This window comes from Quercus robur, chromosome 5 (assembly GCF_932294415.1).
Source record: "Quercus robur chromosome 5, dhQueRobu3.1, whole genome shotgun sequence".
In the NCBI taxonomy this organism is placed as follows: Eukaryota; Viridiplantae; Streptophyta; class Magnoliopsida; order Fagales; family Fagaceae; genus Quercus; species Quercus robur.
In genome coordinates, this window is record NC_065538.1 from 1,299,101 (window position 1) to 1,587,458 (window position 288,358).

Sequence of the window (288,358 nt, forward strand, 5' to 3'; positions counted from 1 at the left end):
ATCAATGGAGTCAATGGTCACACTCAGGAAATAAATCCTAAACTAAGTTAACCTTGTTTTGATACCAATTGCAAAGTACCTTTAGACCCCTTTGGTTGATTTTATAGTGGAATTAATAGTAAACTCATCACAAATGTTTAACACTCATTATACCCTTAGATTTTTTTGTGATTGAAAAATATATGAATCCCAAATTATAATTTATACAAATTATTAACCCTTACCCAAAAAATAGAAGAACCTCTGAGCACGCGTGTGAGCGCGTGCTTAGAGGCTAGTTGTTGATAATTATTTTTAACTAAAAATCTGCAATATAGTACTTGATTTGCTAATGTTCAATATCACACATGGTTTTCAAAAAAAAAAAAAAAAAAAAAAAATCCAACTTTTTGGGGCAAAAAAAAAAAAAAAAAAAAATCCAACTTTACTTGTCATCAAGTACCTAAATCAAATATAGATCTAAGGAAACTATGGAAATATATAGGAGAATCGAATATCGCTGGAAAAAAAAAAAAAAAAAAAAAAAAAAATCTAACATTTACAATCTTAAGCTACAGGAGGGACAGCTTAATCCCTTTAAGAGATCAGCCCTTTCCCTCATTCCAAATGCTCCACATTTAACACATTATGACTGTAGCCCATCAACAGTACTCTTTCCTTTCCCAACAACCCTTTTTAACATTCCAAAAGGTCCAATATGGTTTTGAACGTGCAGAACACAGCAAACATCATAATCTATATTATTTCCATAGAAAAATAATAGTAAATCGTTGATTTTAAAAACAAAGAGAAATAAGTTGTAATTTATGAAAAACCTACCCTTGCTTGGTAAAGTTTCTACATGCCACACATAATTAATAGAACTTCAAACACACAAAGTCAAAAAGATCAAACTGACGTGTCCCCTCCTCCATATAAATAAGTGTTGAATTATGAAAAACCTACACCCATGTCGATCTCAAATGTCCCCTGCTCCATAGCGTCATTTTTTGGAATTGGTTTAGAACTTCAAACAGACAAAGTCACAAATATCAATCCTCACCAGCCAAATTAAATTGCATTGGTTTAGATTGTAGATAGAATAGAGAAGGGAGAATGAGAAGTGAGAAAAGAAAGTTGGCATGATGAAGATTGAAGAGAGTCAAAGGAATTGCCATCCTAAAAAATAAAATGATTCAATAGATAACATTGCTCAGTTCTAATTTTTTGACTTGAAGTCATGAAATAACTTCTACCAAAAGTTACAACTAACATTTTATCATTTCTAAGAACGATAACCCTATGTAATAATCATGCAGCACACAAAAAGCAAAAAAAAAAAAAAAAAAAACAATAAAAAATAGCTTAAGCAAAGATTAGAAACCCCACAATTTCAATCCCGCTTACACATAACAAAACAGAACACATAAGAAAAAGGCATAATTTCAAAACCTAGCAACGTAAAAAAAAAAAAAAAAAAAAAAAAAAAAAAAAAAAAAAAAAAAAGCAGAGTAATTAATAATTCTTAAATAGCATTAATTCAAAAGGGTGAGACAAAACCTTGGCAACCATGCAGTTGGAATGTGATACCTTCATAATTCTCTTCTACCTTCCCCGATTTTGTCCGGCCATCTTTATTGAATAATATTGATAATACTCTCTCTCTCTCTCTCTCTCTCTCTCTCAGTGAAATTGTCAAAGGAAAGCAATTTAACCAAGCCGCAGCCCATATATATTTGCTTTGTCAAAGTCGGCCAGGTCAAAACGAGAACTCAAGTTCGATTTAAACTCAACAAAACAAATATAAACACTAACCATCCCAAATGGAATTTATATTCAAGCTACGTTATAAATCGATCTTCACCTAATTAGCTGGAATTGGATTAATCCTCGCCATATGCCTTCACAAAAACCCATAAATGCTATCTCAGAATGCAAACATTATCAATCAAGTCCAAACAGTGCTTTAACTTGTGCAAAGGAACTAACATAGTTATCACGCCAGCTAGATTATTTGCGGTCCCAATTTTCTAAAGAAAAATATCTCACTCATCAACAATTTTATGTACAAAGCGGTGGAGCTTCTTCGCTAGCTAGATGAATTATTGGGCACTTGGACCATCACAAAATAGACATACAGATTTGCATTACTATAAAATATATTAATTCTGCAGTTTAATGATAGTATATACAAATTTGATCATCAAACTAGATTGCCCGTGCAACACATGGATTTTAGTCTGGTAATAATAAAGTCCATGGTACAACATATAACATAATCTAATGTCCAAGATGAGCATCTCGTTGTACACATTTCAACATAATTATATCAAAATAAAGTGGAAATTGAAAACGTGGGCACCTCATAAGTAAACGCTAAAGCGTGGTCTGAAAGAACCTTCAAAAATATTTAAGATAAAATTTTACAAGTTGTTGAATGCTTAATGTATATGATAATGACAACTAATACTAATCTTTGTCTTACATTTCTATTCTAGCATATAGAAAAATATATGTCCTACTTATCTCTAGGAAGGCCTAAGTGCCTATATATAATACATATATAAATTGTCATTAAACGTTTGTTTTAGTAGAGAAAAGTATATAGTGGTTATACCTGCTCCATTTCTCCTATGCCTTAATTATTTGATATATATATATATATATAGTAATTATTTAAGACCGAGACTGTCATTCAATTCTTACAGCTTAAATGTTTTTGACCTTGGTGAAACTGTGAAAGCAACAACGTGCCACCGACGACTACGTACCATGGAATGAGGAAGCATTCTGCTTTGCTTTCTTTTCTTTTTCTTTTTCTTTTTGACCAAGTAATAACGCAAAATTCTCTATAAATGGCAAGTGCAACAAACTAATGAGAACAAAAGTGAACGAGGATTATAACATGGTGAGTTTTAGGTTCCATTTCTGTTTTTTGGTTTTGTTTGTAGTCTTTCTTACCCCAACCCATAGTCTTGGTCACATATGCCTGCCAAAACAACAACATGTTGCCCTATTCATCTTTGGGGATTCATTATTCGATGCTGGAAACAATGACTATATCAACACCACCACTGATAACCTAGCAAATTATGGACCGTATGGGGAGACCTTCTTCAACTACCCCACTGGAAGATTTTCTAATGGACGTCTAATCCCAGATTTTATTGGTAAAATGCTATTACTCTTTCTTTTTCTTTTTCTTTTTTTCTTTTTCCTTTTAAGAATTTGAATTGTTAGTAAATTAATTGTTGAAATTTTATTACAGCTGAGTTTGCAAAGTTGCCATTCATTACACCATTTCTGTATCCCGGTTATCATCAATATACTGACGGGACAAACTTTGCTTCTGCCGGAGCCGGGGCTCTTGTCGAAACTAACCAAGGATTAGTATGTATCTTTTACATCAAGTGTGTGTATGTATATATATACACACACATGTACAATACTGACAATATTGAAATTTCACTCTCCAATCTTTAATAATAGTACAAGGGGAGATCTCATTTTGTCCAATGACTATCAGTATTAATTAGGCAGTTTTTTTCTTTAGAAGAAATTTGGAATAAATATATGAATGATAGATAGGCTTGAAATTTGCATTGCCAATATAGAGCTTTATCTAAATTATTTGATTGATTAATAGTGAGGTATGCAAATCATATGGTAGCGAACTAAAGGTTTTTGGCTTCCCTCTAGTATTTTGGTAAATTGTAGGTGACTATGACATGATACATATCTTGTGAACTAGAGGTGTTTCGCTTCCCTCTAGTATTTTGGTAAATTGTAGGTGACTATGACATGATATATATTTTAAAATGGTGACATGTCAACTCTTGTCCAATGCTCTTGTGTATTAGATGGAGGCCGCACCTCTAGCAATAACTCATGTTGAAATAGTGTGCTTGCAATAACATATTACCCAAATTTCAAATGCCTGAGTAGGCCATATATTCCTAATTAATCTTCTTTTCCTTTAATTTTTGGGGTAGGTGATTGACCTAAAAACTCAACTACATTATTATAAGAAATTGGCGAAGCTGTTGAGGACAAGACTAGGACATGAAGGAGCCAAGACAATAATGGCGAGAGCAGTTTACTTAATTAGCATTGGCAGCAATGATTATTTTGCCCTTTCCACCTCAAATTCCAGTGCTCTTCAAACCTACTCTCCGGAAGAATACGTAGATATGGTGATCGGCAATTTAACAAGTGTGATAAAAGTAATAACATTCAATATTCAAAATAAATTGTCATTCTATTTAATTCTTGTTATTTACATTCGCAAAAATTTGTTATACTAAATAACCATATCTTGATGTGCTAGGGAATATATAAGAAAGGTGGAAGGAAAATTGCGATTCCAAACTTGGCACCATTGGGTTGTTTGCCAATTGCAAGAGCACTAAGTCCGAATAACACAGGTGCATGCGTTGAGGAACTTTCAACACTAGCAAAATTGCACAATGAAGCACTTTCTAAATCCTTGCAGGAGCTAGAAAATCAGCTTGATGGATTCAAATATTCAATAGCGGATACCTACACTTCTCTAAGTGAAAGAATAAATAACCCTTCAAATTATGGTATGCCAATAATTTTTATGGTGCATAATGTCTTTTATTATTGTTGGAGCATTAGCATTGGTCCAGCCAAAATTTCTTTGTTGTTTATTTTAGCATAAGAGCTTACTTTTTCTATTTTACACAATCACTTTGCAAAAACACACACATCAGACTGTCTATTATACACTCTATTTTATTTAAATAATCATTTATTATTATTATTTTCATTTATATAACTTGTTTCTCTCTCTCCACTCTTTGGGTGTGTTTGGGAGAGAAAAAAAATGGTGGGGCTCGAGTGTTTTCTCCCCAGACCCATCAAAAAGTTTTCTCCCCAAAATGGAGAGAAAACTAGATAAGAAGAAATTTGAGATTAAATGACGAAATTGCCATCCAAATGCCCCTTTCTTTTTCCTTGTCTTTTTTTTTCTTAGCTTTTACTTTACCTAGGCAATGCACATGGATTTCACCCTCTTTTTCTTTTTCTTTTTTATAACTTTCCTGGGATGTCGCCTTTTTTTTTTTCTTGGGTTGTCGCTTGGTGCTTTGTTTTGTTTGTCTTCTTCTTCTTCTTCTTTTTTTTTTTTTTTTGGTTTATCTAGACATGTTTTTTATTTTCAAGACATGATTTTTATTTTTTAATATATTTGGATGATTCCTTCTTTTTTTTTTTTTTTTTTTTTGCTTGTCATTTTTTGGGCGTCATTTTTTATCAATGGTATATGAGTAAATTTATATAAACTCACTTTTTCCATACTTCCAGTTTTCCACTCCCAACCAAAAAAAAGAAAGAAAATAGAAAAATTTTCTATCCTCCCACTTTTCCACCCCGCCAAACAAATGAATCCTTTGGGTCTCGCCTTTCACCTCCATTAGATCTCTCTCGTCCCAAACCCAGATCCATTGTTACTGCTTCTTCTTCTTCTTCCCAAACACATGTCGCCGCTGCTTCTTCCTCTTCTGTCGCCTCTTCCTCTTCATTTGCCCATGTTTCTTCTTCTTCTTCCACCGCTATTGCTGCTTCTTCTTCTTCCTCTTCTTCCACCGTTGCTGCTTCTTATTCTCCTTATTCTTTCTTCCACTGCTGTTGTTTCTTCCATTATATGGTTTTTTAGGCTACCAATTGGATTTGATTTTAGGTTTGGGTTGATGGGTTTGAGCTGCCACTGAATTTAATGATTTGGGTTTTCTGGTTGATGGCTAGATCTGATTTTGTTAAGATCAAATTTTGTAATGGGTTATGAGTTGTGGTGATGGTGGGGGCTGGGTGGTGGTGGGTTGCGATGGAGGCTGCGTTTATGTGAGAGAGACAGTAAAGCAAAGAAAAGAACAGAGAGGAAGACAGATGAAATGAGATATTGATAAAATATTCAGATACAAAGCTACAGTAGCCATGCATATTTGCACAGTTACTATAGCAAAAATGCAAATCAATAGTGCTATGGAAGAACTGATATGGGGAGTTTTTGAACAAAATTAAGTAAATTTCACATCTTTTTTTATTATACACACACTGATATAAGTGCTCTTATAGTTTGGCATTTATGTTCTATAAACTAAAAGTATCTCTATTTTTTTTTTTTTTTGAAGGTTTCAAGATAAGCAAGATTGCATGTTGTGGAACCGGTCCATATAGAGGAATTTTTAGTTGTGGAGGGAAGAGATCTGTCAAAGAATACAAATTATGTCATAATGTTAGTGAATATGTGTTCTTTGACTCCATTCATCCCTCTGAAAAGGCCAACCAACAATTTGCTGAGCTAATGTGGAATGGAACTCCTAATATCACAGGACCTTACAATCTTAAAGCATTGTTTGAAAACTAAGGAATGTAAATTTGATTTTTTTTTTTTTTTTAAGTGAATCATGTTATATTGTCATTAAAATCTAAATAAGAATTGTATTTTTATACCGAAGTAATAAGTATATTCAATATTTCAAGTTGTATGATTATACTCCATTCATCCAGCAGCAACAATAGCCCCTGCGGGTCTATAGCAGCGTTTTTTTATTCGCGGCTATAGGCTGAGACCTATAGTTACGTTTTTAAAAAACGCAGCTATAGACCCGCTTTGGTTGTGTTTTATTGGGTCCGAACTATAGCTGCGTTTTTCAAAACGCGGCTATAGATCATTTTTAAGCTGCATTTAAAAACACGACTATAGGGTCAGATTGTAGCTGCATTTTGCAAAATACGGCTATAGGACATCTTTAAGCTGTGTTTGGAAACGCGGCTATGGGGTCAGACTGTAGCGGCGTGTTTCAAAACGCGGCTATAGAACATCTTTAAGCTGCATTTTCTGGCTAAAGCCTCCTACATTGGTAGAAACTATAGCTGCGACTATAGGTTTTTTTTTTTTTTTTTTTTTTCCCCTTGCTATCACAATGTCCTACCCAAAAATCACAATTTCTTGCTAAATCATAACTCAAAACAAAACAGCCACATCCACAAACATATACTTAAATTGAACCACAAAATCACAGGTTTCTAACATCACAAGTTCCATAAACATCACAAACAGATATTTAAGGATTTTTTACATCACAAAATCACAAGTTCCCAACAAAAAATTGACAAAAGATTTTTTACATCACAAAAAATATACAATAAGGATTTTTTGCATTCTAAATTGCCTTTGTACAGCCTAATAGGCCAAGAATCCACTATTATCAAAACAAGTGGTTACAAGTAAAGGAATCTCAGTACCTTATACTAACTTACAGTTGAACCCTTACCCCAATACTCAATTGGACTTGTTTTGTAGTGACAATTTCTCATTTTCAATGCACAGCTCCTAGTACGTGACTAACCAATTGCGTGGATCCCAATACGCGACTTGATCACCAACTTGAGAAAGATGCTAGCTGCAAAGTTCTTCAGTTCATCCAGACAATGAAGATCATGAAGTTTGAAAGTTCAAATATGTGTATAAACACCCTTGAACGTTTAGACCCCCAAATTACAACTTAACCAATTCAAGCATTATGTCAAACAACTAGTGTGTGGAAAATTAACATAAGCTATAATATGGAATTGGAAAAACTAACTAAGCCAAATTAAAATCTCAACCCACAGCAGATAGTAAAAGGCAAAGATAGAAGGGAAGGAAGATGCAAACACAAAGATAACACGCGATGTGTTATCGAAGAGGAAACCGAAGCCCTCGGCATAAAACCTCTCCGCCGCCCTCCAAGCGGTAAACAATCCACTAGAAAATGTAGTTGGGATACATGGACAGCAATAGACCCTCCAAGCCTAGTCTACCCAGTGCACCTAAGCCCTCCAAGCTTCTTGCTCCAACGAGGTTGCGCCGAACCTTTTTCTTTTCTAGCTTCCCGGATTCCGCTACTAGACCATAGCATCAACCAATGTAGATTAGTTCCTTCCTAACTGCTTCCCAGAAATCCAAACAGCCCTCTCACAGTGATGAATATGATGAGAACAAGGTTTGGTAAAATGCCTCTCAAGGATTTGACAATGGAGAGGAAGAGAGTTGAGGAATTTGAAGAGACTCTAATGTATAGATTGTGGGTGAATCAATCTTGTTTTTCTTTAGGGTTTCTCTCTTAAAATTCTCTCTGGAAGCTCTCTTTCATTTGTGGGTAAAAGGGGTATTTATACTAGAGTAAGAGAGGAATGTGAAACGTCAGGATTTACAAAACAGGGGTGGCTCGTGGCTTGACCTAGCTACTTGACTGAGTCACGAGATCCAGTCGCGAGATAACCGTATGGCCAGTTGTCCTGTTTTGTCCTGTAGTGCTCCAGTTAGCATGACTGTTCACCTTCCGGCATGCTTGGCACGTGTGCTGCGTCTGGCAGCTTGCAGCCGCGAGTCACCCGCGTGGCCAATCCGCAAGTCTCTGTTTTCTTGCACACTCTTGAGCAAACTTCACTCTATCTCACTCACTACCCTTACAACAAGCCCACCTAAATACAGGGTTACTAAATGCTGAAATACAAGCAAATTTGCCACAGAATAAAGCCAATTAGATGGTTGAATAAATTCAACCTTACAATCTCCCCCTTTGGCTATTCTGTGACAAAACCCTAAAACAGACTCTAGACTTAACATGTGAGTTGGGAATAGTTGAACAAAACTCACTCACACCTAACTCTAGAAGCTGTGAAGCACTTGAATCATAAGAACATGAACCTCCTGAAACACAACAATACACCATGATCATTGTATGCAGAAAAACATGAAATACATATGAAACAAGCTTAAGGTGATCAAGCAAAGATGAAGTGAAGATTCAAATCAAGGCTTGATCAACCAAGAAATCACCACAAGGTAGTGATCACAGTGCTCATTCACACTTGGAATGAACACTTGAACATACAACTTAACAAGAACAAGGCAAGATACTTGTATGCTCAACACTCAACCAATGCATAATACACAAAGTATATGCATCTAGGAACAATCCTACAAGGGCACAAGAGTGACAGTACATAAATCAAAATGCAAGACATTTAGATAGAAGTACTGATTTCAACATAGTATAAAAGACTGCATTAAGCAAGGTACAAACCATAAAGCCTACAGAATATGCATAAAAACATTAACCCTAAAAGCTTACATAAGCACATGGGTACAAACACACAATATTAAACCAAGATCAACAAAACACAATACAAAACACAATAGGTTGAATAACATCAACAATGTATATAAAAGATTAAACCAAGATTATAAGTTATGAGTTAGAAACAAGAACACACCAAAAACCACAGTGTATCACACCCAAATAAACATTAAATACCCAAAACATAAGCATATATAAACAATGTCTCTGATTTTGACAACTCCCCCTCAACACATTACTCCCCCTTAAGAGCTGCTTTTCTGCTTCTCATCAACAATCTCATCAACAACAGAAAGAACATATTTCTCCCTCTTTTTGGACGGAATGGCCAAAGGGTCACTGTCCATGCTGGGTGGTGAAGCTGTCAAGTTTTGCAGACAAAATATCAATCTGGTCCTGTATGGCTCTCATCCTCTCAGAGTGCTCAGTTTGGACTCCTTTGATCCCATCAAGTCGTTCTAGAATGATTTGAAAAGCATCTGGAGGTGTATCTGAATAAGTTGATGCTCTAGTCCTTTTGCCAGTCCTCCTGGGTGTTGAGGTTGATGCATGCCCTGCTGCCTCTGCCTCAGTCTCCATTGGAACACCCTCTCCTTCATCACCTTCATCTTCTTCACCTGGAAGCCGAACACTTATCCTTTTGAAGGTAAGCTTGTTAATTGCAGAAGGTGTGGACATGGGACTGATGTCTCGAGGGATTGGAACACCCTTCTTTCTAAAGGTCCTCATCAGCAAACTAGGAAAGATCAGTTTTGGCCTAGAAGTGGTTCTAGTCTCATCCACAATAGTGTTATATATGTGGGAACTGATGTCAATGAATGACTTTTCTTTGAGATCCATCAGAAAAATTGCTCTTGCACAGTTGATTTTAGTCAACTTCCTTATGGGATATAGGTTAAACATCATGATTATTGTTAGACACCTCATGTCCACTGGAAAAGTTGTGGTATTCAGACATTTCCCTTCTCTCTGTCCACCTATCCTTTGTTGAACAGTTTCAATAGACACAATCCTATCTTTGTAATTGACAAACTCTTGATCTTCTAATCCTTCAAGACCTAGCACATCATCAATGTCATGTGCATCCAAAGTGAATTCTTTACCTCTAACCCAGCAGCTTAGATCATCCTCCCTTATCACAGCATTTGAATAAAATTCCCTAATCAGGGGTTCACACACTACAGGGAGATCACTCAGAAACTTTTCCCAACCTCTCCTTTCAAAACAGCTGGGGATAAAGGTGTTTCTTAAATCCTCCAAATCTACAAATCTTTCTTGAATAATTCCTACTTTCAAGAAGAAATCCTTGTATCTCTCAAAGTGAGAAACAGACCTGAACAAATTAGGGTCCATTTTCATTCTCTTATCTGCCTTCTTTGCAGGTGTTTTCTTCTTTGGGGATGAAGGTGCCATCTGTGAGCAATCAGAAAAAGGCCACAACAACATAGAACAATACATGTGTAGAACTAATCAGTACCATGTAATTAACAAAGAAATTGCAGCCACACAGATGAACTTGAACACTTAAACATTATGCTACTTAGATCAACCACATGGATGAACAAGCCTAAAAGAGGAAACACAAGAACAACAGGGAGAATGCAAGGGAGAATTAAAGCAGCAGAGATAGAAAACATCCTAAAGACAGATATATGTCAATGAGACATACAATGGGATGAAAATGACCTGACTCATAATCAGCATAGTAAAACTCACAAATGCTCCCAATAGATTCACACAATAGAACATGCACATTCAACACAGTAAACTTCACATCCACAATAGGAACATTTTGAATCAACTCATCAGCACGAGTTTAGATAAAATGAGTAACCAAAAAAAAACTTAACTAAGCACATGATGAAGACCAAAAACAACAATTAAAATAATTTCAAACTCAAGCAACAGCATCCACAAGCTAAGCATGAACATAGAGCAATAGCCGAAACACAAACCCATCTCAAAAACATAAACAAATGCAAATAATCAAGGGGAAAAAACACAAAATCAAGTAGAAAGGAGTTCAAGAATGAAAACTTATACCTGTTACTTGAAGATTTTGAGCAGAAAATATGCAATAATGGAGTTTGGAAATGGGAGCACGGAGTGTTTGGGAAGGAGACAATTGAGAGAGAAGATGAATAGTCACAAAAGTTCGAGGGAAAACTAAAAAAGATTTAAAAACTGCCCCTATTTTTGCCAAACACGCGTTTTTCACGACTGAAGAGAGTCACCACAAAGTTGTCAGTTCAAGCCGCCAGAACACTCAAAGATAAAAGTTTGAAAAAAATTTCTAAGTGTTTTTCGCGACTGGAAGGTCTACCCGCGAGAGAGTCGCGAGCTGAGCCGTGAAAATCTCTGAGTAACCCTCGCGACTGGACCTTCCACTCGCGAACAAGTCGCCAAAAATGACCTGCGAAGACGCGATTGAGGCTCGTGACTTGACTTACCCGCGACTGAGTCGCCAAAACAGGGCAAAAAGGATTTTTGAAATTTTCAAATTTTTAAAACAAAATACTTTCCAAAAACACCTAAAACACTTAAAAATCTTTTTGTTCTTGAATTAACAAAGATTGAGCATGTGAAAACACATTTCATCAAGTACAATCACACAAATGATTATGACATTTATTGAACATAAACTTGTGTGTTGTGTGTGGATATCAACAATGAGATAGTCCTTAGTCTAATGTGAAGCTTCAATGATCAATTCAACCAAGGCATACACAATTAGCACTAGATCATGTGATCTATCTCAATTATAGAAATATGTATATATGACCTCCCACAAAACTTGATAACATATCTTGGAGCTTTACATTTGACTCCACTTTTAATCATAACATTTGATCTTTTTGATCCTTTGAGACAAATACCTCTCATTGTGAGAGTGATATATGATATTTCACATTAAAGAACTAGCCTTTGGCTTTTTGAATAAACATTCACTTTAATATAAGGTCGCTTACCCTTTTTCCTAGTCGAATACTAGAATGTGCGACAGGCTTTTACAGCTCAATATCTCTTTTCATTTGAAGATTTACATTTGGTGAGCTCTTTTTAGCAAAAACAAAAATAAAGAGTGGGAAGATATATAGACACAAGTCTATGCATGTCTCAAGATCATCATAACCATTCACTAATCATTCATGACAAGTTTGAAGATCTATTTACAACAATCACATAGATTTCAAGATTTCTCCCACAGTGATATGAGTGCAAAGAAACAAGCAATGCTCGAAAATGCACAAAGCCATTAGCACAAAGGTACAAGGCAAAACAGGTTTTGAGACAAAAGCTCAACAATGTCAATCAAACTTTTTGATTTTCTAATTTTTATGTGATTTTTGGATTTTTGACACTAGAAGAAAATGATTGATCAAAAAACAAAAAAAAAACAAAAAACAAAAAAAAAAACAAAATCAAAAGTATGCACAAGTAGACAAGCAAACAACCATCGGCAAAAACAACAAGCAAACAAACAAACATCGTCGCAAAGCATAGGAAGTATTAATGCATGGACATGTTGTAATGCTTATGCATGGGTACCCTTTTTCATCCACACGTCACTTGCGTTTGGGGTGATTTCCTTATAGGATTGGGTACGGGAGGTAGGGCTTTCAAACCTTCGTGAGAAGCTTTCCAAGCAGTTGGTGAATGCACCAATCATCTTCATCACGTTCATCATTCCGGGATCACCATTTTGATCTCTAGATTGTTCACCTGCCCAATTTCTTCTATCATTTCTAGGTCCTCGTGACCTTTGAGGAGTTGCACTATTCTTTGCTCTCAACTTTTGGCAATTTGGTCGAGTATGCCCTTGAAGTCCGCAATGATGACACACATAAGTTGATCTAAGACCTCTTTGTGGTCGTGGATGAGACTTGGCACGAGATTCAGACCTGCCCACAGATTGATTACGGGAATTCAACAACCGTTCGTTCCCCACATTTCTCTTCTCCTCAATCTTGGGCTCCTCAGCAGTAGGACCAACATCGGCTGATTCTTTGGCCTTTATAAACTTCACTTCTTTAGTGACATTTCCAGATGAGCTACTTCCTCCGGTACATCCCAACCCGGATTTGTCTGAAAAGCTCTATTGAGATGAAATAACATCATCTAGCTTCTTGGTGGTGACCCTCTCAATTTTAGCATTTGCTTGCACAACCTCTTGCTCAAGAAATCTCACTTTTGTGTAAGCTTTGGACAGCTCACCATTCAGTGTTTCTATCTCACATTTGGCCTCCCTATATCGGATTAGGAGACTTTTGTAATCCTCCTCTGCCTTCTTCATTTTTCTCACAGCAGCCTTGGCCACCCTTGTGTACTTACTCGACTTCTCCAGGAGTGAGTTATAATTCTCTTGAAGATTGGCTGTGCTTTCATCTTCTTCAGCATCTGATTCTTCAACAATTCCCAATGATTCTTCATCACTATGTTCTCCAAGGTCTCGTACAAGCAGATTCAACTCGTCTGAAGACTCAACATGAGCAATAGTCATAAAAGCTGAGTAGTTCCCCTCTCCAACATAGCTTTCTTCAGATTCTGAGTCGGATGAATCGAGTCATTCAATGTCGTGGCATACACTTTGCCTTTCGATTTCAAATAATTTGGACATTCCTTCTTAAAGTGTCCATGCTCGTTACATTCGAAACAAGTGACACCTTATGTAGGTTGGGATTCTTTTCCATCTTTCCTTTTGAATTCCTTTTTCTCCCTTCCTGAACTTTGGAATTTTCCTTTATCACCAAATTTGCCATTATTTTTGAATTTCAAGAATTTTCTGAAATTTTTCACAAGGTAAGCAACATCTTTGTCAACCACATCTTCTCCTGATGAGTCATGATCCTCCACCTTCTCACTAATGGTCTTAAGAGCAAGAGATTTACTCTTCCATTGATTGGGCAGCGACATCTCATAGGTCTGAAGAGAACCAACCAGCTCCTGGATTTTGATGTCATCAAGGTCCTTACTCTCTTCAATCGCTGTCACTTTAGCACGAAAACTTTCCGGCAATGATCGAAGGATCTTCCTTACAATTTTAGAATCCTCCGTTTTCTCCCCCAAATTGAACTTGCTGACAACCACCTCATTTAGCTTCCCATAAAAAGAGTCAAAGGACTCATCCTCACTCATTTTGAGCTCCTCAAACCGAGTGGTCAGCATTTGCAACTTGGTGTCTTTCACTTTCTTCATGCCTTCGTAGGTGGTTTCCAATATCTCCCATGCTTCTTTGGCAACAGTAATGTGGGAGATCCTGTGAAATTCATTTGAAGACACACCACAGAAAATAGCATTGAGTGCTTTACTGTTAGTATTAGATGCAGCGAGTGCTGCCTTATCCCGTGTGGATTTAGCTGCCTTAGGTATGGTCCAACCAATCTCAACAGTATCCCAAACAGATTCATCAATTGAGCAAAGAAATGCTCTCATGCGAACCTTCCAAAAAGCATAATTACTACCATCAAAATATGGAGGTGCATTTAGGGATTGAGACCGATCCATCTCAATAGGGAGTCAAGGATCACACAATGGTATTGAAACCAATAAAAGTGTACCCGCTCCGATACCAATTGAAAGTTCAAATATGTGTATAAACACCCTTGAATGTTTAGACCCCCAAATTACAACTTAACCAATTCAAGCATTATGTCAAACAACTAGTGTGAGGAAAATTAACATAAGCTATAATATGGAATTGGAAAAACTAACTAAGCCAAATTAAAATCTCAACCCACAGCAGATAGTAAAAGGCAAAGATAGAAGGGAAGGAAGATGCAAACACAAAGACAACACACGATGTGTTATCGAAGAGGAAACCGAAACCCTCGGCGTAAAACCTCTCCGCCGCCCTCCAAGCGGTAAAAAATCCACTAGAAAATGTAGTTGGGATACATGGACAGCAATAGACCCTCCAAGCCTAATCTACCCAGTGCACCTAAGCCCTCCAAGCTTCTTGCTCCAACGAGGTTGCGCCGAACCTTTTTCTTTTCTAGCTTCCTGGATTCCGCTACTAGACCGTAGCATCAACCAATGTAGATTGGTTCCTTCCTAACTGCTTCCCAGAAATCCAAACAGCCCTTTCACAGTGATGAATATGGTGAGAACAAGGTTTGGTAAAATGCCTCTCAAGGATTTGACAATGGAGAGGAAGAGAGTTGAGGTATTTGAAGAGACTCTAATGTATAGATTGTGGGTGAATCAATCTTGTTTTTCTTTAGGGTTTCTCTCTTAAAATTCTCTCTGGAAGCTCTCTTTCATTTGTGGGTAAAAGGGGTATTTATACTAGAGTAAAAGAGGAATGTGAAACATCAGGATTTACAAAACAGGGGTGGCTCGCGGCTTGACCTCGCGACTTGACTGAGTCGCGAGATCCAGTCGCGAGATAACCGTATGGCCAGTTGTCCTGTTTTGTCCTGTAGTGCTCCAGCTAGCATGACTGTTCACCTTCCGGCATGCTTGGCACGTGTGCTGCATCTGGCAGCTTGCAGCCGCGAGTCACCCGCGAGGCCAAGCCACGAGTCTCTGTTTTCTTGCACACTCTTGAGCAAACTTCACTCTATCTCACTCACTATCCTTACAACAAGCCCACCTAAATACAGGGTTACTAAATGCTGAAATACAAGCAAATTTGGCACGGAATAAAGCCAATTAGATGGTTGAATAAATTCAACCTTACACACTCCCTTAGTAACTTCAACAAAAACACTATTCTCCCTCACCACTGTCCTCCAAAACCCATCTCCCGATAAAGCTCGATTAAAAATGAGAAAATCATACATCCTGACTGACCCGGAGAAAGGATTTTCCAAATGATACTTAAACTCATCACCTAAGTTGCCCCTAAAATAGATTCAACCACAGTTTCTTTGACCTATATATTCTGTATCAAAAGGCATGAAAAAATCTACAAGAAATATGCATGCAGACTAGAATACTTTTTTTCTTTTTTTTATGGCTCACAAAGCATCAAACTAAAGCAAACAATAGTGTGTATAGGGAGCACCTCTAGGAAAAAAGCAACTTAGGAAATCCAAAATATCAAGAAGACTATCAATAAAAGAAGCTAGCCAACAACCACCAAATGAAAGGCACGAAGAAAAAATTCCTTAAAAGCACAGGAAGAACACACAACAAGGAAATTATGGTAACTTAGTATAACAGAAACCCCCATAACTATTGTAAAGGGTGGAGTGGGGGTTGGGGTGGGGGAATGGAATTGATGTCTTTGACACAAAATGGTAAAAAGGAATGAGGACTTAGAGTCAGTGGCAGTGCCACGTACAGGTCAGGGTGTTCCTAGGAACACCCTGACCTGAAAAAAATTACTAAAAAAAAAAAATTTATATTTAAGCTAAATTAGGAACACCCTCAACACAAAATTAGGAACAACCTCAGATTAAAAAAAAAAAAAAAATTATCTGTTCAACTTTCAAGCAAAAAAAAAAAAAAAAAAGCCCAAAAAAAAATGAACCAAAATCTGGAAAAAAAAAAAAAAAATGTAATAGAGCCAAGCCAAAATTTGTCTGTTCAACTTTCAAGCAAAAAAAAAAAAAAAAAAAGCCCAAAAAAAAATGAACCAAAATCTGGAAAAAAAAAATGTAATAGAGCCAAGCCAAAATTTGTCTGTTCAACTTTCAAGCAAAAAAAAAAAAAAAAGCCCAAAAAAAATTGAACTAAAATCTGAAAAAAAAAAAAAAAAATGATACAGAACCAAGCCCATGCCAAGCCAAGCCCACGGCGAGCCCAACAGAGCAAACCCACCCACAGATTCTAAAAAAAAAAAAAAAAAAAAAAAAAAACCAACATAGAATCAGAAATCAAACTTACCCACCGTACCCACGATCACGTCGCTGCAGAAAAAAACCAATCCCCAATACACAATACAGTCTATACAATACAGAGCAAAAAGCAATACAAACCAAAAGCAATACTGTGTTTATCAAAAAAAAAAAAAAAAACCCAACACAGAGCCTTTGTACCGAAACGGCAAAACCAAACCAAAAAACCCCGATATTCGCTCCTCGGTCGCCGTAGCTCGCTCCTCCTCGTCGTCGTCGTAGCTCGCCCCTCATCGCACATCGCACATCGCAAATCGTAGACCGTAGATCACAATTGCAGTCGCAAATTGCTCTGCTCAGCTCCGGTGCTCGGTGCTAGCAGATCGCAGATCCATCCGGACCGGCGGACCCTCCCTAAGCTTCAGCTCCCTCAAGGTATTTCTAATTTCTCTCCCTTTTTCTCTCTTAGTTTCTCAGTCTCTCTCTCTTTATCTCACTGAGTGTGATTTTCTAAAATAATAAACATCTCTCTCTCTTTGGTGTTTATTTAAATTAACTCAGTAACTCTCTCTCTCTCTCTCTTTGATTGGCTATTTGGCTGGCCGAATGAATCACTCCTCTCTCTGATTGGCTGGCCGAATGGATCATTGTTTGTCTTTATTTATATTTTGCTTTTTCCTGTTCTTTGTCTTTTTGAATTTGGCTTTAGTGTTTATTTTATCCGTTGGTGCTGTGTTGGTCAGTGTGTGTTCTGTGTTGGTGTGATATTAATTGTCTTTTAGTGAATATTGTGATGTGTGAATCTTGCGAAATTTTCTGATTGGCAGGCAATTGTGATTGGGCATCAGGCAATAAGGCTTATGCTTGTCCATTGAGTGGGGTGGGGATAGATGGGCTGATGGGCACATCACACATGGGGCCGAGAGCACAATAATTAAAGCAATGTAATATGCTATATATTACACTATTTTAATTATTGTGTTGCATATAAAATGTGTAATGTTAGGTTTTTTTAGTGTAATGTGTACAAGGGGCTAAACAAAATAATAAATTAAAGCAGTATAATTAATGACAAACAAATTAAAGCAATATAGTTTATTGTTATGCTAAACAACAATAATTAAAGCTGTATAATTAACCAATACATTATAAAAGACAAATAAATTAAATTATGTTAGGCTAAATAATAATTAATAATTTTATAATTAATGAAATAATAATATAACAAATTATAGTTTATAAAAGACAAACAAATTAATGAAGCAACTAAACAACAATAATTAATAATTTTATTTATATTTCAAATGAACTTATAATTTATTGTTTATTCTTTTACTAGAATTATGGACAAATATTTGATAAGAAAACCACGTACCTAAGATTCATCTCCTGTGCAAGATTCACCTCCTGTGCAAGATTCATCTTCATCTTCTAAGCGAATTCGTGTTGACTTTAACTTAGAAAATCTTCCTTCAGATCCTGGGCTACGACAAAAGATATCATCTTATCATCCTAATAATCATGAAGAAATAAGAAGATATTATTTAACAAAAGGCCCTTGTCAACCTGCTCTTCATGAGTTCCCTGCATCATATTTTTCTGAAAAGCCCCGTCGATTTAGATCCGACTGGTATATAGGTGGAAAGTGGTTGGAATATAGTATAGAGAAGGATGCGGCATTTTGTTTTTATTGCTACCTATTTGGGCGACAAGATGTTTGAAAGTTCAAAAACGTGTACAAAAACACTTTTGAACGTTTAGACCCCCAAAAACCAATTTAATCAACACACGCAATATGTTAAACAACTAGTGTGCGGAAACTTAACATATGCTATAACATGGAATTGATTAAACAACTATCTAAGCCACAACAAAATAAACCACAGCAGATAATGTAAAGGCAGAGATAGAGAGGAAGGAAGATGCAAACACAGCGATAACACCAGATATGTTATCGAAGAGGAAACCGAAGACCTCGGCGAAAAAACCTCTCCGCCGCCCTCCAAGCGGTAATCAATCCACTAGAAAATACAGTTGGGATACAAGGACAGCAATAGACCCTCCAAGCCTAATCTACCCAGTGCACCTAAGCCCTCCAAGCTTCTTGCTCCAACGAGGTTGCGCCGAACCTTTTTCTTTTCTAGCTTCCCGGATTCCGCTACTAGACCGTAGCATCAACCAATGAATATTGGCTCCTTCCTAACTGCTTCCCAGAACTCCAAACGTCTGTCTCACAGAGATGATAATGGTGAGAACCAGGTTTGGTATAATGCCTCTCAAGGATTTGACAATGGAGAGGAAGAGAGTGAGGGAATTTGATGAGACTCTAAGGTAGAGATTGTGGGTGAAACAATCTGGTTTTTCTTTAGGGTTTCTCTCTTAAAATTCTCTCTGGAAGCTCTCTTTCAATCGTGGGTTAAAAGGGTATTTATACTGAAGTGGAGTGGAATACGAAACGTCAGGTTTTTCCAAAACAGGGGTGGCTCGCGGCTTGACCTCGCGGCTTGACTAAGTCGCGAGTTCCAGTCGCGAGTTAACCGTATGGCCAGTTGTTCTGTTTTGTCCTGTAGTGCTCCAGCTAGCATGACTGTTCATCTTCCAGCATGCTTGGCACGTGTGCATCTTCTGGCGGGTTGAAGCCGCGAGTCCCAGCCGCGACACTCTGTTTTCTTGCACACTCTTGAGCAATCTTCACACTATCTCACTCACTACCCTTACAACAATCCCACCTAAATACAGGGTTACTAAATGCTGAATTACAAGCAAATTTGGCACGGAATAAAGCCAATTAGATGGTTGAATAAATTCAACCTTACAATCTCCTCCTTTGGCTATTCCGTGACAAAACCCTAAAACAGACTCTAGACTTAACATGTGAGTTGGGAACAGTTGATCAAAACTCACTCACACCTAATTCTAGAAGCTGTGAAGCACTTGAATCATATGAACATAAACTCCTGAAACACAACAATACACCATGATCATTGTAAGCAGAAAATTATAAATGCATATGAAACAGGCAATATGTGATCAAGCAAAGATGGAGTTAATAAACAAACCATGGCTTGATCAACCAAGTGAACACCACAAGGTAGTGATCACAGTGCTCATTCACACTTGGAATGAACACAAGGACATACAAGTTAACAAGCACAAGGCAAGACACTTGTATGCACAACACTCAACCAATGCATAGCACACAAGGCATATGCATCTAGGAACAATCCTACAAGGGCACAAGAGTGACAGTACATAAACCACAATGCAGAACATTTAGATTAAAGTACTGATTTCAACATAGCATAAAGGCTGCACTTAAGCATGGTACATACCACAAGGCCTACAAACTATGCATAAAACATAAACCCTAAAAGCTTACAAAAGCATATGGGTACAAACCCATTATATTGAATAAAAACTTAAACAATATAAACTAAAAGTGCATAAAGTTTCTCCCCTTCAAAGTGATGAGAAGCTGTGATGCACTTAGAACATATATACTTGTAACCTGAAACACTTGCACAAAACACATTAGACCCTCAAGGTAAAGCAAGTAATAAAAGGACAAGTATAATGTAACAAGCAAATTACGATCAAGTAAACATGATGTAAAACATATGAGCAACTTGATCAAACACCAAAACAGTCATATAGAAATGACTACAATGATCACATAGCAAAGCAAAAGATCATCTGAACATGCATTCAAAGAAGCACAATAGCATAGGGATATATGCATGTCCAAAGCACAAACATGATGCAATGAGAACACCAAAGCATAACACAAAGCACCATAAAGCCAACAATAAAGCAAACAGAACAAGGTTTTCTAGTTAACACAATGTCTTCTCCCCCTTGGTATATGCATCTCCCCTATGGAATATCTCTCCCCCTACAAATGTGCATGAGAAATAGAATTTCTCCCCCTAAGGATGTGCACAAGAGTCATATATAAAAGACAAAATACTCCGAAACATTCTCTAGAGTATACTCTCCCCCTTTTTGTCAGGAATAGACAAAGGGTCAAGAAGAAACGAGGGCAAGAGATGAAGGTATGAACAATGCTAATGATGCATGAGGGGTGCAAGATGAATGAGAACATGAAGCTCAAACCTAAGACAAAGTAACATGCTACAAAGCATAAGGTAAGCATGACATGCTAGGATGAAGAAATAAGGTAAAGACCAAGGCATGACAAGGGTAACAAAAGTGTGTGCAAGAGGTGGCTAAGTGCAATGCATGACCAATGCATGAAAAATGCACATGTGGGGCAAAGTGTGTTAAAAAACACAACCAATGAACCAAACATGTTTCTAATGAGGAAACATGAGAAACCCCAAAATTTGGTACTCATCGGAGTCCAAACAAGCGAGAAAATGTCTAAGAGGCATTTTATCAAACACCTAGCATGCACACTATAAACAAAAATGTGAAACAATGCATGAACATCATGAAAACCACCCTTAATACATGTTCTTACTGCCACAAGGGGCCAACATCCAATGCATATCAACAAAAGAAACCAATCCCATGAAGAAAATTGACAAAAAAAATAAGTTTTCCCAACCCCTATGATGAAAATCCCAACCAAGAGCACAAAACCCTCCAAAACATAATCTAAGGATTAAAATCAATGAAAAGAGTTTATAATTACCTTAGAGATGTTAATGGATTGAAAAACCATTCAAATTGGTTGGGTTTTGATATAAAAATATTGAAAGAGGGGTTTTAGAGAGGATGGGAGAGGTTTAAAACAAGTTTCCCACGAAAAAGCTCTTTAAAAAGCTGATTCTGGGCGACTCGCGACTCGCGACTCGCGAGCCAAGTCGCGAGTGAGCCGCGAAACCTCTCTGTCTGAGCTCGCGGCTTAGACTCGCGGCTTGCAAGCCGCCAAACCGACCAGCCAAAACTGGCAGCTTGCTGGCAGCTCACGCAAGTAGCCAAAATGAGTGGCCAAAAAATCTGACACTTGTTTTTCAAACCAGAACATGTTTAAACATTGAAAAACAAAGTAAGCACTAAACATAAACTCAAAGAGTGATAAAAATCACTTCCAAAAACATATAAAATGATCAAAAATCTTTTTGGATTGAACCATATATGATTGAGCATACACACATCACATTTAGACAAGTACAATATAACAAATGAATAAGACATTCATTGAACATTAGGCATGTGTGTTGTGTGTGTGTATCAAATGTGGAATAGTCCTTAGTCTAGAGTGAAGCTTCAATGATCAATTCAATCAAGTCATACACAACTAGTGCTAAGTCAAGTGGTCTATCTCAATTATAGAAATGAGCATATATGACCTCCCACAAGAAAATGATTACATATGATGAAGCTTTTCATTTGGCTTCTTACAATTCATATCATTTGATCATTTTGAATCAATACAACTCATTTTGAGCAATACATCTCATTTTTGAGATTGATGCCTAAAATTTTTGATATTTCAATTTGATGAACAAGCCTTTGGCTTTTTGGGCATCATACATTTTCATATAAGTCGCTTTCCCTTTTTCCTAGTCGAATACTAGTATGTGCGACGGCTTTTGCAGCTCATTATCTCTTTTCATTTTGAGATTTACATTTATTGAGCTCTTTAAGCAATAAAGATAAAAGAGTGGGAAGAGATATAAGCACAAGTCTACGCATGTAACAAAACCAACATGACTATTGACAAATCATTCATGACAAGCTTGAAGATCGATTTACAACAATCACACAAAGATGTCAAGATTTTTCCCACAAAGATATAAGTGCAAAAATAACAAGCTAAGCTCGAAAATGCACAAAGCCATTTGTACAAAAGTACAAGGCCAAACTCACATGTGATATGTGCTCAAACATATACGATCAAACTTTTTGAATTTTTTATTTTTTATGTGGTTTTGGATTTTTTACTCACACAAAATAGAAACATAAAAGTAAGATCAAAAACGAAACAATGCATACAAATAAATGCAAGATGCACAAAATGCATGAAGATATGACATTTAATGCATGAAGGGTCCTACAAAGATCGAAAGAATTAGATCAAGGACCAAAAGAGCAAAAGCTCAACCATAGGAACCCTTCCTCATCTAAACAGAACGATTGTTTGGAATGAGTGTCTCATGAGAAGTGAGACGAGGGTTGGAAGAATGAGAACCGGAGATGCACATAGACAAGGAGTTAAGAGCATTAAACATTTTCTTTAACAACATGCTATTATCACTAAAATCCGGTTTATCCTTTTTAGCACAACTTCCAAGAAGCTCAAGTTTTTCTTTTCTTTTGATTCTTTTAAAAGCATGAAACTTAGAGCATTGAGGTCTTAGATGACCAAAGGCACCACAATGGTGACACACAATGTGTTTAGGTCCACTAGGCCTTTTGGGAAGGGATCTAGCAATATGATTTTGTTCCATCTTCAACTTATGACATTGAGGTCTTATATGACCAATCATACCACAATGGTGGCAAGTTGGAACAAACTTAGATCCATCCAAAGCCTTAGGTTGAGACCTAAACGAAAGCATTGACTTAACAGCCTTTCTCTCCACCTTTTGATTTCTTTTATGTGGAGGAATGTACACCGATTTGTCCTTTAAGGTAGAACACACATTAGGCACAAAATCGGGTACCACAACATGATTGCAACAAATATTTTCATCATTTTTAACAATAGGTTCAGCAATCAAACACTTGGCATGCATCTTAAGAGATTCATTTTCACATTTAAGATCATCAACAAGTTTGTTAGACAAAACAAGTTTAGCATCCAAGTCCATATTCAAACATTCAAACTCTTTCAGCTTTTCAAGAGAAATTTCAGCAAGTTTTTTATATTTCTCAACCAATTTGTTGGATTCATTGAGCTTAGCAATCAAATCATCCTTTTCACAAAATAACTTGCTCAAATTCTTTTGAAACTTCTTAGCATTTTTCTTGAAGAGTTTGTCAACAACACCCATAGATTCAAATAACATGTCATCACACTTATGAGGATTAACACTCATAGAGGCAATTTCACAAACACGTGGCATGTTACATTCATTACCAACCAAATCATGCAAAGAGTCATACAAAGCACAATCCATGGCAAATAAACACAAGGGGTCAAGGATCACACTTAGGTATTTAAACCACAACAAGTGTACCCGCTCTGATACCAATTGAAAGTTCAAAAACGTGTACAAAAACACTTTTGAACGTTTAGACCCCCAAAAACCAATTTAATCAACACACGCAATATGTTAAACAACTAGTGTGCGGAAACTTAACATATGCTATAACATGGAATTGATTAAACAACTATCTAAGCCACAACAAAATAAACCACAGCAGATAATGTAAAGGCAGAGATAGAGAGGAAGGAAGATGCAAACACAGCGATAACACCAGATATGTTATCGAAGAGGAAACCGAAGACCTCGGCGAAAAACCTCTCCGCCGCCCTCCAAGCGGTAATCAATCCACTAGAAAATACAGTTGGGATACAAGGACAGCAATAGACCCTCCAAGCCTAATCTACCCAGTGCACCTAAGCCCTCCAAGCTTCTTGCTCCAACGAGGTTGCGCCGAACCTTTTTCTTTTCTAGCTTCCCGGATTCCGCTACTAGACCGTAGCATCAACCAATGAATATTGGCTCCTTCCTAACTGCTTCCCAGAACTCCAAACGTCTGTCTCACAGAGATGATAATGGTGAGAACCAGGTTTGGTATAATGCCTCTCAAGGATTTGACAATGGAGAGGAAGAGAGTGAGGGAATTTGATGAGACTCTAAGGTAGAGATTGTGGGTGAAACAATCTGGTTTTTCTTTAGGGTTTCTCTCTTAAAATTCTCTCTGGAAGCTCTCTTTCAATCGTGGGTTAAAAGGGTATTTATACTGAAGTGGAGTGGAATGCGAAACGTCAGGTTTTTCCAAAACAGGGGTGGCTCGCGGCTTGACCTCGCGGCTTGACTAAGTCGCGAGTTCCAGTCGCGAGTTAACCGTATGGCCAGTTGTTCTGTTTTGTCCTGTAGTGCTCCAGCTAGCATGACTGTTCATCTTCCAGCATGCTTGGCACGTGTGCATCTTCTGGCGGGTTGAAGCCGCGAGTCCAGCCGCGAGTCCCAGCCGCGACACTCTGTTTTCTTGCACACTCTTGAGCAATCTTCACACTATCTCACTCACTACCCTTACAACAATCCCACCTAAATACAGGGTTACTAAATGCTGAATTACAAGCAAATTTGGCACGAAATAAAGCTAATTAGATGGTTGAATAAATTCAACCTTACAATGTTGGTAAGCAAGGAGGAGGTTATACTTTTGTAACGAAGGGATTCAAACTTTGGAATCAAGTTGCGAAGTTAGAGTCCCATGTTGGAGGAGTTAATAGTGCTCATAGTCAAGCTGTCAAGAAGGGTGAAGATCTACTGAAGGAAAAGCAGCACATTCAAAGTGTTTTGGTTAAACAATCAAATAAAGATAAACATGATTATCGGGTTCAATTAAATGCAATAGTTGATTGCATAAGATTCCTTTTATGCCGGGGATTAGCTTTTCGTGGTCACGATAAATCTCAAGATTCAAGTGATAAAGGAAATTTTCTTGAGCTCGTACAATTTTTGGGGGATCACAATGAATCTATCAATGAAGTGTTGCAAACAGCTCCAAAAAATTGCAAGCTTACCCACCCGGATATTCAAAAAGATATTGTGAATGCAATTGCACGAGAAACATCCAAAGCCATCATCAAGGATCTTGACAATGGGTTCTTTTCAATATTAGTTGATGAGTCACGTGATATCTCAGTGAAAGAACAAATGTCCCTTGTTCTTCGTTATGTGAACAAAAAAGGGATTATTATAGAGCGGTTCCTTGGTATTGTACATGTTGCAAGTACCACCGCTTTGTCACTCAAATGTGCTATTGAATGTTTACTTTGTGAACATAATTTGAGTTTGTCGAACGTACGTGGGCAAGGTTATGACGGGGCTAGTAATATGTAAGGTGCTATCAATGGTCTCAAAACTTTAATTTTGAAAGAGAATAAATTAGCATTTTATGTCCATTGTTTTGCTCATCAACTCCAATTGACACTTGTTGCTGTTGCTAAAAATCACATTAACATTGCTGAATTTTTTTATGTGGTTAGTAATTTAGTAACTGTTGTTGGAGGCTCTTGTAAGAGACGAGATGCTCTTCAAGATGCAAAATTTGCCAAAATTAAAGAAAATTTGAAGAATGGTGTACGTAGAAGTGGGCAAGGTTTGAATCAAGAGACAAATCTTAAACGTCCTGGTGATACACGTTGGGGATCATATTATGGGACTATTTTGAACTTGATTTTAATGTTCTCTGCTGTTGTTGATGTACTTGAGATTATTGAAGAAGATGGCCTGTCCGACCAAAAAGTTAAAGCTCGATCTATTATGAGGTCAATTCTATCTTTTGAATTTGTCTTTGCCCTACATTTGATGAAAAATATTTTAGGGATCACAAATGAGTTGTCAATAGCATTGCAAAAAAAAAAATCAGGATATAGTAAATGCTATGGATCTTGTTAAAGTGTCTAAGCAAAGATTGCAAGTAATGAGAGAAGATGAATAGGAATCTTTATTGACTGAAGTATCTTCTTTTTGTACCACGCATGATATTTCTATCTTGAACATGGATGAAACATTTGTAGTTAGTGGGAGGTCACGACGCAACACTCAACAAAAGACAAATTTACATCATTATCGTGTTGAGCTATTCTACACAGTCATAGATATGCAACTTCAAGAGCTTAGCAACCGTTTTTCTGAGGCAAATACCGATTTGCTACTTTGTATGGCTTGCTTAAATCCAAGTAATTCATTTGTGGCTTTCGATAAGGAAAAGTTGATTCGTCTAGCTAAGTTATATCCCTCTAATTTTCTTGGGACAGATATTTTGGCACTTGACTCTCAACTGCAGAATTACATTTTTGATATGCGCAACAACAACTTCTTTTTAGAGCTTCAAGGAGTTAGTGAACTTGCTGAAAAGTTAGTGAGCACAAGGAAGCATGAGACTTATCTTTTAGTCTATTTGCTTGTAAAGCTAGCTTTGACCCTTCCAGTTGCTACTGCAACAGTAGAAAGAAATTTTTCAGCAATGAAATATATAAAGAATGAACTGCGCAATCGAATGGGAGATCAATGGATGAATGATTGTTTAATTGTGTATATTGAAAAAAATGTAGCTTGTAGCATTGATAATGAAACTATCATGCAAAGATTTCAAAATATGAAAACTCGTAGAAGACAATTGTAAATTTTATGTATTTGCGTATTTTTTGATTGTTGTTGTTATCGATGTATAAAATTTTCTTTTTATTAAATTGTGTAATTTATGCTTGTTGAGGAATACCCTGACAAAATTTCCTGGAGTCGCCACTGCTTGGAGTTGATTCATATTGCCACCAAAAAAAAAAAAAAAAAAGGACCCAATGAAAGGACTGCAAATGTGACAGATATAAATCAAATCAAGTATCTTTCCTTCATTTTACAGAAATAGCTCCAACAAAGTAATTTCAAGATTCCAATACATTTCAACTTCTTTTATCTAACAAAGTTATCAACATAAATGACATCTACCCAAATGGATCCTAAATCTAAATATTACATATAAGTATACGAGCATTAACAATAAACCTTACCCTAATTAATGAGGTTCTCTTAAGTCTAACATCATAATTAATGAGGCAAAAGACAAACCTTGGTAACAAACGAAAGCTCCTCACATTTAGGCTTTTTTCAAGCTCCTGCAACTAGCTTAGTGACTGACATAGGATCCACAACAACCAAAATAGCATTAAAAATAAAAAACAAGTTGGAGAGAGGGGTAGTTTTGTTCACTAATACCCAAAATCGTAATGCTAAACCAAAAATCAAAACATAAGTTTTTAAAAAAAACTTACCGTTGGAGAGATTGAGAGAGGTTTGACTGAGATTGAGAGAGAGGTTGTTTTGTTCCTGCAAGAAAACAACAAAATAATAAAACCCCATGAAGCAAATCCCTCAAAAAAATTAATTTTTCTAACCTCTCACCATGGAATAACTGAAACCCATTAACATAGTCATGAAGAAAAACAAACCCAGAACAATGTAGCACCTTTTTATCATATAATGACATTATAGAATGAAAAATATTAATAAATAAATAAAACTTTCTTTTTTCTTACCCTAAACCTAGAATAAACAGAGACCCATTAACACAGTCATGAAGAAAAAACAAACCCAAACCAATGTAGCACCTTTTATCACAAAATGACACTATCGAATTCAAAATAAGAATAAAACTAAAAAACTACATACACACACATTTTTCCTCACACTGCAACTGGAATAAGAGAAACCCAATAACACAGTCATGAAGTAAAACAAACACAGAACAATGTAGCACCTTTTTATCAAAAAATGACATCATAGAATTCTAAAAAACATTAAAAAATAAAAAATAAAAACTTTTTTTGAAATTTTCCTCACTTTGAACACAGAATATCAGAAACCCATAAACACAGACATTGAGAAAAACAAACAGAGAACAATGTATAAACTATTCCCACTTCAGTACCGTTCCTTCTATAGAGAGAGAAAAATAGAGAATCTTAAAAAATTTCAAAATCGATACAATACAAATAAGCGAGTAAAAACAAAGAAAACGAAACGACAAAGTTGAAAAAAAGCTCAAACCTGAAAAAAATAAATAAATAAATAAAATTATGGGTTTCAAAGTTTTGTATAAAATGGTAATAGTAATGGTTCTGAGTTGTTTGAGGTTGACGAAATGCGAACCAATAGCATACAAGGCAGAGCACATAGAAAAAACAAGAAGAAGAAGAAGAAAGAAGAAAGAGAGGAGGAGGCCAAAATCGAAACCCTAAACCAAAAATCGAAACAAACAATTTAAAAAAATTAATGTTAGTCGACTTTGTGAGCATGTCTTGAGTGAGATTGAGAGTTGGAGAGAGAGAAGGAGAGACCCAAGGAAGGGTGACGGCGCTACCACACTTTGGCAGCACCGGTGAGTAGGATCAGTGAATAGCTGGGAGTCATAGATTGGGTTAAGGCGCTTCAGCTGGGTTAGGGTGTTCAAATAGCTAGCAAGAGTGGAATTGAGGGGAAATTTTTTTTCATTTATACTGGGACCTGTAGCTACATTTACCCAAACGCAGCTATAGACCCTTAAAAAAAAAAAAAAAAAAAACAAACTTTCGTTCATTTTATAGTCGTGATTGAAACATGCGGCTACAGGTAACACTATAGCTGCATTTCCTAAAAACGCAGCTTCAAGTGTGCCTATGGCCACATTTATTAAATGCAGATACAGGAAATCATTTAATCTCTCTCTCTCTCTCTCTCTCTCTCTCTCTCTCTCTCTCTCTCTCTCTCTCTCTCTCTCTCTCTCTCTCTATATATATATATATATATATATCGGCTAGACATATAGCCACGTTTTCTAAACATGGCCATAAGCCCTACACAATAAAAGGCTGCTGTAAACATTATAAACGCGGCTACATAAATAGGATATAGCTACGTTACATAGAACGCGGCTCGGATTCTAAAGCTTTAGCCGCATTTATATCAAACACGACTATAAGGTGACTATAGTTGCGTTTGTAAACGCAGCTAAAAAAAAAATAAAACGCAGCTATAGATAGCGTTTTTTGTGGTGAGTTATTTCGTTTGGGGATAGTCTTTTTGGATTTTAGGAATCCACTTAGGATTTAAAAATATTCCTGTATTTTGTTGTAAATAACCCAAAGGAATCCTTATACTTAAGGGCATAGAGATTCCCACTAAACCTTATTTTTAGGTTATGTGGATTTCCTTCTCAAAATGTGGGTATCTATATTCCGATTACTTGGTGATTCTGTTTTCTTTACGTGGACTTGCCAAGTTAATATGTGTGTCAATAATTTGCTAAGCTATTATTGAGTGGAACTCCTGATATCATGAAACAAAAGATTGAACATTCTTATCCTTTTTAGCATTTAACTTCTATTTGGATTCATTCTTAGAAGGTTCAAATTTTTTAGAAGTTTTCTCTTGCCTCTATTCCTAGAATTCTTCATAAATCTCCTAAATTGTTTAGCAAGGAAGGTTATTTGTTGCTTATACGATCATCCCTAGAGGAATCAATATCCTCTTCTTTGACAATTTTTAAGGCCATCAACTTGTTTTACTTGTCTAAGGTTGGTAAGTGATAGGCCAAGAATGTATTGACCCCTTTGGTAAATTAATCAATTAATTAGCCAAATTAATTAATTAGATTCAATTGCATACAATAAGCGTGGTAGCACAAGCAAATCACCAACTAAGTTAAATGCAGCGAAAAATAAATTTGACACAGGTGATTTGTTTATAAATTGGGAAAACCACCGAGATAAAACTCCACCGGGTGAATTTAAGGTCACCACTCCCGAGAATCCACTATTATCAAAACAAGTGGTTACAAGTAAAAGGAATCCCAGTAACAAATACCAACTTATAGTTGAACCCTTACCCCAATACCCAATTAGACTTGTGATGTAATGACAATCTCTCCTTTCAATGAACGACTCTCAGTACGTGACTAACCAATTGATGCACAGATCCAAGTACGTGACTGACACGCCAACTTGAGAAAGATGTTAGCTGTAAAGTTCTTCAGTTCATCTAACGATGAAGATCAAAAAGCTCCTTACTTATAAAACTCTTGGCGCAAAGATGCAGTAACTTCTACAAAGAATATGATGAACTAGGGTAAATTGTCTCGGGTCACAATATGCATGAATAATCACCTTGCATCACTTGAGACAACCCTTAAAATAATCATTATATATGTCTAGGGTTGTGAGAAAAGAAACCCTACACAAATACACTTGGATATGCATGAAATCAGATATGGAAATTTGAATTTCGTAATTCTTGATAGATACAGCTTCTGTCAAGCTGTTGTCGAGATCCATCATTAAACCTTGATAGATATGTTTCTGTCGAGCTATCTGTCGAGCATTAATGAACAGCACTTCTTCACTTAATTCTTGGACAAATTTGCATGACTTCAATACAAAACTTGAACTCTTGTTCCTTGAAGTACTAAACCCATCCTAGATCTATCCTATTACAAGTAAAATGCGTTTTGTCAAAGGATTAACCAATTTACATAACATATGTCTCTAACAATATCCACATATGTCCTAATAGTAAGCTCATATGTTTGTAATAATTCATCAACCTTTATAGAATCTAGGTCCTTATTCACTTCTATGGTCATTACCTGAGGATGAAACCTCTTATTTAAAGATCTCATAATCTTCCCTGCATTCTTAGGTTCAACAATTTTATCTCCTAAGTTGAAACTTGAATTCTCAATATCATTTAGTTTGCATAGAATTCGTTGAAAGTTTCATCATCAGTCATTCTAATCTCTTCAAACTTAGAATTCTCAACGTCATCTGATATTTTGAGTTTTTGCTTTATTCGCCCTCTCTACGCTAGAGGTTCTCCTAATCTCTTCTTAAGAGATAGCAACGAATATTGTATTAAGACCTTTGCTATTTAGGTTAGTTGCAAAAAAAGTAAATATAAAATTAAAATAATAAAAATTATGTGAAAAATTGTGAGGCTACCAAAGCTTATGTGGTATAATATGGAAGAGCCAAAAAAAAAAAAATCAAACGTCTTCAGTTATTATATATTATATATAGATATAGATTATTTGTAAAAATATATATATAGATTATGTTGAATCTTTGGAAGCAAGTGCTTACTACTAACCATGTTCATTATATAAATAGGAGTTGGAAGAAATGTATCCACTATGATGCCATAGGGAGTTATCAAGTTAGTAACCAACTTAACTAAACACTCTACAAGTATAGGTGCTTATGGGGTATGGAGGGTAAAGGCTAGAGTTCAAATTTACATGAGAGAGCTTCACACACATATATATACTTAGATTATGCTAGAGTAGAATTTCTATCTTCTATTAAAAATTAAAAAAAAAAAAAAAAAAAAAAAAAAAAAAAGGTTAAAGAATAGGATTCCACTATCTCAATCAATCGAGCGTTAATTGAGATTGTCACAGGAAATTGTCTTAAATTTAAATAATAAAAGGTAATTAAGCATGGATCTTAATCACTATATCACCGTTTCCATTGTAATTGATCTTGTGCAATTGGTAACACATTATTTGACATGCATGTCATGTAAGCTTTAATTATTTGCTTTTTAATTGGATATTGGCCTAGTTAATCAACTTGATTATTTCACTTGTAATTCAACAACCTGGGTCTAAAACCTAACAATAATACACACACACAAATATATAAATATATATCTATATATATATTTGATCATCCAACTAGATTCTTGCCTGTAACAAAATGAAAGAAAAATATGTCCATGTATAACAGGCATTGTTGTTGCACTGGAAACAACAGAAGATCAATGTTGTGGCTCCAATACCATGTTATATTTATGAAAATCTAAATTGAGAGAGAATAGAGAAAAGAGAGAGAACACAATGCTACTTGGTTCAATCCCAAAAACAAAAAAGAAAAAGAAAAAGAAAAAATCAAGTATATATTTATGTAATTCGACTTTAGGACTATGTTCATAGGCTAAGTACTACAAGAAAAAAATTTCACATGGATTTGCATTATTATAAAATATATTAATTCTGCAGTTTAATGATAGTATATACAAATTATATTAAAATAATAAAGTCTTGTAATAATAAAGTCCATGGTACAACATATACCTTAATCTAATGTCCAAGATAAGCATCTCGTTGTACACATTTGAACATAATTATATTAAAATAAAGTGGAAATTGAAAGTGTGAGCACCTCAAAGTAAACGCAAAAGCGTGGTCCGAAAGAAACCTTCAAAAATATTTAAGATAAAAATTTTACAAGTTGTTGAGTATTTGATGTATATGATAATGACTACTAATACTAATCTTTGACGTCTTACATCTATTCTGAGGGTCCGTTTGGATTGAGCTTATTTTTGTTGAAATTGAAAACTGAAACTGAAAACACTGTAACAAAATAATTTTTAAATGTGTGAATAGTATTGTGGGACCCATTTTTAATGAAAAAGTTGATAAAAAGTGGAGTTTGTGGGACCCGTGAATAGTGCACAAGTGCACTGTTTACAGCTGACCGGGTCAACAGTTGCGGCTGGGAGAATATAAAAAAAAAAAAAAAAAAAAAGGAAACGCAGAAACGCAGACGCAGACGGGCAAACGCCCAATCCAAACTGCACCTGAGTCTGGAAAATCTAAGAAATTTCTCTCCTCTCTCAAGTTCATATTTTTGTTTTGTTTTTGTTTTTTTTTTTTTTTTTTTGTCTTGCTCTGCCTTAGCCGGTTAACCCTCTGCGTTTTTTTTATGAACTATTGTGTTTGTGATTGTGGCTTTTTAGTTTTAATGGACTGGTCACTGGTGTGTTGTGTCATGTGTGGACCGTAGACTAGTTTGTGGTTGTGGCTTTGTATCGAGTAATGTGTAATTGAGGCTTTTTGTGTGGACCGGCCACATGTGTTTGAGGGCAAAAATGGCCCATTACCATCAATTTTCAAAATAATTTGCCCAGAAACACTGTTTCCAAACTATATAGCAATATACCACTTTTTTAGGTACTCGAGCTTGCCAAGCTCGAGTACCATGTTTTTTTAATCCACTATCGCCCCATATTTAAGGAGCCCTATAGTGGCGTTTTTAAGCCCTATAGTGACGTTTTCAGGCCAAAAAAACGCCACTATAGGGCCCCTTGAACCTGTTATGGGGACTTATAAAAAAATTTTGCAGGAAAACGCCGCTATAGGGCCCCTTGAACCTGTTATGGGGACTTATGAAAAAAATTTTGCAGCAAAACGCCGCTATAGGGCCCGAAAACGTCACTATAGGGCTTAAAAACGCCACTATAGGGCTCCTTGAATATGGGGCGATAGTGGATTAAAAAAACATGGTACTCGAGCTTGGCATGCTCGAGTACCTAAAAAAGTGGTATATTACTATATAGTTTGGAAACAGTGTTTCTGGGCAAATTATTTTGAAAATTGATGGTAATGGGCCATTTTTACCTGTGTTTGAGTGTTTCCACTGTTTGTAACTTTTTTTTTCTTGCTTTGGTTTTATCTATAAAGAAGTAAACTGGGACCACTAAGAGTAGGACGTGAGTGCTGAATTGACAGAATGGTGATAGTGAATTTGAATTTGAGAGACTACTCTTTGATGAGTCATAAGAGATTTTTTTATGAGACCAATTGACCAAAGTCTTTGGTCTGATTGTTTTCATGTTTTGGTTTTATCAAAAATTTTGTCTTTCCCACTTTGTGTGATGTGGTTAATATTAACAAAATATATGAATTTGTGAATTTTGTCTTTGTCACTTTGTGTGATGTGATTAATATTGGTAATATATATAAACTAGTGCTTGTTTGTGATTATTTTGGTTTTAGATTTATTTCTTTGTTGAGAAGTCCCTTTTTCTTAGTTGGTGTATAGAACTACGAAATATGAAAATAATGAAACTTTTTTTTTTTTATTTGTAGATCATGAGTAAGTCCACTACAATATTAAATTTTTTTAAAAGAAAAACTCTAAATAATTCTGAAGTCATAGCTAATGATAAAAGATTGTCGACATTTTTATAGTATCAAATGTTTAAGAAACACTTATTTTATATATAGTATTTTGTTAAATATGAAATAGATGTTAATTTTTATTTTCATATAAAATAAATAAATAAATTTGTTTTAAGCTTTGTCCCCCAAGTTTGAATTCTAGTTCCGTCCCTGCTTGGCCGACATACAAATAGTGGGCTTGTGGGCTTTAGTGGCAATTTAAGCCACCCACGTCAACAAACAACATGTCGGTAAAAAAATTTAAGCCACCCACGTCAACAAACAACATGCCACCGACAACTATCAATTCTTACTACTTAAAAGTTACGATAAACAAAGCATTCTGCATTTTTCTTTTTCTTTTTCTTTTTGACCAAGTAATAACGCAAAGTTCTCTATAAATGGCAAGTGCAACTAACTAATGAGAACAAAAGTGAACGAGGTTTATAACATGGTGAGTTTTAGCTTCCATTTCTATTTTTTGGTTTTGTTTGCAATCTTTCTTATCCCAACCCATAGTCTTGGTCGCATATGTCTGCCAAAACAACATGTTGCCCTATTCATCTTAGGGGATTCATTATTCGATGCTGGAAACAATGACTATATCAACACCACCACTGATAACCTAGCAAATTATGGACCTTATGGGGAGACCTTCTTCAACTACCCCACAGGAAGATATTCTAATGGACGTCTAATCCCAGATTTTATTGGTAAAATGCTATTGATCTTACCTTCTTTCTTCTTCTTCTTCTTTTTAAGAATTTGAATTGTTAGCACATTGATTGTTGAAATTTTATTACAGCTGAGTTTGCAAAGTTGCCATTCATTATGCCACATCTGTATCCCGGTTATCATCAGTATACTGACGGGACAAACTTTGCTTCTGCGGGAGCCGGGGCTCTTGTCGAAACTAACCAAGGATTAGTATGTATCTTTTACATCAAGTGTGTATATATATTATTTATACTAACATGTACAATACTGACAATATTGAAATATCACTCTCCAAGCTTTATTAGTAGGACAAGGAGAGATCTCATTTTGTCCAATGACTATCAGTATTAATTAGGCAGCTTTTCTTTTTAGAAGATATTTGGAAGCTTAATTAAATGTTTAGCGAAATTGATCATGTCGTGCTGAATAAAGAAATAAATATATAAATGATAGATAGGCTTGAAATTTGCATTGCCAATAGAGCTTTATCTAAATTATCTGATTGATTGATAGTGAGGTATGCAAATCATATGGTAGTGAACTAGAGGTTTTTGGCTTCCCTCTAGTACTTTGGTAAATTTTAGGTGACTATGACATGATACATATCTTAAAATGGTGACATGTTGGCTCTTGTCCAATGCTCGTGTGTTGGATGGAGACTGCACCTCTAGCAATAACTCATGTTGAAATAGTGTGCTTGCAATAACATATTACCCAAATTTCAAATGCCTGAGTATGCCATATATTCCTAATCTCCTTTTCTTTTAATTTGGGGCAGGTGATTGACCTAAAAACTCAACTACATTATTATAAGAAATTGGCGAAGCTGTTGAGGACAAGGCTAGGACATGAAGAAGCCAAGACATTATTGGCGAGAGCGGTTTACTTAATTAGCATTGGCAGCAATGATTATTTTGCCCTTTCCACCTCAAATTCAAGTGCTCTTCAAACCTACTCTCCGGAAGAATACATAGATATAGTGATCGGCAACTTAACAAGTGTGATAAAAGTAATAACATTCAATATTCAAAATAAATTGTCATTCTATTTAATTCTTGTTATTTACATTGGCAAAAATTTGTTATATTAAAAACCATATCTTGATGTGCTAGGGAATATATAAGAAAGGTGGAAGGAAAATTGCGATTCCAAACTTGGCACCGTTGGGTTGTTTGCCAATTGCAAGAGCACTAAGTCCGAATAACACAGGTGCATGCGTTGAGGAACTTTCAAAACTAGCAAAATTGCACAATGAAGCACTTTCTAAATCCTTGCAGGAGCTAGAAAATCAGCTCGATGGATTCAAATATTCAATAGCGGATACCTACACTTCTCTAAGTGAAAGAATAAATAACCCTTTGAAATATGGTATGTCAATAATTTTTATAGTGCATAATGTATTTTATTATTATTGGAGCATTAGCGTTAGTCTAGCTAAAATTTCCTTCTTATTATTATTTTTTTTAGAGAGTTTTAACTTATGACGTCCGCTCCTGATGATAACTCTTTATTATCATATCAAGACACCAATAAGTTTTTGGTGTAAGCAGAAATTGAACTCCAGATTTCTTATACAACTATCACTAGAACCCACAAATTTCCTTTTTGTTTATTTTAGCATAAGAGCTTACTTTTTCTATTTTGCACAATCACTTTGCAAAAACACCAACATCAAACTATCTATTATACACCATATTTTATTTAAATAATCATTTATTATAATTATTTTCATTTATATAGCTTGTTTCTCTCTCTCCACTCTTTGGGTGTGTTTGGGAGAGTAAAAAAATGGTGGGACTCAAGTGTTTTCCCCCATACCCACCAAAACAATTTCTCCTCAAAATAGAGAGAAAACTAGGTAAGGATAATTTGAGAGTAAATGACGAAATTACCATCTAGTTGCCCCTTTCTTTTTCTTTTACTTTTTTTTCTTAGCTTTTTCTTTACCTGGGCAATGCACATGGATTTCACCCTCTTTTTTTTTTTTTTTTTTTTTTTAACTTTCTTGTGATGTTGCCTTGTTTTTTTTTTTATTTTTTTTTTTTATTTTTTTTTCTTTTTTTTTCCTGGGTTGTGCCGTTGTGGCGTGGTACTTTCTTTTGTTTGTCTTCTTTTTTTTTTTTCTTTTTTTTTTTTATTAACTAGACATAATTTTTATTTTATAATAAATTTGGCTGACTCTTTTTGTTTTTTTAGCTAATCACTTTTTGAACGTCATTTTTTTATTTAAACTTATTTTTTTCTATACTTCTATTTTTTCATTCCCAAACAACAAAAAAGAGAAAAATCATAATATTTTCTACCTCTTCACGTTTTCACTGCTCCAACCAAATGAAGGTCTCACCTCTCACCTCCATCAGATCTCTCTCGTCCCAAACCCAGATCCATTGTTACAGCTTCTTCTTCTTCTTCCCAAACATCTGCCGCCACTTCTTCTTCCCAAACACATGTCGCTGTTGCTTCTTCCTATTCTGTCGCTTCTTCCTCTTCATCTACCCATGCTTCTTCTTGTTCTTACACCGCTGCTGCTGCTTCTTCTTCTTCCTCTTCTTCCACCGTTGCTACTTCTTATTCTCCTTATTCTTTCTTTCACCGCTGCTGCTTCTTCCATTATATGGTTTTTTGGGCTACCAATTGGATTTGATTTTAGGTTTGGGTTGATGGGTTTGAGCTGCCATTGGATTTGATGATTTGGGTTTTCTGGTTGATGGGTAGATCTAATTTTGTTAAGATCAAATTTTGTAATGGGTTGTGAGTTGTGGTGATGGTGGGGGCTGGTTGGTGGTGGGTTGTGGTGGAGGCTGCGTTTATGTGAGAGAGATAGTAAAGCAAAGAACAAAACAAAGAGGGAGAGGGATGAAACGAGGAATTGATAAAATATTCAGATTCAAAGCTGCAGTAATCATGCATATTTGCACTGTTACTGTAGCAAAAATGTAAATCAATAGTGTAATGGAAGAACTGATGTGGGAGTTTTTGAACAAAATTGTGTAAATTTCACGTCTTTTTTTATTATACACACTAATATGAGTGCTCTTATAGTTTGGTATTTATGTTCTATAAACTAAAAGTATCTCTGTTTTATTATTTTCTTTTTTTTCTGAAGGTTTCGAGATAAGCAAGATTGCATGTTGTGGAACCGGTCCATATAGAGGAATTTTTAGTTGTGGAGGGAAGAGATCTGTCAAAGAATACAAATTATGTCATAATGTTAGTGAATATGTGTTCTTTGACTCCATTCATCCCTCTGAAAAGGCCAACCAACAATTTGCTGAGCTAATGTGGAATGGAACTCCTAATATCACAGGACCTTACAATCTCAAAGCATTGTTTGAAAACTAATGAATGTAAATTCGATTTTTTTTTTTTTTTTTTTTTTTTGTAAAAAAAAAAAAGTGAATCATGTTATATTATCATTAAAATCTAAATAAGAATTGTATTTTTATACTGAAGTAATAAATATATTCAATATTTCAAGTTGTATGATCATACTCCACTTACAAGTTTCAAGATAGTCTTTTTGGATTCTCGGAATCCACTTAGGATTTAAAAATATATATTCCCATATTTTGTTGTAAATAACTCAAAGGAATCCTTATACTTAAGGGCAAAGAGATTCTCACTAAACCTTATTTTTAGGTTATGTGGATATCCTTCTCAAAATGTGGGTATCCATATTCCCATTACTCGGTAATTCTGTTTTCTTTAAGTGGACTTGCTGAGCTAATATGTGTATCAATAATTTGCTAAGCTATTATGGAGTGGAACTCCTGATATCATGAAACAAAAGATTGAACATTCTTATCCTTTTTAGCATTTACCTTTTATTTTGATTCATTCTTAGAAGGTTCAATTTTTTTAGAAGTTTTCTCTTGCCTCTATTCCTAGACTTCTTCTTAAATCTCCTAAATTGTTTAGCAAGGAAGGTTATTTGTTGCTCATACGATCATCCCTAGAGGAATCAATATCCTCTTCTTTGACAATTTTTAAGGCCATCGACTTGTTTTACTTGTCTGAGGTTGGTAAGCTCATATGTTTGTAATAATTCCTCAACCTTTATAGAATTTAAGTCCTTACTCACTTCTATGGTCATTACCTGAGGACTAAACCTCTTGTTTAAGGATCTCATAATCTTACCTGCAATCTTAGGTTCAACGATTTTATCTCCTAAGTTGAAACTTGAATTCTCAATATCATTTAGTTTGCATAGAATTCGTTGAAAGTTTCATCCTTGTCCATTCTAAGCTCTTCAAACCTAGAATTCTCAATGTCATCTGATGTTTTGAGTTTTTGACTGTTTTAGCACCTTCATGTGTTGTATCTAGTATGTTCCAAGCTTTATTCGCCCTCTCTACACTAGAGGTTCTCCTAATCTCTTCTTGAGAGATAGCAATGAATATTGTATTAAGACCTTTGCTATTTATGTTAGTTGCAATTAGTTACTCAGTGGACCACTGATCACTAGGAGTAGTACCAGTTTAGCCTTTGTTGACAAAGAGCCAAAATTTATCATCAATGGATTTGAGGAAAGCTCTCATGCACATTGTTCAGTAGGCATTATTGCAGCCATTGAAGAGCAACAAGATTGTCAAGTAGTGGCAGCTCCAGGATTTTTTTCTAAGGGGATCAATAAGAAGATAAATCTTAGATAGAAAATGAATATTGTGGTCTACAATATTTCTTTATTACAAATTTCTCCATAGTACTAGCAAGAAAATAAATATAAAACTATTAGTTCATTTGGCATATTAGCTTCATAATATAATGAACATAGTAATTATTATTGCTTAGATGAAATCTTGAAAATCATCCAAAGTTTTCAAATACAATAAAATTTCTAATCATTATTGCTAATGAACTTTAATTATCATTGCTCAAAATACTTCTATCTATTAGTTTGTTTTAACTCTTTACAATTCTTGTATTTAACAATTCAACTCAATTTTGACAACTATTGTTCTTTGTAACTGTATTGTGTGTTTGGGTCTTGATTATATGCCAACTTATTACTTCAACTTTTTTTCCTACTATTTGCAGGTCTCGTGTGATTTTCTACTTAATTATTTTATACTTTAAGCAAAAAGTTAGACAAACTGTTCCCAAATAGATGCTAAGAAAATTTTTGTTGTGTTAAACATTTTCTCTTATCTTCATTCAATCACTCTTGGCCTGTTCCACGCCCCTAATCCCTACTCAACAAATAACAAAAAAAAAAAAAAAAAAAAAGCACTTCAAATTCAGTAACTAATTTTAATTTTCAAGGTTTTAGATTAAATTAGCTTGTTGTTGGACTTTTTTTTGTTATTTAAAAATGCCAAAATATTAGTAAGAGGATTATATTTAAGGTTATTTTAGTTGTGATTAAAAAAATTTAGGGTCAAGTGTTCCAATTTTTATTTTAGAGGGTCAAAAAAAATATATTTTATATTTTATATTTTGTATATTCTTTCTTGCCAAGTCAGGGGGTTCATTTGAACCCCCTGGAACATGGCTAGCGCTGCCCATGTTGTCAAGGAAAGATTAATGGAGTCAAAGGTCACACTCAAGAAATAAATCTTAAACTAAGTTAACCTTGTTTTGATACCAATTACAAAGTACCTTTAGACCCCTTTGGTTGATATTAGAGTGGAATTAATAGTAAATAAGACCGAATGCAATGAACGGGACCAAAATGGATAGAATAGACCAAATAGAACCAAAGTGGACTGAATAGGACCAACTTAGACTGAATAGACTGAAGTTGATAGAATGGACTGAATATGACTAAAGTGGACTAAAGTACTCAACTGAAATATAAGAGAAACACATTTGTAGTGGTAAAATTCGGTTTAAAAATCAAATGAACAAAATAATGATGTTGTGAAGCCTTCAAAGTGGGGTAGCAAATATAGATATAGAATATATATGATATTAAGTTATGTTTATTAATTCTTATTTAAACATGCAATTCATGCATTCAAAATAATATAAGACATTCAATGTTTGGCACCTTGTTGTCAAACTGAATTTCGATGTATTTGGTATCATAAAAAGGGTGCACACAGTTGTTCTTGTAGTTGAATTTCTGGTTTGATTGCATGTTCTCTAAGCATATTTAGCATGCAAAGACTGGATGACTTTCCTATACTTGGTCATGGTGTGTTTTTTCTTCTATATGTCTTGTTGATGTTTCCAAAAAGGGTTTCCCATGGCATGAAAGTTGAAACTATAACTTCAACTTCAATGTTGTTTAATTTTTCTATGAGAGTCATTGCTTCTTATATAGATGGATGGGTTGAGCTTAGTCTAGTTATTTTAATTGTATTTGATTTTTAGGAGAGTAAGTCGGTCACACATCCTTTATTGTGAAGGAATTTGTGTTGCATACAAACATGCTTTAGAAGAATGTCAAAGACTTGCACGCCACTCTAAGAAAAACAATTCCTAATGTGAGTCTAAATACAAGCTACGTATTGGATATTAAAAAGAATGGTTGAAATTTGATTAGTTTTTGTCAAATAAATAAGGAATTGAAAAAAATAAAAAATATTTGTCAAATAAATATAAAATTAAAAATTATATTAAAAATTGTGAGGCTACCAAAATTTATGTGGTATAATATGGAAGAGCCAAAAAAAAAAAAAAAATCAAACGTCTTCAGTTATTATATATTATATATAGATATAGATTTTATCAAAAATATATAGATATAGATTATGTTGAATCTTTTTCTCCAAAAAAAAAAAAAAAATTATGTTCAATCTTTGGAAGCAGGTGCTCATTATATAAATAGGAGTTGGAAGAAATGAATCCACTATGATGCCATAGGGAGTTATCAAGGCAGTATCCAACTTAACTAAATACTCTCTCTCTACAACTATAAGTGTTTGTGGGGCGTGGGAGGCAAGAATTGAGGTTCAAGTCTTCAAACGGGAGCTTTACACACATATACACTTTGATATCTTAGATAAAATAAAAACTAAACACGTTAAAGAATTGGATTCCCCTGTCTCAATCAACTGAGTGTTAATTGAGATTGTGTCAATACACTTGCTTCAATTGATCAAAGGGCAATCAAAATTACAGAATCTACTTTTTTTAAGCGAGATTTTGGACAGTTGATATTGATCTTATGATTAAACAATACAACTCAAACAAGATTACAAGTCATGGAATTTTTCAACCTCTAAAACCTGACCATTATATTTTTTTTTTTTATTAAGTTCAAATTATGTTATTATAAAATGTATAGAATCGAGATTTTAACGATAATATATACAAATGTGATCATAGAATTAGATTCTTTCATAAAAATAAAAAAATGAAAGAGAATACATCATGAGTTATAGGCTAGTATATACATAATGTCCATGGTAACCACCTGCTTCCAAAGATTCAACATAATATAATCTGTCATCCAAGGTTAGAAAATGAAAATCGGCAGCTCAAAGCAAAGTGTATAAAATTCCAAAGATTATATATTAATTTGATAGTTTGAATATGTTTGATTATTGTGGGTTCTATATTGGCGTGTGTCAACTAGATCTAGTCATTTATTTTATATTGAATTTTGTTTAGCTATAAACAGGTTGGGAAAACAAAATGCAGGGAAAATATTTTTACTTTATATTTTCTTTTTTAAAAAGGACCTATAGCAGCAATTTTTTTAATAGTAATAAAAAAATTGTCAAACCCATGGGTTGGGTTGAGTTGGACTTATGTAATGGGTTAGGTTGGGTTGAATTTTCTTTAACTCACCATGGTGGGTTGCTGGGTCAAAAAATCCCCTTAACCCAACCCAACCCGACCCATGCACACTCCTACTTTTCACTACAAATTCCAGTACTTCAAAGCTACCCTCAAGAAGAATACGTAGATATGGTGATTGGCAACTTGACAAGTGTGATCAAAGTAATAAAAATTTAAATTGAATATTCAAAATGAATTGCTATTCTACTTAATTCTTTTTGTTTATCCTTTTGTAAAGTTTGTTTTACTTTATAATCATATGTTGATGTGCTAGGAAATATATAAAAAAGGAGGAAGAAAATTTGTGATTCCGAACTTGGGGCCATTTGGTTGCTTGCCATTCGCAAGAGCACTAAATATGGCCTTGGGAAACACAGGTGCATGCTTGCAGGAAGTTAATCCAATAGTAAAACTGCACAATGAAGCACTTTCTAAAGTCCTACAAGAGCTAGAGGGTGAACTCAATGGATTCAAATATTCCATAGTCAATTCCTACACTTATCTAAGTGAAATTATAAATAGCCCTTCAAAATATGGTATGTCATGGCAATTTTCATGGTGTATACTATATTCTTATTATTGTAATCATGGCAATTTTCATGAATGTGAGATGAGGGAGTATTATTTTCCGTGCTCCGAGAGTACCTAAGAATTATTCATACTATACAATTTGATTATTCTAGGGGTTGTCGAAAACCTTTTTCTGTGACCAAAATACCCCTTCAAAAATATCACATTTTAGCGTGGTAAAGATTAAAAATATGCAACAATTTACTGCTATTTTGGTCAATAGCTGGAATGTAAAGCTGAGTACATCATGTTTTCCGCAAAAGATGTCTTTGCATTTACGTAAAAGCCAACAAGAGTCGTCAAAGCTAAGAATGATAATATTTTTTTTTTACTCAAAAAAAAAATAATAATAAGTTTTTTTAAATGCATGTTTAATTTATATCAACTCATAAGCTCAATTTTTAACTTTTTAATTTTTATATATAACTTTTTTTTAAAAGAATTACTTTAACATACTTTTAGTAAAAAAACTTTCAGCAAAAAATTAGATAAGTTGTTTCCAAGCGACACAAAGTGAGTTTGGCCATGTGGCACAATGTGATTAGCTTAAAGTTAGCTTTATCAAATGAAAAAAAAAGAGTTTACTATGCCGTCTTTATAGACAAAACGGCTAGTATTCGATAAACATGCCCATACTGTTCAAAATATCAAAATTGCTCTCCTTTGATGCTTTACAAAACTAGAAGTGGTAATTCGTGTCATGAGTCGAGTTTGTGTCGTGTTAAGTTATGAGTGTTTGGCTGTATGGGTTGACCTGAACCCAATCTGTTTAGTAAACGTGTCAGAAATCCTCAACCCAAGTACAGCTTATTTATTAAATAGATCCACCCAACCTGACATGTTTAAAACGTTTAATTAACAAGTCATGTAAAAGTTAATACAAATGACCCATTTAGTAATCTATTTGAATAATAAATCATACCTAACCAATATAATTTTTATCAATTCTCATATATCTAAAATTAAAATACAATTACAACTATAAATATAATAATAAACATATATATATATAAAATAAAAAAAAATAAAAAACCCATAAATTAAGCAATAATATCAAAATAACTAATAACTTTATAAGCTAAACGGATCAGACGAGTTCGTATGTTGAACACAAACACGACCCGCTTATTAAACGGGTTACTCATGTCAAGTTGAATATGACTCGAACTTGTTTAGCCTTAACCTAGAACTTGTTTATACTTTATAAACAGGTTAGTCGTGTCAGATTCATGGGTCGTGTCAAATTTTCTCACCTCTATATGAAACTGGCTCATTAACTTACCAAAAATGGTAAAAGGCAAGCTTTTAAAGAAATTTAAAGTGCAATAACAATGGAATTAGAAAAAGGATTTTACTAACCTATGCACTTAGGACATAAAGAAAAATTATTGAATACTCCAGAAGTACCATAAATACGTATTCTCCTCTCTCACATGAATTGTGAGTCTCACCATAAATTTAATTAGTGAGACTCACAGTTATGTGAGAAGTAGAAGTACGCATTTATGATACTCCGGGAATATCCAATACTTACTCAAGGCATATATTAGGGAAATATTTAAAGAAACCTTTTTATAAAAAAATGAAAAAGTTATTAACATTGTGACAATTTTTTCAGATCTTCATAAAACAGTTTCTAAAAATGAATAGTTAATGCATGCCTTTCTTCAAAATATACTAATGAATCGCAAAATTTCCGAAGAATATTAATTATTTAATAATTAAAAAAATTACCAGCTTATTTTGTAAAATGCCCGCATTGTAAACCGAAGTCAAATCCGGGTTGAACAGCTCGAAATTCTGCTCCGAGGTGTTTGGTTTAAGGTTCTCATTAAACAAATCGTAAATGTAAGTTGGAAAGGTCCTGTTCGGCATCAACGGAGTTCCTTGCCCCGAATTCTCGTGTTTCACGAGATTCGCAATATACGACAATGCGTAGTTCTTGTTCGCATCGGTTGGTTGCAGTCACCCTTGGAGGGCCACCCAGTTAGGGATGGCAATTTATATCCGACCCGCGGATACCCGGTCCGGCCCGACCCTAATGGGCCGGATTTTACCCGGTCCGATTTATTATAGGGTCGGGTATGGGTTTTAAAAAAAAAAAAAAACCCGAAGCGGGTCCGGGTCGGGTCCAGGTTTTGTAAAAACCCGACCCGAACCCGAACCCGGACCCGACCCGTTTATATATATATAAGTTAAAAATACTAAAATACCCTCGTATATATATAAGTTATAAAAAAAAACCCTAACCCCATATTCCCATTTCACACAATCAGTCGCCTGCCTACTCCTATTCTCCTCTCCCACTCTCACTTGGTCAGTCCCTCTTCATTACACCTAGTCTCCGATCTGTCACCGTCGGCCTGAACATCTGTCACCGCCGGCCTAATTAGCCTGAAGCCCTTCATCGCCGGCCATCACTTGCACCTCCAACCGCCTCGCTTCCTCCATTTGTCTCCACCGGACCACCTCGTTCTCTATCTTTTTTTCTTCTTTTATTTCTTTTCTGGGTTCATTTCGTGTCAATCATGTGAGTTGTTTGTGATTGTGTTAGGATTTGTGTTTGTGTTTGTGTTTGTGTTTGTGTTTGTGATTTTGAAAGGGAAAACATAAATCTGAAATTTTTGTGTTTGTGTTTGTGATTTTAAATGGGAAAAATCATAAATCTGAATTTGTGTTTGTGTTTGTGATTTTGAATGGGAAAATTATAAATTTGAAATTTTTGGGTTTGTGTTTGTTCAGGATTTGTGTTTGTTTTTGTGATTTTGAAAGGGAAAATCATAAATCTTTGGTCATTGTTCATCCATGATTTCCTGGTGGTTCTTTTTATTTTTCAATTTTTCAATTTTCATCCTTTGATTTCTTTGATTTTCTCTACCTAGGTATACTCCTGCTAGTATAAAAAAAAAAAAAAAAAAAAAAAAAAAAAAAAAAAAAAAAATTATGTTTGCCCAAAATCAAGGCTTGAATCTGGGCAAACACATTCTCAAAAAATCTGGGCAAACATTTTTTATTTAATTTTTGGGCCACGGTATGGGCTTTAAGCAGAATTTTTTTTTTGGATTGGGCCACGGTTTAGGCCCAAATCGTGGCATGGCTACGGGGCCCGCGGGTACCCGACGGGCCGGGTTTGGGGTTAAGAAAAAAACCCGTTTAATAAACGGGCCAGGTCCGGGTTTTTGGGACAGACCTGCGGGTCGGGTCCGGATATGAAAAAACCCGGTCCGAACCCGACCTGTTGCCATTCCTACACCCAGTTTCAGCAACGACGATGTCCACGTCGCCATATCCGATCTCTTCCATCGCCGAGTGAACAGCGTCGAGCTGCACATCAAACATGTTGGTGTAGGTCAAGCCCGTGACTTCGTCCAGAACGCCGTCATTTGCTTTGAACAGGGCGGTCCAGAGTTTTATCTGTGTATTCGAAAAACGGGTACAAGTTGATCATGAAGGGTGATAATAATTTTAAAAGGGCTATAATAATTATTTCTTAATATATTTTTAAATGGAAAAATTTTTTATATACGCTAAACAATTATAAAAATAAAAATAAAATCATAAAAAATAACTCAGGTTGAAAGGTCTATGCATGGCAAAAGCTTCTTTGATTTGAAGGTGACTTATGTTTAAGGGTCCATTTGGATGCAACTGAAAACTGAAAACTGAAAACTGAAAACTGAAAAACATTGTAGCAAAATAATTTTTAAATGTGTGAATAGTACCGTGAGACTCATTTTTAATTAAAAAAAAAAAAAATTGCTAAAAAGTGAGGTTTGTGAGTCCCGTGACTGAAAAGTTGATTAAAATGTGCTGGAAAAGTTGCTGAGGTGTGCACTGTTCACACCTTTCCAGTCAACAATCATCGCACAGAAAAAGAAAAAGAAAAAAAAAAGGGGTGAAACACGTTTTGCATCTAGACGTGGACGCAAAACGCAGTACCCAAACGGAGGCTTAATCTTTGGAATTTAGTTCCTCCAAAAGTTTTCAATGTAAAATAATAATAATAATATATAGCAAGTTGTTAATAGTAAATAAAAAATAATAATATCCGTAATGGGTCTAAATGAGTACAGATATATGGCAATGGGATGAGGGGGTTGGGTTAGGAGTGCCCTGTACCATTCTCATTCTCCTCTTCAAGACTAGAAAATACAGGTTGAATGTATTTTTCTATTTCTAATTTGGTGATTTTGACATTAATGAAATAGTGATGAAATAATGAAATAGTGATGAAATAAAAATTAAGTGACAAGTTTGTAGTTGTTCCTATCCAAACCTATCATTCACATCATTTTTCAACTTACAATTAACAATTTACCACTGGAATTTCTATGGAATTATTGTTTTCGCAATGGCATACTGCTTTAAGAAAAATCTTCCTAACGAATAACAATACGGAGGAGCTGAATTCCCAGGATATATATAATAATCTAAGCTTTTATTGGTAAGAAATAAATACTTTTGCAAGAGAATGTATAGATATGCAGTACATGAAGCATCTATATATATCCCAAAACGTTTATTCCTCGACCAAAGAAAACAAGTTATATTAATGATATGTCCCTGTGATAGATTCTCAATAAATATATATATATATATATATATATGTGTGTGTGTGTGAGAGAGAGAGAGTGTGAGAGATATATATATATATATATATATATATGTGTGTGTGAGAGAGAGAGAGAGAGAAAGAGATATGCCACACCTAATTTGTAGATAACGGAGGAAAGACAAGTTGGACCATGGTTGTCTCATCAAGATGGAAAAAAAAATTACCATTTAATTACAAATGAGAATTATTCGAAGTTTTAAGACTAATTAAATACATGAAAATAAAACTAGCCTTTATTCATTGTTAATTAAATATAAATAAGGACAATATTATTTAAAAAGTATATTTCAACTTAATTATGTATCAAAATGTAACTTGACATTTGTCTTTTAAATCTCAATAATTAAAATATGACTAATTTTGCACTAAACTTTTTTACCAACTTTAGAGTTAGACAATACATACTTTAAATACTCTTGTATAAACAAAATTATGTTTTCATATCTTATCTACCACCTAATTTTAAGAACAAAAATCAGTCTTGAGAACAAAAAATTTGATGAACTGATCACTATGATGATAAGGAAAATAAAAGTACGGGGATAGGTAGAGCTCTTGTTAAATCAACTGGATAAAGAAATAAAGAGGAACCACTGGGACAGTAGAACGTGACTAGCTTTGTAAAAGTACTGTCAACTAAGTATTGGCAGAGAGAATGAACTCCACAGTGCTCTCAAGGGAAGAACAAGAGGAGCTGGTATGTAGCAAGAAAAAAGTAAAGGACGTTAGCCATGAGGGCTACCAAGGAAGACAAGATGCTGTCCTGAAACCTCCATACCTTGAGCAGGGAGGGTGGAGTGAGGCAAAATCTTTCAAGGAAAAGCTTATTGGGGATAAATCGGGGGCTTACACCCAAGCTTTTAACTTTAGCGACATCATGGAGGATGATGAGGAATCTGATGAAGAGGTCGAAAACCTCCGTGAAGGGTTGGTTGCTGTCAAACTCTCCAAGGACTTCAAGAAGAAGATCCGTACTCCATGGACAAGGGCACTCATTGTTAAAGTCTACGGCAGGGGGGTGAGTTTAAACTTCCTTCATAGCAGATTGTTAGCCATGTGGAAGCCCGTGGGAAGATTAGATTGCGTCGACTTGGAGCAGGGATTTTTTCTGACTAGATTCTACTTGAAAGAGGATTATGAAGCTACCCTTCAGAGGGGACCTTGGTTCATTGGAGAGCATTTTCTCTCCATTAGACCATGGGAACCAAACTTTCGTCCAGAATCGACAAATGTCACTTCGGTGGCTGTCTGGATTAGGCTTAACGGACTGCCAATCGAGTACTATAACTCAGAAGCTTTGCTTCAAATTGGGAAGTCCATTGGCAATGTATTAAGGGTTGACACACACACTGCGAACGAAGCGAGAGGCAGGTTTGCTAGACTTTGTGTTCAGATTGATGTGGATAAACCGTTGGTGACAGCGGTGTTAATAGGGAGGTTCGAACAACCAGTTTGTTATGAAGGCATTCAAAAATTATGCTTTTCCTGTGGAAGAATGGGTCATAGGAAGGAAAATTGCCCATACACGGTCCGTCCAAATCCGCCGGCGAAAGAAGGGATGACAGCAAATGACAGGGACGGTGAAGGATGGTCATGCGATATGCATGTACCGCACGGACCTGCAGAGGGAATGGAGAATAACGGATTCATGCATGGGAATGTGGCTGAGGCGAGTCAGGGAAGTACGTACAGGCCTTGGACTGTAGTGGCGCGAAGGAGGAACGTGCCAAAAAATCAAAGGAGTGGAGGGGTCCAGGCTGTGCTGGATAACGGACGGCTAAAACATGAGCAGAGGAAAACAGAGGGTGAAGCTAAGTTTAAGTTCACAACGGGAAGGAGATTCGTGACTGATGGGCTAGGTAGAGAGTATAAAAGGAAATTAGACACACCTAAAGTGTTGGATCAAGCCCAAAGAGCAAGCCCAATAGACGGCACAAGACCAAGCCACGCTAATGCGAACCACTTTTCTTTACCTCACAAGTCTGCTAGGCTAGCTACGTTTTTAGATCATCAGGTGGTGAGTGCTGCTTCTTTGAATGTTGTTGGGTCGGGGATTGTCAAGATGGGCCCAGTTGGTAGCCGTGGAGTTGAGATAGATGGAAAGGGTGTTATTTCAGAAGCCCAAAGCAGCCCTTCAGTCAAGGGCAAGAAAGTAATTGCTAGAAATAAAGCCAGGAACAAAAATATCAACGAAGATTCAGGCAGCAACAAGACCCATTTCAACTTAACTTCTCTAACGCCTAAAATTCTCAGCAGAGATGGAACTGACCTTGATCCTAGCACAATTTTCTCCTTTTCTACTGCCGCCAATACCGAGATGGGTAAGCTTCCTAACCTTGAGACCTGTGGGTTTATCAATAGAGGCGACTGTGGTATTGAGAGAGAAGACGTCGCCGGTGAGGGGGTGGTCCGATCGCCGTTCGAAGGAAGCCGGGAGGATGGCGGAGGCGCCGGAAAGATGGGGGGGCTGTCTTCCAGCTCCGGACCTGACGTGGGGACTGAAGATTCAGCAGCTTCAGCACAGGTCCACCACGGTACAGGGGCAGAGACAGACCTTGATGGTGGTGAGCCCGGAGGAGAAGTAATGGAGTTTGAAGAGGAAGGCGGAGCAAATCCCTTCTTGTGATGAGTGTCGTTCTCCTATCCTTCCATTTTTATGAATATTTTAGTATGGAATAGCAGGGGCGTCCTGAAGCCTAATTTTCAGGAGTATGTTAGAGAGCTAGTCAGGGTACACAATCCAGCCATTTTAGTGATTATGGAGACTAGATTAGGTGGCGAAAGAGCCAAGGGAATCACGGATAGGCTACCGTTTGACGGCGCCATTCACACTGAAACAATCGGGTATGCTGGAGGTTTATGGCTTCTTTGGAACTCAGACCTCGTGGAGGTGGTGCAGCTGGCTGATACGGAGCAGGAAATTCATATGGAAGTGAAGGTAATTGCCTCTAATCTTTCTTGGATTTTGTCTGCTGTATATGCTAGTCCTAGGAGTGCAGAGAGGTATATTTTGTGGGAAAATTTAATTAAAGTTGCTGGTTTACATAATAAACCGTGGGTTATAGCCGGGGATTTCAATGAACCTCTGCTTGGTGAGGATAAATTTGGAGGAAGACCTGTTAGTATCTCGAGGTCCCTCCTTTTCAAAGACTGTCTGGATAAATGTAATATGGTTGACTTGGGATTTTCCGGTCCCAGGTACACGTGGACTAATAGGAGAGACCTAAACAGCCTTATTCAAGAGAGAATTGACCGGTTTTTCACAAACCCGAGTTGGTGCCTTTTGTACCCAGAGGCTAGAGTAACTCATTTAACTCGCTGCCACTCCGACCATTGTCCGGTTCTTATGGAGACAACCCCTAGGAGAGTGAATCACCTTAATAGACCTTTCAAGTTTCAGAGTTTCTGGTTATCTGATCCTTCTTTCCCTGGGGTTGTGATGAGGGCTTGGAATCAGTCTAGAAACCTCCCGGCCTCTATAGAGAAGTTTACTAGTGAAGCGACTCAGTGGAACAAGCATCAATTTGGCAACATTTTTGTGAAAAAGAGGAGGTTAATGGCTCGGCTGAATGGGATTCAGAGAGCCATATCTTCTAACCCAACCTCCCCTCTCATCGAGTTGGAGAATCAACTGCACAAGGATCTCGAGATTGTTCTGAATCAGGAAGCGGAGTTGTGGACCTTAAAATCTAGAATGAACTGGATGGTGTTGGGAGACCGAAATACCTCCTTTTTTCATGTTTCCACTCTTGCTAGAAGGAAGAGGAATATGATCAATGCAGTAAAGAATGAGGTTGGGGACTGGATCACAGAGGAAAGAGAGGTTATGAACCATTTTAGAGAGGGATTTATGAAGTTATATACTACTTCCCAAGTGATGACTAAGTGGAACATTGTTAAGTGGACCAGTTGGCAGGTTAGGCTCACAGAGGAAGAGAAAAGTAGTCTTGATATGCCGGTGTCGGATGAAGAGATTACTATTGCCTTATGGTCTTTAAAGGCTTTCAAAGCCCCAGGGCCCAACGGGTTACACGCCGGCTTTTTCCAGAGATTCTGGCTTACGGTGGGGAATTCAGTTAAGGAAGAGGTTTACCAAATTTTCCTTCAAAGGAAAGTTCCGGAGTACCTAAACAGCACTAGTATTGTTCTTATTCCGAAAATCCAAAGTCCGGAATCTATTGGTAATTACCGGCCTATAAGTCTTTGTAACTCGATCTACAAAGTCATCACCAAAATCATAGTTGGTAGGTTGCGGCCATATTTAGATAAGCTTATAGCTCCTTGTCAAGCGGCCTTTGTTCCGGGTAGAAGAGGAGTAGACAATGCTATAATTGTTCAAGAGATTATTCACTCTATGGAGAAGACCAAAGGGAAAGGTGGTTACATGGCTTTGAAGATTGATTTGGAAAAAGCTTATGATAAGCTTGAATGGAGTTTCATTAGAGACACCTTGATTAGATTCAATTTGCCGAAGAACTTAGTTGAGCTAATCATGAGCTGTGTATCGTCTGTTTCGACTTCTATTCTCTTCAATGGAGGGACTTTAGACTCCTTCAAGCCCACTAGAGGTATAAGACAAGGAGATCCTCTTTCTCCTTATATATTCATTATGTGCATGGATTACTTGGGGCAATTAATTCAGGAAAAGTGCGCTGAAAAAACCTGGATTCCTGTTAAGGCCTCTAGAAGTGGGCCGGATTTTTCTCATCTTTTCTTCGCAGACGACCTGCTTCTGTTTGCGAGAGCTAATCCTGAAAATTGTGCAACGATTAGAGGAGTTCTGGATGATTTTTGTAGCCAATTCGAGCAAACCATCAGTGAGGCCAAATCTAGGGTCTTTTTCTCCCCCAATTTGGATAAAGACTATAGGGATGCCTTAGGTGACATTCTCGGTTTTCAATCTACTCCCAACTTGGGTAGATACCTCGGGTTTCCTTTGAAACACCGCGGAGCTTCCAGCCAAGATTTTAATTTTGTGCTTGAAAAGGTTAAGAAGAAGCTTGCGGGGTGGAAAGCAAATCTTCTTTCTATGGCTGGCCGAGCTGTTCTAATTCAAGCCTCTACTTCGGCTATTCCAGCTTATGTGATGCAGAATAACTTACTGCCTGGGAAGATTTTGGATGGCATCGATCGAGTGAATAGAAATTTCCTTTGGAATTCCTCTAGTACTAAGCAAAGTATGCATTGGGTAGGGTGGAGAAAGGTCACTTCCCCTAAGGAGGTAGGAGGATTGGGATTGCAAACCGCCAAGGGAAGGAACACGGCTCTTCTTGCTAAACTCAATTGGAGGTTCCATACGGAGGGTGAGTCTCAATGGGCTAAGGTTCTTAGATTGAAATATTGCACCCATCAGAGGTTAAACTCCAGAAATGAAGCTAATCTTCCTGGTTCTCGTACGTGGAAGAGCATGAAGAAAGGAGAAGAAATTTTCAGGAAAGGCATTAAATGGATTCCTGGGTATGAAAGTAACCTTAGCTTTTGGAATGATAGTTGGGCTAACATGGGTACTCTTAGAAACATCATCCAAGGTCCTCTTACTTTTGAATCCTCTAATCTCAGAGTTAAGGATGTTGCTGATATGGGTGGATGGAAATGGGACCGGCTTCATATAGATCTCCCTGAAGAAGTTAAAAGGGATATTCAAGCTACCCCAATTCCTTTTGTAAGAAGGAATGAAGATAGATTGGCTTGGAAGCTTTCTCCGAGAGGTTCCTTTGAGCTGAAAAGTGCTTACTTACTTGCCATTGATCATTTGCCTGACCCAGGTTTCCAAGGTAAGTGGATATGGAAGCTAGACACCTTACCGAGGATTCAAATGTTCTTATGGAAATGCATGCATCAAAGCATAGGTGTTAAGGAGTGCTTACAAGCTAGGGGGATGTTATTAGACACGGCTTGTCCTCACTGTCTTAGCAGATCTGAATCCATTTTGCATGCTTTGCGGGACTGCCATGTGGTTAAGAAAATATGGCATCAATTGGGTGTGCACCCTTTGGACAGCATCTTTTTCTCTTCCAACCTTCAAGAGTGGTTAGTGAGTAATTGCTCCTCTAAGAGCATCCGGGTAGCAGGTCAAGCCCCTTGGAATCACATCTTCATGTTTGCTGTTTGGTTGATCTGGCAAGGTAGAAATAAATTAGTTTTTGAAAACAAAAGGCTGAATCCAAAAATTGATGGTGATATTGTCTATAAAGCAATAGAGTACTTTCACTGTGCTGGGAAGGTGTTGATGTCAAAGCACAAGATCATAAAGCAAATCAAGTGGGATAAACCTACTAATGGCTGGAGGAAGCTTAATGTTGATGGAGCTTCCATGGGGAATCCAGGTATGGCTGGAGGTGGCGGTTTATTAAGGGATGATGAAGGTAACTGGCTTGGGGGATTTGCTAGAAGAATAGGCTTTGCTAATAGCTTTACTGCTGAATTATGGGCTCTCCGCGATGGCCTTATGTTGTGTAATCAGCTGAATGTGCAGGCGGTCAATATAGAGTTGGATGCAAAATCTATAGTTGATGCCATTAATCTTCAAGGTAAGTCAAACTCTGTGGTGTCTTCTATTTTGGAGGATTGCAGACATTTGATTGCTATGATTCCCCAAACAACAGTTACTCACGTTTTCAGGGAAGCCAACCGGAGTGCTGACTGTCTAGCAAACTTAGGTCTTAAATTAGATGTTGATTTCATTTTGTATTCCAGTCCTCCTGTGGACTTAATTTCTTGTTTAGAGGCTGATTGTCGTGGCTTGTACAGCAGCAGGATTTGTTTTGATCCTGGGCTCTCTGTGTAGTTGTGAATGAAATCTCCCTATTTACCAAAAAAAAAAAAAAAAAAAGGAAAATAAAAGTACCAAATGTGACCTAAGTATTTGAAGGAAAGCAGATCTATTTACCATGTCTCATTGTTTGGTGAGTTTGATTCGGCTTTTTGAAATTGTGATTTTTGAAAAAGTGATGACTTTAAAAAGTGTCAATATGAAGATATGATTTTTGAAATAGTTGAATACTTGAATGCTTGAAAAAAAAAAAAAAAAAAAAAAAAAAAAAAAAAAAAAAAATTGTTTGGCACGTTGGCTAGCACTTATCAAAATTTTGGTTTGAAGTGTAAATTACCAAAAAAGGACAAATATACACACACATATATAAAGAGAATTTCATTTATTTTTATGGATTCACCTTCTTTATTTTTTTTTAATGTTTTAATTATTTGTTATTACTATCAATGAATTTTTATCAATAGTAGTTAATTCTTTAATTTTTCATGAGCACAAATTCAAAAATGATGGTGCAAAAATGATAAAAAAATATACCAATTCTGTTCATAGTGCATTTATATTTGATTAGCTTTATTAGTTGATAAAATCTAATAAAATTAGATTTAAAAATAAAATTAAATAATGTTACATATATAATAATTTCACAATAAATTCTAGATAACAAGTTATTAATGGTAAATAAAAAGTAGCGAAGTTCAAAACTTCAAGTGATAATCAATAACATTTTGCCATCTAAGATTTGTTATTATGAAAATATTATGGACATATCATTATTCTAAGATTAAATCCACAAATCTTATCCAAAAAAATCTACCCCACCAATAGGTAGGTAACACTTCACTTCAAACAATGGGCTTGTTTGGTGAGTTAGTTTGAGTAATGTTGTTTGAGTGTTTTTGATATACGTGTAGGTAAAAAAGTGTGTGGAAATGTGTGTTATATTGTTTAAAATGTGTATTTTTGTGTTTGTGAAAAAGTTTCATGCTTTATCACTCTCCATTTTTTTCAACTTTCTATCTCCTCCCAATTCCCAACAGGTTCTCTCTCTTGTTTATGAGCAATATAAAAAATAATAATAATAATAATAATAATAATAATAATAAAATAAAAAAAACTACAATCAGAATAAATCATGGCAAAAAAAAATGCTGTGAATATAAGCAATATTACATGTACAAACTACTTTGTAATATTTTTTATAAAATATTAATGTGGTCAATTTCATATTAATTTTCATCTAAACTCATCATTAATATTACTTTTTTTTTTTTTTTTACTAAAAATTACTTACCATATTAATAATTTGGAAAAAAAATTATAAAATATCTTGCACCTCTACCCTTTTTATTTTTTATTTTTTAATGAATACCGTAATTGTTGCTTTGTATTACTCAAAGGCTGGTATTATACTATAAAGAAACTAATAAATATAATATAAAACATAACATCATATACACCCTTACCCAGAAAAGAAAAGAACGGAGAAAAAGGAATCTTTTTCAGGTCAATGTCGCAGTACTAGAATTTTGGATATATAAAAAGTGGGAGTGATTTAGAGGAACCCAGCAATACAGGAGGAGCAACAGTGAGGCTTCGCATAAAGCTGATACATATTAGCTCATGGTGAGTCTAAGCTACCTGTTCTGTGTGTTTGTGAGCCTTCTTGATGATGACCCAGTCAGCTGCCATGTTCAGTCCAAGCCAGAGGGAGAACATAAGACCTTGTTTGTATTTGGGGACTCACTCTTTGATCCAGGCAACAACAAGTACCTCAATTCTAGTGTGGAAGGTGGATCAATTTCATGGCCATATGGGGAAACTTTCTTCAACCATTCCACTGGGAGACTCTCTGATGGCCGTATAGTCCCTGACTTTGTTGGTAACTAACACTTCATATTGCCTCACTATAACATGTAGATTGGTTTGTGTACTTAAATTGTGACACTTTTTTCTTTCAATGGCTGCAGCCCAGTTTGCCGAATTGCCTATACTTCCTCCATACTTACAACCAATTGCACATCATTTCACCGATGGGACTAACTTTGCTTCGGCTGGAGGAGGTGTTCTTGTTCAAACTCACCCTGGAACGGTATGTAGATCATTTTCTATTTAAGACTTAGTTATGGGTGGATTCAGCTTCCCACCTTTTTTGTTCAAGAAAAAAAGTAGAACTAAGCTCAAAGCATGTCTGATGATGCTGCTAAAGATATGTGGGGAAATGACATTAAATGGGTTTGTGACCTTTTTCCTGTTTTGAAAAATGCTGAAGTTTGTTTGTGAGATTCCATGGGAGGAATTAATATAGGATAGCACATAATCCAAAAGCTTAACTTATGAATTTGGGTCCAATTTATGTTATAACCAACAAATTCATTACTAATTTTAGTATAAAAGGCTTACAATTATGACAATGACTACAATTATGTAGGATGCACAAGTATGAGTACGATACAACTACATGAGAAATTTTTGAAAAATTATAACATAATACGGCAATTAGGACATTGTTACGACACAGGCACAGCACCTCAAATGAAGTGTCCGCATATCCTAAAGAATTAGTGCCTTATAAATAACATAATATAATGTAGGAAAAAGAACACAAAACCTCCTATGTGGTTTATCAATAAAACACTTCTTTTATCTGTAAACCCGTTAAACATCCATTCAAATGAACAATGAGTTCCTCATTTGATGACATGTCTAAATTTAGAGATGCATTTTTACATAAAACAATAGCGTTGGAGGTTATGTATTACATACAAAACCTCAAGGAGGCTCCTTGTTATTGAGAAAACAACGGGATTTTGTCTATTTTTCTCAATTTTTAAATTACATTTTTGTTGTAGTTGATAAGTTGACACATTAGTCTGTAAAATGTATGCTTTGTTCTTACATCAAAAAATTGAAGGAAAGCCTATTGTCTTTGACGGTTTGGCCTACTAGCTGGATGGAAACTTTGTGCTACATCTGAAAATCATGGAAATAAATGCACTCTTTGAAGTGGGCAGTTTTACTGAAAAATCACTGATAAACATAGTTAGTAATGCAAGGAAATGTTACTCTTAATAGCATAATTGTCCTTTTCTCTTCAGATAAATCTCCCAGCGCAGCTAAGCTATTTTAAGGCTGTAGTGAAGTCACTAAAGCAGAAACTAGGCGATGTAGAAGCCAAGAAGGTGCTGATGAGAGCTGTGTACTTGTTTAGCATTGGAGGAAACGATTACTTCAGCTTTTACTCGGAGAACCCCAATGCTTCTCAGTCCTACCGAAGACAATACGTGGGGATGGTCATAGGCAACTTGACTGGTGTGCTCAAAGTAAGAAAATCACTGTGAATAAATTATTTTTTGGAAGTATTTTACTTCAAAGACAGTATTCAATAAGTTGGTCTGTTTTTGATTTTTAACATTTTTCTTTTTCAGGAAATATATGATTTAGGAGGAAGGAAAATTGCATTTCAGAATGCAGGGCCTTTGGGTTGCCTACCAGCCATGAAAGCAAGGAGTCCCCAACTTGGTAGTGGATGTGCTGAAGAACCCTCAGCTTTGGCAAGACTACACAACAGAGCTCTAGCCAATGTGCTTAAAAAATTAGAGAGCAAGTTACCAGGATTCAAATATTCAATCTTTGATTACTACAACGCACTTGGAGACAGAGTGAACAACCCTTCAAAATATGGTAGGCTGTGACCACAACCTGCATATCATGCTTCTGCCTTGTTAGATTTACCTTTAGAGCAACCATGCATTAGTGCTAAGGACAACAAATTTTCACCATCTATTAGTTTGAAAGAGTAGTGTGTTGAGTAAAATACGTGAACAAATACACTTTTATCTTTAATTACAACACTTTTTACAAGCATTATTATTGCACCAGTGCACACACAGCACTTTTACATTCACACACACTTGACCTTACACCTTACTTCTATACATCTAGCTACTAACACAATGACACAACTACTTCTTTACTTTACAGTGCTGACACACTTCACCTCACTTGCTTCACATCATCTCACTTCACCTCACACCACTTCACTTATTACAAGTGGGAACCAAAGTTCCTATTTATATAAGTTGGAGATCGGTTAAGTAACCGACATTGAAGCTTCTTGCTTCATTTAATTTCTGCCACTAGAGTTCTAGTAGTTCCTAGGCCATAGCTTTTTAATTTTTTAATTTCTAACCCATGACAGCTTCTAGAGTATCCTTTTTTCTTTGTCTCTTTAGCTTCAGTTCTACAATCTTATACGCTCTAGCTTATTTATTTCTTGTCCAAATCAACTTCTAGAACACTAGTCAAATTGTGGCTCTACAAAGTGATATCTAGGGATTTCCAGAGAAAGAGAGAGAGACAGTGCTTGATGTTTAACATAGAGTGAACGGAAGCTGGCTCAAATCAACAGCCAGACTTTCTATGTGTATTTCATTTATATATAATTACAAGCAAGATATTTGCAAAGGAGATCACGATAGAAAACAGAACAAGCTTATCTACTATACAACTTATCCATATCTATATAGCTAAGGCAATCATATTTGAAACTAAACCATCTGCTATCTATTGTTACTTGGAGCTTTATCTTTATCTTCACTTGGAACTTTATCTTCAATAGAATTTGTTTTACTCTGATCCATATTGCTAACAGTCCCCCGCAAGCTGATGGGGAGGGAATGAACCATCAGCTTGATCCTCAAAGATAAAAATCAAGAAGAAGATAAGCCCTTGGTAAAAATATCTGCTGGCTGGTTATTTGAAGAAATATAATGGGCAGCAATATCCTTATTGAAAACTTTTTCTTTGATGAAATGATAATCCACTTCAATGTGTTTCGTTCTAGCATGGAACACAAGATTAGAGGATAGAGACAGTGCCCCAATGCTGTCCACCCATAAGCATGGCATTGTAAAAATAGGAATTCTTAGTTCCTTAAATAGCATTCTAATCCAATATATTTTAGCAATGGAAAATGCCATTGAACCATACTCAGCCTCAGTGCTTGAACGTGCACAACTGGTTGCTTTTTAGCTGTCCAAGATATAAGACAAGGACCAACATAAATGGCATAACCAGTAGTAGATTTTCTGTCATCAGGACTACCAGCCCAATCTGAGTCACAACAACCATTCAATTTTAGTGAGCCTTAGTTTAGTGCAATCCATAATCAACAGTTCCCTTTAGATAGTGTAGGACACGCTTGGCTATTAGATGCACTATAGTTGGAGCATGAAGGAATTGACATAGTTGATTGACACTATAGGCTATATAGAAAACAGAACAAGCTTATCTACTTACAACTTATCCATATCTATATAGCCAAGGCAAACATATTTGAAACTAAACCATCTGCTATCTATTGTTACTTGGAGATTTATCTTTATCTTCACTTGGAACTTTATCTTCAATATTACTCTGATCCATATTGCTAACACTTTTTTACAATCATTGATGTGGCAAATTGTAATTCAAACTATCACTTTCATATGAACTCACTATTGACATCATTTTTATTAACACCAATCATAACATTCCACTATAGCAGTTCTGAAAAAATTGTGAAATCATTGTTCCTAAACTTATTCTTATAATAAATCTAAGGACAAAAAATTTCATAACCATTCAAAATGGTGTATTGTGATTGGTACTTAATAAAAATGCTACAATGTGAAAGTGATGTTGCTCCAATCATCATTTGCACCTCAACAAGTTAAGGGGGAAAACAATTGGGAAAAAAGTTGTCCCTAACATTGCGCCTACCTTTATCTTTGTTGTAACTTTTTTCCTTTGCTTTTTTAGGCTTCAAGAATGGTAAAGCTGCATGCTGTGGCAGTGGGGCATATAGGGGAATGAATTGTGGAGGAGGAAGAAATGGAACAGAACCATATGATTTATGCAGTAATCCTAGTGAGTATGTGTGGTTTGATGGTGGCCATACTACTGAAACAGCCAACCGCCAGTTAGCTGAGCTGATTTGGAGTGGAGCACCAAATGTCACAGGCCCTTACAATGTGCAACAACTATTTGGACATGCATAATAGTATATCTATTTGTGACCAGTTAAAATCATATCTAGCTTTCTTGTTATGTTTTTGGAGGTAACACCGTCACTTGTAGATGTAAACCACTCCATTTGAATAATATACTCATTTCTATTGCAGAGCCAAAAAAAAAGGAGAAATTTGTTAGTATTTCAATTTCTTATGCTTGACCATATTTCACTTAACTTTTTTTTTTTTTATTTTAACATGATAAATATGTTGACATTTTATAGCAAATTGCAGTAATTGAGGTGTTAAAAATCAAATAAAATAACAATATGGTTACAAAGGGAAATTCTGACAGGAAGAACACTTTGAGGGTTCAAAGTCTACTCTCAATGAAAGAATGCGCTTGTGAAATCAAAGTTGTACTAGTAGAATTAACCCTAATTCCAATTTGCTACCTCCACTAGAACTCTTCCACTATGGATCTCTTCACACGAACAACCTAGTCCGTGATTTCAAGTACCTACTTGAAATTTCTCGTGTGTATATGTATATATTTGTATATGTTGTAGCAACTTCAGTCTTTCACCAATCTTCTAATTCTTCAATGTTGTTGGTGATAGAGATATTCACTTGACAAAAAACCCTGAGACCTAAGTGCATATCTAATGCAACTCTCTCCCTCAAAAGCTTAATTAATTCACATTTCAAACTTAGGGTCTGTTTTGATACAGTTGAAAATTGAAAATTGAAACTGAAAACTAAAAAACACTGTAGCAAAATAATTTTTAAATGTGTGAATAGTACCGTGGGACCCATTTTTAATTAAAAAGTTACTGAAAAGTGAAATTTGTGAGTCCGTAAACAGTGCACGATGTGCACTGATTGGCTGAAAATAATTTGACAAGTCAAACTTTGCAGCTACTGTTCATGCACAGTGCATGAACAGTAGCTGTAACAGCCCTAAAACGAGTGAAAAAAAAAAAAAAAAAAAAAAAAAAAAAAAAAAACGCAGACGCAAACATTTCAGTCGAATCCAAACGTACTCTTAGAGTTCCCTTATATACTTTAGAAATGTATGGCACAAATGCCAATGCTTAAGTCGATCATGTGCCTGAATCTTGAATTTAAAAATTTTGAGACTCGATTAGTCGAATGATGTCAAGATTGCAATCAATCTCAAGTGAATCTCGATTTGTCAAGTGAATCTCAAATCATTTCCTTGTTCCCTTCTTTAAAAACATCTAAATAAAGTGAATTAAACCAATATCAATCCAAATGGATGCTAGAACTAATTGAATTCCAAAAACAAAAAGCTCAATTAGGCGTGACAGTAGACACTAGACAGCTTAAGCCAAGTCCAACACAAAAAAAAAAAAAATAAAGGGAGACCATACAACTAACTATTTATCAATTAGTTATAAATTAATACATGTCCCAAAAGTTGAAACTCTAGTAAAAGCGGACGCCATAAGTTAAAATTCTCTCTAAAAAAAAAATGTGTCCCAAAAATTACAATGTGCAACAACTATTTGGACATGCATAATTTTGCTGAATATAACTCTTATGAACAATTAATATCATATCTATCTTTCTTGAGATGTTTTGGCCTTTTGGAGGAAACACGGTCACTTGTAGATGTAAACTGCTCCCTTTTAATAATACAGGCATTTCTATTGCAGAGCCAAAAAAAAAAAGGGGGAATTCGTTGGTATTTCATTTTCTTATGCTTGACCATATATACATAAATTTCTTTATCTTCATTTAATAACAAGTGATTTTCTAAAAATCATAATTATATGCCTGAGCAATTTTCAATCTTCTTGTAAATCATGGACAAACCATCATGAATCCCCTTGGCAATTGTCATTTGTAGCAAATGTCCTCAATAAAATATTGTAACTAAGCTGGATGTTCCATCAAAGTTTTTCTTTTTCCTTTTTTACAAAATCAACATGTACTACATCAAGTGAAACATAAAGGCTATTGGCAGAACATCTATGGAAATGTTATCATTTTTTTTTTTTTTTTGACAGAATCAATATGAACAATAGGAAAAAGGTTATTTTATTCCTATAAATTCCATGGAAATGTCCTGCAATGAGAAAGCAGCATAAAGTTACATTGATATTTAGACTCGTCTTCTTCTTTTTTCCAAAAAGTTTAGACACAAATTTTTTCACTCCTGCTGATCTAGGATGCACGAACACAAACACAGTTACAACACAATGACACGAGTAATTTTGAAAAATTATAACATAAAATGACAAGTATGACACCAGTATGACACTAGTGTACGAGACGGATATAACACAAGTACGGTATCCTAAATGAAGTGTTCGTGCATCCTAACTATTGATATGACATGTTATAATTTTTTTTTTTTTTTTTTGAGAAATAATTACAACATGTTGCTAACACCGCAGTTCGAACCCTTTCCCTCCTAGACCCCCAAGCACTTTGTGCATGGGGAGGTGCCAATTTAACTACAAGGCCTTTGGCGACATGTTATAATTGATAGATAATAAAAGTAGTACAAGTAATGGATCCATATGAAAATGATGTTATTTTAATCATAACTTACCACCTTTAACAAGATATAAAATAATCATGAATAAAGTTTTGTCCTTAATATTGCTTCATTATCAAAAATTAGTGCTCTATTTTTGTTTCCTTCTCTTGATGTGTAAAGAATTTGGGTGGTAATATGACATAATAGTCATGAAGAATATCAAAATTTTTTTTTTTTTGCTGAATAATTTTATTTTAATTTAACTGGTAAGCACATCATAACTGTATAGATCCCTGGAGATCTTGTTTCACACCCACGCTATGAGACACCATGAAAATGAACAACACCCCCCCCCCCCCCCCAAATAGATATGATTCTTTGCATATTTTTATATTTATATAAAAAAAATTATGCATTAAAACTACCCTTGCATTAATTTATATTTATATAAAAAAATTATGCATTAAAATTATTGGAAAAACTATGAATTTTATGCGCATACTTTTCTTGACTCAAATATTTTCAGTATTAATTTCTTTAGTAAGCCAATGAAATAGCAGTAAACTAAAACATTCAAATATGTTCAGTATAATTTTTTATTTGTCTTATCCAGTACTGAATATGTGTTTGAAGAGCGTTCTCCATGTTTGGACTGGTGGTGGTCAAGTCTCTTTCCCTTCTTTCTCGGGATATGTGTGAATATGACAATTTTGTTTGGATTTGATTAGCTCAAGAACAGTCTTACGAAGAGGAAGAGTATTCTTGAGCCATAACTTCGTAATTTTTACAAATATACTTTTAGATCTTTATTGTTCTGTTTTTGCTATATTTTTTGTGCTTTTACCAGTAGAAGCGATGAGGTGTGTTGCTGAAGTTTAACAGAAGTGATCTCAAGTGGACAGAATAATGTTCATAACAAATTTGCTATTAACATTATTTCGCTTGAATTCACTATCAACATTACTTTTATCATACCTCTTTTATTGGGATTATAGCAATATTTTTTTTTCACTTGAATTCATTATTAAGCTTATTTTTATCATACACACAAAAAAAAAAAAACTTGTATGCAATTATAAAAAACAAATGGGTAGTTATAATAAATCCACCTAAGGTTAAACTCGTTTTCATGTTGCCTACTAATTAATAGTTCTAAAGTGATGCTAATAGCAAATTCAAGTGAAAATAATATTCACAATAAATCATGTCATTAATTAATTGTGAAAAAAAAAACCTATAAATGGTCATATAATAAAAGTTATGTTATATATTAGTGAATTCAAATGAAGATAATGTTTTACTTAAAAAAAAAAAAATGAAGATAATGTTCATGATAAATCATGCCATTAATTATTCGTGAAATAAAAACTATAAATAGTCACGTAATAAAAGTGATGTTAATAACGAATTCAAGTAAAAATAATGTTGCTATAATCATAATAAATTATCTCATTAATTGTGAATGGTTGCCCAAAAAAGAATAAGAAAAAAAAGAATCTGCATTGAAGTCATTGTCGCCGTGCTAGAATTTTGGATATATAAAAGGTGGGAGTGTTAAGAGGAATCCACCACACAGTGAGGCTTTGCATAAAAGCTGAGACATATTAGCTAATGGCGAGTCTAAGCTACTTTTTCTGTGTGTTTGTGAGCCTTCTCAACCTAATCAGCTGCCATGTTCAGTCCAAGCCAAATGGAGAACATAAGACCTTGTTCGTATTTGGGGACTCACTCTTTGATCCAGGCAACAATCAGTACCTCAATGGTAGTAGTGTGGAAGGTGGATCAATTTCTTGGCCATATGGAGAAACCTACTTCAACCATTCCACTGGGAGACTCTCTGATGGCCGTTTAGTCCCAGACTTTATTGGTAAGCAACACATCATATATGTTACTATAACATGATGCAGATTAGTTTTTGTACTTAATTGTTAACACTGTTCTCTTACAATGGTTGCAGCCCAGATTGCCATGTTGCCTATACTTCCACCATACCTACAACCAATTGCACATCGTTTCACTTATGGGGCTAACTTTGCTTCAGCTGGAGCAGGTGTTCTTGTTCAAACTCACCCTGGAACGGTATGTAGATCATTTTCCATTTAAGAATTAGTCATGGGTGGAGTCAGCATCACCCATTTTTTTGTTCAAGAAAAAACAATAGAACTTACGACACATTTGGTACATTAGGAATAGTAATGTTTGTTATTGGAAGTAAAAGATATTATAATAGAATAAGGGCATGTTCAAAGGAGAATTATTGGAATACTCCGAAAGTACCATAAATACACTCCTCATTCTCAAAAGAATTGTGAATTCTATCATAAATTTAATTAGTAGAATCCACAATTATGTAAAATGAGAGAATATGCATTTATGGTACTCTGAAAGTATTCTATAATTACTCAAATTCAAAGAATGTATGATGATGCCACTTCATATAAGTGGGGAAATGGCATTAAATGGTATTTACCCATGTAGGTAACTTTCTTTCTGTTTTGAAAAATGCCAAAGGGCATGTTTGACAAACTGTAAAAGACATTGTAACATAATAATAATTATTTTTTTTTTTTTTTTAGACTTAGACCCCTATCAAAAACTGTGTTTAACCAATTTTAAGGCCAGGTTGTTAATTAGATTTATTACGAAAGTTTTAGGTTAAACAAACAATCATCAATATTATGCACAATAGAAAATTTATTTGACACAGAAAACCTTATGAAATAAACTGTTCCAAAGGAAAAACCTAGGGGGAGTTTATCTAATCAATTCCAAGGTAACAGTTTCACTATAAAATGGAGATTTACAATCAAGAATAATCTTATTCGTAGTAAATCTAAATTTAGTTACCGAACTGAGATCTGAATCTCACAGACTTCCTTTACAATGAACTACAATAATGTGAACCTCCAATCCACGCACTTCAAAATCCCATTTAGCACCTTTGATTATAAGAATGAGGCAACAACTTCTACAACACTGGATCTTGATTTTATTCAAAGAATATCACTAGTATAAAATATGAAAGAGTTTTTGGTACAGAAACCCAATATACAGAATAGAAGGCATAAGAGGCACTTCTCTCTCTCTCTCTCTCTCTCTCTCTCTCTCTCTCTCTCTCTCTCTCTCTCTCTCTCTCTCTCTCTCTCTCTCTCTCTCTCTCTCTCTCTCTCTCTCTCTCTCTCTCTCTCTGTTACTTCGTCCTATAGAGTCTCTTTTATAGTGTAGAATAAATAGCACGAAACCCTAGTATATTAGACAATGAGCTAGGCTTTAAAATATGCAAACCGATCTAATTCACGATTTTCGATTGGTCGAACTTCAGTTTCGATTAATTGAAACTGTTAAAAATCCGGTTCCTTGAATCAGTTATTTTCCTGTCCTTGCACACTAAATACCAATTTATTGAGCATTGTCTAATCAATCCTATAGACTTTATGAGCTATATTTAGACAAGTTTGTGTTCACGTGTTAGCCAACAAAACTACAAAAGTATAGAACCTAATATTTTTTTATATTAAAAAAAAAAGTGTTGTAATGTAATAGTTATTTTTATTTCTATGGTTTAGCTATTTTATAGTTTGGTAATGTTTTTATTATATGGAATAGTCATTATTTATAAACATTTATTCTTAAGTATAATTATTCCTCTTTAAAAGTGTTATAATAACTATTATTTAGTAGGTTAATATTTGTGACTAGTGAAGATGTATCCCCACATGGCCCACAGACACTCATTCACCAGTCACAACTCGCCACATGGCAAGTTGTGACACAAAATTGTGCAATATTTGGTAGTCCTAGCACAACTCTTAATATATTTCCAAATATATAAACTTTTCATACAAACAAAACATTTATACTTTTTTTTATTAAAAAAAAATATAAATATTCTTTTTTTAGGAAAGATAATTATATAAATAAGATATTTTAAACTTTATCTTAATTGTAAAGTGCAAACTATACCCCAAAAGTTTGAGGGTGTTTGGATTTTAAACCCTAAAATTTCAGTCTTTCAAAGTTTGGATTTCATCCCATAAAATTTTATTCCTTTTGCATCAATGGCCCCTTCATCCATATTTTCCATTAAATGCCACATAAACTTGCCATGCGTGTTTAGTTTTTCCAATAAAATGATGCCCCATCATTTTTGTAGCCTAAAAAAAATTAAATAATGAAATAATTAAAAATGACATGACATAATAAAATAACTTGGCATCATTTTATTAGATGAACTAAACACACATGACAAACTTATATGGTAATTAATAGAAAATATGGATGTATGGGTTACTAATGCAAATGAAATAGAACTTCATGGTATAAAATCCAAATTCTAAAATTTCAAAATGTAAAATCCAAACACCCCCAAACTTTAGGAATGTAGTTGTAATTTAGCCTTATCTTAATATTACAACTTACAACCAAATATATGAATAAGTTTAGTTGCCATAACAAAAAAATGTTTAGTTATACATTACAACACTATTTATTTTCAGTAATAAAAATTATAATTCCTACTGTAATCATCATTCAATATATCAAACATGACCAAAGTTTGTTTGGGAAATTATAATGGAGGAATTTGTTGGGTTATAAATTGATCCCGGTTAATTAATTCAATTATCCAAGTTGATTAATTAAGTCAAATTACATGCAAATCATGGAGACACAAACAAATAACCAAATAAACTAGATTGCAACGGAAAATAACTTGACATGGTGATTTGTTGACTAATGAGGAAATCTCTCACAAGGCAAAACCTCACCAAGTAATTTTCAGGTCACCACTCCCATTAATCACTAATCAAGAATCAAGTTGTTACAGATACAAGGAATCTTACCACTAACTTGGACTAAAGTACCAACTTACAGTTGAACCTTCACTTTAATCCCCAATTAGACTTGACCTTGTAATGACTTATTCCCTTTTCACGGATCCCCGTACGTGACTAACTCATTTGCTTGATTCCAAGTACATGACTAACTCCACATGTACAACAACCCTTTGATTATTGTAATTGATTTGCAACAACTTTACATAGAAACACCAATAAAATTTTCAATTGTAAGTGCTAGAGACTTTGCTTGGTTATAGAACCCAAAGACGCATAGGAAACGCAACAAGATATCTTTCTTTTGTAGGAGGAGGCTAGGGTTTCAAAAAGAAAACCTTATGAAACTTTCTAGGGTTAGCTCTCTAGGATTAGGGTTTTCTCTCTCTACCTCCTTATTTATATAGAAGCTTAATGGGCATTTTAATGAGCTCTCCTATTCCAATAATGTTTTCTCTCCTAAACGTATTAGGTTTACACAAACCCATAAACAAATAGCCAATAGAATTCAAACATTGCAAGCTATATTAAAAATCCCATAAGCTCGATAGATCAAGAGGTATCGAGACAGGTATCGAGCTTCATTAAATCTCAATAGATCGACAGGTATCAAGATAGGTATTAGGACCTGCAGATTTAACTTTTCTTGAGTAATCTTCATGTCTTCAATGAAACTACTTGTAATGATAATCTTGAACCCACTTTGATCTACCTAATTACAAGTAAAGTGTGTTTTGTCATAAAATATGCTAATATATAAAAAATATGATCCTAACAGAATTAATTTAGGACACTACTTAACTATAAAGGTTAAGCCTATGAGTTTAGGTTCAATTATACATATTCAATAAAGTCATTATTAATTGTACTATAAATTGCTTATAAATATGATGATGAATGTAATTGATGTCACATCAATAACATAAAATTAAATAGAAAAAAGTACTTTTTAAGTACACAAAACCCCTTGTTAAAACACTTGTTTTATTTGTAAACTATTGAATATCCATTAAAATAAACGATGAGTTGCTCATGTGATAACATATATCTGTATTTAGAGTTGCATCTCACATAAACCAACATCATATGTGATCCTACATTACACTCAAAATCTCAAGGGGGTTTGGTGTTTTAGGGGAAACAACAAGGCATTAGTGCATCTTTTCCTATTTTTTAATTCATCTTTACCTTGCCTTGATAAGTTGACATATGTCTCTAAAATGTATGTTTTATTCTTTTATATATATGAAAAGTGTTACTTCTACAACACTTTAACGATAAATCTTATATAATAAGTTATTACTAGTTCTAATTACTTAAATTATTTTTTACTAGTTACATTCAATAATAACCTGTCACTTAAGATTTGTTGTGAAAGTTATGTGAAAATGTCGTGGACATAACATCTCTCTCTCTCTCTCTCTCTCTCTCTCTTTATATATATATATATATATACATATATGTATATATATATTTGGTGGTTGGCCTACTTGCTGGATGGAAACTTTGTGCTACAACTGAAAATCACGGAAATAAAAGCGCTCTTGGAAGTGGGTAGTCATGCTTAAGAATCAATGATAAAATATAGTAATGCAAGGACATTTTACTCTTAATCAGCTTAATTTTCCTTTTCTCTCCAGATAAATCTCCCAGCGCAGCTAAGCTATTTTAAGGCTGTAGTGAAGTCACTAAGGCAGAAATTAGGTGATGTAAAAGCTAAGAAGGTGGTGAAGAAAGCTGTGTACTTGTTTAGCATTGGAGGCAACGATTACTTCAGCTTTTCCTCACAGTACCCCAATGCTTCTCAGTCTGACCGAATAAAATACGTGGAGATTGTCATAGGCAACTTGACTAGTGTGCTGAAAGTAAGTTAATCACTTTGAAAAAAATTAATTTGAGGAACTATTTTAGTACAAAGACAGTGTTCAATAAGTTCGTCTATTTTTTATTTCAAAATCTTTTTTTTTTTTTCAGGACTTATATGGTTTAGGAGGAAGGAAAATTGCATTTCAGAATGCAGGGCCTTTGGGTTGCCTACCAGCCATGAAAGCAATGAATCCCCAACTTGGTGGCAAGTGTGCTAAAGAACCCTCAGCTCTTGCAAGACTACACAACAGAGCTCTAGCCAACGCCCTTAAAAAGTTAGAGAGCAAGTTACCAGGTTTCAAGTATTCAATCTTCGATTATTACAATGCGCTTCTAGACAAAGTGTACAACGCTCCAAAATATGGTAGGCTGTGACCACAATCTGCATATTATGCTTCAAACAAGTTGGATTTACCTTTACAATAACAATACATTAATACTAGGGACACAACAATTTTCACTATCTTTTTTACAATCATTGACATAGTAAATTGTAATTCGAACAATATCACTTTCATATGAACTCACTACTAAAATCACTCTTATTAGCACCAAGCATAACATGCCATTTTAGCAGTTGTAACAAAATTATGAAAATTGTTGTGTTCCTAGATTTATTGTCACAATAACTTTCACAACTGTTCATAATAGTTTGTTATAGTTAGTACATAGTAAAAATGGTGTTATGTGAAAGTAATATTGCTTCCATCAAAACTTTTAAGAAAGAAAAAAAAAAATGATGAACAAAGTTGTCCCTACTCCCTACCATTGCTCTTACCTCTATCTTTGTTGTAACTCTTTTCCTGTGTTTTTAAGGCTTCAAGAATGGTAAGGATGCATGTTGTGGCAGTGGACCATATAGGGCAATGAATTGTGGAGGAGGGAGAAATGGAAAAGAACCATTTAAGGTATGCAGTGATCCTGGTGCGTATGTGTGGTTTGATGGTGGCCATACTACTGAAGCAGCGAACAGGCAATTAGCTGAGCTGATATGGAGTGGAGAACCAAATGTCACAGGCCCTTACAATGTGAAACAACTATTTGAACAAGCGTAATTGGATCTCTTATGACCAGTTAATCATCATATGCATGTCTAGCTTTCTTGTTATGTTTTTGGAGTTGACACCGTCACTTCAGATGTAAACCACACCTTTTTAATAATATTTGCATTTCTATTACAGAGCCAAAAATATGGGAAATGTGTTTGTATTTCATTTTCTAATGCTTGACCATATATCATATAATTTTCTTCATCTTTAACATGTTAAATACGTCCACATTTTATAAACTAGTAATTTTCTCATAATCATAAGTTTGTGCCTGAGCGATTTTCAATCCTCCTGTCAATCATGGATAAACCATTATGAATCCCCTTAGCTATTGTCATTTATGGCAAATGTCCTCAGCAAAATATTTTAACTAACCTGGATGTTCCATCATTTTTTTTTTTTTAAATCAATATGAATAAGTACAACATCAAGTGAAAACATAAAGGCTATTGGCAGAACATCCATGGAGATGTTATCAAACTTTATTTCTTTTACAGAATCAATATGTACAATAAGCAAAAGGCTATTTTGTTGTTATTAATTCCATCGAAATGTCTTGCAATGAGAAAGCAACATAAAGTTACTTCGGAATTTTGACTCATTTTTATCTTTTTTCAATAAGTTTGGACACAATTTTTTTTTTTTTTTTCACAACTGCTCACATAACTTATTATAATTTGGGTCTTGTTAACGGGTATTTTTAGGGTAATGATTAATAAACCATATTTAAAAAGTTTTAATATCATTTTTATGAGAGATATAAAAAACTATTAAAATAATTAATTGTTTTATAAATTTCTATAAAAATGTTTCTAAAAATAGTTTCTAAATCATTGCCCTTGGGGCATCTGTTAACATTTTTTTTTAATTAATACACAATTAAAGCAATATTAGTGATGCACCCATATCAAAATGATGTTTTAATACACTTAGATTAGGTTAGAGTAGAATTTCTATCTTGTACCCAAAAAAATTTGATGTTTAATCATACCTTACACCTTTAACAAGTCATTAAATAAATTATGAATTAAGTTTGTTTTCCCTAATATTACTCTTTTTTTTTCCTTCCCTTGATGTATACAGAATTTGGATGGCAATACGACATTATAGTCATGAAAAATATCAATTTAATTTTAATTCATCGGTAAGACCATTATAACTCTACTAGACTCATCACACATGTTTTGTGCGTGCAATAAGGCTTTTTTTATTTTTTATTTTGAGTTTGGTGAAATAATGTTTAAAAGTGAGATGAGGCTCTTTATTTTTATTTTTATTTTTGGATTTAGTGAAATAATATTTAAAAGTGAGATAGAGATAGTTCCATAAGTTTTAGGATATTTTTGTATGTGAGAGTTGATAAAAGTTTAAAAGCCTAAAACTTAGGAACTTTTTAAAAAATAGTAAATTACTCTTTTAACTGGTTTGTGTTTTCAAATTTAAAATTATTTAAGTAAAAGATATGGGTATTTTAGAGCGTTTAAGAATTCGTGTGAAAATATTTTGGTGCACAAAATGTTGAAACCCAAACAGGAAATTCTCTTATTAATAGTATAGATAGATCCAACAAGGAAATCCTAAGTGATCCTTGTTTCACTCCCCACACCATGAGACAACATGCAAACGAACCCCACAAAGACATGATTCTTTGCTTTTTTTTTTCTTTTTTCTTTTTTTGTATATATGTAATACAATTCCTGCATTGAAAGTATTGGCAAAACTATTGATTCAATGCACTTGCTTTTCTTGATTCAAATATGTTCATATTCGATTGCTTGGATATGAAAGCATTCATTAGTTTCACTTAAGGGTATATTTGATAGACTATAATAGACAATGTAATGTAATAGTTATTACTATAATTTAGTTATTAAGTAGTTTAATTATATTTTTATTACAATAGGTAGTCATTACTTATGAATATCTATTATTTAAAATAAAGAATAATTACTCCTTTCAAGAAGAGTTGTAATAGTTATTTCTTAGTATGTGTAATAATTTCTAAAATAGATATATTTTTATATAAACAAACTTTCTATATGTACATAACAATTATGAGAATAAAAATTCATCAGAATAACTAATCTCTCTCTTTTAAATTTCAAAAAAAGTCTGAATTTGATAAGGACAGGATTTTAAATTTATGTTTTACACCATCCAATAAAAAATTGTCACGTCAGCTTTTTTTACTTAAAACTCAATACATTTTACCACATATAATAACATCTCAATAAACTCATAGTTAAGTTGGATTTTCAAATGGGTATTAAAATTGATTGAATATGGTTATGTCTATTCTTTAATATGTAATATAATGATGTGGTATATTGGGATTGAATGGGTAAAACTTAGGTTTTACATCACATTCTTATTGAATTTAATCTCTTTCAAAAATATTATTTTAAAGGAAATATAATTATATAAGTAAGATATTTCCTAAAATATATTTTAAAATTTTATTCTAATGTTAGGACTTACAACCAAACTTAAGAAATTGAATCTAAGTTTTATCTGTGTATGTGTGTGCGTGACAACGTATGTCCATTTGACCCAAAACAAATATTGGTGGTACCAAATACCAACCATTTTTTATTTCACAAAATGTGGAGCCATATGGGGGTTCTATACTTCTATGTATGTAATTGTAAGTTTTTCAAACTTCATTCAGGAAGTTGGTCCTGAAACTTTATGAACATTCATTGACTTCATGTGTTCCCACTTCCCACTTGCCATGAGAAATGCTAACTGGAAAGTCACTCTTGTAGCAATCATTAATACCTTAATATCTCCTCAAACTTCATGAACATTCGTTGACTTCATGTGTTCCCACTTCCCACGTGCTATGAGAAAAGCGAACTGGAAAGTCACTCCTGTAGCAATCAATTATGCCTTAACATCACCTCATTGCTTGTGTCATCATTCATCAAAGAATACCTCTTATCAAAAATAAATAAATAAATAAAGAATACCAATGCATTATAGTCATGAAAAACACACCCTTAAGGTCCTGAAAAAAAAAAAAAAAAAAAAAAAAAAAAAACCTTTCCATTTGTGTTTGTCATGATTACTTGGATTCGGGCATGCAATTAAAGAATTTTTCTAAATAAAGATTCTTATTATTTATTAATAAGGGCTCTTAGGGCAATTGTTAATAAACTATTTTATGAAAGTTTATTAAAGTATCCGTTAATGTTTCTCCTACATAAAACTTACAAACTAATGTGATAATGAATGTAATTGGTGGGCTTTAACCATCTTATAACTGAATATTTAAATTGTCTCTTTATAATTAATGACACAGCAATTTATAAGCTCAATGTAATAAAATTTGAGTACCCATAACACTACTCATTTCATAATTACAATTAAGTGTGAGTTTGGGAAGCACGTTTTGCACGTTTCCCAGCAAGTGCTTTTTTTTAGTAGGTCTCGTGCACTCGTAAATACTTTTTTCAGTAAAAATAACTTTAAAACTGAGTCCCACAACATTATTCACAAATTTAAAAATTATTTTACTACAATGTTTTCAGTTTTTAGTAATAAGCGGTATTCAAACGAACCCTAAGGAATTTGAAATTTTGATCCTAAAAGGTCTCCCTTGAAAACATTAGAATATGTTGATTGAACTACAAAACCTTTGACATATTTGATAATCTTCGGGTTTGTAGAAAACACATCTTAGGTATTAATAAACATGATTTCAAAATGAGGTTTTCAATGCTTGTATAGCTTAATGAATAGGTACTAGAGCCTAAACGTTATTATCAATATTTTTAATTTATAAACAAGTAACCTATTGCCATTATCATGTCATCAATGTTTGAACGATGTTATTGCCAAAGTGCCAACATATATCTAGTTGCAAGGAAATGTTGTCAAGAAGAGAGAGAAATTAGAAATCGTGGTCAACAACAAGAAATTTATGAACAAGAAAAAGTAAAGTAGTAGAAAATTTTGACAAAATATCCACGAGAAATAAAAAGAAAGAGAGTGTAAAGCAAAAATTAGAGGGAGGAGGAGCGGATCATATCAACGAGTGGACTCAACAAGTAAATTGCATTTTACGCCTAATCAAAGACCCTAATATCTTATTTCTCGCAACTTATTTGATTTATGTATAATTTTTAAAACTTTAATTTGTTGTATGGTTTATTTTTTCTTTTTTCAGCCAATTATAAAAATAAGTTATACCAAACAAGATTTAGTACACTTATTTTCTTAAGAAAAAAAAAAGTTATTGTAAATTGAGTTTTTTTGACTAATTTATGCATGTATATTATATAAGCAAATACTTTTTTACATTTTTTTTTTTTTTTGAATTTTTTTCGATGTTGGAATTTAAAGATTGGTTGAAAACTTGTTTCGACATCAATATTTTATGGAAAATGAATTATTTCTCAAAAATTGTCTTTTTTAAAAACTATCTTATATTTTTATGTTTAGTAGAGGCTTTAGTTGAAAATTTGTTTTTTAATTTCCTTTATTTTCTTATGTTTTGTAGAAACTCTAAAACAACTAAATTACAGAGTTGTTTTCTAGAAAATTTTAACAAGAAATAACTTTGTTTTAAGCTAAGGTAAATTAAAAAATAATTTTTCTTTAATTCATTTTTGTTACGATGCTATCAAATACAAGAAAATAGGAAAAAGTATAGCCCCATAAGAGCATTCTTATTAAGGCTTCTAAATGCTAAAAATCTTATATTTTAGCAGCTGAACCCCAAAACACACACTCCATCAAAACTGGTATATTGTAAAAAATTTACAATACTGCTACAATGCGCTCTCATTTTTGAGACCGCACTATAGCAAGCTGCTATCTTTTTTTAATATTTTTTTCTCTCTCTTCAGACTATCACTTTCCCTCTCACTCTCTCATTCTCGCTCTCTCTCATCTCTCTTTCTCAGATTCTCCCTCTAGTGGGTCTGATGGGTCTCGATGACTGCAAGTGGGTGTGGGTCCGACGGTGGAGGGTCCAATGGTGGTGCGTCCGATGGTGGTTGGGGTTGGTTAAGACCGTGGGTTGAGTTGGTTGAGGCCGTGGGTTGAAGATCGGGGTTGAGGTGAGGATCGGCGTTGTTGGGGTGGCGGTTTTGTGGCAGTTTTGTGGTGGGTTTTCACTGTGGTTTGTGTCATGGGTTTTTTTTTTGGTGGTTGGGGGTTGAGGTTATGGTTGGTGATGGTGGCTATGGCTGTGGCCGTGGTTAGAGGTGATGAGCTTGAAAAGCTCAGGCCATGGAGGTTTTGAGAGCAAATATCAGAGAGAGGGAGAAGCTTCTCGATTTGTGCCGTGGGATTTTTTTTTTTTTTTTTTTTGTTAGTGGTTGGGGGTTGAGGTTGTGGTTGGTGGTGGTGGTAGCTGTGGTTGTGGCTGTGGCCGTGGTTTATCGGTGATGAGTTTGAAAAGCTTAGGCCATAGAGGTTTTGAGAGCAAATATCAGAGAGAGGGAGAAGCTTCATCGAGTTGAGAAAGATGGAAAGACAATGGGAGAGAGAGACAGAGGAAGAGTGAGAAATAATAAAAAAAACAATAAAAAAAGAACATTTAAATAAAGTGTTAAAAAAAATAGAAATTTTGATGTAAAAAATGTTGTAAAGTGATGTATTATATATTATAATATAGGTTTTGAGATAATAAATACTAAATTTTTTAAAAGCCTTGTTAAGAATGTTTTAAGTTCTCTATTGAAACAAACGAATTATTAAAAAAAATAAAAATAAAATAAAATAAATAAATCTTATCCTTTGGGCAAGTTATTACCGCGTAGAAGCTTTTGTGGTCGAACACCGTGGAGCAATCCAAATCTTCTGAAAATCTTGCCTCTGACAAAGAGAATTTATTAACGCTAACGTTCATGTCGGCATCATAGTCAACCAGTCCTTGTCATGGACGACTTTGCTGCTTCGTGAAAGTTTTCGTAGTTCACACAAGCAAGTCCTCTAGCTCTATTATCAATAGTCAACCAGTCCATGGCATTATAGTCAAGCGTGTTTTTTTGACTAACTTTTTAAGTTTTCCCACATCTCAAATTCAAATAACCTATTATCACTAATAAATTTCTATATGATAAAGGGAGACCACATAACCTACTATTTAATATTAGTGATAAATTAATACTTGTCTCAATAATTTAACTCATCACTCCTTATACCATGACAATTACTACTTGTTTCAAAATATTTATATGTATGAGTTCTAATTAAATTAACTGATAAAAATTTTTATCGTTAAATATGAAATTCTAGATTTAAACCACCGCGTATATTAAAAACTAAATGATGTCTTAGTCTAATGCTAATATAAAAACAATTATTATGAAATAGACACTATAAATTGAAATTAGTATGTATAATATATATATATATATATGTATGTATGTATATTTATATATTATGTATGTTGGAAAAAGATAAATTTAACATGAGGACTTCATAACATGCAAAAAAATGATTTCAAACAATAATGAGGTCTTGCAAGTAGTGATATGTGTATCTGTGAACCTGATCAACCTCTATCTAATCACGTGTCTTCAGATATTTTATTAATCTCAACTTCAGAGCCAAATTGCTGTGATTTTCCAGGTCGGTTTGGGCAAATCCAGCCAATGCAGTATGTCTGGTCCTTCACAGTTCACACTGCACCCACACCCCACCTTGGCCAACCCAAAAGAATTCCCCACTATCTAGTGCCTTATAAATAAAAACCATACCCATATGATACTCTAATTCTACTGTGCACCATAACTAGTGAAAACTTGCTCAAACCATAAACCAACATTTGCCATGGCAAGTCTAAGCATACACTTTTGTATACTGGCCTTTTTTTGTGCCACCCTTCTCATTATTCCATACACTTGCCTTGCTAAGTTGCCAGAAAACCATGCTGCATTGTTCATATTTGGAGACTCTCTCTTTGACGCTGGAAACAATAACTACATCAATGGCCCCAAAACAGACTTCTGGCCATATGGTGAGACCTTCTTCAAGCACCCCACTGGTCGAGTCTGCAATGGCCGTGTTGTACCTGACTTCATTGGTAACATTACATTTTTCACAATTTACCAATTGTGGTTTCTGATATAATTACTTACTTAGAGTTTGATTAATGTGAGTGGCCACTTAACTGTGACTTATGGGTTTTTTTTTTTTTTTTTTTTGGCTCTGGATTTTTGCAGCTGAGTATGCAAACTTGCCATTGATCAAACCATATCTGCAGCCAGGATTTGACAACTATACTGATGGGGTGAACTTTGCATCAGCTGGGGCTGGTGTTCTTCCTGAGACTCATCCAGGAACGGTATGTGATCTTCTGCATTATAGATATCTATAAATTGCATTAAGGGTTCGAAAATTTGGCCAAAATTAGTTATTGCTAGCAATAATGATATAGTGATTTTATAACCATTGTTATCATTAATAAGGAAATAAAGTGAAATTTGAAATGGCAAAGAACTATATATTAACTTGTCATCATATTCTAGACAGCATTTATTTAGGCTGAGCTGCCTTGCTTGTTCAATGAAGTAGGCCCATGCCTCTAGAACAAAGCAGGGCATTCTCAACATTAACAATGTTATTAATACTAACTTTGATAATAATATCTTAAACATTAATGTTTTTTTTTTTTATGGGTTCAAAAATAACAATGTTGATTTTTAAAATTTACCATTTAAGATAACTAGTATATTCATTCAACTCTTCTCAACCAAAAAAAAAAAGTATATTCATTAAACCTATATACTCAATAACATTTTTCATTCTTCTTTTTGTTCTTTTTCCAGATAAACCTTGAATTGCAACTAAGTTATTTTGAGGAGGTAGAGAAGAAGTTAAAGCAGCATTTAGGTGATACAGAAGCCAAGAAGTTGCTATCAAAATCTGTTTACTTATTTAGTATTGGAGGCAACGATTACATAACCATCACATCATCTGTGAACCAATCCAATGTAAGAACTTCTTCTTACAAGAAGAAATACATGACAATGGTGCTTGGCAATTTCACCACTGCGATCAAGGTAGGCTTACGTTCTCCTATGCCTAACATAATTTTATGGATAAATAACACCTCTTTTTTCACCCTAAACGCTGTCCAATTTCAATGTCCCCTAAATCATCAATTTGTACAATTGAAACCCCAATTCATGAGAATTGTATCAATGTAACTTTGTTTATATCAGGTATTAAATGATATGGAAATTATGGTTTTTTGTTCCAAACATTTAGAGTAATTTCGTCATTATGCCTAATTTCCATCTCATTTATTATGTAACCTCCAATTTAAAAGACGGATACATTGATGCAAACCTCTAAAATTGAGGTATCAATCATGCAATTGATAATCTAAAATACATTGTAAATGGGGTGAATTGTGGAAAATAGTAATTTTCCTAATTTTATCTTTTATTATGAAATAATGATTTACATATATACAAATAAAAGTTTCTTGCTATTATTTTTTCAGAAAGTATATAAGATGGGAGGAAGGAAATTTGGATTCCAAAACTTGGGGCCTATAGGATGTATGCCTGCCACCAAAGCCTCATTGGGGATTACCAGTGATTGTGCCCATGAGCCTTCAGTAATAGCAAAAATGCACAACATAGCCCTACCCAAACTCCTCAAGAAGATACAAAGACAACTACCACGATTCAAATATGCACTATATGATTACTACACGACCCTAGCTGAAAGAACACTTTACAGTACAAAATTTGGTAATCTTCCTATTCCATCAAAATTTTGCCAATATCTTTGCTTATATAAACTAATATACCATAACTAATCCTTCTTTATTTTCACAATAATTATATTGGAGTAGGTTTCAAGGTTGGGAAGAGTGCATGCTGTGGCAGTGGGACATACAATGGGGAGTTCACATGTGGAGGGAAAAATGGGACAGTGAAGTATGAGTTATGTAGCAATCCTAGTGAATATGTGTGGTTTGATGCTGCACATCCAACTGAAAGTGCCAACAGACAATTAGCCAACTTATTTTGGAATGGACATCCAAAAATCACAGGGCCTTACAGTCTAAAGAAGCTATTTGACATCTTGTAGAGCTGTGACATTTGGGACTGTATTATGTAGGATTGGTGATTTGGTTTAGTAAACTGAATAAAATCATCTCTAGCGTTTCAAATGGTACAATTCGGCAAAATGTTTTTCACTTTTTACTTCTTCTCTTTATTGGGTTTTTTTGTCTTTATTTTTTAAAACAAAATTGATAAATTATTTTTTATCTTTGAAAATAAGCTTAACTATTATTTTTTGTCGCACATTTAGTATAAAAGCTACCAAAAATTATATTTTTTAACTCATAGTTACCGAAAACTTCAATAATGATGCACTTACTTATTCTATTATACAGAAGTTCAGTCCAAACTGTTAAAACCCTGTTGAACCAAACCTCTAAATCCAAACTTGGCCCATTCTACAAATTTTTTGTTGGCCTAGATGAATAGGCCCAACTAGCATAGTTTTGTTTGTACTTTGTGCCATCTATCGAATTGACAACTTTGCGTCCAAAAGATGAATAAACACCTTCTCCATCCCATAATCAATGTTTTACCTGACAAAACAAAAGATTAATAAAAGAAATTAAACATACAAGGACAACTCATACCTGTGACAGTATTTGCCCATAATCACCCTTGTTAAATTGAAAAATGAAAACTGATTTTGTTTTATTTTAGAGTTTTACAAATATCATATTTGTATTTTCATTTAAGTGTTAATATGATTCAGGTGAATTATCAATTTCAATATTTAATCGCCGAGAGTGTTGTAACTCAATTAGTTAGAACTTCTAAAACTCAAATTCCCCCTCCCTCAATTATTGAATTTTTTTTTTTGAATATTTCACCCCTTATTTTAAATGTGTAACAAATCAAACTTTCTATTAATACTTTCCGTTAAACCATCGTGTATCATTGACGTGATGGTCATTTCACAAGTATAAAACTCTTATGGGATGTGGAGGAGGCAAGAGTCGGGGTTCTTTGTATGGTCACTATGAAACAACATGAAAATGACACCTCCTAAGAGACATGATTCTTTGCATATTTTTATATTTATATAAAAACTATGCATTAAAATTATTGGCAAAACTATTAATTTTATGCACATTCTTTTCTTGACTCAAGTATGTTTAGTATTAATTTCTTTGGCCAAGCCAATGAAGTAGTTAAAAAATAAAACATATTGCAGTAGCTCACATGTACAATTTTCTTGACTCAAATAATTTTTTACATAATTCTTTGAATTTTTTTCAGATATTAGAATTTAAAAAGATTGGTTGAAATCTTGTTTTGACATCAATTTAAAAAAAAAACAATTAATCATTTTCCAAAAAAAAAAAAACAATTCTTTAGAATATTATCTCATTCTTATATGTTTGGTAGCGGCTTTAAAATGAGTTAAAAAATTATCTCTTAATTTTCTTTATTTAACTTTGCGTAAGATAAAGTTGTTTTCTAGAAAATTTTAACAAAACTAATTTTACCTATGACATTGCCCCCCTTGTGATTAGAGATGTTCATTAATTTTGGTTTTGAATAAATTGCCTAGGCTTTTGGTCTGGTTTCTCAAAAAAAAAAATTAAAAGATGATTTTCCTTTGTTCTTTTTTTTTTTTTTTTTAATAATACTATCAGATGCAAGAAAATATAAAAAAGTATAATCTCATAAAGTTTTTCATTTAAATAAATAAATAGAGTATTAAAAAAAACACTTATCCTTTGACGTGTTATTACCGCGTAGGAGCTTTTGTGGTCGAACACCGTGGAGCAATCCACATCTTATGAAAATCTTGCCTCTGACAAAAAGAATTTATTAACGCTAACGTTAAAATCGGCATTATAGTCAACCAGTCCATGTCAAGGATGGATTATGCTGCTTCGTGAAAGTTTTCGTTGTGGCAAGTCCTCTAGTTCTAAACGTGTTCTTTTGAACTTTTTAAGTCTTCCCATATCTCAAATTCAAATAATCTTTTTTTTTTTTTCTGAATAAATTCAAATAACCTATTATCACTAATTAATTTCTACATGATAAAGGGAGACCACATAACCTACTATTTATTAATTAATGATAAATTAATACTTGTCTTAAAATTTAAGTTCTCACATAAATTCATCATCATATTTCTACCAATCACAACTTGTCATGTGAAAAAAGTTGTGGCACAAATTATAACATTTTATATGTCGCTAGTATTTCTCTTATCTTTTACAGAGGAATTATGATTCAAATCTTTTAAAAATATATATAATTTATAATATAAAAAAATTAAAAATAGGTACCAAATAATTAAATACAACAAAGATCAGTCCAAAGTTCAAAGCCTTAGCTGACCGAAGCTCTAAATCTAAACTAGGCCAATTCTACAACCTTGAGTTAGTCGAATTGAAGAGGCCCAACTAACAAAATTATATCTGTCCATCCATCAAATAGAAAACTCTGAGTCCAAAAGATGAGTAAAGTATGCTCCGACCATAATGAAAGTTTGATTTGACAAAACAGAAAGAATAATAAAAGAAGTGTTCGGGTGCTATTAAAATAATTATTAATTAATTATTTTAGGAAAGTTTTGACACATCTTTCATAGTAAAATATAAAAAATCATCAAAAAAATTAATTATTTTTTTTTTCTCATAAAAAATTTCTATAAATATTTTCTAAAAAACTAATGTCCTTAGACTCTTAAAGTCTCTATTAACTTTTACCACAAAAAGAAACAATTCACTTTTGATAATTTTTTCCCATAATTACCATTTTTAAAAGCTTTAACAAGTGAGCAGGAACATCTATTTTGTAGTGTAATTATTTAACGTTCCAGGAACACAATAAATGTTTATTCTCATCTCTTACATAAATAGTAAGTCCCACGATAAATTTAATTAATGAGACTCATTATAATATGAAAGAAAGGAGCATGCATTTATTGTGCTTCAAGAACATGAAATAATTACTCCATTTTGTATGACAACAGCCTTATGGCTTAAGACATGTGGTATCTATATGGAGTAATACTATAGATACAAACTATTTTACAACATTTGTACAAAATGTTGATGTGGCCAACCTCTTATTGGTTTTCATCTAAGTACACCATTAATATCACTTTTTCATTTACCAATAATCATTTACCACATCAACAGTTTGTAAAATAGTTTGTATCTCTAGCATTATTCATCTATATAGAGTTAGTTTTAAGACTTTGATTCCTCCTACTTCCACCTAGAAAACAAAATTATCCATTGGTGATTTAGATTTTATAATTAAGGGTAATATAGAATTAACTATTAATGCTTTGATAGTAAGTCAATGGACATCTACTTTAGGATACACTAAAAGGCAAAGAAGATGTTCATTATGGGATTAATTAAGTAATAACCGTGACTGTGAGAGCTCAAGCCAATAACTATATATACACTTTACACCTCATTTTGTTTTTAATTTTTTAATTTAATTTTTTTTTCCTTTTTTGAGATTTTTTGTAATAAATATCTACTTTTCAATATCAAAATACACTATTACATTACTTTCATAATTTAATTTTTAAAATATAACATAATAATAATTTTGAAAAGTGAAGGATTGTAATTTGCATAAAAAGTTATGATTCCTATAAAATTTTGATTTGGTGAGAATAACAGATAAAAGTGGTGCATAAAGAGTAAATTTTTTATAGCACAAATAATTTCTTAGTTGTTTACTTTTTTTTTCACCATTACATATCTCTCTACTCTTTGTCATTTTTCTCTATCTTTTATATATATATATATATATATATATATGTATGTATGTATGTATATATGTATGTGTAGAATCACGTTTGCAGCCCAAGCCCCAGATGTATGGGATCTTGGACTGATGAACCCAGTACAATAAATTTGTAAAAAATGGGTCAAAGAGCTAAGTTTTAGTGCATGTATAATAGCTAATATGGTGTTCATGACAATCAAGCAGAGATGAATTGAATTCATCTAAAAAGGTTGGTCCTCGGCACCATCCAAGGAGCTTTTTCTAGTACTTCCTTCGTCCCCTTGGTTCTCAGAGTCCCCTCCTTTTATACTAGCTTCCCTCCTCTCGATTTAGATTTTTAGTGCTGATACTTGTCCCATTTGCCCCTCCCTAAAGTTGTTGGGAGTGGTTGTCAAGGCAGAAAAGCATGGCTCTATTAGGTATATAGCATTTCATGTAATAATGGCAGATTTTCCTTAGATATTTCCATTCCTTCTATTATCCTTTTCTGTCTTAGTACTTACCCTATTCCATGAAATGACCCGGAGTGTCACTCTCAATGGTAGGCCGTTCCCTTTGTCCTCGGCCATACCTGACTGAAAAGGGGTTCTTTCCATGGCCGAGGAGGGGTTCTTCCTTGAACTGAGCCCTTGGCCGAACGTATATATTGGTATAGGCTCCCTGATTTGTTACCCCCCACAATAGCCCCTCAGGATTCTTCTTTTCTTCCCCATGGGAGGAAAGGAGGATCTCGATGTGATGATAGGCTTTTTCACACCCGTTTTACACTATGTCTAATTGTAAGATATTCTTTTAGTTTCTCCAAGTCGCGTTCCTACTGTTTCAATTCACAAGGCGCGCTTTCATTAAGGTCTTTTACGAAGTGACGCAAATCCAACGGTTGAAGACTGCTTTGGAAATTGAGCGAGATTTATTTCGCTTGTAATTCTTTCTTTGAGATTCGGGCCAATTAATTGCCACCGGGTTTGCCTCCTATATAAGACACATTGGGGGGGTTGTTCTTCCTCATTTACAGATCCTTGAGTTTTGCGGGAGTTTCAAACTCTTAACTCTTCAGACGTTCCCAAGGGCCCCACCAAGGTGGTGACTGAGGTCTAGGGAATGAAGTGGCCAAGGATAAATGTGAGGGTGAGGGAACCAAGCCCTCTTCAGAAGCTGAGGACGTCGCCAAGATTCAGGATGACACAGTTAGGGCAAGGGAAGTAGAGGCCAAAGACATTTCTTCCTTTCAATCGAGCAAGAAAGAAGTCTCTCTTGCTTCAGCCAAAATCCAAAGCAGGTGTAGATCGCATCAGATTTTTGGTGCGACAGAATTTGGGTTTCACCCGACGCCGTGTGTCACGTGTGCACAGATGTGAAGACGAACTAAGGTTGATCAAGCAAATCAACAAGAATGTGGGTAAGCAAGTGTTCTATTTCTCAGCCTTGATATTAGAACATCTTGTAGTTAGGAGAAGAGGGGTCCATCAAACGCTCCCGCCTCTTCTTATTTCTCATCGCCGGTACCATCCATACTGGCTCGATTGCTGCTAGAATAAGATTGTGGATTTACCATTCCTATGGATTGCTTTTTAGTGTTAGCTTTTGAAACAGGCTTGCCTAAGCCCTTTTGTATACGATGTACTTTCCTTTTATTTAATAAAAAGATAGATGCATTTTACTTTGCGAACCTTTCCTTTTCTGCAAACATTGTTTCATGAATAGGCGTGTTGGTATTTTTCTTTCAAATAGTACTTAGAATTGATGCTGTTGATGGTAATGAAAAGTTGTCACCCTAAGTTTATCAAAACTGGCGGGCACCCGACCGCTAACTTTAAATAAGTTAACTATGTAGGACTAATCAAGAAAATAACCGTGTGCCCTATACTGCGAACGGTGCAATCATCAAAGAACGGGTAATTTAGAGTAAGCGGTCCGAGGGGATCACCGGGTACTAAGATTCTTTTCAGCATTTACGATGATGTTATAGCGTTAACTTCCCTTAAACGTCTGGTCCAAGGACTCAGGCATGCACTAGGTTCCGTTTAAGAACTTTATAGAGATGCCCTAGTGTTGATTTCCCCCAAACATCTGGTTCGAGGACTCAGGCATGCGTTAGGTTCTGTTTAAGCACTTTAAAAGTTGTCACGGAGTGTTAACCTTCCCACATCATCTGGTCCGAGGGCCAAGGCATAGCTAAAGTTCTGTTTAACAGCTTCAGTGCATGTTAATTTCCTCAAAGCAGGAAGTTCGAGGACCCGGCATAACTAAGGTTCTGTTTAACAGCTTCAGTGCTTGTTAATTTCCCCGAAGCAGGAGATCCAAGGACCCGGCATAGTTAAGGTTCTATTTAACAGCTTCAGTGCGTGTTAATTTCCCCAAAGCAAAAGGTTCGAGGACCCGATATAGCTAAGGTTCTATTTAATAGCTTCAAAAGATTAGAAGATATCAATATATTCCTTCCAAAATAGAAGTTTTTGCAGAGAAATTGTGCTAACCGATTTTCCATCCATACTTTGATTCTCGGCTTCTTTCTCCACTGGGAATTTGGTGAACCAAGTTACTAGACCCGCGAGAACTAGCCCCTTGACAAGCGTACAGGGCATATACTTGATGTTAGAAGCCCCTAGAACTGTGCCACATTTAGCAATCCTCCCTGCGTAATCAATACTTTGAAGTGTAGACTTGAGCGGAAGCTGAGTTACAACAACAACTGTGTGTTCTTGGAAATAATGGGGAAGCTTGCATGTAACATGCACCACCGCCAAAATGGTCTTCTCGAGGGACTCTTACTGATAGGAGCTTGATCTTACCATGATTAACCGTTGCACTCACTAACGCACAAGCTCTTCCCACAAACAGCGCCAATTGTAGAGTCATGTTTTGCAGCCCAAGCCCCAAATGTATGAGATCTTGGACCGGTGAACCCAGTACAATAAATTTGTAGAGAATTGGTCAAAGAGCTAGGTTTTAGTGCATGGATAACAGCTAATATGGTATTCATGACAATCAAGCAGAGATGAACTGAATTCATCTAAAAAGGTTGGTCCTCGGCACCATCCGAGGAGCTTTTTCTAGTACTTCCTCCGTCCCTTTGGTTCTCAAAGTCCCCTCCTTTTATACTAGCTTCTCTCCTCTCGATTTAGATTAATAGTGCTGATACTTGTCCCATCCGCCCCTCCACAAAGTTGTTGGGAGTGGTTGTCAAGGCAGAAAAGCATGGCTCTAGGAGTGGTTGTAAAGGCAGAAAAGTATGGCTCTATTAAGTATATAGCACTTCATGTAATAATGACAGCTTTTCCTTAGATATTTTCATTCTTCCTCTTGTCCTTTTCTGTCTTAGTACTTACCTTATTCCATGAAATGACCCGAAGTGTCACTCTCAGTGGTAGGCCGTTCCCTTTATCCCCAGCCATACCTGACCGAGGAGGGGTTCTTCCCATGGTTGAAGAGGGGTTCTTCCTTGGACTGGGCCCTTGGCCCAACGTATATATTGGTATGGGCTCCCTAGTCTGTTACCCCCCACAGCATGTGTATACATTGTGTGTATACATACATATATACACACAATGTAGTTCTTTGTATAACAATATGATTTTTGTTTCCCTAATTGTTTTTCTTTTAGATCCTTTTTTTTCCATTATTGTTTTAGCTTATATATAATTAGCATCACAAAGACAATTTTAAGATTAAGAAAGGAAAAAAAATTTACATTTTACCACCCTAAATTATATCTTAGATTGCACTTTGAACCCTAAACTTTTCGAATAAACATTTTACACCATAAACTATAATGTTTGTTACACTTTGCACCCCAACATCAAGTTCTCTATTAACTTAGATGGAAATCTAAAATTTAGGGTGCAAAGTGTAATAAGGAATATAGTTTAGAGTGCTAAAATGTAATTTCTCATTTGTTTTAAAGGATTTGAGAATATGGGCAATTTGGTCCTTTCACGTTATGCCATACTTTTACATCCAAGTTAATAGCAAATTTGACTTCAAGTTGCAAAGTGTAATATATGTCATAATTTATGATGCAAAATGTGTATTCGAAAAGTTTAGAGTACAAAGTACTGTAATCAGGGTATAGTTTAAGGTTATAAAGTGTGATTTCCCAAAAAATTAAAAAAAAAAAATCAAAATTTTGAGAAGGGAATCAATGCTCGTGTGGTAATATTCTAGAAGATTATTTTAAATGAGTAAAAGCATTCCTTATGGAAACTCACCCTTTTTTTTTGTGTGTAATGACTTATCCAAACCTAAGATAGGTGCAAAAGTTAGAAACTTGTTTATAAACTATTGTTATGGTGAGTGGTTATTGGTAAAGTGAAAATGTGATATTAACGGTGGGCCCAAATAAAAACTAGTAAGAATTTTCCACATCAATAGTTTGTAAAAATGTTATAAAATAATAGTCTCATGCTTGAAAGATCCATTCCCATGTAAGAAATGTGTTATATGCAATCGTTACATAATAAGATAAAAATTCACAGGATCGACATACCATTTTGGAAAAATTATGGAGTGATATAAATTTGAAGGTGACATTTACTCAATGTTACTTTAATATAGACACGTGGACTATTGTCTATATGTGTAGGTTTTACATACATGAAATGCAAAAGATATTTTCAGTTAAAATTGACATATGTGGGAAAATCTCCATATTATTTTGTGTAACGATTATATATAATCCCTCTCTAACATAAGAGTAGACCTCATAAGCATGAAACTCATTCCTGTGTGAGATAGATATTATATGTAACTATTAAACAAGCAAATACCATCGTCTTAAAACATAGTAAAGATATACAATATTTCAAATTTTTGCTATATATGTAGACCATAAAAGCCACACCAACATAATGACAACCTTGGGTTGTTATAACCAAAATAATTATATTATAATGATAAACCTTTCAGCATAATCAAGTAAAAACAAGTTTATTGATGCCTAGTAAGTTCTATTTAACTCAACTAATAAAATCTTTTTTCAAACAAAAAAATTAGTAAAATCTATTATCATTGAATAAGAGATCTAAGATTCAAATCCCGCCTACACCAAAAATTGATTGATGTCTTGATCTGATCATGAAGAGCAATAATCATGGAGTGGATACCATAAATTGAGATTCTATTATACCAAAAAAAAAATTTATTACTACATTTTTTAAAAATAATTACAATATGCTGTTAACTCTGTAACTTGAATTCTTTTCCTCCTAAACCTCAAACATTTTATAAATGAGGAGGTATCAATTACTGCCTTTACTTTAACCCACTTAAAGTAAAGAGGAAATAATATTTAAGTTTTATCTTGTCTAAGATGTAAAAGATAATTTCTTTTAAAAAAAATTATCTTTTACAAGGATAAAAAAAGTGGTTACAAGGATAAATCGGACAAATTGCCCGATTGTACAATCGGGCAATTTGTCCGATTTATCCTTGTAACCACTTTTTTGAATCTTACAACGAATAATAACGAATCTGTATATATTCTGACTACTGCAGGCTAAGATTGTTTAACAATCAATCACATCTCGTGGTTTATTTTAAACCCAACAGGTTACTTTTATCCCCTTGTGTGATGGACGTTGTTTATTTTTCTATTTTACCCAATATATTTAATGCTAAAATACGAAGCATGAGAGCCTACAAAGAAAATGAGGGTCAAATGTTAGCTACACCAAACCTGTTCAATATAATAAATTAATTATCATATGAAAGGGAAGGAGGTGAAAGTAGCGTACGAGCAAATAATTTTATTTCCAAATTTCCAAGTATAGGAAGCATTTTCACATCCATGAAAGGGAAAGCGCAATCAATAGAAGCTACAAATTAAAGTTTCAACATATGGACAAGAGGTTCTAACTTCTAGTAACAATTATTGTACCACAATCATAAAGGCTTCACCATCACAAATTCAACGTGAAAGACTAATTTTGTTGGTATGCACATGAAAAGAACATGAGATAATGATAAAGATTGAGATAAAAGGTGCACTGTTTATGCTATGGAACATCAAGTGGCTGTGGCAGTCTTTGTGCCACCAACAAAAAATGGAAAACTACGTATAAATAAAGACTAAAGAGTATGAGAATGAGACGTGCATTTAGCTTTATGAGGAATAATTGAAAACCATATATATTCTTTGTGCAAAGTTAAAATATAGTGCAATTTGTAGTTGAGATAGAATTGAGAGAATCCAATAAAAGTTTGAAAAAAAAAGAAGTTAACAAATGACTTAAAACATTAGTTTATAAACTATTTTTATAAGCTTTTGATAAGAGAAGAAATATATATAAAAAATTTTTGACAACTTTTTATATTTCTTATCAGGGAAATGTTAAAGACTGTTATAAGGTCATTTGTTTAGAAACTAATTTTTAAAATATTTTTATAGAAAAATGATAAACAATTAATTTTGTTGACAATTTTTTATATATATTTTTTAAATTATGTCAATAAATTTCTATTTTGGTTTATTAACAATTGTTTTAAGAGTGGGTTCTAGTTACCTCAACTGGTAGAGTCTCTGATAATTGTATAAGAAACTTGGGGTTCAATCCCCGCATACACTAAAAACTTATCGGTGTCTTGGTCTGATGATAAAGAGCTATCATTAGAAACGGACGTCATAGGTTAAAATTTTCTCAAAAAAAAAAAAAAATTGTTTTAAGGTGGTATCAAAACTTTCTTAAATTGTCTAAATGGTGTAAAAGAGAAGGTATTTTAGTATTAAATTAAATAATATAATGTTAGTGATATTAAAATTTAATAAGTATGAGATATGTTATCAAAAAATAACTACTTCACAAACAAATAAAAGACTTATTTTTATTTATTAAATTTTAATATCAACATAACTTTTTCGGTGAAAAAGCTTTCTTAATAGGATATATTAACATTTATGTGACCGATATCGTTAACCCAATCTATTGACCAATTCTCTAAAAGCAAGCGGACCAATAAAAGTTTACCATCCGACACAATATGACACAATATGATTAGAATCATTAAAAAGCCTTCCTTGACAACTTACGCCACCACCTTGTGATCCCACGTTCTCAATTATTGGGCTCTCTCTCTTACTCTTTCTCTTTCTCTGGAAATTGTCTTTTCAGTGAGACAAAACTCATCAGATAAGACTGAGAGAGAGAGACTGGAGAACAACTCGCTGCCTATAATTGTTACGTGTCTTTACGCTGACATGTTTGCTGACAAAGATGACATTGTCTTTGGATCTCAACGCATTCAAGACTCGAGAAACAAAAGATAAGCATTACTTATATCAAATTTCACACACCACGTTTTATGGAGTGTTACTCCAGCCATGTACCAATTCTATCTTGCCCACCAATAATGTTTATTCATTGCTTCAAGCACTACGTCACCCTTTTTAGTTGTCATTATTATGATCTTGTTGTAACAATTTTCATCTTAAATGTCGATGTTGACATTTCTTTATACCCACCATATGAGATAAGATACTTCCCCATAAATATTTATTGTGGTTCCGGTGGGGTTTTATTATTAATTATATACATATTTATATTTTTTTTAAATCTTTTTTAGTGTAGGTGTTAAATAGATACAACCCCACATCCTAATAAAAGTTATAATAAATAGTCATTTAGAAATAATAATAAAATTATTGATAAAATAACAAAAATACTAAAACTTGTTTTTTCCTTAATAGAGGAAGAAGGCTCTATAATTTTGATCATAAAGACTCTCACTAGATGATGCATGATACTTTAGAAATATATTATCTTTTATCTAAATTTTTTTCTCACATCTTATATTTATTTAATCTTAGTGGTTTAAATTTACATGTAGAAGCAATCACTCTAATTCATGTTGTAAATCATATAAAATATTATATGTATTTTCATTGATAAAATCTTTTACAACTATTTCTATAGAAAGAAAATTTTCAAAGAACAAAAATGATAAAATCAATATGTAATATTGATTGTGTCACAAGAAAAGTTAAATTACCCATATTATCTTCTTTTTTTTTGGATAATTTGATAGTACGGAGTGAGGGAATTTGGACATTGTATGTCTCTATTGAAAACACTAAAATATACCAACCAATTGAGCTATAAGACCCTTACAAATTACCCATATTTTGAATTAAAGATAAGATGTTGTCAAAATTTTAATATAAAAAATCACTTAAGTAATAATATTCATCTAAAAAAGAGAGAAAATTAGATTTCAAAGTAATAAAATAAAATTACAGAACATTAAATATTTTATTTAATTGATTTTTGGATATAAGAAAATGCTCAATTTAAAATTGTAATCTTTTACCTCAAATTTTAAAGAATCAGCCATGGAATTTAAAACTAAGATTAAAAATGGGGAGAGTTATTAACATAGCCTTAAACAAGTTGCGTAGGGATGGCAATTTTGCATTGTCTTGCTTGACCCGCCCCTCCCCGCCCCGCTTCGTCCCGTGCGGGTTTTCCCCACCCCATAAAGGTGGTGAGGCGGGGATGGGGCGAGATTTTAAACTCACACCACAGGGCGGGGCAAGGATGGGTTTACACTTTTTAAACCCACCCTGCCCCGCCCCGAACCATCCCTGCCCCGCCCCGCATTAATAAAGGTTAAATTGTAATTTTTTCATACCCTAAAACCCTGCTATTTAAACAAAAATATCATCAGCTTATTTTATTCTATCGAACGTGGCTCTCTACCTCTTTTTTCTCTCTAGCAAAGTTGGAAATAAGGTACCAATTTTAACGTTTTCTTTTGTTTTTGTAGAAACAAATTTATATACTATTGAATTACTGATTTCATTCATGATTCATATGTCTTTCTCAACTTACTTTTCATTATGAACATAATATAATTTTTTTTTTCAATGAGGTATGGGTCTGAGGCTCTAAATATTTGTGTCTGTGTCATTGTTTTTGTGTGGCTATTTGGCTATTATAAAAAATAAGGTATGCCGTCACAATCACATTCACAGGCAATCAAGTACATCGTCATTTTGTTACCCAGTTACACACACCCCCTTTTCTCTTAACACTTGGAATTCCCATTGGGATTTCACTTTGCTTAACAAAACTGCTTCTTTATGCTTGTCAAAATCCATATCTATTTTACGAGCTGGATTCTTGTTTTTGAATTTTCATGTTAGAAATATGAGGTGGTGGATGGAGAACGAGATGATGAGGAATATGTTTCCCTATTGGTTTGATTGCCGATATGATGGCATCAATCACGTATTAGCTCTAGCTGATTGTAGGGCAGGGCTTCGCAGGTCTTCGCGGGGCTTTAAGGAGCGAGGATGGAGTAAGAAATTTTCCCTGTCATGCAAGGTGGGACGGATAGGGTAAGAAAAATCCATGCGGGGCGGGGGTGAAGATCCCATCCTTCGGCCCCGCCCCGCCCTATTGCCATCCCTAATAGTTGCGTACTTGAAGAAATCTCTCAAAAAATTATGTAATAAGTGTGGATCTCTCTTAGAATTTTTTTTTTTTTTTTTTTTTTTTTTTTTTTTTTTTTTTATGCAAAACGGTAGCTCTCTTCTAGACCTTTGAACAATCATAGTTATTTAATTTCTTAATGTTTAGTTGTTTTCCAACTTCTTACACTCCATTAATTATTCCAACTAATCTTATCATATTTATTTTCTTTGTGTATATATAATCAATCTTCATCTAAATATTATTATATTTAACATCTAACCGATAACACAAAAATTCATCCAAAAATATTTATAAAAAATGAAAATATAATAATAGTAATTGTAATAGATACTAATATGATAAATTTTAAATTTACAGGGTATTACTTTTTTTAACATTAAGTCAAGACATTAATAGATTTATTTTTTTCCTTAAAATTTTTTTTTTTACGAATATCAAAATCCTTAATTGATAATAATGAATAAAATATTTTACCAATTGATATTCCACGTTTTCTACTTGATTAATACGTAATTCTAAGTTGAACTTAGAAAAGTATAAAAACAAATAGGATGTAGTTGCCACATGTCAGCCACGGTGAGCGAGTACTAAAGGACTTAGGGAGAGCTGCGACTACAAACCAGGTGCCCTCTCGGATCCTCCAATGTGGGTTGTAGTAAAATGATTGTTTTTGACCCATATTATAAAAAACAAAGACAGCACCGCGTGGCGTCGCTGTCGCCTCAAGCAATTGAGCAATGAGATACCGTGGCACATTTCACGTGGATTTAGATGAAACGTCCACAGGCTGCCACGCCATTCTCCCAGCTGTCTCCAGCTACGTATAGGATCTGGCCACGTTGAAAATGTCCGCCCACCATATTTACCACCCAAAAAGTCCATACACATGTGCAATCTTATACACGCTTTGCTACAAGTAGTACACATGTCAAATCATAATTGAATAGTAATTCTAGAACTACACTCTTATTACGTTATTTTTCACAACTATCATAAATAGTAGATTGTAATCGAATTAATTATTACTTTCACATAATTTTTTTTATTAATAATGGTGTATCGGAATGTATGTGATGTAATTTAATTAAATATCTATAAATGTACAAATTATATCAAATGTGTGTCCATAGAAAAACTTGAACTACGACCCAAGTTTCACAAAATCTATAACCGTACGATTGACATAATCACAGCTTGTAAATCGTAATCACTCTACTATTTCCTAAAGTGATTTTCTTCTACTTATGAAGGTAAAGACAAGGTCAAGTACAATTGCATATATGGAAGGTCATGGAAGATACAGCTACCATGTTAGGGACTTTAATTTCTAGAACCACGCGCTTATCAAATTATTTTTTACAACTATCATATATGGTAGATTGTGATCAAATTGACTACTACTTTCATATTAACTCTTTATTAATTATGGTGTAACAGTGTAAGTGATGTAATTTAATTATATATCTATAAATGTGCAAATTGTGTCAAATGTGCATCCATAGAAAAACTCAGACTTTGACCCAAGTTTCAGAAAATCTATAGCCGTACGATTGGCATAATTACGGCTTGTAAATCGTAATCACTCCCTACTATTTCCTAAAATAATTTTCTTATATTTTTGAAGAAAAAGACAAGGTCAAGTACATGTGCATGTGGAAGGTCATGGAAGATACAGCTACCATATTAGGGACTTTAATTTCTTTCTTCTACTTATATGGGCTACCTCAATCCTCAATTATGTTTCCCCCTAATTGCAACAAAGTTTTGATAACAAAAATATTATATATACCAAACAAAGTTTTTCTAATTTATTAATTTTTTATTAGAAAATAATTCATTATCAACCTTAAAAGACTTTTTGACAAATAAATTATAAACTTATAAAAAGTAATATTACACAACTTGTTGAAAAGTTATATTATAAGTATTGCTCAAATTAACACGAGTTCATGGATGTTAGTTATATATATATATATATATATATATATTATGAGTAAAGTAACCCTTTTAAGATTTGGGGGTGGGTTTGGACTTCACATTGATGAACCTGGTCCACTTTTCCACATTGTTTTCTTATTCTTTTTCTTTTTGGTGATAAGTAGGTTGTATGTCTAATCTACTTCGTCTTTGTATGGTTTGGCAAGCAAAACATTACTGATTTTATAATGGCGGTACCCTACTTGCTATAATGCTTCTCCAACTCCACGTTAAAAATGTGCTAATAATTATAACACGAATATAAGATTTTTCTTGGATCGACTGGCAAAGAAAAGGTCTACTAATAACCTTTTTTTTTTAATGTTCACAAAGTTGCCAAATCTTTGAAAGATAAAGCTACACAGAGTGTATTGCACATGGGCAAATTAATCTACGTGAATATCAGAGAATAAAGCAAGAGAAAGGAAAGAGGAAAAGAACTTTTTTTTTTTTTTTGGGGGAGAAAGTTGCCTTAGGAGAAAGTATACAAAATGCAATAAAAAAACTTCTTGATGAATTAAATAAAGTTTAAAATTTGGAGGAAAAAAAAAATTAAACACATAACATATTACAGTTGGTGAACAAGTGAAATACTTATTTTTATTCTATAAAATGAACTTAAAAAGAAAAAAAAATCAAAATGGACCTAATTTTCATAGACCATCCCAAAAAAGAAAAGGAAAGATATAATAATGGAGCATGTAATATATCGTACGACTTATGCTTATGAATATTGCTTTGCAAGGAATTTTTAGACAGTTCATACAAGCCACATAATGACGAAGCAAATCCCATAACGCAAACTCTTTATTGCATTTATTTCCCTCTATTAGGCCATGCCTTCTGTACTGGCTCTCAATTGGTACATTTTGAGCATCACGTTGCAGACAAACTCAACAAAGCAACCCCACCGAAATTAGTTTCTTGCTATATTAATTGAAGTTTGAGAGAGAAAAATGGAGAGTGTTCATACCTCTTCTACCAAATTGTACAACCAGATGTGATATGTCCCTTATCATTAAGTAACGGAAAATAGGAACTCTCGATAGTTTTAACAAGGTTCCAGTGGTATACGTGGTATTACTCATTATTGGCACGTGGCGTGGAGTTAATGAGTTCATACCGGAAACCCCTTTTTTATTTAGCAAAAATAGTAATGGAAAATTGGTTACAATCTAATGGAATTTGAGAGAGAAAAAATGAACAGTATTGTCTCTTCTAGCAATTCACATGTGACATGTCCTTCTATCTAGTAATATTAAAGTTTTTATATTACGCAAATTAAAACTATCACTTTAATAAATTGTGAAAAAAGATGGTAAAACTTTTAGTGTCTTCAATATACATACCATTGTTTGCCAATTGTTTTTTTATTTTTATTTTTAAATTTTTTTAAAGAATGGAAATTGAAAGACCTTGATTGTTGATAAAGTCAATGAATTGCATGTATGCATTCACATTGACAAAAGAGAAAAATACAAACTTTACGCTATAAATAGCTTTAAAAAAACAAAATATAACATTAAGTCTTTAATTATACAAGAATGTATTATCTAAAATTCTTAATTCTATCTCGTTTAAGGAGTCATCATCTAATTAAAGGATCATGCGTGATGATGTACACATGGCAATATTGAGGAACCTTAGAATGATACATGTTGATTTCTATGGAGTTGTAAAAACAATTTGGCTAATTAGCATGACTGTTGTGAAATGACGGAAATATATATATAACAAAGTAAAATAAACAAGAAATATATATTGATAAACTTTTATATTCAAGTGGTCATCCACAATTCTTTTGATCTCTCTTAGATATATACAATAATAGTAAAGTAATCCCACATATATATAAGACCTTAGAATGTTTGTAGAGTTTATGGGATAAGGTTGTAATAATGAGTACACTTATGGATGTACATCTCCTCTGTAGGCTTTATACATTTCACCATTTACACATCCCAAGTAACCTTTTCATTGCCCAAAGTTTACACATTCCAATTAGACTTTATTTCTAACACTCCCCCTTGGATGACCACTTTTTAAGAATATGCCTCATTAAAACCTTACCAAATAAAAACCTTGTGGGAAAAAATTTTGGGTAAGGAAAAAGAGTACAATATTCTTGTATAACTTCTAGTGCCTTAGGATTGCCTCATTAAAACCTTGCAAAGGAAAACCTAGTGGGAAAAAACCTTAGCGAAGGAAAAATAGTACAATCAGCACATATCCTTTAGAAAATTTACTCCCCCTCATGAGTACATAGAATTTCCATTGTTCATGGTAAAAATATCCTTAAGTTGATGCATACCAATGTTGTGCACGATCTTCTTAAAATTCGCAATTGGTAATGGCTTAGTGAACATATTAGCCAAATTATCACATGATCGTATCTGCTTGACATCAATATCACCACTCTTCTGAAGCTCATGTGTATATAAAAAAAAAAAAAAAAAAATAGTGCAATATGCTTGGTTCTATCACCCTTGATATAGCCTCCCCTAATTTGAGTGATACGAGCGGCATTATCTTCGTATAATATAGTTTGACTATTTATGATTAATGATAATCCACAGTTCTCACGAATATATTGAATTATTGATCTCAACCAAACACACTCACGACTCGCTTCATGAATTGCGATAATCTCTGCATGATTTAAGGAAGTAGCATAAATTGTTTGCTTAACAGATTTCCATGAAATAGTAGTATTTTTATAAGTAAATAAATTTCTTGTTTGTGATTGGCCTTTATGTGGATTAGAAAGGTAACCTGCATCAACATATCCAACTAACTGTGGTTTTGATCCATGTGGATAAAATCGTCCCAAATCAGTAGTCTGACAAAGATAATGTAAAATATGATTAATTCCATTCCAATGTTTTCGAGTTGGTGCAAAACTAAACTTTGTTAGTAAGTTAATTGCAAATGCTATATCAAGTCGTGTGTAATTTGCAAGATACATCAAAGCACCAATTGCACTAAGATATGGTACTTCAGGACCAAGAGTTTCTTCATCATCTTCTTGTGGTCGAAATGGATCTTTCTTGACATCAAGTGACTGACCCACCATTGGAGTGCTCAAAGCATGAACTTTATCCATGTAAAATTGCTTCAGGACTTTTTCTATGTACATTGATTGATGAACAAGAATTTCATTTGGAAGATGTTCAATTTGCATGCCAAGAAAAAATTTTGTCTTACCAAGATCTTTAATCTCAAATTCTTTAAACAATTTGCTGTTTTTGTTAACTCTTCTGGAGTCCTTACAAGATTTAAATCATCAACATATACTACAACAATAGCAAATTCGGATTCTGATTTTTTGATAAAAACACATGGACAAATTGGATTATTTTCAAATCCTTCTTTCAAAAGATATTCATTGAGGCGATTATACCACATGCGTCCGGCTTACTTTAACCCATATAAGGATCTTTGTAGCTTGATAGAATACATACTTCGAGATGTAGGATTATATGTTTCAGACATTTTATATCCTTCAGGGATTTTCATGTAGATATCATTATCTAATGATCCATACAGATATGTTGTAACAACATCCATTAATCGCATATCCAAATTTTCTTTTACTACCAAGCTAATTAAAAATCTGAATGTAATTGCATCCATTATAGGAGTATATCTTTCTTCATAATCAATACTAGGTCTCTGCAAGAAGCCTTGTGCTACAAGTCGCGCTTTGTACCTTATAATTTCATTTTTCTCATTTCATTTACATACAAATACCCATTTATATCCAACAGGTATTATACCTTTAGGTGTTTGAACTACAAGTCCAAAAACATCACGTTTACTTAGTGAATTTAATTCTGCTTGAATCGCCTCTTTCCACATTGGCCAATCATTTCTACGTTGATATTCATCAACGGTTTGTGGTTCATATTCATTATCATTACTTTTGGTAATATCAAGAGCAATTTTATATGAAAATATGTTGTTGACAACGATTTCATTTATATCCCATATTTCTCCTGTATGTACATAATGTATCGAGATCTCATTATTTTTAGGTACCCGATCCTTTTTAGGAGATAACTCTTCAAGAGGTTTATTTTTAGGAGATTTTTGTTCAAAAGTTTTGGATAGATCAATTATTTTTGTAACTTGTTCCCTAGGTATAGCCTCTTTATAGGCTGCAGCTTGTTTTTTTTTTGTACTTTTCTCTTCCGGAGAATTTTATCTTTAACACCGACAAGTTTTCCACACTTCAAGTGTGGCTTTGATTCATTTGCTGCTGTATTAACTGATTGTTCTACAGGGACTTCAATCCATGCTGGAGTATTAGCAGCTGAAATGTGAGATTTCACTATTTTCTTATTGTTGGTGAATACATCCGGTAATTGATTTGCAATTCCTTGCAAATGAATAATCTTTTGAACTTCTAGTTCACATTGATTTGTACGAGGATCAAGATAAGATATCGTCAAAACATTCCAAGTAATCTCACGTCGTGCTTCAGGCAACGACTTTTCTCCCCCTAATGGTGGGAAGATTGTTTCATTAAAATGACAATCCTCAAAACGTGTCTTAAAAATATCACCAGTTAAAGGTTCAAGATATCTAATGATAGATGGGGAATCAAAACCCGTATAAATTTCAAGTCTACATTCAGGCCCATTTTAATGCGTTGTGGGGGTGCAATAGGTACATATACAGCACAACCAAATGTGTGCAAGTGAAAAATATTTGGTTGTTGGCCAAATACAAGTTACAATGGTGAGAGTTTGTGATAAGCAGTTGACCTAATGCGAACTAATGAGGCAACATGTAAAATAGCATGACCCCAAGTAGAAACTAGTAATTTTGATTTCATAAGCAATAATTTGAAGTCTCCTGATAAGTGATTTAGCCAAACCATTTTGAGTATGTATATGGGCAATAGGATGTTTAACATCAATTCCAATTGACATGCAATAGTCATTAAAAACTTGAGATGTGAATTCACTAACATTATCTAAACGAATTTTCCTAAATAGATAATTAGGAAATTGTGCTCGCAACCTAATTATTTGAGCAAGAAGCCTAGCAAATGTAACATTTCTAGTAGAAAGTAAACATACATGTGACTATTTGGTTGATGCATCAATTGAAACCATAATATACTCAAATGGACCACAAGATGGGTGTATTGGTCCACATATATCATTCTGAATTCTTTCTAAGAAAGATGGACACTCAACAACAATCTTTTAATGTGATGGTTTGGTAATTAGTTTACCTTGAGAACATGCACTACATGAATAATCACTAGGTAAAAGAATTTTCTGCTTCTTTAAGGGATGTCCGTGGGAGTTTTCAATAATTCGACGCATCATTATTGATCCTGGATGACCAAGACGATCATGCCAAAGCATAAAAACCTTTGGGTCCAAACATTTCTGGTGTATTACAATATTTGTTTCAACTGTTCTCATTGTAGTATAATATAACACAGAAGAGAAAATGGACAGTTTTTCTAATGTGAGCTTTTGGCCTGATACTATTGAAGTAATATAAAGAAATTCTTCACTACCTTCATTATTGGTTTCAATATAATAACCATTATAACATATATCCTTAAAGCTAAGTAAATTTCTACTTGATTTAGAAGAATACAAAGCATCATCAATACAAAGTTTTGTGCTCTTTGGCAACATGATAATTGCTCTTCCAGAGCCTTCAATTAAGTTCAATGAACTTGATATGGTATTGAAATTGGCTTTGCATGATAATAAACTTTGAAAATATTTTTTATCTTTAAGGATCGTATGAGTTGTTACATTATCTGCTAGACAAAAATCTTCACTAGTCATCTTGGAATTAATTTTTTAGCCATAAGACCCATGATACTTCATATATGCAAAACATAAATTAAAGTTTATTGTTTTAAACGAAAATAAAAAATTATTAAAGTAAACATACTTATTACAATGCAATAATATGATAAAAGAAAACAATTAACTGGTATTCAGATTTCCATCACTAATCTAATTATCAAATTTTCCATTAATGACATATCAAGATGAGTCATATCCACTCCATTTGAAAAAATCAAGATAATTCATGGGATTTTTAAGAACATTATGATTAGCAAAGTTCGTTTCAAATCCCTTTTCATTTTCTTTTATGGAGGCTTGGTACAAATCTACCAAATGTTTAGGAGTACTACAGGTACATGACCAATGACCTTCCATACCACACCTATAACACTTAATTTCATGACTCTTCGATGGTTTTTAGCAATAGCTCATTATTTTGTTCAGCCATTAGAAGATTAAACATTAGTTCATAACACTTTATGAACATATAAATTTGATATTGCTACTGCAAGAGCACATTCGAAACATGATATATGTGTCTTCCATTTTAATTGTGGGCTAATTTTAAAGTGCCAGATTAATTCACTTGTACCTTTAGTTTATTGCAACTTTAGTCATACTGAGCTTTTAGGATGATCAAGTTTTTCTAGAACTTGTTGTGATTCTCCTAAGGGGTCTTTTATTGTAAAGTACTCAGTTTTTATGTAAATAATAACAAATAAAAGTTATTACTTTTGAACGATCCTTTTGGGGTACTCTGTTACCATCCATAATAATATCTTCAGGGTTTATTACATCAACATAGATCTCATCAAGATTCATTGCTTCCAGATAAATCTTAGTATCAGGGATCCATGATAAGAAATTAAGGACAACAAATTTAAGCTTTGTAAGGTTTGACATCTATATAAAATATATAATTACATAAGAAATTCAATAACAATATATATATATATATATATTTTCATACAAAATTTTAATGAAATAATACTATACATGCATATACAAAAGTTGATTGTAATGAAACAATACATACATATTCAAAGTTTGTTAATACACATTACATATAACTACAGGTATGATTGAGTTGTTTTATCACTAACCATTTTTAACAATATATTTTTAATCAATTAAATGTGAATCTCATAACAATATCTAACAATAGGATAACGTGAATCTCATAATTTTTTTTTAATCAATTAAAAATTGCTAAAAATATAAGCATAAAATGTAATGACAAATAAATAGGATAATTACTAATTCCTTAGAAAGAAAACTTACGGTGAGTTGAGAGAACTATGCAAATAATCTTTGATGTTTGAAGAATAATGGGATTACAACTTCCTTTCGAAATTGGGTAGAGACTCGTGCTGATAATGTGTTGTGAAATGATGGAAATATATATAAAACAAAGTAAAATAAACAAGAAATATATATTGATAAACTTTTATATTCAAGTGGTCATCCACAATTCTTTTGATCTCTTTTAAATATATACAATAATAGTAAAGTAATCCCACATATATATATATATATATATATATATATATAAGACCTTAGAATGCTTGTAGAGTTTATGAGATAAGGTTGTAATAATGAGTATACTTATGGATATACATCTCTCCTATAGGCTTTATACATTTCACCCTTTATACATCCCAAGTAATCTTTTCATTGCCCAAAGTTTACACATTCCAATCAGACTTTATTTCTATAAAGTTGTAATTTACAACTAGTTTATATTGGCTTTAATTCAGTTCCAAATTTGATTGTAATTATGTTCAATCTTATGTACCCTGTATTTTATGTGAGTTTTATTTGTAAGGGTTGTGTATGAGAAAAAGAGAGTATGAAGATTCAAGACTAATTGAAGACTGAAGCTATTTTCGCGGGTAGCTCGCGAGTAAACTTCCTGCGAAGTGATGCATGTGCCCTGTACATGACTGGAATGCAAAGAGTCAGGATAGGATAGAGACAGCTGGTTTTCACAAGTGTCTCACGAGTAAGGCCTTCCCGCGAGACACCCGCGAAATATTCTGTTTTGCCAGATTGTCATTTTTGATACACTCTATCCTTACCTACACTATATATACCCCTATTACCCACATATGTTGAGGAGTGCTTCTGAGAGAAAACCCTAACCACAAACATTGAGAGTTAGAGATTATTATACCCACAATTCTCTACATAATTACTTGTGAATTTTCCTTAACTCCTACCTCTCCATTTCCATACCATTGAGAGGTTGATAGCCCAAACACTTACCACACCTTTTTAGAGTGTCAAGTGAGGTTTTGGTGCTGTTGGGAAGTATTGGAAGAAGCCAAGCTTTGATGGATGTAATCGAGCGTATTGCGGGATCCGGAGAGCTAGACAAGACACGGTTCCGAGAAGTCTTGTTGGAGTAGGAGTTTGGAAGGCTTAGGTGCATTGGGTAGACTAGGTTTGGAGGGTCTATTTGTGTATCCCAACTAATTGTCTAGTGGATCGATTACTACTTGGAGGGTGGCGGAAAGATTTTACGCTGAGTACTTCGGTTTCCTCTTCGATAACACATCGGCGTGTTATCTTGTGTTTGCATTCTTCTTCCCTACTCTTTTACCTTTCATTTTACTGTTGCGTTATAATGATTATGAGTTAGAGTAGTTTGTTTGTTTGTTTATTCACTCGCATTTATTCTTTTCCGCACTTTATATAAATTAGAGAAAAATCAATTGAGTCGTAATCTTTAATTTGAGAGTCTAAACAGCTCTTGTGTTTTAACACATTTTTGAGCTTTCAATTTCTAACACTAATTATTATGCCCATTTATTGCACAAAGCAAAGGAAATAAAAAGGTCATAGCAATGATTTAACATGGCGATATTAAAGAGACTATGGAATTACATAATGATTTTTTATTAGTTACAAATGCAATTTACCATACCACTAATTTGTTAAATATTATGTCATATATATTAAGAAAAGAATGTATATATAAAAAAATAGCATCAGGCGCATTAGTAGTGCCGCCACTTAGCATATTAAGACATATGTAGTAGTTTTGCAAGAAAGAGACACTATATTTTTCAATTCAATTAATCAACAACGTTGACATCATTAGCTATTATTAATTAATTTCAAGTTTGTGTAATTTTCAATTGTTGATAAGAGGTTGATATCTTATTGCTATTTCTTGATTAACATGAAGATTAAGACCATTTTCTATCTTCAAAGTTTCAACCACCAAATAGGTGAATAGCTAAATTTATTGATAATTTTTTTTTTTGTGGATTATTAAATCAAAATCAATTTATAAAAAATTGTGGTGCTTATGTGGACTAGAGCCCTTTAAAGTTTTTAAGGATAACTGCACTAAGAAGTTATTAAAATATGATATAACAAAATTTAATCCATTCATTTCAAATTAATAGATAAGAACATGAAAAAATATACAAAATTGAGTTCATAAATCACCTTTAATTCCAAGATCCAGAAAAAATATGTTCTACAACTTTTAAAAGGGGAGAAAAGGCATAATAAAAAGAACAACCGTAATGAAGTGTGTGCATCTACTTACCTATGACAAATTATCAAGAAATGATTAAAACATTGATTTAAAAGAACGAAGAGAGAGAAAGGCCGCTACTAGAGCAATGGCAATTAGAATAACCACGATCGTTACTAGAACTACTCTACTAAGGGCTTGTTTGGATTGAGAGGGGAGAGAGGAGGAATAGAAAGGAGTGGAGTAGAGTTAGCTGAAAATAGACTAATTTTTGGCCAATTCTTATCTACTCTACTTTACTCCCCTTCCTCCCCCTTAATCCAAATGGACAATAAGTGGTGAGTCAGAGATTGTTGTCACTGGCAGTAGCAATGAGGTCGAAAGCTTGTTTGAGTAGTATTTGATTTGTTGAATTAATTTTTTTTTTTTTTCATTGTAAAATAGTTTACACATTTTATCATGTTTGTTATGCTGTAAAATGGTTGGTCAAAGATATCTTTTTTCAGTTACATGTAAAACCTAAGGCAAAAAATGCGTAAAATGTTTTACGCGTGAATTTTCAATAAAATAATTTACATTTCTCCGCGCCCAAAATCTCTCGCACAGACCAAACCAGCACTTTCAGTCTCACTCTCAACATTTCTCTCACAAGCCAGACCATGGAAAGCACCATCAACGGCACCACCTATCTTCGCCTCCACTCATCATCAACGAGTGGCCCAAGGCAATGGGTCTTATGATCAAGTGTGGTAGGCACTGGTGACACAAGTTAATCTCTTGGGAAGGTAATCGTGAAACAAAAAAACGACGTCAAACTTAAATTTTGAATCAACTTCTCTTTTCTCGGTACTGTAGTGCGGGATTGAACAACAATTCGACACTTGAAAATAATTTATTGAGTATTTTCAAGTGCAAAACTCAACACCGTAAAATGTAAATGTTTTTGATAAAAATTTTTCAAAGTAAAAATATTTTATGTTGAAACAAATGAAGCGTAATACACATACCTCTTTTTTATTGGGTGGAAAGATCACTAGATACTACTTATCTAGTCATTTCGAATAATTAATTAATTTCTCCAAATTATTGTGCAAATTTTTTTAATTTCAACCCATTAGCCCCCAAATTATATAAAAGGTCCATATTCTTGTGATGGTGGAGTTTAGAATTCCAGCATAATAATCTCTACTAATCTATAATTAATTAAAATATGTGAGATGTTCTTCCAAACAAGATGGGCAGCATATGGTATATTAGTATATTCTCATTCTCGATAGGATCATATCAATATTTTGTTTCCAATTTAATAATATATTCCCCATTAGAAATGAATGATTAATGAAAATAGGCCCCACCATAATAGTGGAATTAAAAATAATAAAAAAAGTCAAAAAGACAAAATTCCCTCCAAAAAAAAAAGAGGAGAGAACCCCTCAAAAATAATACAGAACCCGAGTCAACTCAGAATTCAACTGAGTCACTCTCGGTCCACTTTAACCATGCTTGTATGGCAGTATTAACTATATTAAGTGTATTTACACTTCTCAAAAAAAGAAAAAGAAAAAGAAAGTGCATTTACAAATTTTCAAGCCATATAATATAACAATTAAACATTTTTTTTATATAAAAGAATAATAATTAAACATTGGAGAGTGCCATTCTTATACACATCATTTGTTAAAGTTAATAAGTTGTTCTCCCATTTAAAAAAAAAATTAATAAGTTGTTTACATTTCAAAGACTCCAAAGGTTGTTTTATTTTTATTTTTATTTTTATAATTACAACAAAATAGAGGAGATTCAAACCATAGTTAAAAGACTATATATCACATTCACATACCTACCAGGCTCTTGACACTCCAAAGTATTCATTTGTACCAAATAAATGTGATTATTGCTAATATATATGTATCACTAATTACTAATAATCTTCTTCTCAAAAAAAAAAAAAAAAATACTAATAATCTCGTCCCACACATGCATTATACAAATTACTAAAGTTTATTACCTTGCCTGTATAGTGTTTCATGCATTTATTAGTTTAGAAACTTTTATATTTATCTTGAAAGAATATAGTCTTTTTTTTTTTTTTTTTTGAGAAGACTATATTCCTTACAAAGAACATTAATTTTCACTATCCAAAGGCCTTGTACAAAGTGCTTGAGGGGTCTAGGGGGGAAAGGGTTCTACCTACAGGATTAACAGCATGTTGTAATTATTTCTCAAAAAAAAAAAAAAAAAAAAATTTTCACCACATTTAGTAATGTACAATTTTTCACATCTCTCTCTCTCTCTCCCTCTCTCTCTGTATGCATGTAAATATATAGTTTTTTTTTTCCAGAATTTAAATATATAAAGTCTAAATAAATCTCAAATAAAATAGTATAAAATCGAGTTATAAATAATTTAAATGACGTAACATTATATATAAATTTAAAATTGATGAAAAAATAACTAAATTGCTATTTTTTTTTGGTAAAATAATTTGATAGTTTTTTAAATTTAAAGTTATGATGTCTGTTTTATGATGATTACTCTTTATCATTAGGTTGGGACACCGATGTGTTTATTTTTAGTGTATGCGAGTTTCGAACCTTTATATATCCTATTCAAGAGTAAGAGACTCAACAAATTAAGTTGCTGGAACCCTATATAATAGTTTGAATTGAATTGTGTCGAGTTGAGAACATGAAATGATAATTCATTTAGTAACGTGTCTAAACTTATTGAAAAGCAGTATTACTATTTTTTTAAGAGATAATTACAATATGTTGCTAACCTTGTAGTTTGAATCATTTCTTCTCTAAAATTTAGAGCACTTTGTGCATGAAAATGTACTAATTTTGTTACAAAACTCTTGGCAACCAGAAGTATTACTATTACCCTCATAAAAGTGGAAACAAATACAAAATTGAATCCTTACGCTTTATATTATTGTGACAACAAAAAACCTCATTCCTTTCCATTAAGTTATATGCCATAAATCTAACACAAATGTACACAAAAGAATGCCATTTTATTTAACCAGTATAACCTATTATTTCGTTTCCTTACATTTAGTAGGAGATAAGAAAACTTTACCAAAAAAAGGCAACGAGATATACAAAAACTTTTACGCTTATCTGTTTTAGAGTTCAACAGAAAAAACGAACTTTGCTTCCAAAAAACAAAATTGTGATATTTTAAATGGGACTGATGATTTTGATTTTCACATGAAAAAAATAGAGTAGAATTTAAATTAACACAATTTAAGTATAAGATTTAATTTGTTACACCTAAAAAATTACATCTTATTTTTTGGTGTGTATTTTTACTTAAATATAATAACTAAAAATAAAATAAAATTCAGAGATCAGGTCAAGCAAAATATATATATGTTTTTTTTTTGGACACTATATATATATAAATGTTAGAAAAGAAAATGAGATATATATTTTTATTTTTTATTTTGTGTGGATGCAGTCACCGAAGCTCCGTGGCTTTGCCTCTCTTTCTTTCTCCCCCTGTGCCTCTTCCTTCACAATCTAGAAAAGACTTCCTCTCTTTTTGTCTCTCAGCTTAGATTTCAATAACTTTGCTTCAATAACTTTGTTTTGTTTTTTATTTGGTCTGTTGTCTCATTGTATATGTATACGCTGTAAGAACTAAGATTGAATCTTGTGTTGATAAAGTTTGTTCCTTTTGGAAGTGAAGGACTTGTTTTTGTTATTGTTTCTTGTGTTTTTCTGTGTTTGTTGTTCTGGGTCATTTTTTTTTTTTTGGTTGTTGTTGTTGTTTGTGTGTGTTTTTTGAGATTATAGAGTGAAAGACCCGAGCTATTTTAGGCTCGGGGGATCCAGATCATGGCTTCAGTGAAAGAAAAAGAGCTCCATCAATGGATTGCAGGAGAACCAGTCTCCAACTCTTGCTACTTGCAGAAGTTCAGACTCTACGAGACCCGCTCGGTATGTATAATACATATATGTTTGATTTGTTTTCTACTGCTTAGTTGGTCAAATTGGTGTTCATATTTGAATTTTTTCCTTCTGGATTTGGTAGTTTTGGTTTTTTTTTTTTTTTTTTTTTTCGTGTGTGTGTGTGTGGATATTTTTGCTTCACTAGACTTGAATTTGAATTGTTTGCTGAGATTTGTTATAATTGTTGTTTGATTGTGTGATTGGATTTGTATAGGTAATAATTATTGAAAGAATTTTGGTTTAGTGACCTCTGATGAGAGGTTGGCATTTGAGCATGATTTGGAATGGTGTGTAGATTTGGATTTCGAGTTTAATGGGGAATATTTTGGAAGTGATTCTTTTTTTTTTTTTTTTTGTTTGTTTGGAGGGGAAGGGGATTTGATTTATACAATTGACACTTATTGTGTTTTAGTCCAAGTTCATGTTTGATGTTTGTCTGCCTCCTGTTTTGTTTTACATTGTAGCTTACTAATTAATGCGTTTTGGTATTTGATGTTTTGGAGTTCATATCATGTGTTGTTTTACTGGAAACTTGCAGAGATATATAGCAATGACACTGTTGTGAATTTAAAATATTGACATGGATTTGTTAAAATGCTTGATCATGAATTTGGGCATACATCACTTGTAGAATGGTTTTCAAAAGTTTTGTTCTTTATTTGTTTCTTTGTATAAAGTGATCTAGCTATGCCAGTTAATGTTTTTCTTATCAAACTATAATAATGCAATATTGATATGCGTTCTATATGCAACAGAAATTTTATATGATTGGAAGAGATAAGAACAGGACTTTTTGGCGGGTGCTAAAGATTGACAGATTGGAGCTTTCTGAGTTAAACATTCTTGAAGACCCTACAAAATACTCAGAAATCGAATGCTATGACTTGCTAAGGAGGATTCATGAAGGAAACAAGCGTACGGGTGGACTTAAATTTGTCACCACTTGTTATGGAATCATTGGTATGTTATATCTTTCTCATTTAATAAGAAAAACATTTGTTCAGTGTCTGTCTGTATTTGAGAACTCATGGTGTTTTCTTTTGATTATAGGGTTCATCAAATTTTTAGGTCCTTATTACATGCTGCTTATTACAAAAAGAAGAAAGATCGGTGCAATATGTGGGCACGCAATTTATTCCATTGCCAAGAGCGAGATAATTCCAATTCCAAATTCTACTGTGCGGTCCGAAATGGCTAATTCTAAGAACGAGAACAGGTCTTTTGTCCATTTTGCATGTAAATGTAATATGTCCTTAGTACTTCTAAGGAGACCTAAGAGAGTAGCAATCAGAATTATAGATTGTCCATATGTACTTGAATGAGGATTTTGTTATTGTGTTGTTCTTTTATCTTAGTTTCAATTAATTCTTTCTGGGGGAAAGTATTCTTGTTAGGTTTCATCTTTTAATAGTAGGCAACTTCTACATTTTCGAGGTAATCTCTGTACTACCCTTGTATTCACCCTGAAGTTTGAAATCAATGATGTGGGCTTCCTCGATTCAAACTTGTCTTGTGTTCCTCTGTTAGTGTGTAGTTTGTCTTCTTATATTGTGACAAATGACGCATCTTCCATACTTTTTAAAATTAAATAGTTTTGAATGTTACTGTTGGATCCTTCTTCATTTACCATAGAGGTTATTGCTGGTTCGTTTCCCGCAAATTCACAGGGGCAAAACTTCATTGCTGTTGTGATGTAAATATAACATGTTGAATGAGACAAGGTATCATCAGGGTTTTGTGGGGATAATCACTTTCTTTCCTTTATGTTATATATATATTTTTTATATATAATTTTTCCTGGTTGCTTCATTAACATTATTTCCTCTATGTTCATATTATTAGATGTAATAATGATATTGATATTTGTTGCATTTCTTTTCCTGGTGGACATAGATACAAGAAGCTCCTATGCACAGTGGATTTGACGAAGGACTTCGTTTTCAGCTACTCCTACCATGTCATGCGTAGTCTTCAAAAGAACTTATGTGATAATAAGGCAGAAGAATTACTTTATGAAACAATGTTTGTATGGAATGAGTACCTAACTCGTGGAATCCGAAATAACCTCAAAAATACTCTCTGGACCGTTGCCTTAGTGTATGGCTTCTTTAAACAGGTATGGAATGTGGACCATGATTAATTTATATAGGTTTTCTTTGTCTTTATAACTTTACTGAGCCACCACCATGTAGGATGCAGCCAGAATGGAACTTCTAGGAAACTTTAAGTCCCTTGCTTCTTGTATTCTGTCATTTGGTTTTATTAATTTCTTACCTGATATCTTCTTTATGTAGTCCATTTCTTAATGTATATATCTAGAGTGAGAATGACTTGGTTAAGAAATTCCGTTAGTTAGGTAGCTTTAAGATTATTAGCATGTTAGATGTTTTTTAAGTTGGGAGAATATGTAGTTTTTCAATATTTAGTTTGGAATATTTTGTTTTTCCTCTTGATTGGAACAGCCTACTTGTGACAAAAATTGGAAAGTTTGGTGATTCATGCAGGCTTGCAACCTTCACAATTATTTTTCCTAGATATATACATATTATTATGTACTAGAACGAAAACATTGAAAAGTTTGATATTATTTAACTATTTCATGCTTTGTTTTTTCAGGTCAAACTTTCTGTATCTGGTAGGGACTTCAACTTGACCCTAATTGCTAGACGATCACGTCATTATGCTGGCACCAGGTTTGGGGACTGCTCAAACATGCTTCATAGTTATTTGCTTAAGTTGCACTCTTTTGATATTACATGTGGTATACCTGGCTTATAACCTCTTTTCATGTCTATGCACCTTATAGTGGTCTACACAGGCCACATGACCCTTTATAACTGCTTCTTCATGATTTCAAATTGACTTAAAGAATCTAACTTCTGATCTTTGCTCCTTCTGGATGTTGCAATTTTTATAGTATGACACTGAAGATGATCACACTGCAGATCTTTTGCTTCCCATTCGGTAGAATAAACTTTCCTCTCTAGACATGACTCTCACTTTGTCTTTCTATCTTCTGGTGCAGATATTTAAAACGAGGTGTCAATGAGAAGGGTAGAGTAGCTAATGATGTTGAGACAGAACAGATTGTTTATGAAGATTCTCCAGAAGGATACTCTAGGCAAATAAGTTCTGTTGTGCAGAACCGGGGATCAATACCCCTTTTCTGGTCCCAGGAAACTTCTCGATTGAATCTCAAACCTGACATTATATGTATGACTTGGGCACACTTTATTCTCATTGTAGCTTTTTTTGTTCAGTTTATATTTTGCTGATATCTTTTTTTTTTTTTAGTATTGAGGAAGGACCCTAATTATGAAGCCACAAGACTTCATTTTGAAAATCTTGCCAAGAGATATGGAAATCCCATACTTATATTGAATTTAATTAAGGTAGGCCTTTCTGCATTTATTGAGAAATGAATTCTGTCCATGCTATTGCTTTGGGTCTTGTATCTGAAGTTTAGTGAATTTGATGTGTGTTCTCTTAAACTGTTTTCTTGGTTTTTTTTTTGGTGGTTATAATGGTTGGTGATCAACAGACACGTGAGAGGAAACCTCGAGAGACTGTTCTTCGTGCTGAGTTTGCAAATGCTATCAGATTTATTAATAAAGATTTAAGTGTTGAGAATCGCCTTAGGTTTCTTCACTGGGATCTACATAGACACTCTACAAGGTGCTTTGGCTTTTGCATGCTTGTATAAAAACTTTTAGTTTCTAGTCTTTTAAGGCATGATTGATGTGAATACTTGTGTCTATATGTATATATAAAGGCATGATTGACATGAATAGAGCCTGTTTATTTGCAGCAAAGCTACCAATGTGTTGACTCAGCTAGGAAAAGTGGCTGCATATGCTTTGAACATAACCGGCATCTTCTATTGTCAAGTAACACCAAATTTAAGGCCAGAGGGATTATTGAATTGTTCCTGGTTTGAGTAAGTTTCGACAATGGATGCTACTTCCTGAAATTATTCATCATTTATTTTTATAATTCAAATATCATGAATTGATGTGCCTGAATTTCTGTCTCTAACTACTTTATGGATTGAATGCTAATAGCTTTCCTCAATCCCCATGCATAAGTTTAATTTTCTGTAATAGTTCAATCCAGAAGATTAATAGAATTCCATTTTGGCCCATTTCTTCATACATTTATATGGTTTTCACATGCTCATATTCAAAAAAGTATTTGGGGTTTGTTCAGAGAATTTTCTTTATGGTTTACCTGTGGTTCATCTAATTGAATAAATATGTTCCTATGTGCATGTATAGAATCGGCTTACTATATAAAATACCATAGCTTGTTCTGGGACATTCTTTTTGAGGCTTCATTGCTTAGGATTTGTTACTACTCCTGATGAAAGATACTTCCTAGTCAATCACATGGCTGACAATTCCATTTTTTATGCAGGAAAAGTAATAGTGGGGACTGCTCTCTGGAGAACTTTTCCAGCAGGAATGAAGATTCTGATAACCCGGAGAAAGAAGTCAGCAATAGTAGTGGTAGTAATGATGCAAGTGGAGACTATCATGTCAAACACCCAATGTTTCAAAAAGGAGTTCTAAGAACCAATTGCATAGACTGTTTAGATCGCACAAATGTTGCACAATATGCCTATGGGCTAGTTGCCCTCGGACGTCAGTTGCACGCTTTAGGATTTTTAGATTCCCCAAATATTGATCTAGATAACCCTCTGGCAGAGGAATTAATGCGAGTTTATGAAACTATGGGTGACACACTTGCATTGCAATATGGTGGTTCTGCAGCACATAATAAGGTGATCCTTCTAAATTTTGGTGTTTGGAAAATTTTTAATCAATATTGGATCCATTATGATTTAAAAAATAGTGTGATGAATGTAATCAAACAAACTAAAAATTAAGGACTACAATTTCTTGTATGTCCTTTTAAGCTAGACAGCAAGTGAAGCTTAAAGTTGTTTCTTAGTTGTTATTACCCTTGTCCCTCACCTTGTGACAATTCTTGATCAAAGTCTTCATTAAATATTTCGATCCCTTTGTGTTTTATTTATTTTATTTTTATTTTTTATTTTTTTTAAAAGATTTTAGCCTGTCCTTCATTAGTTTCAAACTTCAAGTGACCAATTTGTTCATGCCTTCTTAACCATGTTCCCATACCCTTGGCTTGACAATATCTAGTTTCAGATTTTTAAATAGGTCATCTAAAACCTCTCATTCTCTTAGAAGCTGCCCCTTCTCAATGGTCTATAGCATTGCAGTTGATTCTTATCTGTTTTATTCAAGCTAGAAACTATTTTAATTCCTAATTAAATTTCAGTATCTAGTCACTCAATAATTTTGCAATGGTTATGCTTGATAGATATTTTCCGAGAGACGAGGCCAGTGGAAAGCAGCAACTCAGTCGCAGGAGTTCTTTAGAACCTTACAACGGTTTTACAGTAATACCTGTATGGATCCTGAGAAGCAGAATGCCATTAATGTGTAAGTCAAGTAATCCACTTCATTAGTTAGAATTGGCTTAGAGTTCTAACATACAATTTGACTTAATGGTTGTACAGGTTCCTGGGTTACTTCCAGCCACAACCAGGTAAAGCAGAGCTGTGGGAGCTGGATTCAGACCAGCATTACAATGCTGGGAAGCGTAGCCCTAATTTTGCCGATGAGAATATTAGGTATAATTTTTGTTCTTTCTTTTCAGTCATTCCAAATTGATGAAACTTTTGGGAGAGAATTTGTATTGCTGTTGAACAATAAAATTAAAATACTTTTTACTAAAGAAGGGAGAATGTGTCTGTTCAATATTCTTCTAAGTCAGAAATTTCTTTGAATATGGGATTTTGTCCATGCTATCTGAACTGGTAGCTAACCTTTCAAAATATTCTTTCAGGAAGTATGGAAAATTCATGAGAAGCATGTTTGTTGTTTATTTATTACAGTTATCTTTATTGATTTCAAGTATTTTTTAATATAATTCATATACGTTTCTCACAGGTGCTTTTGTTTCTAAAGTTAGAGCTTTATCTAGCTTTAGCATGACTCTTTTGCAGACTTTCTTGTTAAACTTCATTTGCAGAAGTTTTGATCATCTTTCTTGCCATTGCTCTTTGTTCAAGTTCTAAGTTTAACAGTGTATAAAATCGCACAATTTTCTTCTGGATTTTCTTCTTTTTCACTGCTTGAGAATCAAAAGGGTGTGTACATTGGTTTGTGTGTTATATTCCTTTTTGTCTTGGTCTTATATGACTGTTGGAGAAACACTAAACAAAAAAGGGGTTTTCCTCTCTTCGGATGAAACCTAAAATCTTATTGTGTTATCAAATTAAAAGAGTTTTTTTGTGAGATTTGGAGTGGGTTAGATAGATCACTTGTCTCCACTTTGATAATATTATGGGAAGGAGTGCTATTCTGATTTATTTATTTATTTATTTATTTATTTATTTTTTGTGGTGGGGGAATGGGAAATAAATTCACAGCTTCTGTCCTTTTGATGATTAAAGTTCATTTAGGGAAAACAATGTGGCTGCTTCTACAAATAGCTTATTATTATTATGATTTTTTTAATTGTAGGTCATTTATTAAAAGATCACTATCGGATGGAAATATTGTTGACTCATCTGTGGTGGGCACAGACATTGGACATAACGAGCCTTTGTCTGAAAAAGGGCAAGGAGGTAACAAAGGTCTTTCAGAGTCCACGCCAGAGATCTCAACTTGTGAAAGTGATATATCTTATTGCAGGTCTGATCATTTACATTTTCTGTATTCTCTGCCTTGAGAACTTGCTTTAATAAATTTAGGTTTCAACTCCTGAACTTTTCCGCTTTTCATTCAGTCTTCCTCCAGTACTTTTGTTTCTTTATATCAAGTATTATATCATCCTTAGTAAGGAGAAGTAAAAAGGTTGCATGCATGCAATTTTTAGTAGAATATTTAGATTTTTTGTTTCTTTCTCTTTCTTTTGTTCCTATGGGCCTTCATCTAAATTTCTTCTCATACGTTTTGATTGTCTTTCGTAGGTTTACTCCTTCAATGTCTCGCAGGCAGCTCTTTAGAGATATGCTAGAGGACCAATGTTCTGAAAGCAATCACATTTGTTATGACGACCATGGGGATGCATGTACATGCTCAAATTATCTTGATGTGGACTGGCTTTCTTCGTCTGGAAATTCTTGTGAAGAAGAAATATATGAAAGGTAGTTCTCATGAATCTATTATGCCTTACACTGTCAAAAGGATGTAAAGATCAAATATATTTCATTGTTGGCTTCTCATAAGCACATTTGTTATAGCCATTGGATTGACCTTGAAGTGAAAAATGAAGAAGCTAAAGCTTTATTTTGATATTACAATGTAAGAAAAGAAAAATTTCTTGCTCTGTTCGTCTTGTTCCTGTGGCACATGATGTCCCTCACCTAAGACTATTTTTTGGGGGAGACATTATGTCCACTTAGAATTCAAGTCAACTCATCAGGCTGCAATTTGGTGGTGACTGGAGGAAGAGGATGCTGTTTGTTGAAGCATGAAGAATATAAAAGTCTACCCCCACCCATCCCCATGGGGTGAGGCTAATGCCAATACTGTGCACTCCTTTTGGATAACCAAAGGCCAATGATTTTGGTGGTGATCTGGGAAGTAAGATCATTCGACTTTATATCCTCATCTGAACCAATTTCTTGAATTTGGAATCTTTATGAGAATGAAGTTCGTAAAGATGAGAAATTTGCTTTTATTTGGGGTAGAGTCTGATAATGCTAAACTCTCTGTGGTAGTCTATTAGGTGGACCCTAGTCTTATATATTCTCTGCCTCACCATAGGACTTAAGTTGGGCAGTTGCAAGACAAGATTGTTCAGCTGTTATAGTCTGATTACTGACCACTTCTTCTTTTTTAATTATAATTTAATTTAATTTCTTTTTATTGGTAAGTTACACAAGCATCCAATATGTCTGAAACCTACGATTTCACCATCTACCTTTTTCTTAAACAAGGGAGTGGTTTGATTTAAGAGATCATTGGCAAATGCCCACTGGTTTATTTGGCTGCAGGTCTATGACCAGCCTTTCATCGGAAAATTTTGCGGATGGGCTTAAGATTGACACAACCACATCTGCAAGTGAGTCTAGAAGTAGCATGAAGGTCAGTATTTATTATTTTGCTGCTGGCATCTTTATGAAATGATGTATATTTTGAATGTATTAAGGAAGACTTTATAGGACAGAATTCTCCCCATGCCTTGAAACAGATAATCAATTCCATTGGTACTTCTTTAGGAAAGGGAGCAGTCTGGAATGGAAATCATGAATGATGATGTCTCTGCTGGATTTTCCGGAAATTTTGCAGAGTGGGTAACTCATGGCGAGATGCTGTTCCGCTAAAGTTCACTTAAAAGGTTTTTTCTTGTCATTACATTTATTCCCACCATCATCTGATTCAACCCGTCCGAAGGATTTGGGTTCCCCGTATAGAATAAATGGTAAGATACCAATCAAAAGAGAATACCATTGGCATTTGGTGGTGGCTATATTCTTCCAGACAATTAATTCTCAAAGTCATGTAAGATTTGCAGCATTTATTCGATATCGAAATCCTCCATGTGGGAATGATATCGAAGTTCAATAAGTAAAATACCAATAGCTAATTCTTTCTGGAGTATTAACTGCATTTCATCATCTAGGTTCGAAACTTGCAAAGATTTTTACTTTGTAAATATGATATGAAGAGCTCTTAACTCCGCCGATTCCCCTAGATTTTAGACTGAAAGTTCTCGACCTTGTAAATATCTATAATAATGCTTCAATTTTAAATCTCAGACATTCAGTTCTAGTTATGATAGTGCTTCAATATAAAATTTCAAGACTCTTTTTCACAACTATTGACGGAGCCTGTTGTGATTACTGTATTAATACAAGCGGTATCAATGATTAGCCCGTATGAAAGTAATGTTCTAATCATGACCATCTTAACAAGTGAAAAAGGTTTTGAAAACTTAGTGTTTCTAGAATTGTTTAGTATTTAACCAATAATGCAGTGCAGTCCTGTATGGTCTTGCAGGTGAATCCTTTTCACTTGCCTTGACTCACCCAACAAACACAAATAGTAATATGTAAACTACTTGTCTGTTTAGGTTACAAGATGATTTGGAACCGTGGTGGGTGGCACGGCTGCTATGCCAAACCCAAATGAACGTTACTGGCCTTTTGTTTTGTGTTTTTCTTAACAGTCATTTTTATTTCACAAAAATACCCAAAAGACCAGGTCCATCTCTCTCTGCTAACTCCAAAACAGAGGAGGGTAGAGAAGATAGGCAAATTGGCCCATCAGTACAAGAGGACATGGCCCAAGCAGCCACACTATCGGCCAAAACATGGACGAAGTCCAAGCCAACAAAATTAGAGAGGAGTTGTTCCTTAAAAAAAAAAAAAAAAAAAAAAAAAAAAAAAAAAAAAAAAATTAGAGAGGAGTTTTGATATCATTTACAATACTAAGAGCTTGTTTGGGATGAGCTATAAGATTTGAGATTTTAATTTTTATGTACTATTCATGGATTTTATTGCACTTTTTGGTGCTATTCATAGGTACCATTGTAATATTTAGCTAGCTTTTAATCTTATTTTCTATATTTTCAACAAAAAGTTTTCAGTTTCAACTAAATAAATTGTTTTTAAATGGACCCTAAGATAGAACCAAAATGCATAGACAGCTTAACAACAATAGCCGAATCACATTCACAAATGGCAAAGCTAGAACCGAAATCAAGAGAGACATCAATTGCAGTTGCCCGTTTTTGATGAGTGATCAGATCCTACTTATGTTCTTCCAAACCCACAAGCTAGTATTTGATATTGGAACTTGCGTAAACCTCATGCCTTACAAGTACTTGAGACATTAATCAAACTACTATAGATCAATTTAATCAAAATTAACACTATACTATGTGATAGGTATATGAAAACACATATTTAGTTATATTCATCTATTATAATAACTAGATACAAAAACTTATGCAATGCGTGAGAATAAATAATTATTTTGTATTGTATTAAAAAAAAAAATTGTATTGTAATATAATGCATAATTTTTTTTGAAGGTAATTTGTTTTCCCTAAAAATTAAACAATTTCTATTCAGTTCAATTAAGTCTACTTTGGTCTTATTTGGTCCGATTAGGTTTATTTTGGTCCAATTTGGTCTACTCGATCTAATTTGGTCCATCAATCAATTTCGATCCCCCTTCAGTCCATTTTAGACTAAATGAGCATTAATTGATTCTTTTTGTAAGTTTTATTTTCAATTTTAGCTCAAAAATTCATTTTTTTTTTCTTAATTTTTGGGTTGAAAAGTATGAAATTTTATTATATTTGGACTAAACTTTTTTGTTTTGAGTTAAAAAATACAAAGAAAATATTAAAATAAACATTAGAAATTAGAAATATGAGCCCTAAAAATGCAATATAAATGATAAATATTCAAAAGTCTTATTCGGTCCATTCCGTTCTCTTCGATCCAATTTAGTCCTATTCGGTCTATTTGGTCCTACTTAGTCCATTCTGTCCACTAAAGTTCTATTTGGTCCAAGTCAGTCTATTCAGTCCACATTGGCTTTACTCGGTCCACATTAGTCCTCTTCTGTCCACTTCGGTCCTATTCGGTCTATTCTGTGCACTTTAGTTCTATTCGGTCCATTCTACCTACTTTGGTTCTATTTGGTCCATATTGGTCCTATTCGGTCCATTCTGTCCACTTTACTCCACTTCAGTTCAATATGTGCCATTCGGTCTACTTTGCTCCTATTTAGCTCATTTTATCCACTTTAGTTCTATTCGGTCCATTCTCTCCACTTCGGTCCTATTCAGTTCAGATTGGTCCTATTAGGTCCACTTCAATCTAGTTTGTCCACTTCGGTTCTATTCAGTCCGATTTGGTCCTGTTCGGTCTGTCCACTTCGGTCCATTCGTTCTTATTCGGTCCTATTCGGTCTACCTTGTTCCTATTAAGTCAATTTGGTCCACTTAATTCCATTTGGTCCAATTCGGTCCATTCAGATCACTTTGGTTCATTTTGGTCCACTTTGATATGTTTTTGTGCACTTACATAATGAGAAAAGACATGTTTGAGTTAAAATCACCTAATCTAAATCAATATTTATTAAAAAAATATATAAGTCTTAAACTTGTAATATCTAAAATCTTAAGCATAGCATTTATTATTACTACACTTTTGTCAAGTCACATTAAAGTAGCATTTCAGTTCACTTCGATACGGCTAAATTTAAGTGAAAATATTTCTAAACATAAAGGCTATGAATACACAAATATAATCTTTATGGAAGTTATTCATTTTTTTTTTTAACGTCGTTACTTTTAAATGAATTGCATGAGATTGATTATATATTTAAGCAAAATAAATAAATATATATATATGTATGTATGTATGTATGTATGTATAATTTTTATTTTAAATAAATTATTCAAATCATTCATTCTTTTCAAAGAGATTATCATGATAATCAAAATTCATATCAAATTTATATTGAATATGTATAATTTATTATCTAAATTTTATTGGAGAGAGAGAGAGAGAGAGAGAGAGAGAGAGAGAGAGAGAGAGAGAGTACTTGTGATGGGGAACTAAAAAATACAACACCAAAATGTATGAATCCAAAATAGAGTTTTAAAAATCATAATGATTCATCAATATAAAGTAGAGTTGTAAGAAAGAATAAAAATTCAAGAGAAAGAGAATAACTACTTTTTCAAGAGAAAATGTGAGAGAGAATAATAAGAAATTTATCGAAAATAAGATGAGAAGAAAAAAAGTAAAAATAAAAAATATAGTAATAAACACCAAATTATCCAAGTCATGTTTTATAATAAAATGATATTATATTCTTATATACTATATTTATGATGCAATCTGATAACATCTATGAAACCAAAGAGAATAGAAAAGATAACAACTGAAAAATACAAAATTTAATCACATCAACCCAAAGTAGAGTTCCAAATAATACAAAAATTCATCAATCTAAAGTAGAGATTCAAGAAAAATATAAAAAAACCTACCAAAAATGAAAAAAAAAAATGAGAGAAAGAAAGAGAGAGAGAAATAACCTTTTGTGTGGAAAATAAGAGAGAGAGAGAGAGATTTAGTCAATTTAACAATAAGTGATATGATTTTTTTTTTTCGAACTAAATATAACCTTTCAAAAGTAGAAGTTAATAAAACAAATAACATGTTAGGAAGATTAATATCTTCATATTTTTTTATGAGTAATCATGTTATTTCTACTCTTTCACTTAATTGAAGAGAGACTTATCTCTTATATTATCCCCAAGCTTAATGCACATTTTATTTTCACCTCTTTCGCTTACTCTTCCAAAGAAAATTTTTTTGGCTACGTTCTTGGACATAAAAACTGATAGCCTATCACTTGACTTTGAGTGGTGATACTGTTGGACCTATCATTTATTTAAAAACTTACTAATAATAACAAACTTAGATTAGCAAAGAAAGAAACTGTCTTCACAATCCTCCACGTAACTTAGATTAGCAAACCAAATAGATAAAAAAAAAGGGTTTGGTATCCAAAACCAAACCAAACCTTTTGTGAATTACTAGCATTATATATACCCAAAATTACGAAACAACAGCAATAGTCAACATTTCATTGTTTTTCCATGCAAGATGGGTAAGGAGATAACCTAACAACAGGAAAGCTCATTAGGGCATAGTGTCTGCCAAATACCAATCACCAACCTTGCATCATACTACACACGCAACCCTTTTAGACATATTCCAATTAGCTATATAAACCCCAAGCATGGCCTTTGTTTCTACCATCAAAACCAAAGAGAATTCCTTCCTTTCCCATTTCAAAACCTAGTGAAATACTTCTTTTTCCATCATGGCATCTAGCAAGTGGTTCATCTTGGCTTTCTTTGTTGTTTTCAACATATTATCCAGCATTAACCTCAGCTTAGCAGCTCGCAATCTTTTACAAACCACTACACCTTCTATACCAACAGTGCCAGTGGTGCCTACTTTGCCTAAACCAACACCATTGCCACCTTTGCCTACACTGCCAGTGCCCCCCACTCAGCCATCACTGCCCAATCCTGCACAGCGGCCTCCACTTCCCAACTTGCCCACCATCCCATCAATCCCACAGTTTAACTTGCCTCCACTTCCAAACATTCCCTCACTCCCAACTATTCCAACTACAATTCCTTCCATCCCATTCTTCTCACCACCACCATCTACTACCACTACTAGCCCTTGATCTATGTTCATCTCATGAAAACCAGTATACAGGACAGACACTTTCAATAGCATGGAATAATTGGAGGCATTTATTTACTGTTTAGTTATCTATGGATATGTTATGTTGTATGTTTATTTGAAATACTATTATTTATTGCTGTAAAAGTTACGTGTGTGAGCAGTTCTTGTATTGGTAGATTTCATTGTATTAAAATTACTTCTGTTTTATAGATATATTTTTATGTAATTTTACTGTCATTTACTCTTGTCTTTCTTACTTCTTTATTCCTTTTTCCTTGGGCCATTTATATTGAACTTATTTAAGTTTTAAAAAATATAAGTTAATTTGTAGCTAAAGTCTGTGACTTACAGGGTTTGATCATCCAGTGATGATGGGAAAAATGATAATTAAAATGTTGGAAATGCTATTCTACAAGAGTACAAGAAATCATGGAATTGCTATTATATATATACAAGACTACAGGGAAATCAAATTATCATTTGCACATGTGGCATAATAAGATGAATTTAAGCAAGTCACAGTGTCACACAATGAAATATGCCTGATAGCATACGTCATAACTATTAAATAAGTTCCGTAACTCAAACATATGTGGATGATAATTTAAAATGCCGTATAAGGAAATGAAGGAATTTCTCTCTAAACTAGTTTAAAAAAAAATCTTGTTCTTTGTAAAAAGATAGTGTATGTGATCATAACAAACGAGTTTTAAAATATAGGGCTTTTGGGGCATTACAATAACTAAAACCTCGGTTTAGAATACATGGAATATGTTCTTAATTCTTAAGAGAATGTTTATGTTTGGAATGAAATGAAAATGCACAAAACTACCTTAATTATCTCCAAACTCCAGAAGTCCGAAGACTTTTTTTTTTTTGGGGGGGGGGGGGCGGCGGCGGCGGCGGGTGGAACCTATAGAAACTGAGAATGCCTTTCAAACTAGTGGTGTTTATCTGGAGAACTTGCAGCAATGCATTTCGTAGGAATATACTCTCTTAAGGTCTGCGTAATGAAAAGGAGACAGCAGACCATTTGTTTCAGCATTGTAATGTGGCTAGAGCACGGTTTGATTGTAACATTGAGGACAGAGTATATCATACTAGGATCTATCAAAAGTAGGTTTTTTTTTTTTTTTTTGGCTTGGAACTTACATGGAACTTTAAAACCCCTAGTGTGTCCATATCGAACACACCAATGACATTTCTGCATTTCTGTCTTCATTATGTTGGACATAAAAAATCTATTGAAAATTTTATCTTTGATTTTAGATATGATTAAAGGCCAATTAAGCACAATTTTTTTAAGGCTGTAGAGGCAGAAACCCAAAGGGAATTTAGAGAGAAAATCCTGACCTCTACCTGTTGAGCCTATGAGTCCCAAAAGAGAATAAGGAGATATTATAATTTTATGACTTTTGTACATCAAGGATTTTGCACCAAGCATCGTCTCTGGCACCATATTGAAGAAGTATTGCTGTGGCGTTAGACACAAATTGAATATCCGTGCATCAAAGAGATCCACCAAGTAGAAGAGTCCAACTGGTTTTGGAGCTACACCTGCGTAGTGTTAGTAAGTTTTAGTATAGGTAGCAACTTTGGGGTCATGTATATTCCTTATTGTTGTAACTTCCATTATATTATAGTGGATTTTCAAGTTGGTGGTGACCTTCAAACCACCCGTTGGTTTTTTCTAGCAAGAGTTTTCCACCATGACTTGATCGCTTGTGTTCAAATTTATTTATCATTGCATTTAATTTTGGTGATATGGATGTACCCATCACATGTAAAATTGGATCATTGCATAATTTGAATAATTAATTAATTGTAATTGATTAAAATAATTTGGAGTCTAAATTTCCCAACACATAATTTTGGGCTAAAGACCCAAAAGAAATCCCAACAAGCCCAAAGTTAAGCCCAACTTGAAGCCCAGATTTGCCCAACCAACAACCCAAACCACCACGGTCTGACCTGACTATTCGGTTGATAGCAGGTCCATGACCCATTCACTTGATTTAATTGGGTTGAGTGTCAACTCCAAACTTGATCTGAGCCGACTTATGGAAAATCCTTTTCTCTATTAGAGCATCCACATCCGGATTCTAAATCTCATCTTATTTTACCATCACAAAAAGCTACTTTATCAATTATACCATACCATTTTACAATACACCCACCATCCCAAAATTCTATTATTCTACCATCTTAAAAAAATATTATTTTTTTAATCTTTTTTTATTATTACTTTTCCAACTACCTTTTTTGTTTTCAAAATCAACTAATCCTATTGCATTTCCAACGGTCTGCCACTTTTTTTTTCTTTTCAATTTCTTTTCAATTTCAATTTATTTCCAACTGTTTCACCAACCTACCGATTTTTTTTTCAATTTATTTCCAACTATTTCAACAACTGCCAATTTTTTTTTTTTTTTTTTTTTGAGAAAGAACCTGCCAAATATCAACATACTTAAATTTGTCAACTTTAAAAATCCACATACATATATATTCCATAAAACCAGTCAAATATTGATGTAAAATCCACATAAATATTTATAGATGCATCCTGTTAAATATTAATGTATTCAACCTGTCAATTTTAATGATCCAGATACATACACACACACACACACACACATATATATATATATATAGAACCTGCCATTTTTTTTTTTTTTTTTTTTGGAGAAAGAACTTGCCAAATATCAATTTACTCAAACTTGTTAACTTTAAAAATCCACATACATACATATAAATGCAACCTGCCAAATATCAATGTACTCAACTTGCCAATTTAAAAAATCTACATACATATATATACATACAACCTGCCAAATATCAATATATTCAACCTGCCAATTTTTAAATTTCACATACAAATATATACATGCAACCTGCCAAATAACAATGTACTCAACCTACCAACTTTTATAATCCACATATATATATATATATATATATATATATATACAATCCACATAGTTTCTAAAAAAAAAAAAAAAATTACAATCCACATACATAACTATCAATGTTGTCTTTAGAAGACTCGTACATATATCAAATTATAGTAAAACCCCACATGCATAACTCACACACTTAAGTTCCTACAACTCCCCTTCTAATTGCCATAAATGTTCAATGAGGTCTAATTGGAGTTGAGAATGAATTTGATGGTCTCGAATACATTGATGGGTTTCAATGAACTCCGTAAATTCATTTGTGTTCTCCCGTGACAGTTGTATAGTAGGATTGTCATCAATTTGCTCATAATCTACTTCCACTGCTTCATTTACATCTCGCTCATCCTCAATGATCATGTAGATGGAACAAGTAGATATATTATTGCAATTATTGCAAAGCAAGCAGAGATTACATTATGGAGAGGGAACAAGTAGATATATTATTCAATAAACAAAGCTTAAAATCTGTCAAAACAAAAGACCCCTGGTAAAGATTGATAAGACGTAAAACATATAGTTGATACCACTATTGTATATGCTAAAGATTGATAAGAAATAAAGCAAAAGTCCCCAAGGCTCATAATCTTCTCCTTCAGCACTACGAACTAGAACCATGTATTGTACATGCTATAATGTTAAATAGTCAAGTATGTTTAACCACCACCAATGTAGGAAGAAATTCTTAAGACACCACCTTTGATTGTTTTGATTCGGCAAGCAACTAATACGCATATGGGACAGAAACTGTCAACATTGAAATTTGAAAACTAGTATGCAAGCAATCATGAGCCCCAAAGGTTGCTTAATAACTCACAACAATTAAAAGGCATGGTATATACACAAAGCATCTATTATATTTATATGCAAATTCATGCATTTAAACTTAAAATATTTAAAACATTTGATTTGAATCTATTATGTTTCTATGTGATACTATGAATGTGCACAATTCATTACTTAGAAAAGTTACACACACAAATATTGCAGTTGCCTATGTAGAGGTTATAAACTAGATATTCTAGCAAAAATTTGCCAAAGTTTTTTAACGCTTATTATTATTATTATTATCATTCCTTGTACTTAAATCATCCTGTCATTTTTCCCATCATGAATTAAGCTTTAGCAAACGATATATTTTATTTGGTTGTAATCTGTTCTTTAAAAGAGGTGCTCATAAATGTTTTGGGTACTCCATATCTCCTTCAAACTCAGCCTTGGCATGGCCCACGAGCCAGCTGTTTTGATCACAAACAGAGATGGTACTTAAGTGTGCTAACTGCTAAAGCTGCCACAAAATAATGCATTTGTTTAACGATTTGTGGGCTAGTTTTATTTATGTCTTTAGCTTAGGTACAATGGTCCAAGATCTTTGCTCTAAACAGCTTAAAGGCACCATGGTCCAATTAATTTCTCTGCCGAGTTTCAGCTTGAAACTGCAGCCCTGCCCAAAAAGTAGAACCAAAAGCAGCCCAAAAAGAAAGAAAAAAAAAACCTACAAAAGGCACAGTTCTCTTGCAGACCTGTTCTGTTGGGTAGTTTTTGCTTTTTGGGGTTCTTGTCTAGGCTTAGTAAATGGTAATGTCTAGATTGTAATTGTAATCACCCACAGTGCAATAACTTAATGGATCACTTACTGACTAGTAGTAAGACTGGGGTACAAAGATTTATCAAACACAATAATTTTTTCTTCTTAATTTTGTTTTTTGTTTTTTGGGGGTTTGGGGTAGGACAATAGGTCCACATAATGCATGTTAAAGTTAAGTACTACTCATTTAAACCACTGCAGCTGGTTGGTCCTGTAAGGGCGGCCAATACATAGGTCAAGTGCCGCATTCAATCATATTTGTAACACCATAGGACAGAGAGAGACAGGGAGAGACAGAGAGAGTGAGAATGTGAGATCTAAAATTTACAAGAAAAGAATAAATGCTGGCTTATGGATTGGGTCTATGGATTGGATCTAAATTTAAACGTACATCCCCAAGGCTTATGGATTGGGTATACATACACAAAGGCATGGTACCAAACATTTGGAGCACTTCAAATCTAGCAATTACGAATAAAAGAAAAATCAATTAAGTTTATTCTCAATATAATGACCAGAAAAGAATTTAAGAGAGTCAGAGAGAAGATTTTAAGCTCAAGCTGACAATATAGACTCCATTATCCTGAAACCCTTCAGCATACAAGTTTTTCAATCTTATTATAAGCAAAAATGAAACCCTTCAGCATAACAATATAGACTCCATATAATCAATCTTATTATAAGCAAAGCTTACACCTCAGTCACAATTTTTTGGTTTTGGCATCATTTCCCAAACTCCAATAAAAACACTAAATCCAGTCATCTCACCACAGATAGTCGAATAGCTAACAAATGTTGCTAAGAAGTACAGTACAAATCCGTGCATTATGTGCATTATGTGCAGTAAGTTTGCCAAATATAATCCAATAATCAATCTATTTCGACTATATATACAACAGTAATTTTTTGTTACAAAATATAAGCCCTTTACACAGCCACTTCGGATATAATATATATTCTCTGCAAAAATATATAGAAATCAAACAAAATCATAGAGTTGAACCTGAGCAGACTTTCTGAAGATGCTAATCCGACAGCAAGCGAAAACCCTCGTGATGAAGCTGAATCCCACCTCTGCAAACATCAACAGCAATTCTTAGATCAAAATACAAACACAAACACAAGCTGAATCCCCCTTTTCTTGCAGAAAGAGAAAAGAAACACAAACACAAAAAATCGAACATGGATCAAAACCCACCTAGTAAATTGCTTTGATTTTGATTTTGATTTTATTTGAGAGACCGACGAAGCTTCGGTGAATCGGCAGAGGCAGAGGCAGAGGCAGAGGCAGAGGCTTGGTGATTCGGACAGCGGCTTGGTGATCGGAGAGAAAAGCGAGGCTTGGTGACAGCGGCTTGGTGATCGGAGAGAAAAGCGAAGCTCGGTGACAGTGAAACGGATTTGGAGATGGGTGAGGGTGGATCGGCAGAGGCAGAGGCTTGGTGATTCGGACAGCGGCTTCTTGATCGGAGAGAAAAGCGAGGCTTGGTGACAGCGGCTTGGTGATCGGAGAGAATAGCGAGGCTTGGTGACAGTGAAAACGGATTTGGAGATGGGTGAGGGTGAATCGGCAAAGGCTTGGTGATTCGAACAGCGGCTTGTTGATCGGAGAGAAAAGCGAGGCTTGGTGACAGCGATGGCTTGGTGATCGGAGAGAAAAGCGAGGGAAAGGGAAAAGCTTGATGGCGCGAGAGAGAGCAAAAACCGGTAGTGTAGGAAGAGAGAGAGAGAGGCTGAGCGACTGTGCACTATTAAAATAAAATTTTGTTGGATGGCATAGTGGAGATGAGATCGCACTGTAGCAGTATGCCAAAAAAATTTGGCCGGTCCCAGGTTTAGCAATCCAATTGCTGGGGTAAATTGGGCCCAAATGTCAAATTTACTTTACAATTTGGCATTTGAGAAGCCCACTGTTGATGCTCTTAGGTTTTGCTTTCAAATATACCATGTTTTTTTTTTTTTTGATAGGAAATAAATATACCATGTTTTTGGCTTAGTTAATGGTTTCATAAATTGATAGACTACCACTTGACGTTGATTGGTGATATTCATGGACGGAACCCGAACTTTATAAATTTAGTTTAAGGGGCCAACCACCAAAGCATGGACCAAAGAATTTTAGAATCCAAGAATAAAAAATATGCTAAAATTAAAAATTAAATATACTATGAAAAATAAAACTAACATCCATTCTTAATACATTTTAAAGGTTAAAATTTGGATATAAACTTTGTTGTACCCTAAGGGTCCGTTTGGTTGGAGAAGTGGAAAAATAGGAGGATAAAAAAGATTTAGTTTTCCCTCATGTGTGCTTGGTTGGAGGGGTAGAAAAGTAGGAGGGTGAAAAACTTTTTTGTTTGGTTGGAGAGAAAAAGAGAAGGATGGAAAATGTAGTTTATATAAATTGACTATTATATTCTTGTTATATAATATATAAGAAATAGATATATTTACACTCATTAAATAATATAAAATTAACACAAATACATGTAAATTTATATTAATTATTTTATTATTATAATAATTTAAAATTTATGGCTCCTGCTTACTACTTGGGAAGACAATTTCAAAAAAAAAAAAAAAAAAAAAAAGAAGGAATGACATAAAAAACAACTTATTGGCTTGCACTTTTTGTGTCTATTGTTTAGTTATATTATATACGTGCTATGTGAAGACTTTTGAGAATAATTGAAAAAAAAATAATAATCATTCACAGAAGAGATGAATAAAGTGAGGGGTAGGTGAGATGAATAAAGTGAGAGTATTTGTGTAAAATACATCATTAAGCAATTTTTCCTTCCCATTTTCCTCTCAATTGGGAGGATAAAAAAATGTGGGCCCAAAGGGAAAATTTTCCTCTCCATTTTCTGTCTCTCTTGTTTTCTATCCTAAACCAAACAGTGAAAAATGCCATTTTCCATCCTATTTTCCTCTCCCCATTATCCATCCTCCCTGTTTTCACCCCAACCAAACATACTCTAAGGTTACAAGTTTACTCAATATATATATTGGATATGAATTTTGATAAATTCACCATTAGATTACATTTCTTCTTAAATCCTCCATGGTTGCAAAATTTTTAGAATATAAAATATCAATAGTTATGTTATCAATCAATTGTTTAAATTTCAATTTTTTGTAGTTTAAAATTAAACATAAATTATAAGTTTATAAATCATATGACAAATAATATCTAATTGATACAAAATTTGATATGTTTGTTAAAAGCGTAAAAAACATGAAATTCAATGGTTAGATTTTCAAAATATATAGTAATGTTAATTTTTTTTAAAGGAATTTGTAGTTTTATACTACAACCAAGTTTATAACCAAATTTTGTTCCATTTTTAATCAATTATTTATTAAAACAGAATTTAACATTCTTTTAAATCCTGAAAATAATCTATGACTGATTTTGTATTAACTTTGCAGAAATTTTCTTTTCAATGTACAAAGCCAAATATTCTTTTAGAAAACCATATTCATTTTTATTGTGAAGCCTAATTTTAACAATTTATATTATTGAAAATGCTTATGTTGTAATTGCAGTAAAAATAGAATAGTAAATACAAACAACAATCACTCTATATACGATATTGGCAGGTTGTTGATATCAATTCCTGTCAACAATTAGACGTAATTAAGAAAGAAATGATGATGAATGAATGAAAAAAAATGCATGTTTTGGAAAATGTGTGTACACACACAAACTGGTAAAAAAATAGTTTAATATGTAGAAACAAAAAGAGTAATCATACTTAAAGAATAATCTTTGTCTCTTAAATATTTTGTTGATTTAGAAAATATTTTTCTCTCTAAAGGATTTTGCTAACACAAAAAGAAAGAAAAAACCTTAAAAATCAAAATTTAAAAAATGTTGTCATTTGCTGAATAACTTGAAGTAAGTAAGTAGTAATAATAATAATAATAACCGTTTTACCACTATTCTAACAAAAAAGTAAAGCTAAAGATACAAATTATTTAATAAAAAAAAATTTATAAATTGCTGATGTGGTGAGTGATTATTAGTAAATGAAAAAGTGATGTTAATGGTGGGTCTAGATGAAAAGCAGTAAGAAGTTGACCACAATATCAGTTTGTAAAAATATTGTAAAATAGTTTATGTAATATTACTCTTCTAACACTACTTTCTTCTTGTCTGTGATGAGATTCTGGTACTATTACACAATTAAGTACATTGGTTTGATTGGTGAGTTTACGAAGAAACCTTGGCTTCACAACCCCCACGTAACTCAGATTAATTAGCTAACCAAACAGACAGCAAAAAGAGTTTAGTATTCTGTCAAAAAAACAAAAGGTTTGGTGTCCAAGGCAAACCAAACCTTTGTGAATTATTAGAATTAATTTAACTCAAAAAAGTACTAAACAACAACAATAGTCAACATTTTTCATTGATTTTCCATGCAAGATGGGCAAGGAGATAGCCTAACAACAGGAAAGCTCGTGAGGGCAAAGTATATGCCAAAATAGTGAAAATACCAATCACCAACCTTACATCATACACAACCCTTTAGACATATTCCATCTTGCTATATAAACCCCGAGCATGGTCGTTGTTTCTATCATCAAAACCAAAGAGAATTCCTTGCTTTCCCAATTTCAAAACCTCGTAAAACATTTATTTTTCTATCATGGCATCTAACAAGTTTTTCATCTTGGCTTTCTTTGTGGTTTTCAACGTATTATCAAGCATCAATCTCAGCTTAGCAGTTCGCAATCTCTTACAAACCACTACACCCTCTATACCAACCGTGCCAGTGGTGCCTACTTTGCCTAAACCAACACCATTGCCACCTTTGCCTACACTACCATTGCCAACCACTCAGCCATCACTGCCCAACTTGCCCACCATCCCATCAATCCCACAGTTTAACTTTCCTCAAATTCCAAAGATTCCCTCACTCCCAACTATTCCAACTACAATTCCTTCCTTCCCATTCTTCTCACCACCACCATCTGCTACCAGTACTACTAAGCCTTGAATTATGTTTATCTCATGTCAACCAGTATACAGAACAGACACACATTCAATGGCATGGAATTATTGGGGGCGCTTATTTTCTGTTTAGTTTTCTATGGATAATTTATGTTGCATGTTTATCTGAAGTATTGTTATTTATTGCTTTAAAAGTTGTGTGTGAGCTGTGTCAGCTCTTGTATTGCTAGATTTCATTGTATGGAAATTACTTGGTGTTTTTATAGATATATTTCTATGTAATTTTACTATCATTTACTCTGTCTCTCTTACTTATTATTTTTTTCCTTTTTCCTTGGGCCCTTTATGTTGAAGCTCATTTAAGTTTTAAGAAATACATTTTTGTACCTAAAGACTTTAACATTATTTTACCTAAAATTATATTAAAAATAATGGAATTGCTATTCTACAGTACTAAAAGAAATCAAAACGACTATTGGCAATGGCACATACCTAATAACAAACACTATTAAATTATTGAAGTCACGTGATAATTTTAATATAGGTCATATAATTAGAAGAGCACGTTTTGATAATAATTTATATAGTCACATGATGCATTGAAAGAAAAAACAGAGCCAAGAATTTCAATTTGGAGGGCTGACTTAAGATATTGATACACCAATTAAAAAAAAAAAACACATACATACAGTAACAATTATTTTTAACGATAATTTGTCATCCTTATAAAGGTTCATGAATAAACATATATAATATTTAATTTGCTATAGATATGTAAAAAAAATCACAATTATTTTATTGTCTTTTTTATTATTTATTATTTTAATCTTTCTTATTTTTCAAATGCTATCATTGTAAAATTAAATTAAACTCCTATGTTTTGTTATTTCTTTAAGTATTATAATGAATTTGATATCTTGAGTTTTAGAACCAAACATTTAACAACATTTGAAAAAACGTAACAAAGAAAAAAATATTTACAATTCCATATATTATACAATTGTAAATCCAACTTATTACTTATAGCTCATAGCAATGATAGAAAATTCTATTAGATCCAATCAAGTCGTCAGTTACCAATGATTAGAAGTTAAAATGAATAAAAGAATTTTTTTTATATTAAAAAATCGCTCATTAGATTTAATCAAGAATAACTAATTCACTAGACAAGATAGGAAAAAGCTAAAAAGGAGAAATACTATTCTAGCATTATTCTTATTTTTTTTTCCGAAAACTATATTTCAAGGAGTAAACTTTTTTTTTTTTTTTTTTTTTTGAGGGAGCCATTTGACAATTATACCATTGATATCATTTTTTTTATCTACTAATAACAATTAACCACCTTGATAGGTATGAAATTATTTGTAAGATGTATTAATTTTTTTGGAACCATTGGGCTAATCAATTGTTTTGTCTTCGTGCTTGTCACCTTGGTACTAAATTGACTTCAATAAAAGTCTAGGGGGATATAAGGGTCAGTATATCAAAGTTCAAGGGGTGTTGGATTTTTCCCTCGAACCATACATCATGACTATTAGATAAGTCATGTTACTCTAAGCACACATGAATAAACATTTGACTAGCTTCATAAGAGAATGAAGGAATTTTCCTCAAAACAAGTTTGAAGAACAATAGGTGAAAATGGTCTACATGAGTAAAACTTCTATTCCTAATGTAATTAGGAGAGTGGCAGGCGGTGGCAGGAGCTTTTATATAAAGCTTGGGACGTGTATTTCATATATATAGAGATATTGTGAAAAAGAAGAAAAGTGGTGTGTGCCGCATAAGAAAAAGAAAGGGTGCTGCACAGTAAAAAAAAAGAAAAAGAGATAATTAGTGTGCATGTGAGAGCAAAGAAAAACGAAAGAGATTTTTCTTTAGCCGTGAGACATACACAATAATTATTGTAATTGATTTGATAATAGTAAAATTATTCAGAGTTTGTCTTGTGGTTTTTTCCTTCAGAGAGAAAGGGTTTTTTCATGTAAATATTTGTGTTCTTGTCTGTGATTGCTATTTTGGATTGCTAATATTTGTGATAATATTATTTGGGATCCAACAAGTGGTATCAGAGCCAAGTTAGAGTGGAAGCGATGGCTGGAGAAGAAGGCAAGGGTTTAGGAATTGAGAAATTTGATGGAAGACTTCACATATTTGAGGATGCAGATTGAAGATTATCTTTCTGGGAAGAAATTGCATCTGCCTCCTTTGGGGGCGAAACTTGAAACTATGAAGGATGAAGACTGGAACCTTCTTGATAGACAGGTATTGGGAGTTATTCGATTAACTCTGTCAAGATCAGTTAAGCATAATGTTGGGGGCGAAACCTGAAACTATGAAGGATGAATACTGGAACCTTCTTGATAGATAGGTATTGGGAGTTATTCAATTAACTCTGTCAAGATCAGTTACGCACAATGTTGTGAAAGAAAAGACCACAGTGGATTTGATGAAGGCTTTGTCTAGCATGTATGAAAAGCCGTCGGCTAACAACAAGGTGTATCTGATGAAGAAGTTATTTAATCTGAAGAAAGCAGAAGGCACTCTTATAGCACAGTATCTGAATGAGTTCAATACAATCACTATTCAATTATCCACGGTGGGAATTGAATTTGATGATGAGAGGTTCGTGCATTGATACTTTTGGCTTCTTTACCAAATAGTTGGGAAGCCATGAGAATGGCGGTGAGTAATTCTGCAGGGAAAACAAACTTAAATATGATGATATTCGAGATTTGATTTTAAGTGAAGAGGTTCGCAGGAGAGATGCAAATATAGACAATGCACAAGATCAAGCTTTTGTCACGGAGAACAAGAGTAGAGGTAGAAACAGAGGACCTAATAATCAGAAATTCAATGGTAGGTCACAATCAAGAGATAGATCTCAGTTCAAGGAAAGTAGAGAATGCTTCCATTGTGGGAAAAAGGGTCACTTAAGAAGAGATTGTTGGCATTGGAATAAGGAACAAAATAAAGGAAAATATGAAAAGAATGATAGGAAGAAAAATACTATAGCTACTGTGATTGATGAGGATGTTGTGATGCTCTCTATTGAAGAGCAAAAATGTGAGCATGTTGTTAAAAATGATGTTGAGTGGATTGTTGATTCTACAACCCCCCACCATATTATCCCTACGAAGGGGTTGTTTACCATGTACAAAGAAGACTTTGGTATAGTGAAGATGGGTAAATCTAGTTACTTAAAAATTGTGGGAATTCGTGATGTGTGCATTGAAACCAATGTTGGTAGCACTATGATGTTGAAGGATGTGCGATATGTTCCAGATTTAAGGATGAATGTGTTTTTTACATTGGCTATGGATTGAGTAGGTTATTGTAACTACCTTGGTAATGGAAGATGGAAACTTACTAAGGGGCCATTGGTTGTTGCAAGAGGACATGCATGTTGCGATTTGTATAGGACTCATGTGAAGACCTGTAACAAGAAGTTCAATGAGATTAAAAATTTTAAGAAAACTCCAAAGATGAGTGTTGGGATTAATGGTGTTGAAACCAAGATGGTGAAATTCTCATTGCCTAATAGTGCTTCAAAAGAGGAAGTGGTAGGTGATGAAGAATATGAAGATGCTAAGGCTACATGAGATGACAATGAAGTGAAACATCCTAGAGGTCTTGAGCAAGGGGAGCAATATCCTCCACTAGAGATTGTTGAACCTTATGAGAAGAGGACTGCTGGAGAACATCAAACTGTTAGCTTCAAGAATAATTGGGCTTCTGATGAGGGGGAACCAATGGATTGGATTAAATAAATCCAAGATAAGATCAATTATTTGAGAATGAAAGGGATTGATGTTGATGAGGTGTTCTCAGTATTGGTGAAGATAATGAAGAAGGTCAAGCCTTGTGTTGGCTTGACTAACATAAAATTGAATTGAAGAGATGGAATGAAGATCTCTTTCCTCAATGGGCTGGAGGGGGAGGTTGTTGAGATGCACGGCTGCACCAAGAGTCCAGCCCAATTAGGAATGCAAGCAAAAATCCTATATCAATAAGAAATAGGTGAAAGTGGTTTACATGAATAAAACTTCTATTCCTAATGTAATTAGGAGAGTGGCAGGTGGTGGCAGGAGCTTTTATATAAAGCTTGGGATGTGTGTTTCATATATATATATATACTAGTCGCTAACCCGTGCAATGCACGGGATAGTTAATCTTGGAACACACTTGTAGTTTTTGATACTATCTCAATCCCTCAACAATCTACCATGTGCTTCTACCAGTTTTGCAATAATAATTCCCCATGTATAATCATTCCCATCCAAAATATTAGCACACAAAACAAAACTCCCCAATCAAAGCATTGAAATGTAAGAACATATGGAAAATGCTAAAGGTACTACCAATTTTACAACAAAAAGCTTACGCAACTTACGTCAATAAAAAAATAAAATAAAAAAAATTTAAAGTGGGCGCATTTCATGAATTAGCCCATCCATTACAATGATGACTCCAATTTTTCTAAAGCGCCTCATCTGATATCTTGGATTTATGAATGTAGTATTATGCAAACTATGAACATTTCCAATTAACAGGAAACCAAACAGGTTCAAGAGATACACCTAAAAAGGGAAACATCTAAAGAAAAAATTGTCAGCTCAAATTTTATTTGCTTTAGTCAAATGAGTTCCATAGCAGCAAATTGCTAGCATCATAACTCATTTAGTTCATAAATACAATAATAGAATACAAACAGAATAAATTGCTGGCATCATAACTCAACTAAATGGTATAATCACATAATACATCAATTTATGAACTTAAAATAAAATATGAGGCAAGAAAATCCATTGAGAAAAAAAAAGTACTCACATTTTATATAAGCCTATGCACCATAGAACTATGTTAACCTCAATATCAAATTACAATGGCTACAATACAACTTAAGAAATGAATGCAACATAAAGAAAAGAAACTAAATAAGAATTGAATAGGTAGATTCAAGATACCACCATATGCACTGAAACTTTTTTTCAAGAGAAAGCAAAAGCAATCACCTTTAAATCAATATCTACAAACATTATTTCATTATACTATTATACGAAGGACATAAGCAGTAAGCCTGAACCCAAAATATTCTTATATGCCTTTTTCTATATACCCATAATATAGTAATTCAGAATAAAGCTTATTTCAGCATCAAACTTAGCAAAGCACAATAAAATCAAGTTTATAGCATAATTTTAACAATTATAGCAGAAATATCAGCTATAAATCAAAATGGCAATCAAGAATATATATGTACATTTCAAAGTGGCAAGGATCAAAACATGTGCATATCTCTAATTTTAACATGATTATATGGATTAAACAAACGCAGTAAGGATAAAATATATACACACACTCACATTGAATCATTAAAATCACTATTATTTCCATGGATGTAATTCACTCTACCATTAAACTCAAGCCCAGAGGATTTTTAATGAGCCTTATGGACTTATGGTTATCTACAGGAATTGGTAACCATCATCGAGGAAAAAAATATCTAGAGTCTTCCAAACTTAAAAATTGTCACCATTCCCATCTCTTAAGAAAAAGGAAAAGAAAGGCATGATTGTGTTTCTTTTTCTCTATTTTAAAAACATCATTGAAAAATACCCAAAACCCATTAACCCAAATACTCTAAACAAAAAAGCAAACCAAATGTGACACAAATATCCTAAAGATAGCAAATTCTAACCAAATACCTTTATCAAAACAAAATCTAACCTAGAAACAAAAATCAAAGATTTAAAATCAATCCGACCAGAATACCCAAAACTAATCATATTTAATGCCATTTTTGAAAGACCATAAGTTCAAAATCAATCCAACCAAAATACCTGTTTTAGATGGTGTTTTTGGGAGCAAAAAATTATGTTGGTTTGAAATTTTGTTGCAATGGAAGGCCAGACAAAGTCTTTTATAGATCATATGTAAATCGTGTTTGAAATAGTACTGAAACCTAAATCACCTGAATTAACTACATTTGAAATTACCTGAATTCTTTCTATCTTTCTCACGATGTCAAAAATCTTCTTAAGTACCTCTTTGTTAGATTTTTGATGCACTTACAAAGACAAAATGACATTGAGGAGTATTTAGTAATTCATCCAGTGAACGATTTTTAAAATTCAGATTTTAAAAAAAAAAAAAAGTTGAAATCTTACAAACAAGAGAATGTACTTGGTGAATCTAGTGGACTTGCACAACATGACTAACCCTCCAAGATAGCAAGATATTATCACAAATTAAGATGCATTAAAATTTAAAACAACAATTCCATAACAAAAGAATAAAGGGTAGTTCAAATAGTTCATATTGTTAATCTCATGCCATAAAGGAAACAACAATTTCTGAAAAATTTATTGACTCAGTTCTTTTAACAAACAGGCAGAGCACATCATTAAACAAAACATTGAAATAAATAGATATTGAGACTTGAAGCTCAAATATTTGACATACTAAAGTAGAAATGGAAATCCAATTCAGATGCAAAGTTTGCATTATTAGCCTCGTTGATCAAATATGACAAAACTCATCTCTAACATTACAGAGTGTATGTATACTAACGAAATACAATTTAATAATAAAATTGACCTACTCATTGTGATATGTGAACAACATGGCCTTTATATCATAACCCAGTAAACACTTTAATTTTAGAAAAATATATACTGAAAAAACTTGACAACAATGGTAGAAAAGAAACATGGGAAATGAAAATATAAAGAGGGGGAATATATTTCAACAAAAAAATTAAAAACGGCATAAATGAAATGGCAAACAGAGCTTTATTTTTTGGTAACATGAATCTATGTTCTTCAGAACTAAATCAATCCATGAAGATCTCCAGAGATTTCTCTTTGGAGCCAAGACATGCTCAAAACAAATTTAACCCAAATATCCAAAAGAAATACCAAATCTAACATAGATAACTGATATTAAAAACAATTCTAACCCAAATTTCTTACTCAAACCGAATCTAAGCCAAAACCTGAATGCAATCCAATCCAATCCAATCAAAATACCCAAACCTAAATCATATCTAAACCCAAATTTAAAGAACCTAAACCAAAACACAATACAATTCCACAATAGTACACCCACCAAATAGCACCGTTTCTGGTGGGGATAGAACCCAAAACAATGTCATATTTCATTTCCAAACCTAAGAAATAAGGAAAAAAAGAAAGAAAGAAAGAAAAAATTACCGATGGTAGTTCTGACGGTCTGATGGTAACGGTGCACCTTACAAATTGTATATTTGTGTGCCTGCGGTTCCGGTGGTCGGAGTATCGGGAGGGAACAGGCGGGGGCAGGAATGGCCGGCCACAGTTATTTCTCACTTGGGTTTGTTCTTGAAGAGGTTCAGGGCTTTATCGTAAGGCAACCTAGAGAGAAGAAGGCTTTCACTAATATAAGCCAGGCAGAGATAGAGTATTTTTTTTAAAATATTATTATCACATTGCTGGTATTAAAAAGAGAAGCCATTTTTCTGATTTTTTCAACCAAATAGAGAGAAATTGTTTCAAAATTGTGCATAGGAAATACATTTCAGAAGAGAGTGAGAGAGAGACAAAGAAAGGGAGAAGGGAGCGTAAACACAGAGGGGAAAAGTAAAGTGTTTGATTTTATTTATTTAATTAATTTTTATATAGTTTTTTATGTGTAGGAATATGAAATGGGTTTGTAAACTGCTACCCAAGAGTCAAAACGTTGTATCTAATGAATCAGAAAATTGTTTTGCATAGACCACTGAACCAAAAGTCACCTCTCTTAAGGTATTTAAAATGTAAACGTGTCAGTGATTTATGTAGTCACGTGGTGAAATGAGGAATTGTCAATAAAAAGTCAAACATTTCGGTTATTAGTTATTTTATATATATATATATATATATTTATATAGAGTTATAGTGAAAAAGAAGAAAAGTGGTGTGCCCCGCATAAGAAAAAGAAAGGGTGCTGCACAGTGAAAAAAAAAGAGATAATTAGTGTGTGTGAGAGCAAAGAAAAATGAGAGAGATTTTTCTTTAGCCATGAGACATACACAATAATTATTGTAATTGATTTGATAATAGTGAAATTATTTGGAGTTTGTTCCGTAGTTTTTCCCTTCAAAGAGAAAGAGTTTTCCACGTAAATAATTGTGTCCTTGTGTGTGATTGCTATTTGTATTGCTAATATTTGTGATAATATTATTGGGACCCAACAAAATAAATACGTAGAATGTATATATAAATGATGAGTGGCATATTGAGGGTGCATTTTGTTACCCCAAGCCCTTTTTTGGTTGTGGATTGAAGTATGCATGAGACACTTCCAAAATGGTTTAGAGGCGCCAGTTAAAATGGTTTTTATTTAAATTTTTTATTTTTTAATAATTTTCCCTTTTTATTTCTCCGAAGATTTTATTTTTTAATAATACGGAGGTGGTGGTGGTCTATTAGAGTTTAAATTAGGAGTATTAGAGTTTAACTGAAATTGTATAATCTGTTATAAATTATAATACCAAAAAGTCGATCAACACAAACAAATAATAGAAACTAGAAAAGCAAAACACACTTCGTTCCTCGATCATTGAAAAAATTAGGTTCTTCCATTGTTCAAACTTGAAATTTGAAATTAAATTCCAAGGTCGGTTAATTATGTATTAAGTAAATTTGTTCTTCTTTTTTAATTTTTTTTTCTCTCTCTATTGACTATTATGACTCAAAGCAAAAGTCCTTGTCGCTTTTTGTGGCAGTTCCGTCGGTTTTCTGTGACAACAGTTTGGAGAAGCGGAGAAAGCAATGGTAATATTCTCTATTATCATATTTTCTTTTGAATGTGCTTCTGATTTTGATACCTTTGTATAGTTAAAAGATTTGCTGCTTATGCATGCTGTGATTTACGTAATTTCTATTAAAACTTTTTTTCCTTTTTTAATCACCCAAAAATAATGATAACTATTACATCTCACACGGGATGGCAATTACAAATCGGATAAATCTTCAAATTTTTTATTTTTTTAATCTTGATTATCTTAGTTGGAAACATCATGATTAAGAAGTGCCACAAGAACTATAAGACTCTTAGCAACTTAGGATAAATAGGATAAAGTTACAAAGGGTACTTCTTTCTTTCTAGGAAACTTGATTAAATTATTATACCTCTATGCAAAATCTTCAAGTACATTGTATGAATTTACTACTAGTTTGAATTTAATTCGTGAGGAAACTAATATATGTGTATTGTATTTAATTAAGTTTTACAATTTTTTTAACAATTAATAATTTTTATTATTTTGAAAAATTAACTAAACATCAGCAATTTCTTTGAGGTTACGGAGAAATTGCCATTGAATTTCATAGTAGGTTGAGGTTGCGGAGAAATTGCTAAGGTTTCCTATTTTTTTCATCTGAAAATAGTCAAAATACGCTACGTTTGTTGGGGTCAGCGGAGATTTCCAATGTATATGTTGGTTGTTAAATAAATAAATGAAACTTATAGTACTAGTTGGTAAGGATAAGGACGAATACTTTTCTCCATATCAATTTAATATTAATTTTCTATTAGCTACCGTACGATTCTTGCACTATCTTAACAAACTTTATACTTGTTATCTTACTTAACCTCTTGCATATATATATATATATATTTATTTATTTATTTGACAAATATATCTATATATATTAAATTTGAGTAAAATCAGAAATTCAATCCTCATTTTTTTTTTGAGAATGAATCCTTGTTCTTATTAGAAAATAAATGTTCAAAATATAAATCACTTGGAGAAATTTATATATCTTCAGGTTTTGTAGAATCATTAGAAAGAAGGATTAGTAATAACAAAAAAGTCATAAAACCAAGATGTTCATTAATGTTCTCTTGTTGTGCTAAAAAAATCAAATAAGCTCACTCATAATTAAAGAAAATCCACAAAGCCTAAGAATTTTTTTTTTTTAATATATATTCACTTGTTAAGACGAATTGACTCTTAGTAACATTTTTTTTAAAGAACCAAAATAACTTTTGAAGTCATAGCTTTGTGCTTTGAGGCAATTTAAAAAAAAAAAAAAATATATATATATATATATATATTTCACATAAAATTTCAAGATATGAAAAAAAAAATTAAAAAAAAATAAAAATCCATGAAAAAAAAAAAGGTATATATATATGTTTTGTATATGTAAACTTATGCATTATATTATGATTTATGTGCATATATGTATATATGTATCTATATAACGCCAAGGAAAAAAAAAAAACTATATCAATGATAGCTAGTGTTACAAGACTTTGACCGAATACTTTGGCAACAAATACAGCTCATAAGGAGAAGCTTTCTGTATTTGCCGCCTTATAAAAAGGAAGAAACAGAATGATATCAGAGTTCTTTTACAGAAACACTTATAAGTTTATCCTTTAACCCGTAGTCCTAAATTCACACTCAAAAAAGATACGTATGGATAAAAGCCAAGCAAGCAAGCAAACAATAAAAGCCTAAACCTCTATATGGATCATATCATTATCATTCTTCTTGTTGTTTTAGCCTCTGAAAGTTGTGGTTTCTGCCTCCGCCATAATCTGATTATCGCTTTGTTTGGAAACAGAAAAAAGCACAAGGATAAAGTTTCATCAACTGGGTATGGCCTCGTTTTAACTTTCTTTCTTCTCAATCTTAGTCTCGTATTATTCTTTCTCATACTATTACACACTTGTGTCACATTTTATGTATATATAACATATGTTTTTGGGCTGTATATGGGTGTGCATGTGTGAAGATTGATATTGGAAGGTTTATTGTGCAGTGATAAAGCGCTTGGTAGTAACGAGGTTTTAGTGTTCTATCATGGGTTCAGAGTCATCTGAGAGCTGCTTGCAAAGTTTCAGGCTCTATGAGACTTTTTCGGTAAATATATTTCATAGAGAAATAAGCAATTTCTGTCTCTATATGTTTTGTGTGTGTTTTTCTTTAGTTTATATGTTATGATTATAGTTTTTTTTTTCACTGTATTTTGTTGGTTGCTTTCTTTTTGATCAGCTTATATATAAAGATCAATTTGGGTTTGTTTCGTGTTGATTATATATAGTTTTTTTTTTCCTGTATTTTCTTGGTTGCTTTCTTTTTGGTTAGCGTCTTTATATATACGATAAAGATTAAGCTTTGAATTTTGGGTTTGTTTCGTGTTGATTATAATATATATAATCATTATAATTGAGTTTCCAGATTGAACGTTGTGCGCATATATTTAGACTTTGTCTTTTGAGAGGCGATTGCGTGCAGATTCATACTAAAATAATTGATTGACTCCTGAACATTACAAATTTTGATATGATCTCCGTCTAAAGGTGATCTTGTTGTTAAATGATCCGCGTAAACAATTAACGAAAAACCAAATTGTTTGCCTTGAATTTCTTTTTTATTTTTACTAATTAAAATGGATTCTATTTATTTTTTAGTTTGTCATTTAAAGAGTGGAAAGTTTGGTTTTACCATGTGATGCATTATTTGAGATTCTCTTTATTGCATTTATATTCATTGAATTAACTAATGAAAGTAATGCATATAAATATTATCTATAGTTCTGCGTTGGTTATTTATATTAAAATAATTTATATGATTATTTAAAAAAATTATAAATATTACAAAAAAATGTTTTTATTTGAAATAATATTATATATTCTTACTGTAGTAACAATAATAATAAAAATCATATATTTAGAAAAAGGATATTCTTCATTTTAATTGCTTTAATAATAATTGAGACAAAAGCCATCAAAATTAGAATTTTCTAAACAAAAATTAATTTAACCATTTAGATTCTTGACTTCTTATAGTGAAATGTAATACACACACACATTTATTTTGATGTATTAATTATTTACTTATAATGAAATTTTGATGTCATTTTTCTAAGATTTAAATGATAAATAATTGATTTGAAATATTATATTTTGCTCAAATTTAGTTGCTTTTGCAACAATCGAAACAAAGTCTAATAAAAAAATTAATAATAACACACAATCAAGAATGTAACAAAATAATTGAAGGATATTTGAAATTTTATTTGATCAAAACAATATTTGCATTCTTGATCTTGAGTAGGCATAAAACATGCTTGTTGATGTAAGTCAGTATATCATGCAATTTTTAAATTTGTAAACTCATATAGTGTGATCAAATCACTACACCACCCTTATTATCTTTCAATTTTGTCTATAAATTAGAACATTATATATTACAATTTTTTACAAGAAAATTTATTGAAATATTGGAGGAAACTAATAACATCTAGAAGTTTTGATCAAGAAAATAGAAGAGATTGGCTACGCTTTCTAACCTTGAAGCCTCTCTCACGTATATTTCTTAGATATGTTTATATTTATTTTGAATTTTATTTTCTTCCCCTTCTTTTTAATTTATGTTTTCTAAGTTTAGATATCAAATTCTATAATTGTAGATAGTCATTTATTTTTGTAAGTAAGAATATGTTTCAAAAAAGGATATAATTTGATGCAAAGTATAGGTTACATTGTGATATCTATAATATTAGATTTCATTTGTTACTTATTTTCATTGGTTTATTTTGTTTAAAGAATAAACTAGATGAAAAATATAATTATATTTAAAAAAAATGAGTTTTTAAGAATATATATATATATATATATATATAAGTAAATAAGCTAAATAAAACCCCAAAAAACAAATCAAACAATTACATAAGTAAAATTCTTTCTAATTAACACTCAAAATATACCATTCCAATAAAATGTTTTAAACAATATTGTCTTAATTAACATTAGAAATTTTGTTTCATCACATAGATTAAAATGTTTTCTGTAAGGATTCGATTTGGGTCCCTAGCCCAAAAAATGGATGGACTTAGGCCCAAAAAGCCCAAAATAATGAATTTGTAGAGAGTGGGTTGGAAAACTGGGTTGAAATGAGTTGGAAAAAAAATAAAGTAGTCTCAATTGACAAGAACAGGAAAATAGATTGAATTAAACCAAAGAAAATCATTTTCGGCACAGTCCGAGGAGATTAGTTCTTATATATTTCTCAAAAGTTTGATTACAAAGTTGGTTTCTGATTGCTACAGTATTTTTCTCTTGATTTCTCAATCTCATTCTTTCACTACCTCCTTCCCCTTTTATACTCTTTTCCTCTTTCATTCTTACCCTCCACGTGCAGGCCAGATTGTTGGTCTTTGATCCTTATCCCATCAGCACCTTCTTAAAATCTTCATGTGGTAGCTGTAAGGCTAAAAACCACTATTCAGATATCATTTTCATATTAATGCGGCTAGAGAGTTAGTTACAGAGTATTTAATGCGGTGGTAGCAACTTTTTCCTTAGATATTTTAGGACTCCCCTTTGTCTTTTGTTTCTTAAATGCTTACCCGTACCAACAGAACTTTTTGGAACATTCCCTTGTACGGCAGACCACCTCTACGAACCTCGGCTTGAGCTGGCCGAAGAGGCATTCATCCTTGGCCTAGCCTCCTGGGCCATTATGGTCAAAGTTGACCTCTTCATTTATTAACATGGGCTCCCCTGACAATGTTTACCCTTTTCAGATGACCCTTTATCCTCGGCTTGAGTCTCAGGCCTAATATAAATATAGATAATGAGCTCTTGGGTCCAATACCCCTATATTTTCTAACATAATTTCTATAATAATATATATAAAACGGAAGATATTTGAATTTTAATTGACATCATAATATTTTGTTATTTAAGTTTTTGAAGTTAACATGTCATTATTTTAATATATGTGTATATATATATATATTTAATTGAATTTATATTCTATTTTATTTTTAAACACTTCTTTAGAATATTCTTTCATCATATTTTATTTAAATGGTAGAATCTAATTCTTTTACTCCTTAAAAGAAAATTATCCCACATTACTTAATAAACTGTATTGTATGTTACCGTATAAATTGTCTCATCATTCTTTAAAAATTAGAAAAGTGTCACGTCTCCACAACATTTTTACAAGTCTTTCATAACAAATCTTAGGAAGTAAGTTGTTATTAAATTTAATTTGAACTCATCAATAAAATTATTATTATTATTTTTTTTTTTTACTTACCAGTAATAGTCACTAACAACTTGTTACTTAGAATTTATTGTGAAAGTATTATGAAAATATTATGATCATAACATTTCTCTAAAAGTTACTAGTATGAATTTAGAGTAGAGTATGTGTCTTAATAAATACTATTATTGAAATATTATATCAGTAACAACCATAATTATGAATTTTATATTTAAGGCAAACAAATAAAAGAAAGAATTTTTTTGTATTTTATTAGAATAGACAAACTCGTTTCATAAATAATAATAGGTAGGCAGCACATTTTTGCATTTTAGGACGATTTATAACTATCTTCTCAATGAATAATTCTTGAATGCTTTTCTGATTGCCTGATATGACTCATATCTACTTGGCAGTTTCTTGGTTTCTTTTTATAAATTGACTAATCCGTAATGCATTGACATTTTTATTAGTTGTAAATGCGATGCGTGAGAATATATAAATATAATATAATGAGGTGTAACACATAAAAAACGACAATTATTTCAAGTATTGTTTTTCTTTTATTATAAAGATTTCTACATGTATTTTTTTAATTTTATTTTATCATTACAAATATATCATTTTGTTATTTTTGGTGTGTTTGATTAATATTTTTTTTAAGGTGAACCATTTTATTTTAACTTCTATTATAGTCTGTTATATTTACCTAATATACAATTAAAATTTATAAGTTTCATATTTATTATTAAAATTTCTCATCTCTTAACTATTAAGGAATAAAAAGATTGTCATGATAATCAAAACTCATCACAAAATAATAGTGTTATCTTAACCAAAATTAAAATAAAACCATAAGAATAAAGATAGACTTTAAAATGATTTACTACTCAAACAATTCGTAGGCACATTTGAATTCGTAATCATGTAAATTTTGTTTTGATATAAACTCAAATTCTTATTTCCTAAAAAATCTAAGTATTAACCCAAACCAAAATTCAACCAAAGCTCTATAAGAGGGAATTGTGATAGGAAATTTAAAAAACACCACTAAAACACATATTAAAGTTAAATAATAAAAAAAACCATCAACTTATAAATGATATCAAATTTATACAAAATAAGATGGAAAGAAGAAGAGCCAAAATATAACCAAAGAGAAAAGGATGAAGGAAATTTAACATTTAAATAAAGAGTAGTAGGGAGATAAAGAGGTAAAGAGGGAGGGAAAAAAATTAGAAAAAGTGTAATAGTAGATGTGGACTAATAAAGAGAAGAGATTTTTTTTTTTTTTTTTTTTTTTTTTTTTTTTTTTTAAGAGAGAAGAAAAGTTTAAAAAGAGAAAAAAAATTGTGGATAATATGGTACAATGATAGAGTAGCGAAATTTGTTGCATACATTAATATTTATATATATTTTAAAAAAAATTATGGAAAAAAAAATGATTATGTGACCATTGATGTTAACATAAACGTAACAATAATAAATATTATGCTTCAACTTTTAGATATATATAAATATAGATTACATATTCATATCACTTTTATTTGCAACAGAATTATTATATCATAGGAAGAGATAAGAAGAAAACCTTTTGGAAGGTGTTAAAGATTGACAGGTTGGAGAGTTCTGAGTTAAAAATTTATGAAGATTCTACAACATACACTGAGAATGAGTGTGCTGACCTGTTAAAAAGGCTAGATGAAGGGAATAAAAAAACAGGTGGACTTAAACTAGTCACAGCTTGTTATGGAATCGTCGGTATGTTCTATGTGCAAGATTTTACCACCATGCAATCATACAAAAATGTATATATATTAAGTATTTTGGTCTTGTGTTTTCTTTCAGGGTTTGTCAAATTTCTGGAGCCTTATTACATGCTGCTTATAACAAAAAGAAGGAAAATTGGTGAAATTTGTGGTCATGCAATATATACTATTACAAAAAGCAAAATGATTCCAATTTCAAATCCTACTGTGCGGACCTTAATAGCTTATTCTAAGAATGAAAACAGGTATCACTTTACAATAAAGTATCATCCAAATTCATTGCCTATTTTGATAATAGTAATTTGTCCAGGATAGATCCAATAATGCATCTTCTATATTTGACATAATTGAAGATATATTATTTTGTTTTACTTCTTCTTTTTCTTTTTTTCTTTTTTTATTTTTTTTTCAAATTTGACATAATTGAAGTTATATTAATTTGTTTTACTTTTTTTCCCATATTTGACATAGGTATCAGAAGCTTCTTTGCACAGTGGACCTTACAAAGAACTTCTTTTTCAGCTACTCATACCATGTTATGCGTAGTCTTCAAAAGAATTTATCTGAATATAAGACTGGACAATGCATCTATAATAAAAAGTGTGTTTGGAATGCATTCTTAACAAGTGAAATCCGGAATACTCTAAAAAATACTCTGTGGACGGTTGCTTTAGTTCATGGCTTCTTTAAACAGGTATGGGATATTTAAATTTATTAAAATTGAAACTTTGTGCAAAATTTGAGTTCTTTTGTTAACTTTTTGCCAACTAGGGGCTACCCAGTTGGTATTTAGCTTATTTGAATTTTTTTTTTTTTTTGAAAAAGTGAGCTTTTGAAAAAGCATTACCAAAGGGGTAGGTGTTCATTTATGTAGAGTATATGTAATCCGTTTATGAATATCTATTTGAAGTAAGGTAATCTTTTTAAATAACTTAGCTGTAAGGTATAATCTGATGATTTATGCATGGGTGTTTCCTAAATATCTCTAACTTTATTTAATAGAAGAAATGAAAGGTTTGAATGATATTGATGATTTGAATTTTTGTTATCCAGGTCAAACTTTCTATATCTGGCAGAGAATTTACATTAACCCTTATTGCTAGACGTTCTCGACTTTATGCTGGAACCAGGTATGGAGATGACTGCAATATACTTTTTAACTTTTTTTTTTCTTTTTTTTGAGAATCATATACTTTTTAACTTAGTTAAATAGTTAAACCCTTTTGTTGTACATTTGATATGCCTAAGTTTCTATTACTTTATTTTTCTATCTTCTGATGCAGATATTTGAAACGTGGTGTAAATAAGAGGGGTAGAGTAGCTAATGATGTCGAGACAGAACAGATTGTGTCTGAAGATGCTGCTAAAGGTCGCATGATGCGAATCAGTTCTGTTGTACAATATCGAGGTTCAGTCCCTCTGATTTGGTCGCAGAATATTTCAGGATTTCGTAAATTCAAACCTGAATTTTCTTGTATGACTCTAGCACAACCAATTTTTACATTCTCATTGATAACTTTTCATTATTCAACTGACTTTTCTTTTGGTTTACAGTAGCACCAGAACAACATAACTATGAAGCCACAAAACTTCATTTTGAGAACCTTGCCAAAAGATATGGAAAGCCAATAATTATATTGAGTTTATTGAAGGTATGCCTTTCTATTACCTTTCTATATTTAATAAGGAGATAGAGGCTGAGTTGGGACTATTGTTCTTTGGAATGACAAGACAGTATAGTTGTAGCTAGTTCAAATTTGACAATGGTTCAAAAAATTGAAAATATAACTCAAGTAAACAAAGAAAATGTAGAAAATGTAAAGAGCATTCAGTTCATTGTATATATCTCTTATTAATACAAGCAAAGGTTTAAATGAGCATTTTCAAAAATCGGTCAAGTTTGTCTAAATGATTAAAAATTTTACTCTTCAAATTGAGCTAAATTTGGCAGTCCTTAACTTGCATAAGAAAAACAAAAAAAGAAAAGAAAAACATAACAGGTGGAAAAATGAGTCCTGCAAAGTAGAATCTTGGCGCAACAATGAAGGATTTTAAAATGTCAGAATAGAAAGATACTATATTTGTATCCATAATAAAGAAAAAAAAATGCTATCTTTGTCTGTGCTCATTGCTATAACCTCTTGCTTAGCCAAAATTATAATGTTTGTCATCACCTCTTTTTTGTCTTTCATTCTTTACCATCTACTGTGAGCTGTAAATATTAGTCTATCTTTTCCTAAAATATTTATAAGTAAATTTTTAAAAGACTCCTTTAGATGCCATTAAGAAATAGTGATGATAATGTGTGCAGATTTTGATTTGACTTTCATAACTCACTTCATTTAAGATTTGTACCCTACTTGGGGGCATAGATCATCTAAAATTGGGACTTTATGTAGACTTAATAGTCTACATACTTGTAGCAAAAGTAATTGTGGATCTGCTCCCTAATTTTATTCTCATTTTCTTCTCATTTGATCACAATTGTTTATTAACAGACACGTGGAAAGAAGCGTGCTGAAAAAAACCTAAGTGCAGCATATGCAAAAGCTATTACATCCATCATTGAGGATTTACCAGAAGAAAATCAGCTAAGGTTTTGTCGTTGGGATTTAAATACACACATGTACCACAGAAGGTAGTCCACTTTTCCCTTGTATATATATAATAACTATAGATTTCCTATTATTTAAAATATGATTGACATTAATATAAAGCATGATTGACATGAATCTTTTGCTGCAGAGCTATACAGGAATTGAAACAGCTAGGAGAATTTTTTGCTAATACATTGGACTTAACTGGCATCTTCTACTGTCATGTACCACAAAAATTGTGTTTGGAGGGATTTTTAAACTTATCCTACTTTGAGTAAGTCTGATACATAGTGGATACTGTTTGTTTGATATGGTATCTCATGTCATTTAATTTCTTGTACATGATATGGATATGAATTTTCAGAATTGTAACTTGACATGTTTTTCCAGACCAGCTTAGTTGTAGCTTGTAACTTGTTAAATCCTGATAACATTACCATGGAATAAAAATTGAATATTCCAGTTTGGCCTATTTTTCATATGTGTCTATATATATATATATATATATATGTATATATATATATATATATATATGCTTGCAAGCAAATCATGTTGAATCAGCTTATAAGAAGCTACTTAGACTCTTCGGAGCCTTCACGGAATGGCTTTCTATTGCTTAGGCTTTAAGATACTTGCTATTAGTTCAAAATTTTGACAATTTTGATGGTTTAGTTCAAATTTTTGACAGTTTCTTTTTGCTGCAGTGAGAATAATGGTCAATTCTATCTAAAGAATCTCAATGAAAATGAGGATGCTGATAACCTAGAAACAAAAGTTGATGATGGTGTTAGTAGTGGAGATGTATGTAGAAAATATGGTGTTAAATCCACAACATCTCAGAAAGGGATTCTAAGGACCAACTGCTTGGACTGCTTAGATCGCACAAACATTGCCCAATATATGTATGGGCTAGTTGCTCTTGGACGTCAGCTGCATGCTTTGGGATTTATAGAATCCCCAAATGTTGATTTGAAAAATCCTTTGGCAGAGGATTTAATGAAAGTTTATGAGGCTATGGGTGACACACTTGCACTACAATATGGTGGTTCCCCAGCACACAATAAGGTAATCCTTTGGTGTATTTAAAATATCTAAAATTTATTAAATGTGAATGGAAATGAAAATTCTTATGTGTTTGCTATCCAAAATAATTGTCACCTAGGATTGACTTCCAAGAAGGAATTTTAGGGTCTGCAATCAATTTTTTCATAACCTTACTTAGCAGGTTCAATGCTCATAGCCAAGGCAACACTGGATTAAATTCTAAATTTGTGACATTATGCCAGTTAATTCTTATCTTCCCTTTTTTTTCCTAGCTTAGACGCATGTTTCAGATTCTTGTTTAAATTTCAACTCTCCCAACTATTCACAATTTTGCATTGGTGATGCTAAATAGATATTTGCTGAGATCAGAGGTCAATGGAGACCAGTAGCTGGTTACCAAGATCTTATGAAAACTGTACAAAGATTTTACTGCAATGCCTTCTCAGATTTTGAGAGACAAGATGCAATTAATGTGTAAGTCAATTACTTAATAATAGTTGATTCACTATGGAAGATTCATAAAGCCTGCAATATGTATTATTCAAATACTAAGTGCATCAACCAAGATACTTGGAGGAAATCTAATTAATTATATGACTTGAAATTTGTCTAGGTTCTTGGGTTATTTTCGTCCACAACTGGGTAAGCTATCTCTGTGGGAATTGGATTCAGGCCAGCGTTTCAATGTTGGGAGGTAAGATTTTGATAAGCATGTTAGACACAAATTGTTGTGCTGCCTACATTTTGTCCTTTTCAATTCAATGCAACTTCTGTAATGATTAATGAAGCAAGTTAGGTAATAACTATGTATTTGCCAAGTATTCTTTTAACTCACAATAATCTGTAGGCAATTGTATTTTCTTCCATATTTTTTCAGGTTATTCTGTGGTTCTGACACAATTTTAAGAATTAGTTTCCAACACAGGAAGAACTAAGAATACTAAAATGTTTTAGGAACACTTGGGAAATGTTTACATTGCTGATTTTCTTTGAACACTTTCGAAAGCATGTTTACTATGGCATTTACCTTATAGTTATCCTTTAGCCTTTTGTATAATTCTTAAATGTTTCTGAGAAGTACCTTTTGGTCCTTAAGTTATCATCAAGGCTTTCCATTATTGTTCAGTGCTCCATATGGATGGTGTTGAAGTTTCTTGTCAAATTTCAGTTTGAATTTTCAGTTTTCCAGTGTTCTTAACTTCTTCCTATTTTACTGATGCGGGAGGCATAAAGAACTTTGATTTTTTGATATCAATTATATTTTTTTTGGTCAATTGGATTTTTTTTTTAGGTCTTATTAGCTTAAGAATTTCCAAGGCATTTAGAATTAGGATTTCCTAAGTCAACTAGAATTTGGGCTTAGTAGTCTATATGCATAGTATTGAACTCCTATGGAGACATTTTGCAGTTTTATTGATGGATACATTTATGGTCCGTTTGGATTGAGGGAGAGGGAGGGGAAGTAGAATAGAGTAGATTTAACATAAAATTAGCTTATTTTTAGCCAACATTGCTCTACTCCCCTCCACTTCCCCCTCCAACTAAATAGGCCATTACGGTGAAACGTATCCAATGATCACACCAACCAACCCTGGGTCTTAACTCCTAGGTTATCTCTCCTCTATTTTTCTGTTTTTCAATTTCATTGTTGAATCATTTTAGTTTTGTCTTGCGTTACACTACCCTCGTCATCTGGCTCCATTTCCCTCTTTCTATATTTCTCTTTCAGCTATATCAACATTTCCTAAAAGATTAAATCATCTCAACAAACCAAATATCATTAAAAGAAAATAAGAAATTTTAAAGTAGCTACAATAAAGTATAGACAATTAGACATGCATAAACGCATGCAAAGATACACATAACTTTAAACACATAATTTTCTTTCCATGAAGCCCAAATTTTCAACTCTCTTGCTTTTGAACAGCTAATAAGATTTTTCAATCTTCTCTATGAATATAAAAAATAAGTCACCTCACATCTCTGATATCCAATTGAGAAATATTTAGACAAAGGTGCTATTAACAAAGTTTATGTGAATGTGAGGAGGGGAAATTAATTGATTATACAATTTCAAGATCCTTTTAATTTGTTAATAGTCTTTTTTTTTCAAGAACTTGTAAGGTTTTCATCTTGGCTAATTCCTATGAAAAGATTAAGAGTAAAAACGTATTGAAAGTAGTTGTACTTGAGTTAGATTAGAACTTTGTAAGAGTTAATTGAAGAAATTTGAAATTAGAGAATTTCGCTCAAGCAAAATTCAAATTCGCTCAAGCAAAACATTAATTCAGATAGAAACTTTGTGAGTACTTCACTTGATGTGCACTTGAGTGAAATTGTCATGATTTACAATCCAAGTTTGACTAGAAGATGTATTCTTGCTCAGTGTTTACCCTACTTCATGCATCTATAATGATATCGACACATCTGATATAGCCAAATGTTTGGGAGTTCCTCTATTCAATCCTTTTAAATCACTTGATGCACGAATTTTTGAAAGGAGAATGGCTGTCATACCAGAGCAATATAGAGAAAACTTGATCCTTTCTTTCCCTTGAGCCAAACTGAAAATGAATTAGATTTTACCCACTCATTTTGTGATCTGAAGAGTGTGAGATTAGCTTGAAACCATAGAGATTTTATATAGCGAGTTCATTGCAGCAAATCTTTGAGGAGTTCATTGGAGTCGTAGAGGTTTTATTTCTATAAAAGGATTCCAAAGGTTTTAGGTCTAGTGTGGTAAGAAGGCAAGCGAGGGGTTTGCAAAGGCTACATTGAATAGGATTGGATCATAGACTATTGTAACTAATTTTTTTATGAGTAAGTCTGTTATCATAACTATTTCCACAACTTTGCCACAATTTGTTCATGTGTTGACTTGTAATTGGTGGAATTGTGGAGTCACTATTTTTTCCCACCACTTACAGGTCGCCACATAATCAAAATGTGGCCAAAGTTGTGAAAATTGTTGTGGTAGTAGACTTACTATTTTTTATAGGGGATTTTTTGATGGAATTGGATCCTTGAATTGGTTTTTCCCAGTGAAGAGGTTCTTCTCTAGGTTTCCAAGTGTACTTTACCGCTTTATCGTTATTGCTTTAGATTTGATATTTGATTTTTATGATTGATATATTTGCTTGTGTATGACATCTATGATAATCTTGAGTATTAAACAACAATTCCATTGCTTAGGTAAGTAGAAGTCTTTATAGAATTTCAGAACTTGTAGTGAAATTTTTCATATTTGCAGGTCATCTACTAAAAGGTCATTTTCGGATAGTGATATTCACTCTAGGGGTGACTCAACTATGACGAGCACAGATTTAATACATTATCAGCCTTTGTCTAAAGAACTGCAAGGAGGCAGCATGAGTCTTCCAGATATCCCAACTCAGCCTTTGTCTGATGAAGCACAAGGAGATGACACAAGTATTTTAGAGTGCACGCCAGAGGTCTCAACTAGCATCAGGTTAAACCTTTTTTTTGGTGGACTGATCTTTCGCCTGATAGTTAAAAGTGAATATAATATAATAGATGTTGGTTTTCTTTGACATACTTAATGTCTGATAGGCAACTTATGCAAGTGGACCAAAGTCTCAGAAGTGATGACAATCATAACGTTGAAAATAGGGATGTATCTAACCACTCAAGTTTATTTGATATGGACTGGCATTCTTCATCTGGAAATTCTTTTGTTGAAGCAAATGACAGGTTATTATCAATTTATCTATTACACCTTTTAGTATGAATGTGAAAAGCAAATTGCTCGCGCTATACCATTAAGTTTTTTTTTTTTAAAAATTTATTTTATTGTCTTCTAAGTGGGACTGCAATGTCTTCTGACTGAACACTGTTTTTTGTGACTATATACAGGTGCCCTGAGTGTAAGGATACGATAGATCAAATGAAGGTATGCATATTACTATCTCATTGCTGACTATGTTTTATAATGAAAAAAAAAATATATATATATATATATATAAATATATATTTAGCCTTAAACAATGTAGCCAAACAGCCCCCTTTTCCAATTATGTAGCAAAATAACTCTGTTTTGGAACTCAATATTGCTGATGTTGAGTTCTGCCTAGAAGTTCTATGCATATTTTGCCATTTAAAATGTTTTGAAAATTTTACGCAGAACTCAACATTAGGAACTTTGAGTTCCACTTAAAAATATGTATAAAACTCGATATTGCTAATATCAAGTTTTGGGAAGAACTTGGTATCAAAAAAATTGAATTCAAAAACAAGGATATTCTGCTACATAGTTTGAAAAGGGAGCTGTGAGCTGTTTAGTAACATAGTTAAAAAATTAAGGCTAAATAGTCATTTTCTACTTATTAATGATGTATCTTGTCCGACAGAAACCCAAAAATTATGCCATGCTAATCCACAGAAAATACAATAGATGAGTTAGTGACACCATTCCACTGACCTGTAAAGACTATATGAGAAAATCTCTTCCAGGCATTTCTATCTTTGACCTTAATGGATAAAACTTAGACTGCTATGATCAAGCTTTCAACAAATATTCAAGCATATTTAAGCACACCACTTTATTCTTATTGTTCATGACTAGTAGCATAGGATGGATGCAATTTCTGCATCTAGCAATGCAGCAAGTCAGTCGGGCCATAACAATTTGTCTCTCTCCCCAGTAGACATCGAAGTCCTATGTTTAGTTTTTCAAGCCTCTCTGAAACATGGCCCTGAACTTATTACATGGACAAAATTGTCATCATCATTTGTCTTCTTTCAATGCAAGTGAAATGGCAACAAAGTTATCATGTTGCTTTGCTTTTTTCTGGTTGCTGTAATTAGAAAAAAAAATGCTTACTTCTTTTTCTACTGTTTTAGGGAAATTTTCTTGGTGAATATAGTATGAGCTTTTTGAACTGGGTTATTCATGGGGAGCCACTGTTCCACGGAAGTTGACAAAAGTTATTTAAATATAACACTAGAGCATTTGGATGTAGCTTTTTCCCAAAAGTTGGCTAAAGTTTAGCTGTACTTTTAAAAGGTGCACATAGATAAATAAGCTAAAAAGCTTGAAGAAAAACTGGTGAACAGATGGATGTAGAGTGCTGGACAGAAACAAGAAGGTTAGAGAGAAATTGAAAGTTGAAGACTATTGGCATTCAATACATTTCTTCAATTCCTATAATTTCTATAGGGACATGATATAGGAAACACAAGTGTAAATATCTACTGCTGATTCTTTGATTCTCACATAGGCTTTGAATTGACACTGTATATTTACTATAACATAATTTTTTCACTTTTTTTCCATTATTTTGTGGGTGTATTCATTAAAAGGAGAATTTAGAAAGTTGGCCAGCCCTTTGGTTTTTTCTCTTGCTAGTCTTTTGGTTCTTCCAAGTTTATGATGATTACTTAACCTTTGTGCTCCCCTTTTTCCTTTTTGTTTTTCTTAATTGTGATTATGATTAATTCATGAAACTGGGACTCTGTAACTTGTAAGTTTGTCGATCTTTTAGTTTCTCCTCAATTTTTCTCTTGCCAACCTTTTCTTTTTGTCAATTTAAGGAAATTCCTTGTTCTTTTTCTTAAATCTTCGTTTGTATCATTCCTTTTGTCTCATTTTCTCTTTCCATATTTCCAAACTCAAATGAAATCAAACCACAGATAATGCTCAAATCATAGATGACAGTCTTTTTCAAATGATAATTGATATCTTGAGATAATCATTGGCTATCATTCATATGACAAATCTAGACACACTATGCAATCACTCCCAATAACAATGAACAGGTTTCCAAAGTTAAATTAGGTAGACAAGGCAAATATTGAACAGTATCTTATTCTTGAAGAATGTATATCGCTCTCTAAGTGTTCCCTGCCATCAGGTTAGTACTATTATATGTAACCCTCTACAATATTGATGTTTTAAAGTATTTTACCCTGCAACCAATTTTCTATGTCAATGCTTGACCCCTTACCTTTTTTTGTTTCTTAGTCCTACAACTTATGACAAATGCAAGAAGATCCCCTAATCTAATGGAGCAAGCCTTAGAAGAGCAAGGCATACCGTATATAACTCTTTAGTCTTTAGCTTGATGCTAGAATGCCCATAAAATAGCAAGCTTGATGAAGGAGCATAACCAGAAACTATCTCAATATTTTATTTTATTTTTTCATTGGATAATTTTATATTTTAATATTTTTATTTATTTAGTTTGAGTTATAATAGGGATTGAATTGCATATCCTTAGATAATGATTAGTTTAGTATTTGGATTAGTTTAGATTAGTATTTGAGTTTGATTAGGATTCGTTTTAGGATATTTGAATTCTAATCAAATTCAAATACTAATCTAAACTAATCCAAATACTAAACTAATCATTATCTAAGGATATGCAATTCAATCCCTCTCATAACTTAAACTTTTTTTTTTTGGAGATTGTTTTAACCTATGACATCCGATCCTGATTATAGTCCTTTAACATCAGACCAAGACACCAATTGGTTTTCAACCATTAAAAACTTTACCATTTAAGCTAATTAGAATCCACCTATCATAACACAAACTAAATAAATAAAAATATTAAAATCTAAAATTATCCAATAAAAATAAAAAATAAAATACTGAGGTAGTTCTAGTTATACTTCTACATCAAAGCTGCTGTTAGTACTCTAGGTTCCTTTCAAAATACTTGCCAATTTCCCCCGCTATCCAGATAGAATACTATATATTTAGATAAATATATCAAATATATTTTGACATGTAGTGAGTTGTTAGGTATCCAAAGGTAATTTGGCTATGTAAATATAGACAAATCATTATATATATATATAGAAGTAGGAACCTCCTTTGTGAGAGCATGAGGTTAATTTTACTATGTGGAGCATTTTTTGAGAATTATTAACCTCATCTTTTAATTAGTGTTATGCTGTCACTCTTTTACAAAAGGGAGATATAATGCATAAAATATGAGTTTATGGATCAAATGGTAAATTATATCCGTTTGGCATGGAAATTGGCAAGCATGTTGAAAACATATAGAATATGTAATCCAACGATTGGTTTTCTAAATTATGAATTCAATAATAAGTTATTGGGTGGCAAATATATATATATATATATATATATATATTCATTTAACCTTCCATCTAAGCAAATATTTCAATGAATTATATAATTTTTATTATTTATTTATATTAAAAATAAATATTATATTTTCTTAGAATTTATAATTTTGATAAACATTTTAGGCAGCCACACTTAGCTGTGTGCATAAATTTAATGGTATTGTGCATCATAAATGGATTGCCAATGTGTAAATGCCAAGTATGTAAATTAATGTTTTGGCTGATCAACCTATGGCGTCCGCTTCTAATGATAGCTCTTTATCATCAGACTAAGACACCAATCGGTTTTTAGTGTAGGCAGAGATTGAACCCCAAATCTCTTATTCAACCATCAGAGAATTTACCAGTTGAGATAACAAAAACTCACTTGTCCAATATATATAATTTCAACTTCCCAACTAAAATTTTTGCCCAACATATTTTGTTCCAAGCTACAATAATCTATTGCCATGTGGTGCATTCCTTGAAATGAAAATAGAACAATACTCTTCATTTAACCTTCCACCTCAACAAAAATTTGTATCAATTATATAATTGTTTAAAGTACTTTTTTCTATTTAGCTAAAAATATTAGTGTCTTCTTTTATGTCAAAATGTTAATTTAATGTCATGTGTTTAATGAGGTACATGTAGTCATTTTTAAGTATTAATTTTTTTATAGGTGAAGTGTAATAGTTATTAATATATAAAGGGAACATATTTCATTCTCTTTTTTTTTCACAATAAGTTGGGATGGAGGATTTAAATTCGGGTTCTTTTAGACAACACTCTTAAGACATAAAAGTTTTGGTAATTTATATGGTTATTTTTAAAAAGGTTTATATTAGAATATAATTGATTTTGAATATGATATTCTCTTACTTAAGTTTTAGTTGCTTTAGCTATAATTGAAAGAAAAACCTACAAAATATGGGGTGGACCTATGGGGTGTTAGTTACTGTTAAGAATATAAAGTGTGAGAAAGACTGAATAGTCTGTATATTAATCTGTGTGAAATAATGTACAATAGAGAGCCTTATATAGGCTAGGTATGTGTGCAGTACAAGTAAAAGGAGTAAACTACAAGTACAGTATACTGGGCTAAGCCCAATGGGCTAAACTAGTCTAAGCTATACACTAACATCCCCCCTCAAACTCGAGGTGGCAAGGAGGAAGCCAACTGGAGTTTGGATATAAGATCTCGAAGACGACCAGGCGGGTGAGTCTTGGTAAAGATATCAGCAGGCTGGTCAGCAGAGGAGATGGAGAATAACTGGAGATTTCCTTTCTTAAGATGCTGGCGAGTGATGTGGCAGTCGATCTCAATATGCTTAGTGCGTTCATGGAAGACATCATTATGAGCAATGTAGATAGCACTACGATTGTCACAATAAAGAGGAGTGGCAGTGGGCTGTGGAGCATCCATGTCAGCCAAGAGCCAGCGAAGCCAAACAAGCTCACAAGTGGTGTCGGCAAGGGCACGATACTCAGCCTCAGTACTAGAACGGGAAACCACATCCTGCTTCTTGCTGCGCCACGAGACCAGAGAAGTACCTAACAGGAAACAGAAACCTGTGATAGAGCATCGATCAGTCGGATCACCTGCCCAGTCAGCATCTGAATAAGCATGAAGCTCGAGAGAAGATCGAGAGGAGTAATGCAGACCATGATAAAGTGTGCCTTTGACATATCGGAGAATCCGAAGAACAGCAGCATAGTGGACAGAACGAGGTGCATCCATGAACTTACTAACCATACCCACGGCATGTGAAATATCCGGACGAGTAACAGTGAGATAGATCAAACTGCCAACCAACTGACGATAGCGAGTAGCATCGGATATAGGTTCACCGTCCAAGGGTGTGAGCTTTGCATTGTATTCCAAAGGAGTGGAAACAGTCTTGTTATCAGTGACACCGGCTTTGGAGAGAAGATCAGAAGCATATTTAGCCTGGGAAAGATAGTATCCATCAGAGGAGGAGGTAACCTCAAGCCCAAGAAAATAGCTGAGAGTGCCCAAATCTTTCATCTCAAAATGCTGACTAAGGAAGCTCTGAAGAGAGCGGATACCTGCAGAATCATCTCCAGTAATAATCATATCATCAACATAAAGAAGAATAAGAGTGATACCAGCAGAGGATCTCCGAACAAAGAGAGCAGTGTCATGAGGACTCGAAGTGAAACCCTGCTGAGCAACAACTGAGCTAAACTTTTCAAACCAAGCTCGAGGAGCCTGCTTGAGGCCATAAAGAGCACGGCGAAGGCGGCAAACTTGATTGCCTGAGTGTGGATAGCCAGGGGGTGGTTGCATGTACACTTCTTCATGGAGGTCGCCATTGAGGAAAGCATTCTTCACATCCATTTGATAAAGAGGCCAATGGCGAACAGCAGCCACAGCAATGAGACATCTAACAGATGTAAGACGAGCAACAGGAGCAAATGTTTCCTCATAATCAATACCATACTCCTGAGTAAAGCCCTTGGCAACAAGGCGAGCCTTGTATCGTTCAACAGATCCATCAGCCTTGGTCTTGATCTTGTAAACCCACCTACAACCTACTACAGACTGACCAGGAGGCAAATCAACCATATCCCACGTGTGATTCTTATGAAGGGCATCTAGTTCTTCATTCATAGCTTGCTGCCAAAGAGTGTCAGTATGAGCCTCACGATAGGTGTGAGGTTCATAGAGAGTGGCAAGAGTAAAAGAGCAATGATAATCAGTGAGATAAGGGGGAGGAATGCTTACCCGAGTGGAACGACGAAGTTCAGGACCAATAGGAGACTCAGGAGAGGGTGGTGCCACAAGATCCAAGACAGGCGGGTCATATGCCGGAGACAGAACCGGAGATGAGTCGTCTGGAGAGGCAGTCGATGCTGAAGAATCCTCCACAAGTTCAGGATAGAGAGGGAGAAAAAGATCAGTAAAAATGGGAGACTCTGAGGAAGAAGATGTAGGAAACTGCTGAAGACTCGTGAAAGGACGATGTTCCCAAAACTCAACATGACGGGAGACACGAAGGCGATGAGAAATGGGATCATAGCAGCGAAACCCTTTTTGAGACACACCATAACCAAGGAAACAACAGAGACGAGTACGAGGTTGGAGCTTTGTTCGTTCATGAGGAGGAAGAGAGACAAAGCAAGCACAACCAAAAACCCGAAGAGAGGAGTAGTCAGGAGTTTGACCATAGAGAAGCTCAAATGGTGATTTGTTGTGTGTAGTTGGTGAAGGAATACGATTAATAGTGTGCACAGCAGTGAGTGCGGCCTCACCCCAAAATCGCTCAGGAAGAGAGGCAGAAATGAGAAGGGTGCGGACAACATCAAGAATGTGACGATGTTTTCGTTCTGCACGACCATTTTGTTGAGAGGTGTAAGGACAAGACCGCTGAGGAAGAGTACCATGTCTGTCTAAAAAGGATAGGAAAGATTTATCATTATATTCTTGAGCATTATCTGATCGAAAGACTTTAACGGTGCAATTGAACTGTGTTTCAATCATTTTATGAAATGTTTGGTAAATAGACACAAGTTCAGACCTATGGTGAAGCAGATAAATCCAAGTATACCGAGAAAAATCATCCACAAATATGACAAAATATTTAGATCCCCCCTCAGTGGGAACAGGTGCAGGACCCCAAATATCAGAATGTATAAGATCAAAAGGAGCAGAAGAAAATGAGTCACTTTTATTAAATGGCAATTTTGTTTGTTTGCCAAAATGACAGGAAGTACAATCAAATTTTGAAAACTGAACTGAACCTAAATGACCTTGAGAAGCTAACAATTGAAGACGAGATAAGGATGGATGACCAAGACGAGCATGCCATAGATCAGGTGAGGAGGTGGCAGTTGTAGCAGCTGCAGAAACAACTTGTGAAGGAATCTTCAAGTCATGAACCTCAAACATGCGACCAACCTTACGGCCTGTCCCAAGCACTTGACCCGTCCGGGGATCCTGCACATCCACACCATGATTAGTAAATAGAAGATCTACGCCTAATTCGCAAAGTTGACCAACAGAAAGCAAATTGAGGGATAACTTTGGAATATGAAAAGTGTCACTAAGGGATAAACAAGAAGAAGAGATTGTTCATTTATGACTAACAGGCATAGGAGTTCCATCAGCAGTGTAAATGGTGATTGGATGTTCTAAGGGTGCCTTATCAGAAAATTGGGATTCATCAGGAGTCATATGGTTACAACATGCAGTATCAAAAAACCAAGGTTGTTTACCTAAGGTGACAGAAAGGGCAGTGGAAGTGCGGGATAAAACCTGTTGAACAACTGCCTCAATATCAGCCGTAGTAAGTGAGGAAGCCAAAGATGGACCTGTAGGAACCGATGGATCTGAAGGACATACAGCAGCTGCCTGAGGAAGAGAAGTTTTATTCTGCTCTTGCACAAATTTTTGTAGCTTACGACAAACAGAGATGTCATGGCCTTTGGCACGGCAAAACTTGCAGTGAGCACCTTTGGAAGACTGAGAGGTGGGACGTCCGGAGTTTATTCGCGGAGGAGCAGTGAATGCAACAATGGGAGGCTGTGGTGAGGGTGTAGCCAAGACATGATCAGATGATGTCATGTGATAAGTGGGCCGACGATTCTCCTCAGAAATGAGCTCCTTTACTGCAGCATCAAGAGAAGGAGTAGGAGATCGGCTAAGTAGAGAAGCCCTAGTAGGCTCAAAATCCTCACGTAAACCCATCATGAAGTGCATAAATCTACGGCGATCCCGATATTTGACAAAGAGCTCAATGTCCTTAGAACACACCAGTGGAGGATCTGCAGCAGAGAGTTGTTCCCACATAGTAGAAGTCTGAGAATAAAAATCAGAAATAGACTGACCTGTCTCTTGGCGCATTTGATAAAGCTTGGATTCAATGTGAAACTCCAAGCTTGAATCATTAGTGCAGTTATAACGATCGGCCAAAAATTTCCAAGCAGCCTCAGCAGTTTCAAGACGAGGAAGAAGATTATGAATAGAGGGAATAGAGGTATTGATAAACCAAGATAAGATCTTACTCTGAATACTCTCCCATTCTTCTAGACGTTCTTCATAATCATCTGTTGTAACAGCAGTCTTGGAAGACTCTTCAGCAGCTGTGGCTTTGGACTTAGGGTTTGGTACTGGCTTAGGAATTGAACCAGTCACATATCTCCACAGTTTACGACCCTTGAGAAAGACGGTCATATTCTGAGACCATGCATGATAGCTAGTAGGACCATCCAACATGATGGTGACAGGACGTATGATATCTCGTTCACTTTGTTGAGCCATAATGAAGAAAATGACCAAAAAGTGATATTTAGATACCTCAAATGCAGAAAAGGAGCCCAAAATCAGAATCTACGCAAAAAACTGAGCAAGACAGGTCCTGTTGAAAATTTTTGACTTGGTCAACGGTCAAAGTCAACGGTAAAAGTCAACGGGTCAACGGTCAAAGTCAACGGTCAAGTCTGGTCCAGTCAACGGCTGACGTGTGCTGACGTGGCAGGGTGACGTCACACTAGGGCTGACGTGGCAGATCGCGAAACAGAGCTGGCGCGTGGGCGCGTGTAAGCGCGTGAGGGCGCGTGGAGGAAGTCCGGACTGGCGCGTGGGGCGCGTGAGTGGGACTGGCGGCGCGTGGCGGCGCGTGGAGCGCGTGCTCGTGAGGCAGAAACTTCAGGCGGCGCGTGGGGGCGCGTGTGAAGTGTTTTCTGGCCGTTCTTGGTTGGGTTTTGCTCGGGATTGTGTGTTCTGTCACTCAATGCCTTTGTTTTGACAGTTGGATGAGCAGAACATTGAAATCCGAGATTTGCTGGGACTGTGGGCGTGACGGCGGTGACTCGCTTCTGACAGTGGCTACTGGATGAAGGCGAGGGCAGCGGAAGAACGCCGGAGATGTCCACAGGAACCAGAAAGTCAGAGGATTGGCTCTGATACCATGTTAAGAATATAAAGTGTGAGAAAGACTGAATAGTCTGTATATTAATCTGTGTGAAATAATGTACAATAGAGAGCCTTATATAGGCTAGGTATGTGTGCAGTACAAGTAAAAGGAGTAAACTACAAGTACAGTATACTGGGCTAAGCCCAATGGGCTAAACTAGTCTAAGCTATACACTAACAGTTACCCTAGACTGTTTGGTACCTAAAGTTTTGCTTTAATATAATTTTCTATTCACCCCCCCCCCCCAAAAAAAAAAAAAAAAACCAACAAAACACATAAACATATTTAATAATACACGCAATAAAAAATATAAAACATAAACATGTGGTTAAGTTACTCAAAAATAATTATATATCTGTGAGTTTCATATGGGAAAAGAGAAGGTTACCCATATTTTTTGATAATATGAAAAATTCTCTTTCAGCTTGAACAAAAATGGTGAACAAGTGAACAAGAACAAGAACAAGACAGCTTTGTTCTTTAGTAAATCCACACCGGAGAATGTACGTCTTGCTATCAAAGGAAGTTTGGGATTGCAAGAAATAGCACAATATGAAAAGTACCTTCGACTACCATCTCTGATTGGAAGGGGGAAAAAGAGAGTTTTAATTACATCAAAGAAAGAATATAGAGAAAATTACAAGGTTTTGAAGGGAAGTTATTATCACAAGTTGGTCGTGAATTTTTGGTAAAATCAATTATCCAAGCCATTCCAACTTTCACTATGGGATGCTTCAAATTATCCATTGGCTTGTGCAATGATATTGAGACTTTGATTAGGAAATTTTGGTGGGGACATTGTAGAGATGGTAGGAAGATTCATTGGTTTCAGTGGGATGAGTTGACAAAATCCAAGTTTGTAGGGGGAATTGGTTTCTGGGATTTGGCGATGTTTAATGATTCTTTATTGGCAAAAAAAACTTGGAGATTGTTACACAACAAGAATTCACTCTTTTACAAAGTATTTACCATGCTTTTTCCCCAATTGTTCTATTATGGAGGCTAAAGACTCAAGGTCAGGATCGTATGCATGGTGAAATATTCTTAAAGGAAGGGATGTTATTCAAAAAGGTGCTCACTGGCGGATTGGTAATGGCAAAAATGTAAAAATATGGCAGCATCAGTGGCTTAACAGGAAGCACCCTCCATTAGTTTGTTCTCCCATGATTGCATCCTTGGAAGAGGCCACAATTGATCTGCTTATTGATGATAAAACTAGGTAGTAGAACAATGGTGTCATTGATGGGATATTTGCACCGGAGGAAGCTGATTTAGTCTACAAAATCCCATTATCTAGAGTGGAATTTGAGGATACTCTGTTCTGGCCAATGATGCAGGATGGTTGCTATTCCTGTAATTTCGATTACCGGTTCTTGAAGGAGGAAGCAGAGCTTGAGGTTAGGGACGTGGAGGACAATTAGGGAAAGGGTTTGTGAAAAAGTATTTGGTCTTTGCAGGTGTCGAATAAAGTGAAGAATTTTGTTTGGAGGGCCTATCGAAACTCACTGCCCATAAAAGATGAATTTAGTTTGTCGTATGATCATTGAATCTCCCACATGCGATCGTTGCCAGGTTTGTCCAGAAATGGTGCTTCATGCTTTCTGGTCATGCCGAGAAGTTGATGTTGTTCGGTCCGATGTGGAGCTCTTGTTAGTGACGGAACTCGGCTTTATTCATGCTGTCTTGGAGGGGATTCTTTGACACTAATGTCATCTCTGAAACATGAATGTGAAATAATGTCACTTGATGGTCTGCTATTTTAAGATGTTCGTCGCTGTCCTAGTTCTTTTATCACGTTACTTTCATACTAAGAGAGAAGGTAATAAGGTTGCTTATTTTCTTGATCTATATGCTTTAAATATCTTTGACTTTGTTGTATAGATAGAAGATGTTCCATCACCGGTTTCTTTTTTACTTCAGGCTAATTTAGCCTATCCTGTGGATAAAATAGGTAATTAACCTTAATATTCTAACTATTTAGTTAGATGGTTCAGTTACGAAACTAATTTGTTATATAGCATCTCGAGTCTCTTAGAGTCGATTTTGGCCTGTAAATCGAGCATAAAAGACTCGATTTTCATGGCCTGATGTGGCATTTTTTCCACGTCAGATTGGTGAAAATCGAGTCTTTTAGACTCGATTTACAACTCTTATATAACACAAAACCTGAACCCAGAACCCAAATCTCTTGCAAATTTCAAATACCTGAAGAACTCCTCTGCGATCTCTCCGGCGACCCAGATCGCGCCAGGAGCGCGACCCAGGTCGAGCGGCCAGGGTCGCGCGACCCAGGCCAGCGCGACCCAGGTCGCGCTGGCCTGGGACGCGCTCCTGGCGCTCGCGACCCTGGCCGCGCGCCCAGGTCGCGCTGGCCCTGGCTGGCCTGGGTCGCACGGCCAGGACCAGCGCGACCTGGGCGCGCGGCCAGGATCGCGCGCGCCAGGAGCGCGACCCAGGCCAGCGCGACCCGCGCGACCTGGGTCGCGCTGGCCTGGGTCGCGCGACCCTGGCCGCTCGACCTGGGTCGCGCTCCTGGCGCGATCTGGGTCGCCGGAGAGATCGCCGAGGAGCTCTTGAAAGTTTGATTTGATTTTGTTCCTGGGTTTTTTGGAAGTCTGAGAAAGGAGAATGGAGAAGAACTGTTGTTGGGTTTTTTGGATTTGGAAGTTTGAGAATGGAGAATGGAGAAGAACGACCCAAACAATTGAAACTTGAATATGTGTACTGTAGATGTAAATCGAGTCTCTAAGACTCGATTTACAGGTGGACCTCTCCTGACACAAGTGCCACCTCGAACCCGATCAACCCATGAAAATCGACCTTCAAAAAGTCGACTTATAGGCCAAAATCGACTCTCTTATACTCGAGATGCTATAAAACCAATTAGTTTGATAACTAAGCCTACTAACTAAATAGTTAAAAAATTACTGTTAGTTACCTATTTTATCCCTATCCTGTTTAAGAAAAGCTAAGCAGTCTTCTACCAAAAAAAAAAAAACTTGAACAGAAATGGCATACCAATTATAATGAAAAATTCTCTTTCAACTTGGAAAATAATGGCATACCAAAACATAGCTTCCAATAATGAGTTTTCAAAATAAGGCACACTATGTACAAAAGAAAGAGAAAAATAAAATAAAAATGTAAATGATAATAATGATATGTACATTTTTATTTATCACAATTATATTTGCTTTCTTGAGTAGGGATTAAATATGCTTATCTATATCAATTACTATGCTATAATCAGATTACTACATTGCATTTTTTCTCTATAAAATAGAATGATAAAGATTGCAAATTTTCTACAAAGAAACTAATTTAAGATATTGGAGAAAACTAATAACAAATCGGTGATATTTGTGTTACTCGAACATTCTGATCATCCAAACATAAACTCCAACAAATAACCAATACCCGTTAGTCAAAATTATACAAAAACCAAAATTCAAAACTCAAAATCCCTCATTTCTCACTTCCCCACTTACACTTTCTTATAATCCAACACACTACAATAGAACCAAACTGCCAAAATAGAGAGAGAATTGAGAACGTCAAGTAAAGAAGACTCTTTAAGTCTGAGAAACAGGAAGCCACTGACTCCGAAGGCTTTGTTTGGAAAGCAGACAAAGCCAACTTTATCCCAAGGACATTAACCAAGGTGCATGCGAAGATGGAGAGAGATTCCTGTCCCAACAGTCTAGTTGATTTTAGGAACATCTGATTTGAGTTTGTCAACATTTGATTTGTAATTGGACATTTGATTGGTACTTTGAGCATTTGATGTCATTTTATTAGGATTTAAGTCTCTATTTTTCATTTCTCCAAAAAAAAAAAAAAAAAAAGTCTCTCTTCTTCATGAGAAAGTCTTTTGTGGAATTATAATCTTTGTTCATGATGTACCCCTTTTCTTTACTTCACAAATGAGATTTTTTCTTCTTATATTTAGATATTAAAAAAAAAAAAAAATTGGAGGAAAACTAAAGTATATTCATCTCAAATTTAGAAGAAATAAGCAATATGTACAAAATTAATTAAGGTTGTCTTCCGTAGATAAAGTTCAGACACTTTTCACCATTGGGCATATACATAAATGACATACTTGCCATATGCAAACTATAGTTTTCAAAAAACCAAACCAGCCAGTTCAATCGGAAATAGCTACCAATCCTGTTTGGTAAAAACTTCCATAATCGGTAAAAACCGAGAACCAAGAGCTGTTCTAATTCTTTGACCTTGCCGATATTTAAAACCATGATGTAAACTTTACATTATTTGTAGTCTTTGAACTTTTAGTTATATTTTCTTGCCATATACTTTCATGCTTGCAAAAATTTAGTGCTTATTTTTCTGTATAATTATAAACTAAAGAAATTATAATCACAAACTATGAGAGGAAAGTCTTACCTTAGCTGAACGAGATCTTATTTTACTAAACTATTAATTTTTTTATTAATAGGATAGTCACAACCAAAGTTTCTTTTTGAGATATTACCTACTTAAATTAGGTATTGATTTAGACCCCAAATTTTATTTATGATTAATCCAACAATTAATGCTCTATATACATGATTAACCAAGTTAACTAAGCATGGATACAAATAATTGCATGGATAGGCATATTGAACTTTTCAAAAAAGATAAAGGGCAATAAATAAAGAGAACCAAACCTAAGATACCACCAGATGTGTTATCAAAAAGGAAAATTGGGGTACTTGATGTAAAAATCTCTTTACAGCTAGACTGCCGAATGATCAACTAGAAAGAATAGTTGCAGGATAAGACACGCAAAAAACCCTACAAGCCTAGTGTTATCTATGTACCCGAAATTGACAACCCTGATTGAGTCCTTTCTTCAATCTAGCTTCCTGGATCCCTCAACAAAGCTCGGTTGCACCTTTAAGCCTTCAAGGTTGAAATTGGGCAAACTCCAATGGCTCCCAGCAATCAATTCACTCACAATACTTAATGAATGGTATGATTATGATTGGGATGATCTTCTTTCAAGGTTTGGCTATGGTCAAAGGGAAAAATATAGAGAAGTGATTGTGTTTGGGTCTCGTAACAATGGCTCCAATTCTCTCAACCCATATGTGGGTGATTAGGGTAAAAATAATGGGAAATGAGATGTATTTATATTGAAAAGGGGTTGGTATATCAAAGGATGTGTACATTGTTTGATTTTTAATTAGGCAAAAATTCCTTTTTGGTCTCTACATTTTGGGCTATTTTCCATTTTGGTCCCGAATTTTTTGAAGCTCCTATTTTTGGTCCTTGAAATTGTTATCAATTTAGTCTCTATCATTATCTCACTAATAGAAATGTCCTAAAAAGGCAGATAGAGTGCATTGTTGGCACATTACATACTGGCTATTAAAATAATATTAAAAACAATTATTTGGCATTAAAAAAAATCACATCAGCATCCATTTCAGTTTCTAAATTTAAAATAATTCCTTCAATTTTATTTATTTTTTGATAAATTTTTTTATTTGTTTTTCATTTGCATTTTTTTTCCTTAAAAAAAAAATAAATAAACACAACAAACCTAAAAAATAAAACCCCTAAACAACACCAAAACATCACAATTGAGTTAAGATTTATCTTTCAAACCACACTGCCACACACTTTCATTTTTCAATTTCGTGTCTCTCTCTCTCTCTCTTATCTGAAAATTTGTCTCTCTTTAGTCACACTCTCTCTCTCTCTCTCTCTCTCGAGGTTGAGATCGGTTTGATCTCAGTTAGAAGGAGAGAGGTTGAGATTGATGATATGGTATTAGGTGGTGGTGATAGGTGGTTGCGAAAGGGAGGTTGAGATGGAGGGTCGTGGTGGTTGAAGACTCAGCTTTGTAGTTTTGTAATCTTAGATCTTCGGTTTTGATTTTGGTTTCATATGGGTTTGACTTCTCAGTTTCATGTGGATTTGGCTTGTAATGAGAAATTGAAAGAATCACCTAGGTTTTTGCTTCTTGGGTTTGCTTTTTTAGGTTTGTAAATTTGATGAACGTGTGTAACGTTGAAGGTTTTCGTTTCGGTTTGATTTGCTGGGTTATTAAAAGAAATTAAAGGTAGACAAGCTTATACCGCCGCCTCACCAGTAATTGATTAGATGCTCTCTAGCTCATTCAGGAATTAAAAAAAAAAAAAAAAAATGCTCTCTTGCTCTGCTTTATATTATAGGCTAAAGAAGAAATCAATAACCAAGATTGGGGAATGATGATTGCTTCTTTGTTCTACTTCTATTTCTGACTAAAAAATATGAAGCAATATGGTGTGCTCAGACACCTTGGCACGTTGTGTTGTCAAATAATGGTGCACCGTTTTTTGATAGACGGTTACTATTTTATTGAAAACCAATTTTAAATTAACTATGATCTATTACTATTGTTTTCAAGTTACTTGAGATAGATCTCAAGATGCTGGTGCTAGCTCAAAGTAAAATTTTGATTTCATAGACTAGAGCCTAGAGTAGGGATGGCAATTTTTTCCCGCCCCGCTTAACTTGCTCCTCCCTACTTCGCTCTGCGAGGGTTTTTCCCGCTACACAAAGGTGGTGGGGCAAAAATGGGGCAAGATTTTAGCCCTGCATCATGGGACAGGGCGAGGATAGGTTTAAACTTTTTAGATCCACCTTGCCCCGCCCCTTCCTATCTCCCGTGTTGTTAAGGGTTATAATTGTAAAATTTTCATACCCTAAAATCCTACTATTTAAACAAACATATCAATATTAGCTTATTTTATTCTACCCAATGTGGTCATCTGTCTTTATTTTGTTATGTGTTATATTATGAGATTTTTTAATTTTTTTTAATTTTTATTTTTTATTTTTATTTTTATGATTGTCTTGTTAAACACCTAGATATATTATTCAATTTTTTCTAAAATTGATTTGATTTGATAAAATAAATTTAGTTGTAATTTCAAGAATAGTTTTATTAATGAAATAGGTTTCATTAAAAAAATTATACTAATTGTATGGCAAATTAACAAAAAGTAGAGTTTTACGGGATAGAGCACGGCTTCGCGGGGCCCCAAGAGGCGGGGATAGGGTGAGAAAGTTTTCCCCCGTCATGCAGAGCAGGGCGGGGATGTGGCAAGACAAAACCATGTGAGGTGGGGACGAAGACCCTATCTTTTGGCCCCACCCCGCCCCATCACCATCCCTAGCCTGGAGTCTGAAAATGCTTAACTTGATAAGATTTTTTGAGAAATGCACTAATTAATCATGGAAATGAGAAATCCTAAGCGACTCCTATTGACTAAGTCGAACTACTTGACTTAAGTTACCATGCCTACTCGAAGTAAACTAAATTGAAGTGAGTTATCTCAAAATTGCATGAAACAAAAAGGATTACTCTAACACTACTGGATTACTCTAACACTAATTTGCCTTGAAATAAACATTAATAAAATCAAACTCCAACAAACAAGACAAATAATACCAATAGAACGAGAATGCAGAAACTGATCTATACAAGGAGGCATGTTATTGTCAATTTCATCCATGTTCAAGTAATAGGATGAAAAAGAACAGAAAAGAAAATAACTGATAAAAATTTAGTAAAACAATTTTTTTGGATAAATTGCATATTTGGTTATTATCATTTACACCATATTTTAATTTGGTCTCTAACCTTTTAATTGTGTCAATTTGGTCCCTAATATTTCAGTACTATGTCAATTTATTCCTTGTCGTTATCTTTTGGATAGAAATTGCTAACGTGACAAATAGCAAAAATAAAGAATTAGTTTATGTTGATGTGGCAATAAGCTAATTTTTAATTTTAACTGTTTGCCATAACAACAATTTTCATTTAAGAGATAATGACATAAACTAAATTGATACGGTACTGAAAGGTTGAGGATCAAATTGACACAATTGAAAGATTAGAGATTAAATTGAAATATAATGTAAAGGATAGAGACCAAATATGTAGTTTATCCCCAATATTTTTTTTCCCAAAATTATTGGTGTGGTATGTTAGGGTTGATGTAAATAAAATAGTGTCAACACTAGAAGTATGTGAAAGTAATGTTGCATTATTCACAATATATCATCTCGTGAAAACTGTGAATGAAGTTATGAAAATAGTTGTGTTACTACTTATCATCTCTACTTAGAACTAGATAGTCATATCTTCAGGGTAAAACCTCCATTTCGAAAGGGATGAATGAAAGACTTGGGGTTCCATTCATAGGACAGGTGAGAGTTCTTGTGGGGGTCAAAAACACTAGATAAGATAGGAGTACTTAACAAAATTTTTTGATCAACACAACTGATTTCTAAAATGTGGGAAAGGGTAATCCACAATGGGAAGACTAAGAAGATAGTTATAGACAATAAGTAACTGAATCATGTGTTTATATATGAAGAAAAAGGTGTTCCTGTGGTACAAAAAAGGTATTCTAAGTGATGAATACAAGTGAAAAGTTCCAACTCTCTTTTTCTCTCTTGTTCTTGCTCCAGTCCTCTCATTTTTTTGGATCCCCTTTTCTTGTTGCTCTCTTCCTCCTTTTATAGCCATATTACTTCATCCTTTAGCTGTCCTACTCTTAACTGGATTTAGGGGGATACTTGTCCCATCAGCCTTTTGCCTTGCCAGTTCTTGATCATAAAGAAAGACTTTTGTATTTCTACTGTTCATGCCACTCATTCAGTACTTAATGTGGTTGACATTAGGTGAGAGGAATTCATTAATGTAGAGGTGACTATTACATTGGGCTCTGCATTTTTTTCGACATGTTCCTCGAGAGAAGAGTGAGTGACAGGTTACCTCAAGTTAGGAGGAAGGTTGTTCCTTGGACAGTCTTTGGGTCCTCAAGAAAGTAGGGTTTTTGAAATTACCTTAGTAACGAGCCCTGATAGGCCTTGGGAAGAGCAGGTACCATGGTTTACCTAGATTGTGGGCCCAAATGGCCTCTTCTTATCAGAAGTCCCTTTTATCTCTTGTTGGACTCTAGGCTAGGTACATTTCTCGAATTCACCTCTTGGGTTCAAGTCTTGGGGTGAATTTAGGTCCCCCCAACCCACCACAGTTCTAAAAATAGAAGTGTTGAAATTTATTCTTAAAATATTTGGTTTTTTTTTTTTTTTTTAATTTTCTTTTAAAAAATTCTTTCAAAAGTTTATATTTTGTAGGCAACAACTCCATTATAGATAGCTCAGAGCAATTATACTTATCTTCTAAAAAAAACCCTTTGCGTATAACTAGAGATGCCAATGTAAACCAGTCCTACAACCAAATGTTATTTTGGGCTAAAAGTAGGCAATATCATTTGCCTAGCCAGCAGTAGGCACAAAACGGACAATTTTGTTTTTGGCTAATCTTAGTTGATTTGTTTCAATTGCATTGGCATTATAGTTATAAGTTTTAAAATATGTCATATTTTGACAGTCTTATAAGAGTGCTGCTTAAATGATTGTTTGAGCAGCTTATCAAGTGGAGGAGATGATAATTTTACTCATTCATAAAGATATGATAATGCAAAGTCACACCATTTGCAATAGAAGAATATATGAGGAATAATTACTCTTGCAATAATGATTTTTAAAAGATTATTATGAAATATTAACATACATTTTAGAGATATATCATATATATTTGTAAAACATTGTTCTCTATAAAGTTCTTTTCTAGCATAATTACAATGTCCATTAAATAGTCCTCTGTTTCGAGTTTTATTTTTCATTAAGTGATTTTTCCTTTTTTTTTCTAAATAATCTAGGTAAATGCTATCATGCAAAATGACTACAATCATATATTATGAAATTCATTGACTGTTTCTTAGTGTATACGCAAAATTTTCCAACTAAGAATCCTTTTGGATATAATTTATTTTTGTTAAAATTGAAAACTGAAAATACTGTAACAAAATAATTTTTAAATGTGTAAATAATACCGTAAGTCCCATTTTTATTTTTATTTTTTCCTGAATAAAGTGGGTGTAAGTCCCATAATAGTAAGTGAACGATATGTGAACAGTGATAAACAGTAAAACTTGTCTCTAAAAGTGTGAAAAGCAAAAAAAAGATAAAAAGATAAAAAGAAAAAAGAAAAGCAAAACGCAATCGCAGACGCAATAATAATTTCTATCCAAACACTCACTAAAACGAGACTAAATCATAATGATATGATGATTAAAAAAATCTGAAATTTATAGTAACATCTTAAACTACATATAGAAAAGACATTCAACTGAAGAAGAAATCAAGTTTTTCTCAAAAGATACTAATGCATGGGTTTATGAGAATGAGTACATAAGGCTTGAAGGGGACTGAAAGGAAGCCAGAAATCAAATCAAAAACAAAATGAATTCCCCTGCCATAAGCATAAAATCCATTATAAATAATATCTAAATCAATTGATATCTTTTGAGAAAAACACTATTGCAATCATTCTCGAGAGCCCATGCATTAATATTCCCTCTTTTTAAAAATTCTTAAAAGAGTTAATCAGGTTGTAGAGAATTTAATTCTATGATAGTTCATAAAACATGTGTTACACAAATATTAAATCATAAAATATAAAGCATCCTCAACAAAGTCAAAAATCCCTGAAACTCAAATCTAAAACTAAGCTGTTCATTTCCCAACAGAAAATTGATAACACTTAAATATCTAACTCAAAATCCTGAATGCAAAGAGCATTTAAGTAAAAAAGCTGGCAAACTTCTTTTAATCCCAGCCAGTAGCAGGAGGAGCACCTTCAATAACAGTAGAAGCCATTGGGGGTGGTGGAACAACATCCCATTCAGCAACAGGAGGAGCTGTAGTAGAACAACAAAAGGGTTTAGAAATATATTTAAAAACATGTCAGCAGCTCTAAAAGGACAGAATGACATCCATCATATAATTTTTAGAAGTAAACACAAACTATCAGCTTTGTAAGAAAAGCAACAAAACACTAACACAAAATGGGGGAGGGAAATTTAAGCACAAACCCAAGTTATCATCCATGAGAGAATATGTATAAACAATGCCAATAAATCACAAGGCTCTTGGAAAATATGTATAAACAATCACATTATATATGCACAAAAATAATAGCTTTCCATTTTAACAAGCCAATGTATAAGAAAGTAATTTAGTTCTACCTGCTTCAGAGCCCCAGGTACCAGGAACTACTGGTGGCGGAACTTCAGTGCTCCACTGGGTATCGGCACCTTGAACAGGCCATTGGTCAGCAGCAAGGGGAGCAGCAGAATACTCAATTCCATAATCTGCAATCGCAGTTGGTTCTTCTTCTTCTTGTTGCTTAGCCTCCTCTGGCTCCCGATAGAAGAATAGATCCACCTAAACATACAAAGAATGTCCCATTTTTAAATTGGCAATTTAGCTTTCCAACAAAAAGCCACCAAACAAAGCATTCTAGTTTCCACATACCATCACTTCCCATTTAGAACCAACACGAATAGTACCACGCATCTGCAGAACCATCCTCGCCAAAAGCCAGAAGAGACATCCTATGCTATGCTTCCCCTTGTTGTTAGCAGGGATCCCAATATCAACATACCGCATTGGTGAATCAGTATCACAAAAGGCAATGGTTGGGATATTTCCAAGAGCAGCTTCCTTAATGGGCTGCAGTCAACTTTTGGTAGTGAGTAAACATCGGTACAAACAAGAAGCAGCAAAAGCAAAAATAAAGCAAGAACATCAATATAAATATAATCCTTAAAATTTAACATTCATAGTTCTCAATAGCATAGGCATCATGTTAATTGTGAACAGCAGTAATCACCTGGTGATCAGTCCTTGGATCGGTAAGGATGAGAAGACGGGGCTCACTGAATGATGTTTGTAGCTGATTGGTGAAGGTACCAGGAGTGTGCCTTCCAGCAATAGCATGGGCACCTGTGTACTGAGCAAACTTCAGAACCGCTCTCTGACCATAAGGCCTTGCAGACTGTACGATGATGTCCTGAGGATTCTCAATGGCAACAATTACCCGAGCTGCCAGCTGAAGCTTCTCCCAAGTCTTTCCCAGGTTGATAATGTAAATGCCTAAAGTCAAGAAAATAGTAATCAAGTATTAGAAAATGTATATTGGTAATCAATACATACACATGCAATAGCAATTTGCACGTGCAATATCAAAGAACCCCAATTTGCGTGTATATATACACAAACAGACAAGAAAATGAAGCTCTTTATAGCATTTGTATTTTTGATTTACTTTCCCAGTAGACCACACAATTAAGAACTGCATTTTCAAGCCCAAATTTCAAAAAATTTCAATTGAATCAACACAATCAGCTTTTACGAGTTAGGAAAAAAAAAAAAAAAGAGAAATATGGAAGCTACAAGTATAAACTAGCCTTAAAACCTTGAATCTTAAACATTCTATTTACAGATGAAATACAAAACAATATAATCTAAAATGCAAAATTTCACTTCTCATTCTGGAATTGATTGAAAACAGATACTTTACACAAAAGATTGAAACAAGCATCCAGGCCGATCCTAGGGTATCTTCATTTTTGCATAAATATATCTCAAAATCATTACGCAAATTATGTTGTCTCCGAAGTCCAAATCCAATAAGATCAATTATACAAAGACACAACAGACAAACTGGCCAAGATTTGGAATCAATTGTATAAACAAGTCTTCACCAACTGACCACAATGCATAAAAACCTTCCCATTGCATCAGCATCCAAAGATGCAGAATGTGAAACATCAAGACAATTACGTTCACTAATCTTAATAATCATCAGCATACAAACAAATATACACACATCAACAAATAACCATAAGATCTCTAAAAAATAGCCAAAACCCAGAAACAAAAACTCTAACAAATAAGCTATACCCATTTCTCCAAAAGACACAAAAACCAAAACCCAGATCTCAAAATCCCTCCTTCCTCTCTCCCAAATTCACAATTTCTCACATTCCAAACATACTACTACACAACCAAAAACCACACCAACAAAAACAGAGAAAGATCTAAGAAAGTGATATAGAGGAAAAAAATAAATAAATACCATCGTTTCTCCTCTTGAAGATGTATCGCTCCATCTGGAAGTCACAATTCTTGGTTCCCAAGTGGACATCGGAGGCCAACATCATCTGAATATCAGACTCCTTTTGGGAGAGCTGGTGTGGCGGTGCTGCGGTGGTGTTTGCCATTTTTGCTTTAAAAAAGCTCTAAGCTTTGCAAGCTTGCCTGCCGTGCCTGAGCTTTCTGTGAATGGTAGAGGAAAATGAAAGAGGGATTCGGGTAGGGTTTTGTACAGGTAGCTTATAAATGGGGTACACTGAAACCCTAGCTTCGTCTTAATGACTCAAATGCCCCCATCCCTACTGTGCAATTTACATTTTACACTTTTTATAAATATTTTATTTTATTTTTTTATCCATTTTCAATTAAAATAATTCATACTCCAATCCAAAATTATTGTAAAAAGAATTTCTTTTATCCTTAAATTATTTATAAAAATATTTGTTTAAAAAATTTGGGATGAAAGAAAAACTTTTTAAGTGTGTTTAAGTACCTATAATTACCACCGCACTCCCTTGGTGTGATGGTCACTCCACAAGTATAAGTGCTTGTAGAGTGTGGGGGGCAAGGGCCGGGGTTCAAGTCTCCAGGAGGGAGCTTCACACACATATACACTTAGATTAGGCTAGAGTAGAATTCTATCTTGTATAAAAAAAAAAAAAAGTACCTATAATTTACACTTTTTATAAATATTTTATTTTACTTTTATCCGTTTTCAATTAAAATAATTCATACTCCAATCCAAAATTATTGTAAATGGTACTTTTTTTATCCTTAAATTATTTATAATAAAAAATTGTTTTAAAAAATTAATGATGAAAAAAAAAATTCTTTTGTGTGTGTGTTTAGGTATCGATAATTTCCTGATTTGTATATAGTAATTAAAAAAAATATAGTTTCTAATAGTATACTAAATATGTGACAAAAAATTAACTTAAAAACAAAAAGCTATTTTTGTTACCATTTTTTAAAAATATAAAGAAGACAAAAAGATAAAAGATAAAACTTTTAATTGGATAGAACTTTAAAGTTTAAAAGCGAAAAATTAAACTAATAATGATTTTAGGGATAAAAATAATATTTTATTTTAAAATAAAATAAAACCCTCTATATTATTTTATTTTTTTAAAATAAAATAAAACTTTTAACTGAATAGGACTGGTCATAAAATTCACTTCTTTATGCTCGAGCATTTACATCATTTTATGCAAAATTTTTTATTTATTTTCAACTTTTTTATTTATTTTATATAATCACTTTTTAAAACATTTCATATTTAATTATCTATTTTATACTCTATATTATATTAAAATATAAATATTCATTAATTGTTTTAATAGGTTTTTTTTTTCCTTTCATATATAATAATTACTATCCATTCTTTTTCTTTATTATCAAGATAGGGAAATAATGAATAAAAAACTAAATGCAAAGTGAATGATATTAATGTATATTTAGTGCTTGTTTGGATAGCACTTATTAGTGCTACGTCTGCGTTTTTTCATTCTTTTTTTTTTTTCAGCCGCAATGGTTGACCCGTTCTTCTGTGAACATTGCACTTGAGCACTGTTCATGAGTCCTACAAACTCCACTTTTTATCAACTTTTTCATTAAAAATGGGTCCCACAGTACTATTCACACATTTAAAATTTATTTTGCTACAGTGTTTTCAGTTTTCAATTTCAGTAAAATAAGTTCTATCCAAACAGAACCTTAGTATTTACACAATTAGCATAACAACTTTATAAATTTACACATTTATATAGACAATATTGGCCTTAAATCTATAAAATTTGATACATTTTTTCTATTTTCCATTGTCTATCTAAATGATTCATTGAGCTCCAAAGTCCAACCCCAAACCCTTAGACCCGAGCCCATAATAACTGTGCGTTGGCCAATACCCAATGGGGCCAACAGTCCATAAACACGACTTTGCATCGTTCACAAAAACTTCCAACTTTCTCACAACATCCCGTTTGAAAACCCTCACTGAACTATAAAGTACAAACCTTAAACCCTGTCTCCCTTCCCTCTCTCTCTCTCAGTTAGCTTTCACATATGCAACAATGGCTGGTTCATCAAAGTCCAAAAAACCTTCAAAAATCCCAGAAGACATAGACGCTATCAGATCCGACGTGGCCTCTTTTGCTTCTTCTCTTGGCCTCTCTTCCTCTCTCCCATCCTCCTCTTCTGGCTTCAACGATTCTGATTTTCTAAAAACTGGTCCTCTTAAACCAAAACCCAACAAGTCTCAAAAGCAAAAAAACCAGAAGATCAACAATACCAATGAAAACAATGAGAAATTCAAGCCTAATAAGGGGTTTGATAAACCAAAACCAAATCCTAAGTATACCCAGAAGCCAAAGTTTCAGGATTTCAATCCAAATGAGAGAAACAAGAATACCCAGAAGCCAAAAGACCAAGCTTTGAACACAAATGAGAAATTCAAGCCTAAACCATCTGTGCTGGCAGTTGATGACAGTGATAAGCAAAGGGGTTTTGATAAGTTCAAGAATTTAACAAAGCTGCCATTGATGAAAGCTAGTGGGTTGGGAGTGTGGTATGTGGATGCTGCTGAATTGGAAGCAAGAGTTGTTGGAGAGGGGAAGAGAGTGGAGGCAAGAAATGTGCAGCAATGGAAGAGTGTGGTGGAGAAGAAGAGGGAGCTTGGGGAGCGGTTGATGGCACAGTATGCAAAGGATTATGAGGCCTCAAGAGGGCAAAGTGGGGATATTAAGATGTTGGCGGCCACACAGAGGTCGGGTACTGCAGCTGATAAGGTCTCGGCCTTTGCAGTTATGGTGGGAGATAATCCAATTGCCAATTTGCGGTCACTCGATGCACTTTTAGGTAAGGTTCCTTTGGAATTGAAGGTTTGACTATTTTGAATTAATAGTTTCTACATTTGAATTATGAATGTGCAGTTTGCAGATTTTAAGTTGAAATTGATTTGTTAATGACTTTACTTCTGATGCTGGAATGTGGCGATCGTATAGAAGTTGAAGCAAAAGGGTGTTTTAGTGTCTAGTTTGGTTATTCTATAAAAGTTAATTTTTGTTTCTTGTAAATATATTTTGTATTTTCTGAAAATAGAGAATACAAAGTTTACGGTCATGGTTAAAGAAGGTTGGTTAAGCTTGTGAAAAAGAATATTGTTGAGAGGATTTCTAAGCTTGTAAAAGTTATGTGACTTAGTAATATTGTGTAGTTGTAAAGAACATGTGAATGAGATAGACGTGGGGGTGGAACATGACTTTGTCTAGTTATTGTTGAATCCATGAGAAAGTTATGACTTATGAAATGTACGAGCTCCTCCTTGTAGAACTCTAATCATGCTTCTATTGATATTTATGGGACTAGGGAGAGTCGAGAGCGATTTCTGCATGTTGTATGCTCTTTTAGATATATTGGTATTGGGGATGGTATACACAATGGTGATCACTGGTCAAGCAGTATTTTTATGGATATGTTGTTCTTGGATTGTTTGCCATTATAATTAACTTTCATCTAGAACACTACTTGAAAAGCATGTGTCCTTTGTTCCATGAATTCTTTGATAAGTGAAAGTGTTGTCTAATGAATACTAGGTCTCTGTTTTTGTATGGCTTTGCTCTAGATGCTACTTCAATACTGATTCTTGGCTTGTTCACTATTTATCCTTATGGATAAATGTGCTAAAGGGAAACTACAATAATAGCCACACTTTGCTGGTGTTGTGTGTGTATATATATATATTGTATTTCAATGTGGTGTAAAATTGATGATCATTCTAGAAATGAAAGTTATTTGTGTCAAATTCTATGTACTTGAGTACTTTTTTCTCAAGGGGGTTTAATGAGTAGTCTATTGGGTGATTGAGTTGCTTTTAATGGACGGATCATTTGTTGCAGGAATGGTAACATCAAAAGTTGGGAAGCGTCATGCACTGACTGGTTTTGATACTCTGAAAGAACTGTTTATTTCAAGGTTCTCTCTCTTGCTCTCTCTAATTTCATGAAATTTTATAACCTAAGAAATGACTAATCGGTGTTAGTTGCTTAATGGCCTCTTGGAGCATGAGTACTTGGTTGAGGTGTGTCCTAGGTTTTTGGCCTCTGCCTGTCATAGCCACTTTAATCACTGTTTTTAACTTTTTATAGTTTCTGGTTGTATTCTATTACTTTAGAGTTTCTTCATTTCAATTGTCAATTAATGTATGAGAACCTCCTGGTTCCTAGTTTGTCATGTATTATCTACATGTGTCTGAAAATTAGAAGCAGGTCCACTGTTAGCGTAGAATTTCATTGGCCTCAACATTTCTGTTTGTATCATGACTCTCATCCAACAATTCTCTACTTTGAATGTATGTAGATTACATGCTTCATTGCTGCACTGACTGCCCTCTATTTTCCTTTTACCAGTTTACTACCTGATCGTAAGCTGAAGAGCCTCTTGCAGAGACCGGTAGATAATCTTCCCGAGACAAAGGATGGTTATTCCCTTCTACTTTTCTGGTATTGGGAGGACTGCTTAAAGCAGAGGTATGTGCTATATCTGTATCATTAAATGAACACTGCTGGTTCTACAATTATAAACATTTCTTTTTCAGGTATGAACGCTTTGTTATTGGACTTGAGGAAGCATCAAGAGATATGTTACCTGCACTAAAAAATAAGGCTTTGAAGGTTAGTTGATTCTTTATTTTCTCTCACTCTGACTATCCATTGATCTTACTCATGAGCATTTATAATTCACTTTTATAGATCACTTTCTGAAATGTTTTCCTAATTATAGATCTTGATTCCTCTTTAGAGAACTTGTAATAGTTATTTGTAACTTGGATGTATGATCTAAGTATCTTGCAGCTATTTAAGTTCTTGAATAAGCTTCTTTTTTTTTACACTGTATGTTGCAGTGAGGTTTAGCTCTTAATCAGATGTTGCATATAAATGTGAATGATAAAATCAAATATATAGTGGATTAGAACATAAATAATATAAATTTGATGTTGGCCAAAGTTTTTTGTGACATCAATTTCATATTTTGCAGACAATTTATGTGCTGCTGAAGAGTAAATCAGAACAAGAACGGAGGCTGCTCTCTGCATTAGTTAACAAAGTAAGTTCACGGTTCACATTGAATTTTGGCCTCATCTTATTGACCTATTTTGTCTAATTAAAGTTACTCCCACTTTTGAAACTGGTTTCTTGTCTGCTTCAAATTTTTGGTTACGTACAGCTGGGAGATCCTGAAAATAAGGCCGCATCCAATGCTGACTTTCACTTAGCAAACCTTCTGTCTGACCATCCAAATATGAAGGTAAGACAGACTCTTGTGTTGTTGCTTCTAATTCTTTGCCATATATATGACATGGGAGCTTATGTGCTTGTTACACTGGCTTGTTTTAACCAATGACCCATAGAAATTGAAACTTCAAGAGTATAGGACATTGCATTCTATTCTGTAGGGAAAGGCTGTACCTAGGTTATAAGTCAAATCTAGCAAGATATGCCATTTTATACATGGACAGTTTTTAATTAGGACCACCCCCCCACCCCCCCCCCCCCCCCCCCCCACAAAAAAAAAAAAAAAAAATAGCGGCTTTGAATCCTCAACACATTAGTTAGGGTTGGCTTACCCACTTTTCATTGCATTTGAGGTCTGATGCAGCGTTTCACTAGTTGGGGATGCTCCAATGAGTATCTATATTAGATCCATTCATAATAGTGACTAAATTATACACTGGCTGTCAACCTACTGCAACCCACCTCCTTTACCCAGGCTTGGGACCAGCTGTGAACTAAACATATGACACTAAGCACAAACACAAGCAGAATTAACAACACCCCCCGCCCCGTGCCCACCCCCCCCCCCCAAAAAAAAAAAAAAAAAGAACCACACTCTCACAACAAAACAAAACAAAGAAAAGGAATAGAAAACTACTGTTTTCTGGTTTTTTGGGTGAACATAGTAACATTCAGAGGAGCTATTCTGGATGCTGATGTTATCTAATTTGTGAGGTCCTCTTTACAGGCTGTGGTGATTGATGAGGTGGATTCTTTACTTTTTCGGCCGCATCTAGGATTTCGAGCAAAGTACCATTCTGTAAGTCCCTTTATATAAACTGCTGATTAATTTAATCACTGCCATGTAATTAGGAGAAACTGCATTTATAGAAAATGGTTTTTCCCATATGTTTTTATAATACTCTCCATATTTATTTCAATCTTGTACTTGGAAAAAGAATGGCTGCAGTCTTATATATAACATCTTATGATGGAGTTTTTAAGCTTGACAATCTAATGGCCACCACTGTCCTAGCACAGTGGTGAGATATTTGGAGGAGTGTTTAGCATTTTGTTGCACCATAATCATGTTTACCAGGATTAACATTTAACAGATAAAACTGATTCGATCATGCGTGCTTGATAAGTCTGGTGCATTTTTCTATTCTTGTGTAGGCATTCATAGGTTCCCGAGGAACATATAAAATAAGAATGTATGTATAATCTGGAATCTTATCATACTTAGGATATTTCTACCTTTCTACCCTCATGCCATTTGTCTTTCTGTAAATAAATTGCCCCTGTACATTAGTTCAACTGATTCCAGTCACCTAGATAGTTTTGAGCTTGATTCAATGTATTATCCCATTTCTTTCTGAATTATATATTCCTGAGCAAACACATATAGTATGACTCTATTTCATATTTGAAATCATATGAGCAGATGGCATGTTATTTCTTGTTTTGTGCCACTTGTTTTAATGTACTGAAACTGCATTGGTACATATAGTGACCTGATTCTGATTACCTAGATTTTAAATATTCCTTTAAACTATGTACTTCAACTTCCATCAATTACTCCAATTCTTTACACACACACACTAACCAATTCATTTTCATTTGTTTAACCTGCAAACATTTTAAATCTGTTGTGTACATTTGCAGGTTAACTTTTTGAGCCAAATTCGTCTCAATCATAGGGGAGATGGACCAAAGGTGGCAAAACGTTTAATAGATGTATATTTTGCACTTTTCAAGGTATGAGTACACTTCTTTTTTAACTTTTTATCATTTCTAATGATATTTTTTCTTTCACGTTTAAATTAATTTTACAAATCCTCTACCTTACCAACTCAGGTTCTTTTGTCAGATGTGTAGTTCAATTACTACAATATTGAGTAGTCCTTTTGAATTACTAAGAATGTTAGAAAGTCCATTGATTATAATTCACCATTTCAGGTTCTGATTACCGAGGCTGAAGCTGATAAAAAGATAGATGAAAGTGGCAAAGCAGTGGATAGAAAAGCTCATGGTTCTAAGAAGGATGCCGAGGTGAAAAGTTCATTAGAAACTCATGTTGAATTGGATTCACGGCTTTTATCTGCTCTTCTAACGGTCAGTACAAAAGTTCGTTATATCTAAGTCGAGAATTACTCTGATAGGATTTTTTATCAGCTTCCCAATTGATATGGCCATGCTTTCTGAAAGGCTTTTTTCTGAATATTTTTGCTAATTACCTGTGCTTTCACTTTCATCCTCATAGGGAGTTAATAGAGCATTTCCGTTTGTCTCAAGCAATGAAGCTGATGACATTATCGAGGTCCAAACACCAACGCTTTTTAAATTGGTAAGTGTAATGGTTGATGTCAATTAATAGTGATAACTGGGTGAGAAGAAATCTTTGTTTTTGTATTGTCATATGGATGTTCATATCTCATGATTGCCTTTATAATATGCTAGATGTTAATATAAACCTTTTACCTTCAGGTTCATTCAAAGAATTTTAATGTAGGAGTTCAAGCATTAATGCTTCTTGATAAGATCTCATCTAAGAACCAAATTGTTAGCGACCGGTTTTACCGTGCCTTGTATGCAAAACTCCTACTTCCATCTGTCCTGAATTCTTCAAAGGTATGTAAACTTGAGCTTATTTAATGTGTGCTTCCTTTTTCTGGATAATGATATATTTGAAAGGCTTAGCTCAATAATCAATTATATTTAATGTGGTTTAGTTTTGTTTAATTGCAGATACATACAATGTGAATTCCATTTCTAATAGTTCATAAGAACTTGCAAATTCCATTTCTTATTATTATTATCTTTCAACTTTTTTGGGGTTTTGTTGTCACAATTCTTGGCGTTCCATTGTCATATGATGGCATTTGAATATTTAAACTAGCTTCTGGTATGGAAGTAGGGTGAGGATGTTTTAATGCAAGTTCATCTCTACATGGATTTAGATATTTTTTTTTCTATTGTACCTACATTGATCCTCTTTGACATCTATGTTTCTGGTAAGGTAGTTTTGAAGTTTATGCTGAGTACAGATTGCCCGCAGTCCTTTTTTTTTTTTTTTTTTTTTTTTTTTTTTTTTTTTTTTTTACAATAGAGGTGATTAGAAAAATAGAGGCACACCCCCTGCCCCACGGGTGGGAGGGCCAGAGGGGGTTAGAGAGAGAGAACCCCCAAATTAATAGTTCTACCTAATGCCCTGTTTTTCTGATACTACCAAACACATGAAAATGCATAATTTTTTTTTGGGAAAACAACCATATCTCATGCTAAAGCTAAATAAGGAAAGTCAAGAGATTATTATTATTATTATTATTATTATTATTTTGAAAATTTTTATTTTATTTTATTTTTTTCTGATACTACCAAACACAAGAAAACGCAAAAAACTATCTTCACATAAAGGTTTTCCATCAAAACAAATGGAGACTAAGTATGACCTTGTTGATATTGTAGGTTCTCCTTTATCATATACAGCCCTAAAAGTGAAGACTATCTTCCTGACCCGTGTGGGCTTGCTGTGGAAATTGTTTCTTCAGTTATTGAGATAGTATGTAACAAACTTAAGATCTCTCTAAGGAATTGTTTCCCAAAAATAATAATAATAATATCCATCCTAAAAATATGAATTTCAAGGTGGTTTGCAGGACATAAGTTATCCTTTGAGAATGTGGCAATCTCTTATTTAGTTAGATGACAAATTTTTCATATGTGATTTGATGATAGTGTTAACATTACTGGCTTGTTCTTCAATTTTCATTATTATTCTTCCCCAATTGACTTGTACCAAAGAATTGGGTTTAGCCAGAGCAGAGTGGCATTTCTTTGATTCATTCGCCCTACATGATCATTAACTTTCTTCCAGTGGAGAAGGGGCAGACCTTTCCCATCTAGTGTTTGGCGTGCAGCTTTTTTTGCATTCTCTCTTGTTTTCATTTTGTGATTGATCTTTACGTGGCTTGTCTTTCAGGCTGAAATGTTTATTGGACTTCTTCTTAGAGCAATGAAAAGTGATGTGAATTTAAAGCGTGTTGCAGCTTTTGCAAAGCGTGTTTTGCAGGTTAGTATTCTCAGCTTGGTCCTTTTTTAAGCAGATGTTGAACAAAAGCAATCCACTTGGATAGTTCTACATGTACTTCCCGTTATAAAGTACCTTATCAATATAGACCTAGAATTTACCTTCTGTATTGCATTCATTTATGCTCTTTTGATGCCATAAAGAAAGAGCAAGATCTTTTTTTGTCACAAATGAGGGCCCTGGTCTTTGTTTGTACATATGTTTGAGCATTTTGTAACTCGTGAATTATTAAGTGAAGATCCATAGGGTAGTCAGAGTTGGGTCTGTCAAATAAGGATTTATGGCTTTTCTTGTCCTGTACTTTGACAAAAATTACATATGCAAACACACCTACAGGTTGCACTTCAGCAGCCTCCTCAATTTGCCTGTGGATGCATTTTTCTCCTCTCTGAAGTTCTTAAAGCTAGGCCACCCTTGTGGTAAGATGGGTTTAATTTTAGGATTCTCTGAGCTGCATTGTGCTCCATTGTAAATGTTTTTACGTTTGAAATAAGAATTCTATCACCATACAGGAACATGGTGCTTCAGAATGAGTCAATTGATGAAGAGCTTGAACATTTTGAAGATGTTGTTGAAGAAACTGATGATGAACCAAACACTACATCAAAGAAAGAAGAACATGTTGTTGGGCTTGTTCATGGTAGTGATGCTGCTAAGTCTGACAGTGCATCTTCTGATGATGAAGATGACACTCCTGCTTCTGATTCTGAAGATGTTTCGGATGGAGAGGAATTGCTTGTGAGAAATGACTCAAAAGATCTTGAGGAATCCAAAACCTTATCTGAACATAATGGGCAGCAACGTCAAGTATCCTCTAAGTCATCTTTGTTGCCTGGAGGGTACAATCTGCGGCATAGAGAACCCTCTTACTGGTCAGTTGTCTATCCTAAGCTTATTTTAACTAGTTCTAACTTCCACAGCGTGCAACATATATACATGGGCAATAAAGACTATAATACAATACTTTGGACAGAGGCCTTCTGGGCACGAGGATAAACTGCTTAGCTCGTCAGGGGTGAAAAGCCCCTAGATTACTCGGTAACTGGTTCTAGCAGGTGGGGTCCAGTTGCCCGTAGGGGTTTGATTAATAGTGAGGATTGTTGTACAGTATGCTCCGCGACGTACAACTAATCTAAGTAAAGTTCTCCTACATCCAAAAAAAAAAAAAAAACTTTGGACAGAAAACCACAAAATCATGCAAATTATAAATATTTAATCTAGTCATTGTGTAATAGTTAAGCAACATTGAACATCTTTGCTGTAGGAACAACCTAGTGCAGGGTTTTTCTTTTGGGTTATGTTGCAAATTTTCTAACACATTGCCTTACTCTTTATCTAATAGCGTGTTCATTCTTTTCTCTGTTTCTAATTTTCTAATGCACTTTCAGCAATGCGAATCATGTAAGCTGGTGGGAGCTGGTGGTACTTGCTTCTCATTCGCACCCTTCGGTTGCTACCATGGCTAAGACCCTTCTTTCGGGGGCCAATATTGTCTACAATGGAAACCCACTGCATGACCTATCACTGACTGCTTTTCTAGACAAATTCATGGAGAAGAAACCAAAGCCAAGCACATGGCATGGTGGTTCCCAAATCGAACCTTCTAGGAAGGTCAGTTTCTATACTGAACTTTCTAGACCTGTAAATATTTTTCCTTAAGTACCCCCCCCCCCCCCCCCCACACCAAAAAAAAATCCTAATGTGAAATTCTTGTCTAGTGTTCTTGAGTGATGAAATCATGGACCTTTTATTGTGTTGCTGACTTGATTTTTGTCTCCAGCTTGACATGAACAATAATTTAATTGGGCCAGAGATTCTCTCTTTGGCTGAAGTTGATGTACCCCCTGAGGATCTTGTCTTTCACAAGTTTTATGTGAATAAAATGACTTCCTCCAAGAAACCAAAAAAGAAAAAGAAGAAAGGAGCAGAGGAAGAGGCTGCTGAAGATTTGTTTGAAGTGGATGGTGTTGAAGTGGATGACGGTGAAGTGGATGGCGGTGATGAGAGTGATAACGAAGAAATTGAAAATATGTTGGATTCGGCTAATGTTTCCATGGAAGCAGATGGTGACTATGATTATGATAATTTGGACCAAGTTGCTAATGAAGATGATGAAGACTTGGTTGGTACTGTCAGCGATGCAGAAACAGATGTCCCCTCAGATATTGCTGAGGGAGAAGATTTTGATGCCATTGCAGATGATGATCACAGTGACAATGGCGATGATGTTGATATAGGGGATGCAGATGATGATGTTGATAATGAGGATGGGGATGAGGATGAGATATTTGACCAAAGAAAAAGAAAACCAAAGGCTGGTGGCAAGGCTGCAGCGTCCCCATTTGCAAGTCTTGAAGATTATGAGCATTTGTTGAATGGGGATAGTCCTGCTAAAGAGGGTTCCACAAAAAAGAAGCTCAAGTCACGAAAGAAAAGAAAAGTCACCAAAAATGAATCTTGACAACTCATTCACTATACTGTCTGATCTAGGAAACACAATGTAATACTCAATTTATTCATATCTCGCAGTAGCTGGAAAGAGATTATTCAGCCTAGTGCATCAATTACTGGTACGAATGGCACCCCTACTATTCCATAGCATTTTTTGTTAAAGAGGAAATATGCTTTGTTTAATCTAGAAACAGACCTCAAGGCTCAAGTGCGGCAAACTTGCTTTTTGGGCTTTGCTACACACCTTAATATAATCCCTTCCCAGATCCCCTTGGCCCATAGTTTTTTTTTTTTTTTTTAAAGGGGATATTTGTCCCCTTCTTTGAATGAGATTGGATTGCAAAGTCCCAACATCATAGTCATGAGATTCAATTCATTGCACTTGCATGAAATGGGAGACCATGACCTCTGGTTCATCTTCTCTATATTCCAGTTTATCAACTCAAGCTATACTTTTCTTATGCTGTAAAGTAGTATTCCGTATCCATGGAACAAAAAATCAAGTATAGTTTGGATGGAAAGGAAAACGACATGTAGTTTACCAGGCCAAAAAGGACTGCACAGGGTTTTGCTCTTTCGATGAAAAGAGAATAAACATCAACTTGAGGAAAGAACCAAAATGATATGCGTAATTTAACCATAAAGATCAGCAATGTACTAGTGTAAACTCGATAAAACTGTATTTTAATACTCAGGTTAGCAATTGTACTTGAAAGTTCCAAACCCAACATAATGGTTAACCTCTAACCTTCGTGTGGATTGCGTTGAATGGTACTTACTAATCCCTTTGTGTTGATTGTATTGTATGAAGATTTTGATTTGCAATTATTATTCATGTATCAGATACCTGGTATATTTGCTCTACAATACATCCTCTCATGATGTGCCCATACATTGTAAGAGGAATATAAAGGGAAGAATCCATATATCAAATAATCCATGAGATTAGTTGATTTGTGGCTATATAAGCTCTTTTTGGTTTGGTCAGCTAGATAATTATTCATGTATCATATCATCCTCTCATATCTCCACAACTATGATAAGAAGCACCCCTCAATCGATATCGATAGGTAAAAGACAGAGACATAATACCAGTTGCATCTTTAATCTTTGAAAAATCGGAGTCTTTTCCACATAATAGTGTCATCCAAAGACCAGAGCATCTTAGTAGGCACCAGAGAGAAATCCTTAATAACTTCGTCGCTCCAAAATCTTTTGGCAAACTCCAAAACTTGACTTATAATAAAAAATGTTTTAAGTGAGACTTTTCTTTAGATATATTAGACTGAAACTTTCATCCTCTCACAAGTTCACTAAGGATCCACACATTCAAAATGGATGAGAAATTCTAGTTGATTAGGCTATGTCAGCTCCTATGTTTTGGTCAACTAGTAATTACAAGTCATCCTGAACTCCAACAGAGGCTTCTAAATAATTTCTACATCCTCAGTGCCTTACAGACATTGTTTGTCCCTAGTGTCAACTTCAATTTATCATATCCAAGGCGGTCTCAAACAGTGATCATAAAAGACATAAAAATAACATTACATGAATCAAAACACTACACCATTTACTACATAAAGCAGTAGGAAGATACACAGGAATTTTTTGACATGCGCATTCAAATAACAACCGACTTGATGCCTAAACTAAAACCTATATACAACATGGTGGTGACACAAATTAGAAGCCTAGAAACTCATCACTCCCACTTTGTCTTTCCCATCCTCCCCAAATCTATTTTAGGAAATGGCAACTTCAACAGTTTTGGACTTGGGTGGTGGAGGAAGCTTCTCAACAACCACAGTCAAAACCCCATTTTCGCATTTGGCTGTAATGGCTGACACATTAGCATTTTCGGGCAATCTGAACTTTCTCAGAAGCTTTTTTGGTGCCCTTCTCTCAAGCCTGAGGTACTTGCAACCTTCTTCTTCTCCATCTTCACGTTTTCGCTTTCCACCGCTCCTGATCACGAGAGTGTTCTCATCTTCAACCATCACCTGCAACAAAGTAAAAAGAAGACTTTAGGCAGAGCTTCCCAAATATATATCACTTGCACAACATTTAGACAGTTTAGTTTGCTACTAAAGTCTTCAGTATGACATACATATTCAGGCTTCATAAAGACCAAAAGGCTTGGGAGAGAAATGATAAATTTTAACCGGTTTGGTAGAGCTTCATAAAGACCAAAAGGCTTGGGAGAGAAATGATAAATTTTAACCGGTTTGGTAGAGCATTTTAGCAACTCATTTTCAATTTTTAAACAACATTACACACATTTCCATATATTTTTTCACCCACACGTATTCAAAAAACTATAAACAACGTTACTTAAACTCTTCTACCAAACGGGCCCAAGTCTCCCATAGCCATTTCCAAAATGTGTCATTTCTAGCTAAATCTTAATCATTTGCGAATACCAAAAATTCATTAAATCCATCAAACATAAAATTCCTAGACAAGTTTCATGACCTACAGCCTCGCTCAATATACATATGAAGTTCTCTTGTATCATAAAGGATAGTACAAGGGATCCTCTCCCTCAAATTTTTGAAAGAAAAAAGCGCCATTTCACATCAAAGATTTAACTTTTTATGAATATATAGATATACATGATCCTAATTTATCGAAAATCAGAGAGCATTCCTAATTGCGCAGAATGAGTATTTAAATCACATAAAATTAAGTACACCTATAGATTCATGGATTTTCATATCAAGTACACCTATAGATTCATGAAAAATCAAATCTTCTACATGAAATGGACCATATCCATATCAAAACAAATTGGATGTGCATCATCAGTAGATGCTGTATCAAATTTTTGCACCTAACTAGAAACAAACCATTCTCTTCTTCTTCAAATAAAAAATGAATGTGCAATTATCACTACAAGCTCTCTCAACCTTGTACCTCCTCTTCATCAAATTCCACAAACTACTAAATCCAACCAAACCATTCAAGCACACAATATTGTAAAATAAAACATTGGAATGTAGGAAGGTGGGAAAGATAGACACACCTGAATATCAGACTTGGACAGACCAGGCACGTCCATGAAGAAAATGTACTCCTTAGGAGTGTCCAAAATGTCAACTGGAATGCTCAACACACCCTTGTTCTCATTGGACTCGTGTTCCTGCGAAGGAAACATCAATTTCTCAAAGCTCTCCGGGAAATTGAATAGGTGGTTCACCAAGTCCCCATTGATCCCAGCACGGCTCATTTTTTCCAATTCTTAGCAACACAAACGAATGCTCTGTGAATTTCAACAAACACAGCAACAAGCATTAGCAACTAACAGCAACAAGAGCAATACTACAAATTTTACTACATAAAATGATTTGTCAAAATATTGTTGATGTGACACTAATTACATTCATTTGCACATTAATTTGGAAACTATTTATGGTAAAATTGACATAGCTTAGCATTATCCATCAACTACACAATATTCAAAAGCCTTGACCAGACACTCCAAACAACCCATTTGCAACAAACTGTCAGAAAAATGCAACAGTAAAAACAATCACGTTGAGAGAAAAAAGGAGAGTGAAGCAAAACGAAAGCGAAGGGCTTAAATCAAACAAGCCTAGGGATAGCTTAAACTGTACGTCTTCCGGGTTAAGAACTCTGTTTGTTTCACGAGAAATTGGCAAAGTAAAGTGAAGGAAAATGGTTACGAGTAAATATAATAGCCACAAAACATTAATCGATAGCCTTAACCCAGAAACTAAAACTAACCCACTTGCGCAAAACTTCGAAAAAGAGCGATGGCGTAGTGAAATCCCACTGACCCAGTAAGGAAAGTATAAATTTTTCTAAGAATTACAAGCTGATGCTCTGCTTGTTTCTCGGGAAAAAAAATGCAGAGAGAGAGAGAGAGAGTGTGTGTGTGTAGCAAAATGCTAACTAGTAAAGGGTGTTAGCATTTCATTTCGTTTCATTTATGATGACCCACAAAAGTTTAGTGATTGATTAAGCATTAAAGTGTTCAATATAAAGAAGGTAGTACTCTGTTTGTTTCTCGAGAAAACAGTAAAAGAAAGTGAAGAAAAAACTGTTCACAAATAAAATGAACTGACCCACCTAGAAGAAAGGAAAAGAAGAGAAGAGAAGAGAAGAGAAAATGAAAACCGGATGCTTTACCTTATAAAGGCCAAATGGGTCTTTCGGATTTGCGCGGGAAAACACACTGATAAAGCTGTGACTCACTGATTGTTTGCCGAGAAAAATGTGGGAAATGTTTATATAGAAAATACAGAGAAAAACAGAGGAAAGTTCGAGAGGGACAACCGAATGGTCTGGAAAAATCTTGGCCCTTGGAGAAGCCTGATGCTTACACTTGTACGCCTCTAGGATGGTGTGGGACCCTCCTATCGTTTTATTTTTTTGTCGATGTGACTTATCAAATTATTATTATTATTTTTTTAAGAATGGATAGTATTTCAGGGAAAAATGGGCATTTGCGCATAATTATAACAATGCTGTAAAATGTTTCCGTTTTTAAAATTTAACTAGTCGCTAACCCGTGCGATGCACAGGATTGTTTTAAATCAAACGTAACATATTAAGGTTTAAACATTTCTCAAATTTCAATTATTGAAAGCTAAATTGGCTCTAATATAAGATGAAACATGTAATATTATAAAGTAATATTAAAAATGAGATAAATACAAATATTATGAAGTAATATATTACAATAATCATAATATACTCTTATATTTGGTTTAATAAGTATTACAAACCCACAGGATTTTCTTGTATTCAGCTTTGGATATGTAAATATGTAACGAACAATACTATGAAACCAATTAATGTTGTACCTGGAAGGAGTAAATATCTAGGAAAGCAAGCGTACCTAGGCTTAGGGGAAGGAACAAATATAATATATGAGAATTCAAAATAAGCAACTGAAAATTGAACTGCAAAGAACTAAAGGTCAACGTGAAACAAATATATGAGCCAAAGATGGTAAATTTCTTAAATAATTTAAACTGAGGAATTTAAAAAATCAAAGAAAAACAACCATCGATACCCTACCTAAAATAACCCTAATTAAAAAAAGCAAAGGTTTTACAAATCAATGTCAAGCATCTGTTCTTCCTAAATCAAAACCAAACCCACGAAAACAATATTAATATAAATATGGAGATTAACCCAAATACTCAAAAGAAAATCAATTATGAACATAACAAAAGAATAGGATGGAAAGAAATTCCAACATGAGACAAATTAAGCAAAGGTGAAATCATGCGGGTAGCCATTGAGATTCAAGGGAGAGATAATGCTTTCATCTAAGCAGAAAATCCAACCCAAATCCAATAGGGACCACATGGTTTCCATGTCTTTGGAGGAAAGGAGAAATATTACAAATAGTTGATGACTTCCAGCAAGAGTATCAAACGGTATAAAGCTAATATATACAAATGAATTTTAAGTCACATGTCAAGTCAATGTACCTGACTTAGTTTCATTTATCTTTAAATTCTTGAGTAGGCTTACATCTTCCAACATCTGCTTTCTCTTAGAGCTCAGGCCATGGAGAGCTTTGCCCCCCTGAAAGAGCCAACCACAGATTTGTTAATGTCAAATGTCGACATAGCAAAAATAGTTTCAGAAAGCATATTTTCTAAGCCACAATGTTATGCCAATCTTTCATTATCAAGTACATTTCAAATTGACAAATGACTTGAAGAGGTTTTTTATAATTGTCCTTAATTTCACAACCTGTTAAACAAACTCACAAATTCTTTTTATTTTTTTCTTTAAATATACGTTTCTTCACTGCATATGACAAACCACAATAGCAACGTCAATTCCAAATATGGTATAGTATGGCTAAAGTTAAAAAATGACCATGGTATGAAAGCAGCTTAGGAAATTCTAATTTTCCAAAACGTTATCAATTTGTCACAATGACATCCAAATGTTTATCAATTTGTCATAAACACGTATAGCATGCACAAACTATAAGATATATTATGAGATAAAAAAAAACAATTTAACATATGGTAATCAAAATTTGACATACCTCCACTTTTTGAAATTCCAATAGAAGGTTTATCAGTTCCAAAGCTAGTCTCTGTTGCAATAACGCAAGAATTAGCTTGGGTTAGGTTTTGAATTATTGAAATCATATTGTATTTTAAATACAAACCCACAGGATTTTCTTGTATTCAGCTTTGGACATGTAAATATGTAACGAACAATACTACAATACCAAAACCTATCAATGTCAAGCATCTGTTCTTCCTAAATCAAAACCAATCAGATTACAATACCAAAACCTAAATCATATTTCCAAATTTAAAAAAAAAAAAAAAAAAGAAAAAAAAAAGAGAAATATTTCCTCTGTTTTCATCATTAAGTAGGCTGCCTTTACTCTATTTGATTTCAATTGAAAAACTTAAAATCAGAGAAAAGAGAAAGAGGAAAGCAAGCGTACCTAGGCATTCGGTATGGATTTTGATTTTCAATGTAGAGAATGAGTTGCATAATAGGGAGAGGAAAACCAAAAGATGCAGTGGCGGTGACCTGTGGTGGCGGCAATCCGTGGAGGCGGCGGCGGTGGTGGGAGAATCTGAGTTTTGGGTTTTGATTTTGGGGGAAGAAAAGGGTGAGTTTTAGGTTTAGGGGAAGGTGATGCTGCGTGTGAGAAGAGGAGAAATTTTGAAGAAGCGTCAGTTTTAGGTTTAGGTTTTGATTCTTTTGAAGAAGTATCGGTATCGGTTTTGTAATGGGAATTTGGAATTTTTTTTTTTTAAGTGATTATCGGCTTTTAGAGAAAAAAAAAATCAGAATTTTTGTATTTTTGTATTTTTTTTAAATGATGCTGACGTGGAAAATTGTGGTGCTAGCAGAAGCTTCGGTTTTATATATATATATAGATTATAACAAAATCAAGTTATGTGTAAAACTTGATACTATCAAAATCGAGTTTTATGTATATTTTGACATTAGATAAAATATGCATAGAACTTAATAATGTTAATTTTTTTTTTTAATTTTTGGTAAACCAACATTACTAATGTTGAGTTCCACCTATATGCATAGAACTTGACATTGCTAATGTTGAATTCTACCTGTAACTAATTTTGTTAAAATCGAGTTTAAAATACAGGGACATTTTTGCTAAATAGTTTCAAAAGGAGGCATTTTGCTGAATAATTTGTAAATTATGGACAAATACCCATTTTTCTCTAGTATTTCAAATGCATTCTATCCTTAATTTCTTTATTATCAAACTAAAATATTAATTAATTTTTAAAATTATTAGGTTAAGATACCAATCAATTTTAGGATTTTTGGTGTAAGTCTGAATTGAACCTTAAGTATCTTATTTGAAGATGACAAACTTATCAACTACTCAAGTACCAACAAGAATAAAGTTACATACACAATATTTTCATAATAAATTTACAACAAAATTTAAGTAGCATGCTATTAATGATAGGTCAAAAAATTATGTAAGTAATGAATACTAATAACAACTTACCACTTAACCACCGCACACCCTTGGTGCGATGGTCACTCTACAAGTATAAGTACTTGTAGGGTGTGGGGGGCAAGGGCCAGGGTTCAAGTCTTCAAGAGAGAGTTTCACACACATATACACTTAGATTAGACTAAAGTAGAAATTCTATCTTGTATAAAAAAAAAAATTAAAAAAAAAATAACAATTTACCACTTAGATTTTGTTGTAAAAAATGTTGTATCTGTAGCATCACCCTTAGCACCACTGTGTTATCCTTGGCACGCAATTTATTTTTTTATAGCTCGAAGCCTTCAATAATCTTATATCCATAACAAAAGTAAGAAAATCAAATTATAACAGTATACAAAGTCTTAAAGATTCGTCAATGTCTTGCTCGATCAATTTTTTACGGGCAAGCTCTAATCCATGTTGACCAATCTCTATCAATTTCTATGTCATCTGGTGTAACTAAACTTGCAATAATGTCTTGTTCAAATGCCCCATCCCAATTAGCCTCCTCAGGTCCTAGTCTTGCTTCATCTTCATTAGCCGCAACACCATCATCCTTCAAGTCCAAGTTTTCCAATCCACATTTACAACTACAAGCTATTATAATTACGCACATAAGATTATAAATTTATAAGTTACACTACCTTTATTTTTAAATTAGTAACATAAATATAAAACAACAAAAGGATCGGAATGCTTTTGGTAATCTTCAAGAGTACAAGCTATTAGTTCTTGTAGAAATGCTTCAACTGTTCAACCTCATCAATGGTTAAAAATGGAGATTCCTCCTCTTTAATATCCATGCAACAATGAAGCTGAAATCTTCAAAATCAATAGGATCATAATTTCAACCCATCCAATAATTCCTATAAGAAAAATACAATTTACATTTATCTTTTAAATTTTTTTTAAGCAATAAATATTAAGTTCATGAGAAGTGAATAATTAGCATACCTTTGTTGCAACCTTAAATTGTAATGAACATACAGTCATACACAAGATCATTAAGCCTTTTTGTAATCCAATCTATTTCTTCTCGGAGTGCAAAGTGTTCAAATACACTCGAACTACATTGACTCAACACTCGAAATAGCTTTTTTTTGGAGATTTGGTGCACTACTTCCACATCAAGACCACTATTAATCTATATACAAATTTTGAATATAAGTTTAAATTTCACAGCTAAATATTATAATGAATTAAAGGTGAACTAATTTAAATAAGTCAAAGTTAAAATGTATTGCCAAGGAGCATTTGATTACGATCACATGTTAAAGATTAAAGTCCAAAATCTCCCTCGACCTTTTTACACAATTTCATGATTTGGTGCACTACCAAAAGAATATTTCTGTCCTATCAAAAAAAAAAAAAGAATATTTCTGTATCATTCAAAAGATCTGAGACGGTAAGTTTATGCTTTTCATTGACAATACCACGTTGGTTGCTGGGATTAATTTAAGGATCCGTTTGGATACAGCTTATTTTTGTTGAAACTGAAAAATGAAATCGAAAACACTGTAATGAAATAATTTTTAAATTTGTAAATAGTGCTGTGAGACCCATTTTTAATGAAAAAGTTGCTGAAAAGTGGAATCTGTGAACAGTGCACAGGTACACTATTCATAGTTAACTTGTCAACAATTGCATGCTAAACAAAAAAAAAAAAAAAGAGAAGACGCGTGAAATGCGAAACGCAGTCATGGACGTGGAATCCAAACACATACTAAAAATCTAGCTACATGAAGACTTTTATGAAGTTGAGTATCCCAAAAAGCATTATAATTTTTAGATAGGGTTATACATTTTTCTTCTTTCTTTGAAATCTTCTTAACATCTCCTCCCTAACCTTAGAATAAAATGTTTTATTCATGTAAATATTCCATCTTCTTGCAAATTTTGGTTTTAACAATTTTAGCTGATTTTTTTAGGGAATACAAACCAAAGAAAAAACTTTATTTTCTTTCCTATTGAAAATATTAGCAAAAAAAAAATTACATTAAAAATTCTTCATTTTTTTATTAAAAAAAAATATTCTGCATTTTTTTTTTTTCAAAATAGGATTAAGCATATTTACAACAGCTTATGTAAGATACACATCTGGCTATGCGGTTGGCACTTAGCACTTAGCACTTAGCATTGTATTCCACGGCCTCATCCCCTCACTTAGCACTTGTACTGGAAAGAGATATCAATTGAGTTAGAGTTTATTGGCTAACATTATGAATTTGATATTTTTTTGATACGTAGCATTATGAATGTGATATCCAAATTAAATATTTTTAGAACCTACCACATAATCTGGCTATGGTTTTGACCCTACTAATAGGGTTAACATTGGCCCAAGAACTAGTTCTATTTGGAGCGTATCAAAGGCCACTTTCAAGCCTAATCATAAAGATAGAATATGGGCATAGTTGCTTAAATTATTAATATGAACTTAGTATATATGTTTTTGAATTAAAGAAATTTGTTGCTAATTGTTTCATTCAATGAAAATGAAATTTCAAATCCTAGGAGATTTTACCTTTTACACTGATTGTAAAAAAATTGCATATTTTGAGTTGTTCTTGATCCAACTAGTTTAGACTTAAGAATTTGGTTACTTATTGTAGTATCAAGGTCACCTATTTCTTCTTTCTCAAAAAACAAAAAGAGGGGGGGGGGGGGGGGGGGGGACCTTTTCAGTGTGTGTGTGTAACAAAGAGGAACAATTAACTTTGGAAAAGATTAACAATTAACTCATTGTCCTTTGTTTGGTTAGAAGAGAATGGATGGGAGAAAAGATTTTTATGGGTCCTACCAATTTTTTATTTTTAACTTTTCTTTCACGTCCATAAAATTACTCTTATACTCTTAAAAGTTTTGGCTTTTTGTGTGAAATTATATTTATATTTTATTTCTTTATAAATTAAAAAGATAAAAGTATAAAATACATCCCATTTCTTTCATTCTTTACATTCGAACACAGTTTTTCTTTTCCCTTTATTTTTCCTTTCTCTTCTCTTCGCTTCACATCCCTTCACTCTAACCAAACATAGTCTTAGGTTGTGTGCTTGAGACAAGATTAGGCCTTTTGGAACAAGGATCAAACTCCCAACCACTCTAACCACTCTTTTCTGGCCGGTTGTAAGTGTGGTTGTGTTCTTTGTCTTCTTGTCCGTGTCTACCCGAACGCTTGATATTCCGTTGTTGTGTTCCCTTCTTACCGTCGTTGGCGCCACCCTAGTCGTAAAGTGAATTCCTAGGACCTAGCTGTAAGGCCCGTTTGAGCCAAGAGAGGGCGTGTAGGGCATGAGAGGTATGAGGTTGGTTAGGGTATGTGTTACGAAATGCAACGGTTGTGAGAAAAACATGATAACTGAGTGTTGAACCTAGAATAGTATGGATAAGTTGTGGAGATCCAACTCCTCTGTCAGCTCCAGGACTAGTTGTCCTCCTGATATTGTAAATGAAGAAGATCACACTATTGATGATAATGAGGTGATCCCTGATTTTAGTAAATGGACTATTCCTAAAGTTGATACTAAAACCATTTATAAAACTAGTTTTGTTGAAAGTACTTTTCATTCTGCCTATAAAGCTAGAACTGTTGAACAAATTTTCTCTATTTCAAGAATTCATGAAAAATGTTGTTTGTTTACTAAAAAGAATATTAATGACTTCCTTGCTGCTAAAAAATTCAGTTATTTGCATATTGGTATGGTTCAAGTTGCTATTAAACCACTTACTCGAAAGGGTATTAATGCTTCTGTTCTCATGTGTTTAAGAGATGCTAGATTTAAGATTTTTAAAGATAGCATTCTTGGAATGATCACTGCTTCTTTGTATGATGGTCCTGTTTATTTTAACTGTTACCCTGATCTTACTCTTGCTTTAGATGATCCTAATATTGTTAAAGCCTTGACTTTGAATATTGCTTCATCTGGTTATCACATGGAAGAAGGTAGTAAACCTTTTGCTTTGATTTATCGCATTTATTACAAACTAATGGGTACTCAAATGAATCCTTATGCTATAATGCCTAGAGAACCTTCAGGTAAAACCATGTTAATTCAATGTTCAACTCCTGATGCTAAAATCCAAGTTCCAAAAATGATTCAATGGCAAGATGTTAAACTTCCTAAAGATTGGTTGTTAGAACAAGAAACCCCTCCTGCTAAACCCATTTTTGATGAGCTTGATCTCACCCATATTCAACAATATCTTGATGGTACTGTTAAAATAAGTTTTCAAAACAATCCACCTTTGAGGATCAACGAAGGAAGACATTCCTTTGCTGGATCTGAAACTATTTCAAAAAGAGACCACGAGATCAATGAATTTTTGAAAAAGAATTTGGAAACATCCTCTGATTTAAAGCTAAAAGGTATTTCAAGTGATAAATCCCAATATAGCTCTGTTTACTATTCAACTAAACCTGAAACTTCCACTCCATTTAGTAAAACTGCTAATGAAGATGAGGAAGATACTGTTTCTCTTACTCCATCTGATTTTGAATCTCCTATTGAAACTCCTCCTGTTTACCAAAATCAATTAAGAGTTTTGACTATTTTAAATGATGATTTTGTAATTGATTGGGATTCTTTGTACAATGAGTTTATGCTTGCTTCAAACAAAACCAAGAGAAAATATTTCCAAGATAATTTTGCTCAGTCTGATAAAGACCATGCTAAAGGAAAATGGTTGGAAATGATGAATCAATTGAAAAAACATATTTTGTTTTTTGATTTTCTTGAAAACTATTATGTTCCACATAATGAGGTTTCAAGACAACATTTGAATGTGATAAAGAAATCAAATTTTGTTAAGATTGATAAAACCATTGTTAGGTCTAGTCATCCTCCTCTTGATTCAATTTTGATAACTACTAAGAAAGATGAAGTGACAAAAGAGGAAGTGAAGGCCTCTCCTTTCAAAATTGCTGATGATCAAACTCCCATTGTTAGCCTTATTGAACAAAACAATTTTACTAATCATATTATTGGTCAACAGCTTGACCGTATTGAAGAAAAATTTGTTGAAAAATCTGTTTCTGTTTCTGAAAAACCTGTTCCTGTTAAAACTGAGAAACCTTTGATTGATTTACCCAGTCTAAGAGAAAAAGTTATGTTTAAAACTTCTCAGTCCAAGACTCTTGAAATTGTTGACAAAATGCTTTCTAATCTAAAGATTAAAACTGAGGGTACTAGTACTTCTACAAGTACTCCAATTGCTCGAACTATTTCCAAAAAAGAAATTGTTTCTGAAGAAAATACAGATTCTGATACTGTTTCTTCTGTTTCTTCTGTTCCTGCAAAAAGAATCTTTGATGATGATTTCCCAGAAATTAAAAGATTTGTTGGAAACTCCAAACCCATGTCTTTTACAAAAAATTGGTATCCAAAACCTACTCCTCCTGATATGCAGTTTGAAGAAAGATCTTTTCAAACACAGTTTTCTGTCTCTGCTGATAAACTCTATGAATGGAATATTGATGGTTTGTCTGAACAGGAAATCATTAATAAAATGAGCCACATGTCTATGGTTGGTATTGCTTATCAAAACAACCATAATCTTGATCAACCTGAAATTGTTAACTTGCTTCTTACTGGTTTTTCTGGTACTCTTCGTGGATGGTGGGATTCTTACATCACTGAAGAATCCAAAGAGTCTATTAAACATGCTGTTAAAAAGAATGAAGAAGGTTTGCCTATTTTTGATGAAAGTATTGGTCGTGGTATTCCTGATGGTGTTAATACCTTGATCTATACCATTCTCAAACATTTTGTTGGTACTCCATCCAATATTTCATCCCGTGTTTCTGATTATCTAAATAATTTGAGTTGTCCAACTATGTCTGATTACAGATGGTATCAAGATGTTTTTACTTCCAGAGTGATGCTCCGGAAAGATTGCCATAAGCCTTATTGGAAAGAAAAGTTTATTGACGGTCTGCCTCCTATCTTTGCTCATAAGGTAAAACAAGAATTAATGGGTAAAAATGATTCTATTGATTATGATAATTTAACTTATGGTGATATGTTCAGTACTATTAAAAAACTCGGTATTAATATGTGCAATGATGAAAAATTGTTAAAACACAAATTAAAGAATAGCAGAAAAGCTAAATATGAAATGGGAAATTTCTGTGAACAATATGGTCTGCCTCCTATTGCTCCTTCCAGGCAGAAAAGTAAAAAACATGATAAAAGCCATAAAAAATACAGAAATAACTTTATTAAACCGAATGATTTCTATGCTAAGAAGAAAAATGTTTCTAAAAAACATGTTAAACAAAAACCAAGTAAAGGTAAATGCTTTAACTGTGGTAAACCTGGACACTTTAGTAAAGATTGTAAAGAAAAACCTGGTAAGTTAAAAAACAAGTTCAACATGTTAAACATTGATGATAATGTGCAAGAAGAATTATTCAGAATCCTTGAATCAAACACTCCGTCTGATTCTTTGGAAGATGATTTTTCTTCTTCATCTGATTCTTGCTATCAATCTGCTGATGATTCTTCTGATTCTCCTAATATTAAAATTGGTTGTAGAGATTCCTGTTGCAATGTTATTAATACTCTCACCAAAAGTGAAGAAGATGAAAAACTGATAATTCAGCTAATAAATCAAATTCAAAACCCTGAACTCCAGAAAGATTATTTGGACAGGTTTAAGAAAAACTTGATAAGAGATGAAATTGGTAAAAAACCAAAATCAACCATAAGTTTTGAAGAAACTTTGGAAAGATTTAATAAAAAGAAATCTAAAGATTTAACTGTTAATGATCTCCAAAATGAAATCCATATTGTTAAACAAGAAATAAATGAATTAAAACATGAATTTAAAAGCATGAAAAGTGATAACAATAATCTTAAACAAGAATTGACAATGCTAAAACTTGATAAAAATCTTAATAAATCCAGTAACGAACAAAATGAGCACAGTGATGGAAATGATTCCAGTCAACAGGCTCTTCTTTCTGATAAAGGTACTCCTGATACTTTCCATAATTCCCAACTTGCTTTTGTTAATAAATTATTTCCTCCAAAATGGTTTACAAAAGTTAAAATTGTTGTTTCTCCTGATTATCATTTCACTGTTATTGCTATGATTGATTCTGGTGCAGATATGAACTGTATCCAAGAAGGATTAATTCCCTCAAAATATTTTGAGAAATCTACTGAAAGATTGGTTTCTGCTAATGGTTCTCAAATGAAAATTAAGTATGAATTGAATAATGCTCAGGTGTGCCATGATGATGTTTGTTTCAAGATTCCTTCTGTTCTTGTCAAAAATATGACTGACAAAGTGATTCTTGGTCTGCCATTTATTAACTCTTTGTATCCCTTTCTTGTTGAACATGATGGAATTACTACTGATCCATTTGGACAGAAAGTAAAATTCAAATTTGCTTCAAAGCTTGAAATTGATATTGATAATCTGTCCTATAAGAAAGACTCTCCCATGAATGACCTTGTTCAAGAACTGATAATGAATTCTGATGATTTTAAAGGTGATTTCCATAACACTAAAATGTTAAAAACTATCCATTATCCTAACAATATTAATGCTTCTTTGCAGGAATCGGTTGCTGATGCGTGGATAAATAATAAGTGGAATAATAATATTCATATTTATACCACTAGTAAGTGGATTATTATGGAAAAGAAAAAGGGAAAAGCTCCTGCACAGGACTACTCCCAAAGCAAAAGGTTCCCAGCGGGACGACCTTTTAAAATGCATGAAGGCGTATCTTCTGGTGTAAAACCCAGTGGATCAACATCCCTTCAAGGAGATGTCCCGGCAGAGGTGACATACTCCAATGGTGATATATTAATTGCTTTGCAGGAAGTTTTATCAAAAAATCTACAATTCCACAATGGAATCTATTCAGAACTACCAGGTTCTATTAAATTCATTCTTGATAACCTCCAGTTTGCTTTTACCAAAAACCATAGTAATGTTTTTCACAAAACCCTAAGAGCCCTTGAAATCCACCTTGTTAACCTTACTGCCCAAAATGAGATTTATATGAGCCATTTTGGTAACCTTATTCCAGAAAATGGCCTTGCTTCAAATATTGACTTTATTCCAGAAAATAACCTTGTTTCAGAAAATGAGGCTCTTGTGAGCCGTCTTAAAGCCTACATTAGTCAACTCTTTGGCAAAGAGGAAATCCATTCAATGGATAAAAAGACTATAATGGGCACTGATTATGCTAGATTGAGTCTTAAGACCCAATCCATGTTAAGAAGTGCTGTTGCCAACTTGCCTTCAGATTTACAATCTCGTATTCTGGATAGCAAGGCTATGTCTAGGTCTTTTGACCTATGGTCCAAGTATTTCCGAAAACTTGTTACTGCAACTATTCCTCACCCTGATGAAATAGACGAAGGTGATAATGTCTTTATTCAGCTTGAATGGGAAGATCACTTTGGGAGCAGTCTCGGAGTATATGAAAAGAAACACCCATTTCTTGGTCTCCTTATTAATTTTGATGATGGTTCGTATTTCACTGATGAAGATTCAGATGATGATGATGATGATCCTACTTCTAGCTGGCTTTCTCAAATGTTTGAATATGGCTTTGTTCGGTTTGTAAAGTTGACAAGTCACAAACAGGCCAGCCAACTTCCACAGATCATTCAGAATGCTATTAAAGGGTTTGAAAACTCTTCCACAAGACCTTTTGTTACTATTAGATGCTGGAGCACTATACCAAAATGGGAGAGAGATAACTGGATGAATGTTAAACCCTCAAAGCATCTCATTCTCATTAACGGCTATACTCACCAAGGGCCATGGTTTAAGGGAAATTCTCAACTGTCCTCCAAAGACCCTTTTGTTCTTGCAAAATGCTGGAGAAATTATTTTAATAATCAAATTCGTGAAGTTGCTCATGATCTATGGAAAAATTATCATTTCATAGGAAGCACAGGAAGAATTGCTGTTTTTGGCCCCAAACCCTATGCTGATGCCTTTGTTCACCTACAAACAAAAGATCATCCTGATCTAAACAGTCTTCTTATCCCAGGGAAAACTCCAAAGTTTGAGCCAATTTTATATTGCGGATTCTGTAATAAGTATGCTATTTACCATGACCATGTTTGTGATTCTCCACAAGGTCCTTTTGATCCTTTTGATGGTTATCCCTCCGATGCTCCCTCTACTGATTGATGAGGTCACTACTATTTCGAGACTGGTGTTACTTTATCTGGCTTACACAACAGCCAAGGTACAGTATTGTCCTTCACAAATATGTTGCGAAAAATCCGGTACTGGTTCATAATACTCCGGATTTTGCGGAAGATTTTGATTCTCTTATTTGTCTAGCCTGCACAATGGCCAATGCTCCAATGTTTACTATTGTTAGAAGCTGGTTTCCCACAATGTTCACGTGAAGACAAAATGCATGCCTAGTTCCTTTTGTTGGCTTCTTTCTTATTGGCTTCTTTTGCCTCTAAAGGACACCAATAAGGAGGCCTTGTTCCTACACTTATAGGACACTACGGAGGATTCCCATAATCCTACAAGATTCCTCACAAGATTGGGTAAAAAAAGAGGAGATATTCCAATTTTTACTATTCAGTCACTATTCACCTGTCACTATTCATCTGTCACTATTCACTGCTACTGTTCATCCGTTACTGTTCATGACACTGTTCACTCCGAATTTTGCCTATTTAAGGGGGGTTGTCCCTTATGTTTGAGGGCAGAACTAAAGCTAAGTTAGAAGCAAAATATTAGTTCTGATTTCTCTTCCCTTAGAACTAGCCTTCTTAGAGAGAGAACCTACTTGCTTCTACTACTACTACCTTGTTTACAACCTTGTTCATCCTTGTTCACTACAAGCCTTGTAATCCTACAAACCTTGTAACTAGGACTAGTTCAAGCTTTGTAACTGTTGAAATCTTGTATTCACTACTACTACTGTAAGTGTTTATCCTACTTTCAATAACAAGTATTTTCAGTTCTATGTTCATTACTTTACTTGTTGCTACCACCACCTTGGACGGATTACCGCCATACCGGATGGTTTTAAATTGCTTTCATTTATTTTGAACTATTGTTCTTATTTACTTTGAATTATTTTGATATATACTGCTTGGCTGGTTCTACCGCCTTATTATTGTTCTTACATTCAAGCTATCTACTTTTAAGCTATTTACTTTCAAGTTCTTTACATTATTTCCATTTACAATATTACTGTGCTTCCGTCTCCTTGTCTTCAGCAGCGTGTCCCCTTCCCCCTTTATGGTATCAGAGCCATATATATATATATATAAAGCATTTTTGTGCATTTGAGACTTAAAATTTCTGTTATTATTGATGTATTAGGGATTGTTTTGATAATTGAATCAATGAGGTTAGTTTTGGATTTGATTTGATGCGATATTTCTTTGAGGATGCTACTTTATAAGAAGGCTTTGAATGCTTCTATGGTAAAAACTTTATAAATGTGCAGAGGTTATCACAAGCTTGGCTTATTTGTCGAGTTAGGGGTGCGACACAAAAAGGATTCTAAAATTCACCATAAAACAAAAGAAAACTCTAAAAATGAACCATTTTTTTAATAAATATAATAATATTTCAAACTTATGGTGTCTCCTCAATGACGATAGCTCATTAACATTAAGGCAGAAATCACATTTTCGTCCTTATATTTTCAGGCGATTCTCACTTTGATCCCCAGATTTTATTTTTACCACTTTTAGTCCCTATCTTGAAAAACGATTCTCGTTTTGGTCACTGTCGTTACATCAGAGACGGAAAATGCACACATAACAAACGGCAGAATAAAAAAAAACATTAAAAATTTTTTATTTTATTTTAAAATAAAATAAAATTTTAGTTATCAATAATTTTAAAATAAAAATATTAAAAATTTTAGTTAAAAATAATTGTTCTTCATGTTCTTCCCCCAAGAACATGGTTGCCTAAAAAATAAGAAATTCAAGATTTTCTTCTCTTTTATTTCTTTTTCTTAGCATCTAAACAAGTAAAAACATATACAAAACCATGATCAAACCTAGATACTCTTAACACAATTAACTAACAAAACCCAAAACACCATCTCAATCGAAAACCCCCAAATCACAGTCTCGCAACTCAAAGCCATAATCCAATCCCAACTCCAAATCCCAATCCAAAATCAAACCCTCTCCACCAACCAAAACTTCCTCTTATCCAAAACCCCAACCGATCTTCTCAATTTCATGGACATGGTGAACCCCAACGCCATCCTCTCGTCCCTCAACCTCACACATGGCTCCATTGTCTTCCTTGCCTACGACGACGAGCGCAACATTTCGGTCCTGAGGAATTTCAACCCGGCCGGCTCGTTCGGGTGGAAGATGACCATGGACAACCTAATCGCGAAGCAAGTGAGGGTCATGCGCCAGGAGAACCCGCATTGCGAGCTCATGTCGTTTGATCGCGATTCCGCACACGCTTTCCAGCATTATGTGAATGAAACGCTGGCGTTTGGTGTGAAGCGATGTGGGTTCAATACGGTACCGTTTCGGAGACCGGAAAAGTCGAGGTGGATTTCATCTACGAGCCTCCGCAGCAAGGGACTGAGGAGAATTTGGCTATACTCCGAGACCCAGATGAGGAAAAACTTGTGGAAGCCATTAACAAAACCCAGAGGGAGTGAGGGACTGAAAATTATCTGTTTATGGTTGAATATAAACGTATAGTTGTGTATAATTATTTGTTTTGTATATATATATATATATATTTAAGTAATTAGATTTAAACACCGTGGTCCTCTGAGATCTGATCTTCTCTCTCTCTCAAAACCCAGATAGTCACCGTGGTTTGATCTGGCTAACTCATAATCGTGTTTTGGGTTTTGTTAGTTGATTGTGTTAGAGTATCTAAGTTTAATCGGTTTTGTATATGTTTTTGTTTGTTTAGATGCTCAGAAAATAAAATAAAAGAGAAGAAAATCTTGAATTTTTTTTTTTTTTTTTTTTTTCTAGGCAACCATGCCCTTGGGAAAAGAACAATTATTTTTAATTAAAATTTTTAATATTTTTGTTTTAAAATTATTGATAGCTAAAATTTTATTTTATTTTAAAATAAAATAATATATTTTTAATATATTTTTTTTAATTATGCTATTTGTCACGTGTGTATTTTTCGTCTTTGATGTAATGGCAGAGACCAAAACGAGAATTGTTTTTCAAGATAGAGACTAAAAGCTATAAAAATAATATTTGGGGACCAAAGTGAAAATCTTCTGAAAATGTAGAGATGAAAATGTGATTTTCGCCTAACATTAAATCAAGACATTAATTGGTTTTTGGTGTAGGCAGGGATCGAATCTCAAGTCTATTATTCGACTACAAAAAACTTTTACCAATTAAGTTAACTAAAACCCACTCTAAAAGGGAACTTTAATTAATGAATAATAGACTTTCTAAATTAAAACTCTATAAAATCAATTGATAAGTGAAATATTCTAACAAAGATCCTAATTAATTGATACTTACTATATAAAAAGGCTATAATTTGAAGAGGAAAACATGAAGAGAAATATACATTGGAGGCTATAGGATCAAGGAAATATTAACCTAAAATTTAATATTCCCAAAACTACATTACACTATCGAAAATTAACAAAGTATAAAAATTAAAGCGTATATTCTATCCTAGATCAATTATTAGAAGTCCCTCAAAAAAAAAAAAAAAAAAAAAGATCAATTGTTAGAACTCTCTATTAGCTCGATGCTTGAATCCCATAACTGCTCATGCAAACCTGATTGGAGCATTGCTGGGAGAATGCATGACATCAATGTTTTTTTTCAAGAAGTAACTTTGTTTTAATTTGTTCTCCTTTTTCTTGTATAACTAGATCAACCAATATGATTGCCGATTCTCTTACTGATTGGGCTGGTTCTTGAAACAAAGAAGGCCCATTACATCTTTCCTTTCTCCCACCTTCGGATTTATGGGCTGAAATTAAGGAGATATGCTCCTTTACTCTTTCGTATAATACAATATTTTATTAATTAAAGAAAAAAAAAAAAAAACCAGCCACATTGAATCAAATTGGGTGGCTCAGCTATGCTGTAAGATTCTTAGTAGTTTGCAATAACAAACGAGCCTTGTCCACAATGCACTTGTTCACTGGGTTTTTTTTTTTTTTTGCTAAATTTGTTCATTTGGTTTTAAGACTTTGAAGGCCCATAAACTAGAAGAAAGGAATTTTTTTTTCCCCAGGTAATAAGTACCAACTAGCTAGAGTTTTATTTGAATTAACTGATAAGTTGATTTATAAATCTAGAGAGAGAGAGAGAGAGATGCCATTATAAATAGGGCTATATTCATTAAATATACAAGATTGTTCATTTCAATTTATTTAATCATAAATTGTATCTCGCTACAAAATTAGATTATATTTTTTAATTTGGTATATATTTTTGTTGAACAAGTTCAAGTTTTTTAATGAACTACTTGATTAGAATTTTCTTTTACACACACATATATATAAAATAAAAACTATGACTAAATTAATTTATATCTTCATGAATCTATACTAATAATGAATAACTAAAGTATATAATTAGACTATATAATGAACTATTTTTATTATCAATAAATTATAAGTAATAATTTGATATCGCTTATTTACAAATTTACATAACTCAAGCTCAAGTTTATATTAGTATATTATAAACATATAATATTATATATACATTAATGGAGTCTCATGCTTACAAACTTGTTCATAAGTTATTATGTTTGAGTTCGACTTGTTTAATAGTTAAACCTAAATTTAGTTTGAAGTTTAGTTCAATGGTTAAATAACAAGTTTTTTTCTTGAACAACTTGGTTACTTTATAGCCCTAATTTCAAGGGAAATTGGGAGCTTTTTTATTTGCATAATTTATAAATCTAACAAACTTTCAAGAAGAGAGGGAGAGAGAGATTAGAAACATTTTTTAAACTAAAATAAATACAATTTTTCTTAACCATCTAATAGCAAGGAAAAGCTGACTTTTTAGACTTCTAAAAACATGATGAACAAAAGATTAAGCTTCACTAAAGAACAAATTTTTCTTTATTATCATGTAACAAAAACAGCTTTTCAACTTTGGGGTGTGGGGAAAAGAAAAAGAAGATCTTGATTCTTTGATTTCTATAGGTAATGTGTTTTAAAATTTTAATTATTGACTACATGCATGATCCCCAACAAGATAGAAGCAATGTCCATTATGCAACATTATAATCATCATGCAAATATTGATTTTGATTTTATGTCTGCTAATCAGTTCTCAGACAGCATATATATGATGCTCTCCACATTTCCAAATAAACACCTATTCAATTACATAGTTTTTTGTTTGGAACTGAAAATAATTAATACCCTACAATTTATTACAAGATTTGTATCTTTAAATAATCCAAAGTGAGTGATATCTTTTAATTATTTTTGTTGTAAAAAGCACATGATCCAATTATCCCTCGAAATCTTACATTGATCACACACTGATTTTCCTTAAGCACATGCCCTCGAAGCCAAACAAATCCTACTCCAGATTTAGGATACCCATTGAGGCGTGCATGAAAGGAAGAGATCGAGGCAATCCCATGTGAGAGCATTGCAACATAATGTCCTCGTTACCTTCCAACAAGACTAATTAATTTGAATGTCCCAAATCATTTTCTATTATAAATAAGACATGATTATTATTATTAGCTTTTTTAAGACATAAAAAAACTCTGAACTCATAGTCTCATGCACACTTCCTGCTCTATTTAGTGACTTTGGATACCAAATTGAGAAGAAAAAAAAAGGGGGGAAAAGAAACAAAAGTAAGAATGGTTTGGTATTAATAATTAGGTAAGCTTAAAAAAAGAAAAAGAAAATGAAAAGGATTGCTTGGAATTAGGTTGCCCATCTAACTATAGCCCAAGTTGGTGAGAAGATCTAGACTCTTGGACCACAGTGTAGGAGAGTTGGACCAGAGGTCTTTTGTCCCTAGCCTGGGAGCCCCTATGTGCCATATTGGACCACAAATTAACCAGGAAAATGTTAACAAGCACCTGGTTGGTGCTTGTTAAGGTTTAAAAAAGACAAAAAAATGTTAGAAAAAAAAGTAAAAAAAGATACCAAGTGATATTTATAAAATTGAAAAAAAATGAAATAAAGCTGTTAAAAAGACAAAAAAAATTGTCTGAAAATTTTCAAAAAATTAAGTTATTAACAGGCACCTTATAGTGTTCATTAACACAACCCAATTAACAATGTGACATGCTGAAATTTTTTTGGTTTTCTTCTAATTCTTATTTGTTCCATTTTCTTCTTTCTTCTTCTTTTTCTTGTGGGGCAAACAAAACATAACTAAAAGTCTAAAACTTTGAGTACTTGACATATATTTAGTATGTTAATTAAGATCAAACCAATGCTTTTATAAATATAGGAACTTATTAAAAAAAAAAGTTGCCTATAATCATACTAATTATATGCATATTTAGTATGTAAATTAAGATCAAACCAATGCTTTTATAAATATAAGAACTTGTAAAAAAAATAGTGCCATCAAAGGGCTAATCGCAAAAATTAATATCTAAACTGCAACATTCATTCTAATAATGTGCAAAAACCAAACTAAAAAAAAGAAAAAAAAAAAAAAAAGGAATTTAAGTTTTACCGCTACACAAATGGAAAGCTATTTTAACAAATGATGCCAAGCTTATGGCTTTTCTCTCATTTGGAAACAAAAACCAGTTGTTCTTTCGGATGGAAGCTGGTGGGCTGGCTACCAACCAACAGCTAAACTTTTTTGTTGTTAATGTTCGTACAATATATATTGACAGGAACAAGAACAAGAACAAGAAAAAGAAATTAACCAACCACCGAGAATGATACATTATACGTGGTTATTCTTACAACCTGAGAGCTTTATTAAATGCCCTCTTTTTTGTGATGTATTGCAATACTTTCATAAAATTTGAAGATATTGTTGGAGACAAAGATTAGTTGTTTTACTAACAATTTTTATCATCTTAGTAAGAGAATGGGAATGGTAGATAGAATTTAATACCAGGATAGTTAGGTACTTTTGTGAACTTGTATTATATAGAAAATGATTATTCATATGAGAACATAAGAAAAATATGCCTAAAAGTAATCTATTGAGAGTAGCTTGTATGTTACATGTATGAGATAAATGTAATGAAAATTGTTCCATTTTACACTCCTAAAATTAACACTCAAATTGTCATTCGTATACAAATCGCATTCAACCATTTCAGTTGAGAAAATGATCTTCTTTATTTGAAATTGATCTATTTCATGGTTTCAATTAAATAATACAAATTTTAAGGTGTATCTAATACTACAATTTAAAATTTTAACTAATATACTAGTTTATATATTGCTAAATTTTACAAAATAAAATATTCATCTTCAATGAGCTCTAGTTAGGTGAAATGAAACATATCTCATTTCTTTGGATTGACTGACTGATACATGCATGATATTATAAAACATGTGGCTCAAAACCGTGACAAGTATTCTATTTGCCTTTCTTTGCACAATTTTCAGAGTGGATAATAAAAAATGTGGCTCGAAATGCTTTTCCTGATATGACCCAAACAATAGAAAGATTCAAATATACTGAATACAATTTATAAAAATTATAAAAAAAAAAAAAAAAAAAAAAGATTATTCTTCGTACAAGAACATAAGAAAAATGTGCCTAAAAGGACTTTATTGGGAGTAGCTTGTATATATAAGATAAATGTAATGAAAATTGTTTCATTTACGCTCCTCAAATTATCATTCATATACAAATGGCATTGAGCCATTTTAGTTGGAAAAATGATCTTCCTCATTTAAAATTAAAGTTTCAATTATATAATACAAATTTTAAGGTGTATCTAATACTATAATTTAAAATTTTAACTAATACACTAGTTTATATATTGCTAAATTTTACAAAATAAAATCTTCATCTTGAATGAACTCTCGTTAGGTGAAATGAAACAAATCTCATTTCTTTGCGTTGATTGACTGATGCATGCATGATATTATAAAACATGTGGCTCAGAACCCTAACAAGTATCTATTTACCTTACTTTGTACAACTGTCGTACGGGATAATCAAAATTAGGTATCGACTTTAGTTCAGAATACTTTTCTTCACATGGCCCATACAATAAAAAGAATAAAAAATACTTAATCCAATTTTTAAGGGCTTTCTGAACCCCCAAAGAATAAAAATTAATTAATTAAGAATGATGGGGTTGGAAGTGGGTTATTATGGACATACACTCTACAAGCAAACATCACACTCCAAAGACATGTAGTCCCACTACTCCAAAGTCCCACCAGACGGCAAACAAAGGCTCAACTAGTTTTGCACCTAAACATATCATTCTTAGCTGGTATCAAACAATGGGCCATGCATGTGTGCTCTCTCTCTCTCTCTCTCTCTCTCTCTCTCTCTTTTTTTCCATGGCCTTATATACGAACCTTCCCTCACCCTTTCCCCACAATTCTCACAGTCACAACGAAGCCTCCTCTCTCTTTCTCTCTCTCTATCACACACAGTCACATACAAACACATTAAAACCCATCAAACAGTTTCAAAGATGACCAAAGTTGGAAAGCTGACAAAGCTCAAGTCAGCCATAAAAAGATGGCCTTCATTCACCAAGCAGCTCTCCCGAGCCAGAAGCTCCGTAGCTTCCTCAACAAACGAATCCGATGATGTCTCAAAGCAGGAACTTCATGCTGTTTACGTGGGAAAGACTCGGCGGCGATACCTTGTAAGCTCTGAAATCATTGACCACCCTCTCTTTCAGGAGCTGGTAGAGAAGTCATCAGGTGAATATGACGATGGAGTTGCGGTTGCTTGTGAGGTTGTGCTGTTTGAGCACTTGCTTTGGATGCTTGACAATGCTGAGAATCAGTTGGGGTCCATGGACGAGCTTGTTGAGTTCTACACTACTTGCTGACTCTGACTATGGTGGTGATCATGGTTGATTCATGATTGATTCTATAACAAGAGATGTATGAATATTGTAAAGATTAAACTAGGTTTGCTTTGTAGTTTTATGAGTGATTATTGTGTGAAAGTACCAAGGTGAGGATTAACCCTTCTTATATTTTAATGCGGATGATCATTTTAAACAACTTGATCAATTGAATTCAAAATTGTTTCGTCGTTATGGTGAATTAACTCCATTTCCTTTAGGCAATGAGAACATCATCCTCTCTATTTCACGATATTAACTTTAAATTTAAATTTGTAATACTTAATTTGAAGGCTAAAATTTGATTTAATCCTTCTTTTTTACTTATCAAATCAGTTATTAAGATTTAATTTTTGTCAATTTACTTCCTCACTTCATCAAAATAAGTCAATTTGGTCATTCCGTCCAAATTCAAATGAAGTCATTTAAACTTTTTTCTTTTTTAAATAATACTTATCAAACAACAATATCAATGTTTTTAGTAAATTTTTTAACAATAATAATGTTTAAACAGTGTTATTTGTTAACAAATTTGGACGGGACAACCAATCATTTTTTAGGAGGGACTAAAATGATAAAAATTTAATTTTAAGGACTAATTTGATCATTTCTCTCATGGATTGCTTGTTTGTTAGTTTTTTGTTATTTTCAATCTGACTTTTTTTCCTTATCTTTCTTGCTTCCTCATATCTAACTGGCAAGCTAATTAATTAACCAGTAACTCTATACCCCACAGGGTGGCTTGAATTGCAGGCCACTTGATTAGGAGAAGGCCCTTAATAGTTAATAACCACACAATCCATTGGTTGTCACTTATTGATTGATTTTTTTTTTTTAATTTAAATTTAAATGTCACTTGTTGATTGATGGAGTTTCATTCTTGTACTGAAACATCAAAAGGTTCTGGGTTATGAAACGTCCATGTTATACTATACCATTAAAAACCCATGATGCACTGAAGAAAAGAGTGGGGGAAAAAATGAAAATAACAAATACTGCTCTTTTTCTCCTCATAAAGTTGCACTTATACATGTACTAGACCGTGACATATGGTCAACTAAAGCAGACTCAAAGTCCAAAAAGAGGTAAACAATCACAAAAGCAAAACAACTGGAATTGGGTGGTTTTGTTGATGCGATGATGATGAAAATAAAAATAAAATAAAAAACCTTGTTCACATGCTGAACTTGCAATAATATTGGTCCCCCTAATGTGGTTCCTACCATTAGGAAAGGTCAATCTCATTTAGATTGGCCATTGAATTATTCTGATATTGGCGATGGATCATGGATGCAATCAAATATTTTCTGGTAGGATCGATTAATCAATATTGTTGCTTCTGATTTTAGCTTTTTCATGACTCACATAAATGTTGAAATGATTCAAAGTCCTAAACAATAATATCATTATACTACTAAAAATGTTGGCAATTTTTCTGTCACCTTAAATGTCCAATGTCTTAACTAATTATTGTGTTACCTTCATAGATCACACAAATTACTATTACCATTAATGTCCAATTATTAGTACTTTTAATAATTCTTGAGATTATATTAGCATAGCAAAACAAGTATTTTTCTTAAAAACAAAACTTAGGTACAGTACCTTAACTAAGGTTTTCCTACTAAACTAGGTACAGTACCTTATTGTTCACATGCTAAATTTTAGGTTCTCCTTTTAAGATTCAGTCATGTGACTACTTAATTAAAAAATATACTTTTATCACATGAGAAAAAATCCACATTGCTGAATTTTAAGAAATGATCCTAAAAAACAGCATCTAAGTAGTGTATCTAAATCTTGCCTTTTTTTTTACATTAAAAATTTTCCTTTTGTAGCTCAAGTAGCCAGGTATGACAGTTACCTTTGCATAACTATCACCATTAATTTCCAATTACAATCACCTTTACATTACTTCACATTAGTTTGAGGACAAGGCCAATCTTGTTAGATTCACACTATTAATTAAGTACTGTATTTTTTTTTTTTTTTTTTTGATAATTGATAGTTGAGGACGTGAAGACTTAGAATCTTAAATTTTTCTGTTAGAAACTCCAAGAGACATGCGTTGAATTTTTTTTTTTTAATACCAAGTGAAGCATCTATTACTGAAGAATGTGTAAGGGGACCATTGTTGGTGTGGGGCATGACCCAGATGTGTAATTAATAGTGTAAGAAAAAACAAGTAGTCAGATGAAGTAATTATAACATAAATGTCAGGCAAATATTTTAAAGAGCATAGCAAGCTGTCAACAGAGAGCAAGTATTGAGCATCTCTTAGACTTTACCTTAGAATAATGATAATATTGTTGACATAAAGTTAAATGGATCGAGTGCATTAGTTTAAGAAGCAAATGATTGGGTAGTTAGAGATGCTTTTGCAACATACAAGATCGACTTGACCCCAGACTTTATATGCAAATTCTTGGTCGATCATGTACTATTTTATGTGAATCACAAGCACATTTTGCTTGTGGTTGAAGGCCTATATCAACAGCTTAGCTAAAAAGCAAGGAGTATTTAATTAACAAATTCTTTAAAGAAATAATATTAGACAAAAGGAGTCCAGACAGATGATGAATGTTGTTTTTGCATTCTCAAGAGAAAATATGATTACACTATGAAAGTTCTTGAATTATCTTGTCCTGTGGTGGTTGATTTGCCTTTGGAAATTTGGGGCTGATTTGACAAATAAGACATTTCATTGTCTTAATTTTTCTTCTAATAACTCAAATCTCACAAGAAATGAAGCTGTAATTTGTCCTTCAATTCCAATACGATTCGTGCACGTTTAGTGAATCCTCTATTTCTTTCTTTCTTTGCTAGAATATCCGAATTGGGATCCCTTCCCCGTGTAACTATTTTTATGGGAAAGTTTCTCTTATTACTTTTTTCATCCCCAAAATTTGATTTCACTTTGATATTTGTTTCTTTAATATTAAAAAATATATATATTATGATTTATCTTTAAAAATTAAGGTTTAAGTTTCATCCTTTTATTTTCGTTGTTAAATTTATTATAAATGTGTTTGAGATTCTTTTTTTTTTTTTTTTTTTTTTTTTTTTTTTTTTTTTTTTTTTTCCTGATTAGGCACAATCTTTTCAAACCTTATTTTACAGGTACAATTTTTGGCTTTTATAAATTATTTTGAAATAAAATATAACAAAATAAATAAGCTAACACAAACACACGCTGCAGTCTATATTAATTTTTTTTAAATAATTCGATTGAGGGAAATTGAATGCTAAATTTTTTTTCTTTGGAAAAAATTAGAAGCTTTCAATCTAGTGAACTACAAGTTATTGACCAAGTATTTAGGGGACGTTTAGTTTACCGTAATTTTACATTATGCCGTAATATTTCATTATTATAATATTACATTAATGTAATATCAATATAAAAATATAATATTACATTGTTTTAGAAGGTGATGAGATTAAAATGATGTGATATATTTTATAATTTTAAATTATGATAATGTTAGAAAAAATAAAATAAACTATAAATTTTAATATCACATCATCGTAATATATATCACATTAAGGGCACGTCACAATAAACCAAATACTCCGTATATAAATTGTATAATTTTAGGAGACCAGAATTAAATTCCATATCTTTCCTCTCTTATTGTTTATCTTGCGAATTTATAAGGCTTGTTTGGTTAGTTATCTCTAACCAACATTTTCACATTTTAAACAATCTTATATACTTTTCAATACACATTTTTATTCACACATATATTAAAAATACTTAAACAACATTACTCAAACTAATTTTCGTATATCATATTAATATGCCATGCCCATGCCCAGTTGGCCAGGCAAATGGCTCAAAGCACTAGGAGGCAGCAATACCAGGAGGTCGGCCAATAAAGTTATAAACAGTGTGCGGTTACCATGGACCTTGCCCACTGGATCCATTTCGCTGAGCAGATTGTTTTTGCAAATTGGCAGATAACATCAATCTTGAAATAATTTTTGCCAGGACAATGACTCCTAACGTGCTAGAAGCATTGCATCCAGACAGTTGTAAAGCTCTTTTGGGTGCAATACAATTAATTTCCATTTTTAGCAATTAAAAATAAAGTTATATATATAAAATAATAATATAAAGCTAAAGATACAAATAATTTGTATAACTTTAGACAAATCATAATCAGAGAATAGTAGCCGTTGTGAAAAATTTTGTGTTTTTAAATTTAAGGAAAAGTTAATGAATGTCTTAAGGACATTGGTTTAGGAAATATATTTTTTCTAAATTTTATGGGAAAAGAAAAAGACTACTGAATTTTTTTATAATTTTTTATATTTTTCATAAAAATAGTATCAAAATCTTCTTAAGATGGTCAATTCACAAATACCCTAAAGGGCAAAGTCACCGTATAGGCCAATTTATTATATAAAAAAGGATTTTAGTGGAAGAGTTAAATTTCACACATAAGCTCCAAAATAATGAAGCATGTTGAAAGAGAAGAAAATAAGGGAGAAGAAGGAATAAAATAAGAGGAAAACCATCCAAAGTAGACACTGGCTTTTATGGCCCACAGCTTAATGGGCAAACCGAAGCTGGCCCCCCTAAGTCGCAACAATGAGGAAAACTTGTGAGTTGTGACTTTGACACGGAGAGAAAGAATGTTTAACATGCTGCTTGAAAGAATGAAGAATTGCTCACCTAGATACTGACTTTGTGCCTTTGTAATTTCGTCCACAATTCATTTATTTTGCTCTAGCTTGTCAATCCCTAATATGGCAACACATATTAGTCATAGTGATTAAATGCCAGCTGCAGTCCTTAAGAGAACACATTCAATTGCGTTATCATTTACTATCTTTTTTCAATTCCTTGTCATGCCCATCTGTTGCTCGCTTGCAGATGAAGTAAAGGTTATCCGAAGGAAGAGAATTGAAAATCAGATACTAAACAGCCCGGTTGAAAGTAAAGCAATACTTTAAAGTTTAAAATGTTGAGAATTTAACATAATTCGAAAGATTTATGTGGTTTGGCAATATATTTATGTCCATAGAGTTGTAGCAATTTTTACTATAAATCTATAATATAGCAAACCCTAATTCTGAAACAGCAAATATATACTAGATAGGCCCAAGCCTTTGCTTCATAGACTAAGCCTTACAAGAAAATTACATTTAAAACCGTAATACTTCCAAGTCGGGTCAAATTACAAACCAAAATGAACACAAATTCAGGATCCACATAGCCCAACATCCATTGTATTAGTTTTTGACATTTTCTCACCTCTAGGTCTTCTCTCTAGAAACCCCTAGGAGGCTAGGATGGTGGAACTTCCTTGCCTATCTTTTGGCAGGCTAAAATGGATGGTATTATATTTCATGCACTGATTGTCGTAAAAGGGCCAAAACAATTGGATCCACATTTTTGTGTGAAAGTTGCAAGAAAGAATCTTCTTTTCCAACAATAAGGTTGTGGTGGGCCTTTTTTATATCTTGGGCTGGGCTGCTCCTGCCGTACTATGGCCCAATAATTCTGGGGTAGGAGAGTCGGGACTGGCTCAATTGAAACTCACCTTAAGCCAGCTTGTGCGCAAGCCAGGACCCTTAGCAGAGATCTTGGTCACATGTCCATGGCAGGGAATACTGTCATAAAAACGTTATGGCAGGAGAAACATAATACAGCAGGATAGTTAAAATATTTTAACTGAAGTACTAAAGATAATGTTTAGACAATTTTGCAACAAGAAAATACGATAATAAGAATATGGCAAGAATGAATAAGCAAAAAGAAAAATAACGTTAGCACTTGGACAATTATGATAAAGGAAGGAAGGAGTTAGTTTGCTGAACTTGGCTTCTTGGCAAATTTAAGTTTAAGAAGGAAACCAATTTTCAATGTAGGTAACCTCATAAGGAGATTATGCTATAGAAATTGCCTACTTTGGAAAATGGGCCTAAGTGACCTAATCTCAAACTCTTGACTTGCTAGAGAATAGGCTATTGAGAGGGAGAGAAGGGAGTAGCCTATTGGTGCATGCTCTATCACTCCTTACACTCTTATTTTCTCACTTCACTTTCTATTCTCTTATTTTCTTTCTTTTCTGTTTATCTTCTTCGTTTTCTTTGCTTTCTATTTCTCTCTTTTTTCTATGTTTCTTGCTGTTCCTCCTTGTTGTTCACTGTGCACGGCTAAGGCCTTTTTATACTGCCTGCCATGATAAGATTTATCTTTTTACCCCTTAACTACTCTTGGCCTGTTGTGGGTGTCCTTCCTGGACTACCCACTGGTCTACTGGCTACCCAACCACCACCACTACCCTATGCTAGCTGCACCACGTTTCATTCCCAGACAAAGGAAGTTTTGTTTTATTTTCTTACTTTCCGTGGCATTCCCATCTGGATAAGAGTTGGGTATTCTCCCTTACTAACTCTTATAACATGCATCTAGTGATTCCAGCTCATCTTTGCCTCTAATGTAAGACATTTCATCTTAGTAGGACATTTCCCCCAAAAGAGCTTGAGCAAAAACCCCAGAATAGGCTTCCCTCTTCTCCCCACCACTAGACCACACCTTTTTTTACTTCTGATCCATAACCACCACCCTTGTATTGACTGGGTACAAGTTGGTGGTGCTTGAGTCTTGTGCGTGCTCTATTCCCATATGAGTCCATTGCTTGTCTGGTGTTAACGCGTTTGCTATTGCTTGTGGGTTTGTCTGGCATTGCTACGTGTTATGCTGCTTGTTTAACTTTTTGTGGCGTGGGTGAGTCATTGGGTCTTCATTCTCTGCATCTTGTTTCTTCTTTGGGCTAGGTATTGCTTGGATGTGGGCCATTGTTTCTTTCAATTCGGCCCCTATCTCTTTTTGCCCTTGGTTTGTGGGCTGACTAGTACTCCTACCATGCCATTGCATTGTTCCTGCCATGATATTGTTTAACTTTCATTTGCTAGGTCTCTTCTCATATCATCTTAGGCTTCCTCGACCCATTCTATTCCTTTGGGCATCCTTGGCCCGTTTCATTCCTTGGGGCATCCTTGGCCCATCTCATTCTTTTTTACTTCTTACATTCCCATGGGCTTTTGCTAAATCTTTCAGACTTTCCTGGCCCAATTATCATATCCTTTACTTTTGGGTTTATTGGCCTTTGAACCAACCACATTTACTAATTCCTTTCTTTGGGGCTCCTCCGGCCCATCTTTGCTTGCTTTCTACTTCTTATGATTCCCATAAACTTACTACTTCGTTCTTTGAGGCTCCCTTGGGCTCATTTGCTTTCTTTGGGGTCCTTTTACTATTTTGTGGGCCTATGAACCATTATTCCTGCCATTTGGGCCTAATAGTTTTTCTTACTTTGCTAATTCTTCTTTCTTCGTCCCTTTTATATTGTTGGGCATCTTCTTGTCATTGGGCTTTTTCTTTTTGCCAAAATGGGCCTCAACAAAGGTTAGTTTTAATTTATGAAAATATTAAATATATTTTATTGGACCCCAAAATTGGAGAATGCATACTACAATGACATGTGGCAACTTCTTACATTTCATTGATATATATGGACAAGCAATACCACGTGTCAAAATTATTATTCATGTCAATATTATTGCCATAATGCTAGACATGTGCCATATAATTAAAAAAATTGAATGAAGTAAATTAGTATGATATTTATGTTATGTTTTTATTTTATTTATGATCAATATTACTTAATTTGTCATTTACCTTTTAATTTTCCCAATCATTCCCCTTCCAAAGGCTATTCAAATATTTTGTTGAAAATACTTTAATTGAGAATATATATGCAATGGCTTAAAAATGTAGAAGCACTACTAAAATTAATGAAAAACACCTAATATATGAAATTTTATTAAAATAAAAATTTTTTGTAGTCTTAAATGTCTAATTAAAAAAAAAAGTCATGTTAACGGGTGACTTTAAGGTAATTGTTAATAAACTAAATTAAGAAAGTTTTGGCATCACTTTTATGATAAATATAAAAAGTTTTGACATCACTTTTATGAGAAATATAAAAAATTGTTAACAAAATTAAATGCTTTATCATTTTCCCATAAATATATCTAAAAATAGTTCCTAAATCAATGCCCTTAGGGCATTCTTTAACATTTTCCTTAAAAAAAAAATGTGAAAATGATGGGTATAGAACTTAATATCATATCTATCTATCTATAATAATAATATTATTATATTATAAAAGTTAGATCCTATGGGTTCCAATTAGGTTAACTGGTAAAGTCTTTGAAGTTTTAATAAGAGATTTGAAATTCAATCCCTTTTTAAACAAAAAACCAATTAGTGTTTTGATCTGATAATAAAGAGCGCTGATTATAAGCAGATGCTATAGGTTGAAACTTTCTATAAAAAAAAAAATAAAAAAATAAATAAAGATCCTTAAAACTGGTAGATGCACTCATGTATCACTTTCTCCAAGTATAAAATGATGAGACAAATAATTTCTTAATACCAAAATTACAACAATTAATATGTAAAAAAAATAAAATAAAATAAAAACCTGGCCATATATGTTTATTCTTCTCCTTCTCTCTCTCTCTCTCCCTCATTAATTAGCATGTGTCATTAATAGCTAAATAAATTATTCTAAAAAAATTATCATATATGTTTTTTACTTTCCTTAAACCTTATCTCTCTATATTTCTCTATTTATTGTTAAACATTATCTCTTTTTTCTTAATAAGTAGTATATACTATATACAGCTAATTGCTCCCCAAAAAAAAACAAAACAAAACAAAACAAAACAAATAAACTGATCATCTATGTTTTTTCCTTTCCAATATACCATATTTCTCCTTTTTAATTAGCATATGAGTAGACAATAATATATGTATATCTCCATCTCTATCTCTTTTTTAATTAGCATATGAGTGGACAAATGGTTTTTTCTCTTCAAGTTTTCATATGTTGATATGACCGTTACAAAGCTTAACAGACTTCTACTCTTCTATAACCATTCCCCTTTCTCAACAAAATATGCAAAATTTCAGCTACTTATTTATCTATCAATAATATATAATGTAAATTTTTTTGGGTAGAAAATAATATAGTATAAAAATTGAATTCCTAAATCTGGAGGATGCACACAATGATGTCATGTGTAACTTTCTCCAAGCATAAAATGATGACATATATGCTTTCTTAATACCATAATCACAGAAATTAATATTTGAAAAAAAAAAATTGACCATTTATGTTTTTTTTTGTGAGTTGTGCTAGTATGTACCACATAATTGGGCACAATTTTGTGCCACAACTTGCCACCTGGTGAGTTGTGATTGGCAAAAGTGTGTCAGCGGGCCATGTGGGGACACACCTTTGCCAATCACAACTTGTCATGGCAAGTTGTGGCACAAAGTTATGCTCAATTATGTGGTACTAGCATAATTCTTTTTTTTTTTTTCCTTATCTCTCTCCTTAATTAGCATATGTCATTAATGGCTAAATAAATTATTCTAAAAAAAATCTGACCATATATATTTTTTCTTCTCCTTATCTCTCCATATTTCTCACTTTTCTACTTTCTTAATACCATAATTATAGCAATGAATACTTGGAAAAAAAAAAAAAAAACCGATCATTTCTTTTATAACTCTCTCCGGCGAAGTGAGGGAGGAGGAGTGGTGTTTGCTGACTACAGCGAGGTGAGAGAAGTAGGGAGGAGGGGCCAACGAGGTGGAGAAAGGAGCAGCGTTGGCAAGGGAGCAACGGCTGAAAGGCAGGGCACCAACAAGGGAGCAAGTAAGAGTGAGGGAGAGAAAGAGATGGTGGCTGAAAAAGGGAAAAAGAGGGTGAGAGTGAATGTGAGGGATTTAGGGTTAGAATTTAGGAAAAAGTTTGTATTTATGGTTAGGGTTTATATATATATATATATATATATATATGGGTTGGGTATTTCTAAAACCCACACTCGACTTGAACCCGTTTCAGGTTTACTTTTTAAACCTAAACCCGACCTAAATCGGTTTCAGGTTTACTTTTTAAAACCCAAACCTAACCCTATTGTTTCATGAGTCGAGTCGGATCAAGTACCCGCAGGTCAAGTTGTTTTTTCCATTCCTAATAATTAGAATATTTGAATGAAGGTGTTACTCATATCTCAACATAGATGGTAGATAGTGATAACACGCCTAAAAGAATGTTAAATAGCATGAGAATGTCCAAAGAAGTTTGGGTTGAACCTGTCGATGCAATCTATTTTTCTAATTATTGTCCCACATAAAGATTGTATGAGGAAAAACCCCATATAGCAAGCTTGGAGCAGAAAGAATCCTACAGTTTCTCACTTACATTTGTTTAGGAGCATTGCATATGCGCATATACCAGATCAAGAAAGATTTAAGCTAGATACCATAGTGAGAAGTATGTGTTTATTGGTATGATCCAAGCTCCAAGGGCTATAAGTTGTGGAATCCAAACACCAAAAATTAGATGAGATGTGGAATCTAATGAAGAATGCATATGGAATTGGACTACCAACAAAGAAGAAAAATATTATTTTCCCCTTTATTTAATGAAGATGAGCAGATGAATGAAGTTCTAGAAGAGCTTCTCTCTCCACCTTCATAACTAGCATCTCTTATTCATTAAAGTTCATCCTCAAGATCATCACTAGAAGGATTGAATGTTAGGAATGTTAAGGGCATATTTTTTATATTTTGGCATATCATTTGGCAAAATGCACTTTACTTGTAATTGGGTAGTTCTAAGTGGTTTTTAGAATATCATGAAGTATGTTTAACAAATAAGACAAGAGGTGTTATTGAAGACAATGAAGACTGCACCAAGAAACAAATGAAGAAAAGCTGAAAAAGTGAACCTCAACACTAGTTCGATACTAGCATCTATCGAGAATAAATGAAGAATCTTAATACTAATCTTAACACCTCTCAATCTATCGAGCTTCGCAGATATAGAAATCTCAAATCTGTTTTTCGGTCCATGATAACTTGGATTACTAGGGTTTCATTCACAAAACTTCTAGGGGATATAAAAACTTCATTTTAAAGTCATTATAAGATATATATACTTAATTAGAGAACTCATATACTATTGGTGACGCTACTATGTTCTTATGCGCCTTACGGTTTTGGAACAAAGTGCTTCAAGATCTTCAATGTGTTTTGAAGTGAAGAACTTTGCATCCAACAACAAACATCAATTGCTCGGAGTTAGTTACATATTGAGATTTGTGGCTAAGAAGAAGTCTCTACAAGATCAAGTCCAATTGGGGATTGGTGCAAAGGTTCTATTGTAGGTTGGTATTTTGGGATAGTTCAGGGTAGTGGTAAGATTCCTTATATTTGTAACCGCTTGATTCTTGATTAGTGATTCTTGGGAGTAGTGACTTGAAAATCACTTGGTAGAGTTTTTGCCTTGTGGGAAGTTTTCCCCTTTAGTCAACATATCACCATGTCAAATTTATTTTCCACTGCACTCTAGTTTATTTAGTGATTTGTTCGTGCCTCCGCAATTTGTATGTAATTTAACATAATTAATTAATTTAGGTAATTAAATTAATTAATGGGGGTCAATCTATAACCTAACAAGGATCCTAGTGGTTCCTAGTGGAGATAGGAAGGAATTGTAGAGAAATTGAATTGATTTAAGGTAGTCACCCTCCATAGAAAAATAGCTAGAAAAGAGGAATTGCACTAAGTAATGCATTGGTTTATTCTTCAATATCGCACACACTTTGCGCGTGCATGAGGGTTTTTTTTTTTTTTTTTTTAGGTTCAATGTCATAATTTTCTATTCATCACAATTTGAGGATTAAGTGTATGTTCAAACATACTATGCATTTGAGAATTACTTATATAGTTAGGAGTGTTATGAGGCTAGCCACAAAAAATGAACACTGAAAAACATTGAAATCATATGTTCATGTGTGAATGTGTTCATTTTTTGGAGGTAGCCTATTGACACCCTTGACTATATAAGTAGTTCTCAAATGCATGATATAATCGACCATACACTTAAATCTCAAATTGTGATGAATAGAAAATTATGACATTAAACCCAAAAAAAAGAAAAAAGAAAAAGAAAAAAGGAGAGCCTCATGGACACACGGAGGCTAGTTTGAATTATTGATGACATGAGCATTTCAAATTGATGAATATGATTTTACGAATTTCATAGCGAAATTACTTTTAAGAACTTTAGAGAATTTTATAATGGCATGCCATTTTGTGTTACTAAAATGTCATGCGGTTTGGTCAATGGCATGCAGCTTATGGCAAACTAGAATTGCTTAAGGTTTGATTAATTAGTAATGACATGCAACTTATGTCATGCCCTCTAGTTGATGACCTGCCATCGAGAAAAAAACGGCATGCCATTTAGTGCAAGAGAAAAAGATAAGTTACATAAATAAAAAATAAAAAATAAATAGAAAAAGAGAGAGAAAGACATAGTGTAACATGCCCTTCAGGGCCATTAACAAAAGCAGCTTGCCGTGTATGTTTCATCAACTTGTTTTGCTAGTGAATTGCTCTGATATTGATTGGTATTCGGGATGAATAAGAATTTTATTCAAACCAACTAAAAACTTTGGCACAAACCACAAGCAACTACTAAAAAGCAAATGGTGATCCAAATTACAAGAATCATTACAGTTTAGTTAGAACTAACATAGCATACCTAGCAAGTAGCAATCACATAATATAAACTTAATTGTAATTCAATCAATCTTAGAAAGCATGACCAAAGAACCAAAATATTAGACACCCTTGAAGATATTCCATGTCTTTCTCTATCCATGTAAAGACCCAAGGAGAAAGAGAGGATTTGAAAATGGACCAACCCATTTGCAAATTACAGTCTAAGGGACCAAGTTGAGCCAACAAAATTTATAAGCCCGTTAGCAAAAATGAAAACCCAACAATAACATAGAGGAGTGCTCAAAATTGACTTAAACTTAGAACAGAAAAAGAACCAAAAACCGAGAGGGATTAGGGGGAATGCGTTGCAAAACATCAATCACACATTCTTTCAATAAATCAATGGTCCTTTTTCAATTTATTTCCCCCTTGTGCCTACTTGTAAATGGCAATCTTATTCCAAGAAAAAGGCCCTGAAGGGGCAGTGCTATATGCTACCCCATTATTCTTATCCCGAAGCCAAGATTGCTAATGAACATAATTATAAAGCATTGACAATACAAACACATTAGTTACATAAAACAAAGTATTGGGTATCCCATAGCTAGATTGGTTTAACCCTAAAAACGTTTCTCTTGGACCTTCTCAGCATCCACTCCTCAAAGTCTTTTGCTTCATATGGAATCCTCAAGACTCCTTCATTACGGAAGCCATATTCTTCAGCTGACCTGTAGAGAAACTCCAAGAAATCTGCATCCTCTAGCGCTTTTGCACGAACCATAAATCGCCTCGTATCATTGTTCATACCAACACATATAGGGATGTAACCTCTAGGCGTCAATGAAGAGCCTCTTAAGCGCTTCCCTAGTACTTGAGCTCCAATATGTTTGCTCAACTTACTAGCTCTCAACCCCATCCTCTAAAGCTTCCAATTTCGCTGTATGACTCCTAGAACAGATTTAAAGCCGTATGTACTAGGTGTCCTTGCCATGTCACATTGGATGATGATTAGAGATATTTTTCTTAATTAAATGATGGTGATATGCTAATGAAATATATATGGCTTGTCATGTTCTTGATTAAATTTGAGGTAAATTGCCTTTGAAAGAGGTTGCATGCCGTCACCACAAAGTTGATTATAGATCAATTATTATAATCATCTACTATATTATTTAATGTAACAATCATCCTCGGTGAATTTGGAATATAGAGTGCAATTTTTGTAAGTTTAAGAAAATAATTCCACCTTGCCGACCCTATCTCTAGAAATTTAGAAGGCTCTTGTAAAAATCCTCTCTGTGCTTCTTTGTTTTTATACTCATTTAGACCATGAAATACTCATGCTGACAATTCGGATTGTGTCTACAAAACAAGTACTTGACCAAACATTTTTTACTTAATATGAAGTACCTCATGTTAAATGACCCAAGTCCAACATGTTATCTATTCGACACATTTTTCTTTGGATTGTTTGCTTGTCCTAGAAAGCAAGCTTTCCCAATTAAAGTTTTTTTTTAAGAGATAATTACAATATGCTGCTAACCTCACAACTCGAACACTTTCCCCTAAACCTCTAAATATTTTGTGCATTTCTACTTAAAGTTAGAACTCAATAAAACTTGAGGACATTATAATCAACCAATTTGGTGCAATAGCTCACAACACACTTAAGTTAAATAAGCATAAAATAAATCTAGAGACATACCAAATTTTGCATATAATTTCACAACTTGCTTATTTGTGTGAGTATTTTTTGTTGACTACTTACCATTGCACAAATAAAAAAGTTGTGAAATTTAGTATAGGAATGGTTGTTTATATGGTATTTGGATCTTCAATTCTTGAATATTGGGTTGGGTTGTTGAGCCCACCCTATATCTCAACACAAAAGGCAAAAGACCCATTAAACAAAACGAAATTAGCCTCGGCCCTTCAGAGCATGTGAACCTTGAGCCCACCAAAGAAAAAAAAAATTGGTCCAAGAATAATAAAATATGATTATTTTAGGTCCTCCTAATAAAAATCAAAATGAATTGGAGACTGTTCATTTGAAGACTAGGATTTATTTAAGATAAATTAAGGGTACAAATTCTTCTTCTACATCATTTGAAAACCAACATTTTAACTCTAGCAACTTCAACTGTGGTTAAGTAAAACTGAGGATCCATTTGCACCAACTTAAGATTGGAGTATGCATTTTTTATTTATTTAGTTTTTGGCTAAATATTGCTTAAATTAGAATTTATTTGTGATACATGGAATGTTTAAAGTTTATTAACTGAGCGAGGAAAGAGACAAAATTTAGTAGAATTTATGAAAAAAAAGTAAGGAAGGAGAGAGAGAATGACATGATCGAGGAGAGAGGAGAGAGAAAAAGTAGATTTGGCACTCTCTGTGACACAATTGCTTCCCATTTTTTACCTGAGAATAGACTGCCCATGACCAAAAATGGAGAGAAGAGAAAAGGTAAAATTGGCAATGGTGTTGCCAAAATAGGAGAGAGGAACAAAGTTGGTAATTATGGCAATGGTGATGCTGAAATTGGTGAGAGAGAGAGGGAAAAGAGAGAAATTTTTTGTCAAATAATTATTGAAAAAGGAAAATACTAGAGTTACAAACTTTTTTACAAACTGTTGATGTGGTGAGTAATTATTGTGGTAAGTAAAAAAGTGTTGTGGGCCTTTTTAATAATATTGGGCTGGGCCACCTCCTGTGGTACTGGGCCCAAGTATTCTGAGTAAGGGAGTTGAGACCAGTCCAACTGCAACTCACTTTGATTCGGCTTGTGCACAAACTATCTCCCTTTTTGCCAGGTTTTGATCACATACCCATGGCAGGCAGAGCTATTACAGAGAGTTATGACAAGCAGGTATAATAAATGTAACATAAAAGGAAAACTAGACAAAATATATAAATAAAAGGGAGCAGCAGGAAGTACCCTCTACACAAAAAATAACAAAAAATAATAGCAATGGGTTTCTTGGATTAAAAAGAGGGGAAAGTCAGTCTGCCACACCGAGTGACACTACGGAGCTTGAAACTGAGAAGGGAAACCACTTCCTCAATGCAAATAATCTCCTCAGGGAGTGAAATTAATTACTTTGAGGGAATGAGCCTAAATGGTTTATGTTCAACAGAGGTTCTTTTCCTTTGATAGAGAGCAGAACTTTGAGAGGGAGAGAAGGAATCAACCTATTGGTGCATGCCTACCAATCTAACTCTCTGTTTTTCTTTCATTTTTCTTTTTCCTCTCTTTTCTCAATGCTTGTTTTCTATTCCATGGTTTTCTTTTAAGTTCCTATCACCCCCCTCTCGTGATCCCTGTGCATGGCTAGGGTCCCCTTTTTTTATAGTGTCTTCCATGACCGGTTTTTATTATTTTAGCTCTTAACCACATTTGTCTAGTCTGGGTGTACTTGCCGACCACCATTGATTCATGTGTTGGCTGTGCCACTCCTACCACCAGATAAAGAGAACTATTTTGTTTGTTTGTCTGTCTGTCTTGGCATCCTTACCTGCTACGGTGAGGGTGCTCTCTCTCTCTCTATCCCTCATGGCATGCACCTAATGGTTTCCACTTACCCTTTCTTCTTTTGGGCGGTATGTCATCCCAGCAAGACATTTCCCCCAAAAGAGCCTGAGCAGGAACCTTAAAATAGGTTTTTCCCTTCTCCCCACCGCCAGACCATGCACTTTTACCTCTGACTCATGATTTCACCACGTCTCGTATTGGCTAGGTACAGGCTGGTGATGTCTGGGCCTTGCGCATGCTTTACTTCTATGTTCGTTCAAAGCTTGTCTGCTGCTCACGCGCTTGCCGTGATCTGGAGACCTGTCTGCACATTCTGCCAATCATTCTTGTCTTTTTATGGCATGGGCTGTTTTCTGATCTCATATTTTCTGCGGCCTTGCTCCCTTAGGGGCTGGACTTTGCTGGATTGTGGGCTTCCTTTTCTCTAGCCTATCCTTTTACTCTTTTCGTAGCCTTGTCATTGTTTCTTGCCATATCACTCTACTATTCCTGCTATGATGTTATTTGGTCCAAGTCTGCTAGGTCTTTTTGGGCTTGTTACTTATGACTCAGTATAGTCATTTGGGCCTTTTTGGTTGTACTGCTTGCTGGCTCTTGTGTCCCATTTGTTTTCTCTTGGGCATCCTTGGCCCATTTGCTTTCCTTGGACTTCCTTGGCCCTTTTCCTAACTCTGTATTCCTATCGGCTTTTTACTAACTTCTTTGGGCTTCTCCACCTCAATTACCTTATCCTTCATCCTTAGGGCTCATGGGCCTGCCATAAACTCCTTACTTTCTTTGCTTGCATTACTTTGAGCCTGCTGTGGCCCATTCTCACTTTTCCACATCATATACTACCCATGAGTTTGCTATTCCTCTCTTTCCAGGCTTCTTTAAGCCCGTTTGCTTCCTCAAGGCCCATTTGTCTATTTCATTGACCTATGATCCATTATTCCTGCCACTTGGACTTAATAGCTTTTTCTATCCATTTATCAATTCTTTTCTACCCGTGTTGCTGGGCTTCTTTCTATTTGGCTTCCTCAAAATGACCATCAACAATAAGTGATGTAAAAGTAGGCCAAAATGAAACTAATAAGAATTTGAAACCTTCTTACTTTGTAAAAATGTTGTAAAATTTAATGATTGTAGCCTTATTCATTCAAAAATTGTACAAGGTGTAGAAATTAGTGTGAGATGAGAGAGAGAATAAAGTTGGTAATTGTGGCAAAACCATTGCCACAATTAACATTTTTTTTCTCTCTCCCCTATTTTTGCAACACTATTGCCACAATTACAAACTTCTTTCTCTCTCTTCCCTCTTATTTCGACAACACCATTGCCACTTTTACTTTTTCTCTCTCCTCCATTTTTGGTCACAGGCAAAGAAAAAATGGGTAGCAATTGTGACGTTGAGAGTGTTGAATTTACTTTTTCTCTCTCATTGGTAGCACCATTCTCTCTCCTCTCCTACTATTTTTTTTTTCCCCAGAAATTTGGCAACCACATTGTCGAATTTTGCCTCTCTCCGCACTCAACTAATAAACATTGAACAATATAAATATCGCTAATAAACTCCCATTTAAGTAATATTTAGCCAAAAGACTTCATTTTTTTCCTCAACAAGTTTTTGTGCATTTTTAGTTGTTTTAAAAACTAGATTAGACCAAACCAACTGATTTTACCAACAATCGAATCTTAAATTGGTATGGTAAAAATCGGATAAAAAAATGAGTGAAATACCCTGCCCTAATTCTAATTATTTGACCATTCCGGTTTTTAAAACCATTTATTTTATTTTATTTTCAAATTACAACCATTGCTGCCACCATCCTCCACCAATCACAACTTTTCTGTATTCATCACCTCCGCTAGTCTCTCTCAAATTTGACAAGTTAACGCAATTTTTTTTAAGGAAAAAAAAAAAAAAAAAAACTAAATGTTAGCTTACTTAGAGCATCCACAGCAATTGATCTATAATTTTAGCTATTTAGCACCACCAAAACTTAATTTATTTATTTTACCTACACACATGTTGCAGCAGTAAATCTATTTTAACTTTCAACATGATAAAATAATATAAACATTACAATAAAATAATATATCTACTACAATAACACTACTACCAAAAAAACACCACAAACGGCACAATCCACTTTTCCATTGCCGAAGAACAACCACCCACCAACAACTACACAAACCCAGACCACCATTAAACCCACCATCTGAGCTTGATTGAGAGAGAGAAGACCAGCCATCACTGTCGCTGATCACACTATCGCCGACCCACTAACCTATGCCATCCACGAAACCCACCAACCCACGCCATCGCCGATCACGCCATCCACAAAACCCACAGACCTAATCGTCGATCACGCCATCCATGAAATCCACTGACCCATGCCATCGCCGATCACGCCATCCACGAAACCCACCGACCCAATCGCCGATCACGCCATTCACAAAACCCACCGACCCACGCCATCACCAATCACGCGAAAACAAGAGAGAAAAGATAGCGAAGAGGTAGAGAAGGAAGAGAGAGGCTGAGACTCTTGAGTCTGAGATGAAAAGAAAGAGAAGGCAGAGAGAGAGAGAGAGAGAGAGAGATTTTAATGGAAAAGGGGGAGAGAAGTTAAATAAAAAATATATTTTTTTTTAAGCTTTGCGCTATAGTGCACATCTATCTATAGATGTGCACTGTAGTTAAACATCTAAATTTTTTACTTATGCCTCTACTGCTGCAGCGTGATTTTTGTGATCAATGGTGCTAAAAAATAGCAATATAGTTATTTAGCATCACTGCTGTGAGTGCTCTTACCACAGTCAAAGTAGCTAGAGTTAGGGTCCATTTGATTAAGATGATAGAAATGTGGGAGGATAAAAAATGAAGAACGAATGAAAAAAGTGGGAAGATAGAAGAAATTTTAGTTTTCTTTGTTTGTATTTAGTTGGAGCGGTGGAAAAATTAAGAGATGGAATTTTTTTTTGGTTGAGAAGAAGAAGAAAAATGAAAAGATAGAAAATAGAGTTTGCATAAATTTACCAATGTACCCTAATACATAATTTAAAAAAAAAAAAAAAAAAAAAGCTAGAATAATTACTCTTTTAATAATAAAAAACACTCATGTACAGGTAAAAAAAAAAAAAAAAAAAAAAGAACGATCCACCTGACCCAAAAAAAAAAAAAAAAAAAAAAAAAAAAAAAAAAGCACACACAAAGTAACCAAAAAAAAAACTCAGAAGTCAGAAGACTCAGAACAGAACAACCAAATTTCCAGATTGGTTTTGCTCAAGGTATTTCTTTCCCTCCCAGTTTTATTTTATTTATCCTCCCTAAAATCATCCAACCAAACACACCCTTAAATTTGATAGCTTTTATATGATGTGGCATAATCTACACCCTTAGATTTATTTTAAATAAATCCTAACCATCAAATGCGCACTCTCCAATTTTAAGTGAAATGGACAGGATTCCGATTTCCGATCCCTCGTTTGCGTTGTGATACTTGTGAAGTGAGTACAAACAATTGGCACGAAGCAGCTTCTTTGCCACATGTAACAAAGTCATAGCGGTGCTGACGGAAACGAAAACAACACTGGTGAGCTCCTCTCTCTCTCTCTCTCTTATTCGTAATTTTTTTTTTTTTTCCAATTTTTATGAGATTAGTTTAAGTTTTGGGCATATGGGAATTAGATGGGCAAGCATGATTTGAATTTGTGTAGAGATACATAGTGTTGCAAATGGGTTTTTGGGTTGGCATGTTCTGATGCATTGATTTTGGAATATTTGAGGCGTATGTTGCAATGGGTGTGTTAGACTTGTTGCATTTGGTTACAATGGTTTCATTACTTTAAGGTTGCATTTGGGTGTCCCTTGGAAATCAAATCAAATGGCTCCACCCCAAGGTTTAGACTTTAGATACCATTTCTTGAGTTACTAATATGTCTTCTGAAAAATGAGCCAATTTAAAGAATTCAATATATATATATATATATATATATATAACAGATAGTTCCACAGTTTCATATTTTGTGATTTTTAATGGAAATGATTGTTTTGCAATTGCTGCGATTTTATCGGTTCCTTTGTTCATTACCTAGTGGGGGTCTCAAGACTTGAGCTTGTTCTCTACTTTGCTATTGCATTTGGACATTTGCTGCAATTTCAGATATTTGTGTGTTTATATATGAAGAAAAGGTCATAACTAGTGCACAAAGCTACTTTTTTTGCAAGGTCTAGGAGAGATGATTTATTGGCATACTTAATCCCAATTTTGGATTAGCTGATTCATAAACTTGAACTTGTGATACATTGCTTGGTTGTGTATATATAATATATGAAATTTAGATACAGAGCTGGTGCAACCATGTCATAGAAATGGATATCTAAGTATACCACACATATATCATATTATTTCAGTGGGATACATCCAATTAAGGGCTTTTTCTTCTTCTTTTTTGTGCATTCAATCTGACAGTTCTCAAAATATTGGTTTCTCCAATATTGTAGGAACTTGAGAGGTGTATGAGAAATGTCCAGGTTTCGAGCACTTCTGAATGCAACTAAGAAAGGTACTATATGGTTGCTATCTTTGTCTCAAGCTTGGCTTTGTGGGTTGTCTTTGTTGGTCATAAAGCACTACCTTATTGCTTGTTCAATATGCATTGGAATGTAATTGTTAGCTATTCTTCTAACCAATATGTATACATGCGCAACAGAAGCAGATTATCATAGGTAGGATAATTTACTTCTTTACATCAATGGTATGCAGGATATATATGTATAATCACTACTTATGACTCTTCTTTTGTTTTTCTTCTTCTTGCAAAATCAATCAATAGCTCTCACATGGAGTGCCGAAGACTTGATGCCTCCTACAGAAAGATACATATTCAGCTTCAATTCAAAGGAAGAGCTAAAAAAGTGGCATCTATATTCAGATTCTGAATATGGAGGTATTTATATACTCAACTGCAAGTCTCCATTGCATTCATATGTATGAAGTTATGCACAATATGCCAAAAAAGAGCTTAGAAAACTAATGTGCCGTTGTCTGAATATAATTTGCGAGTGTCAGTCCTTCATATTTTTTCTTAGCATGGATAGCACAAAGCATTTTTTATTATTAATGAAACCAACTCAACTGCAAACCTCTCCTGGTTCAATGCCCTCAGTAAACATAAAATTAAGATCAGGATTACATTTTATATACATATGGGAATAAAGATTGATTTTCTGAAACAGTTTTATTTGTTTTGTAGCTCTTTTCAGTTTCTTCTTGATATTAATTGTAATTGGTATCCAATCAGAGCTTATTTTGAGACTAATATAGATTTCATTGTTTAATTGTATTCCAGGTTTGTCCTCAGCATCTTTGGAGATCAAAGAATCTGAAAATGGGTTAAGTGGTACTGCCAAAAACATATCTTTTACAAGTTGTGACACATTAGTATAATCTCTATAGCTTATGATATCCTTTTATTTTGGCTCTGACTACCATTTTTATGTTATATGAATAGAGTACCTGTAAGGTCCAAGATTGCTTTCCACATTGTTCACAAAAAAAAAAAAAAATAAAAAAAAAAAAGAAAAGAAAAAGAAAGAAAGATTGTTGCTTGAACAAAGGCTGTTGTTTTTATATATATTTCTAGAAATGGATGAAGGATCTGGTAACCTTCTTAATATACCCGTGTTTCACATTCATTCTATAATGGTTTGGAAGAACCCAATAAATATTATTTTTCTATTCCTATACAAGTCTCCTTGCTGGAACACTAGCTTTGCAAATTGGGGATGGCTCCCTTGTGCCATTGCTACTGTCTATTTTGTCAATTTTGGTCTCTTCTGGCTGTAGTTTTATATACTTATGTAAATGAAAACATAGAATTCAACAAAGTAAAAAGATTTATTTATTGGTGTGGGGGGGGGGGGGGGGGGGGGGGAAGGTGGAGAGGATAAATAACATCGTAAAAGGAATATATACAAGTGATTTTCAATTTCCGAAAATCAAAGTTCATGAACCATGCCAAAACTTCTGCTTAATCCATTGGCTCTACTTTTTTCACTTTGTTTAATTTAGATGCATCTGAATTCTGATACTTTATCATTTTGAATCTATATGATAGGGGTTTTCTCTGGGAACCTTTCCTTGGATGTATCTAACGATTCAAAGTGGAAAATTTCTCGCAGTGGCTTCTGTGGAATGCGATCCAAAAAGGTGAAAAATATCTCCAAGATTCTTAGGAATTTTAAATCAATAGTTGAAATTGAACATGCAATTTTATTTATTTATTTTAACTAATATGAACTGTTATTATGTTGCACCTTTAGATCTATATGGTCACCCATTCTTCATTGTTAACTGCTCCATGAGATCAATATGTATAGTTTCTACCTTTTGATGCCCCCCCCCCCCCCCCCCTTTTTTTTTGTAATGACTACATTACAAAAACACAAAACATAACGAATAATTTCATTTCAATATGTAAATGGCCCCTCTCTTTCTCTGAGGCAACTGTTGGTAGAACTGTATCTTTTCTTAACAATTTTCATCTTCTGCAGTTTGATGGATTCATTGATTTGGATTCATATGATACAGTAGCATTAAAGGTTAAAGGAGATGGAAGATGCTACATATCTACTGTGAGTATTCTTTCCCCTGTTCATGTCATAAACAAGGAAATAAGCAGTGGTTTTTATTTCTGGTGTTTGCTTTTTTCTCAACCTTTCTGATTGATTTAAAACTTAAAAGTTAGTTCTCTCAAATTCTGATGCAGATCTATACAGAAAATTGGGTAAATTCACCTGGACAAGAGGAAGATAACTCATGGCAATCGTTTGTTTTTGTACCTAAAGACAATTGGTATATTGCAAAGGCAAGTTTCACTTTCTGCAAGCTTATCTGCTTAGAAACATGATATCATAGACTTGGCTCTCATAAACAGCCGTGGATCAAAGATGCTTATGACCATTACATGGATAAACTTAATGAATTAATGACCGACCATATTAGATGTAGATTTTCGGTGAAATTAGTTATTCAGTTGTACAAGTCTGTTCTGAGGGCATGGAATTAACAACTGATGGATGCACAAGGGTCAAACAACATTAGTGTATACTGCATTTTCTTGCACATCCTCATCAGCTAATGATACATGGGAAATGATACCACCTTGTAGATCCTATTCTCAATTAAAAAGACAAGAAATTTAGTAGAAACATACTTGTTTAGGATTGATATGACAAAATCAATCTAAGGCAAAGAATGTATTTAATGACATTAAATACATTATCCAAGGCAAAAAGTCTATTAATGCTGTCAAATATGTTCATTAAGTATTTTATTCATGAAGATGGAATTGGTTTTCTGCTTTTATAGGTGGTGGTATTGTGGTTTTTGCAGAATTGTGGTGGGGTTAGGGTTGCAATAATGGCCTTTGGACCTATGGGCTATGGGCTATGCAATGAGTGATAATTTACTGAGATGTGTCGCACTGTGTGTCATTTGCAATGCATGAGCGTCAAAACACCATGGTGCTTTTGCATTTGTCCAATGTTTTCTTAAATAAATTTGGCTTATATTTTGTTTTATGCCTAAAATTCAACTGACCTTTTCAGATTCCTCTTGCTCGATATTTACCAACATGGAGAGGCAATGTTATAGATGCAGAGTTGGAAATGAATCCATCTCGTATAGTCGGTATGTCTCTGTCTGTTAATGCTGAAGGTGGTGTGCCAGGTGCTAGAACTGGACCAGGTGATTTCCAGGTTGAAATTGACTGGATCAAGGCCTTGAGAACAGAGTAGGTTGATGTAGACTACTTGGGGGAGAGGGGACATTAGATGTATTAAAGCCTTGATTTTGTGTTAATAATGGCAAAGTATTTTTGTTGTTGAGCTTTGACTAGCAAAAAACTTTTCATGGGTTCACTTGTTTTTGTTCCCCCCTTTTTGGCTACAGATTGTCAAGCACTTGCTAATTTAAATGGGGGGAACTATCTCATAAAACCCATGAACCCAGTTGATCATTCCAATTTATCAAACTAAATTTAGAAAGGAAAAGAGAGAGAGAGAAAGAGCATTATAACTTATAAGCAATAAACTAGACGGATTCAAAGCATGGATGACTCCTAATTATTGATGCTATTGACTGAGGGAATTGTTGTACCTTTGTTCTTTTATTTCATATTAGAATATATACCAAGAAAGGAACTAAGCAATGTATTGATCATGAAGGCATTGGGTCCTTATGACATTTTGGTATTTGCCATAATGGCCGTGAGATGACATAGTTATCTGAAAAATCAACAATCCCATTACATAAATTTTAATTTATTAAAAAAAAAAAAAAAACCATTTGAACTAAAGTCATAGCTATGATACTTTGATTGTTTCTATTAAAACAGAAATTTAACAAGTATCTACCTATGAGTATCAAATGCATAATTTTGTCAATCGAATTAAAAAAGAAAGAAGGGTGTAATCTATAGTCACCTGTGTAATGGAAATTGCACAACAGTAGTCGACTCAGCAGAAGAATGGCAACCGTTGTTGATATTATTACATTTTAAAACATGCACCAATGATCTCCCTCAATTGGAAACCACTCAAGTCGCAAGGAAACATGATTTGGGCCAAGATTAAGGCTAGATATTGACCATATAAGTCATACACAAGAATAAGTATCTCTTGCATCGGGTACATGCACTTAAAGCATGCCCACTCACAATATTCACATGCTATAAGTGCACTTATAGGATTCACATGCTGTGAGAGATATGTTGCAAATGCTCAATGTATTGGATAATTATTGCATATATAAGCAGAAAGTATTTCAGTTCTAGTAAATGGTTGGTTTTGAACAAAAGTTAGGAAAGTTAAGGAGATAATCAAGGGCCCTGCGAAGGTGTGCTGGAATAATTGGACTGGGTTTGAGCCTCTTTTAAAGCTTTTATCTATGTTCCATAACACAGATTGAGTTGGACCTTAGGCTTTATGAATTAGGTCTCAGGGGGAGAGAGGAGGAGAGAGTTAAACAGCTTATCATGGACTTCAAAAGAAAATTGACCACATCTGTTTAGGGGCCAGGTGAATTTTCTTCCATATCTATCTAGCAATTGGCTGATAAACAATCCACATGGGACTCTGGACACCAGAAGTTAGGTTGGCTTTGGAAACTCTTATATTGGAGTGGAAATGTTATTAATGCAAATGTGGAATGAATCTATCTTAGTAGCCATGGCTGATATTGTCTCTATTTAGTATTTACCAATGCTGAATGCTGATGAAGGTGGTGTCCCATGCCATGTGCTAAATGTGAAAGAACGAATTTTTTGATTGTGAAGACTATCCATGGCCATCAAAATCTTTTCAAGTACAGGCTTTGGTCTATATGGCAAATAGGAATACAAAAAGAAAGTTCGACTCAAAATTCTTTATTGATTGGTGTTAGATCTTATGGGCTTTGTTATAGGCCCATAGTTGTGCAAAATAAAAAATAAAAAATGCCCTCAACGACTGTCCCACTATCAAGGGGTGTATGGTACTTATATTTTAAAACATGTGTTTTGTTATTTGAAATCATGTGTGGAAATACATGTAAGTGAAAAAGTGTATAGAAATTCGTGTAATATAGTTTAAAAATTGAAAATGTGTGTTTGAGTGGGTGTACTAAACACCCCCCAAGGACCTATTTGGTAGCCTATTTTGAGCAACCTTTTGAGCATTTCAAACACATTTGCACACATTTCTACACAAATTTCCACTCACACGTATATTAAAAACACTCAAACAACATTACTCAAACTCCTCTATCAAACATCCCCTTATCTGAGAAACCATTCTCTCATTTTAGCTCTCAGACCATATGTTCTTGGTCCTAACCTGTACCTATCATAGCACTTAGACCGCTGTTGTAGTTGAGCATTTAAAACCTGGCTAACAAGGATTTCTACCTCATTAATGATGAAAGGTCCATGCCAACAAATAGAGAAGAGGGCAGAGAGATGACCACTGATATTTCCAAAATAAGTAGGATGAGAGTTGATATCCAATAAAGGCGTGGCTGCCTTACTTTAGAGCAAGTACTCTTTGGCTTCTGGGTAGAGAGGATAGCTTGGTTAGTAAAGGTACTTACACTTCATCACACGGGTCCATGGGGAAACTTTTTCAGTGAGCAATATCTCCAATTGAGTTTCGCTAAGGGCAAGGTTTCTCATTATTTTAAATCTGTATAGCCTCTTGGAAGAGTGACTTTATCCCATTTTACGTTGTTCTTTTAGGGACAAACATTTTGTAACAGGCTTTGATATAATTTGCATATTTGCCGATTTGTGATTGAATTATATCACTTACCACGTGGGAACCACTACTAGTACTTATAAAATTCAATCCAACTGACAAATACTAATTATGACAAATGTGTGTTAAAAAAAAAAGTATTCTTATATGAACACATATGGCGGCTAAAATGGCCAAGTACCATTATTTGGCAAAATATATATGAATCTACCACTGTTTGTGAAATAATTGGAGATCTACCACTTTTTTATAACTAGAGTTTATGGAAAAAAATTTATGAAACTTGAGTTCTATAAAAAAATGGCACGGCAAATTTGAAAGCTATTTTTTCAAAGAAAAAACTCGAGTTATATGGTAAACTCAAGTTTAAAAAATGTGAAAAATTACTAAATATTTCACAAATAGTAATATATTGCTAAATATTTTACCAAACAGTGGTATATAAACATTTTGACCACATTTAGGCACAAACTTTGATAAAACTTGCACATTTGTTGTGTAAATGGATTCCATTACTAGCTTACATATGAGAACCACTATTATTACCTTGTGAAAAATTTTCCAATAACCGCTTAACATGTGTAATAATAGTGAAAGCGTGTATCTTTGGACTTTTTTGTATTTTACAGAACGGAGTTTCCTTACTCTATTTTTTTCCCCTAAGGTAGAGCCCCAAAGGAAATTTGGATTCGCTGGATCAATTTCTTTGGATACTTTACTTGATAATAACAGAGCCCCATGCATGATATACTCTAGAATATATGGAGCTTGTAGAAGACTACTGAAGGACTCTCCTAAGGTCCAACTAGCCAGCTAGTCTTTGGACTTTTCGGGTTACAAAATCTTAGATGCATGGAATCGATGAACGACGTGGACAAATGAGTTCCAAGTTCCAAATACAAAGTATCAACCTCCTTTACTCGCTCATTCACTGCCCATCACCCATGTGTCATTCTTGAAGTTTGAAGCGCAGCCTGCAAAATATGTTTCTCCAGAAAGGACCATCACCATGAGCCGAAAATGAAATGCTGCGTGTGTTAGCTAATGGGAATCTTTTGTTTGAAATAAGAACTTAACTGCACCGCCCCAAACCCTATTCTTTTCCCCCTTTGTTTTTGTTTTTTATTTTTTTATTTTTTTATATATATATTTGAAAGTTGGTCATTATAACTAATATATTTTCAAACTATTATGACCTTTCTGTTGTATAATATAGATTCACGTTAACGACTACTCTTTAGAATATTGGTTAACAATTTATTTTAAGGAAATTTTGATACTATTTTTATAGGAAATGAAAAAAACTATCAAAATATTAATTTTTTTTTCTATAAAAACTTTCTTTAAATGAATTATTAACCAATAGGGCATTCGTTAGCATTTCTCTATAATATATACAATTTTTTTATTACCAATTAAAAAGGTAAGCATAGAAATTGCGCCTTTCAACCAATGAACTTAAAATAATAGGTTATAAATTCGAGTTCCAAAATTAACTTCTTTAAAATAAATATATATATATATATATATATTCTGCAAAGTAAAAAATTTTCTTTCTTATTTGTTCCAATCGGTATATTTATATAAATAAATAAATAAATAAAACCAAATAAACTCTTGACGCTATACCAAATAAACCGAAGTTAGATACATGTTATTGCTTAAGTGAATATAACATTTTTTTTTTTTGGGGGGTCCATGAATATGACTTATTATTCCACCATGCATGATTTCCAATTTAAATGGTAGTGGCACATCTTTTTCCATAGGAACATGATGGAAGGTTGGTGATAACAAGCTTGCTAAACAAGATGCAAATTATTGGACCCTGATGATGTGCAATTAATTTCTTCTATGAATTCTTTAAAAAAGAAAAAGAAAAAGAAAAATCTTCTATGAATGATATGTCTATCTCTCCATATATACAAGAGCTTGTAGGTCACTATCCCTACTTTTCCAATTAATTGAGTGGGTGAGTTAGAGGGTATACTTAAAAGAAGCACAGATTTTCCAGGGCCTTCCAAATTCCAATCCCACATGGCTGAATATCACGTGGACATTTTGAGCCAAAGTGGACCATTTGCGAGTTTGTCACATATGAATTCGTCTCCAAGCCATTATTTCCATTAATGGTTCAATTGCACAGATCCTGATGATCCCAAACATGGATGTGCTAAGTGCTAACTGAGTCACTGACTATAGTAGATGATCACTAAGCTAAGCCCATTGATTCTAATATTCTAAAGCTACAAAACCAAAATTTATTCACCCCTCTAAGGTTCTCATTCATCATCAACCACAATTTTTGCTTAGGTACGGTTCCAAACTTGCACATTTTCGTGTTTGTTACTTCAAAAACACTATAGATTATCAATAGTCACAAAGTTTAAACAGTTAAGAAATAATAAATTTAATTATTTTATTTTTATTATAACACTCTCCTTCAAAAACTTCCTTTTAATAAATGAAGTTTAATATGTATAATTTTTAACATTTTAAATAAGAGATAAAGAGAAAATTAGATTTAAACTCAAGAACAATTGCTCTGATAACATAATAAATTATTGCTACTAATCTTAAAATTTTAAATTATTTAAAAATAATTAATTTAATCATTTAACTACAGTATTATTCTTAACTGTGAGAATATATATGGTTTTATGGCCCAAAATGTTCTTTTTTTTTTTTTTTTTTTTTGAGAAATAGCCCAAAATGTTCTTCTAAATGGTTCACAAAACCAACCCATTGTTGTTCATACTTTATAGTAGTTCAACTGAATTAAATGACCTCGTAGTGTTGTAAGCTTAGATTTTAATATGTTGGCTTGAAAAGAAGTCTTTTTCTCGGAGCTACAGCAGGGGAAGAAAATGTGGAACAAAAACTTAAATCACTTTGCGGAAGTTAGAGAAAATATTAATAAATTAATCACTCAGAAATTGGGGGAGACCGAATTGTAAACAACAAAATCGCCAATAAACAATTGATTTGATGCCTATGGAGACAAAAAGTACGAAATTTAAGGTTGCCAGAGAGACGATAGTTATGACCTAAAATAGTTGTTGTCACTAAATAAAGCTCAATAGTAAGATGAAAGCTCTCCCACGTCACCATGGCCAAAAACCTCAATATTACCAAGCTTGTTATTAATGTTGATGCTGCTGAGATCATTTCCCTTTTCTCTAAGCCAAGTAGTGATAATCGGCTAACTCAGCCTATTGTGGATGATTGCAGGAACATGCTCCAAGTTTTCCAGGAATACCAAATGCAGCACTGCTTCAGGGAAACTAACAAAGTTGCTGACCTTCTTGCAAAACTTGGCCGTGGCCAATCTGAACCTTTTATTTCTTATGTAACACCTCCTTTTGTTGTTATGGAGGCTCTCTCTCTTGATTGTAATGCTGTTCCTTGTACCCGTTTAATTCGGGCTCCAACTGTTTTTGATTAATCTTATTAGCTCCGTATTTTACCAAAAAAAAAAAGAAAGCTCTCCCACGCAACGTGAATCTGTGCATACCCAAATTTATAGGTTGAGATTGCGCTGAGTTGTGTTAGATGAAAGTTACTTTTGAGTAGCGTAATTGCCTTGGCCCAATTATGTTTATGTTTAAACCTTTTTTTTTTTTTTTTTTTTTTTTTTTTTTTTACACTTTACATGCAAGTGATGTCTCACATTAATAGGAAATTCAAGAAGGAGTGATTTATATAACATAGTTCGATCAAAACTCATAAGTTTAAGCTTTTTGGATCAAGTGGTGTTATCTTTATATATTATATTAACTACTTAACTGGATGCTCCAAAAGATGTTATCTCTCCAACAAGAGAATATTGCTAATGATGCACTAAATCACTTTGTGGCATGCAGTTCCCATGGACATGGAAGTGTGGGCCAGTATTCAAGAATTTGTAATTATCTTGGAAAAATACCCAACAAAGGAGTGTTGCTAATGGTGCGCTAAATCATTTTGTGACATGGGGCTCCCATGGACATGAAAGTGTGAGTTGGGTTAACATGTGATTTCCATGGATGATGTATGAGAAGTCCATGGATGACACATTGATGAAGGAAAAAAGCCAGAAAGCAACGGGGTGTTAGTAAGACTTATCAAAACTCATAGAAAGGAAAAAACTCACACGAAATGAGAGATATATAATGTTGGGTATAAACATATAAGTGAAGTCCTATATTGCACAAAAATGACAAAAGTAAAGGTTTAATATAACATATTTGGGCCAAAGTTATCGATTTCGTATCATACCGGCCGGTACGGCCGGAATATACCGTACCGGTCAGCAATCTGGTACGCTCGACCCCCCTGTTTTGTACCGAAAAAAATACCAGTCGTACCGGCCTTGTACCGGCCAATTTCGGGCAATACCTGGTATCGGCTGGTACAGAAAAAGTTTTTTATTTTTTATTTTATTTTTTTTTAAGTTTTGTAATTTTTGAATTTTTGTTAGGATAGAATGGTAACTTATTTGCATTAACTTATTAGTATTATTTATTTTCTTAGTATGCAATGATTTTAGCTTTCTATTTTATTTTTTTTCCCTTTTAATTGATACTAAAGTCTAAAATCATGAATAATTAGTTCTGAATTGAGGAAATGTTTTAAGGTAAACTTTTATATTTATTATAATACATATATATATACACAGACACATATACACACACACACACACACACACACACACACACACACATATATATATATATATATATATAAATATAAAAAATAGCAGTAAATCTGAAACGGTACACCGGTATTGACCGGTATCCGAAATATATCGTACCGGTGGCCAAACCGGTACGGCCTCTGGTACGATATTGACATCCTTGATTTGGGCCCAAACTTATAAGCTTAAACCCTTTGGGTCAAATAGTATTCATATTTATTAATTAACTTTTCAATTGAAGGCTTATCAAAGTGTTATCTCCCCCAATACACTCTCTCTTTTATTTTATTTTATGAAAAGTATAATTTATTTAACTAAGGTGCAACTAAGAGCATTTGTAGTAGTGGAGTTAAATAGCTATAATGCTATTTTAGCTCCACCATTATACCAAAAAGAGCCAGGCAGCAGTGGAGGCATATGTATATATTTTAGCTGAACTGCTACAGTGCACATCTATCTTTAGATGTGCACTGTAGCACACATCTAAAAAAAAAAAATTGTTTATTCACCTCGGATTAAAATAATTTTACTTTGCTTATTTTTTTTCTTTTCTTTTATCTCACCATCTTCTCTCTCAGTCACTCTTCTCTCTGAGTCACTCTCAAGCTCCCAAAGCTCTCATCTTTCATCTCTCAGTTTATCTCAAGCTCTCTTAAGCTCTCATCTCTCAGTTTACAGCCGCCTCAGCCCACGCCGTCCCAGTCGCCGATTGCCTCAGCCCACGCCATCCCAGCCGCCGATTGCCTCACCCCACGCCGTCCCAGCCATTGTGGTTGTGGTTGTGGTTTTGTTTTGATTTTTTTTTTTTTTTCTATGTTGTGTTGTGGTTGCCTTGGTGGTTGTGGCCGATGATGGTGGTGGGTTGATGGTATAGGTGCCATCCCAGCCGCTGTGGTTGTGGTTGTGGTTTTGTTTTTGTTTTTGTATTTTTTTTTCTATGTTGTGTTGTGGTTGCCGTGGTGGTTGTGGCCGGTGATGGTGGTGGGCTGATGGTATAGGTGCCGTCCCAGCCGCTGTGGTTGTGGTTTTGTTTTTTTTTTGTTTTTTTTTTTTCTATGTTATGTTGTGGTTGCCGTGGTGGTTGTGGCCGGTGATGGTGGTGGGCTGATGGTATAGGTGGTTGTGGCGGTGCTGTGATTTTTTTTGGTTGCAGATATATTATTTTATATTATTTTATTGTAAAGGATATATTATTTTAGTGTAGAGGGTATATTATTTTATTGTGTTATTTATATTATTTTATTGTATTGAAAGCTAAAATAGATCCACTGCTGTAGCATGTCTATAGGTAAAATAGATAAAGTAACTTATGGTGGAGCTAAAAAGCTATTTTTAGCTCCACTGCTGTGAATGCTCTAACTACATTTAGTGTACATTCGGATTTAGTTCCATTCCAAAAGATGATACAGTTATACACAAAGATGTTCATGTTGATTGCTACCGTTTTTTGCCAAACATCCGCACATTAACTTGCTTCATGGTATACATGTTGGAGATTCACTAATCACTTGTCATTCCATGTTCAACATTTCCCGCAATCACTTGTCATTCCATGTTCAACATTTCCCGCAATCCAGAAGGGGCGATCGAAGTTCAGTGAAGTAGGCATTACCTTTGACACACACATGGGTGCCATAGGAAAGGGAGCAGCATAATAGGGATAAAGAGGGAGAAACAATTTGGTTAGTAGTTAGCCTGTCAATAACAAATACTGACTTCACGTACACCACTAGCCAATTTATCATTTTCCATACTAGTTAATTTATTAAAAAGGCTACTTAAATTTGAGCTAACTGCACATATAATCATTTAAATTTGACAAAATTCATGAACTAAATGGATCACACAACCTTCTCATTCCATGCAGTACCAAACCCTTTACTCCATCTCATTCATTATGAGTATTTCACCCTTCATTAAAGCATTCACAATAAAAATGCTAAAATAACTTTAAAGTTATTTGAGCACCTCAATCACAAAAAAAGGACCCTATAAAAAGGTATTAAAGTTAATTTTTTTTTGCAACAGGCTATAAGTTGCTACTACTAGCAACATACTGTAGCAAGTTGCTACTCACTTTTTATTATTTTTTATTCACTACTCTCTCTCTCTCTCTCTTAGTCACCTTCTCTTCTCCACAAACTGCACTACTAAAACTCCGTCAAAACCCAACCCTCATCTCTCTCTCAGCCACCTTTTCTTCACTGCCACTTGAAGCCACCGAGAAGAAGAGATCTCGCTGGATACCACCCCCATTGTAAGCCCAAGTCGACAGTCGTTTTCTATTGCTTCTCCCCTGCTATCACCCACGCTACCAAGACAACACAATCCTAGCATTGCCCAAGTCCCAAACTCCCCTAGCCTCTCTTCCTTGACCCATGGTGCCAAGCCTCTCATCCCTCTCTCATTTTCTTTCTCTGTTTCTCTGTTTTGATTCATAAAGAAAAGAAAAGAAGAAGAATTTTTAAGATTAATTTGGGGTTATGTATGGTAATGTACAGGGGTTTTGAGTTGGGGTTAATTTGGTGGGTTTGTAATTTTGTTTTGGGTGGTGGGTTTGCGACTTGGTTTTGGGTGGTGGGGTTCCGATTGGTAAGTTGTGGGTGGCGGTAATGGTGGTTTTGTGTGGCTAGATGTGGCTTTTTTCTTTGCAGGTTAGGTGGTGGGGTTTTGATTTAAAGTTGTAGGTTTGTGGGCGGCTGGATGTGACTTTTTTCTTTTTCCTTATTTAAAATAAAAATAAAAATAGGATGCGGTTGTGTGCGTATATATTATTTTATTGTATTGTGTTGTATATTAAAATAGAAAATTTGATATTAGATGTATTATAAAGTGAATTGTTATAATAAATAAAAATAAGTTTTTGAGTTGTTAAAAGTTATATTTTTTAAGAATCTTGCTCTGATTCCTCTCAATGATGAATATACCTGGTCATTAACACTCTACCATGTTTTACCTAGTCCCTTCTTCCTATTAAAATTTCGGACCAAAACCCCTATCGGTTGTTATAAACTAAACACTGATGGTTCCTCCATTGGTATCCCACGACATGTAGTCAAAGGAGCCCCTTAAGTAAAGGCTCAGTCCACCACTAGATCTTCAATTGTAGCACCTTCACATTGAGCTTGATGAAAAATGCATTGTTAGTCTTCTCTCTAACCTTATGTTAGAACCTCTCTTACCTCTCATTTCTAATTGTAGGAACCGGCATTTTTCTCATGAGACTCACTAACATGGGTTTAGAGAAACAAACCAATATGCTGATTCAATACCTAAATGTTCCCCCCTCTCTCAATTTAGTTGTATTATTTTGAATTACAGCCCATGGCCTATGGTAATTTACTTGCTAGCTTTTGACAAAGCTCAACTATCTTTTACTAGTACTACATATTTTCCTTTAGTGCAACGTTTTTATCACCCATAAATAAATAAATAAATCATAATCAATAAATGCATAATTGATACAAGTTGTATTTTTATGCTTGGAATCTAACGGGTCTGGTTTCTAAATTATAAAAAAAAATAAATAAAACCTTAAATAAATTGCATAGATAAAATTGTTGCAGATGGTATACACACACAAGTGGATACTAATTACTATTTTTTCACTAGACAATTTTCCAAAAATAATTGGTCATAGATTCAGTACTCTAAAATTATTATACATATGAATTTGTATTAGTTCCCCCCCCCCCCCCCCCCCCCCCCCAAACAAAAAAAAAGTTTAGTTAAATTATAAACACACACTGACACTGACACACATGATTTGTGACTAATCTATGATAATGTAATTTATATATTAAAGAAAGCCAATATATTCCTGTCCAACACAAAAGGAAAACTTAGCTGAAAATGATAGTAGTTAGTAATTTAGAAACAACTTGCCAATTGGGATCTCTTCAAAAAAAAAAAAAAAAACTTGCCAATTGGGACAATTTTTTTATTTTATCTTATTCCAAAAATGGAATGGCAGTTCAGTAAATTTCCCAAAAAATGGGTGCCTCTTTTCTAACTGTGGAGTGTGGACCCTATACCTTTTTTTTTAATTTCCAATTACCCAAGTGAGGTCCCAAGTTACCAGTGGGACCCAAATCTGAAATCTCATCTCTCTCAAAGTGTTGCCGTCAAAAAAGACTTAACAGTGAAAACAGAACTTTCTGGAGACTCAATCTGATAAAATATCTACCACCTCCATTCAATCTCAACCGTTCATCATCACCCAATTCCTTTATCTCTTAGTCAACATACAATAAGAACACAATGCATTACATTTTATTATAATATAATAAAATAATTAAAGGATACCTTGGCATATACAAAAGTTGAAAAAATAAACAATTATAATATAAAGTTTTATTAAAACTATATAACTTGGTCCGACTTCTGGAGTGTTCTCTTGAGCTTTAGCATTTAGGGGGAGAGGTTATATTGTGTGTGATCTCTCCCACAATTTTTTTCTTTTCTTTTCTCTCCTTCCCCTTCTTTGCCACGGAAAACAAATGCTAAGGTTCCGTGTTCCAATTCACAAAACATGTAATCCAAGTTTTGTGATAGATATCATATATCATATATCATATATATATATATGTTATAGGCCACAATAAGTTGTGTCAAAAATTTGTCGACAAGAAAAACCGTGTCTTGGTTTAGTTGCTGGCCGGTGTTGTGTTTTTTTGAGTTTTTTTGTGTTTGTTTGTGTGTTGGTTTGGTTGTTTTGGTGTTTGAAAGAATGGCAAATGGAGAAGAGAAAAGCAATGATGATTTGTATGCAGTGTTGGGGTTGGAAAAGGAATGCACTGCTTCGGAGCTCAGAAATGCTTATAAGAAACTTGCACTGGTTAGAATTGTAAACCTGTTCTTAACCATTTTTTTTTTTGAGCCTTTGTTTTTTCTTTGGACAATTCAATCAAAATTTAAAAGGGTCTTCTTTGAATCTCAAAAACATGTCTTAAAATCAGTCTTTTTGAGCTTAATTGCTCAAACGAACATCTGGGTTCCTTCTAAATTATTGAAAATTACTTTCTTTTCCATAGTTTTGCAATAAATAAGTGGATTTTACATATGGGTTTTTCCTGGGAAATCGTTTCCTAGGAATTGAGAGAATTTGTAGTAAGAAACAGTATTATTTTTTTTGTTGGGATAGAGATGGCACCCAGATCGTTGTTCAGCATCAGGGAATTCAAAGTTCGTGGAAGAAGCTAAGCAAAAATTCCAGGCCATCCAACAAGCCTATTCTGGTAATTAAGTCTGCTTTACCATTGTTATGATTATTTTACTGAAAATATTAAACAATGAAATACTAGTACAGTAGTATTAAATGTCAAAAGAATCGGGATTGTTCTTTTCTTTTCTCTTTTTTATACACTTTTTTGTTTTCTGTGTTGGGTAATAATTTATTGGATAATTGGATTCACGAGATGCTACATCTATCTTGTTGTTTCTATGCTTTGTGTACAGTTCTATCTGACTCGAACAAAAGGTTTCTGTACGATGTAGGAGTCTACGACAGTGATGATGACGACGAAAATGTGAGTTTCATATTCTCTACAACCAAGCTAACGTGTACCTTTAGGCCGTGTCGGAATTTTAGAATCTTGATTGGTTAAAAAGTGTGGTCATCTACTTATATGTTTGACCTTTTCTTCCTCTGGACCAATCATTTTGTTAAACTTTGCTGGGCTTGCCCTGTCCTATCATTGCTTCACATCAGAGCCTTCACCGTGGGCATTTTCCATTGGTTAAGCTTGATGCATAAACTGGGTTTCCATTTTTTGTGGTTTTGGCCATGGGGGACCTCGGTTTGGCTATTCTGCATGCTTTGTTTGTCTTGTAATTTGGTAAGTCTGCCACAAATTTTGGTTTTAGTTGCTGGTGGTATTAAGCATTGGAGTTGCTTTTATTCTAGCTTCGTTGGTTTGGTAATTTGCATTTTTTTTTTTTCAAAATGGTTGTGTTTAGTAATTGGTTGGTGCTTCAAGAAAAAAGAAAAAAAAGAAATTGTTTAATGATTGAGAAGATATCTGGTGCGCCTGCCAGGGTTCCACACACTGTGGGACCCGCCAGTGTGTAAGTGCCGGCAAATACGCCAAGTACACCATATACTAGTTATTGTGTGTTTCCGTTGCATGTTTCTTCACCCTTACATGAGGCTGGACCCAAGTGGGGTCGACTTTTGGGTCCACCCTCATGTGAGGGTGAAGAAACATGCAATGGAAATACACATAAGTTTCTTATGTGCATGGCGTATGAGACCTTTGACTCGCTAACAAGTGGATTCCACTCTCATGTGAGGGTGAAGAAGCATGCAACGGAAACACACAAAAATTTCTCGTGCGCATGGCGTATGAGACCTTTGTCTCACTAACAAGTAGGGTCCACCCTCATGTGAGGGTGAAGAAGCATGCAATGGAAACACACAGAAGTTTCTCGTGCGCATGGCGTATGAGACCTTTGTCTCACTGACAAGTAGGCCTAGTGAGACAAAAGTCTCATACATCCGGCGCATATAAGATTTTTACTTGATATAAACTTACTATCATTAATCACGTGCAGGGAATGGGTGATTTTCTGAATGAGATGGCAGTGATGATGAGCCAGACAAAATCTAATGTAAGCTTTATGCATTTTTTTTTTTTTTTTTACGTCTACTTAAGTCTTGTTTGATTATTTAGTTAAATTTTTGTACCAAGTTTTAGAATAATTTACTTTATCCTTGGTTGTTAGGCAAATTTTGCAGTGCCCCAATTCGGAAAAAATTTGTCTAATCCTATGTTTTTGGCTATCTTATGGAAGACCAGCTTTTATTTTGTAGAGACTTGAAGTAAAATGATTGTGTGTCACTTCCGTGTTGCATAGTCAATCCCAATCAAGAGACTGTAAAATGGGCCAATTTAAGGTCATTGGTCCAATAAATTAATTTTAGTTTCCTTTAGGCCCAAAACCTCTAAGTGGGAGATGATATGAGTATGATGGGGCCATTGAAGTGATTGACTAATGACCAAGGAAACTCATTTCTGCACTGTAGGTTTTACTAACAAACCTACGGCTATGAAGCATTGTGTTGGTCCATTGATTTGGTAGCCTAATTGGCCCACCATATTGATTTGGTAGCCTAATTGGCCCACCACATCTTTATTCAATGAGATGTGATTAGCACACCTTAGTGATATTTTTTTTTGTGAGCCCCTATGAATTTGGGGTTACAATATATTTACTGACTTTGAGCCTTGGTACAGTGACCAATGGAAAAAAATATTAATCCTTAAAATGGCAAAGGAAGATAGGAGGAATTTGTGTTTTGAGGTGAGGCACTTCAGACTTGTAAATTGTCATGCTGTATGGCTAAAAGATAGCAGTTGTAATTATTTTCCTTTAAAGTGTAGAAATGTATGCAAAATGTATTTTGAGCAATCAAGTTAGAAATGTTACTTAGAATTTCAAAAAATTGTTTCATGTGCTCTTGTTTCCAATGTCATGTGTCATCCATATGGAAGACATGTACAAGGAAGAAAAGTGACCAAAATGCATTTCAAGCAAAAGGTGAAGAAGCTCTATCCATCCAAGATAAAAATGAGAAGATCAGATAGTTTTGCGGGCTTTTTTATTTTTTTATTTTTTGGGTATTCTGCACAAAAACTATTAGTCTTATTGAATATTTGTGTTGCACACAGAAATGCACTTTTGGAGTTGGAATAAGGTGACCCAATATTGCCTAATGTTACTTGTAGGAACCTTTGTAATGCTGTTGCCGTAAGATTTGAAGATAAATTACAATGATGATAATGTGAATGATTAACAAACTAATGATATCTTTATCATTGTATGTTGATTGATAAATTTACAGGAAAAGGGGGAGGAGACCTTTGAGGAATTGCAGGACTTGTTTGAAGAGTTGTTTCAAGGGAACGATGACACTTTTGGCTCAAGCTCACAGACTACAACCAGTGAAACTTCTAGTTCCAACAACAAACGCAATTCCTCTGAAATGAATTTAGGGATTTCAGATTTGGAGGGTAACTTGAACTTTCAGAATTTCTGTATAGGGGTTAGTACACTCTTTATGTAGTTAATGGACTCCTTTTTATTTTTTTTGGATCCTTTCGTGTCCTGTGAAAATTAAAAAAATTATTAATTTAAGGCTTATAAAAAATGCAGTATTTTTAGGCTCATCACAATTTTGCTAGCATGCACGATACAGTGCACCTCTTTCTTTTTTTATTTCCCTGGGAAATGATATCAACAAACTATAGAAGCTCTAAGCTCTAAAGTCTAAACTTAGAGGATGGCTGAAATACTTAATTTTTGAGATGAATGGCTGAGAATTTTCACCTTAACAAGACTGGGAATCAATTAGGTGTTTGCTTTGCTACCCAAAAAAAAAAGGTGTTGGCTTGTACCATAATGATTATTAGGAATTTGAATACAGTGCTTTAGAATTTTGAAACTTCCAGTTCAATTTCTTACATAAATGAACAATCACTTGTAACATGAACCTTACTGATAGTTGATTTATCTTTTGGCATTTTATAAAATTGTACATCGGTGGATAGAAGAAAAATATCCCTCTTAGTGATAGCCTTTGCAAAAATTATTTCTAAGATTTGTTGTAAAAGTTAGACCTTAAAATTGAAGCAACATTACAATGGACTCCGTAATGTATTAGACCTTTTCTTTTTGGTTTGCGGTCATCCATTGACCATGGAATGGTTTATATTAGAAATTTGTACTCAACAAGCAACATAGTGTTAGACATGCCAACCAGTTCTACTTCTTTGTCAATATTATTTATTTGACTTGTGCTAAGTTGTCTGTGAATATTAAGATCAAAACTGAAGATTCTTGTATCGGCAGCATGCTGATGTATTATTCTTCATAATTGTGTTGAAGACAGGTGGAACAACAAGAAGATGCCATGAAGGGGAAGGGGGTAAGAGAAGTTCCAGGAGGAGCCGGCGATAGACGAAGACATGGCAGGAAACAAAAGGTTTCATCTGGTCATGATGTCTCCTCCACCAACTATTCTGGCATCTCTGTTTGATGATCCACTAATTCATTCACTAATAGTTGCAAATCCAATATTAGCATTTCGGATAGCTTAAAAAATTGACTTGACCTTGAGAGGGATGGTGCACCATATATCCAGGAAAATACTACAAATTGTTTTTGCTTATATAAGTGGATGCGGTTACAATACTGTCACCAGTGGAATCATGAATCCTTGTTCTAGCCCCATTGTACTGCTTTGCCATCGCTAAGCCAGTGTTCAATCTTAATTTTTTAGTTGCTATGCCCTGCTTCCAAGCATTTGTTATGTTACTTTGGAAACAAATTAATGATTTCTTCTCTAGATTCTAGTCACTATTATTGTTAATCCAAAACTGAGAAATTTCCTACCTCAAATTGTTTAGTGAACTAGTGAAAGACTTAGTGAATGTGATGCATTTATGTGCTTATGCGTGGAAGAAAGAATATTAACCTTGGGCTGTCAATGAAGTAGAGAAGTAAAAGCCAGCATTGTGTATTCTAAATCAGAAAGGCTGCCCCTATGGAACAATAAATTTCTTTCCGTTATTTTGCCCAGCATTGTGTAGTCTAAATCAAACATTTGGACCATGCTAGTCGTGTGCTCTCAAGGCGGCAAATGTAGGGTTGGTACGTAAAGGCTGTTGGTTGCCTCGCTTTAATAGAGGAAATGGCATCCATTTTTGTGTCTAAAAATGGCGCTTTTGGTTGTCCTGTTCTTTGACTCATATAAAAGAAACCAATGGACTTTGCAGCCATGTGTTACACGTAGATAAGAATGGGTTTCAAAATCTGAAGTCATTTGCAATAGATTAAGAGATGTTTGGTTTGTGTTTTTAAACAACCATTTTTAGTTTTTAAACATTACACGTATTTCTATATATTTTTTTTTTATTTACACGTATTTTTACAAATGTTTTCAAATAACAATTTTCAGTTTTTAAACACATGTATCAAATGAGCTCTTAATCGGCCACTTGTGCCAGTCAAATTGAGCATACGTCCTATATTAGTATGAAATTAATGATAGTCATTTTCCATTAAAAAAAAAATGATGGCCATTTTTTCTGTTACTTGTAGGGCCTGTTAGGGAATAAATTATTTAGCTGAAATTTAAAATTTTTCGTTGAAAGTACGGTAAGTAAAACTAAAAGTAGCTAAAATAGTATAATTGAATTTCTGAATAGTATTGAAAAGTGTAATGAAATTCATGAATAATATTAAAAATAAGTTAAATAAAAAAACAAAAAAAAACAAAACTAAAAACTTTTCAAGCCAACGACAAACGCACATGCACTAAACTCCACTTATATTAACGTGAATCCTAGTCAATTGGCTTTTATTCTATCAGTACCTAGTTGAGTAGGAAAGTTCCAAGGACACCAAAAGGTCTACATAAGGTGACAAGGGCATTTCAAGCAATGGGCTGTCTCGCATTTTTGGTTGCCAAGTACACAGATAGTCATTTTTCTTACGAGCTGACAAAGTGAATCTATCTTATACTGACATACAACACGGCAAAATCTAGTTACAGATTTTTAGGCTGAATTTATCAGCGTGTTATCTTTTCAAACACAATTAAATTTAACAGAAGAAAATGGCCCTTAAAAAAAACTAATTATCTTTTTCAAACGCAATTCGAATCACGTTTCCTCTTTCTTACGTGAATGTTTGTTTTTAAATAATAATAATCTATGTGATTTATTGGCAAATGTATTAGAATGAATTGGTGAACATAGAGTATAGCATTTAAGAAATTGTTAAGGATGACAATGGGACGAGCGGATTGATAACAAACTCTATCCAAAATAAATTACTATTTATGTATATATTCGGTCAAGGATGGGGCAAGGTGAGATGGAACGAGACAAGCAAAATTCATCATTGCCTGTCACATTTTCTGGACCAGAAAAATCTGCATGAGACGAAGTAGGGTAAGAGTGGTTTAAGCAGGCTGAGACGTTTTTACTGTCCCTATAAATTGTACCTTACTCTAAAATATAAGTTAAAGAGATTTAGATTTGAAAAAAAAAAAAGAAAAAAAAGAAAAAAACATGAAATGGCAATATTGTAGATATGGTGCCGACAAGGGATATTAAGTTTGGGCCTGCGGGGCCTAAAGCACGTGGTTAGAGTGCCCACAAGTGGGATGTGAATGCAGTCCACACGCCAAAATAATTTTCGGATTACTGTTCACACCAAAAACATTATTCATTTGCCTATTTGCACTGTTCATATCCCATGAACAATGCAATAGGCGCTGGTTTAAAAAAAAAAAGCTGAAAATGCAAAACGTGGGACGTGGATGTTGAATCCAAACCCTACCTAAATCTGTAACATACTTTTCGGTTTAAAAGTCATGGCCCCAAGCATGGTTTTGAACCAAACCGTTTAATGAATGGGGAAAGGAAGTTCAAAGTTTTTGAAGTTGGACCAAGGTTTAACCGATGTTAAACTGTGATGTGTCATTTAATTTTTAATATATTTAATATTTAAATTGGTTTATATTTATTAATTTTTCATTCCTAACTAACAAGATGTGTGTGGCCCAATAATTTGCATGTTGGATATGTTATTTCACTTGCTGATAATAAGATATGTATAAAAATAAAAATATATAATAAATAAATAAATTATATATATAGAAGTATAAATGTCATCTTCAAGTACAAACATATTTGAAATCAAATTCTATCCAAAAATATATATATATATATATATATATACACACACACAATTCGAGAATGGGGCAGGGTGAAATGAGGCGAGACAAGCAAAACTCATCCTTGTCCGTAACCTTTACGGCACAAGGAAAATTCGTGTGAGACAAAGAGTGGTTTAAGTGGGATTAGACCTTTTACCATCCCTATAAATTGTACCTTACCCTAAGGGTTTGTTTGGTTGGGGAGATGGAAAAGTGAGATTATAAAAAATAATGAGAGGATGGAAAAGTGAGAGGATAGAAAAGATTTAGTTTTTCCTTGTGTGTATTTGGTTGGAGAGATGGAAAAGTAGAGGGATGAAAAACTTGTTTGTTTGGATGAGAAGAAAAATGAGAGAATGAAAAATATAGTTGGTATAAATTTACTTTTATACCCCTATTATTTAAAATATTATATTTTTATTTTTAATTATATTACCCAAATATATAAATATATTTATAAGCAAGTCAATCTAATTTTTTTAATTTCATATTTTTTTTAGGAATATTACACAAACTATTTCTTATAAAAAAAATTCTACATACAAATTTAATAAAATTTTCACCTTACCTATTAAATAAAAAAGATTATATATATAAAAAGACTTTGCTGCACACGCTTGCACGTATAGAAAATTAGAAACAAACAAAAACAAAACCCATTCAAATCAATCTTTCGTCTACCCATGGTCCCATATCCAGTGCTAGTAACTAGAGCATGGAGAGGACATCAGAGGAATAAGAAACAAGATTTTGTGGGTGGCGAAGGTGACCTGTGAGATTTTGTGGGAGGCGATGTGAAATTTTGTGGGTGGCGAAGTCAACGGTGTGAGATTTTGTGGGTGGTAGAGTCGACAGCATGAAATTTTGATGAACAGCATAGGGCGACGGCGACTTAGCTAACCTTGACTCAGATGGACAATCTAAGGGGGTATATGCGTCATTTCAGGATTGGAGCTTTTTTCTCTCCTCTGTTTTCTTCCCAATTTGGGGAGATGAATTTTTGTGGACCAAGATGACTTGTTTTCTTTCTTATTTTCCCTGCCTTCAGTTTTCTCTTTTGAACCAAACAGAGGAAAATAACATTTTTCCTCCCATTTTCCTCTCTCTCTCTTGTTTTCCCTCGCCTTTTCACCCAAACCAAATCTAGCGTAAGATATAAGTTAGAAGAGATTTAGATTTTTTTTTTTTAAAAAAAAAAAAGTGAAAAAAGAAAAAGAAAAAAAGAAATGGCAATATTGTAGATACAGCGCCGACAAGGGATATTAAGTTTGGACCTGTGGGCCTAAAGCACGTGGATAGAGACCCCACAAGAGGGATGTCAATGCAGTCTACACGCTAACCAAAACCCACATTTGTCTGCCTCATTTAAGGCACACAAATTCCATGGATAAATCTCCCATATACTTTTCGGTTTAAAAGTCATGGGCCCTAAAGTGAATTCAAGTTGCCCAAGTCAATTCAAGTTGATTCAAGTCTCAAATCACGAACACAAACACAAACACAATAAATGGTCATCCTTTTTCCACATTTTTTCGTCAGCAACTCAAATTCACAATGTAATGTTACACACAACTTGGCTGGCCAACTTGCTTTGCTCACTGCACAAAGATGCAACTTTTCCCACACCATTTGTGATTATTTTACTGTCTTCAATTAGACATAGGTTCTTTTCTTTGGATTCTTTGAGTGAAGACCATTGATTTTGATCCTTTAAACATGATTCTGTGTGGAGTCAAATCATTTTAAATGGTATTAGTTTAATCAATTCTTCCAAGTCGCAATTGCTTTTTAATTATTTGTGCTGTAATAGGGACCATATGCAAGTTGGAGTTGTAGTAGTGATTGGATCCTTACCTAATTTTGTGCTTAGCATCTAGCTAGGAGAATCTATAGTTTCTACTTTCTATCCATGAAAAGAGATAAATAATTGAAGTGAAATATGGCTTACAGCACATTCAATTTGGCATTTACTTCATTTTCTTTCTCGGCTTAACAAAGCTTTGATAATTTAGTTTTCCTTGGCAAATCAACAAGGGATTTTCAAGATTGGATTAGACTAATTTAGATATAATAGAGAGTGTAATTTTGGATAGAATGAAACAACAGAAAATAATATATGGCGGACAACCTGATTTGTATGTTAAGAATTCATAGTCAATTCTGAAATTTTGAAACTAAGCTTTTGTTGTTAGTGGTGTTGTAAATGTAGCAATGAAATAATAGAAAATTAGGGAAATTTGATAACTGATTATATCAACCATTCTTAAAAAATAGATATATTACTTATCAAATCATTAAACATTTCATGGACTTGCTTAAAACAAGTTTGAAATTCTCATATTCAGGGTCCGTTTGAGATCTGCTTATTTTGCTTAAATTGAAAACTTTTTATTGAAAGTACTATAGATAAAAGTAAAATTTAGTTGAAATAGTACAGTGAGACCTATAAATAGTGCAAAAAAATGTAGTGAGACCCATGAATAGTAGCAAAAATAAGCTAAATAGTAAAATAATTTGGCAAAAATAATTTTTGCCAAACAGAAACTCAATGAGGCAAACATTTTATAGTCGTGTGGTTAGCTAGTCGTCAAATGGTCTTTTAATCAAAGTAATGTAGAACAGACAATATAAACCTTTTTTAGTGGAGAGATTGTCAAAAGTCAACACACGGGAAATTCAAGAAGAAAAAAGTACCAGTAAAAAGTTAGAAATCATTGGTGACAGTGACGAAATTGTGTGAGATTTGGTGACGTGAAAGGAAATCTTTTAATCAAAGTAATGTAGAACAGACAATATAAACCTTTTTTAGTGGAGAGATCGTCAAAAGTCAACACATGGGAAATTCAAGAAGAAAAAAAGTACTAGTAAAAAAATTAGAAATCATTGGTGACAGTGACGAAATTGCGTGAGATTTGGTGACGTGAAGGGAAATCTTTTAATTAAAGTAATGTAGAACAGACAATATAAACCTTTTTTAGTGGAGAGATCGTCAAAAGTCAACACATGGGAAATTCAAGAAGAAAAAAAGTACTAGTAAAAAAATTAGAAATCATTGGTGACAGCGATGAAATTGCGTGAGATTTGGTGATGTGAAGGGAAACAGTGGTGGAAGTAAAACTCATTACCTTTGGCCACAAACAAAGCCGCTTTTCGTGAAAATTCCTTTATTAGAACAATTGCACCAGTTAATGTAAAATAGAAAAAAATTGTGCATTTTACACTTTTTTGCTCAAAAACAACCAACATTAGTGTGTCTATAATACTATTCATATACAAAATTGGTATAGTAACCATGTAAATATACACGGTTACTGCAGCTTTTTATTCTACTATTTTTTTTCTCTCTCCCTTGTCAGACTCTCTCTCCCCATACTCTCTTCACCGTGAGCAAGAAGAAGCAGAAAAGCTCCAACCTCACCGTGAAGAAGAAAAAGAAAAGAAGATCCAACATCAACCTCCTTTAACCCATTTCAAAAGTTGATAATCCAACACAAAATCAAACCAAAACAAATCAAAATCAAACCAAAACGACTCAAAAAATCAACCCAAACCCATCCTAATCCCAACTCAAAATCAAAACAAACCCCATTGGAAAACCCATCACAACCGTAACTTAAAATCAACCAAAAACAAAATCAAATCAAAAGCAAACCCATAAAAAAAAAAACCATAAGTAAACCCGGAGGAAAACCCACTAGTGCCACTGATATAATCTTGGAGCTATTGCCGGAGCTTCTACTAATGTCGTCAGAGCTGCCAATATGACCTTGTGTGTGGCTATTTGGGATAAGAGTGTGTGGCGGTTTAGGATGGGAGAGAGGTAGAGGGAGAGTTGATAAAGAGAGCGTATGGCACCATGAGATTGAGATGAGACAATTTGATGTGGGTGTTTTGTAAAAATGGTTGTGTAAAATAGAAAAAATAGGTTCTTTTTGTAAAATAAATAGAAATTTTTAGAAGAGCTAATGTGAATGCTCTTAAGCCCTTGAAATATGTGCTTTTATTTTTTAAATAACTTTTATTTATTTAAAATTTAGAATAAAGTTTCCTCTATTTTAAGATTTTTCTTAGAGAATAGTTTTAATTTTTGTAATTATCTCAATTTGCTATTTTTATTTTTTATTTTTTGGTGTTTTCCTAATTGCCATAGATTTTCTTTTTACTATTTAAATGCATTGTATCCTCCAAAACAATTCAAATTTTAGATTTATAAAAATATAGATTTTTGTTTATTATTTTTTCCGATGGATTCCAAAACTTCATCATTTTGTAAGATTTTTATTTAAGAGCTATGTTATTTTTTTTTTTTCTTTCATTTAGAAAGTAACGCGCTGATTTTGGGTAACTTCCACGACATTACAAAATGCTTTTGACATTTTCATATCCAATTACTCAGCTGCCTAAAAAGATTCTTTAAAAAAATTTTAAAAAGAGAGAGTGAACATTGCGTACGGTTATTTTTGTGTCCTTCAAAATAAATGTCATCGACAACTTCCAAACATATGATACAAATTTCCAGAAATATCATTATCTTTTCGAATATAGAAGGAATTGTAACAACTTGAATCTATAAAAATTATTATAGATTCAAGTTGTTACAAATCCTTTTATTATTGGAATAGATGGAAACTTGTAGAACCTCGTGTGTCCATTTTTTTAAATTAAAATATTGCCAAGTCAAGCATCCAAAAGGCCTCTCTCATGCTCGAGAGCCGAGACAAATCTTCAAATTAGTATATGCTATTGCAAAGGAGAAACTTTTAATGATGATGGGGACAAGTTGTGATGGAAGGGGAAAGAATGCGATAAAGTGGACAAGTTGATGGATATAGGGTATACTAAGGAAAGTCTAAGAAGGTACCAAGTTGATGGAAGGCAACAAGTTGAGACTTAAGAATATGGGTTATGAGAACATGCTAATATAAAGTAATCCCAAAAATCTTTTCTGGTCTTGGAAAAATCATAAAATATTCACTCCCTCTCCTTTCAGTAATGATTCTACATTTATTAGAATGAAGTACATATTTTCAACTTGTGAAGAATAGAAGTTTGTAGAAACTTATGTATATATGGCGTATGTGATGATGCAGCTTACAAAATGAGATAAACTTCTTCATTTATTATATTGGGACGGTGTTTGTCAAGGACCCTTCAATATCTAAATTAGATATTCGAGATTGTATTGTAGATATTATGAGAAACAGAGGAAGGATTCTAACCAAAGAATTGTCAGTAATGATTCTACATTTATTAGAATGAAGTACATATTTTCAACTTGTGAAGAATAGAAGTTTGTAGAAACTTATGTATATATGGCGTATGTGATGATGCAGCTTACAAAATGAGATAAACTTCTTCATTTATTATATTGGGACGGTGTTTGTCAAGGACCCTTCAATATCTAAATTAGATATTCGAGATTGTATTGTAGATATTATGAGAAACAGAGGAAGGATTCTAACCAAAGAATTGAGTCTCTCTCTCTCTCTCTCTCTCTCTCTCTCTCTCTCTCTCTCTCTCTCTCTCTCTCTCTCTCTCTCTCTCTCTCTCTCTCTCTCTCTCTCTCTCTCTCTCTCTCTCTCTCTCTCTCTCTCTCTCTCTCTCTCTCTCAGAGTGGCTTTATAGCTTGCCGCTATATAGCCGTTTGAAGCCTGTGCTCCTTTATGGCTTTTGTAACGTTTTATGGGTTTAATAAGAGCATTCATAGACTTAGCTTATATATGTGTGTGAAGTTCTCTCCTGGAGACTTGAACCTTAACCCTTAACCCTTATCTTTTTATTAGTTTACGTTGATAATAGTCAAGTAGTTAATGCCCATTTAATATGTCTCCGTCCATTCCTTATTGGACGAAGTAAATTCTTTTTTGTTTGAGGGGACGAAGTAAATTCTTAGACACATAAGTATGTACTAATTTTATTTTAACTCAATTATAACATGTAATGGAAGTCCAAAAAATGATCACATTCCACCGATTAAATAGAATGTTGGCAATTGCATCAAGTCATGAAAACAACAATTGAATGCAACTTTCCATATTAGTGAGTAACACCTAGTACCACTAACCGAAAAAACAGAGCTAGAAACCCTATAGTGGGGACATTGGGGGCAGTTTCCACTTTGCAGGGTCAAGTCATGTTAATGTTAAGACAACAGTCATCATGAGATTAGACTGAAATCTTTTTATTTTCATAAGTGAGTTTGGCTACAAGAGAAATTTACTACTGTTTAGTAGTAATGAGATTATTATAAGAAGTAGATTAAAAAAAAAAAAAAAGTAAAAATAACCGTCAGTGATATAAGTTATAGGTGATGGTCGGTCTAGTAACTAAGCTAACGGTTGCTGCCATTACCATATGCGACTTGTCGTATAAGTAGGACAACCATGGTTATGACTGCTTGGTTATTGTGTGGGGCTGTCTTAACTCTTGAGGATGACAAAAATGCCATGTCCCTGCCTGGTGTGATTTCTTCTGCTTTTTCTTGCACAAGTTTTTGGTGCTCAAAAGAAGTGATGGGTTAAGTGCATTCCATTGATTAATGTTAATTTTTTTTTTTTTAATTATAATTGACTAGTTTGATCTTTAGGTAGTCTGGCCTGGCCATTTCACTAGAGTATTTATTTATTAGAAAATGTTACCCAATGCCATTGGGATAGGAAAATTATTAGGTATTCCGGGAGTACGCATTTATGGTACTCCGGGAGTACACAATAATTTCCCCTTAGGATATTAGCTTATGAACTATTTTTAGAAACATTTTATTGGAAGAATGATAAAATAATAAATGTTGTTGACAACTTTTTATATTTTTCATAAAAGTGATATTAAAATTTTCTTATTATGATTTATTAACAATGGCCCTAGGAGCACCTGTTAACATGATCTTTATTTAGGGTCATGCTAACGAGTGCTCTAAGGACACTTGTTAACAATCAATTTTAAGAAAGTTTTGACATCACTTTTATGAGAAATGAAAAAAACTGTCAAAACATTAATTGTTTTTTTTTTTTTTCCCATAAAAACTTTCTTTAACTGGATTCTTAACCAGTACCCTAAGGGCACTCGTTAGCATTTACCCTTTATTTATTAACTTTAATTATTTTTTAATGTAGGAAGATTTATTAGATTCATCCTTAATCGGTGCATTTGAGCACTTTTTAACAAAATCATAAATATATATATACACACACATCATGCACGTATTCACGTATTCTCCATTTTCTTTTTGATCTCAATATTATCAAATTATCAATGTCAAAGTTACCTTATTAAGAATTATAAAATATTATATATATATATATATATATACACACACATGCACGCATTCGCCTATTCTCCATTTTCTTTTTGATCTCAATATTATCAATGCCAAAGTTACCTTATTAGGAATTATAAAATATTTTCAACTCAACTTATTTTCAATCTGCCTCTCCCACTCTGAATAATAGATGCTTGCCCCAAATAAGGGATGGGGAAAGGGTAAGACACTCCTTGACCCTATAATGCCTTTTTTGCCCTCAAACTATCATTTGCTATTTATATGTAGTAGCATATGTTGCTATCCAACTAAATATATTTTTTACTTATGGAGTATGTGGACAACTAAATTTCTAGTTTGAAATAAATCAAACAAGTAAAATAGTTTTACAAATGTGAATTTGAATTGATGAGTATATGGTACAATTCTCTGTAATTACAAAAAAGTGATCCTTTGATTCAATCTCTTTAAAAGACTTGTTGATTGGAATTGTGGTAATGTGATTTTGATTTGAACACAAGATATCCTTCAATTTTGCTAAGGAATGGATCAAAGATCTTTGAAACAAAATTACAATGAATCTCTGGTTATGAGCTTGTTAGAAATCCTTTGTTCTTCACGTTCTTCGTGTGTTCTTCGTCTTCGGGGTTTTAGAGGCTTGAATTCGTTGAGTTTCACTGATTTGTGGTTGTTAAGGTTTCTAGAGGCTTTTGAGCTTGATTTCAGTGAACTTTGAGATCTAGGAATATGATTTGGATGATTCATCTTCGAATGTTCTTCATATTTGAAGGTTTGTAGTGGAAGTTCTTTGGGGCTTTGGAGGCTTGAATTCGTAGAGTTTCGCTGATTTGTGATTTGTTGAGATTTCTAAAGGCTTTTGAGCTTGATTCTAATGAACTTTGAGATCTAGGCAGATAGTTTGGATGATTCTGCTTCGAATGTTCTTCGATTTTGAGTTTGAAGTTCTTGAAGTTCTTAAAGGCTTTGAGGCTTGATTCCTGCAGAGCTTTTGTACTTTTGAGTGCTTCTGAATCTTCTCTGATACTGCTTGTGCTCCAGATGGCTTGGTGTCTTTAATTGCCTTAGGAAGGCTTCTATTAATAGAAGTTTGGGGATGGGTGAGTGTAACGACCCAAGGAAAAGCGCTAGCCACATCTGCGCTATACCTCAAAAGGACTAGTCACAATTGAGGCTCCTTGTAGTTGTTAATAAAGCCCAGATCTACCCAGTAAATACCTGATGTGGGACTCATCACACACCCACGCACATCATACAATCAATCAAATTGGGGCATTACAATCTCCCCCATTTAAATCCCTAACGTCCTCGTTAGGGCCCACTTTGTGGGGTAGTGTCTCCAAGCCTACACGGGGTTACCGGGCCGGCTCTGATACCATATGTAATGACCCAAGGAAAAGCGCTAGCCACATCTGCACTATACCTCAAAAGGACTAGTCACAATTGAGGCTCCTTGTAGTTGTTAATAAAGCCCAGATCTACCCAGTAAATACCCGATGTGGGACTCATCACACACCCACACACATCATACAATCAATCAAATTGGGGCATCACAGTGAGTGACACGTGGCAAAGTCTGATTGGTGACACATGTCACAGCTTGATTGGTCTGCGTATATTATTGCTTACATGGGCTAGACTGCTTGTGTCATCGCTTACATGTGCTGATGCGTGATTGGTTCTTGCATGACACTAGGCAAATTTCTGTTAGTTTCTGAGTAGTGATAGCAAAACCTAGCAACAACACGTGGTGCTTTGTAATTGGCTGTATTTTGTGGACTTGGTAGTATGACGTGTCAGCTTGTGATAGGTCGGAAATTTTCCCTCTCTACAAAGTAGTTTATTCCAAACTTTTAATTTATTTTAATTTTAATATATATATTTTTTTGGATACAAGATAGAAATTCTACTTTAATCTAATCTAAATGTATATGTGTGTAAAACTCCTTCCTGGAGATCTGAACCCCGACCCTTGCGATATAGGATTCAAGGAACAAATTAGATATCATTGGGCTAAAAGCCCATTCAGGCTCATGGTTTACATTTACACTCATTTTTATGGAAAATGCTTTTAAAAGAACGTTTTCTTGTGCTAGTAGGATTAGAAGATCAAAATATTAAGTCAGAGGAAAACCAACTTTAGTTAACGAAAAATATTACAAAATATTTAACATGTTTTGCTTTGGTTGTTTTCCTCTCTCTCTCGTCCTCACTCACTCTCTCTTTCAGCTTGCGTTATTCAATCTTGAGTTTAGATATATTTATTGAGATTTGAGACATTTAAATATATATATATATATATATATATATACACACACATATATATATATATATATAAAATATTGATTGCTTCTTTGAATAGTGTTTATCAAATTCGTTGTTTTATGATATTGCAATTTTTACCGTTGCAATCAGATGAATTGCTTCGGAAAAAAAAAAAAAAAAAAAAAAACACTGAACAGCAGTTTCAAAAAAATTGGAATTCTTTGATTCTTTGTTTTACCTATGGGAAGATTTTCTTTTTTGGTTAGAGAAAGTCAAGCTCACTCTCATAGGGGAGCCAATGGATCGAATCTGAACTCGTCTCCTTTGGAAATCCAAAGACACCAGGGCAAGAATGCCACCTTTTACCTATGGGAAGAATGAGCATTGCTTGAAGTGCATACGTTGGAACTGAAGCATGGCTGCTAAGAGAGGCGTCATGATATGTTTGTAAGTTTGTCTTGAAATTGAAACTCTATTGGTATAATAACGTTTTCAGGATCCTAAGTCCTAACTTCATACAATTGCTAAAGCTTGCATATAAAGGCCTATATTTGAAACGATTCATCCCATTCAAGGCGCATTATGGAACAAAAAACCTTTATATACAGACATTACTGGGCTACATTGAAAAACGAACTATTTGAACCCAAAAAAATTATAGCCCAATATGGTACTCATTTTTCAATGATCAATGTAGTTTATATATATATATATATATATATATTTTTTTTTTTCTTTTTGCTGAATGATGTAGTTTATATTTGAATTCATCGCGCACTGAGATCGATTATCAATTCAATTTCCATGCATTATTCACTGGCTTTTCATTGACACTTATAGTATCATGTGTCTCTCGAGTCTCGAGTCAACATTCTCCAGCTTTGTTTTCCATATAATTGTAGCAATATAGTTGCATCATTTGAACCCAATTTATAATTAAGAATATCGTTGATGTGTTGGCATTTCAGATAGTCACACAGAAGAAAAAAGTAATGGCCAAGAATGTTGTGTAAAATTTGAGAAATTGTGGCATCATTTTAATCATTGATCTTGTTCTTGTTATCACCAATGTCCACTATAAATAGAATGATAAAACTGGGGTGGTTATAGTTGCAAATAAAACTTAAGATGAGCCTTTACAAGGGAAGAAACGAATCCATACATACAAGAGGTAGATCCCAACAAGTCCGTGGATGAGAATGAGATTGGGCGAAACCACCTTTTCCTTCTACATTTCTTCTTCTTGTTTGGATTGAAGGAAAACAGTAGTGGAATGGGATGCACTTTTAATAGAGTATTCTATATATTCTCTTATTTAAGATTGTTGTAAAAATGAATGAAATCATAAGGAAGGAATACTTATTCTATTATTATTTAGATATAATATTTTAGATGTTATATTTTAAGTTTCTTAATTAAATTTAACCATGTGATTGCATTGATCAATCTAACCAAAAAAAATTGGAAGCCTAGTGTTTTTTTACTTTTTTGAATAATAATTAAATTTAACAACATGACCAATGCAAGTACTTGATTAAATTTAATTAGAGAAATTAAGGTATTTAAATTTTATCCTTTCACCACATGTATTTCATCCTTTCAAAAGTGGGATGAACCATTCATTCCACTAATTAATTGCATAAAAACTAAGTTTTTATCATCATCATTTGTTTCAATCATAATTAAATAATGGACTTAATAAATAAAAAATTGTATATATATATATATATTTTTTTTTTTTCTTATTTATAAACTCCCAAACATGCTATGAGAAGAAACCCTCTTTCTTTAGCTTATCTTGCAATTTATCCCTTAATTATTTATCCAATTCATTCTTTCATGAACTATCAAACCTTATATATTCATGAATATCTCTGCCCTCTGGTTGTTGAATTTTACAGTTACACTTCTTTTTTTTTTGGTAATCTTCGATTTCATCTCGTTTACTTCTTCGATTTGGCTCTAATTGGTGCTTCTTTATTTTGTATTTACTCTTTTTTTTAATCGCTATATGGATAAATCCATGACTCTCCTGTGAGCATGAGTTCTTTGAATCATAACAACTTAAGATTTGCATCAATTACTTCAGATATGAGTTGTCTCACAAGGAAGTAATAGATTATAGCTCTGTTAAAGATCAGAAACTAAACAGAGTATTCAAATCAAGCATAGAAAATCAAAGAAAATACAAGAGACTTCAAGAACTAGAGAGAGAATTTTCTGAGTAAGAGAGAAAATTCCTATTGCTCAATTACTGTGATTACAAGATCACTAACGGCCTCTAATAATTTATAACAGATTTTCCTATTTACACGCTTCCAATAACAATTAGCCATCTGTCCACTAATAACTCAGCCAACTCTCTCATATGCATTTCACGTGCTGCACTTAACCTTTTAATACTACAAGTAGCTTTCTCAGCAAAACAACAATACTACTGTCGTTTAGACTCATTGTCTTCTTTTGTAGTCTTCTTTACACGAGCCTTGCTATCTTTCTTCACCACTGCTTTACTTTTACTCTTTTGATCATGCTTCTTAACAAGCTCCATTAGCAAAAAGCTCTCATCATGATGTGTCTTGCAATGTACGTACCGTGATACATGTATATAATTATATGGCTTGTGTAGTAAATTTTGTGCTATATATGAATAATGCATTAAACAGGTAAAGAGCTCGTATGTTGAGCTACTTATCAGAAAATCAAGCCAACAGATGAGCCAAGCAAATGAAGATCATCAAGAAACATAGTGTTAGAAGAAACTGGACCCGCATAAACGACTGTAACTTAAACCTGTACTGTTATGATAGTTGTAAAGCTACCTGTAGTTAGTTATGGACACGTGTTAGTTGTTCATTGGTAGTTTTTGTAACTGTATTTTGGAGGGAAAATCAGTATAGTTTGGGAAGTTAGTTGCTAAATTCCTGTATAAATATTCCTGAACATGATCATAATTCATTAATGCAATACAATCTTTTTTTTTCATCAAGATTTTCATGCTACTAACAAGGAAGTAATAAACCTTAAAGAGACTAGATCAAAACCTAATTGAAAATGAATCCAATTATTGATCGTGTCATAAAGAACTCTTATGTCCACGAGCTAATTGCCACCTAATTCAGCCTTTAGTTGCAAATCCATATTATTAGATATTGGTGAATACACGATCATTAGGTGATCAAGAAACCAATTCACAACAAAATTGAATTTTCTTGATAGTGACGGAGTCAAGATTTGACCTTAGGTTTATGAAGCGGAGTTTTGGGCATGAAAGTTTGTGGATCTATAGGTTTGGTTTAGAGAGAATTGAGGTTGAAGAAGTTAGTTTTCCACTCACAAAGGGAAGAAGGGGAATCAAAAACTAACCTTGACTTTTTGTCCCAAGGTTTAAATTCCCAATAACCAGAAAGCTTGGACTGCCCCAAACAATAAAAAGGTAAGAATTCTTTTACCCTAAAGATATACCCTTCGTTAGCAGACATCCAAATCACTAGACAACATACAACTTTTCTCCATGAGTTGGGGACAAGCTGAGCAAGAGCAAGTTTTAGACAAAAGAATAACTCTCTAATAAAGGGATGAATAGGAAAGCAGAGACCACTGACAAAGTTAGCCTCATAGAAGCAAACTTCATCAGGAAAATAAGAACAAGCTCTATCGCTAGCGCTAGGAATCCTAATTTTTACAGAAGGAGGAAGTTGGAATCTTTTCCTGATCCTAGATTCATCTTTCTCCTTGAGAGTGCATAGCACCCTTAAACCTTTAAAAGGGGTTTTTCAAGAAGAGACTTTAGAAGAATCATCTTGTTTGGATGAAGACAGGCCTGTTTTGAGCTCACTAGACCAAACTTCCCCCTCACATAACGTTCTCGACAAGAGTTGGGTAAAACTCACCGACTGAGGGATCACTAGAAAAAGAAGAATGAGAATATCCCTAAAGGGACAATCTTGCCCCACAAAATGCCCAACTTGGGGATGTCCTCCACCTCCAAAAACAAGAAAACCACACAAATGAGCGAAAAAGAAGGAAATAGAAGGGAAATCTAGCCTAACCAAAGAATAGTCCACCATAAAAATGAAGAAAAAGAAGAAGTTTTGAAGAAAAGACTTACTAGAATCTCTAAAGCAGAAAGGAGGAGGAGAGCTCCAGAAAATAGACACAAAGAGAAAATGAAGCAAAAAAGGGGGAAAGAGGGAAAACCAAAAATTTTGATGGGATGCGTGTGCGGGAAAGCCGAAAGGTGGCTCCATGGTACGATGAAGTAATGTTAGCCTCACACGTGTCACAGGGGTAGATGAAACGTCATCTCACAATAAATGTGAGTACACGGAAAATGAAGAGAAGAAATTTCAATTATTCCAATCTTGTCACATAAACAAAGACAAGAATAAGGGGGCAACTGATGAGTCCAAAAAATAACGGCTTTGTCATTCAGTAATGGACGAACCCAAGATACGTTACGCATTTATAGCGAGCATTTACTCCAGGGAGTAACAGATGGAGCAACGGGAAAGTAGACGTTATACAAATCAAAACACTAGTCTATAACGTCTCAACCGTTACAAAAGAAAATGAATGTAGAGATCTGTTGCCCATTAAAGCCAAAGATGGCTATAAAGTCATAAAGGAACAGCACCAAAAGGTACACATAATTCTCACCCCAAAAACTACTCCTAAGTTGAACTCTCTTACAATACACTTCAACTGAATTCCATTCTAATTTAATCATCGGAGGGTGTTTGGCAAACACCACACCAGTGTATTCCTTTTTCTCTATTTTAGATTTGTTGTAGGTTCGTCCCTAGACGAATCCATTACCATCTTCCATCCAAACAGACAAAGATCTCAACTGTTGATTTTTTGCATCATCAATGTTAATTTTCCATTAAAAAAAAAACTGATGGTCATTTTTTCCGTTAAATGCAGTAGACTCCACTTATCTTAATGTGAATCCTAGTCAATTGGCTTTTATTCTATCAGTACCTAGTTGAGTAGGAAAGCTCTAAGGGCACCAAAAGGTCTATATAAGGTGACAAGGGCATTTCAAGCGCACTTTTGGTTGCCAAGTACACAGATGGTCATTTTCCTTATGAGCTGACAAATAGAATATGTAAGGTTGAATTTAATCAACCATGTGTTGGCTTTATTCTGTGACAAATTTGCTTGTAATACAGCACTTAGAAACCCTGTATTTAGGTGGGAATCATGTAAGGGTAATGTATAAGAGAGTGTGAAGAAATGCTCAAGATTGTGCAGTGAAGCAAGGACTCGTGGCTGGATCTTGCGGGATGCTCGCGGCTTGCAAGCCGCCAAAAGTTGCACACGAGCAGAGCATGCAGGAGAGCTGAACAGTCATGCCAACTGGAGCACTACAGGACAAAAATCCAGACTGGCCATTCAGTTAGCTCGCGGCTTGAACTCGCGACTTAGTCAAGTCGCGAGGTCAAGTCGCCAGCCAACCCTGTTTTTGGAAAAAAACTGACTCTTTGTATTCCATTCTGACACCAGTATAAATACCTCTCATTCCCACAAAATATGTGTGGCAATTCAGAAAGAAAAACCCTAAGAGAGGTTTCTTAAAAACACCCACCCAATTAGAGAGAGCTACTCATTCTTAGAGAGAAATTTTTGTAGTCTCTTCTCATTCCTTCTCTCATTGTCATACCTATTGAGAGGAGATTTCTATCCAAACACTACCCACACCCATTTAGAGTGTTGAGTGTTTTTGGAGTTTTGGGAAGCATTGGAAGATGCCAAGGATGGCGGATGCTATGGATTATAGCGGAATCCGGTAAGCTAGAAAAGAAAAAGGTTCGGCGCAACCTCGTTGGAGCAAGAAGCTTGGAGGGCTTAGGTACATTGGGTAGATTAGGCTTGGAGGGTTTATTACTGTTCATGTATCCCAACTACATTTTCTAGTGGATTATTGTCCGCTTGGAGGGCGGCGGAAAGGTTTTACGCTGAGGGCTTCGGTTTCCTATTTGATAACACATCGTGTGTTGTCCTTGTATTTGCATCTCTCTTCCTTTTATCTTTGCCTTTTATTATCTGCTGTGGGTTGTGATTTTATTTTGGTTTAGATAGTTTTCCAATTCTGTATTAAGCTTTTGTTCATTTTCCGCACACTAATTGTTTGACATAAAGGTTGAATTGGTTATTTTGTAATTGGGGGTCTAAACGTTCAAGGGTGTTTTATACACATATTTGAACTTTCATAATATATCTTATACTGACATACAACACGGCAAAATCTAGTTACAGTTTTTTAGGCTGAATTAATTGATGCACCAAAAATAATGTTATATTTTTCAAACACAATTAAATTTAATGGAAGAAAATGGCCCTTAAAAAAAATCTAATTCTCTTTTTCAAACACAATTAGAATCACGTTCCAAATAAGATTCGCCATTTTATATGGCGTGCTGCTAGAGATTCATTGCCTACAAAACTGAGCTTAAAAGCTCGGCACCTGCCTGTTGAGGATACTTGTGAGCTGTGTGGGGATTTTCAAGAGACAACATTGCATAGTCTATGGCTGTGTGAGCATGCTCCAGCGGTGTGGAAGGCAGATAACAGTTTTGTCCCGTACTACAGAAATGGTTTTCGAAGCTTTTTTGATCTCTTGGAGGAAGTGATGCGCAAGGGGTCTGTATATCATGTGGCTTTATTTTCTACAATGGCGTGGTGCTTATGGCAGAGACGAAATCGTTTGCGTGTGCGTCAATCAGTGTGGCCCTTACATGAAATCAGTGAAAGAGCAAAGGCTTTGGTCGTTGAATTTTTTGATACTAATAAACAGGAGGTTAGGCCGAGAAATAGATGTCCTACTGCTCGCTGGGTTCCGCCTGGGGCTGATTGGTATAAAGCCAATTATGATGTAGCAATCTTTGATTCATTGGGTCATGCAGGTCTGGGGGTGGTGATAAGGGACAGCTCGGGTAATGTTATCTCTGCCTTGAGTCTGAAAATTGGGTTACTTCATTCTGTTGACACAGCTGAAGCTCTGGTTGCACTTCGGGCGTTGCAATACTTTGTATGGGACTGTTATTGAGGATGCGCGCAGTCAAGGGGTTTCTTTGCAAGCTTGTCAGTTTCAGTATGTTCGAAGAGAGTGTAATAAGTTGGCTCATGCCTTAGCTAGGAAAGCGGTTTCATCCGCAAATTTTGATGTATGGGTAGAAGATCTATCCAGTGATTTAGAGGATGTATTCCTTTCTAATTTTTCTATTTAGCTTAATAATATGGACTTCCTTGCTTCTCAAAAAAAAAAAAAAAAAAAAAAGAATCACTTTCTCTTTTCCTTGTGTGAATGTTTGTTTCTAATATATATATATATATTTATATTAATAACTATGTGATTTGATGGCAAACGTAGTAGAATGAATTGGAGAACATAAAGCATAGCATCTAAGAAATTGTTAAGGATAATAATGGGGCTGAGTGGATTGGAGATATTTTACTAATCCTAATGAGACTCATGAGGTGAGGATGAAAGATAAAAGGAAAAAAAATAAACTATTGTAAGAGTATTAAGAAAAAATTATAGACAAGTTTTTTAAAATTGATAATGAGATATGTATAAAAATAAATAAATTATAACTAAGATATATATATATAAAGAAAATGTTTGGTTCCAAATATGTTTAGAGTTTTATGTGCAATGCACATACTCATTTAAAGTACAAATGTTATCTTCAAGTACAAACATATTTGATACAAAATTCTGTCCAAAATAAATTATATATGTATACATTCGGTCGAGGATGAGGCAAGGTTAGATGGGACGAGGGTCACGAGACAAGCAAAATCCATCCTTGCCAATCACCTTTTTGGGACTAGAAAAATCTGCATCATACGAAGTAGGGTAAGAGTGATTTAAGCAGGCTGAGACGTTTTTACCATCCCTATAAATTGTAACTTGCTCTAAAATACAAGCGAAAGAGATTTAGATTAAAAAAAAAAAAAAAAAAAACCAAGAAATGGCAATATTGTAGATATGGCGCTGATAAGGGATATTAAGTTTGGGTCTGCAGGCCTAAAGCACGTGGTTAGAGAGCCCACAAGTGGGATGTGAATGCAGTCCACGCGCTAATAAAACCCTCATTCGTCTGCCTCCTTTTAGTTTAAGGCAGCCCCCACAATCCCACAAAATTCCATGGATAAATCTCTGATCTCCTTTTCGGTTCAAAAGTCATGGGCCCCCAAGTCAATTCAAGAAAAAATTATAAATAAGAAAAATGTTTGGTTTCAAATATGTTTAGAGTTTTGAGTCTCAATTACAATAAAAAAATGTCAGGTGTACTGTTATGGGCAATTCATATGCTCATTTGAAAATGTCATTTTCAAGTTCAAACATATTTGGAATCAAATTTTATCCAAAATATATATATATATATATATATGTATGTATATATTCAAAAGCGGGACAGGGTAAAATGAGGCAAGATAAGCAAAACTCGTCCTTGTCCGTCACCTTTTCGGATCAAAGAAAGTTCGTGTGAGACAGAGTGGTTTAAGCGAGGTTGGACTTTTTTACCATCCCTATAAATTGTACCTTACCCTAAAATATAAGTTAAACTTAAAAGAGATTTAGATTTTAAAAAAAAAGTTAAAAAAAAAAAAAAAAAGAAAAGAAAGAAAAGGCAATATTGTAGATATGGGGCTGACAAAGGATACTAATTTTGGACCTGTGGGCCTAAAGCACGTGGTTAGAGACCCCACAAGTGGGATGTCAATGTAGTCCACACGCTAACCAATACCCTTATTTGTCTGCCTCATTAAGGCACACAATATTCCATGGATAAATCTCCGATCTAATTTTTGGTTTAAAAGTCATGGGCCCCCAAGTCAATTCAAGTTGATGCAACAAACAATTCGAGTCTCAAGTCTCAAATCACAATCACAAACACAAACGCAAACACAAACACAATAAACGGTCTTCCATGTTACACACAAGTTGGCCAACTTGCTGTGCTCACTGCAGAAAGATACAACTTTTCCCACACCTTCTGTGATTATTTACCGTCTTCAATTAGACATGGGTTCTTTTCTTTCGATTCTTTGAATATGATGACCATTGATTTTAATCTTTTAAACATGATTGTGTGTGGAGTTAAATCATTTTAAATGGTATTAGTTTAATCAATTCTTCCAAGCTGCAACTGCTTTTTAATTATTTATGCTGTAATAGGACCATATGCAAGTTGGAGTTGTAGTAGTGATTGGATCCTTTCCTAATTTTGTGCCTAGCAGCCAGCTAGGAGAATCTATAGTTTCTACTTTCTATCCATGAAAAGAGCTAAATAATTGAAGTGAAATATGGCTTACAGCACATTCAATTTGGCATTTACTTCATTTTCTTTCTCGGTTTAACAAAGCTTTGATAATTTACTTTTCCTTGGCAAATCAACAAGGGATTTTCAAGATTGGATTAGAATAATTTAGATATAATAGAGAGTGTAATTTTGGATAGAATGAAACAACGGAAAATAATACATGGCGGACAACCCTGATTGTATGTTAAGAATTCATAGTCAATTCTGAAATTTTGAAACTAAGCTTTTGTTGTTAGTGATGTAAATGTAGCAATGAAATAATAGAAAATTAGTGAAATTTGATAGCTGATTATACCATTCTTAAAAAATAGATACATTACTTATCAAATCATTAAACGTTTCATGGACTTGCTTAAAACAAGTTTGAAATTCTCATATTCAGGGATTGTTTGAGATCTACTTATTTTACTGAAACTGAAAACTTTTTGCTGAAAGTACTGTAGATAAAAGTAAAATTTAGCTGAAATAGTACAGTGGGACCCATGAATAATATAAAAAATGCAATGAGATCCATGAATAGTAGCAAAAATAAGCTAAATAGTAAAATAAGTTAGCAAAAATAATTTTTGCCAAATAGATACTCAATGAGGCAAACATTTTATAGTCGTGTGGTTAGCTAGTTGTCAAATGGTCTTTTAATCAAAGTAATGTAGAACAGGCAATATAAACCTTTTTTAGCAGAGAGATCGTCAAAAGCCAACACACGGGAAATTCAAGAAGAAAAAAAGTACTAGTAAAAAGTTAGAAATCATTGGTGACAGTGACGAAATTGCGTGAGATTTGGTGACGTGAAGGGAAATCTTTTAATCAAAGTAATGTAGAACAGAAAATATAAACCTTTTTTAGCAGAGAGATCGTCAAAAGTCAACACACAGGAAATTCAAGAAGAAAAAAAGTACTAGTAAAAAGTTAGAAATCATTGGTGACATCGACAAAATTGCGTGAGATTTGGTGACGTGAAGGGAAACCGTGGTGGAAGTAAAACTCATTACCTATGGCCACAAACAAAGCCGCTTTTCGGGAAAATTCCTTTATTAGAGCAATTGCACTAGTCAATGTAAAATAGAAAAAAATTGTGCATTTTACACTTTTTTGCTCAAAAACTACTTACATTAGTGTGTCTATAATACTGTTCATATACAAAATTGCTACAATAACCATGTAAATATACACGGTTACTGTAACTTTTTATTCTACTTTTTTTTTTCTTCTCTCTCCCTTGTCAGACTTTCTCTCCCCATACTTTCTTCACCGTGAACAAGAAGAAGCAGAAAAGCTCCAACCTCACCGTGAAGAAGAAAAAGAAAAGAAGATCCAACATCAACCTCCTCCAACCCATCACCACACAACCACCACCCAACTACCAACAGTACAACCCATTTCAAAAGTTGATAATCCAACACAAAATCAAATGAAAACAACTCAAAATCAACCCAAACCCATCGGAAAACCCATCCTAAACCCAACTCAAAATCAAAACAAACCCCATTGGAAAACCCATCACAACCCTAACTTAAAATCAACCAAAAACAAAATCAAATCAAAAGCAAACCCATAAAAAGAAATCCTAAGTAAACCCAAAGGAAAACCCACTAGTGCCACTGATATAATCTTGGAGTTGTTGCTGGAGCTTCTACTAATGTGGCCGAAGCTGCCAATAAGACCTTGTGTGTGCCTATTTGGGATAAGAGTGTGTGGCGGTTTAGGATGAGAGAGAGGTAGAGGGGGAGTTGATAAAGAGAGCGTATGGCATCGTGAGATTGAGATGAGACAATCTGATGTGGGTGTTCTGTAAAAATAGTTGTGTAAAATAGAAAAAGTAGGTTTTTTTTGTAAAATAGATAGAAATTTTTAGAAGAGCTAATGTGAATGCTCTTAAACCCTTGAAATACGTGCTTTTACCTTTTAAATAACTTTTATTTAAAATTTAGAATAAGGTCTCCTTTGTTTTAAGATTTTTCTTAGAGGCAATAGTTTTAATTTTTGCAATTATCTCAATTTTGCTACCTAATTCATGATTAAAGCAAATTAGGATTTTATTTTTTATTTTTTGTGTTTTCCTAATTGCTATAGATTTTCTTTTTACTACTATTTAACAAGGTTTTCAGACCCAGACTGTTCATTGAACCGTAAAAGGAAGAGGTATAAGATTTTTGAGGTCAAACCGAGGTCGAACCGGGGTTGAACCGTGATAACGTCATAATTAATTAAAGCCTAAATATAGATATTAAATTTATAAAGCTAGAAAAATTGACAATATATCCATATATGTGAGGGAAATTTAATGATTTTCAAGCATATATTTAATAATTAAATAAGAAAGTTAATAAAATAAAATAATAACTATGAAAACATTAAAATTTATGATTAATTTTTGAAGTAAAGTTGAATATCTTTGAAAGATTTTAATTATAATTTTTTTTTTTATTCCTTGTAAGAGATGGATAATTCAATTAAATAGAATAAAATTGTGTTAAGCTTTTTTTTTTTTTTTTTTTTTTTTTTTTTTTTTTTTAAATTGCCAAGGGGTTGGACCGCACCCAGTTTTAGGAATTCACGGAATTAACAAAAAATCCGGTTCTTTAGGCTTAAAAAACCGGTTTTCATCCCGGTTTTCGTTTTTCACGGTCCGACCTCCTAGTCCAATCCGGTTTTGAAAACCTTGCTATTTAAATGCATTGTATCCTCTAAAACAATTCAATTTTTATATTTATAAAAAAATAGACTTTTGTTTATTATTTTTTCCGATGGATTCCAAAACTTCATCATTTTGTGGATTTAAAGAACCCTATGAATTCAAAATTTTTATTTAAGAGCTAACATGTTAATTTTTTATTTTTTTCATTTAGAAAGTAACGTGCTGATTTTGGGTAACTTCCACGACGTTACAAAATGCTTTTGACATTTTCGTATCCAATTACTCAGCTGCCTGAAAAGATTCTTTAAAAAAATTTTAAAGAGAGAGAGAGAGAGAGAGGAGAGAGAGTACATTGCGTACCGTTATTTTTGTGTCCTTCAAAATAAATGTCATTGACAACTTCCAAATATATGATACAAATTTCCAGAAATATCAGTATCTTTTCGAATATAGAAGGAATTGTAACAACTTGAATCTATAAAAATTATTATAGATTCAAGTTGTTACAAATCCTTCTATTATTGGAATAGATGGAAACTTGTAGAACCTCGTGTGTCCATTTTTTAAAATTAAAATATTGCTAAGTCAAGCATCCAAAAGGCCTCTCTCATGCTCGAGAGCCAAGACAAATGACAAATCTTCAAATTAGTATATGCTATTGCAAAGGAGAAACTTTAATGATGATGGGGACAAGTTGTGACAGAAGGGGAAAGATTGTGATAATTAAAGTGGACAAGTTGATGGGATAGGGTATACTAGGAAGAGTTTAAGAAGAAACCAAAAAGTGAGCCACCGGTTCAGGTATAAGATACTATCATTATCGTTTGGACAATTAGACATCCAACCCGTAATCACAACGACCCAATTGCAAGAGCGGAGCTCTACCAACTAAGACAAGAAGTTGAGATTTAAGAATATGGGTTATGAGAACATGTTAATATAAAGTAATCCCAAAAATCTTTTCTTGTCTTGGAAAAATAATAAAATATTCACTCTCTCTCTTTTCAACAATGATTCTACATTTGTTAGAATGAAGTAAATATTTTCAACTCGCAGAGAATAGATGTTTGTAGAAGCTTATATATGCATAGCGTATGTGATGATGTAACCTACCAAATGAGATAAACTTCTTCATTTATTACGTCGGGATGGTGTCTGTCAAGGACCCTCCAATTTCTAAATTAAATATTTGAGATTATACTGTAAATATTATGATAAACGATTCTGATCAAAGAATTGAGTTTGTGATTGTGTACCTTTTTTTCCTCTAGGAGTGGCTTTATATCCTTCTGCTATATAGCCGTTTAGAGCCTCTTAACTGTGCTCCTTTATGGATTTTGTAACATTTCGTGAGTTTAATGAGAGCATTCATAGACCTATCAACGGTTGTCTTTTTATTAGTTTCTGTTGGTAACAGTTGGATAGTTAATACCCATTTGATGTGTCTTCGTCCATTCCATATTGGAAGCAGTAAGTATGTACTAATTTAATTTTAACTCAATTATAACATTAAATGGAAGTCCAAAAAATGATCACATTCTACCGATTAAATAGAATGTTGACAATTGCTTCAAGTCATGAAAACAATAATTGAATGCAACTTTCCAATCTTTTACAAGAATGATTTCCTGTGCTAGTAGGATTAGAAGATCATAATATTAAGTCAAAGGAAAACCAACTTTAGTTAATGAAAAACACTACAAATTTTTTAACATATCTTGCTTTAATTATTTTCTTCTCTCACTCTTTGAGCTTGTGTTATTCAATCTTGAGTTTAGATATATCTATTGAGATTTGAGACACTTAAAATATATATATATATATATATATATTTTGATTGCTTCTCTGAATATTGTTTATCAAATTCGTCGTAGTATGATATTGCAATTTTTACCTTCGCAATCAAATGAATTGCTTCTTGATAAAAAAAAAAAGAGCATTAGTTTCAAAAAAATTGGAATACTTTTATTCTTTGTTTTACCTATGGGAAAGTTTTCATTTTGGTTAGAGAAAGTCAAGCTCACTCTCACAAGGGAGCCAATGGATCGAATTTGAAATCTATCTCCTTTGAAAATCCAAAAACACCAGGCAGGGGTGGCTTAATGCATTTGGGAGCCTAAGGCAAAAACTAATATTGATGCCTACATATATATATATATATATATATATATGACTTAAAAAAATTAAATATTACTTAAACTTTGTTATCTTGTTTTATATGCAAAATTATTACTAATTAACATGAACCACGTAATTTTTTTTTTTTTTTAAAAGTCTATAAACACAAAAAAAAATTGATAAAACTTTTCACACCTATTAATGTGGTATATTAATAGTGGTAAGTAAAAGAATGATATTAATGGTGAATCTAAGTGAGAACTAGTAAAAGTATGTCAACCTACCACCACACACCCACAAGTATAAGTGCTTGTAGGGTGTGGGGGGGGGTAAAGGCAGGAGTTCAAGTCTCCAAGAGGGAGTTTCACACATATATACATTTAGATTAGTTTAGAGTAGAATTCTATCTTGTATAAAAATAAATAAAAAGAAAAAGTATGTCAACTTAATTATTGTGAAAAATGTTGTTAACCTTTTTTTGTGTGTATTGCTCTCTTTTTTATATTTTTGAGAAGTGTTACATTCATAATATTTTTCACAATAAATCTTAGGTGTTAAATCGTTACTAATTTTATTTTGAACCTACTATTAGAATTATTTTTTTGCCATCAATAACTGCTCGTAACAACTTGTTACTTAATATTGTTTTTGTAAAAATATTGTAAAAAAATTTTGTGGATGTATTATTATTTTTTTCTTGTCTTTCATTTGATAAAGAAAATTTATTTTATTTGTTAGCTAATATTTAAGCTTAATTAATTAAAAAAAAAAACCCTATTGGTTAAAATTTGAAGGCATTTTTTTTACTTGGGGCCTTAAGTGATTGCATCAATTGCATCTAAATGTAAGGCTGACAGCAGGGCAAGAATGCCACCTTTTACCTATGGGAAGAATGAGCATTGCTTGAAGTGCATACGATGGACTGTAGCATGGCTGCTAAGAGAGGTGCTATGGTATGTTTGTAAGTTTGTCTTGAAATTGAAAGTGAAACTCTTTTGGTATGATAGCGTTTTGAGGGTCCAAAAGTCCAAACAATGGCTAAAGCTTACATAAAGGCTTATTTGAAACGATTCATCCCATTCAAGGCCCATAATCGATACCGATATTACTGGGCTACATTGAAAAACACACTATTTGAGCCCTAATAAATTATAGCCCAATATGGTACCTATTTTTCAAGGAAGTGGTTTAAAATTTGAACTCATCGTGGACTGAGATTCAGTATCAATTCAATTTCCATGCATTAGTATCATGCTCTCGAGTCTTGAGTCAACATTCTCGAGTCTCATCTCAATCATGTTGTTACATTCCTTGACCAAGTAACATATCATTGCCTGCATAGACCTAAAGTCTTTTTGAAAAGTGAAGCAAAGTCAAGATGCTTATTCAATACATGAACCTCAAATTCACCTGAGAACAACGAATGGCCTCTCATCTCATGGTCATTTCCTCAAGTATCATATCATCAAGATGGAATTCATGAAATGAATTTGTATAACTAAAAAAATGAGACCACGTCTCCAAGTTAACATGCAATCATTGCATTTTATTCCCAAATATCTAACTCCAAAAAACGTGAAAAACATAACGCCCAATAAACCAAAAAAACGAAAATATAAAAGAGTGACAATACACATGGTTTTTATTTATTTTTTTCTTTTTTTAAGCCCAGTAAACCAAATCTCCACTATTGTTGAAAAATCCAAGAAAAAGAATAATTTATTGGAGGCCCAAGGTCCTACAAATTTTATAGGCCCAAACAAAACAAGAGAGAATTAAACCACCTCCCCCTACCCCAGTCCTTAGGTTCATTTCTAGGGCCCAAGAGCTATGCCCACACTACAGGAAAGTTTTCTATTTTCAACAGTTGAAAACGTTGAAAAAAGTATTAGAGACCATCGAAAAAAGTATTTTCGACGGTTTAAGTGACTGTTGAGAATCGCCACTAAAACTATGTCAAAACTTTTTTTCTACACCCTATGTGACCGTCGAAAAATGTGATTCACCTTTATCAACAATTATTAAGCGTCGAAATATTATTGAAAACTGTTGAAATATATATTGTCTTGAGATAAATTTCAACAGTTTGAAACCGTTGAAAAAGGTATTTAAAAAAAAAAAAAAAAAAAAAAAAAAAAAAACCTAAAGCAATACCCTTTGCTATGAGTGTCTTTCTAGTACCAGGAGGCCCATATAGCAAAATTCCCTTGGGAGGCTTCACTCCAATATTTTCAAAAAGCTGTGGATGCCTTAAAGGCAATTCCACCAACTCACGAATCTGATTTATGTTTAAGAAATCAACATAAACCAGTGAAAAATGGAAGACGATGGCTGTGTAACACCAAAGTACTTAACCCAACTTATTTATCCACCATAAAGCAAAAGTATTAGTATTAGTAGTTAGTACTGAAAAAGATGGCAATAACACTACGATCACAATGTGGGAACTCTAAATTTGTAAACTTTTATACATTGGTGGTGGTGAATATAGATACTCCTACATAGTTTAGGCCTATGATTCAAAACCATCATTGCAGTCCAACATACATAGCTTAGAGAACAAGAATTGTATAAAAAAAGAAAGACAACTAAGAGGGTAACAGATTCACAGTTTAATATGTGTAGATGTAGAGCAAGACAAAGGTAATTTTCCTGGAAATTCTACCACCTGTACATTCTAATCATTACATATAGTAGTAATTTCATTCATATGACAACATAGTGAACCAAAGGATATTTAGAAAAGTAAAGAGGAAGTCACATGTTTACTTTGCACAAACCAAGAATTTTGGAAATCATCATCGTGAGATATGTTCTGCACTTGAAGCAAAGGGTGAATCAAAACTTGCAAAACATAGCATTTGATAGACTGCTGATATCTCAGATGTATCTACAAGAAGATGTATCTAGCCAAAAATAGAATGAAAGTTCAATCTTTCTCTACAAGACAGACTGATTTTTCTCTTCTATACACTTCCAACAACAACCTACAATGGAAAATTAACAAAAGATTCAATAATTAACTGTGAATTATTTCCATAACTTGTAGAAGAGTTTCATCTCAAATATCAACATTGTACAGGCATAAAATTGAGCATAAAAAATATATAAATTACCATATAGCAATAATACAAATACAGCAGTGAGTTCCCTAATGATCATCCCCATCCCCCCCAGATAAAAGAAAAGAAAAGTTTGCCCTTCCCTCATCTCATAAATAAAGAAGAAAAGGTGTTGCAAGGGAGATTCTACCATGCCTATTGCAAGACATAACATATTTTTTATGTTATTTACCAAACTCATACGAGTTTTCAACATCCCACAACTTTTTACAGTGCAAAACTAGGAGGCTATCTTAGATCATTAGAATCAGTCATCATGATTTCAAGCAATTGGTGCAGCCACATAATGAAGATGGAAAGAAAATTATCTCCAACTTCTTTCAAGTTTGGAAAATTGTGATCTCTTCTATTCTTAGCTTTAATCTAACTTACAATTTTATGAAGAAATTAAAATTGATTAAACATCACAAAAGAAGTTATAATGAAAGTTACTTCTCACTGGAAAATGCCTACATTGGGCCTAACAAAGTTGAAACAACTTTTAAACAAGCACATATAATGCTACTTTGATTTTGACATAGCACAAGAACCATCGTGGTTTGATAAGAAAATAAAGTAAGACCTTCTTCTTGTATGGATATTATCAGCTGGAAAAATATCATTTTCAACCATGACATTTTGTATTCAAAACATAAGCTAGTAGCTGGAAAATTTATTGAACCATCACATATCCCAAAAACCATTTCTCTTTACCCTTTCTTAACAAAAAAAATGGTAGCTTGAAATGTAAACAGAAAAGTGTCAAACAAACCCAACCATCCAAAGATTACACAAAAAAAGAAAAAAAAAGAAAAGGTAACAAACCCTTTACTTAAAAGAACAAGTAAAGTTAACAAACTAACTTGATTGGTAAAGTTAAGAAGAACAATCATATTGAGCTAGCTCAAATGGGACCATGTTTTTGAGTACTTGTGCTAGCAAACTCTCAACCTGATTAACTTGTGTCTTCAAGATTTGTACATTAGCGTCACTCTCCTTGCAGTGTTCCTCAGATTCTTTCAATTTCCTTAGAAGGTTAGCATCATTCTCCTTGCTTCTTTCCTCAGATTCTTTCAATTGCCTCAAAAGGTTTGCATCATTCTCCTTACGTCTTTCCTCAGATTCGTTCAATTGCATTTGGAGGTCACGAGTAGTAAATGAAAAGGAACCCCATAACTCTGTAGGACTAATACCATCACCATAACCATGAACACGACCATGATGTTCAGGTCCAAATACCTCTACAAACATTTCATCGTCGGACATTTGCAAAGACCCTTCAGCCACTTCAATAGTAAGTCTCTTAAATTTCATCGGCATTAAAAGAGCATTTATAATTTTATACTACATTGCTAAAGGCACATAAAAAAAATACATTTTCTAGCAGCATATAAAAATAAATCTTAATAACAAGTTATACAAGCATTTTTAGGAATTTCCATACCAATGCTTCCTGTGTAGTTTCATTTGCAGCTTGCCCATTAGATCTCGTATGTGTGATCTCAAATAATTGAAGCCGGCTAGGATCTTCTCCAGTTTTCTCCCTCTATCGTTAAACAACACAAAGCATAGACATTCCATGAAATGTCTATCATTTAAACAACACAAAGTACAGACATTCCATAAAATGTCAAGCACCATAAATAACTATGCAACAATATTTTATCTTGAAAAAATTAAGTTTCAAAGATTGAGAAAATGATATATACAAACCTCTTCTTCACTTCGTTGTTGGAAGCTTTTTGATCCAGTAATGTGAATGATAAAGTTTTTGGAACGACTATACTTGTTTTTATCACACATTTTCTACATTCAAAAACATACATTGGATTAAAAAATATTTTTAATTCTTTATACAATTTCACAAGATAATAATTTCCATATATAGTAGTACCTTCCAGTCCTTATTGCTCCATAAATTCACAAGATAGTTCCAATCATCATCCGCCATGTTAGGTGGCAAAATTTCTAGTGCCTCCTTAGGATCCTTCTCATATGGCTTAAACCATTTTTTCTTCAAGGAGCTTCGGTAATTTTTGTATGACCTATTCATTTGCCGCCAAACAAGAGTCTCTCGACCCTCAACAATGAAGCGTTCCTAAAAAATGAAAACTAATAAGGATTACATTTGTGCATTATAAAGAAAACTTTTATTTCAAAACACTTTTATATAACGCACCAATATATAATCAAATAGCTTTCTTTTGTTTTGATGAGGCACCTCTCTCCAATCTTTGACTTGTAAAGGTACTATACTAATCCGTCTAACAAGGGCAGTACACTCCGATTTGAATACTGTAGAGTATTCCCCTACTGGTCTTTCCTTTTTTCATATGATTGGGAACCGTTCCTTTGTAAAAAGTTTTGCAAGTTTTAGATTCCGTGTAGCCCCTTGCCCTTTCTTATTTCCTGTGTAGTCAAAAAAATTGATAGACACATGTCAACTTTAGATGGTTGCAAATATTAGAATGGTAATTTGATAGACATGTCAAAAAATGTAGTGTTTCAGTTACCAACTCGTGAGCCACCACTTTCACTTATTCCAGACTCTTCTCTTGCAATAGCTCCATTATTTCTAACAATTCCAGCTGACTCTTCTCTTGGAATAGCTCCATAATTTCTAGCACTTTTAGCCGACTCTTCTCTTGGAATAGCTTCATAATTTCTAGCACTTCCGGCCGACTCTTCTCTTGCAATAGCTCCATTGTTTTTAGCACTTTCAGTTGACTCTTCTCTTAGAATAACTTCATGATTTCTAGCACTTCTAGCCAACTCTTCTCTTGGAATAGCTCCATAATTTCTAATACTTCCAGCCAACTCTTCTCTTGCAATAGTTCCATTGTTTTTAGCACTTCCAGTTGACTTTTCTCTTGGAATAACTCCATGATTTCTAGCACTTCTAGCCGACTCTTCTCTTGGAATAGCTCCATAATTTCTAGCATTTCCAGCCAACTCTTCTCTTGTAATAACTCCATTGTTTCTAACTCTAGCCATAGGTAGATTTTGACCTCTTCTCATTGAATATGCTTCCACAACTATCTAACAAGAATGAAGCATGATAGCCCTGCAATATAAACAACTTGTGTCAACCACACTAAGCCATCATGATACATAATAGAGTTCTTCTTATGAAAGTAAATGCACTGGTAATGTGAACAGTGCCTGCAATAATTACTCATTAAAGGCTTCATTTTCCATTAGGCATCCTTCATCAAAAATAAATAAATAAATAAATGAGGCATCGAATTACTATTATAGGTATGACAATGAGCCAATGAGTACAAGTAAGTAACAAACAAGAAAGTGTTTAACTGAACATAATATAATATTGACTAACTCTTACAACCAGGTGTGTGCAAGTCCAATGCATGAGCACAATATTAAACGAATGCCAGAGTCAGAACTACTAAATGTAACAAAAAAAGTTAGTAATGGAAATTAATGAAACTAGAGAGTTCGGTGTGACAGAGAGAGTTAATTGTTAAACACCCTTGATGACCTTGTATTTTACAAGGTAGGATTGAACGCATGATAAAATGTGCAATAAGTATCATGTAGTTGGTCAAACCTAAAATGTGCAGTCAGTCTGCAAATAGTTAAAAAAAAAAAAGGCCAATAACAAGAAGTTGAACGCCTAAACCTGCATATTAGTGTTACTTGATTGTGTTTGAGGCAGGTCATAGTGTAATTTCAACACACTTCCTTTGTATAACCCCATAGCAGTCCCCTTTTTTAATTAAAAATACATATGTTATTTTTAGAAGGAATATAATTAAACCACAACCTCGAAGCCCAAAATCAGTAAAACAACAAAAACCCATTAACCAAAGCTAACCATAAAACCTAAGAAGCAAATAAAAACCAAGCAATGTGAACCATTATTAACACATATTAATTAAACAACTTTCAAAAAGCCCAATAAACCAAATCTCCACTTTCGCTGAAATACCCAAGGAAAAGAATAATTTGTTGGGGCCCACGGGCCCACACACAGAGCCATGCTTCTTAAAGTTTATAAGCCCAAATAAAACAAGAGATAATCAAACCTCCTTCGGCATATCTAAAAGGACTAAGTTTAAGACCGTCTGCTATGAGATTTTTTAATAATGTTGTTAAAGTTTTATAGAAATATATGTGGATGAAAAAGTATATGAAAATCCGTATTGTGGTGTTTAAACAACAATTTTTGCTGTTTAAACATTGTTACCAAATGGGCTTAAGTTACAAAATTAATTGTAGATTTAGACTATATCTTACTCAATATCTTTTTATTAGGGTGAATTTTGACAAATTTACTATTAGATTACATTTTTTTCTTATATCATCAATAAATTGTTTAAATTGCAAGTTTTTGTAGTTTAAAATTGTTAAACCAGTTAAAAAAGAGAAACCAACTAGGATTTCTTTCAAAAATCTACAGTCCATTGTTTCTTTCAAAAAGACAAGTTTTTTAATCCATTGTTTAAACTAGTAAAGCAAAAATCTAGAGTCCAAAATTAATGCAGCATGAGCACTATTTGAACAATGGATACCACCAACCCAATCAAAGACCACCTTAGCATCTAGCTCAATCTCAATTGCCTCCAGATTCAGAGTTTTGCACAAGAAAAAACCGTCTCTGAGGGCCCATAACTCAACCTCAACACTAGTAGCCTTGCCAATATTCCGGGTGAAACCAGCTATCCACATCCC

At 33.8% G+C, this 288,358-nt stretch overlaps 17 protein-coding genes, 2 long non-coding RNA genes and 2 pseudogenes across 25 annotated transcripts; 15 read left to right on the top strand and 6 right to left on the bottom strand.

Moving 5' to 3' along the window:
- The first annotated feature begins 2,735 nt into the window (after nucleotides 1-2,735).
- Nucleotides 2,736-6,476, top strand: LOC126724790 (GDSL esterase/lipase 1-like). Its single transcript, XM_050429181.1, has 5 exons — nucleotides 2,736-3,149; nucleotides 3,248-3,369; nucleotides 3,972-4,202; nucleotides 4,307-4,562; nucleotides 6,132-6,476. The coding sequence occupies exons 1-5, from the start codon at nucleotides 2,855-2,857 to the stop codon at nucleotides 6,365-6,367; spliced, it is 1,140 nt and encodes a 379-aa protein (XP_050285138.1). The 5' UTR covers nucleotides 2,736-2,854; the 3' UTR covers nucleotides 6,368-6,476.
- Nucleotides 6,477-34,943: 28,467 nt separating this feature from the next.
- Nucleotides 34,944-38,625, top strand: LOC126724791 (GDSL esterase/lipase 1-like). The gene is made up of 5 exons (XM_050429182.1): nucleotides 34,944-35,247; nucleotides 35,340-35,461; nucleotides 36,030-36,260; nucleotides 36,364-36,619; nucleotides 38,358-38,625. Exons 1-5 carry the CDS (start codon nucleotides 34,956-34,958, stop codon nucleotides 38,591-38,593), a joined length of 1,137 nt encoding a protein of 378 aa, XP_050285139.1. The 5' UTR covers nucleotides 34,944-34,955; the 3' UTR covers nucleotides 38,594-38,625.
- Nucleotides 38,626-56,399: 17,774 nt separating this feature from the next.
- On the top strand, nucleotides 56,400-61,138 carry LOC126724796 (GDSL esterase/lipase 1-like). The gene is made up of 5 exons (XM_050429188.1): nucleotides 56,400-56,815; nucleotides 56,904-57,025; nucleotides 58,032-58,256; nucleotides 58,362-58,617; nucleotides 60,736-61,138. The coding sequence occupies exons 1-5, from the start codon at nucleotides 56,557-56,559 to the stop codon at nucleotides 60,972-60,974; spliced, it is 1,101 nt and encodes a 366-aa protein (XP_050285145.1). The 5' UTR covers nucleotides 56,400-56,556; the 3' UTR covers nucleotides 60,975-61,138.
- Nucleotides 61,139-64,989: 3,851 nt separating this feature from the next.
- On the top strand, nucleotides 64,990-71,323 carry LOC126724797 (GDSL esterase/lipase 1-like). Its single transcript, XM_050429189.1, has 5 exons — nucleotides 64,990-65,302; nucleotides 65,393-65,514; nucleotides 69,908-70,132; nucleotides 70,242-70,497; nucleotides 70,950-71,323. Exons 1-5 carry the CDS (start codon nucleotides 65,047-65,049, stop codon nucleotides 71,186-71,188), a joined length of 1,098 nt encoding a protein of 365 aa, XP_050285146.1. The 5' UTR covers nucleotides 64,990-65,046; the 3' UTR covers nucleotides 71,189-71,323.
- Nucleotides 71,324-77,887: 6,564 nt separating this feature from the next.
- LOC126724798 (GDSL esterase/lipase 4-like) lies at nucleotides 77,888-80,355 on the top strand. The gene is made up of 5 exons (XM_050429190.1): nucleotides 77,888-78,218; nucleotides 78,358-78,479; nucleotides 78,964-79,197; nucleotides 79,644-79,896; nucleotides 80,001-80,355. The coding sequence occupies exons 1-5, from the start codon at nucleotides 77,966-77,968 to the stop codon at nucleotides 80,237-80,239; spliced, it is 1,101 nt and encodes a 366-aa protein (XP_050285147.1). The 5' UTR covers nucleotides 77,888-77,965; the 3' UTR covers nucleotides 80,240-80,355.
- Nucleotides 80,356-93,100: 12,745 nt separating this feature from the next.
- LOC126732027 (small nucleolar RNA Z102/R77) lies at nucleotides 93,101-93,187 on the top strand (annotated as a pseudogene).
- Nucleotides 93,188-108,091: 14,904 nt separating this feature from the next.
- On the top strand, nucleotides 108,092-117,424 carry LOC126724799 (phosphoinositide phosphatase SAC2-like). 2 transcript variants are annotated; one of them, XM_050429192.1, is made up of 16 exons: nucleotides 108,092-108,601; nucleotides 109,369-109,573; nucleotides 109,664-109,829; nucleotides 110,507-110,729; nucleotides 111,230-111,306; nucleotides 111,639-111,826; nucleotides 111,908-112,005; nucleotides 112,155-112,288; nucleotides 112,422-112,550; nucleotides 113,027-113,393; nucleotides 113,957-114,078; nucleotides 114,156-114,269; nucleotides 115,165-115,335; nucleotides 115,614-115,790; nucleotides 116,643-116,733; nucleotides 116,840-117,424. In XM_050429192.1, exons 1-16 carry the CDS (start codon nucleotides 108,500-108,502, stop codon nucleotides 116,900-116,902), a joined length of 2,427 nt encoding a protein of 808 aa, XP_050285149.1. In that variant the 5' UTR covers nucleotides 108,092-108,499; the 3' UTR covers nucleotides 116,903-117,424. The 2 variants fall into 2 exon arrangements, with proteins under 2 accessions (XP_050285149.1, XP_050285148.1); XM_050429191.1 differs by having other exon boundaries at nucleotides 116,868-117,424.
- Nucleotides 117,425-121,500: 4,076 nt separating this feature from the next.
- LOC126725311 (uncharacterized) lies at nucleotides 121,501-121,875 on the top strand. Its single transcript, XM_050429923.1, has one exon. It carries the CDS (start codon nucleotides 121,501-121,503, stop codon nucleotides 121,873-121,875), a length of 375 nt encoding a protein of 124 aa, XP_050285880.1.
- Nucleotides 121,876-126,966: 5,091 nt separating this feature from the next.
- Nucleotides 126,967-128,170, bottom strand: LOC126724800 (uncharacterized). Its single transcript, XR_007655120.1, has 2 exons — nucleotides 127,618-128,170; nucleotides 126,967-127,493 (listed from the first exon to the last, which is right to left on the bottom strand). It is a non-coding gene; the product is annotated as an uncharacterized LOC126724800 (long non-coding RNA).
- A 2,901-nt stretch (nucleotides 128,171-131,071) lies between these two features.
- Nucleotides 131,072-131,422, top strand: LOC126725328 (protein PELPK2-like). The gene has a single exon (XM_050429990.1). The coding sequence runs from the start codon at nucleotides 131,072-131,074 to the stop codon at nucleotides 131,420-131,422; it is 351 nt and encodes a 116-aa protein (XP_050285947.1).
- Nucleotides 131,423-135,663: 4,241 nt separating this feature from the next.
- LOC126724801 (uncharacterized) lies at nucleotides 135,664-139,014 on the bottom strand. Its single transcript, XR_007655121.1, has 2 exons — nucleotides 138,591-139,014; nucleotides 135,664-135,972 (listed from the first exon to the last, which is right to left on the bottom strand). It is a non-coding gene; the product is annotated as an uncharacterized LOC126724801 (long non-coding RNA).
- Nucleotides 139,015-141,744: 2,730 nt separating this feature from the next.
- On the top strand, nucleotides 141,745-156,174 carry LOC126724802 (phosphoinositide phosphatase SAC2-like). Its single transcript, XM_050429193.1, has 17 exons — nucleotides 141,745-142,007; nucleotides 142,173-142,273; nucleotides 146,965-147,169; nucleotides 147,257-147,422; nucleotides 147,649-147,871; nucleotides 148,231-148,307; nucleotides 148,461-148,651; nucleotides 148,732-148,829; nucleotides 149,676-149,815; nucleotides 149,923-150,048; nucleotides 150,479-150,839; nucleotides 151,171-151,292; nucleotides 151,432-151,512; nucleotides 154,069-154,287; nucleotides 154,389-154,529; nucleotides 154,692-154,728; nucleotides 155,679-156,174. The coding sequence occupies exons 2-17, from the start codon at nucleotides 142,214-142,216 to the stop codon at nucleotides 155,754-155,756; spliced, it is 2,325 nt and encodes a 774-aa protein (XP_050285150.1). The 5' UTR covers nucleotides 141,745-142,007; nucleotides 142,173-142,213; the 3' UTR covers nucleotides 155,757-156,174.
- Nucleotides 156,175-174,350: 18,176 nt separating this feature from the next.
- LOC126724804 (40S ribosomal protein SA-like) lies at nucleotides 174,351-177,078 on the bottom strand. The gene is made up of 5 exons (XM_050429194.1): nucleotides 176,841-177,078; nucleotides 175,593-175,855; nucleotides 175,235-175,432; nucleotides 174,946-175,144; nucleotides 174,351-174,618 (listed from the first exon to the last, which is right to left on the bottom strand). Exons 1-5 carry the CDS (start codon nucleotides 176,983-176,985, stop codon nucleotides 174,527-174,529), a joined length of 897 nt encoding a protein of 298 aa, XP_050285151.1. The 5' UTR covers nucleotides 176,986-177,078; the 3' UTR covers nucleotides 174,351-174,526.
- Nucleotides 177,079-178,771: 1,693 nt separating this feature from the next.
- LOC126724805 (protein SLOW WALKER 2) lies at nucleotides 178,772-188,931 on the top strand. The gene is made up of 16 exons (XM_050429195.1): nucleotides 178,772-179,710; nucleotides 180,751-180,826; nucleotides 181,261-181,380; nucleotides 181,449-181,524; nucleotides 181,889-181,957; nucleotides 182,078-182,158; nucleotides 182,873-182,944; nucleotides 183,790-183,882; nucleotides 184,084-184,239; nucleotides 184,388-184,471; nucleotides 184,612-184,755; nucleotides 186,107-186,196; nucleotides 186,551-186,633; nucleotides 186,727-187,086; nucleotides 187,603-187,825; nucleotides 187,995-188,931. Exons 1-16 carry the CDS (start codon nucleotides 178,927-178,929, stop codon nucleotides 188,673-188,675), a joined length of 3,192 nt encoding a protein of 1,063 aa, XP_050285152.1. The 5' UTR covers nucleotides 178,772-178,926; the 3' UTR covers nucleotides 188,676-188,931.
- A 1,252-nt stretch (nucleotides 188,932-190,183) lies between these two features.
- Nucleotides 190,184-192,982, bottom strand: LOC126724806 (17.4 kDa class III heat shock protein). Of its 3 annotated transcripts, none has more exons than XM_050429196.1 (3): nucleotides 192,815-192,982; nucleotides 191,688-191,924; nucleotides 190,184-190,665 (listed from the first exon to the last, which is right to left on the bottom strand). In XM_050429196.1, exons 2-3 carry the CDS (start codon nucleotides 191,889-191,891, stop codon nucleotides 190,408-190,410), a joined length of 462 nt encoding a protein of 153 aa, XP_050285153.1. In that variant the 5' UTR covers nucleotides 191,892-191,924; nucleotides 192,815-192,982; the 3' UTR covers nucleotides 190,184-190,407. The 3 variants fall into 3 exon arrangements, with proteins under 3 accessions (XP_050285153.1, XP_050285156.1, XP_050285154.1); XM_050429199.1 differs by lacking the exon at nucleotides 192,815-192,982 and adding an exon at nucleotides 192,414-192,694; XM_050429197.1 differs by lacking the exon at nucleotides 192,815-192,982 and adding an exon at nucleotides 192,410-192,694.
- A 12,492-nt stretch (nucleotides 192,983-205,474) lies between these two features.
- LOC126725383 (NPL4-like protein 2) lies at nucleotides 205,475-207,842 on the top strand (annotated as a pseudogene).
- A 5,759-nt stretch (nucleotides 207,843-213,601) lies between these two features.
- LOC126724807 (auxin-responsive protein SAUR78) lies at nucleotides 213,602-214,326 on the top strand. Its single transcript, XM_050429200.1, has one exon. It carries the CDS (start codon nucleotides 213,741-213,743, stop codon nucleotides 214,104-214,106), a length of 366 nt encoding a protein of 121 aa, XP_050285157.1. The 5' UTR covers nucleotides 213,602-213,740; the 3' UTR covers nucleotides 214,107-214,326.
- Nucleotides 214,327-227,157: 12,831 nt separating this feature from the next.
- On the bottom strand, nucleotides 227,158-227,638 carry LOC126725389 (auxin-responsive protein SAUR71-like). Its single transcript, XM_050430096.1, has 2 exons — nucleotides 227,351-227,638; nucleotides 227,158-227,250 (listed from the first exon to the last, which is right to left on the bottom strand). Exons 1-2 carry the CDS (start codon nucleotides 227,636-227,638, stop codon nucleotides 227,158-227,160), a joined length of 381 nt encoding a protein of 126 aa, XP_050286053.1.
- A 5,776-nt stretch (nucleotides 227,639-233,414) lies between these two features.
- On the top strand, nucleotides 233,415-238,353 carry LOC126724809 (probable complex I intermediate-associated protein 30). 2 transcript variants are annotated; one of them, XM_050429202.1, is made up of 9 exons: nucleotides 233,415-233,527; nucleotides 233,691-233,832; nucleotides 234,744-234,805; nucleotides 235,076-235,189; nucleotides 235,592-235,642; nucleotides 236,360-236,451; nucleotides 236,796-236,876; nucleotides 237,011-237,109; nucleotides 237,852-238,353. In XM_050429202.1, the coding sequence occupies exons 3-9, from the start codon at nucleotides 234,766-234,768 to the stop codon at nucleotides 238,038-238,040; spliced, it is 666 nt and encodes a 221-aa protein (XP_050285159.1). In that variant the 5' UTR covers nucleotides 233,415-233,527; nucleotides 233,691-233,832; nucleotides 234,744-234,765; the 3' UTR covers nucleotides 238,041-238,353. The 2 variants fall into 2 exon arrangements, with proteins under 2 accessions (XP_050285159.1, XP_050285160.1); XM_050429203.1 differs by lacking the exon at nucleotides 233,415-233,527 and having other exon boundaries at nucleotides 233,566-233,832.
- Nucleotides 238,354-249,592: 11,239 nt separating this feature from the next.
- On the top strand, nucleotides 249,593-254,565 carry LOC126724810 (uncharacterized). Of its 2 annotated transcripts, none has more exons than XM_050429204.1 (6): nucleotides 249,593-250,045; nucleotides 250,352-250,445; nucleotides 250,666-250,736; nucleotides 251,761-251,817; nucleotides 253,052-253,252; nucleotides 254,099-254,565. In XM_050429204.1, the coding sequence occupies exons 1-6, from the start codon at nucleotides 249,938-249,940 to the stop codon at nucleotides 254,243-254,245; spliced, it is 678 nt and encodes a 225-aa protein (XP_050285161.1). In that variant the 5' UTR covers nucleotides 249,593-249,937; the 3' UTR covers nucleotides 254,246-254,565. The 2 variants fall into 2 exon arrangements, with proteins under 2 accessions (XP_050285161.1, XP_050285162.1); XM_050429205.1 differs by having other exon boundaries at nucleotides 249,594-250,045; nucleotides 254,095-254,565.
- A 30,456-nt stretch (nucleotides 254,566-285,021) lies between these two features.
- LOC126728982 (uncharacterized) lies at nucleotides 285,022-286,269 on the bottom strand. 2 transcript variants are annotated; one of them, XM_050434759.1, is made up of 5 exons: nucleotides 286,180-286,269; nucleotides 285,888-286,075; nucleotides 285,561-285,764; nucleotides 285,380-285,472; nucleotides 285,022-285,212 (listed from the first exon to the last, which is right to left on the bottom strand). In XM_050434759.1, exons 3-5 carry the CDS (start codon nucleotides 285,717-285,719, stop codon nucleotides 285,081-285,083), a joined length of 384 nt encoding a protein of 127 aa, XP_050290716.1. In that variant the 5' UTR covers nucleotides 285,720-285,764; nucleotides 285,888-286,075; nucleotides 286,180-286,269; the 3' UTR covers nucleotides 285,022-285,080. The 2 variants fall into 2 exon arrangements, with proteins under 2 accessions (XP_050290716.1, XP_050290715.1); XM_050434758.1 differs by having other exon boundaries at nucleotides 285,846-286,075.
- Nucleotides 286,270-288,358: the final 2,089 nt, after the last annotated feature.

Excerpts from the sequence above, each read along its gene's own strand:
- LOC126724790 (XM_050429181.1), top strand. The coding sequence starts at position 2,855 with ATGAGAACAAAAGTGAACGAGGATTATAACATGGTGAGTTTTAGGTTC. Across the intron at positions 3,150-3,247 it reads TCTAATCCCAGATTTTATTG|CTGAGTTTGCAAAGTTGCCA; the intron begins GTAAAATGCTAT and ends ATTTTATTACAG. Across the intron at positions 4,203-4,306 it reads ATTTAACAAGTGTGATAAAA|GGAATATATAAGAAAGGTGG; the intron begins GTAATAACATTC and ends TTGATGTGCTAG.
- LOC126724791 (XM_050429182.1), top strand. The coding sequence starts at position 34,956 with ATGAGAACAAAAGTGAACGAGGTTTATAACATGGTGAGTTTTAGCTTC. Across the intron at positions 36,261-36,363 it reads ACTTAACAAGTGTGATAAAA|GGAATATATAAGAAAGGTGG; the intron begins GTAATAACATTC and ends TTGATGTGCTAG. Across the intron at positions 36,620-38,357 it reads AAATAACCCTTTGAAATATG|GTTTCGAGATAAGCAAGATT; the intron begins GTATGTCAATAA and ends TTTTTTCTGAAG.
- LOC126724796 (XM_050429188.1), top strand. The coding sequence starts at position 56,557 with ATGGTGAGTCTAAGCTACCTGTTCTGTGTGTTTGTGAGCCTTCTTGAT. Across the intron at positions 56,816-56,903 it reads TATAGTCCCTGACTTTGTTG|CCCAGTTTGCCGAATTGCCT; the intron begins GTAACTAACACT and ends CAATGGCTGCAG. Across the intron at positions 57,026-58,031 it reads TTCAAACTCACCCTGGAACG|ATAAATCTCCCAGCGCAGCT; the intron begins GTATGTAGATCA and ends TTTTCTCTTCAG.
- LOC126724797 (XM_050429189.1), top strand. The coding sequence starts at position 65,047 with ATGGCGAGTCTAAGCTACTTTTTCTGTGTGTTTGTGAGCCTTCTCAAC. Across the intron at positions 65,303-65,392 it reads TTTAGTCCCAGACTTTATTG|CCCAGATTGCCATGTTGCCT; the intron begins GTAAGCAACACA and ends CAATGGTTGCAG. Across the intron at positions 65,515-69,907 it reads TTCAAACTCACCCTGGAACG|ATAAATCTCCCAGCGCAGCT; the intron begins GTATGTAGATCA and ends TTTTCTCTCCAG.
- LOC126724798 (XM_050429190.1), top strand. The coding sequence starts at position 77,966 with ATGGCAAGTCTAAGCATACACTTTTGTATACTGGCCTTTTTTTGTGCC. Across the intron at positions 78,219-78,357 it reads TGTTGTACCTGACTTCATTG|CTGAGTATGCAAACTTGCCA; the intron begins GTAACATTACAT and ends GGATTTTTGCAG. Across the intron at positions 78,480-78,963 it reads CTGAGACTCATCCAGGAACG|ATAAACCTTGAATTGCAACT; the intron begins GTATGTGATCTT and ends TTCTTTTTCCAG.
- LOC126724799 (XM_050429191.1), top strand. The coding sequence starts at position 108,500 with ATGGCTTCAGTGAAAGAAAAAGAGCTCCATCAATGGATTGCAGGAGAA. Across the intron at positions 111,827-111,907 it reads TCTCAAACCTGACATTATAT|TATTGAGGAAGGACCCTAAT; the intron begins GTATGACTTGGG and ends TTTTTTTTTTAG. Across the intron at positions 116,734-116,867 it reads AGTCTAGAAGTAGCATGAAG|GAAAGGGAGCAGTCTGGAAT; the intron begins GTCAGTATTTAT and ends GTACTTCTTTAG.
- LOC126725311 (XM_050429923.1), top strand. The coding sequence starts at position 121,501 with ATGGCATCTAGCAAGTGGTTCATCTTGGCTTTCTTTGTTGTTTTCAAC.
- LOC126725328 (XM_050429990.1), top strand. The coding sequence starts at position 131,072 with ATGGCATCTAACAAGTTTTTCATCTTGGCTTTCTTTGTGGTTTTCAAC.
- LOC126724802 (XM_050429193.1), top strand. The coding sequence starts at position 142,214 with ATGGGTTCAGAGTCATCTGAGAGCTGCTTGCAAAGTTTCAGGCTCTAT. Across the intron at positions 151,513-154,068 it reads CAGCGTTTCAATGTTGGGAG|GTCATCTACTAAAAGGTCAT; the intron begins GTAAGATTTTGA and ends TCATATTTGCAG. Across the intron at positions 154,530-154,691 it reads TTTGTTGAAGCAAATGACAG|GTGCCCTGAGTGTAAGGATA; the intron begins GTTATTATCAAT and ends GACTATATACAG.
- LOC126724804 (XM_050429194.1), bottom strand. The coding sequence starts at position 176,985 with ATGGCAAACACCACCGCAGCACCGCCACACCAGCTCTCCCAAAAGGAG. Across the intron at positions 175,433-175,592 it reads ATCCAAGGACTGATCACCAG|CCCATTAAGGAAGCTGCTCT; the intron begins GTGATTACTGCT and ends AGTTGACTGCAG. Across the intron at positions 174,619-174,945 it reads TACCTGGGGCTCTGAAGCAG|CTCCTCCTGTTGCTGAATGG; the intron begins GTAGAACTAAAT and ends GTTCTACTACAG.
- LOC126724805 (XM_050429195.1), top strand. The coding sequence starts at position 178,927 with ATGGCTGGTTCATCAAAGTCCAAAAAACCTTCAAAAATCCCAGAAGAC. Across the intron at positions 179,711-180,750 it reads GTCACTCGATGCACTTTTAG|GAATGGTAACATCAAAAGTT; the intron begins GTAAGGTTCCTT and ends CATTTGTTGCAG. Across the intron at positions 182,159-182,872 it reads CTGACCATCCAAATATGAAG|GCTGTGGTGATTGATGAGGT; the intron begins GTAAGACAGACT and ends TCCTCTTTACAG.
- LOC126724806 (XM_050429196.1), bottom strand. The coding sequence starts at position 191,891 with ATGAGCCGTGCTGGGATCAATGGGGACTTGGTGAACCACCTATTCAAT. Across the intron at positions 190,666-191,687 it reads TGTCCAAGTCTGATATTCAG|GTGATGGTTGAAGATGAGAA; the intron begins GTGTGTCTATCT and ends ACTTTGTTGCAG.
- LOC126724807 (XM_050429200.1), top strand. The coding sequence starts at position 213,741 with ATGACCAAAGTTGGAAAGCTGACAAAGCTCAAGTCAGCCATAAAAAGA.
- LOC126725389 (XM_050430096.1), bottom strand. The coding sequence starts at position 227,638 with ATGGGGTTGAGAGCTAGTAAGTTGAGCAAACATATTGGAGCTCAAGTA. Across the intron at positions 227,251-227,350 it reads TGAGAAGGTCCAAGAGAAAC|CAATCTTGGCTTCGGGATAA; the intron begins GTTTTTAGGGTT and ends TATGTTCATTAG.
- LOC126724809 (XM_050429202.1), top strand. The coding sequence starts at position 234,766 with ATGTCCAGGTTTCGAGCACTTCTGAATGCAACTAAGAAAG. Across the intron at positions 234,806-235,075 it reads TCTGAATGCAACTAAGAAAG|CTCTCACATGGAGTGCCGAA; the intron begins GTACTATATGGT and ends ATCAATCAATAG. Across the intron at positions 236,452-236,795 it reads GTGGAATGCGATCCAAAAAG|TTTGATGGATTCATTGATTT; the intron begins GTGAAAAATATC and ends CATCTTCTGCAG.
- LOC126724810 (XM_050429204.1), top strand. The coding sequence starts at position 249,938 with ATGGCAAATGGAGAAGAGAAAAGCAATGATGATTTGTATGCAGTGTTG. Across the intron at positions 250,446-250,665 it reads CATCCAACAAGCCTATTCTG|TTCTATCTGACTCGAACAAA; the intron begins GTAATTAAGTCT and ends CTTTGTGTACAG. Across the intron at positions 253,253-254,098 it reads TTCAGAATTTCTGTATAGGG|GTGGAACAACAAGAAGATGC; the intron begins GTTAGTACACTC and ends TGTTGAAGACAG.
- LOC126728982 (XM_050434759.1), bottom strand. The coding sequence starts at position 285,719 with ATGAATAGGTCATACAAAAATTACCGAAGCTCCTTGAAGAAAAAATGG. Across the intron at positions 285,473-285,560 it reads GGAGCAATAAGGACTGGAAG|AAAATGTGTGATAAAAACAA; the intron begins GTACTACTATAT and ends TTTTGAATGTAG. Across the intron at positions 285,213-285,379 it reads AACAACGAAGTGAAGAAGAG|AGGGAGAAAACTGGAGAAGA; the intron begins GTTTGTATATAT and ends GTTTAACGATAG.